The sequence below is a fragment of the Jaculus jaculus genome, chromosome 22 (genome assembly GCF_020740685.1).
Source record: "Jaculus jaculus isolate mJacJac1 chromosome 22, mJacJac1.mat.Y.cur, whole genome shotgun sequence".
NCBI classification, from domain to species: domain Eukaryota; kingdom Metazoa; phylum Chordata; class Mammalia; order Rodentia; family Dipodidae; genus Jaculus; species Jaculus jaculus.
The window spans coordinates 1,171,605-1,436,639 of record NC_059123.1 but is presented as its reverse complement, the minus strand read 5'-3'; the positions used below and the strand labels follow the sequence as shown (position 1 = coordinate 1,436,639).

Sequence of the window (265,035 nt, the reverse complement as noted above, 5' to 3'; positions counted from 1 at the left end):
AAAAGAGGCCAGTCTGTTGGCCGTCTCTCTAACCCAGGAAGATTATGTTGGATTTGCATTAAAAAAACCACTCATTTTTGATCATAAACTGCCTATCCAGGAAAAGCCTGGAGGATTAGCTGCCCTCCTCAGCTAATGGTAGCTTTTTTTTTTTTTTTTTTTTTTTTGCAAATGTCAGAACTGAGTGAGGACATGTGTGCAATCCAAGAAATGACAGACACCACATCCTGCAATGATGTTTGGTGCACCTGTAGTGCCCATGAACATCATTCTCTAACCCAGTGGACTTCCAGTTTCTCTGCAGAGTAGCAAACTGGGACCCATCACCAGGAACCCATATAAATAAGGCCCAAACAATGGGGTTCTGCTGCAGCCTGCATGATCTAGCCTTGAAAGAAGAGACTTTTATTCCCATCAGCAATAGGTCCTTGTGGGGAAAAAAAATTCTATTTACTTTGTTCTGTATTCCTGAAATGAAATTATAGTAGTAAAGTTAAAATCACATTTAAAATTCCTCAGAAGGGACTGGTGGGATGGCTTAGCAATTAAGGCATTTGCCTGAAAAGCCAAAGGACCCATGTTCGATTCCCTAGGACCCACGTTAGCCAGATGCACAAGGGGGCGCACGCATCTGGAGTTCATCTGCAGAGGCTGGAGGCCCTGGCACGCTCATTCTCTTTCTCTCTCCCTCTTTCTCTGTCAAATAGATTAAAAAAATAAAATAAAATTCCCAGAAGTCACACAGGGGACTGTACCTTGTGCTTCCAAAATCCTCATTCCTTCCCCTTGAGCTGCAGCATTGGACTTACTCCCTGGAATTTTCATTAAGTCCGCTAAACTTTCCTCATGCTAGCAAAGGAGAATTCGCTGAATCTACTGTGAAGTCCAAGGGCATCTCTGGGCCCCAGGGACGCTGGCCCAAGCCCAGAGGCCAGCAGCTCTCTGGTCCGCTCTCCACAGTCAACATCTCCTGCCAGTCACAGTCACTCAACCCAGGCCCTTCCTTCTTCTCTAATGCCTTTTCGAGCCGTGACAGGATGAAATCTTCTGTGACTTAGTCACATGCAACACGTGGCTCAGTGAGCACAATGCGACGGCCACAGGCTGGAGAACTGACGGTCTGGCAGAGAGCATGCATTTGCACGTGCTCTGATGACCCGCAGAAGTGACACCGGGCTTCGGGGGATGAAGTGGGGCAGCAATCCAGGCTTCGACTCCACTGCCCAGTCCTCCGAATTATGGGGAAGATTGAGTTTTTATTTTTGTTCATTTGTTTATTTATTTGAGAGCGACAGACACAGAGAGAGGCAGATAGAGAGAATGGGCGCGCCAAGGCCTCCAGCCACTGCAAACGAACTCCAGATGTGTGCGCCCCCTTGTGCATCTGGCTAACGTGGGTCCTGGGGAATCAAGCCTCAAACCAGGGTCCTTAGGCTTCACAGGCAAGCGCTTAACCGCTAAGCCATCTCTCCAGCCCAGGAAGATTATTTTTACTTGTGTGGTCACTACCACCTAAGCAGATATATTTTTTAGGTCTGCTTTGGTCTAGGTCGATTAAATGCTCCCTCAGCCTATTATTTCTGTACCTCACTCACCAACTTGGGCATGGAGAGTGACAAACTAGTTCTTCTACCCAGAGCACCTTTGGAAGTACTTCTCACGTGTTTGCCCAAGCTTGTCAGTCTTTTCCCTTCAAAACAATCCCCCCCCCCCCCCGGAACGTCTGCCTGGAGGTGCGGCTTGGAATGAACCAATCACGGCCGTCAATGGCCAGTCGTTGCTTTTTGTAAATAGATAGCCTTCAAAAATATGCTAAGATTTGTCAACTCTGTTTTATAAAAAGCAAGTGGTGGTGTCAAGTATGGTACAATCTTAAAAGAATTTTATCTCCTGTAATGTTCATAGAGCTAAAACAGCACACTCTTACATACATAAAATACACATGTGTTTCTGAACATATACAACAGAAAGATGTCTTCTTTGGGCGATGTTCATTTCCTGTGGGCTTTAATGGGCTAGTCCAAAGAATCCCACAGGTACCCACTAAAACCACCCTGTAATGATCTAAGTGAATGTTCATTAGAATCATTCATTCACAGGCTGGCCTGGGCTAGAGGGAGTGAGAGACCCTGCATAGGCAGACAGAAGTAAAGGGCTGGGGAGGTGACCAAGTGGGCATAAGGACCTGAGTTTGGATACGTAGCTCTCACATGAAAGCCAGGCATGGCGGTGTGGACCTGGATTCCCAGCACGGGGAAGATTTTACTGGTCATGTCTCCACCGCTATTCTTTCTGTCCCCAGCTATGCAGACAATGACTCCAACAGGGAGGTTTCCCCATTCCTTAGCGTTCTTCCACTGATCTTGTCCTCCACATGCCCTCAGCCATTCTCCCAGAGGTCAGCCCTCAGTCCTCAGAGACTTGGTCAACAGCAGGTAACTTCCAGCTTTCCATCATTTCATTTTCAGATACCACTGTCTTCCACCACAGCCTTGTAGTTTTTTTGGCTTCCTCAAACACTCCTCTCACTATCACAGATTTGAGATTTATTCTTCCTTTGGCCCAGTTCCTATCTCACCCATACCTCGTTCCTTTTCTGTTTTAAGCACAATGACCCATCATTTTATCCACATACTCAATATGCCCTTAAGCTCTTGCCTGTAGCAAATGCCTTCCCATGGTTAAACCTACTTCCCACTGGTCCACGTACCATAGTATGTCCAGAGGGAAAGAGACAGCTGAGTGACCTGAAAACCATCTCGGAGGATTTGTGTTCTTTCATCTCATGGGCCCTGGTGCTGCCCAGCAACGCAGCCAGATCTTTTGGTCCCATACACAGTGCCAGAGAAATGCTTCGTAGTTTCTCTGTTTCCTCTTACAACTGTCAAGCCCTCTTACGTGACCCTTATTTTATCTTCTCAGAGTACTGAAGCCATCAAGACAGACATTTCCACAAGCTCCCATTCCCACCCGCATGCCTGTATGAGTGCTAAGAATCCTAGCTTGCTTCCCAGGTGTGGGCAAACTCATTACTTGAAAGCAGCTTACCTTTGACTTTGGATTGGATCCAGCCCAGGAAGGCGGTCACCCTGGCAAACACACCAGGCTTCCAGGGCTGGACACAGCCAGCACCCCAGCTGACAATGCCATAGAGGACAAAGGGACCATTTTGATGTTGGCATACTAATGGCCCACCCGAATCTCCCTGAAAAACAAAGAAAGCATGTTTTAGAAACCTGCTTGAAGTTGAAACTTCTAGGCTTTGCAACAAGAATGGCTAATAATTTATTTATAATGTGTTCCATTTTTAAAAGAGTTGCTCTTTTTTTTTTTTTAGTTTAATACCTCAGATGATTAATTGAGTATTTGCTTGTTTGAAAAAAAAATAAAGTCTACAGACAGTGAGGTAGTAGTTTGATTCCAGGGGCCAAGCTGAGCCTACCCAATAATGATTAAATCTTCCCTGTCTCATCAGGGGTTCTTCTTCAAATGGTACTGCCAGCTAGTTAAATCCTGATACTTCAAAATTCAACCTGATCTCCCCCCACCACGCCCCCACTGCCCCGAGGTAGGGCTTCACTCTAGTCTAGGCTGACCTGGAACTCACTATGTAACCTCAGGTGGCCTCGAACTCACAGCGATCCCCCTACCTCTGCCTCCCAAATGATAGGATTAAAGGTGTGTGCCACCTCGCCCAGCTTTCAACCTGATCTCTTTAAAGTAAGCTTTAATGAGGAAACTGCACAGTGACTCAAGCTGATGCCACACATGTCCTTTCAAAGCAACTGACAATCCCTGGCTGTCACTCAACACAATCTGTTCAGATGGAGCCAAAAGAGGAATTGTGACATATTAAAGGTGCCAAAGGGAAGGAAACTAAGACAGGTTCATTTCTATTAAGATGTGCTCATTTTAATTCTAGCATTATAATTTTATTCTGGATTACTTGGGGAGACCAAAGCTACCCAATTTCATAGGTTTTTAAGGGCTAAACCTATATATCTATATTAACCTGCAAGAGGTGGAAACTTAGAAAAGTAAGAGATCTGGCCCACGGTATAGCATGCACAGGTGGAGGTAGAGGAGAACGTAAGCCCATGTCATTGTCACTGCTCTGGCTCTGTCCCTTCCCCCAGCTGATAAGTGATGCTGCCTCAGACTGGTCAAGCGTGCGGTCAGTTTAATTGTGCGTTTGAGGAACAATGCTTGCATATTTATCTTATTCTTTTTACTCTTAGATACCACCACTTTACTCATGATTACAGTGAACATATTTCAAAAGACAAAAATATCACCCAACACTACAAGAAGCTCATGTTTGTAGAATGTCCACAAGTCCTCCTGAATTCTTGTTGTGTGGGTGGGTGTGTGTAATGTGCATGAATTCTTGTTGTGTGGGTGGGTGTGTGTAATGTGCACGCATGTTTTGTGTGTGTGGGTGTATGCATGTTGGTGTGATTTCAGGTGCACACAACACCTGGTATTTTTGCAAGCATCCTGGGGATTGAACTCAGGTCTTCATGCTTACAAGGCAAGCACTTTAACAACTGAGCTATCTTCCCAGCACACTGATTTGTTTAAATTGTGAAATTATAAACAGAAAGGCTTTGAAGAAGAAAATAATATTAGAAGCACAAAAATCACATGTAACTCACATATATGGCATGCTCTATTTATGACTAAATGACTAACATGTCACTTTGGCATGCACTCAGTGGTGGTCAAACAAGCAAATACTCAATTAATCATCTGAGGTATTAAACTAAAAAGAAAAAAAAAGAGCAACTCTTTTAAAAATGGCTTCTTTTCCTGTTGTTGTCTTAACACAAATAGGGTAATTTATGTGGACTGTCAACTTGACAGAGCCTAGAATTACCCGTGAGGGGTTCTCGGGATGAGGCTACCTCTGGGCATGTCTATGATTAGGCTGGTTAAGGTGGGATAGCTACCTTAGCCATGGGAAGTGCCATCCCATGGGCTGGGGTCATGGACAGTGTAAGAAGCGGAGAGCAGCGTCCGTCCAGCTTCCTGGCCTAGCACTGACCGTGGCCAGCTCTGGCGGCCACGCCCCACGTCACCAGGAGCTGGGAGCTGAAATAAGCCCTTCCTCCCTCCAGCTGACTTTTTTTTGGTCAGGTATTTTTGTCCTAGCAATGAGAAGTTGACTAAGAAAACAAAATAAGCTTGCTCCCTAACTTGAGATGCTCTGAAATACGACAGTGACAGTGGTGGACTTGTCTGCAGTTTCCTGGGTTTGGCAGGAAGCGAAACACATTTCTGACATTGGGCTGCAGGCTTAGGGTAAGACCAAGCACATGAGCTCTTCCTCTGCACTTTCAGTGGGTAATGGTTGTGCTCTGCTAGAGAACGGGCCTCCCCTCCACCATCCCTCAGACCTTCCTTCTTCTGGCTTTGTGCCTGAGATGCTTCTTACCTCCCATGGGAAATGCTAAGGGAGTTAGTCCCCTCCCCAGCAACTCTCAGCCACAGCTTTTGGGAAGCAGATGTGACAACATACCCTGTACCAGTCCACAGGCTCCCTGCGTGGTTAAGCTTGGGCCCTCACTGCGGTGGAGAAATTGCACACTTTGGGGTCAGCTTTCCCTTTCTTGTGGCCTCCTGTCACTTGCCTGCGCATGATCAAGTCCTGCACTTCCTGAAACCAAATGTTGCCCTTGAATCCTCACTCTGGGTCGGTGTCTTAGTAACTCAGACTAAGATTCACAACATCCAAAACAGGATCTAAGGGCAGCCTGCACGCCACGAGAGAAAGGTTTGAGGACAACTGATGCACTCGGAGTTAAGGAGGACTGCCTTTCTCTTCATATGGACCCAGCATCCCTGTGCTCACAATGCTACCTCTTCCTCACATGCTGACCGGGCGTGGGGTCTTCTGGGAGATGGGAAAGGCTCACCTCCAGGTGTATCTGTAAGGGTGTTTCCTAAGAGGCCTGACTTTGAAGGTGACTAGTTACTTTTCTCATTGCTATGACACAATAGCTGATAAAAAACAACTTAAAGGCCGGAGAGGTGGTTTAATGGCTAAGTGCTTGCATGTGAAGCCTAAGGACTCCGGTTCGAGGCTTGATTCCCCAGGATCCATGTTAGCCAAATGCAAAAGGGGCACATGCATTTGGAGTTTGTTTGCAATGCTGGAGGCCCTGGTGCACCCATTCTTTCTCTCTCTCTCTCTCTCCATCTTTCAATCTGTCTGCTGCTTTCAAATAAATAAATAAAAATTTTGAAATATTTAAAAAAATTTTAAAAGCAACTTAAGGAAAGCTGGGCGTGGTGGCACATGCCTTTAATCCCAGCACTGGGAAGGCAGAGGTAGGAGGATTGCTGTGAGTTTGGGGCCACCCTGAGACTCCATAGTGAAGTCCAGGTCAGCCTGGGGTAGTGAGACTCTACCTCGAAAAACCAAAAAAAAAAAAAAAAAAAAAAAAAAAAAAATCAACTTAAGGGAGGAAGAAGGTTTATTTTGGTATATGGGTTGAGGTTACATACATAGTCCATCATGGGAGGAAAGGCAAGGAGGGCTGCATGAGCGAGTGTGAGGTAACGGCTCATACTTGGAAGAAAATTATCTGTTCCCTGACAGAAATATTAGAGTTCCTCTTGTAAAGCACCCAGAGCCGGGAAGCAGAGAGCGCGCGGCGCATGCTGGTTCTTGGCTCGCCTCCTCCCACCCAGGCAGGTGGGTCTTCTCAGCTAGCGGCTCTCAGAGGTGCATCTCCTAGGCAACCCTAAATGCTGCCAAGTGGACCATCAGGGTTACACACCATGACTGTGAGCTGAGCCAGTCCGCAAGCTTGGGGCCCGGGCGGAATCGAGGTGAAAAGGAGAATGCCAGTGGCATCTCATTGCCCTCCCTGCCTCCTGGCTGCCACGGCATGAGCTGAGCTGTCTCGCTGCTCTATGAAACTGGGTGACATTGTATCAGGTATTCTACAGCACTGATGGGGAAACTTGGTTTTCGGCATCGAGCCTGAATGGCGGCAGCATGCTTGGCTAGCTAACCCAGAGCTTTGTACTCTTTTTTTTTAAAAAATATTTATTTATTTGAGAGCGACAGACACAGAGAGAAAGACAGATAGAGGGAGAGAGAGAGAATGGGCGCGCCAGGGCTTCCAGCCTCTGCAAACGAACTCCAGACGCCTGCGCCCCCTTGTGCATCTGGCTAACATGGGACCTGGGGAACCGAGCCTCGAACCGTGGTCCTTAGGCTTCACAGGCAAGTGCTTAACTGCTAAGCCATCTCTCCAGCCCAAGCTTTGTACTCTTACAATAGTCCTGCAATTAAACCACAGCCTAACAATTTCATTCTCACTGAATATTAAAACCATTCTTTCAAGGGCTTAGTGTCTCCTCTGCGATCACCTTAATCTACGATGGAAACTGAGTGCACTATAGAAGATCAGTCGTTTAAACTAAAACACGTTAGCCCACGCTGACTCAGAAAATGGGCTCACTTACCGCCCCGTCCCCAAGCGTCAGTGTACCCAAACACGCATCCCATGCGCAGGCTGCCCGCTGGGTCTGTCTGTCCTCCCTCTCCCGGGCTCGTCTTTCCCAGGGGCTGTTCCTCCGCTCAGGCAGCTCTGGCCTCCCCACCATCTCAGCATGTTCTAACCAGTGTGTGACTCTTCGGGCTCTTCTGAGCTTTGTGGGGGGATGTGCACAGGGGGGTGGGGTGGGGGGGTTTGCTGTCTGATGTGAGGGTGGCCTCCTGCCTGGACAGAGTGCGCCGTGACCACTGTGTCTCTTCTTGCGGGAGCCCAGAAGCTGCTCACCTGGCAGAATCCCTTTCCTGCAGGCGCCGTGGAGCCCGCGCAGATCATCTGGTCGGAGACCCCTCCCGGGTGGGTGGGGTAGTACATGCGCTCGCAGACCGCCCTGTCAATGCCATGCACACGGGTGTACTGCAGGTGTCTGGCCAGGACCCCGTCTAATGATGAAGCAGATCCCAGGAGGGAGACTGTGAGAGTGAGGTTATGCAGCAAGTGAGGCCCATCGGATATGCCCCAGTTCACAATGACCACGTTCCTACATTCGGTTCCCCTGAGCTGACGGTGAACGCAGAACGAGCATTACAAGTGTGTCATGCAAAATGCTTTCATTTCCACATCTTTGTAACAGTTGTGACATCTCTGCAAACGAGGGCCATGGACAGAAGGACATTTCTCTAGCTCATTTTCACTTACACTTTTCTGCATCAAATACTGCTACGTAAGAATTCAGAGGGGATGGTGGTACAGCTCAGTGGCAGAGCCGGTGGTTAGCATGTGGGAAGCCCCTGGGCCCTAAGTGTCAACACCAAAGGAAAGAAGCATCATAAAGAAACGCCTGAGAAGATATGAATTTGCATTACATAGAATTTATATATAATCATACATAACATGCATGTTTATATGGGTAGCCAGGAACACACAAGTAAATAAAACGTGCTTACAAGTTTATATACTTATGATTTTAAACTACTTCCTCAGCTACACCAATCTCTAAGCTTGTCTTCAACCCTGGGTGACAGGTGTGATGAAAATTGAAGACATTTCCTGTGCTTGACCCTCACACAGGTAGACCTAGGTCAGTGTGCTCTGCTCACCTCTTGCCGTCACTTTAGATTTATGTCTGACTCTTAAAAAGCCAACAGTTTCATGTATACCTCTGCCTTGTGTGTGTGTGTGGGGGGGGGCAAAATTGGAGCTGCTTGACATATTACACAGTACATTAGTATTTGCAATGCTCTTACTCCAGCTCAATATGGAACAACAATGGTAACGTAGGTTCATCTCAAAAATCTCCTATGATAAACCCAGGTCTCTTGACTCTGGACTCTTATGCAACACAATGGAGACTCAAGCTAGCATCTAACTCTAAATCCCATGTCTTTTTAATTTATTATTTATTTATTTGAGAGACAGAGAAGGAGAAAATGGGCCTACCAGGGCCTTTAGCCACTGCAAACTCCAAATGCATGCACCACCATGTGCATCTGGCTTATGTGGGTACTGGGGAATCGAACTTGGGCCCTTAGGCATTGCAGGCAAGTGCCTTAACTGCTAAGCCATCTCTCCAGCCCTCATGTTTTTGTTGTTGTTGTTTATTTGGTTTTTTTTTTGTTTGTTTTTCGAGGTAGGGTCTCACTCTAGCCCAGGCTGACCTGGAATTCACTATGGAGTCTCAGGGTGGCCTCGAACTCACAGTGATCCTCCTATCTCTGCCTCCCGAGTGCTGGGATTAAAGGTATGTGCCACCATGCCTGGCTCCTCATGTTCTTTTTGACATATGAAAAAAAAACAAATCTTTTTGGCTAGAGAGATGGCTTAGCGGTTAAGGTATTTGCCTGCAAAACCTAAGGACCCAGGTTTGATTCTCCAGGACCCATGTAAGCCAGATGCATAAGGGGGCGCACGTGTCTGGAGTCTGTTTGCAGTGGCTAGAGGCCCTGGTACACCCATTCTGTCTCTCTCTCTCTCTTCCTCTCTACCTCTTTCTCTCTCATATAAATAAATAAAATATATTTTAAAATACATTTTTGTAGACTATCCTACAAGTGTGCCTAACATTGCTTCAAAATTGACAATTCATTCCCCTCTTCCTGCTGGATACTTTGTGAAGGGCCCAGCGCCCATGGCAGTGGAAGCTGTGATGGTTAATTCTGCCTGAGGGTCTTACAGAAGCTAAGCAAGTGTTCTATCACCGAGCTACACCCCCACCCTGTCATGGAATCTCAGTGAGTTACTTAAACTGTTGTCCACAGTTGTAAGTTAGGAATGATAATGGTGCTTGTGAAAATTTTATGAAAATGCAGCTTGGCTGAAAGTAGCAAGCTGTGAACATGAGCCATGAAGAGTCAAAAATAACCTCTGGGCTGGAGAGATGGCTTAGCGGTTAAGGCACCTCTTTGTGATGCCTAAGGCCCCAGGTTTGATTCCCAGTACCCATGTAAGTAAGATGCACAAGGGAGCGCATGCAGCTGGAGTTTGTTTGCAGTGGCTAAAGGCCCTGGTATGCCCATTCTCTTTCTCCCTCTCTCTATCTGCTTCTTTCTCTCTCTCTCTCTCAAATAAATAAATCAATAAAATATTTTAAAAACTTCCCCTCAGATTACAAATGACATAAACAGAAAGGAAATACTACGAAGATGACCTCAGATTGTAAGAAGCAAAACCTAACCTCAACCTTTTCTTATCTTCCAGTGTCTTTCAGAACTCCATGGCCCAGCTCAAGTGCCAGTCAACTTTAGCCACTGGGTCAGTTCTGTGAGAGACGATGCCCCCAGAACGCATGCCCATTATATGCCATCTAAGAGCGATTCTCCTGACATGTGGATATTGTGGGAAACTTACATTTCAAGAAAGCTCTAGGCTGGCACACGCCTTTAATGCCAGCACTCGGGAAGCAAAGGTAGGAGGATTGCTGTGAGTTTGAGGCCAATGTGAAACTACATGGTGAATTCCAAGTCAGTCTGGGCTACAGCGAGACCCTACCTCAAAAACAGCAACAAACAAATACAACAAAAGCTCTAGAGGAATACATTCCCCCCCCACCTCCTTTTAAAAGGCTGGTGGTTTCTGCCACCCTGCAGAGGAGATGTGCCAGAGACCGAATTTTGCTGTTCTGCTTCTAAATTACCTAGAAGTAAAATTATCAAATGGCTCGTTCAGCGGCCACCTCCCGAGTCACAAGACATGCTGCCTGTCACTCAGAAGGAAGAGGCGCTAACACCGACGCTGCTCTGAAAACTTCCTGGCCATTCTCGTAAACGACTCCGCAGCGATGATTTATACCGCATTGCATCTACCTTCAGTCAGGCTGCCCCACCCGGTCACAGCGCAGATCTCCGGGGAAAGCCACGGCTCCGGGCGGCGTGGCAGGCACACGGGCCCCACCGCAGCGTTGAACGCCAGAGGAGCGCTCAGCTGAACGAGGGCGATGTCCGCGTCATAGCTCCGGCTGTCGAAATCCTCGTGCACTATGATGCACCTGGCTCGTCTCACCTGTGTCCGTGAAAAGCAAGCACGCCACACGGCAAGGCAGAATCAAGCGAGGCACACGACAGTTTCACACTTCTGTACACTAGCGATGAAGGCGAGAGGGCGGGCAATGGATTCCAAGTGCTAATGCACACCTGGGGACTGGTGATCTCAGAAACAAACCTTCGCAGGCCAGTGGGCATCTTCCACCCTGGATTTACACTTGCTGACTGCCTCAGTTAATCATTGTTTTAAAAACATATTTAAGGGCTGGTGAAAGGGCTTAGCAGTTAAGGCGTTGGCCTGTGAAGCGTAAGGACCCCGGTTTGATTCTACAGGTAAGCCAGATGCACAAAGGGGCGCTTGCGTCTGGAGTTCGTTTGTAGTGGCTGGAGGCCCTGGCATGCCCATTCTCTCTCTCTCTCTATCTGCCTCTCTCTCTCTCTCAAATAAATAAGTAAATAAAAAAAACTGAAAATGAGAGCCAGGCTTGATGGCACACACCTTTAATCTCCCAGCACTCCAGAGGCAGAGGCAGGAGAATCGCCATGAGTTCAAGGCTACCCTGAGACTACATAGTGAATTCCAGGGCAGCCTAGGCTAGAGCAAGACCCTACCTTGGGAAGCAAAAAAAAACATTTTTAATATGTTTTATTTATTTATTTGAGGTTGGGGAAAGAGAGTGTGTTAGAGGCAGATAGAGATTGAACAGGCATGCCAGGGCCTTCAGCCGTGGCAAATGAACTCAGACACATGTGCTACCTTGTGCATCTGGCTTATGTGGGTACTGGGGAATCAAACCTGGGTCCTTAGGCTTTACAGGAAAACACCTTAACTGCTCCATCATCCCTCCAGCCCTAATTGTCAAGTTAAAATGTGATCACATATTTCATCTTTAAATACAGGTATGAATGAAACACGTAGGGCCACTTGGAGGTTCACAACTATCACATCCTTCAACTAAAGGCGTCCCTAGCATGTGTCAACACTCAGAGGGCAGTCCCCTAGCTGTCGGAAACATTTCCCACCTGCTCCGTTGATTCCTTCAGGGTTCTGTCATGGTCCCCAGCAACAATGGTCCAGGAGTGTAGATCACTGTCCCTGCAGAAAGAGCGCATGCCAACATGAAAACATGCTTCATTCCAAGTCCGTCTGGCCCCATCAGCATGCACTGGCATTCGGGCAGGTGACAAGCACCTGGCCTGAGAGCCTCCTGTGACTGCTGGATGACCTGCACCACCCCACCTGCCTGAGCCCTATGTATCTTGCTCTCATTCTTTTAGCCAAAGACTACTAGGTTGAAAAGGAAAAACATAAAGGCCTTTTAATGTCACAAGGACATCAAGGATATATGAGAAATTGCTTTCAAAATGAGGCAATTTCTGGCATGAGTTTGTTATTGCCCCACAGGATCAAAGAGCAAATCGCCATACTTTACCAAAGTCAGAATGAATGAAAATGTTGGAAGAGTTTTCACTTCCCAAACAGGCAAAACTCACCCGTGGCGTTAGAAGTGAGGTTATGCCTAGGGGACTGGGCACTAGAAGTGGCATGGAGGAGTTGCTGGTGTTGGCGATACTTTTAATTTTTTGTTTATTTTTATTTATTTGAGAGTGGCAGACAGAGAAAGAGGCAGAGAGAGATAGAGGGAGAGAATGGGCATGCCAGGAGCTCCAGTCACTGCAAACAAACTCCAGATGCATGCACCCCCTTGTGCATCTGGCTAACGTGGGTCCTGGTGAATTGAGCCTCGAACCGGGGTCCTTAGGCTTCACAGGCAAGAGCTTAACTGCTAAGCCATTTCTCCAGCTCTAATTTTTTTCTTATTATTTACAAGCAGGGAGAGAAAGAAAGACAGGCAGAATGAATATGGGTGCTCCAGGGCCTCTTGCAAGCAAGCAACCTCGAGACGCATGTGCCACTTGGTGTGTCTGGCTTCACATGGGTGCATGCTGGGGATTCAAACCTGGGCCACCAGGCTTGCCAGCAAGCACCTTCCTAAAACCACGAAGCCATCTCTCCAGCCCTGGCCTTGGATTGTCATATCTGAGCATTGCTTGCATGGGCATGACCTAGTGATAGCCATTCTAACTACAAACTGAGGAGCCAAATACTTCAAATACACTGCAAAAAAAGATGCAAGATCTTGGCTCAACCTCTATAAATCTGTCAAATTAAAGCTTCCTATGGAAGAAGTGTCTGAGGGGAGAGCCCCTTAACTGCCAGAAATAATCTGTCACTTCTGAGGGGAGAGCCCCTTAACTGCCAGAAAAAATCTGTCACTTCTGAGGGGAGAACCCCTTAACTGCCGGAAAAAATCTGTCACTTCTGAGGGGAGAGCCCCTTAACTGCCAGAGGTGTCCTCTCGCTTCTGTTTGCAGATTAATTCTTTCAAAAGTGCCTAAAGTGTTTCTTCAGGAAAAGCAAAGCTACTTGTCACTGCACTTCATTCAAAGGAGGTTTCTTCATACTCGTGGGATCTTAGCACCTGTCACCACCAGCTCATCTCAGATCCTCGCGTGAGGCTGACTCAGTCATGTGTGCAAGATACCCAACGTCAGTGAAGCGCTGGGTAAGTAACGAGCAGATGGTTATGTCTCCATAATGGCATCTGCTATCGTTGTCATTACCTGTATGCACTCTAATGGGAGGAACTAACTTTATTTCCAAAGTCACCTGCTAAACATTGCTTCGTAATAATGAATCTTATTTATTTTATCTTTTAAAATATTTTATTCATATTTATTTATTTGACAGAAAGAGGGGGGGGGATAAAATGGGCAGGCGAGGGCCTCCAGCCATTGCAAATGAACTGCAGACACGTGCGCCACTCATGTATCTGGCTAACATGGGTCCTGGGGAATTGAACCTGGGTCCTTTGGCTTTGCAGGCAAATATCTCATCTGCTAAGCCATCCCTCCAGCCCAATAACCTTATTTTTAAAAAATATTTATTATTTAGTAATTTAATTTGAGAGAGAGAGAGAAAGAAGTAGATTGAGACAGAATGGTCACACCAGTACCTCTAGACACTGCAAATGAACTCCAGAGGTGTGTGCTACCTTGTGTAACTATATGGGTACTTGGGAATTGAACCTGGATCCTTAGATTTCATAGACAAGCACCTTAACTACTAAGCAGTCTTTCCTGCCCTCCACTTCTTTATATATAAGATAAACACAGCCACGCCTGCAGGCGAGAGCAGCACCACAGCTGTCCAAGAAGCTGAGGCGGAAGACTGAGGTTCAAGGCCCACCAGGGATACAGGGAAAGTCAGCCCAAGGCCAGCCTGGTCAACTTAGTGAGACCCTGTCCCAAGATAAAAAGCTAAGGAAACAAAGGGCTGGAGATATAGCTCAGTGGTAGAGTGCTTCCCTAGCATGGACGAGTCGCTGAGTCCAGCCCACCATCAGCTCACAGGGTGAGGAGGACTACAGAGTAAGGTAATGAGCTCATGACAGCTCTGAGTCCAGCCCACCATCAGCTCACAGGGTGAGGAGGACTCCAGAGTAAGGTAATGAGCTCATGACAGCTCTGAGTCCAGCCCACCATCAGCTCACAGGGTGAGGAGGACTCCAGAGTAAGGTAATGAGCTCATGACAGCTCTGAGTCCAGCCCACCATCAGCTCACAGGGTGAGGAGGACTACAGAGTAAGGTAATGAGCTCATGACAGCTCTGAGTCCAGCCCACCATCAGCTCACAGGGTGAGGAGGACTCCAGAGTAAGGTAATGAGCTCATGACAGCTCTGAGTCCAGCCCACCATCAGCTCACAGGGTGAGGAGGACTCCAGAGTAAGGTAATGAACTCATGACAGCTCTGAGTCCAGCCCCACCATCAGCTCACAGGGTGAGGAGGACTACAGAGTAAGGTAATGAACTCATGACAGCTCTGAGTCCAGCCCCACCATCAGCTCACAGGGTGGGGAGGACTACAGAGTAAGGTAATAAAGCTCATGACAGCTCTGAGTCCAGCCCACCATCAGCTCACAGGGTGAGGAGGACTACAGAGTAAGGTAATGAACTCATGACAGCTCTGAGTCCAGCCCACCATCAGCTCACAGGGTGAGGAGGACTACAGAGTAAGGTAATGAACTCATGACAGCTCTGAGTCCAGCCCACCATCAGCTCACAGGGTGAGGAGGACTACAGAGAAAGGTAATGAACTCATGACAGCTCTGAGTCCAGCCCATCATCAGCTCACAGGGTGAGGAGGACTACAGAGTAAGGTAATGAACTCATGACAGCTCTGAGTCCAGCCCCACCATCAGCTCGCAGGGTGAGGAGGGACTATAGTGTAAGGTAATAAATTAGCATGGCAAAGTTTAGAATGCAGTTTCTAGTGGCATTTGAAAGTCACCAGTGATCCTCCAGTTTCACAAAGAACACTTTTCAGTGGCTGGAGAGATGGCTCAGAGGTTGAGGTGCTTGCCTACAATGCCTAAGGACCCAGGTTTGATTCCCTAGTGCCCATGTAAGCCAAGTATACAAGGTGGCACATGCATCTGGAGTTTGTTTGTTGGGGCTGGAGGCCCTGGTGCGCCCATTCTCTCTCTATCTCTCTGCCTATTTCTCTTGAATCAATTCATTAACTAATTAATTAAAATAAGAACACTTTTCAAAGCACATGACAGCAACATGCCCCTTATCAGGTAACAAAGCTGGAAACTTATTTAAGCACTGGGATGATAGTGCAAGACATCAGTCGATGGATTTCTCCATCCACCCTTCCCTCCCTCTCTGCATCTCTGCTAGGTATCCTTACAGTCCCATCTTCATCCCAACAAGGGGACTTGTGTCACTTGTGGCTATGAGAGAAGGAGCCACTCCCGAGTCACAGAAGAGCGGCTGCGGTTGAACACGCTGATCCGGGTTTGAGAGAAGAGAGTCTGGTGTAAGTGCAAAGTGAATTTAGGCCCTTAGGGAAATTAAAAACCCAGCTAAGCACAGCTCTAGTGTGTCATCAGCGAGACAAGCAGCCCGGGGTTTCTGAATGTAGAAGAAAATCAGGGAAGGACACGTTCTCCGGCCACACAGAATACTTCCACACTCAGAAATCCTTCTGGTCACTCTGGTGTCTGATCCCGTTTGAGAACTAACATGAAGAGTGACCAGTGACAGAGAAGCCACAAAGAAATGCGGGGTTCACTCACTGGACACAGTGGGCTGCAGTCAGAATCCACGTGGGGGCGATAATGGCCCCCCCACATCGGTGGTCTCCTAGAAACCTCAGCCCCACCTGCCAGGGCCAGCAATGGGGGCAGGCTTCTTCCCCTCCTGCGATTCTTCTGGAAAGCCACTGGGGACCGAATGGGATGATGCCACAGGTGCCTACGGCCAAGAAGGGGCAATGAACACTTGCTCCAGGAGCAATGAGGCACATTCCTCCAAAGTTCACCATGGCCAGCAGTGGTCACCCCCAAATGCCAGATGAGCCCGACTCTCCTGTGTGGATTTCAAAGGCCACCCTAGCCAGGTCTGCCAGGCCATGTGGACCTGAGGGGCTGGCATGCAGATCAGATGCATCCACAAGGGCAGATTTCGTGCTCAGTGTCGCCAGGCTCTATTCTCAGTGCTGCTAAGGAAGAGGTGGCGATCCTGGGCCTCGTAGGACTTAGTGTCTACCAGGAACATCTCCAGCTGGTTTGCAGAGCACTCGAGGCTCTGCAGTACACCTTACTACTTGACCTCTTGTTCTACTAAAAACACGTCAGAGATGCTCAAGGTACCTCTCATTGGGACCCCTGAGACTTGGCTAAGTGCCGCATTCTCCCCAAAGCTTCCTCTGACTCCAAGTAAGGAGCAGACCTCTCCTTCCCTTACATCCTGTGAGAACTCACCTTTTCCACACTATTCAAGACACAAGCACAGGAGGGTATTTAACCAGATGTTCTGAAGCAGGCGGAAGTTAGAATATGCCAGTGGGAATTTAAAACACACACAAGTCAGCTATGGTGGTGCACACCTGTAATTCCAGTACTTGGGATGTAGGGACAGGCAGACGGGTCGAAACTACATGAGATCCTGCCTAAAACATGTGTACATATACATACAAACACACACGACTTTGTTTCCCTTTTGACTGTCAATGCATAATCCTATTAAGCTTAGATACTTTTAAAAATATTTTATTTATTTTGAGAGAGGGGTGGGGAAAGAAATATGGACACACCAGGGCCTCCAGCCACTGCAAGCAAACTCCAGATGCATGTGCCACTTTGTGCGTCTGGCTTTACGTGGGTCCTGGGGAGTCAAACCCGGGGCGATAATGTTTCGCTTGCAACGACCTTTAATCACTTAGCCATCTCTCTAGCCCCAAGCTCCGGTAGTTTGTTAAGTCTGCACAGAGATAGACGAGGACAGCGTGTCGCTCTCTGTCCACCCCCTTTCCCCTTATCATTCATCTTAACTCTTCCTTCTGTATCCTTCTGTTTACAAGTTCATAGGCAAACACAGAGCTCTAGAAATTTCACAGGCTGAAAATACCGAGCTCCCCCTTCACTGGGCAGTTATGTGGGATGTAGGACACACTGTGTGAATGAAAGGTCATTAACCAATAGTGATAACATGGCCAACTCACCATACGGGATATCTTTCTCAGTAGATACAGGATGGTCCTGGAGAGATGAAGGCTGTCCATTTTCATGTAAGGAGTCTAGAAGGAAGATAATTTATTTTTAATTGTCACCAAGCCGTCCTTGCCAGGAGTTACTTTGGAACCTTCTCTTCTGCCCTTCCCACTTCCTTCTTAAGCACTGGGCGTGTCTACTCGGTCCCTGAGAAGTCCTGCTACTTCCCTAGTGGCAGCATCCGGGGACCTTTCTCACCTAGGCTTTGCAGGAGCGCCAGGGCCAGCAACAGTGCGCCCATGGCTGGCGAGGGCTCTCCCTGCGCCGAGCAAGTGTGCTGCTGAGCTCTGTCCCGCCAGGCGCTGAGCGACTGCAGCTGCCCCAGCTCTGGGCCTGCAGGTGCCTTCCATCACGATCATGCCCTGTCAGGGCCCCCAGGGTTTCCTAATGTTTTCAGCCTCCTCTCCTCCCTGCCGCTCTGGAAGCAGGTGGCAGATGTTCCGTGGTCGGAGGTCCCTTCGGGTGTGGCGGAGGACCTGTAGCAGATCTGAGGAGCAAGGTTTTATCCACCTGGGTGGTGGTTTGAGTGGACACGGCCCTCCATCGCCTCATTGAGCCTCCCACTTCTTCCCCAGCTGGTAGTCTTTGGGCAGTAGGGCCTTGATGGAGGAGGTTTGTCACTGGAGGTGGGCCTTGGGGTTGTGTCGTTCAGCCCTTCCTTGCCAGGAACAAACCCTCGGTTCCATCAGCTGCATCTAGTTAGGTGTGCTGTCCCCAGCAATGAGGCAGTAACTGCTACAGCCTAGAAAGCTTAGCTCGAGTGACCAGGGAAGGATGATGTGGGGGAGAGGGGAGGGGGAGGGTGGTACGTTATCTAGGGACCCGACCTAGACAGGCAGGCACACATATCTAAGGAGAAAGACTCAACACTCAGCTGTTGTGGCTTCTAAGAAACTCACCGAAGCCCTTGACCTTCAAGCGTGTTCGAGTTCATAGGAAAGGTTGATTTAGGCATCCATTACTTTCAGAGTGGCAGTATTCCAGTTTACCACCAGTTTCCACAGAACAGGCCAACACTGTATGAGGCATCATGTAAGATAATTAAAATTCATTCTCTGGTGAGGTTACTAGGTCAGCATTTCCCCCCAATATGTATATACTGTGTGACGCTAAGTTAGTCTGAGGTTGGTAGAGGAATAAAGCTGGAAATTTTAATGAACTTATATCTGATCAGAAAGTCAGGACAGCCCAAGGGGATTTTCTATAACCAACCCAGGCCTCTCCGCCCCAGGTCCTGTGGTCCCACTTTTGTAAAACAGAAGGGAAGCTCTCAGAGATGGGAGGGTGGTCTGTGGAGCAGAAGAAATTCCAGGAGGTGACAAGGGGCCAGGGCAAGGAGCCGCGTGACTGCTGGGAACAGAACGCCCAGGACCACTTTTGGCAACAGGCCTGGAAATGCGGCCAGTACCCAACCTCGATACGCAATGCAAGCTCTTGTTCTATGAACCCCAAGCAGTTGTTTTTATTCTCCTAAATCAAGTTTTTTTTGACAATCTCCAGGGCTTTCTTGTTTGTTATGATAACTTTAGCCATACCTAGATGTTTAAATTAACTACAATTCACTCTCATTCAAGATTTAGAGCTACATTTTGAGTGCCCGGAAGCCACCTGCAGCCCCTGGCTACTACGCTGCACAGCATTACTGTCACAGCCTCCTGTCCTCACTGAAGGTCTCATCACGCTGGGCTCCTCTGGTGCGCATGTCACAGCTACCTCAGAGGCCCGTTGGCTGAACGCTGGTTTGCACTGTTTGTCAAGGAAGCGTAGAGTCCCACGTCGATTCAACATCTTTCTTCTTTGCATTTTCATAAGGGGTCATGTAGCATCCACTGACAGCCCTCGTTAATAATACAGAGATGGGAAAATCTGTGCTGCGCAACCACAGTTGGCCCACAGTGTTCAAGTGTCTGGTCACACTGGCCAGTCTCCCCATGAGGGGCCCAGGCCCTGTCCCCCCACACTCGCTCATGTGGTACGCATACTTGGGCATTTCCATGCAGCTGGGCATGGTCCCACTCTCTGCTACAGCACAGCCCCCTTTGTTTCCAGAGTTCAAAGCAAAAGCCGGCCTGTCCTTATGGAGGGAATTCATCCTATACTGGCTTACTCAGTAATTCTCTTCTGCTCGGTGGGAACGGAGCCTTCAGGAAGAACTGCACACGTGGAGGAGCCAGGCACTAGCTGCAGACTCGAGTCTGCTAACGCGACAGTCGGAGGGTCAATGTTGCCTGCGGTGTTGGAGAAACAGGCAAGGGAGTTTACAGACACGTGGCGCGTGGCAAACCTTTAATTAGGACTGTTTTCCCTAGAGTGGGATAATAGAAATTTGCTAGTCAAAAAGTGTGGCTGGCTGTGAAGGACAGAAAGAAATGTGGCAGCGGCCAGAGGTGAGATGCATGGCAGAAAGAAGGGATGTTTTCCCTCTGAATGTTTTTAAAGTGTATTTTATTTATTTGAGAGAGAGAGGGAGAGGGAGAGGGAGAGGGAGAGGGAGAGGGGAAGGAAGAGAGAGAGAGAGAGGGAGAGGGAGAGGGAGAGAGAATGGGCATGCCAGGGCCTCCAGCCACTGCAAACGAATTGCAGACACATGCTCCCTCTTGTGCATCTGGCTTACGTGGGTCCTGAAGAATAGAACCTGGATCCTTTGGTTTTGCAGGCAAACGCCTTAACTGCTAAGCCATTTCTCCAGCCCTTCCCTCTGAATTTTGATGGAGATATCTGTGTATTTTTCCCCCTACGGTGCTAGGGACTGAACTCAGGGCCAGAACTCCAGCTGTTTGTGAGCTTTAAGCCAGAATAACTATAAGCTATTTAAGGAGGATGCTTAAGAATGATAGAGGTTATTAGCTGAGAATGAGATTCCATTAGAGGTAAACTCTAGGGCCCAGAGAGAGAGAAAAGAAAAGTGAGTGCAGTCTGTCGATGGAGTGCAACCCAACAGAGGGAGCCCCACTTCCTAACTTTCATGTTGCTATAGAGGCAAGGGTGCAGGGGCTGGGGTCTGAGGTGGGTGAGGACTGAGATGGCCACTGTGTGGAGTGTGGGCAATCCAGGAGACGAGAAGTACCCAGAACACCACGCCACGGCTGAATGCGTGCATGGATGAGGGAAAGGCCAAAGATGATTTTTTTTTTTTTTTTTTTACTGTCACACCTACTGGCATTATGTAAGCAGAGTATTTAAGAGACTGAGGCCAGACACAATTGTGATTTTGTCATATTTTATGTAAAATAGACATTTACATAAATTTCATTGTTGGAAAGACCTAGGCAAAGTATACATAATCAGACTGAAGCGGGATAAACACTGCATGAGGGTCACATTCTAAGCGGCACAGCTGCAGTAACGAGAGTCCTTTGGTCCACATCAGGTGGAAATTGGAAGTGGACACGCTGGGAACTCGGGGGCCACTCCCAGCCATCGTCTCCTGCCAAAAGGACAGGTCCACATCAGTCACAACAAACCTACTCCTTTCTACATGACCAGCACGAGTCACAGCTTGTACAGACATCAGGTGCTGAGAAGGAAGGTTTATCCCCTGCCCCAACCTGGTGGGTGACAGGATCATTGTAGATGTGTTTTTAAGTGCATAAAGTATAATATCAGAATATCTACTTGTGTCTGTCCAGGACTTGGGCAACTCGGCTGCTGTTGCGACGTGTATGTCCTGCTGTGGTGTTTGCTGTGAAGGCTGCCATCAGTTATGTCGACAGATGATGGCGCTTTTCCATCCTGACTCAGGCACCCTGGCAGCAGCTCAGGTGTATGACAAACTTGACTGTGACGTGAACTAACTTGTCTCTGGTGAGGTGACTCCCAAGCTACGGTAAGACCCCAGGTATCTTGACACTTGAGGTAGTATGCTCCTCCTATGATCACCTGGTAAGGGACACTAACAAGATATCATAAATGTCAGAAACACCCAGACGGGCTCCCAACACACGCCATGTCCTCTGCCGATGTGGGGCACTGCTGGACCTCTGGATGTAGACGTCTCTTTCCATTTGGGAATGAATTCAGATCTAAGCTTACAGATGCACCAGGATGATATATTATGGGGACACTGACTTTATGAATTACATACCTAATGGTTTTAAATTGGCAAATGGTCCTTGGTGATAAAATGGAATTATTTGAACATGACCCATCTAATTGCTTTGATATCTCATCAGTCCTGCTGCCCCACTGCGATATGAAACCCTGCTTGAGTGAAGTTATTGTATTTCGTCTCTGAGAACATAGAGAGCACTTGGGAGGCAGAGGCAGGAGGATCACTATGAGTTGGAGGCCACCTTCAGACCACAGAGTGAATTTCATGTCAGCCTGGGCTACAGTGAGACCCTACCTCAAAGAAACAAAAAAAGTTATGTGTGTGTGTGTGTGTGTGTGTGTGTGTGTGTGACAATGGAGTCAAAACTATGCAGAGCTTTTATTTTGCATCCAAAACTTTCTGAATAACTGTAAGAATTATAATATTTCTTATATTATTTTGGGTACTTTGAAGGTTATGCCACGGCAGTCTAAATGCACAACGTGGCAGGTAAAGGTAAAGACCCCATTTAGACAGTCTGGATGCTTTATATGTAGGAGATGTCAGCATGCAATCCAAGTGTATGCTGAGGCTCAGAAAATGAAACAACCTTGCCCTGCATTTGTTTTAATGCTGTCACTAACATCCTAATGGTGTACTATCTTGATAGATGACTCCATCATAAATAAAAGTAGAAGTTTTATTTTTTTTCAAAAACATTTCTAACAAGTACAGTTAAGAGTAGTTAACAACGCTGCCAGTGTGTGCATTGAGCAGAAAGAGGTCTGTGGACTCGGACTCTGTGCTACAGACACCTAGCCATCACAAAACCCACGTTTTATGTCCCAGTCACCTGTGTGGGGCACACACAGCAAGGTGATTCCTCCTCACGCCCTCCCCATCTCCACCTGAGGGTTTTCTAAGTGGAAGGCCAAGTTATAGTCCAGTTGCCTCAAATGCGAAGTTACCCCTGACTCAGCCACCTGTCTTGGAACGATGGTCTTGACCAACCCAAGTACAGTGAAGTGGTCAGGCCTGGAGGCCTGGGTTCAGGAGTGAAAGGTCCCCAGTTTTTCCTAAGGGTAGCTATGGTGACAGGCCCCACAAAGGGGAAGATGTCACTGCTGATCTACCACCGGGAGGACCTGGGGTGTTTGCTAGCCCCATCCAGGACACATTTGCTCTTGCTTTATATCCCCTCAGATTAAGGGACCTCAGGCTGCCTTCTGTGAGGCAGTTCAGGTTTTCTCATTTAGTCTTGGCTGAACAACAGCTTCAGAAGAACAGCGGATATTTTTTTCTTGGTTCTGGAATTCATACTACCGGTCTCAGAAGCTGTGCTGAGGGTCAGTACTGGATAGAGTTGAAATTAAAATGCATAGAATCGTCTTTGCTTTGTGATAAACTTTCAGCAAATCAAGGTCTCGGGACGTAGCTCAGTGGTAGAAGACCTGCTTAGCATGCATGAAGTTTGCTCTTCAGAACACAAAAACAGACAACTCCCCCCAGTGCACCTCAAAATTCCCTAAAATAAAATTTACATTCCCACAACGTATCCGCATCTTTGGTTTCAGTTGCCTATAGTACATTACTGAAGTGTATATTATGAATGCAGCTAGTGACCTAAGAACAGCTGAATTATTATTATTTTTTATTTTTTTGTTTATTTTTATTTATTTGAGAATGACAGACAGAGAGAGAAAGAGGCAGAGAGAGAGAGAGAGAGAGAGAGAGAGAGAATGGGCGCGCTAGGGCCTCCAGCCACTGCAAATGAACTCCAGATGCGTGCGCCCCTTGTGCATCTGGCTAACGTGGATCCTGGGGAATCGAGCCTCGAACTGGGGTCCTTAGGCTTCACAGGCAAGGGCTTAACCGCTAAGCCATCTCTCCAGCCCCAGCTGAATTATTTTAAAAACTGGACTGAATAAATAATTCTGAGTTAAAAATACGCCTCTGGAGTCATCTGCAAGACTTCCATGTTGAAGGGCACACCAACGAACTGCCACTTATGGGGGTATCCATGACAGACAAGTCCGACAGATTAGGGACGGCGGAGAACGTTAAATGCAGCCGAGGAGAAAGTCACAAATGGTGCTCAGAGAACACTGTCACACGGAATCATCAGAGGGAGGGCTCTGCCCAGCCAAAGCAATTCCATTCTCAGCCCTCTTTCCTACCCTGGACACATGACATCATTCTGAGACATGCTGACAACTGAAATTGCTGGGCCCCTTGTTTAAAAAAATATATTAAGAATTATAGGAGCGGGTGGAGCCCAGTGGTAGAGTGCTTGCCTAGCAGGCACGTGGCCCGAGGTTCAAACCCCAGCACGGCCACCACTGATAACAGAACTTCACACAGGGCACCACAGAAGCACAGGATGCCTCGGGTGTGGGGCTCTGCAGACATGGGGCGCCCAGCGGCGGAGCCAGGTCTGCTCTGGGCCTCAGAGGGGCTCTCCTGGTACGTGCTGGGCACATGACTACTAAGGGCCAGTGGGACGCATATCCACGAGGCAGGCTCCCAGTTCTGTTTTGGAAAGGATGACTCCTACTTACTTCTGTTATAAGGATCGACTAAAATGACAGAAGATGCCCTGAACGTCTCTGACAAGCAGATGTGGTCCACTGTCTCACAGTTGACATTTGGACCATGGGCACCATTCACTGCTGTATTTTGGTGAGGGATAAAGGTTTCTGAACCAACCAGCAAAGCTTCCTTTATTTTTCTTTTAAACAGTGCTGACACCCACTATTCAAGGAGGTGCCTATGTGCACAGATGAGACAGGGACTGAGACAAGAGGAGAGGGGACGGAGAGCCCCAGCGCAGCAGACACGTGTCCTGAAGGCCACGCGACCCTCTGTCCTCCCTCAGACACTTTCAGGTTGTAAGTGCCATTTCAGTCATTCCATCAAGTGCACCAATACCTTTAGCAGCACTTAACAAGAAAGGCATCATTACTTCAGTCTTTCCATTAACCTTTCCTGCATGAACTTTGGCCACACACTCTTCTGAAGAGATGTGGGAGAACCATCTAGAAAGTCACTATTTACTTTTTAGGAAGGACTTCCTATTTTCTAATCTGGAAATGAGGGTCACGTTGCCACAAATACTATAGGAGGTTTTACAGATGTACATATAAGTCGAGGGAAGAAAACACTAAGACTTTGGAGACATTTGTGATGTGAAAGACTCGGGGACACGGGGGGAGGCAGCGGCAGTGTGTGGGTCACTGGATTACTGAACTTAGCACGCAAGCACACCAGACTTTCAACGTTTGCATGGAGCACTTCCTCGCTCTCTCTTGCCAAAGCAGTTTTCTTCCGCTGACTTAGACTTAGCTTGCAGGCAAACATGCAGAGCCGGAGCTTCCTGCCTGCTCTGGCTGCGCAGGAGTTCCTGCCACATCTGCCCAGCTCTGGCCACGGCACACCTGCAGTGAGTTTGGACCTGGTGTTCCCGCTTCAAGACATATTACCAAACATCAAAACTGAGCCCAAACTCCATGAACTTTAGTGGGTGAATAACCAGCCACCCTCTGGAGAGACCATTAATCCTTTACTATTTTATAATTTATATTTCCAGATGATCAGTTGTGAAAGCTGCTAATAAAAACCACTATGTATAGAGGGGAAAAAGAATAGTGCATGTATATATTAAATATTTTATAAGTTATACAATAAATAGCACTAAAAATAAATGTCAAATTGTGAGTTCAACTTTGCCTTCTTTATCTTTTAAATATAAATATATATTTTAAGAATTGTGAATTTAGACACCTTCCTCTAGACTTCCTCTTCATGAAGTCTCCAGACAGACAAGTGCAGACCAGACTTGGTTTCACTCACATTTTAAGCACAGAATTCTTGTTAAACTTCAGAAGACCAATAAACTAGAGCTCTGTCTGCCTCTGGCTGGAGTCCATGAAGACCTCTGTTACATACTGTAAAGGTTCCTCAATGGCTAAATATATATATATATTTCAAAAAATAATCAATCTCATGATGTCTTGACACTATGATAATAAAGTAGGACACTTCTTTCAGCTAATATCTCCTATTCAGAATATACTCATCTTTTTTTCTCCACCAGAATCACGATGTATTTGACAGTGAAGACTGTCATGGTTCTAAATGCACTTTTGAAATCTTAGGTTAGAATTACTACTCTGGTAATATCTGGAACAAAACTGAAATAATGTTGAATACGTCCATAAAGAACAGGGCATCAAGCTTTGACTTTCTAGGGATAAAGATACACACATACAATTCCAGAAGTTTCCCTTTTGATGTTTTAGACCAAGGAAAAATCTTATATCAGAATTTAATGTACTCCTCCATAGGTCCTTAGTGATATCCTGGGCGGGGGTGAGTAGCTGTCCTTCCCGCACATTGCCCAGGGTGGTTCTAACGAAGCCACCACTTTGGTGTTGGAGAATTAATTGCGCCTGCACCTCAGACCCCCCAAGGCTGACCCTGGAGGGCAACCCTCTTCCAAACAGTGCATTTCATGAGGAGTGGCTGCCACCTGCATAGCATCTCAAACTTCTGTATTTCTGGATAAAATGTTTGAAGTAATAAATGGGATTAAATTAAATATCCAGGCTGCTAAAGCAGACAGGAATCAGGAACTGGGAGTGACACGGAACAGAAATGTACAAATGTGCACTTGCTGTGTCCTTCTTCCTCAGGCCCCCTCAGGCCTAGCTTGTTTTCTCCTCTGTCATGGAAAGGCCAGTCCTTCAGCACAGGGTCTCCAGCAGATGTCCCCCAGTGTGCCACCATGAACTCCAGCGAGGAACCCTCACAGCCGGAGCCCTGGGGAGTCGGAACAAGGCCTCCACCTGCAGCTCTGTCCCATGCGGCTGGGCCAAGGGTGGGGCTACGTGTGGCGCTTCTCCCGGACCTCTAGCAGCCGTCTCTCCAGGCGCTCCAGCTTGGCCAGGTTCTCCTTCAGCAGTTTGCTGTCGGGAACCAGTCGTAAGGCTGTCTCATAGTGCGCTCTCGCAGACACGTAGCTTCCCTGTGGGGACAAGAGGCTATCAGGTGTGATCATCAGGACTGTAGGACGGGGGCCGAGGGCCGGACCATCTGACCAGCTAGCTCGGGTGTTCACAGTCAGAGGCCTCGTGTCTGCAACTTTATGCCGACCTGTTGGGCTTCTGGAGAACCCGCTTGCTTTAGGGACCCGACCAGCTGGAGAACGTGGAGGCTAGGAGCTACACCACAGGGCTAAGTAGCAGAAACACTGACAGATGCTCAGCTCCGTAGTGCGGAGCATGGCACTGTCATGTCACAGCGTTCCGGGGGTGACCACCACTGTCACTTGTAGTTAGATGGAGCGATGGTTGGGAATGGGGGAGGGGAGAGTACATATTAAATACACATGCACTTTATCTTTTCAGGTTTATTCTCACCTTCGGCCTAAAACACACATCAGCTTTTGCCTCCTGCAGCTTTAGGCAACATCACAATGGGTAAGGGGATGGACCAGGGGATGCAGCGGTATGCTCACTGCATGAGGAGAGCAGGTATGCGTTTCTGACCTGGTGAGCATACCTGTCTCCACCTCCATCGACACTCCGGGTTTGCTCAATAGCTTGTGTGCCTGGGCCCAGATGGTCCCTGACAAGTCAGTCGCAGCTATTCGCTTGTTTGTATGGTTTAAGGTATCCCCTCCCTCTCTGGTCCACCCTTGCAGACCTGGGTCCTGAAAATCCTCAGAGCTCGGATAGTCTGAGCTCTTCTGTTGCATAGCTTTATCCTCAGCTCAAGACCCAGGACAGCTGTGAAACTGATAATTCTCATGAGACACTCCCAGCATTATCTAAGCAGTGAGCGATTGCCTCGAGCAAAAAGACCCTTGCATGGCAGAACTGCCTGAGAGCTGGGCAAGCAGCTGAAAATATATTTTCAGCTGAAGCATGCTGAAAATATAAACCTACCTCATCCTCAGCTGCGGCTCCCACGAGGATGAGCACCAGAGACTAAATTTGTGTCACAATTTCAGATCGTGCCCCCTGGTGTGAAAGTGCCATACAGTGACCAGCCAGGCACACCTCCTGAACGTCTAGCTGCCTTCCAGATGTGTCAGTGTGTCGAAGGCTTAGATGGCACCCTACACAGTGAGTTCTCAACGTGACACTGCCATCACGTTTACTAGTAAGTGACTGTCCAGGCTCCGTGTAAATTGGCCACTTCTCGTATCGTTCACGTGTGAGGCTGGGGAGGGGAGATTGGAAATGACAGAACCGGATCGGTGCACTGGGAACCCATGCCCAGGTGTGTGCAGCAGAATGGAAATGACAGAACCAGATTGGTGCACTGGGAACCCACGCCCAGGTGTGTGCAGCAGAATGGAAATGACAGAACAGGATCGGTGCACTGGGAACCCACGCCCAGGTGTGTGCAGCAGAATGGAAATGACAGAACCAGATCGGTGCACTGGGAGCCCACGCCCAGGCGTGTGCAGCACTCAACTGTCTTGATCGCCAATACTGAAGAAGAGACAGAGCAGGTTGGCAAATAAGCGGCAGCACATGTCTGCACATTCAACTCTCATTTCTTCAACTCAAGCCTTTATCTTTCAAAGTCCAGATCTTGTGACACTTAGCACACGCATGTGGACAAGTACACGTGCACAGACGACAGCACATCGGCGGCTCTGAGTGCTTTTGTAGTTTCATTTACTTTTGCTTGTGTGCATGCCGCGCATGCTTGCCTGGGGCAGGGACACTCGCCGGCGGTGGCGGTGGCGGGGCAGCATGTGTCCACTCCACCGCTCTTCTGCCTGTCTCGGTGGAGCCGGGGTCTCTTCACGAAGCAGAGCTTGCTGCTTCAAGCAAGCCCAGGTGACTGCCTCGTGTCTGCTCTCCTGTCTGAATGCTTTCAAACCACCTTCCCAGGCAGTTCACTGTTCACTCTTCCAGCAGGCTGCCCTGAGGTCAGGCCTGACTTGGTGTCTTCTCTGATCACCAAGTCTCTGTCCTTTTGCTCAAAACCTAATACATTTGCCCTTTCACACATTGCTTCCTTCTTGATGAAACTGTAAGCTCTATTTTTAAAAGTTGTAGCCCTTAAATGACTTCCATTCCACACCACTTGAATTCCCGATTTCTAGAACTTAGCCGCAAGTGGCCGTGTTTTAGTCGGTGTCAGTCGTGGCTGAATTGCTCGCCGGCACAGCTGTGTTCCAAGTGCTCCATAGCCACACATGACCGATCCCTGCTCTACAGACTGTGCAAATGGGGAGTATGTTCACCCTCCCAGAAAGTTCGTACGCTCGAGGACACACTAGACATGAAGAAATGGAAACAGCACTCTGATTGGTAGAGCCCTTTCCTATGAAGAACGCGGCACAGAATTGTGTACAATTTCATGGGAAATATTAGAGACTGCCTGTCCTTAATCTGAACGGGACAATGTCACAAAATCTGAAGCTTTCTGAGTAGACATGATGCTTCAAGAAGAGGCTTCTCCACCGCCCCACGGGCCCTGGGGAGATGGCTCAGCAGTTAACGGTGCTTGCTTGCAAGGCTGCCAGCCCAAGTTCAGTTTCTCAGCACCCATGTGAAGCGGGATGGAAAAGTGGTGCATGCATCTATAACTATTTCATATTAAATTTGACATATTCTACAATTTGTATATTCATTTTATGTTTCACAACTAGACATTATTGGACAGTCAGCTAAACCAGAGTGATCCTGTTAAAAAAGATCTCTCTGCTTAAACCCTTCAAGTACCCCAACTTTCATGGCATAAAAGCCAAAGAGCATACAAAACTCTTTTAAAACTATTTTATTTATTTATTTGCAAGGAGAGAAGGACAGACAGAGAAGAGAATGAGAGAGAGAGAGAAAGGGAGAGAGAGAGAGAGAGGGAGAGAGAGAGCACATGGGAGTGCCAGGGCCTCTTGCCAGTGCACGCAAACTCCAGGTGCATGAGCCACTTTGTGTGTGTGGCTTTATGTGGGTATGTACTGGGAAAAAATCGAACCCGGGCAGGTCCACTTTGCAAGCTAGCACTTCTTCATAATAGAGGGCTCCACCAAACAGGCCACACTTGAGAGCACTGTTTTCGTTTCTGCACATCTTCCGGGTCCCTTCCACCAGTCCCTCGGGGCCTGCCTGAACCTCACTCTCTGACTTCAGCCTCTCTCTCCTGCTACCGTCTCCGCTCATGTGCTCTGCCCCAGCCGCGAGTTCTCCTCACTGCTTCTCTACACATCAGCGCCCCACACCTCGGGCCTGGGCCTGTGTTCATTCCTTATCTGCCCACATCACTGGCTCCTTCAGAGCTCTGCTTTTTACAGAAGCCTTCCCTGACAACCCGAGCATTTCCTCTTTCCTCTGTTTTCCTCCCAAACACTTAGCGCTATGTCATGTATTGCAGGCACATCCACATGCATCTCGATCTGCGGCAGTTTGCACTCACGTCCCCCATGAAAGTCAGGAGCTTCTTTCAGGCTTGTAACTTATTAGGCTTCCAGCTGCCTGGCTGGAGGAGGCGCCACTGTGGGTGGATCCTCAGGTCCAGCCGTAAGGTGTGTTTGGGGGTGGGGATGAACTCCAGCCTGAGGTACGCTGAGAGTGGGTCGGAGCTGGCCCGGGGTTCCTGGGGTGTGTTTGTCTGTGGCGAGTGGTGGTATGGAAAGGGGGCCGGCTTCCTCCTCCATTATGGACCTTCCCCTGTACATGTAAGCTGCAAATAAATCCTGTTCCCACATCAACTGTCTGGTCTGGAGGTTCATCCAGCAACGTGACGGTGACAACTACACCATCCAATGTATTGCAGGCTGTACTGTGTGCGATTCGCTTATTTATTACCTGTCACTCAAAGCTGGGACGTCACAATGACAGGCGTTCTGAATGCTGGGTCACTGCTGTGCTCCGAGTACCTGCATAGACACCCGGTGCATGGCATGCTCACTGTAGAGGCTTGTAAGGTGAATGAATGATGATGTTTGATTATGTTGGCTATAAACTGTACTCACCCAAGGGTCATTTTCATTCCTTCTTGGCAGAAAGTAAGTTTTTCTGTTTTATAAATTGGGGCAGGGAGGAGCAAAACCAAGTAAAAAGAATTTTTCAATAAGTGGTGAGAAATTTTTTTTTTTTAAGTCTTCACTATAGGAAACAGGACAGTAATCTTGAAAATCACACTGGTGCTGATGGTGAGGCAACAAGCTTGGGCAGAGTGACCTTCCAATGCATAGATTTTCCTTATGACAGGTGAATCATGGGCTCTTCGTTTAAATGGTTCCATGACACTCTCTAGAAAGCACCCAGGTGAACGCTTTCGGAGCATGTGTGCTTTGCTGTGCAGGTGACTGCATGGGGGTGATTAGACCTGGCCCGGAACCATGAGGACAGAGACCCAACCAACGTACAGCCCGCCAGGAGAGAACAGCAGCCCCACCTGGATGTGCCGGATGCCGCCCATGTTCATCCAGGCCTGTGCTTGATCGGGATCCAGAGCCACGGCCGCTTCATAGCTCTGAAAAACAGGGAGGAAGCTCGGGTTAGGACCCAGAACCCAGCTCCAGTGTCTCAGGGCTGTGCAGAGCCCTGCCCACCAGCGGAAACCCTTCTATGGTCACACGGGGACCCAGGCCCTGTGAGGTCCTGGGAGGCCCGGTTGCTGCTTTCTGTACCTCACAGAGGTGATGCTTCTCAAGCGGGAGAAAGTGAGAGGCACCACCTTGGAGCCTGCGGTTCAGTCTCACTTCCTGTCCCCTCTCTGCTTCATGACTGCGCCAGCTCTTCCCACTATGACCTGCCGCCCCCTGACAAGCCCCAACAGCACCTGCAGGACAAACTGTATTAACGCACACGTTCCAAGGGTCGCTTTCTCTATTGTCACTTGGAACTCTATAGAACCACCAGTGCGTGTCCAGAGGAATTCCTGTCTTTTTTTTTTTTTTTTTGGTTTTTCGAGGTAGGGTCTCCCTGTAGCCCAGGCTGACCTGGAATTCACTATGGAGTCTCAGGGTGGCCTCGAACTCATGGCAATCCTCCTATCTCTGCCTCTCGAGTGCTGGGATTAAAGGCATGCGCCACCACGCCCGGCTGAATTCCTGTCTTTAATGCACATGGGCTCCGTGACCTTAAACCAAGCACATGCGGAATGAACTCCTTAATTCAGCATACTTAGGAATGGGCCAGCACCTATACAAACCTGTACAGGTCCCTAAATAAAATGCCCACGCCTTCTCTGGTCCAGGAAAGCACTGCTTTGGAAATGACTCCCCGTTCCCTTGCCTGCTGCAGACAATCCATCTTTCTCCATCGCCCTGTGTCTTGGGGCACTTTATTTTGCCTTTGCACTCCCCAAGATGTGAACCCATGGTGTTTGGTTTCATATGCTCCTCTACTTCAGTTACAGGGGCAAGATGTAAATGATCAATCATATTTATAGACCCTGCTACAACAAGCTTGAAGGTGTGCCCCCTGGATTCATTTTTCTCTTGCTCTCAAGAGAGTATTGTAATACACTAAAATTATATATTAATGTACTAATACACCGTATTTCAATGTAGAACACTGGGCAGATAGATACAGATGCAATGTAAATGTCCATAATTGAATTATTTAATTATAAGTAACTTAATGAGGGAATGTATGTATAAGAGAAAGAAAAATCTAGTTTCTGAGAGAAATGCTCACAATTTCTGTTTCAGGAGCTCATGTTCACATTAGTTCTTCCAAATGCCTGAAAGTGTGTTTTCTGGTAGTATTTTAAGTTTCTGTTTATCGTTTGTTGTATTGAGGTATAATCCCCTGTGGGCTAGCCTCGTGCTCTACCAAAAGTTACAAGCTCATTCCTCCCACGATATTTTAAAGCCACTCATTTATTTTCCAATTGCTTATTTTAGAAATTTCATAATTTCACTAGTTCCAATCAGTGGCTTTACCAGCTGCCACAAGGATAAAGTATGGTATTTCTGCGACAGTTCTTTTTATATGTCCATCTTACTGGTTTTATACTATGCATAAATCCATTCCAAAACTGTATCTAGCTGGGCATGGTGGCACACATCTGTAATCCCAGCACTTGGGAAGCAGAGGTAGGAGGATTGCCATGAGTTTGAGGTCACCCTGAGACTACATAGTAAATTCCAGGTCAGCCTGCACTAGAGCGAGACCCTACCTCAAAAAACAAACAAACAAACAAACAAACAAAAAACCTCCATATATATTGAATACCTATAAGATGCAAGACAGTATGATTTAGAACAGAGAAGGAAGAGGTTCTTCTCCAAAGGAAGGTCCAATCTAATTGAAATCAATGTGTGAGTATGTACACACACACACACACAGTAAGAGACGCAGCAATAGTATAATGTAATATAATATGACAGCTTCCAATGATTGGTATTGTAATGATGTACTGGGTTTTTGTTTTTGTTTTGTTTTCTTTTGCTGCTTTGTTTTGTTTTGCTGTTTGGATTTGTTTTGTTTTGTTTTGAGACAGGACTTTGCTCTATCTCAGACTGGCCTGCAACTCACTATTGTAGTCCAGGCTGGCCTCAAACTTTGCCTCTTGAGTGATGGGATTAAAGGTTGGCAAGATATAGTGTATTTTACTTGTTTAGTTTAGTTTTGTTTGAGTCTGGGTCTCACGGTAGTTCATACTGGCCCGGAACTCACGTGGTATTGGATGTCATAAACATGTAAAAATGCCCAAAGCTGTCTGGGCACCAGTCAAGGTGAAAAAGAGGGTTCATGTGGGCAAACAGAAAGGCTGTAAAGGTCAATTACAGGGTAACTGTGGACGCTCTGAATTTCAAGTTAATGGTAATACAGAGGTATTACATCATATAACTCTGAGTAGTGAAAAACCAGACTGAAAACCACCACGGCCAATTTGTAACATGATGCTGACTAATCTGAAAATTCACTCCGTAAATGCGCCATTGACCTTAGATGGTAATGTCCAGGCTTCACTAAAGATTACGGGAGTACTCATGTGGATCTACCGGTTTTAAGTGTTTTTACCTCAAAAGCTTTGTCAAGAAGGTTCTGCTCTCTTAGTTGGTTTCCTTTTGTGAAGAAGAGTTCAGACATGACTTTTGGGTCCTTTGGTTTCAGCTGGAGGGCCTTGTCTATGGCATCGAGGGCCTGCAGTGGTGGAACACAAACACAGAACCTATGCAGACCAGATGCAGAAACCATGCTGACCATCGCCCGTACACCCTTTCCTCACAGGTTAGCTGGTGGGACATGCAGCCATCAACACACACGCTTCTCTCCACGCTTCTCAGTGACAAGTAATGGCTCTGGGAAAGCCATCTATCCATACCTTAGGTTTCTCATTCATAGATCAGTGAGAATAAAGAGTCTCTGATTACTTTACAAGAGGGCAGTACAAAATACTTGAAAGAAAGTGAACGCTGGGGCAAGGGTGTGTGTCCTGACCTCATGGCCCTCACCTGGCCCTCTCCCAGCGCCTGCTGTCTCTCTGCAAAGGCATCTCTTGGAAACACTCACCTGATCATCATGATGATCATAGTGCATTTTTCTTAAATCCACAAACCTTCTCCCAGGACAAGGAATGAGACCCATGCCCTTGCCCCACTGGGTTTAGTCTGTGTTGGCATTGAGTACTGTGCCGCCTTCTTTCATACCCATTCTCAGGCAGGCCCTTGCTGCTGCCACAGGGCTTTCGTGTGTGTTAATCTTGGAACTTTCTTGGCCGTTCATCTGCTTACTAATTCCTCTTCCTCGTCCAGTTCTCCTATTCACGTCACTCTACAGGAAAATGTACCTGAGCCAGGCAGGGCCCAGACACACTCTCAGTGACCACGTTTGCTTGTGATCACTTGATTAATCTGTCTGTGTTCTACAAGTTCCATTAGACCAGGACAGTGACCTTTGTCTCTTTTTATTTCTTCCTTCCCCCATCCCTCCGCCCCTCCCTCCCTCCTTTCTTTCTCCTTCCTTCCTTTTCTTTCTTTCTTTCTCTTTTTGTCACGCCACTTTATTCCTATGGTCTACCACGGAGTGTGGCACATATCATACTGAAACTAGTTCGTGGATTTAATGGCGATATAGTTTTCAAAGTGGAGACAGTAACCTACCTAACAGGCTGTCATGACAATGACATCAGACCTTACATCAGAAGGGACACAGAAGACAACAGGGCACACAATGTGGGGCCCTGTAGAGTCAGCTCAGGCACACTGTGAGAATAACACAGAAAACGAAGCCTTTAGGCCCTGGAGGAGCTGAGGACACACTAGCTCCACGGGATGGGCTAGGAGGTACGTGGGGGGCATCCAAGGCAGGCTTCCGGGAGGCCGACATGCCAACCGATTCTCTCAACGTCTCGGCCTTGTAAGTGTGCAAGTTAGTGCAGCATTCTTGCCCCGCGAGCTCTGCCCGGAGCAGCTCAGCAGGGTGACCCCACCTTGCCGTGGCACTCTTGCTTGCTGTAGATAGCTGACAGGAGGCGGTAGCATTCCAGGCACCCGGGCTCTTCTGACACGAGGTGACTGGTCATCTTTTCAGCTTCTTGGGTCTCACCCATCACTGCCAGGACCTGAGCCTGCAAAAGCACATGGCCCTGGGCTCAGAAGGCGCTTTTCATTCCCTAGGAAGAGAAGCACCTCTGTGGCGGAAAGCCCTTCAACCGCCTCCCCAGCGCCCAGCCCCCCACACCTGCCCGCTGACCCGGAGCTCTTTGCAGAGGGCTCAGCTTCCTGTCATTCCTACATCTGTTGAGGCGCATGTGCGCATTTGTGTGCAAACAGCAGGAATGCCAAAGACTCAAAGAAAAGTTGAAGAAATGAGTCAGGAGACAGTTTCCTATCATTTTGACAAAATGCTATGTTTGGAAGAAGATGACGGGTTTGATTCATTCTGTGTCTAAGAAAAAGGAAGGGAAAATGACAAATATTGACATAAAAACATTGCTGGTCTGGGCTGGAGAGATGGGTTAGCGGTTAAGCGCTTGCCTGTGAAGCCTAAGGACCTTGGTTTGAGGCTCGATTCCCCAGGACCCACGTTAGCCAGATGTACAAGGGGGCGCACGTGTCTGGAGTTCATTTGCAGTGGCTGGAGGCCCTAGTGCGCCCATTCTCTCTCTCTCCCTCTTTCTCTATTGCTTTCAAATAAATAAATAAACAAAAAGACATTTTTTAAAATGTTGCTGGTCCCCATGTTAATTTTTCCGAATTGGGTTGCTGCATGTTGTCATGTCCTTGTTCTACAGGAGGTTTTCAAGTGGGTCAGAAGAAAGGTGCCGCACACTAATAGGCACATATATCCGATTGTCCATGTGTATGCACACATCTCTAGACACACTTGCATTCAAACAGGAAAGAGAAGTACCCAGGTGTACATAAAACCTCTCTGCCAATGTGCCTACAAGAGGGAAAGGGAACCGCCCATGTGTATATAACACTTCCGCACACATTTGCATACAGGACGAAAAGAGGAAAAAATGGAACCAAATGCCTAAAACTAATGGCCTGGGCTGAGAGAGTCATTTATTATTTTTCCAACTTTTTAATTTTGTTTTGGATCCAGTGACTGGGGCATGCTTGGCAAGTACTCTATCAGGATATTACCCCACAGCAGCAACATTTGGGGGAAGTTTGAACTTCTTTTGAAACACAGACAGCAATGTTGGTGGCGCATCTTTGGTGAGTGGCTGAGCCACCGCTCACAGGCCGGGTCTTGCAGCGGCATCCCACGCAGCGCTGCGCCCCGGCTCTGGGACCCAGTGCCTTCGGCTCCCAGTACTAGCGCTCCTGGCTCTCCTTCTACTCACCAGGGCCAGGCGGAGCTCCTTCTGTGCGGGCTGGAGCGCTGCGGCCTCCCGGTACACCTGCAGGGCCTCCTGGTGGCGGCCTGTGTTGTAGTAGAGGGCGCCCAGAGGAGATAGGACGTCAGCCGTGCGGGCCACCTGCAGGGCGCTGCATTTGGAGAAAGTCAAATCCACGTTTTCCTTCTGGTAGGCACGTTTCCAAAGACCTAGCCTGAGACTGGAGGAGGACCATCTATAGCTTAAGACTCTGCTTCAGCCTGGCTGCTGGTTTTAGATCAAGGTCATTCTTTTTAAGGACTGTTTTGGATCCCTGGAATATAACAGAATGTCTCTAGGGACTTAGCAGCCTGGCCCTGGGGTACCAAGGGTCTTTGCCGTCAGGCGCAGGCTATCATGCTCGGCTTCTTAAAGGTGTGTGCTGGGGCTTGAACTCAGGTCCGTAAGCTTTCCAGTGCTGGACCACTATCTCTCCCCCCCGCCACGCACCCCTTCACTGGCACTTTTGAAATCGCTACCTGTTGTTTGCGTTGCCTCCCACAGCTTTGGAAAGCCGGATTGAGCTAAAGTGGGCATGAAGCCTTAGCCACCGTTTAACCAGCACGGGTAAAGTAACCAGGATGATACCGTGAGGCTCCCTTTGCGCATGAGACTCCACGTCTCCTGACCCAGCAAAGCTAGCATGCCCAGAGCTATCTGTTCCAATTAACCAAGGAGGTGGGCACTGCCAAGGTCCCTGGGACACAGCCCGTACCGTTTGTACCACTCCTCAGCCATGCTGTTCTTCCCCAGGGACCTGTACAGCCGGCCCAGGTTCACCACCGCCACGTGATGGCTGGGGCTGAGCTGGATGGCCTGCTGGTAGTGCGCCACAGCCTTCTCCGGAGAGCCTGCAACGTGATGGGGGGAGAGCAGAGCTGGCGGTGTGACCAGAGGCCTGGGCGCGTCAGTCTCTCTTCTGATCTACGTCACTCTTCCGGAGCCGGCCGGCATCTTCCCAGCCATTACTCAGCTTGTAAGTACCTCGCACAGGCTTGCTACTGTATCTTGCTATTGTACTGGTCCCTTTTGCTATTCACTCACACTTCCACAGAAATTATTAACAAAAAGGCAGTAAAAACTAAAACCCATTGCTTTTACTGTCAATATTATTTTAGGCAAAATGTTTTCTGATTGTTGGCTTTGGTAATGCGCCTGTTCAACTTGTCAGTGATTTTGCTTGTTTCTAAGACCAGATCCCACTGTGGCTCAGGCTGGTCTTAAACTTGTGGCAGGTCTCCTGCCTCAGCCTGCTAACTGCTGGGATAACAGGCAGGAGCCGCCATGCCTAGTTAGTGACTGTCACTGATCCAAGACAAATTCCCTCTCCCCAGACAAGAAACGGAATAGGCTATCATTGGAGGAACACAATCCTTAAGTAATTTCCATGGGTTTGACTCAGTTACCATGTAACAACCTGGTACACTGCTTTCATAAGTATCTGTCGGCTCTGTCCTAAAGGTGTTTTGTAAACCATACATTTCATTAAAATGGCACTTGCCCAGTATGACGTTAAACACTGTAATGTCACCCCGCCTGTCTACTCTGTTGAATATATGAAATCACCCTTCCTTTTTAGTCACCTCTTGAGATTTCAGAGATTAAAAACAACAACAACAACATTATCACCAACAGGGGTAGACACTGAAGTGTGATGTCATTAAGAAGTTTAATAAAATCCCATGGCAGGCAAGGAGAAAAGCTTGCTGGACTAAGAAGGATCCCAAGAGAGGCATCGTAGGAAAACTATAGCTAAGTGGCTGAAATTTAAAACGGGCTGAAATTCTTAATAGATTGAATCTCCCCAACCATACAATTTGTGAATCAGATTGAACTGGGAGACACCAATGGACACCATGTGACAGTTGTCAGGGAGTCACCATGGTCCTTTGGAAGGGTGTGGGGTGGGACTCTTTGTTGATGAATGAAAGAGAAGAGGTTCAGCCCAGGCCACAGAGCTCCTCTCTCGGGCTTTACGATTTGACAATCTAGTGTTGTGTGCCCAATGCACCAGCAGGGGGCATCCACACAGCAATTTTAAATTCACAGATAAGTTTCCATTTCCTAGATGATCAGAATGGAAATGTGTACTCTATAAAGCAGAACTTCACATGTCCTAGAATATAAAAACACTGCCAAGCAATTCGTATTGAAAATATAATTAGAACTGAATTCTACTGCAAGGCAGCCTGTCTGGTAGGCAGCAGAGCATGGTGGTGTTTTTGCATTTAAGTCAAGTATCTTTTCATTACTTTTAAGTATCCATTACATGCAAACAGTATACGGGGCTCTGTAGAAATCATAAGGAAGAAAACAGAATCCACTCCAGGCCTGCTGTGCCTTAAATAAGACGAAGAAAGTGTGTTCTACAATCGGACCTATCACAGGCAACAACGTGCCACTTACCACCACACAGTTTCTGTGGTGTGTGACAAGAAAGGGACAATGAACCTCTTTTTAAAAATCTGTTATGAAAACGATTTGCCATGGGCCGCGAGCTAGGCTCCGAGGCGGGCTCTGCGTGGTCTGGGGTCTGCATTTCATATCGTAAGCCACATGTCGAAGTGATGCCCAGACTGGGAGTCCTTAGGTCAGCGGAGCCGTTTCCTGCCGCCTGGGGAGTTTTCCTTCAAGGGCCCAGCTTGAAGATACTGAGCAATGACAGCCCCGGGTGCACACTAGCTGACAGCAAGTGTGGGCCTCCCCGCCCCGCTGTGGCCGTCGTCCAGCACGAGAGAATCACCCATCGCAACCAGAGGGCTCTCCTTAACCTTCCTCACCAGAGTCAACCAGGAAGACCGCGTAGTTGTTGTGCAAGTCAGAGCTGTCTGGACAGTTCTTTATTCCAGCCTTATAGATCTCCTCAGCTTCCTTGAATCTTTCCTTCAGATGGGAACAAAGAAAAAGAAGTAAGAAGGTTTTACAAAATCGGCTGTGAGTGCACACTGGGAACAAGCTAGCTGGTTGTCTTTGAGGTTTTGCTCAATCACCTGCTGACACAAAGGTTAATCAACAGAAAGAGCACACAGGACATCAAACCTGGGGAACCAGTTCCTGAGAGTCCTGAGCTACCTGTGCCATGATTTGACCAGTGTCAGTGCTGGGCTCCACCATCTCTGCTTTTAAAGGATCCATTTTCTACTATGCAGGGCACCTTAAAAACACGCTAGCATGATAAAATTAACAGTTATTAAAAAGTGAATGGGCGACATTTTAGCAGAAGCAATAAAAGCGCAGAACAGGAAAGCTGGGCACTAGTTCGTGCTTTCTAACAAACGAGGAGCACTGGGGACAAAGTGAGAAAGATACCCAGCCAACATGTCCCAGCCAGCGGGGGACAGGGAATTGAATCTGGGTTTTCATCAGATATGCAGGGAACTGGTGAACTTAAATAAAGGAAGCGCTTCTAGAAACAAACAGGACAATTATGCCATCAAAAGAAACAGAACAAGAGCTGGAGAGATGGTTTAGCAGTTAAGCGCTTGCCTGTGAAGCCTAAGAATCCCGATTCGAGGCTCGATTTCCCAGGACCCACGTTAGCCAGGTGCATAAGGGGGCGCACGTGTCTGGAGTTCGTTTGCAGTGGCTGGAGGCCCTAGCGCGCCCATTCTCTCTCTCTCTCTCTCTGACTCTCTCTGTCACTCTCAAATAAATAAAAATAAAATAAATAAATAAAAAGAAACAGAACATCCATTTATCCGTCTGTCCCTCCATCCATCCACCCATCCATCCGCTCAATAAATATTTCGTGAGCACCACACACGTGCCACGCATACAGTGGTAACAGAACGGTGTGCCCAACAGTCACATCCCTACCCTCCCAGATTCCTGAGTGGGGTTCACACAAAAAGCTGGCATTGACAAGTTGCATATCTGGGATGTAGATGTAACCAGGAGGACAGGTGCCTGGGAGGCAGGCAGGGGGGTCCTGCAGCCGACATTACCCAAAAGCCTAGGTACTAGGGACCACGAATCTCGGCAGCTGAGAGCCGTCATCACGTGCTTGCAAGGATTCAGCGGCCACCAGGCATCTTGCAGACATCTTTGCAGCGGCACATGCGTGGGGGGGAGAGGAGTGAAGAGGTCTTTCTTCCCTCTGAAAGAATTCCTCTTGCAGAAGGTAACAACAAGTTTCCAGTTGCAACTGCTGTTTTGCCTGCTCTCATTTCACTGTTTTCCTGACACTCCATAGTAGGACAAGGATTGCCTTTTCAAACTAAGATTTTTTTTCAGTTTTGGGCTTATGAGCTAAGAAATTTAATTTCAAGTGTCCAAAGAAGTAACGGGATTTGAAAGACCATGTGTGTGGAGATGCAGGAATGGTATCCCTGCACCTCAGTGACCCCCAGTGGCAGTTTCAAAACTCTGTGAAAAATGTCTTCAATATTCGTCTTTCTTTTCCTTTCACCTGACTCTAAATCTCACGGAGTGATTAACAGCACCACGACAGAAGAAATGCACTTTGTGAGTGGACACCACGGCCTCCCCAACCTGACAGGACAGTGCACTCACCACGGAGACAGCACCATTTAACCCGGGGCTTGGCTTCACACAGCCACTTTCCCACCTCTCCAATTTCACATCCAGTCCAGAATGCCCAGGTCCCTGATCCCTAGCCCTAGACCACAGGAGAGGAACATAAGCTAGTTCTAGGAAATGTTTAATTAAACATGCTTGTGAGCCACAAAATGGTGTTGAGGTCCATTGAAAAAGCCTCTGAGGGCAGTGGTTAAAAAACATTTTTGGGGGGGGGTGGAGATATGATTCAGTGATTAAAGGTGCTTGCTTGCAAAGCTTGCTGGCATAGGCTCGATTCCCCAGTGCCCATGTCAAGCCAAATGCACAGGGTGACACATGCATCTGCAGTTCGTTTGCAGAGGCAGCAGGCCCTGGCATGCCCATACTCTCTCTCTCTCTCTCTCTCTCTGCTCATAAATAAGTAAGTAACTAAATAAATAACAAATAATTTCTGGGACAATATAAAAATAGATTCTGTTTGCTGCATGGCATAAATATATTTACAATGGGATACAAAGAAAACAGGCCTGCATGGCATAGCATTCACCTCAAGAAGAAAATGGGAAAAAGACCCTTCACAGTGACTCCTTTCTAGAGCCAGCTGATATGCTCAGAGGAGCCCTCTTCACAGAGGACAGACAGACAGACATCGGGCTAACACAGTAATTCTCAAGCTTCTTGCTGCTAAGAATCTTTTGAACTCTTAAACTTACTTAAGGGTTCTAAAGAACTTCTATTTATGTGGGCTATGTTTGTCAATATTTACCACAGGGGGAAAAATCTAAGAAATTTAAAAATTATTATTTAAAATAAGAAACTCAAGCATAAATAAACATATTTATTTAAAAATGACTATTTTCTAAAGCAAAGAAAGAATGAAGCCTGGGGAGATGGCTCAGTCAGTGAAGCTCTTGCCTGGCAAGCGTGAGGACGTGAGTTCAGGCACCCAGCTCCCATGTAAAAGCGCACGTCTATCTTCCTGGCCCTGGCGTGTGCGCTCGAACCTGTGTGAGTGCCCATCTCCTGCCCACCTGTGAGTTTCATTTAGAGTGCTCCACTGACGTTCACAACTAAAAGGCCATGCGCTTCCAGTGGCAGAGAAAGTGGTACCATTCTTTGAGAACATATTTCAAGAATCATGAAATGTATTTATAATTTCCAAATTGAGGTTTTATTTCTAGAATTGTACCACTAGGAAACAATTTAAAAATAGTGTTTTTCTTTTTTTAATTTTACTTATTTATTTATTCTGAGATACAGTATCACTCTATGATATAGGGCATCCTCGAACTCACTATGTTAGCCCAGACTGGCCTAAAACTTGCAGCGATCCTCCTTCAGTATTTCAAGTGTTGGGACTATAGGCATGAGCCACCATATTTGACTTAAAAACCTTTTTTTTTTTCTTCAAAAAATTACCAGAAAGGAAAAGTTTGCTTTAGGGGAAAATAAGAATCCAAATACCCAACAGTCTGCATATTCTTATGAAAACTAAATTCATTGAGTTTAATTAGTAGCCATTTAAATGGTACTTATAGGAGGCCATGTTATACCATGAGAAAGTCACTCTACTGTAAGTTACTTACTGAAAGGGAAAGGACAGGACCCAAGCTACATACAAATGCAAGTTTGAAAGCAGTATAAGTATATTTAAAACACCTGAAGAGAATATGCTCTTTATTGTTTCTAGATTCTAAACTGTGTATACTTTGTTTTCTCTGGTTTTTCATCTATGACATATTTATATTACTGGGATAATTAGAAAAAAAATTCTGAAATGTCTTTCCTCATTTTCTTCCTAAAAATCTTGCATTTCTCTGGCAGGATTCCCTGGCAGCTGAAAGGGGACCTACCCCAGAGATGGTAACAGTCTGTTTTCATTCTTCACATGCAGTTATTTCCTGCACACAGAGAACCGCCACATGAATCTATCCCACCCGCTCCTGAAACAAGGCTCTCAACTATGCGCACCAGACTGCATTCTCAAGGGTCCTTGAAATGATCCTGTGGATCTCCACAAGACTTCCTACTTCCGTGCCTCACGGCGCTCTCCTCACACGGTCAGCTTTGCAGCCTGTCGTCCAGAGTGCAAACCCACCTCTGCCTCACCAGATCCTTCCCACCAGGTGGCATTCCAACTTCTTTCAGCTTTCCACTTCTCATGTCTCCTACCCTCACACACAGAGGGCCTTGCTCTCCAGGCTTGCAGGGCCTCAGGAACAGTGTTAGGTGGGGACAAACCCTGGCAGGGTGGTCGCGCTGGTGGGGAAAGTGTAAGCAGGGCAGGTGCACAACACAGTAAGGCGGACGGCAGGTCTGGTTTCCTCACGTCACGACAGGGATTCCAAAAAGCCCTGATGCACAAGACCAAGCCGGGAACTAGAGGAGACTTCATGCACGAAGTCAACCAGAGGCTGAGTGGTTTCTCCCAGTCTTGGGTAAGAAAGGTGAGCCTCGACTCAAGGTTCGCAGACAGGCTATAAGGCTTTCTCAGGCATACTGAGCTCCACAACCTTGCTGTTTCTTCTTCATCATCATCATCATCATCATCATTATTATTTGCTTTGTTGATTATTTGAGACAGATTCTCACTGTTTATAACTGACTGGTCTCAAACCTGTGACCTTCTGCCTCTGCCTTTGCCTCCTGGGTACTGGGATTGGAGGCATATATCACTATAATAGCTCCATAAATCGTCTTTCAAGTTATAAACAAATAATCAGAAGTTCTTCCCAAATCCCGCTACTGAAGCAGCTGGCAAGGGTAGTCAAAGGCACTGGGTGGCAGAAAAGGACTAGAAAATCAGACATTTCAGGCTGATACAATGAACTGAACTTTCCTTGCACCTAGATTCAACCTGCAAAATGGCTGATTTTTATTTTTCGGTCTTTTTTTTTTCCCCCGGCAGGAAACTGACAACCAGAGTGGACCTAGGCTGTGTGTGAGGCCCATGGCGGCGGCAGGCGGAGGTGAGCTGCTGAAGAGGGAGACTGGCAGAGGCTGGTACCATGGCTTCCAAGTCCACTGGTGTAGAAACTACCGGGTGCTGTTAAACGAATTCACTGAGTGAATCCCTTCACCACCAAAGAATGTTGAGCTCTGTGGGTTTTCCTCCAGCAGCTCCTGTCTGCCTTGCCTGTGTACCAGAAACCCCGTTTCCCTCCAGAAGAATCCCAAACATGAAGGTCACGCAAAGCCAGAGGACAGAGGGCTACCCTGAATCACGCTAAGAGCTGCTCTGCCTCTTTCACGTTAGAATCAAATGCCAGAAGGGCTGGAAGAAGGAGCTCTTCGGCCTTTAAGAGATGTTTGGATTTCATCGCAGTTTTTCCCATCTAGGGTAGGAAAGGCTGCCAAAAGATGCGACCTCTGTGTGTGAGAACGGATCACAGACCAAGCCACTTGCTTTCTTCACAGTCCCTCACAGCTTCCACCGTGCAAAACGCAGCAGCTTTGCATCAGTTTGCCACATGGTTCATAAAAATAAATGTATCAGGAGGTTTTAAATAGCACACCTGACACTTTCAAAACCCAACTGGGGAAGAAGTACACACGCTGTTCTTTTTAAACTTCTGCCTGAAAATGGTTTTAGGTTTCATTTAAGAAACAATTTCCACCTAGTTTAAAATACCTTAATTGTAACAGATGATCATTAAGCATCTGGGTCATTTTTAAAGCAGTCACTTTTCATGAACTCAGAGCTCATCAATTTTGAGAAGGAATACAATGAAACCTTGGGATAGCTATTAAGACAAGTTTCTGCTCATATTAACACATTAATATTTTATTTAGTTGTACAGAAATGATGGCACTAATCACAGTAGGGCTCGAAGTGACTTATTAAAATATTCATTAGCACTTAGTTGATGTTTAAGAAGACAGTTTCAGACACGGAATTCATAGGCATTAGATATATGAAGATAGTGCAGAATGTGTGTCGACTTTTACATTTGGAAACCGAGACCCCGGTAGCTGGCAGACTCCTTGTTATGCCTTGGCTGTAGCTATGAAGTCCAGATGGGGGTCTCCTGGGTCACTACCAGCTGCCACCAACTTGACCTTATGGGGAGCGGAGCCCCAGTGTCAGATTAACCAAGAAATGCCCTATGTCTGCGTTGCACAGCAGTCTGTGGGGGCCCCACAGGCAACGGGCTGTTTATAAAAGATCCTGCTTCCCAGAAGGAAATCTGTACTTACACCATGATCAAATGGACACACACCAAGTCCACGCGAGGGTTACATTTGAATTCAGATAGTCAGGAAATAAAACTACATGCTTAATTTGCAAGTTGATGTGGGTTCCCGTCAATGGAACTTGTTGCGGCTTGCATGTAAATTGTCTCCCCCTCCCAGGCTCCTGTGTTTGAATGAATGCTGGCTCTCCAGTGGTCCTGTTGTTCAGAGTCCTGGAACCTTTAGGAGGTGGAGCCTTGCTGGAGGAAACTGGTTACTGGAGGTGGGCTGTATAACCAGCCCCACTTCCTGTCCACTCTCTGCTCACTGATGCTCTCTGGCATGAGCAGGCAGCTGCCACCCTCCTGCCACACAGGACGGCCTGCTGCTGTCTTGCCCGCCACAGTGGACTTAGCCTTCAATGGGAGCCACATGGCCCTCCTCCCCAGGCTGCTTGGGTCAGGTCGCAGTGACAGCAAGAGTAGTGAGTACAGAGCTCTCTGGAAAGATAGGTCACTTGATGAGTTATCAGTGAGGACGCGGAAGAAGTTTGGTAAGTTGAATTGTTTTGGAGGGAAGAGGAACACTGAGAAGGAGGGAGAAGGAGGCATGGAAGACAGACAGAATTCTGTGAAGAGACATCAATCGTTTCATTTGCACCTAGGAAAAGCCTCTCCCTCCCCCCCCCCACAAAAAAAAAAAACAAACACAAGCACAAGCAAAAGCAGACTGGGGAGATGGCCCTGTGGGTAAGAGAGCACTCGGGAGGTAGAGGGAGGAGGATCGCCATGAGTTCGAGGCCAGACTGAGACTACACAGTGAATTCCAGGTCAGCCTGGGCTATAGCGAGACCCTACCATGAGAAACAATAAATAAATAAATAAATAGCATCAGGGCTCCTTGGGCTGGACTCCCCAGAATCCACACAAAAAGCTGGGTGTGGCCATGTGTGGTGGTTTGATTCAGGTGTCCCCCATAAACTTATGTGTTCTGAATGCTAGGTCCCTAGTTGATGGGGGTTTGGGAATTAACACCTCCTGGAGGCAGTGCATTGTTGGGGGTGTTATAGCCAGTGTCCCCTTGCTAGTGTTTGGCATACTGTCCTGTTGCTATGGTCCACCTTACGTTGGCCAGCGGGTAATGTCCACCTTCTGCTCATGCCATTGTTTTCCCTGCCATCGTGGAGCCTGTAAGCCAAAATAAACCTCTTTTTTTCCACAAGCTACTCTTGGTTGGGTGATTTCTACCAGCAATGCAAACCTGACTGTGACACCATGCATGTGTTTAACTGTAGTCTCTGGAGGGCAGGGACTGGAGATTTGCAGGGGCTTGCTGACTGAAAAAGAAAAGGCTCTGGGTTGAGGAAAAGACCTTGTTGTAATGGAACGCCCTGATGAAGGATAAGAGAAGAAACAGACCTGTATGGGAAAGGTGTGGCAGGCAGAGAACGGCCTCAAAAGCAAGCATGCGCTGCAGGCTGGAGTCATTGTGTGACAACCGTGCAGACTGAGGCGCAGTGCCTGTCTCTGAAGGTGACGGAACCTTGTTAGGCGGCGGTGGCAGAGTGCGCATCTCTGGAGGAAGATGACGGAGCCACGGGGAGGCGAGGAAGGAGGGCACTGACGGATGGAACCAATGCTTTCTTCAGAAGCCCTCCTGTGTCCTAATTAGCACATGCCAAAGGCAGCTGTGGACTGCCTGCAGCTTCTTTAAGTAAACATTGCTTGAAAACATGCAAGAAAATCATGACAAGCCAACACAGATAAGGCTTTCCCTCCAAGGCCACTCACGCTACGGGGAGAAGACAGCTGCCCTCTCTACCTGTGTGTACCCCGTCTGTGTATACCCCATCTGTGGCTTCCAACAACGTGAGTCAGAAATATTCAGGGAAAAATTGTGCCTATGATGGCATTTTTTTCTTATCTGTATTCCTTAAACGATACAGTGTGGCAAACATTTGCATAGCATTTACAGTGCAGGTGACTGAGAGAGGTGCACAGGCTGTATTCAAATGTGAAGCCAGTCTTATACTGAGGACTTGTGCATCCATAGATTCTGATATCTGAGGAAGATTCTGGAACCTTTTCTCCAGATATTAAAGGATGACTATATTAAAGCAAGAAAACTAGGCCTATGAGTTTTGTCACTTAAATATTTATAGGATTTCCTAATCTTCCTACTTGTTGGAACTTTAAAAAATGCCTAAGTGCAGGGGGCTGGAGAGATGGCTTAGCAGTTAAAGCATTTGCCTGCAAAGCCAGAGGATCCCAGTTTGACTCTCCAGGACTCACAAAAGCCAGATGCACAAGGTGGCACATGTACCTGGAGTTCGTTTGCAGTGGGTGGAGGCCCTGGCGTGCCCATTTTTTCTCTCTCCCCCTCTCTCTCTGCTTCTATCTCCCTCTCAAATAAATAAATAAATAAATAAAAATATATTTTAAAAATGCCTAACATCAAATTGCACCTCAGTAGCTGGTATGTAGCATCATGGTGTTCCTGGTGTTTGAGTCGCCTGGATAGTGCATGGCACCATGCAAAGATGCGGAGTTTGATTTTAAAGAAAAGATGGCCGTTGTGTGACAGCCGAGTCAACTCTTTAGCCAGGTCACATACATGTGTCAACAAAAAGTCCTCAGTTTGAGAAGGTGACATGTCTGCATTCCTCACAGCGAACCCTGAAAATCGGTAACAGGTACTCAGACAAGTGAGAAGGAAGACAGGACTCAAAGCACACCCCTCAGCGCTGAAGAGACAGTGGATAAAATGCTTTCCTTGCAAACAGGAGAACCTAAGCTTGGATCTCCAGAAGCCACATAAAACGCCAGGCATGTTGGAGCATGCCTGTAATCTCACTATGGGGAGGCTGGAGATAGAGTCCCGGGGTTGCTATTAACTATTCTAGCCAAATTGGTGAGTTCCAGGTTCAGTAAGAGACCATCTCAAAGAACAAGAGGGAGAAGTAATAATAGAAACTTGACACGGATCTCTGGCATACACACACACAAGCACACTTGCACAGATACGTGTGTGCCCACATGCATATGAGAATGCATACACATACATGCATACACCTGGAAAGAAAAACAGAACTGGGCTGGAGAGATGGCTCAGCGGTTAAGGCGCCTGCAAAGCCAAAGGACCCAGGTTTGGTTGTCACTTACCTGGCTGCATACTGAGTTTAGATGTGACTGCCTGCCAACAAACCCCCAGAACATCCCACCAGCAGCAACAACAGCAGTGAATGGCATGCAGTATTTCTGACAGACTTCGTCACAGAGTGACAGAGAATACATCACAAGCTGATATGCCACATGTATCTGAAGGGGACCTCTCTACACAGGTATAGTGGAGTGAGAAAACGGAACTTTCAGTGTCTGCCAAGAAGAAAACTGGCATGGGCATTAGGCATTCGATACAGCCGTCTAACCAGTCCTTAGGTAAGCCGTTTCTATAGAAATCTGTGTGCGGACACTGCTGGTGTGCTCAACAATAACATGGAGAACAGTTGTGAAGTTAAACGGGAACAGTCACCTGCTCGGCCAGTAGGGAAGCCAGGCTTGAGTATGCGTCGGCAAAGTCTGGGCCATACTTAATGGAGTCCTTCAGCAGCACGATGGCCTCTTCTGTTTTCTCCTGGGACCTGTAGGTGACAGAGAAGAAGACACCCTTTATCAGCCCTCTGCTTAAGCCTGAGTAGACCTGGCGATCTCATCTCTGTGAGCGAGGTGTGGTCGCCTCTTGCTGGTTTTCGCTGCACACTGTGTCACACTAGCCGGCGTCAAGGTGCTAGCAGAGCATTCTCACTGGAAAGGGGCGCTGTGACCCCACTGACCTCATACCTTCCATTTCCTGCTGGGGTGGTTTTAACGTGGAATGTCCGCCACAGGCTTACGTGATTGAACACCTGGTGGTGCTGTCTTCGAAGGTTGTGGAACCTTCACGAGAGGCAGCCTTGCTGAAGGAAGTAGGTGCTTGGAAATGGGTGCTGAAGTGGGACAATTCAGTTCCTTAATATATGCGGGATGTTGCTGGACAAGGTGGCGCACACCTTTAATCCCAGCACTCGGAAGGCAGAGGTGGGAGGATATCTGTGAGTTCGAGGCCACCCTGAGACTACATACTAAATTCCAGGTCAGCTTGGACCAGACAGAGACCATACCTTGAAAAACCAAAAAAATATATATATGTGATGTAACCAGCCACTTCACCCTCCCTGGCACTATGGATGACTGACTGTATGTATCCTCTTGAACTGCAGGACCAAACGAGCCCTTCCTCCCTTAAGTGGCTTCCTGCCAGGTATTTTGTCACAGCAACAAAAAAGTAACTGATACACATGCTATGCAGTTTTTGAGTTTTATTTGTTGGTTGGTTCACTAAGAAAAAACACTTGACCCCAGAGGGGTCATGTGAGAGGCACGCCCTGGGCAGCAGGGAGCCAATCTAGAATGATGTGAAGATGATGTGTGTCCTGCAGTGCCACAGGCTAACTTCTTTTTCTTTTTTTGAAAAATAATTAATTAATTTATTTATTTGAATGAGAGAGAGGAAGAGGCAGAGAGAGAGAGAGAGAAGCGGAGAGAGAGAGAGAGAGAGAGAGAGAGAGAGAGAGAGAGAGAGAGAGAAAGAAAGAAAGAGAAAATGGGCATGGCAGGTCCTCCAGCCACTGCAAATGAACTTGACTCATGCTCCGCCTTGTGCATCTGGCTAACGTGGGTCCTGGGGAATTGAGCCGGGGTCCATAGGCTTTGCAGCCTTAACGGCTATTTCCCCAGCCGCAGGCTAACTTCTTAATGGTGGCTCGGCTACCCACAAGCCAGGCCAAATGACTGATAGTCATCTTTGGTTTTGTATCTAAGAGAGAAGGTTTACATGTGTAATTTAAGTAATCAGAAAATACTGCGGCCAGTGGGTGGTGACTAATGAGCTGATATCATTCTTAATGAAAATTGTTTTTTTAAAAAAAAATATTTTCTTTTTCTTTATTTGCACACATGTGAGAGAGAGAGAAAGAGAAAGACAAAGAGAGAGGAAGAGAATGGGCACATCAGGGACTCTAGCTGCTGTAAACAAACTCCATCTGGTTTATGTGGGTCCTGGGGAATCAAACCTGGGTCCTTTGGCTTTGTAGGCAAGCACCTTAACCACTAAGCCATTTCTCCAGCCCCAAATTGTGTCTGCTTTTGTCTCCATATTCTCCCAGTGACTGGATTTTGGTTTAAAGAGGACATAAGGACTGAGGGCTGACAAGCGGCATCTTCTTGGATGACAGTCCCCTTCTCATGGGTGTCATGGGGAGATGCTGGCTCATTATCCTGGTTTCAGTGTCCCTGAAGCTAAGAAGTGTCCTCCTGGTAGTGATAACTTTGCTACTTAAACAATTCCACACATTATTACAAATTTGGTGGTGTAATGGTAAACACTCTAGACTCTGAATTCAACAATTCCACAAATCTCTGATCGTTTGTTACATGCCTGACATTATAAATTACAAAAATAAAAAAGGTAGGATGACGCACAGAGGGCACATGGTCTACAGGTCTCTAGGGCTCCCCAGCCCTGAGGGGGCCTTTTTGTTTTCAACTAGTTACCAACACAAAGCCTCATGCTGTGTTTTCATAATCCACCGACTCGGTAATGAATGTAGGCTGAATGTTCTCATAAATTTGCAGAGCGTTAAGTCGGTTCTTATAACAATTTCATGTGGCAGGTATTCTTGCTCTGTTATTCAACTCATTTTTCTAATGTAAACACATGCAAACTCAGAAGCAAAAAAAAAGCCATGTTCTGAGTGCCTCTCAATTGCCTGTGGTACCGTAGCCATTGCTGCCTCCCCCTCCTCCTCCTCCTCTGAGACGGGATCTCACGCTGTAGTCCAGGCTGACCTCAGACTTGCGTCAATAACCCGCCTCAGCCTGCTGAGTGGTGGGACGCCGGGCGTACTTGGAAGTCTACTCGTGCGCTTGGTGTTCAAGCTGTGGACCATAAAGTCAGTGTCAGCTGGACGCTTGCTCCACACGGAGAGCTTCAGAGCCCTCCACACCCACTCACCACACCCACTGCATTTTCAGGATGCCCAGGTGATCTGTTTGTACAGCCCCCCTCTGCAGGCTGAGTTCGTTGGGACGCAGTTATAGAGGGGCAAGCTCATTCAGGCCCAGCTTGTTACAAGGCAGTCTCACCTAGGAGGGAGTTCCTCATCACAGGGGATAAAAAAGTCACTATTCCAATCCAGGCCTTCCAGTTAAGGATTCAATTTGTTAAATGTTTATCACTGTTACTTATAGACAGGGCACTTGGCTGTTGCCCAAGAGAGGTGTCTATCCATGGTCTTTGAACCTTACTGGAGTCTAGTTAACTCCTAACAGGCTCTCCTCCACATGCTCTGTCTTCAGAAACAAGGAACCTCACAACGTAGTTCTGTGAGCTGTGGCCCTAAAGCCGTCCACCAGCTCGCAGCCCTCCAGTTGATTTCTTCAGTCAGCCAAGTTTAAGAAGCTCAGCACAGCTCTGGGGCGCCCAGTAAGTTTCATACACTCAGGTTTCTATTACAAAAGATATCAGGGTAGGGGGTGGAGAGATGGCTCAGTGGCTAAGGCACTTGTCTACAAAGCCTAACAACCAGGGTTCGATTCCCCAGCACCCATGTCAAGCCAGATGCACAAAGTGGCACATGCATCTGGAGTTCATTTGCAACAGCAACAGGCCCTAGCAGAGCCATTCTCTCTCTCTATCTATCTATATCTCTCTCTGTCTCAGTCTCTTTCTCTACTTAAAGTAAATAAGTAATTTTCTTTTTCAAAGATTAGTGGAAGTCATGTCTTCCACTAACACTTTTTTTAAGTGAGAGATTAATCCTGGTAACCTGACCATTGATCTTACTGTTGGCAGCACTCTTTCACCATGGTTTCATGTCTTTACTAACCCTGACTTGGAAGTGCTCCTTGGACCGGAGGGTAGACGCAGCCTTACCAAATTGAAAACCCTGAAAGATATTCAGTTAATTTTGTTGGATATTCTTCAACAATCAGTAGAGGAAAACTCCACAACTTGACAGCAAGTGATTTAATAGTTTTCATTTGTCATGACTAATGTCAGACAGAACAGAAACTTAGACTTCTCACAAATGGAGGCAGAGAGAGATTAATTACCACTGAAAGCAATCAATCCCATCAGCATCCATGCGTGGCACAACGGAAGTGGTGACTTCAAAGGGAACTTGGTGGATTCTTTCCACAACAGGGCATTTCTAAGAATCCCCGAAGGACCAAGGGCCTTGCAAAAACAGCATGCTGTAGGGTCAGCTTATCATCAGAAGCAAAAGCTCCCAGGGAGCCTCTCCTTGGGCTCTGCACTCTAGGATGGAGACCCTTTTGTGGGGGAGCTGTTGAGATCGCTGGACCTCCAAAAGCCAGGCTTACAGGCACAATAAGCTGCTTGGACAGACGTTTGACAATGTTTTGAAGAAAAGCTCTGGAAGTTGATAACTGAACACAGAAGACATTTCTGTTTGCATGTGCGTGAATGCTACAGGACAGCCTTGGGTGTCCTCTTCAGGACCACTGTCCACCAGAGGACCGCTAGTCTTACAGCCTCTGTGCTGGCTGCTCGGTGAGAGCTCGAGGGATACGTGCGGCTTAAATGGTATCTGACAGGGCATTCATCTGAGTGGAAGCACCCTGGTCTGAGCAGTAACAGGTGCCACACGTAAACCGCACTGAGGCTGGCGCCGTATCGGATTTTAGCAGCATCCCTTCCTACCCATATTTAGCTACATGTCCCTCTGCATCTAGAAGCAGAGGAAAGATCCCTACAGCTCTGCTCGGCGAGGTCACCCGGCTCAGCTGTGCTGAGCACCTTCATCCTCACCCTTGGCTCCCACATCTGCTTCTAGTCCTTTCTACCCCCTTACGACGTCTGGACAACAGAACGAATTGCTCCTGCAGCACACTCCCTCTCCTAGACGTCTTCACTGATGTTCAGCTGCTGCAGAGGATCCCAGCGAGATCTTCTCCCGAGCACGGTCTGGACCCCACTGTAAACATACCAGGACCCTCCCGAGCCTGGAACCCGTGACCCCCACCCCACTGCTCCTGCCACTGTCCTGAGCTGATCTGGAGCTGTGCCCTGGGGCCGAGCCTCTCAACAGGTGGCCCTCCACGAAAGGCTTGAGAGGTGCTGACAGAACCTGGCCTCCCTCTGCAGCATGGTGGAAGTGAGCCTCGAGTTCAGTACTCTGTTTGGCCCTGCAGAGCAACGGCTGGCCCGCATCTCTGGCTTCTGCTGGCCTGTCTTAATGTGATACCCCCAGAGGGCCTTTCCCTCGGCCCCACCCAGCTTCTGTTCCCAGAAAAGCCTTCCCTGACTCGCCCGGCTGAAATCAGCACCCCCAAGACAACATAATTAGAAACAATATATGCACATATATACATATACATATGTGAATGAAACAATATATATTTTATATATATACATATCTGCCTGTGCTCATGTGGGTCTCTGCATTTGTTTATACATATATGCATACATATATATTGCATACATATGTCTATAGATATATGCACACATGTGCCTGTACCCGTGTGTGACAGCATGTGTCCATATACACAACATGAAAGGCTCCAATATCTTATACTTTTCAGTCAGGTAGAAAAAGTTTTGGATTTTGGAGCACTTTGACTTAGGACTATTTTTCAGATTAGAGATACTTGGCCAGTAAAGCCAATGAAAATATTCTAAAGTCTGAAAAATCTATGAAATCTGCACTTAGGTCCAATACATTTCCATGAAGGGATTCCCAACCCGTACCTATACCCAGTCTCACTTTATGTCAACTCCCCATCTTCCCTTGTATTTTATTTTCTGTTGCATTTTCATTTTTTAAATTAATTAATTTATTTGAGAAATAAAGAGGGAAAGAGGGAGAATGGGTGCACCAGGGCCTCCAGGCATTGCAAATGAACTCCAGACACATGTGGCACCATGTGCATCTGGCTTATGTGGGTCCTGGGGAATTGAACCTGGGTCCTTAGCCTTCTCAGGCAAGTGCCTTAACTGCTAAGCCATCTCTCAGCCTCATGCATTTTTATTTTTTAAAAAGTAGGGAGGTGAGCTGGGCGTGGTGGCGCATGCCTTTAATCCCAGCACTCAGGAGTCAGAGATAGGAGGACTGCTGTGAGTTTGAGGCCACCCTGAGACTCCATAGTGAATTCCAGGTCAGCCTGGGCTAGAGTGAGACCCTACCTCAAAAAACCAAAAAAAAAAAAAGTAGGGAGGAAGCCCCTGCCATCTAGAAATGCTGTCTTTGTTCGCTGACTACCGTTCTGCGAAACTAAGCACCTTTATTCTCCAAGGCCCTGGCCAGGAAGTGATCAGCACTACGACTGTCTACTGCAGGAGGGACAAGGACACAAGTGGGTGAGTGTGCCATGTGTGAGGCCGCCAGGCTCACATCATGATCTTGTGAACATCTGCTTTCTACCAGGGGACACCCTGCATTCTGCCTGTGAACTGTGTGGTGGTTAGAGTCATAACTAATAAGGGAGATGGGAGGAAAGGATGATAGAAGAACATTATAATGCCATATGGCATGATCCCTGACATAGAGACTATTCTAACCAAGTACTCATAGAAATATGTCCCCACATCTTGAATCTAACTATTTGGTCGTGTCCCCTTAAACCACCGGGACATCTACTCTCTTTGCACATAAAAACTGGTGTGCTTACTTAATCTCTTCTTGTTTCTCATTGTGTTTTTCTGACAGGTTCCTGGAAAGGCCAGAGTTAATGACCAGAGCCAGGGATGCTGGCACGGGAAGCACTCCTTACCCATCCCACACCGGGGTGAGCCACACAGAGCCACTACCGACAGCTTCAGTGCCCCAGGAAGTGCCACAAGCGAGTCCAGATAGACCTGAGTGGCTCTCGGTGAGTGACACTTGGTGAGGTCTGCTGCTGGGAACCAGCTTCAAGTTGTCTGTCATGAAACTCCCAAGAATCCAGACGAGCTGCAGTCAGCTTGCTGAGGACGCAGCACCATCTCATACGGAGCCTCTGGCCTGACGAAAGCTCGCATCTCCCTCGAGGCCAAGCCTAATAGTCAATGCCTGTTACGGCCAACACAGTGCCCATTTGAAGTCTGAGACGGGCTGCCTAGTGTCAAGCATGCGCTAGGTTTCAGGGGTGCCCAGGCCTCCTGGAGCAGCGCACTTACTTAAGGAGGTTCCCGAGATTGAAGAGCGCCCGGTTGTGCTGGGGCTGGAGCTGCAGGGCGCGCTGGTAATACATCTTCGCCTCCGCCGTGTCCTTCGTCAGGGTCCCCAGGTTGTTCAGTGCACTCGCGTGGCGTGGGTACAGCCTGAAAAATTGGGAGGATTAAGCCGTGACGCAGGCCATACCATGACTGGCGTAATCTGCTTGCTCTCCAGCCTCCCGCCCCACGCCAGCCAGGAGGGCCGCAGCCAAAGGAAGCTCTGAATTCTTCCCCATTGGCATTGCACGTCTGTGTCCATTTCTGCAGTGGAAGGTGTGTACCTAGGGCAAGACACAGACTTTTTTTTTTTTTTTTTTTGAGGTAGGGTTTCCCTCTGGTCCAGGCTGACCTGGAATTCACTTTGTATTCTCAGGGTGGCCTTGAACTCACAGCAATCCTCCTACCTCTGCCTCCTGAGTGCTGGGATTAAAGGTGTCTGCCACCACGCCCAGCAGACACACACCTTTTACTTAGTAGTGCAAATAAATCAACACCAAATAACGCGAGACTGGCTGACTAGTATGTAAGCCGCCAGGATTGGACAGAGCTTAGTCCTTCACTGCTGCAAGCGCTCCCAACTTCCTGTGACATGAAATGAAATCGTCCCCGTTGGGGACGAAGTTGTTGGCCTGGTGGCATGGCTGACCAGTCCTGTGTGCCACGCTTACCAATTATGTGGATGTGGGAGTTCCTTTGGGGCGGACTCTTCACAAGCACCCTTGCACCGGCTGCTTGACTGAGGGGACCACACATAATGCAGCCGAACAAACATCAACCCTCTCCAAAGCGGCGCTCCACTCTGGCCCTGCCACCACTTCCTTTCATTTCATTTTTCTACTGCAATTTGGCTCCAGCCAGCTTGATACAGTTCTCACAATGGAATCTCAGAACTTAAAACACTTAACACACACACGCACACACACACAAACCTAAAACTAAATAACGGGCTGTAATGTGAAAAGTTACATCCCTAATGTTCCAAAGGAATAAGAGCAGGACAGATATTTATCGATGAACTGAGTTTGCACAGATGAAGGAATCAACTCATTTCCTCAACTCCAGTGAGAAGGCGACCCGGGCAGCAGAGCTCGGGGAAGTCAGCTGTTTCAGACACATTTGGAGCAGACGCACTTGCCACCGAGAAGGCCTGCTCCTCCTGTCACAGGGCAAACCAAATGCGCCCAGGGAGCTGGCTGTAAAAATGTTTTTTTTTTTTAATTTGCAAGAGGGGAGAAAGAGAAAGGGAGACAGAGAGGACACGGCAGAGCCTCCTGCCACTGCAAACAAACTCAAGACCCATGCACCACTCTGTGCATCTGGTTTCACATGGGTACTGGTGGATCAAACCCAGGCCTTTTGGCTTTGCAGGCAAGTGCCTAAACCACCGAGCCATCTCTCCAGCCTGGGGAACTGGCTTTTAATGTAGAAAAGCCAAGATAATTCTCATGCAACAAAAAGAAGGATCTGTACTCATCAGGCCTCTTGGCATTGAAATCCAGGCTATACTCTTGTTCTGCATCTTCTAGGAAAGCCAATTTAACTTGGGGACAAAAGTATTCTTATTAAAAGGCACAGGGAGGGGCTAGAGAAATGGCTTAGTGGTTAAGGCACTTGTGAGTGAAGCCAAAGGATCCAGGTTTGATTCCCCAGGACCCATGTAAGCCAGATGCATAAGGTGGTGCATGCATCTAGAGTTTGTTTGCAGTGGCTAGAGGCCCTGGTGCACCCATTCTCTCTGTCTGTCTCTCTTCTCTCTATCCCTCTCTGCTTGCAAATAAATAAGGCACAGGGAGACACACTGCTTAGCTTTTATGTTTGCTCAACCCTTCCCTCCACCAAGGCCATCCTCAGAATTGGTGTCTGGACTGACAACTCAAAAGTGCTCCCCCAAAGCTTGGAAGTCCTCACTGCTCAGCGCCTCTAGACGCTGTCGGGAGAGGAGGACCGAGAGGAAGGGGGGCAAGTGCGAGCGTGCTGAGCCAGCATGTGTGTGCCATCTGCTTCCCTGGGCACCTTCAGTAAGTATAGGCACATTGGGGTCCCTGATGCTACTGCTGCCCTGGACGCCTGACCCCAGGGCACGGGTGTGTGAGGCAGTGCTTGGTCCTCTCAGTGAGATCGCAGCTCCCATGAAAAAGGCCACAGATGTGTTGGGTCTGCCCACTCCCTCCCTGCCTGGGGAGCCTGGTGCCTAGAAGCGATGGTGGATGTGGTGCTAGCGCACGTCACGGCCAGGGTCCAACCTTCCAAGGAAGCCGTGGGCTTTGCTCTGTTTTTGTTTTGGTTTGGTTTGATTTGGTCTGGTTTTTCAAGGTAGGGTCTCGATCTAGCCCAGGCTGACCTGGATTTCACTATGTAGTCCCAGGCTGGCCTTGAACTCACAGCGATCCTCCTACCTCTGCTTCCCGAGTGCTGGGGTTAAAGGCGTGTGCCACACGTCCAATGCTTGTCTTGGTTTTGATGTTGAGAAAAGGACTCCAATCCCCAGACCTCTACCTTGAAGGCAAGGGCATTTCCACAACCCTCCTGCTCCCACCCCCCCAAAACGGCAAGCACAACGGGATGTGTGACTTCTATGTCGGAATTCCTTTTCTCTATTCCTTCAAGCTTTGCAGTCCTCAGGAGAACATGTGAGGTTAAAAAAAAAAAAAAAAAAAAAACCTTTGGAAAATGATGGTCTAAAACCCTGAAGGAGCTTCCACAATGACTACCTGTATGTGTGTGTGTGTGTGTGTGTGTGTGTGTTTCTTTTTTCTTTTTGAATTAGTGCTTTGGCTTGCATGCAAAGAACTGGGTTCATTATGACATTTTTGCACATTTGTGTCCTGCCTATCTCCTCTGCCACACAGCAGGTCCTCTGGAGCTGCACCATGCTGAACTTTTCAAATCAAAAGCCAGCACAGAGAAGAGATGTGAAGATGAATGAACAAAGCTGTATGAGAGACAAGGCCTTTGGTGTGACTTGTGGGTAAGAATGGGTCCGCAGGGGGAGAAAAGTGAGGCTTGATGGCCAGCTGCACAGAGAAGAGGCCAGACGCTCACGGAGCTGTCACATGTCGGAGGAGGCCACCTGTGAGGACAGTGCCAGGCCATCTTCCAACCACAGCCCACACGTGGACACGGTAGAACTGCCGATGGGCGATCACAGCACCTCTCCCACTGTCTGCTCAGGCTGCCCAACTCACAAGCAAGCCCTGAACTGCTTACGCAACAAACTGATTTATGTAACAAATTTCGTGAGAGGACACTTCACGACCAGGCCTGGGAAAGCATCGGAGGAAATGACATAGATGTCATTTCCTTACAGCGTAACTACTCCTCTGTTTGTTTGCGGCAGAGCTTTGCACGCCTAACATATGCTCCCAGGGTTTACTTTTTAAAAATAAGCTTGTGTTTGAATTAGCTTGAGTCTAATTCCATCCTGAGGTCACCAGGAGGGGAAGGTCTGCTAGGGAGACTTCGGAGACTGCGTGCGGCATCGGCGTGCGGCATCGGCTGCCAGGGTCAGTCCCGCTGTGCTCCACTTCCTCCACAGGCAGATTCCACAGAAACCCTCACGGAGATGACGCCCTCCGCCACCCCAAAACCTCAGCAACACTCACAGAACTACACAAGTGTTGTATTTGGGGGACTACTTTCCTTTTTGCATGTGTGTGTGTGGTTGCACTTATTTGGGTATAGCATGTGTGTGGATATGTGTGCATGAGTGTGTGCGTGTGTGTATGTGTGTGCACAAATGCATGTGGAGGCCAGGTGTGAATGTTGTGGTAGATTCCTTGATCATTCTCCACCTTAGTTTTATTTATTTATTTATCTGAAAGTGACAGACAAAGAGAGAAAGAGGCAGAGACAGAGAGAGAGAATGTGTGCGCCAGGGCCTCCAGCCACTGCAAATGAACTCCAAGGCGTGCGCCCCCTTGTGCATCTGGCTAACATGGGCCCTGGGAAATCAAGCCTTCAACCAGGGTCCTTAGCTTCACAGGCAAGTGCTTAACCGCTAAGACATCTCTCCAGCCCCCACCTTAGTTTTGAAGCAGAATCTCTCACTCAACCTACAGCGTACAGATTCAGGAAGATTCATTAGCCAACAGAACCTGGGAATCCTGGGTCTGCCTCCCAGGCACTGGGATCACAGGCATGTGCCAATGTTCCTGGAACTGATGTAGGTCTGCGGGCTCCAACTCAGGTCCTCATGCTTACACAGCAAGCACTGACTGAGCCATTTCCCCGGTGTCTGGGCCTATTTTCTTTCATTATTGAGAATATTAATATATAAACATACCTTAATTTGGTAATATTCCCTTTGGGTTAAACTCTTATGTCCCTCTCTGCCACCCCATTCCACCTAGGCCCTCCTCAGTGGGTTGTCAGCAATCACTGTGGCATCACGAGTGCACCAGTCAGTCTCTGTGGTGGGGGGAGGGGGGGCTCTGGACCTATTTTTATAAAGAACAGCGAATAATCACTATGTTTTCCTTGTTTCGGTCTTGGTTCTCCCGTGAACGGCTCATGGGCACTCTCTGTTTCTCTGTTGGCGTTCTGCAGTGCTGGGGCGGGGCGGGGGGCGAGGGCTCCGTCACCAAGCTTCATCCCCAGTGCTTTTCACTGTCAAAAGCAGAGAAAGCATGGGCTGGAGAGATGGCTTAGTGGTTAAGCACTTGCCTGTGAGGCCTAAGGACCCCAGTTCGAGGCTCGCTTCCCCAGGTCCCACGTTAGCCAGATGCACAAGGGGGCGCACACGTCTGGAGTTCGCTTCCAGTGGTTGGAAGCCCTGGCGCGCCCATTCTCTATCTGCCTCTTTCTCTCTCTCTCTGTCTGTCGCTCTCAAATAAATAAATAAAAAATGAACAAAAAATATTAAAAAAAAAAAAGCAGAGAAAACAGGGATGACATAAAACGGGTCCAAAGGACCACAGATGCGTGAATGGTGCCGTGGTCTTGAAGTGTCTGTTCACCCGTTGTCATGGAGGTCCTTAGCACGGAGGATCCCAGCCGATTCTACTCTCATGAAGGGGAGGCTGGGGGAATGAACGAAATAGACACACTCACCTCAGAAACACCCGATCGTGCAGCTGTCAAGAAGGCAAGTGCACTAGTAAGCCTATTTGTTTTCCCTAACACTAGACAAGTCATCCAACCCTCAGGAAGCGACTGAATTGTACAAGTCAGAGCCTTCCTTCATTTTGAGTATTTTTCTATGAGCTACTCATTCAAGTTACGATCTTACAGGAAGTAGTTTATAGTGACAGGTGTAAAAAGCTGAGATAATTCTTTTTTCTTTCTTTCTTTTTTTTAGGGAGAAAGACAGAGAGAGAATTGGAACACTGGGGCCTCAGCCACTGCAATCGAATTCCATGTGTGACCTTGCACTTGCCTCATCTTTGTGCATCTGGCTAATGTGGGATCTGGAGAGTTGAACATGAGTACTTAGGCTTTGCGGGCAAGTGCTTTAACCGCTAAGCCATCTCTCCAGCCCCTGAGATATTTTTCACTGAAAAAAATAAAATAAAATAGTCCTGGCCTCCCCAAGCAGCACAATAGTGTGTGAGAATCACTTAGTCAGCCACACTCCATCTGTAAGCTTAAGCTTCAAGTAAAGACCACACATGGAGACTGAAGTTCAGGTTTATGCTTTGTTTAAATCAAACTTAAGTTCGGTTTATCTTAAACTTTAGACCGCCTGTTCAGAAGTTAAGGATGCTTTAATTTTTTTTTTTTTTTTTACCATTTTGGCACCACATAAATTATTTCATTGTTCAAATAAGATTGGGTCACATGCTACAGTCTGCAATGTTCTTTCAGAATATGAACCTGACCCAGCTATCTGCCATTCATTTTACACATTAACTTATTTGAAATCAACTCCCCTAAAGTCGGGTGTTTATTTTCTAGTTCATGTTGAGAAAAAAAAAAAAAGGAGGAAAAACATGGATAGAAAAAAATTCATCTCCAAAACCTATATTTCACTAGACTAAAATGTACACACACCAAAAAAACTTCATTCAGGAATGGGCAGCAACTGTTAATGTCAACACATTTTAAGTGTCTGGTTCCTTTCATGTCCTAAAATTCAAGTCACCTTGTCACGAAATTGCATCTCAATGAGACTGATAATTTTACTGGTTTACTTCTTGAATTGTTTGAAATAACCACCAACACTTAGCAACTATGTTTTGCTGTGTTTTTTGGCACTGTACTCCTTCTGACCCATTAAGGGTAGCCTTGGGGATAAAATCTCAAATGTAGTTTAGGGAAATATGACCCATTTGGGGCCATTCAACTCTATGGCTTCTCACCACAAAGAGCCCCCAGCACTGTGACCCCCATCACGGTGACTTTTCATCACTGTTACCTCTCGCCATGGTGAGCCCCCCAATCCTGTGACTCTCCAACACACTGATCTCCCACCATGGTGAACGCCGTCCACTCTCACCTCCTCCCCCAGTGATTCTGCACCAGTGTCCTCCTACCACGGGGAATCCCTACTACCAAAGTGACGTCCTACGGGGTGACCTTCCACAGTGCTGAGGAAGACCTACGCCCAGCTGTCTTGTCAGAACTCCACGGGGTCAGACATGGCTTCCAATGTCCTCAGGAAGCGAGTCATTTTGAAATGACCACTTCTGGAGTTGTGAAAATTACTGAGTGAAGCGTGTCTCTGCTTTTCAAAATAGGAATGATGGATGTGATCTGCCTCACTCAGAGACTGGGGAGAGTGCAGAACTTGGGCTTTAGTGGCAAGGTGGGCAGGACACTGTCTGGTCTGTGGAGAAATAACTAGATAATAACTGGATAGAAGCTTGCTGGGTGAGTTTGTTGTTTTTTTTCCCATAAAATAAAATTAACACATTGACCTCAAGGAATAGTTTCTATGCTCACAAATGAGATGATGGGTCTATATCATACCTATCCTGCCCATCTAACCCTCTGGGGTGAGGTGCAGGACCTCAGGCGGGATGGCTGCTTTCATGGTCCCAGGGACATCGTGACAAGCTGGGATGGCTGCTCTCCTTCCTTCACAGTTCTCCATCCTCCAAAACAGCGCTCGTGACTTGTTCCCTTTGCTAAAATATCACCATTTATTCCTCCATCACCAGCACACGGAACGGATGCTCAGCTGTGGCCCACCCGTGATCTCCCTGGCTGGAAGTTACCGATCAGGAAGCAGGATATGCCTTCCGGTCCGCTGTCATCTCTACGTTACTTCCGCAGCTCATGCGCGTTCCTGCCAGGAGAGGGGCCTGGTCATCGGCGGTGGCTGCGAGTCTACTGACCTGTCACTCAGAAGCCACACGGGACCCTGACTCTCCTCTTTCCCTCGCACGTAGCTTTCAAAATTGCATGCGTCCGTAACTCCATTTTGTGTAGAGCACACTGGAAAAGCTTGGGAAAAATCAGCAGGGCACCTGTGGGGGTCGTTTGCTGCCGGTGACAGACGGACAACAGCATCCCTTCATCCTCCAAACAGGCAGCTACCGTCCTTCATACATGAGCCCCCAGCACAGGACAAAAGGGTGCTTAAGCTTGTCCACTCACGACCCCTTTTCACCCAAGGACTGTTGATGAACTCTAGGCAGACAGATGCATAGAAAGGTATACATCTCAGATACTTACCAGTAATAATCCATAAGGAAATTGACTTCACAGCTGTTTGGGTGTGTAAATATATAATCTACCATCTATTAACGATGAAAGCAAGTTTGCATGCTAATACTGTGGATGTATTTGTTTACCTAATACAAACCCTGTCTCAGCATCTTCCACAAATAAACAACACAATCAAAATAAGGGCCATCTTCCCGTCAGCAAGTCTGAACCACCATCAAAACGGAGAACCATCCTGGCATTTTCCTTTTCCCTCTACCACAGTGACAATTTGTTTATTTAGTTTGGTGGTTTTTGAAATTTTAATTGTTTATGAGAGGGAAAATAGTCATGCCAGGGGCCCCTGCCACCGCAAACTAACTCTAGATTCATGTGCCACTTTGTGCATCTGGCTTTATGTGGGTGCTGGGAAATTGAACCAGGACCATCAGGCTTTGCAAGTAAGCACTTTTGACCACAAAGTGATCTCTCCAGCCCCACTGCAACAGCCTATTTTAAGGCAGAAGCTACAATACTCACAGCCACTGACACTCCACCACAGGTAAGTCCACAGACCCACAGCGCCATTCCAAGCCAGAAGCATTTTAGACCTGGCTGACTGAACATTTCACTCATTTTGGAATAATTCACTAATTACAGCTTCGGTTGTTTGCTCCCATTACCCAGGGGACGCATTTCTTCCAGAAGCAAACATTTGTTTTTTCTCTCTCTCAGAAAAGATTCAGAAGTGCCCAACTGGCTGCTGTGATTTTGTGAACACATCTGCCACAGAAGTTTGCTTGACATGAACCTTCACTCTAGGCCATGGCTTACGCCTCCCTGACCTGGTCTACTTCAGCTTGACTTGAAATGCTCCTGCCACACTTCCTCCAAACCAGCAGTATGAGGCACGCTTACTGTTCTTTCCCTTCCTTCAAAAATGCCTTTTAGGGTGGAGAGATGGCTTAGTGGTTAAGTGCCTGCCTGTCAAGCCTAAGGACCCCGGTTTGAGGCTTGATTCCCCAGGAACCACATTAACCAGATGCACAAGGGGCGTACGTATCTGGAGGTCCTTTGCAGTGGCTGGAGGCCCTGGCATGCCCATTCTCTATCTATCTATCTGCCTCTTTCTCTCTCTGTCTGTCACTCTAAATAAATAAATAAATAAATAAATAAAACAAAAAAAAATGCCATCTAGGGCTGGAGGGATGGCTTAGCAGTTAAGGCATTTGCCTGCAAAGCCAAAGGAATCAGGTTCGATTCCCTAGGATCCATGTAAGCCAGATGTACAAGGGGGCACACGTGTCTGGAGTTTGTTTGCAGTGGCTGGAGGCCCTGGAGCACCTATTCTCTCCCTCTTTCTTTGTCAAATAAATAAATAAAAATATTTTTAAATGCCATCTAAAATCACAAGACACTAACTATGAAGCCAAAACATACTTTCTGTGTACTTGTGAAGGAATGTTTTGTTTTTAGTGGTTGGTTTTTTGGAAAGGGTCTTACTCTACAGTCCTGGATGACATGGAAATCACCAGATAGGCCAGGCTGGTCTTGAACTTCACGGTGACCTTCTGCCTCTGCCTCACTGAGGTTGAGAATACAGGTATCATTACATCTTAAGAACTATTTTCTATTCCTTAGTAAAAACTTATAGTCTTCAACAGCAAAAAAATTCTTATAATTATTCCCCTGGGACTTACATTTCTTAAAATATTTTAAAACAAGCAGAGCAAACTTGGTTTACAAACTTTGCCATAGTGTATCTTAAGCACCTGTAAGCCTTTTAAACTCTAAACAATTTTCTAAGAACAACATGTTTCTCTGGCGCACAACAATGACAACTTCAAACCAAAACCTGCCAGTGTCCTAGCATGCATGCCAGTGACAGGTATGGCTTGGCTAGTGTATTTTAAGCATGTCCCCAAATGGGGTAGTCTCAAGAAATTTAGCCAAGTGAAGCCAACTGAGTGGAGACACCGAACTCGGCTGAGGAGCTCCTGTAAGCGTCGTGGCGTTCGGTAAAGGGAAGGAGTCATGCCAGGGTTGGTTATCCTGCATGTCAGTCAGCACCCTGCCAGGTGAGAGAACACCAGAGATGGCCATCTTCCTTCTCAACTTGGAGGTTACAACCCTGGACCAAGCCATTGCCTCATTTTTAGCCTGTGATGAGACCACACAGCACAATGCGGACATGTGTGGTAGAACGAGCCATGGCAAGCCTGGGACACTAGAAAATGGAGGAGGAATTGGGGTCTCCCTGTTCTCTCCAAGGACATAACCCCCTCACATGGCCTGAAACGCCCAGTATGCCTCAGGAAGTTTCCACCTCCCAACAGTAGTATAAGCCAAAGACCAACTCTTTACCACACAGCTCTCTGGAGGCTGTTCAAGATGCTGAGTCGAGCATCAGTCATCATGTGCTGACAGTTACATGCATTTTTCATCTGGGACCTTTCAGAGAAAACCATCTTGAAAGTCAGAGATTTAATTCAAAAGCATATCCATATGGCTTTTATCATTCTTGAATATTCTTAAAGCCACATCTAAGAACATGCTTGATATTTTCTTTCCCATCAATAATATAAAGCGTGTCAGAGCACATGCACGCGCGTGCATACACACACACACCATATTCCCAACATAGTCACTAAAGGTTTTATCACTGTTTTTCTATTTAATATAACTGTCAGCACATTTAGCTTCTATACTCCAACTGTCTTCAGAAAAGTCATTTAAGATGTGGGGGCTTAGCGCTCTCTGCAAGCTTACATTAAGTATTTGTTAGAGTAAATAACATATAACCATACCAGTACCTTCAACCACGACCTTCTGTTTGAGCATTTGTTTCAAAACGAGTGTCACAGAACGTGTGGCGGTGACTTCTACAGGACACTGACCAGGAGGCCAGATTTGGCACACATGCAACAAACGTGAACCCACCCCAAAGACTCAGAATCCAAGATGTCTCCTACCTTCGAGGGCATGCCCACTGCCAAGAGACCAGCCATCCCACACACACTGCGGGTGGTGACGTGAACCAGCCTCAAAGTGCACAGCAGATAGTGCCTGCCCACGGCACTTACTTGAGGGCAGTCCTGTAGTGGTAGATGGCTTCCTTGATCCGCCCTTGATCCTTCAGGAAATTAGCATAGTTGTAGTGCACCTTGGCATTGTGGGGCAGTGTCTGAACTCCAGACCTGAAATGGGTACGTTAAAAATAAGCCATGAGCAAAGAATATGATTTGGACTTCTCCCTGTGTTACAGTTTCCTGAAACTGCATATGTGATGTGCACTGTATCCATTGTAAGCCAGGCTTTTGGAGATTGTGAATCATGTGGTCAGCGTGCTTGTAGACAGCCACCTCCCAGCTGTGACCTCCCATGGCCTTTCCTTGGCAGCAATGTCCAGAAACAAAGCACGGTGTCCCTTTCTCCTTCCCCTAAGGGTGGCAGCCTATGGATTTGGGGCCCCCCACCCTCATGACTGCATTCTTCTTCAGTTAGCATTTCCCTCACAGGCCCTCTCTTCAAGTACAGGACAAAAGTTGGGGCTTTCTCATGTCAGCTGGGGGGCACAGCGTTCTGTCTGTGAAAATCGTGACCCTAGCTCTGAACCAGGATGACATGACGCCTTTCCAGCATCCAACACCAGTTCAAAGGCCATCCGGCTGTATTACCCAAGCGAGGCCATGCACCAAGGGAGTCCCTTCAGGGCAACCCCACACTTTGAAGAAAATGCAAGGGGAGCGGGGCCAGGAGAGGGCCAGCTCTTTGTGTGCGCATGCCTCACAGATGTGACCTGCCCAAGGCCAGGTGGCGGGAGAGCAATGGGCTGAGCTCCAGAGCCAAGGCACCTTGTCCAGAATGTTCTTTTGCCTGAGGGGAGGTAGTGGCACGAGGGTCATGACAACCACATAGACAGACCTGAGGGCTACTAAGAAAGAAAACTCCCAGAATTTATTCTGACTGAAGGAAAAAGGGGACAGCAGATGACAGTGTAGAAAGATGTGCCTGTGCAAACTAACTGTAATTGCTGCCTCTCTTAGATAAGAAATTTCCACTTACCTTTTTAAAAGACCGTTTTAATGTTTATTTATTTATCTATTTGAGAGAGAGAGATATGGACACACCAGGGTCTCTAGCCACTCCAAACAACTCCAGAAGCATGTGCCACCTTGTGTATCTGGTTTACATGGTTAGTGGGGAATCAAACCTGGGTCCTTAGGTTTTGCAGGCAAGCACCTTAACTGCTAAACCATCTCTCCAGCCCTCCATTTAACTTTTAATTTGAAGGTCATATAAGTAGGGACATGCCATGTAATATGTTAAAAAGCAGCTGGGCAATGTATTAGGATGGGTTTTTAGACCTAGCAAAGACTGCCTCACTTAAGCACCCTGGCTGGGCCTCAAGCAACTCTTTAGAGAGCTCTGACTGGGCGTGGGAACCAGACACAACCCAAGGGAGCAGGCCACCTGCACGCATCAGAAGCCAGATATGCACCGTGCTGCACTGGCGACTTAAGTGTACTTCCAAGAACTTGGGAGTACACACCCTTCTCAGAGTACTGACCTCATTTCCCGTGGACACACACCCAGGGGGAGGCTGGATCCTGGGGCAGCTCCATTTTGAACTAATTATAGAACCTCCACAGGGTTGCCAGTGGTGGCTGGATTTCCCTCCACTCCCACACCCAGACTCACGGGTCGGGTCCTTTTCCTCCCTGCCCTGCGTGTGGCCCAGAACCGGCCGCGGGGCCTGTGTAAGCCGGGCCTGGTTGCCGGGGGCGCTGGGCCCGGGAGGAAGCAGCTCTCAGTGCCTCACAGCGGCAGCCGCCCACTGCTGCTTTTGACCTTTGTGCGCTCTCGGGAATGTTTTTCACTGTTTTCCAGGCTGTTGTTTTACAAGGAACAGCTTGTGGGGCCAAAATAAAAGAGGAAAACAGGGCTGGAGCCTGTGAAGCCTAAGGACCCTGGTTCGAGGCTCGATTCCCCAGAACCCACGTTAGCCAGATCCACAAGGGGGTGCATGTGTCTGGAGTTCGTTTGCAGTGGCTGGAGGACCTGGTGCACCTATTCTCTCTTTCTCTCTCTCTCTGCCTCTTTCTCTGTCTGTCGCTCTCAAATAAATAAATAAAAATAAACAAAAAATTTTTCTAAAACAAGAGGAAAACATAACTAGCCTAAGCAACACTTTTCCTAAAATGTCACCAGCCGGAGCATTGCTTCTTCGGCCACCCAGGTCTCCTCTGGTGCCCTGCCTCAGCTCCTTGAGGTGCTTTAGTTCTAATGGAAGCCCCCCACTTTATACACTCCACAACAGGGGCTCATTACGTAAACGGCTTCATGCCAAGCTGTACTACAAAGTGTCTTTCAATTTGGGATCTTTGTTTGTTGTTGCTCACTGTTTGTTTTGAGAGTGTCGTGTAGCCCAGGCTGGCCTTTGAACTGGCCAAGTAGCAGAGGATAACCGTGAACTCCTGTTCTTCCTGCCTCTACCTCCTGAGCGCTAGATTACAAGAGTGTGCCATGCCTAACTTTGACCTGGGATCTTTTATCCTTTATTTATTTATTTTCAAGGTAGGGTCTCACTCTAGCTCAGGCTGACCTGGAATGCATTATGTATTCTCAGGGTGGCCTCGAACTCACGGCAATCCTCCTACCTCTGCCTCCTGAGTGCTGGGATTAAAGGCCTGTGCCACCACACCTGGCTTCTTTCCTTTTTTTTTTTTTTTAGAGAGAGAGAACTTTCATGCCAGGGCCTCAGCCTAGCCACTGAAATTGAACTCCAGATACTTGTGCCATCTAGTGGGCATGTGCAGCTTGCCTCACCTTTGTGTGTCTGGCTAACATGGGCTCTGGAGAGTGGAACATGGGTCCTTAGGCTTCTCAGGCAAGTGCCTTAACTGTTAAGCCATCTCTCCAGCCTGCCTTTTCTCTCAGTTGCTGGTGTCAGTGGCAGAGGGTTCCTTAAATTAAACTACTCTTCTCCCCAGGCCCCTTACCCAAAGTTGTTCTGATTAAACAATAAACAGTGTTATGAGACACCATCCTGTCACCCAGGGAAAGGGTCTAACACACCCAGACACCTTTCCCATTACCCAGGGAAAGGGTCTAACACAGGGCAGAATGTAGGGGGCATCTCATAAAACACTGTCACTGGGAGTGAGAGGAGGAAGTTCTATTTCTGAACTTCACTGCCCCATGTGTACAGAATGATTCAGCATGAAGAATGAGGAGGGGATCCACCGTGTTCCATGAGAACCACACAGGATGTGGGGCCAGGGCAGAGGTCAGCAGGCTCTAAAACCCAAGAGCAATTCTGCAGGTCTGTGTGGGGGAAAATTCGTTGAAGACCAGGTAGGGTTATAGTCTAGTGCTAGATTACTTGCTAGTCAGGCTTGTACAGGGCCCTGGGTTCCATCTCCAACTCCACAAAAAAATAAATAAGAAAATGAACCCATGCAGAAAATCCTTACATTGAAATGGTTTCCTAGAACACCTACTGAAATGACAATGAGATTGTGATAAATAGATAAAACAATCTGTTAAAAAGTTAAATTGGGCTGGAGAGATGGCTTAGTGGTTAAGCACTTGCCTGTGAAGCCTAAGGACCCCGGTTCGAGGCTTGGTTCCCCAGGTCCCACGTTAGCCAGATGCACAAGGGGGTGCACGCGTCTGGAGTTCGTTTGCAGTGGCTGGAAGCCCTGGCTCGCCCATTCTCTCTCTCTCCCTCTATCTGTCTTTCTCTCTGCCTGTCACTCTCAAATAAATAAATAAATAATGAACAAAAAAATATTTAAAAAAAAGTTAAATTGTCAGCTGGATGTAGTGGTGCATGCCTTTATTCCCAGCACTTGAGAGGCAGAGGTAGGAGGATCACTGTGAGTTCAAGACTACCCAGAGCAAACAGTGAATTCCAGGTCAGTCTGGGCTAGAGTGAGAGCCTACCTCAAAAAAGGAAAAAAGAACAAAAGAAGTTAAGTTGTCAGGGGTTGGAAAGATGGTTTAGTGGTTAAGGTACTTGCCTGCAAAGCCAAAGGACCCAGGTTTGATTCCCTGGGACCCAAGCCAGATGCACAAGGTGGCACATGCATCTGGAATTCATTTGCAATGGCTGGTTTCCTTGGTGCACCCATTGTCTCTCTTTCTCTCTGCTTCTCTCCTTCCCTTTTCCCTCTACCTCTGTCAAATAAACCAACCAATTAAAAAAATTAAGTTAAATTAGTGAAGCAGGCAAGGCGGCACACACCTTGTCACCCCAGCACTCGGGAGGCAGAGGCAGGAGGATCACTGCCTAAATCTAAATATAAAGCCCCAAAATAAAATGGCAGCTTCCATCTCAAATTTTATCAACAGTGATTTTCTGGGTTTACAAAGGGCGGCGTGCTGCCTCGTGTGGACACAAACGTGTGGGCAGCGAAGGAGACGATAGGCGCTGCCCGGACCGCGCTCGCATACCTGAACAGGGACTCTCTGGACAGCCAGATCTCATTCTGCTTCACGGTTTTCCAGGAGAAAAGCACAAGCAGCAGCACGGTGGACGCCGTCAGGGAGGTGAGCCCGCACCGGCTCAGGCCAGCGCCCAGCTTGCTCAGTCCGTGCACAAAGAGGATGCAGTAGCCCATGCTGGAACAGAGCCGGGGAGGAGCAGGGTCACCGCGGGGTGTGGCGCCTGGTCCTGTGACTATCAACCAGAGCTCACCCCGGGTGGAGGAACGTGTAGGAACATTTCCACATGGGTTAGCTTTCTTCAAAAGTGTGTGCAGATATGTGCACGTGTGGGTGGAGGTCAGACAATAATCCCTGGTGATGGTTTTTAGAAATGCTGTCTGCTTGTCTGATGAGAGTATTTTTCACTGTTCTGCAACTTTCCAAGCAGGCTGGAATGCTGGCCAGCAAGCGCCTCCTGGTTCCCCCTCCCCAGCACTGGGATTACAGGCATGCACCACCACACCCAGCATTTTTATATGCTTGACAAAAGCAAGCACTTGGTCAACTGAGCCATCTCTCAGCCCCTCTCCGTAGGTTCTCTAAAGCGCTATATGCGCTGACATGTCACTAGCTTTGCGGCACTGGTGTGGAGTTACAGGCTCACTGTGGCAGGGTGCAGCCCTTGGGCGCGGAAGTCCCACGTGAGTGTTCAAGGGTCCTCACAGGGTTCGCTGACCCAAGATTCCTCGAGCCACTGCCACTCAATGACCCTTTTGGAACTATGTGTTTGAACTTGTTGAATCTGGGCCACAACAAATTATATAAGCTATTTTGGGAGCCACCTACCAGGGATGCTGGTCACCAATAAGCATCATCTCTATTTCCAGAGAATTCCCCTACTGGGCCTCCCTCTCTGGCCAGCCAAGGCCCTTCCACTTCCACAATCCTCCTGTAGGCCGCTTCCAAGCTTCTCGGCGTGTAATTCAGCACAGACAATCCGAGCTGAGTGATTCTCTTGCGGACTTCAGCCCCAGCCACCGAGAGTGCACATGTGACCTGAGTGGGACTTTTACATATCCACTTACGTCTCCGAAAGCCTCTGACTGATGGCACAAGGTCCCTCACACCACGTGTGTCCCCAGAGGGGCTTCCTGCCTGAACACTGGTCTCAGATGAAACAACATTTGCCAAAGGGAGTCCCATCCCACCTGCCACCGGGGCCTCATTCCCCGCCCCAAACACAGGATTCAACTGCCACAGAATCTTACAGGAACCTCGGTACCAAAACTCAACTCCTTTGACCTTACACTTCCCCGATTTGACCGTTTCCATACATCCTGCTTCCGTTAACCAACCTGCTCATGCCATTACCTTGCTGAGTACAAGGGCTGCTCTGAGTACAGTGACTGCCAGCTGGCTCTCTAGCTTAAGCCAAGTTAAGTAGGTTACTTCTGGGACCATAAGAAGGTCCTCTGGGCTTCACTTTTTCATTCACCACAGATTTAATGAACACTATGTATCTGAGCCTGTTACAGACACCAAGAACATGTCCGTGAATAAAACAATGGTACACTATCCTCGAATGCACAAGGATGGGGAGAAAGAGTTCGTGGGTCAGCAGACAGGGCCAGCACGTGGTGCACACAGAGAAGCAGTCAAGCCAACTTTAGTACGGATGGCCAAAGATCTGACCTTCGTGGAGAGGGTGCCACTCGGTTACCCGCAGCTCCAGCACTTGCTCTCTTCCGGGTCTCCCCTACAAGCTGCGGCATGGCGACAGGCACCATTTACGGAGTGACCCCCATGTGGCTGACACTTTCAATACGTGACCTCAGCACACGGTGAACTCCACGGACACCTAATCCAAAAAGATGCTGGTGGAGGGAGTCATTAGCTGATGAGCCATATGTTTATTAAACAGTGAAGCATGAGGCCAACCCAACGACTGAGATTCCGGTGCTCACACCACACGGCATCCTGCTACGGGGGCTTTGAGGTGACAGGCTGCCTCCAGTGTTCCTCACATCTTGTCCCACAGTGTCATCTACTTTCTTCCCGGATCTGCATTCCTAGGATCTCGCTAGCTGTAGAAATCAACTAACAGATCAGAAGGGATGGAAGGCGGTGAGATTCCCAGAGCTCCACAGCCAAGGACACAAAGTGTCTGCAGAAAAGAATGCCAAAGATCATGACAGAAACACTCAGCAGTTCCGACGTGTGTGCCTGAGAGCTTCCTATGCTCCAGACACTGCATAGTACTTGACACGAGCCTGCTCAATGTTTGTAGGACTAGGACGGCACTTGACACAAGGTAAGCCTTTAACCCTCAGCATCTCTCATCTCATGTTAGGAAGCTTAAAACCTGCATGAGTTAAATGTGCACAGCCCCAAAGCTACTAACAAGCCCAATTTGCATAGACTGACAGATGCTGAAGTCAGGTTTGCAAGCAAGCTCCTTCTATACAGGGCCAGGGAGCGAGCAGTTCAGACTCTTTCTCTGACTCACACAATCTTGTCCCCCAAGCACTGTGCCTCCACCTCCTGAACTCGAGAAGCACCCTCAAGGTCTCTCTGACCTTCCCATGCCATTCCGTCTCAGGCTTGTTTTCTTCCCCAGAAAGGCAGGATGGGCTTTCTTTGAAGTTCCCTTATCTACCTAAAGACTTAACCTACTGAGGAGAAGCATGTCTGCCTTTAAGCTTCTTACCACAAATGCCATTAACAGAGGAAGATTAAGTGCCTATCACAGAGGAGGAGACTGAAAGTCCCTCGGCACACCCAGAGCCCAGCAGGGGCCTCTGACGACTTGCTCTGCAGCCGTGCCCCGCTGCCCACTGCAGACCCAGGCAGGAGGAGAGCGGGGACCCACGCGTAAGCTGGGCAAGCTCCTTTCCAAAGCAACACGGGCGATGTCACACAGAGTGCACTAGGGTACTTCCCTGAGGTGGAAAGCACTCCTCCTTTCATCAAACTGCATTTTCCTACTGACCCTCCTTTTGGTGGGATCCCCTCCTCTTTATTTCTCCTGCTGCTCAGATCTTATGGTGGCCCCACATTATTGTTCCCACTGTGACTGACTACATACAGTATTCTACCCTTATGGACTGTCAATCTTCTTATGACAAGAAAACTTCACTGTCTGAAGATGACCGTGATAGAAACAAATGCCTTTAATGACATGAACTAAGGGCTGGTGTCAACTTGACATTAACCCATTTCCCAGGGTTTTGACTGAGTGGACGTGGGTAATTTTGCCACATGTCTTCTTGTACATGTGTGTTCTCCACGGTTGGTGCCAACTTGACATGGGTCCATTTCCTAGGGTCTTGACTGAGTGGACGTGGGTAATTTTGCCACATCTCCTTGTGTATGTGTGCTCTCCAGGGTTTGTGCCAGTTTGACATGAATCCATTTCCTAGGGTCTTGGCCAAGTGGCGCATTGTCAAACCAAGTCGCTTTGCCTGCCCCTCGAACATTACTGACTATGAGAATTGCAGTGACTCCAGTGTCTTCTGGAGTAAAGTCTTAAAGCCTGTTAGCCACGCAGTGCTAAGCAAATAGCTGACTACTTCTTTATCCAAGGACTTCTCCCTGCAAGTACAAGAAGGCTTCCCCTGGGTTGTGATGGCAGGAGAGGAGCCAGATTTGAGTGGCTTGTCCATTTGTCCACTGTTAGGGCCCAATGTTCAGACTCATCTGGGTTTTGCTGGGGCTGGAGGACCTGCCAGGCTCCAAGGAGGTTGGGTCAGACTCTGTATGGCGAGGTGCAAATGACTAAAGCCAAGGATTTCAAGACATATTGAAACAAGAGTAACAAGTTCACCAGCAAGGGTACAATCTCTCCTCTGTCTCCTTCCCTTTCCTCCTCTCTGCTAGGGATTGAACTAGGACCTCATACATGCTAAGCACATGCTCTACCGGTGTGCCGCACCATCACTGAAGTTTCCAGTCAACAACACGCGTTTCTGCATAAAGATGATCACCTCTGCTTTCAGGAGAATCATGAACACATCACACGTTTTCCTCAAGGGGCTTCATGACTGATGCTTTGGGAAGCGGCCATGGCCAACAGTGAGAGAAGATTCATGAAGGAAAATGTCCCGGAGTCCATCCCCAGCTCTGCTAAAAAGAAATGGTTTGGGAGATTTTTTTTTTTCCACCATGGCCAAAGCCTGCCCATAGACTTGGTAAGTGGAGCACGCATTCCCAGGAGCCGATACGTCCAGCAGATGTCTGCATTAGTGTAAAGTTCTCCTGTGCCCTCTCAGCAGCATTTTGTCCAGCTGTCCTTCATTCTCCACCGAGTTAGGGTAATTTTTGTTTTTTTCCTGAGAGAAGCCCATTGTTAGTAAAAAAAAAAAAAAAACCAAAAAACCAGTACTTATTATGTAGATCTGAAGGAGTTGCTAGACATTCCCTAAAGCCATAGCATGGAGGTGTGCTCATGTGGGATTTCATTTCTGACTCAGCCTAGGTCGCCACAGTGAGCCCAGTGTCGTAAGTGAAACGGCTCCCTTGCAAGTTCGATTACAAGAGCAAACCTGAAGGTCAGAGGAGTTATTAGGGGTAAACGTCTGGTCCATGAGCTCCTGTTTCCTCGAACTGTAACCTCCCAGTGTCTGAGCTTGAGCCCCATGGTTGGGTCTGTGACTCCAATGAAGGACCAGATTCCCCTAAGGAGGCAGTCACCTCCAATCATGGTTGGGTGGCTTGGTCAGCTGCTGAGACCATGCCTCGGCAGGGGCAGTGGTTCTGCTTGGCCACACCGGTGACATGGACAGAAGCCCAGGAGTCACTGGGCAGTAGAGTGTCCTCAAAGGAGGAGGACCTAGCAGCGGGTCTGCAAGGATCTGTGTGGGATGGTGGGGAATAACCTAGGTTTCAGTGAAGACTAGGTTGTTGAAATTGGTTTTGGAAATGTCTTCACTGAGTTTGCCTAAGAAAGCAAATCCAGATAGGTTCTCAGAGGCAGCAACTTGTTCTCAAAAATACTTAGGCTTCCTTCTTCTGTTTATTTGTTTTTTTTCAAGGTAGGGTGTCATTCTAGTACAGGCTGTCCTGGAATTCACTATGAAGTCTCACGGTGACCTCAGACTCCCAAGTGCCTTCCTGCTGGGATAGAGACGTGTGCCACCACACCCGGCTTGCTTATGTTTTCTTAGTCTCAACAGCTTTAACTCAAGTCATAGAGCTCGCAGGAGAATGGGCCATTCTATTTCTAGAGGAACATGACAGAGACAGGACCACAGAAGGCGTGGCAACAATGGCAGAGTCGTGGCCAGCTGGTTCTGGGGGACGAGAAGAGTGAGAAAGAGTCCTGACTTGGCCAAGCCCCATGTAAACAGCTGACGATGGTACTGCGACCCCCACAGTGTCCTTCCTTCCTTCCCAAGAAATCTCCTCTGTCTGGAAGACTCCCTAGGACTTGACTCTCAGGGTCCTGGGGTATCAAGTCTCAGTCACCCACTGGGGCTGGAGGGAAATCAGTCTGTCATATTTCTAGTTTTCCTTTTCCTGTTTAAGGAGAGGAATTCTCGTCAGAGCAGGATCAGACCTGGGCAGTGGGGTTCCAGCTCCAGCAGGACGCAGGTTCCACTTCTGAAGCCCTGACCACAGTGTCAGGGCCACAACGAGACTGCTCCTCATGGGCCGCGGAGGCCAGAACATGCTCTAAGTTTGTTTATGCTGACCTCATTTAATACCCGTAACGTGATGCTGAATTCTCTGCCGTTATTATGCCCACTGTACATGGTGAAGGAAACGTCAGCTTAGAGGAACCACACTAAGTTTAAGCTAAAATTTAAATGCAGGTCCTCTAGCTTCAGGCCATGATGTGATCCACATGCATGATGAATATAACATGTGCTTCACGGTGCATGAAATACGTTGAGCACTCACCCAATGTCAGCATACAGCCAATGACAAACTAGCGCTAAGGAGTCCTAATAGTATCTTAAGGAATATTAGGACCTAAGAGTTGGGAGGGAAGCACTGGCTCTTGTCAATCATGATTTAATCAACACCGGGAGCAGATGCTGAAACACACTTGTTTCTTAACCTGGAATTCTGTACAGCTTTTACTGACAAGGCAGCATTCTCTGCATACGGGCTGGGTGAGGAGCCTGGCTCTGCCTGCTCTCCACGAGGGAAGGCTGGCCCAGCTCTCTCCCTTGACCTGAGCACACAGCACAGATCCACGTCTTCTCTCCCTCCCACAAGCTCAGAGTAATCCTTAACACTGCTGTCAAGTTCCCACAGGCTCTTATCTTCAGGCAATGTGGGATACAAAAGAACATCTTATGTCACTGTGTTCAAGAGCGTTTGCCTTCTACATTGTTCTGATGACCTGGAAAGAGAGCTGTAGCTGTCTCTTGGACTCCCTGGGCCAAGTCAAGACACAATACTGCAAATCCTCAGGAAAAATGCTAAGTTTTGCTAGAGGGAGACTATAAAACTAATTTCTAGCTACATGTGATTTGAAATGCTTGGTGTAGTGACATTCCTTTTTTAAAATGTTCACTATCATACTGTATGGAAGTTGTCATACAACACAGGAAAATCAGCTTCAAAAACACAGTAACGGGTTGATGGCTCAGTCAGTAAACTGCTAATGGCACAAGCATGAGGCTCTGTGTTTAGATTCTTCACACCCATATGAAAGCTGGGCATTATAGTGTGTGCCTGTAATCCCAGAGTGAGAAAGGCATACACAGGGTCCTCAGGACTTCTGGCCAGCTATGTAGCTGAACTGGTGAGTCCTAAGTTCAGTGAGAGACCCTGTTGTAAAAAATAAGGTAGCTAGGGAGATGGCTCCGCTGTTAAAGGCACTAGCTTTCCAAGCCTGACAGCCTGAGTTGAATTCCCTAGTACTTATGTAAAGCCAGATGTTCAAAGAGTAAGGTGGAGAATGGCTAAGGAAGACGCCCGACATTAACTTCTGGCCTACATGCATGCACATACATGTATATGTGCACACATGCACACCACAGACATATACATGCTAAAATATAGCATCATAAATCAAAATGTTAATTTTAGGGGGATTATAAAAAAAGCATTCATTCTTTTCTTTTTGGTTTTATGAGACAGGTTCTCATGTAACCCAGACCAGCCTTGAACTCACTATGTAGCAGAGTTAGGTCAGCCTTCAACTGCTGATCTTCTTGTCTCTACTTCCCAAGTGCTGATTGTAGGGTTACCCCACCACACTAAGATAAAATCTCATTGCTAAAAAAGGATGGTCTCAGCCAGGGGTGGTGATGCATGCCTTTAATCCCAGCCCTGGGAGGCAGAGGTAGGAGGACTGCCATGAGTTCGAGGCCACCCTGAGTCTACATAGTGAATTCCAGGTCAGCCTAAGCTAGAGTGAGACCCTACCTCCCAAAATCCAAAAAAAAAACAAAAGCTTCAAGTCTTGCCCAAAGTCACATACACGGTAAACGGCAGAACCAAGACTATGTCCCCATTCAGTGATGCTTCAGGCCCCTGACAAGAAAAAAATGGCCTTGGAACAATGACATCTAAATGCGACAAGAGAGCAGACAAGCTCCAGCGAAGGTCACATGTTCAGAATTCAGAATTCAGTGACTTTATGTAAGCACACAATGTGAGTGTCATTTTTAATTTTAGGTAGTTTTCCCCAAGGACACGCTTTATTGAGATTATTTCAAATTAAAGGTTGGGGGATAGGTAACAAAAGACTGTTGAACATAATTTTATGTAAATCAATGACTATTTCTAAAAATTATCATGGCTACATATAATAAAAGGATTTTGACAAAAACGGCGTGGTGAGCAACGGCAGATAGCCCTCTGTGAGCTGGCCCCTCCCACCCTTCCTGTGCCGAGGAAGCGCCCCACCCTGAGCTCCCGGAGGACCTGCCCTCCACCACTCAAGGACTGGCCGAGGTCGGAGGGTCATTACCTCGGCATGTAAAGGACTCTTTCGGCCACCACAAAGCCCACCCTGAAGAAGAGGTTGCTGGCCGGAATGAACGGGAACACGAGGAACAGCAAGCCCACTAACACTTCCTTGTGCTCCAGCCTCTGAAACACACAACAGGGAAGGACAGATTAATTTTCACTGACCACCACTCCCCTCCGCACATCCCCATCTCCCATTTTCAAGTCAAGGAATGAGGAGGTCAGACTGCAAACCTTGGGGCCAGCGAGCTGAGGGGTCATCGATGAACCGCAGGAGGAGCTGGTACATCAGTCCTCACCCTGCCTGACACACATCCCCCACCAGGACATCCGATGCGGGTGCAGTAGGCACGACCACACCCATTGCTCTGGGCTGCCCTCAGCAACCCTGTGCTGTTCTCCCCTACAGACTTTTTAGTCCCCCAACACGGTTCAAAGCACTGAGCAGAGTCAGGCACACTGGGGTACCTAGGGACTCAGTGAGGAGGAATTCAATAGGGGGGAATCTACTGGGAAGAGCCAAGTGTAACTTGAAAGAAATGTCATGTTAATGGTAAAATTGAGGACTCCCATGTGGGCCTGTTAAATTGAAGACTTTTTTTTTAGCACCTCTGAAATTAAGCCAGCAAAGCAAGCCATTTTTTATTTCTGATTTTTGAGACAGGGTCTCCCTAAGTAACGTTGGCTGGCCTGGTTCTCATGGCCATTCAAATCCTCCTCAGTGCTGGGCTTACAGGTGTGAGCCACCACTCATGGGCGCAAGCATATTTACTGAGATAATGTTAAAAATGTACTAAATCAGCAAAGGACCTTTTCCTAATATTGGTATAGATTTTTCTTATTTTTTGTGATTAATATTTGTGTAAATTAACACGTAAAGATTTTGATAATTAATAATTTTCAGGAATACTTTTTCTTGCTTGTGTGTGTGGTATACGGACATCTTGCACATGCCTGTGGGTGTGCTTCCCTGAAGTAGCCAGAGATGAACATCTACCATTCTTATTTGAGTCAGTCTCTTCCTGACCCCTGAGCTTTCTGCTTTTTAGAAGCACAGGCAGCTCACTGATCTCTGCTCCCCTTTGTATGAGTGGGTTACAGGCGTGCATGGCCATGCCCAGCTATTTCTGTAGGCTCTGCAGACCCAAACTCTGGCAGGGTCAGGCCCCCTCATACCCTCATGCTTGCACAGGAAGCTCACTTAACTGCTGCACCATCTCTTGAGCCCATAAGAAATATTTTTAAATGTCTATGACCACATGTTGTAATGGAAATTGTATAAATCACTTTATAGTCCCACATGCTTATATGCTAAAACTGTGTTTGAAGAGTTCTATTACTTTGACGTATTTGATATTATTGTTTTGAGGCAGGGTCTCACTCTAGCTGTGGCTGATCTGGAACTCACGTTGTAGCCCAGGCTGGCCTTAAAATCATGGTGATTCCCTGACCTTGGTCTCCTGAATGCTGGAATTACAGGCATGTGCCACCATGCCTTGCTTAAATGTTATTCTTTTAAAAACCATTTAAGAGCCAGACTTGATGGTGCACGCCTATAATCACAGAACTCAGGTGCCACAGGCTGGAGAACTGCTGAAATTTCAGGCTATTCTGGATCACAAAAAAAGAAAAGCTTTAAGAAGAAAACCAAATGGAACTTTTCCTTTGAATATTCCATATTTAATGTTTCTGATAAATGTGAACATTTAAATAGTGAAGTTAAGGGGGCCAGAGGGATGGCTTAGTGGTTAAGGTGCTTGCCTGCAAATCTAAAGAACCCAGGTTCAATTCCCCAGGACCCACATGGGCCAGATGCACAAGGTGGCACATGCATCTGGAGTTTGTTTGCAGCAGCTGAATGCCCTGGCGCAACCATTCCCTTTATCTCTCACTCTCTCTCTCTCTCTCTGCCTCTTTTTCTGTCAAATAAATAAATATATAAAATATTTTTAATAGTGAAGTTAATATTTTTAATAACTGGAAAATAAGAGAAATTCACAAATATAAATAAAACTCCCAACAGCACCTACAGTGCTTTAAGAATGCAAAGTCAAAGGCTTTGCACACCTTGGGTATTTGTTACCAAGACTGTAGAAAGACCTTTGCTTTATTAACTACTACCCATAAAGTAACAACATTTCTCAGAGCAGTTCTATATAGTTTGAACAGTTTCCCTTAAATGATTTAGTTCTATAGTAATGACCTCATTTTATTCATTTATTTATTTTTGCCTAAATAAATCACACTTTTTAGGAGAAAAAGAATAGCAGTTATATCATAAGCCTGCACCTCAAATGAATGCAGAAGGATGTTTCTGGGGTCACCCAAAAGAGAGAGAGAGACGATTCGGTTCCTTTTATTTAAAACCTGCAAACACTCTTGGGTTACAGTCCATGCTTACAAAGTAATTTCAGTTCCAGAACTTGGAGCTCTTACAAAGAAGTGACAGCCTTGCAGAATCCTGCCCTGGCAGGGTGGCAGAGGCAACACCCCAGAGAGCCTTCTTCTGAGGTCCTCACTGACCCCGAGCTGGCACTGCGCACTCACTGATGCTCCCTGCTGTACACGTCCTCCTCCTCCCTCGGCCCCCCTCTCTTCCTCTTCCTCCTCCCTCTCCCCTCCCCCTCTTCCTCCTCTTCTTCACCCTCCCTCTCCCCTCCTTCTCCTCTTCTTCTTCTCTTAGAAATAGTTGTTTACTGCTTTTGACTACAGAAGTGTTCACATGTTTTCCCAAAGAGGTTCCTAACCTGTATGCACTACTCCTAAGTCACCCTAGGGAGGAAAAATCAACGCAGGTGCGACAGTCTAGGGTCAAGCTGTGGGCCCGGGCCAGGGTGGTGTTTGCTCCTATGAACTGGACCCTTAGCCCTCATCAGAGTGTTCAGGCTAGCCTCCATGGGTCTGAAGGCCACTGTCTTCCCAGCCCAGCACCCCACCTTTGCCTGACCACAGCCCCTATGGCCTGCTTGTTCCACAGAGCACCACCAAGTGGGCAACTCCTTCCCCTAGTGGAGGACAGGCGAGAGCAAGGCCAGACTCCCTGCCCGCTCCTGACCCGGCTCACCAGGGCTGACTCTGCTGGGGACATGGAGACGGGAGCTGGGGACACCAAACTCCCCAAGAGGAGTATGTCCAGATGGGAAAATCATGCTGCGTTCCTGGTTCCTCCACCAGGCCCTTCAGGTGCTAGCTGATGTCACTGCTTGCATCTTGAGTCATACTTGTGTGTCTGCCGTCTTAAATGTCTGTCTTTCCAGCAACTGTGAGCTCCGTGAGGACAGGGGACTCCTCAGCTGTCGCCACGGCACAGCTGTTGTGGCGCTCCAAACAAACAATTGCTGAGTAAAGTGACTAAATGTGACAGGTCAGAAAGAGAGTGGGTGGAAGGAGGTGAGAACAGGGGGAAGTGATCCAGGCTTCAGGAATAAGTGCATACCAGTCAGGTAGCGGTGCGTATGGGGAGGAGAGGACTCGGAGGGCACGAGGAAAGCGAGCACCGGCTACCTTCCCCGCTGGCTGATCGTGAGCGGGGTCCTCGTGAAGTCTACATGAGGTCTACAGCGTCGGATCCCGACTGGGAGCCACAGTGGGGAGGGCGCTGTGTTTTATAGGTGTTTGCCTTGATTTAAAATACCCAGTCGAAGACAGCAGCACAATGCCCATGTTGTGTTATTTTATTCTGAGAACAGTATTAATAAAACTTCCTTATCTTCAAATTATATTCTTCCATCTTTCCCAGTCAGTCAAGAGAGACAAAGAATACCCAGAGAACAAACTTCTGACAAGAAGGGACACATCAGAGACATGGCTAAACTATCAACAATCAGAAAGAAAGAAGGGGGACCCACTTTATATTCCGTGGGTTGGATCACAGGGGTGATGACATGTCATTTCAGAACAATATTAAGATGTAGCTTACACAGTACATAATGGGAGGAAAGCAAAAAGAAATCTGTGGCATTTTTTTCAAGGTACACGTCACATATCTCATTGATGTCTAGGAAAAGAACTTTTCTAATTCTCAGCTACTTCAGGGAGGGAGACCTGGCATTGAAAGCCAGCAACAGAGCATGGCATGCCACTTGTCTCTATGGCTCTGTCACTTCAGGGAAGTAATTCTCTGACTTGGTGATGGGTCTGAAGAAGCAGAAGATTCAGACACCTAATTATCTACAAGAAGAATGTGGGGGAGACACATGACAATCAGTGTTAGCTTTGGTATTTCCCATCAGGCCCAGGACAAAGCCAGAGCAGCCTCCACTGAACTGCCCAGAAATAAGAAGTCACATCTCAACTAAGGGTCCATGGAGGGTGGCCAGGGCCAGACTCGCTCAGGAACCAATGCACACCTGGCCCAATAGCAAAGGGACCAGCTTCCTTATCTCTTCTCTCTCTCTTTCACACTCATGCACACACACCCTGGGAGCTTCCTACTTATTCCCTCTTCTCTCTCTCTTTTACACACATATGCACACACATCCTGGGAACTTCTTGTTTATCTCTTCTCTCTCTCTTCCACACTCATGCACACACCTTGGGAGCTTCCTGTTTATTCCCTCTTCTCTCTCTTACACACACATGCACACACACCCTGGGAGCTTCCCGTTTATTCCCTCTTCTCTCTTCCACACTCATGCACACACCTTGGGAGCTTCCTGTTTATTCCCTCTTCTCTCTCTCTTAAACACACATGCACATACACCCTAGGAGCTTCCTGTTTATTCCCTCTTCTCTCTCTCTTACACACACATGCACACACACCCTGGGAGCTTCCTGTTTATTCCCTCTTCTCTCTCTTCCACACTCATGCACACACCCTGGGAGTTTCCTGTTTATTCCCTCTTCTCTCTCTCTTCCACACTCATGCACACACCCTGGGAGTTTCCTGTTTATTCCCTCTTCTCTCTCTCTTCCACACTCATGCACACACACCCTGGGAGCTTCCTGTTTATTCCCTCTTCTCTCTCTCTTCCACACACGCGAACACACAACCTGGAAGGTGGGATTAAAGGTGTGCCACCATGCCTAACTATTACCCTTACTTTTTCTACAGGAAATCTATCTATTATTCTTTACTTGCACAAACTCACGTCTGTGGTTTATTCAAAATATTAACATCTCTGAATTCACAAAAGCCTTCACATTTATTGATATTACTCAGGATGAAGATAATATGGACTGGACAGAAGGCAGCTGACCTCACCCTCAACATTCCACTTGGGAAACCAACGCTCAGACCAGACCATGCCAAGCTCGAGGAAGAAGAGGAGAGAGAAAGCCTATGTGTTTGGAACACTGGTTCTGCCTACTCCACACCAATCGCCTTGAACTCATCCCACAGTCATGGTGCCCACACTGTGCCAAGCTGCCTCCTGTGTGCCTGACCTGACTTGCCCTGCCCTGGCACGGTTATTTCATTTCCATTCTAACAACCTGCTGGCTTCCACTTCTGCCCAGCAGTGGTGGACTTGCCTCTTTACAGGCACACAGGAACCCTTTGAATAAGGACTGTCCCTACAAACTCATGCAGGGATTTAATCCCCAAAGCCTTACCTGAGCGGTGGTGTCGGTGTGGACTGGGGAGATGGCTCTGTAGTTAAGAGCATTTCCTGTGCTAGCATGAGGGCTGCGGGGGGGGGGGGGGGGTCTCTGAGCTCTGTTCTCAGCACCCATGCAAACAGCTGGGCATGGCCGTGCACATCTGTAACCCCAGTCCTGTGGGGAGCAGGGACTAGAGAAGCACTGGGGCTCATGAGACAAAGCTCCGAAATCAGTGAGGAGACTCCGTCTCAAGGGGACAAGTGAAGAAGCAATGCAGCTGGCACCTGTGTTCTCTTCCAGTTTCTTCACTCTCACAGGGCCTCACTTCTGCACACATTCAGGCATGAATCACACACATACAAACCTCATCCCCACTGCATGCGCACAAGCAAAAAATTAATAGTAGTAAGGGTAATAATAACGAATTAGAAATTGTGTTTTAATCTAGAAAAAAAAAAGAGTGTGGAAATTTAACCTCTGTGGTGTTCAAAGGGGCCTTTGCGAAGTAATTAGATCTGAAGAGGTCATTAAGGTAAGCTCCATGACTGAATCCTGCGCCAGGGCAGCATTACATTTTGAGCTGCCCAAAGTGTAAATTAAACCTTTGCTCTTTGCTCTTAAAAGGAGGGTACCTCGGAAAGCGTGTGGCAGCGTCAAACACTAGACAAACAGCCTCCCCGCGAAAGCTCCGCTGGGAGCTGGGCCAAGGCTTTCCTGCGCTGCCCCAGCGCCCCAAAGCGCGGCAGCCAGCGCGCACCCCACTTGGCTCAGGCCCCCTGTGTCATTTCCTCATTCTCGCGAGCTCAGGCATTTTCTTGCAAAGGTACGTGGTGTAAAATCGTGAAGGGGGAAACGAATGAAGGAGTTATGTGCCCTCAGAGACAAAAGGAGGCCATAAACTCCATGTCTTCTCTGTGCCAGACTAAACACTGCTTTTCCTCATGCTAAACTCTCTCAGTCCAGAGGAGATGCCAGATGCACTAATGAGCCAGAACAGGGCAGAGGGCACATTGGAACCCGTGTTCAAAACTGACATTTTAGACTTCTGCTCTCTGGCTCTGAACTTTGTTATTTATTTATTTGTCGCACAAAGCTCTCTGCTTGATTTTTTTTTTTTTTAATTTCCTAGAGAGAACCTACTGGGTGAGGTTAAGTGAGGTAGAATGCCAAATCTTTCCGACAGCTTTCCCCTGAGAAAAAGCTAATTTATAGCTTTATTTGGAACTGTAAGGTGATATTCTGCTGAAGTGTGTTTTTAAATGTTTAAAGAGAAATGAAAGCAAACACTTTTTTAGACTGTACTTTATGGAAAATTTCAGTGAAGTAAAAAACTGTCCCTTTACTTTAAGCTAAGTAAGCCCTACGAAGGGGTTAAAGGAAATCAAAAATTGAAGAAGTGTTGCTTAGTAAGCCTCTTCCTCATCAGAGTCAAAGTAATACAGGAATTGAAGGAGACACGGGAAATGTCAGAAGGGAAATTTCCTCATTTTGTTGGGGACAAAAACAACAAAAAGGCATTAGAAAGGTGATGTTGTATGTGTGTGTTTTTTCGAGGTAGGGTCTCACTCTAGCTCAGGCTGACTTGGAATTCACTCTGTAGTCTCAGGGTGGCCTTGAACTCATGGTGATCCTCCTACCTCTGTCTCCCGAGTGCTGGGATTAAAGATGTACACCACCATGTACAGCTGATTTTTTAGAAAAGGACTAGACAAGAGAGATGGAAGGGAGTGGTGAGACAAGCTACTTCTAAAGGTCTGTTCCACGCTTGAATAGCCCGTCCTCCTTCCACAGCCAACGCCAAGTGTGAGGAGAGGCACGAGGCCTCCACTGTGGTCTGCTTTGGTAGCAGTATCAGGCTCACAGCAGAAAAGGTCTTCTGGTACGCAGGCAGCCAGGTGAGGCTCTGCCAAGAAGTCTGGAGAAGTTCGCCCCGTAACGCTCGATAAATGCAAGCCCAAGAATTCTGCAATCTACAAAGGGTGACAGGATGTGGCACACGTGCGTTCCTTGTCTTATGTTCTGCTCAAGTGAATCTGTGAATGGTTTGAGAGGGTCATCTACTCCTGACATCAAAACTCTCAGAGAATGGACATGCCCTGACCACTAGCCAAAAATGGATTAAGACAGAGGGCTTGACAGATCTTGATAAATGAATACTAAATCAACATGATCTTTGAGAAGGTCTGAGGGAGAGATAATGATGACTTCTAACATAAGAAAACAAATACTAAGATGAAAGCCTCCTTCCTAGTGAGGATCGCAAAGGGCATTTGCATTTTTAGTGACCACAGCGATGTGAAGAATGAGCTGGGTGGACAGCTCTGTGGGCTGAAGGCCGACATTTGAGAGCTTAGTGCGCTGAGCTTATCTTTCCATCTTCAACTGTCATGAACTGCTTGGCACAGATCTTCCAGGACTATTTTAGCTTCACAGGATGTCTTGGCTAGGGAGGGAAGGAGGCATGAATGCATTCTCATTTCTTTCCCATCTGTAAGGAGTCAGCTAGGAGCCACACTGGATTCAAACACAAGGCAGAGTCACATGTGAATCTCACTTTCATGGGCTGGCGCCAACAGGGGCAGTTGCTCCCTTAGAAGCCCATGTGTGGCTGGCAGTCCTGTCTCACTGTGACTCTTGGTCAGAGACTTCCCCTCAGGAGTCATCCCCCTCCTGCAAAGCAGAGTGCTTCAGACGGTTTTGTGTTATGAGGCAGGCAAGATGTCTTACTTCTTCATAGAGCAAGTCATATGCACTGAAAAGCATGATTTGGCCACCACTCGGAACTGCCACTTATCAGGCAGAGACCCTGTTGCGCTCCAGGGTTATGGGGAGGCGGAACGGCAAGGAATGTGCTCTCACTCTCCCAGTGGAGATGCAAGTGTCTAAGCTACGTGATTTCTGAAGTCACCACCTCACCTGCTTTTATCACGCAAGCTGTGGAGGGGGGATTGCTCACTTCACATTACTCTGTACGCAGTGACAAAGCGGCGAGTGATCTCTCCCAAGACTGAAGAACAGTGAGATTCACTTGGAAGGAAAGCCCCAGGAACTACTCATCAGGCGGTCTGGTTTCTGGTTACCCCCAACCAAAGTGCCTCCTATAAACGTCCTGCAATTCAGTAGACAAGAACCATTTCCTGCTTTGGAAATGCATGAGGATAACAGCTTGATGGATAATTTTGCTTTCACAGAGGTGCTTAAAGGGTTCTCTTCACAAATTACTGACATGACATTCTTCCCTCATTGTTCACTTACCGTTGACACAGCTTAAATTTCGTGAACTAGTAAAATGCAGCAAAGTACATAAATGAAGGCCTTGTATTTCCAAAAGGTATCAAATACTTGCATTTTTCCAAGTTCAGACATGCACACACATTATTCTCATTGTTTAGCTGTTTGTGTTTTTTTCCCCTTTATGAGGCTGACCTGGAATTCACTATGTGGTCTCTGGATGGCCTCAAATTCCCAGTGACTCTCCTTCCTCTGCTTCCCAAGTGCTGGGATTAAACGCATGCACCACCACGCCCTGCTATGCTCACTGTTGAAAGCAAGGCAGACACACAGGGAAAAGGACCCATTCCCACCAAGTGCCCCAGCCTAATCTCTAAAGTGTACATGAGAGAGAACACTCATTAATACAAGGCGAGGCTTGACATAAGAGTAAGACATTGTCCCAAAGGATATGGTAAGATACAGTATTTTTCTTTGGGAACGCCTACAAGACAGTAGGAAACAAAGCACTGGACAGGGCTGGGGAGATGAATCATCCTTTAAGGGTGTTTGCTCCGCAAGTGTGAGGGCCTCTCGGGCTGCAGACCACTGAGCTCAACCCTCAGGACCCATGTGAAAGAACCCACGCACATCTGCAGCCTGGGTCCAAATCAGGACGAGGCTGGAGTCACTGCAGGACCGCCGACTGACCACAGCTCCAGACTGCGGGAGAGACCTGATCTCAAGGAGAAAAGCATGTGGAAAAGCAGCAAGAGAAGGGCACTCAATGTTCTCCTCTGGCCCCTGCATACATGCGCATGGGATGCATGCATCTGGACACACACAGCATAAAGCACACTGTCCTTTACACAAACTACACACACGGGCAAAGACAAAACAACATCACTCTTTTAGATACGAAAACAAAGGGTGAACATGCTTCTTTAACAAGTGCTGGTGTTCATTTTCAAATGAAGACCTAGAGGGCTGGAGAGATGGCCTAGCGGTTAAGCGCTTGCCTGTGAAGCCTAAGAACCCCGGTTCAAGGCTCGGTTCCCCAGGTCCCACATTAGCCAGATGCACAAGGGGGCGCACGCGTCTGGAGTTCGTTTGCAGAGGCTGGAAGCCCTGGCGCGCCCATTCTCTCTCTCTCCCTCTATCTGTCTTTCTCTCTGGGTCTGTCCCTCTCAAATAAAGAAATAAAAAATTTAAAAAAAAAAGACCTAGATCTGTAAGAAGCAGAAACGAAACTTCACTGGCCAAAGTCACCCCACTCCAAGAAGCAGTGGTGTCCACCACAACAAAAGAATTGCCATGGTAACTCCAGAGGGGGCATGACAGGAGGGTAGCATGACAGGAGCGAGACATTGGTAATGGCCTTCCCCATTAGTCACTTCTCAGTACCAATTGCCCATCTCCTGGGTTACAGGCTGATAGAGTCAATCTGGCCATCTAAAGGTGCCAGGTTCTTTTGTAAACACTGGAGCCAGATGGCATACAAGAATTGAAGTAAGCCTGAGCTGAAACCCTGCCCTTTACTAGCAGCCTCCTGCCGGCTCCTCATGAAGCTCAAGGGAGCCCTTCCTCTGCCCCGGCTCACCTACAGGGATCTTCCATGAGCTTGTCCTCCTGGCTCACACCTGTGCTCCCAGCAGTCTGAGGCTCAAGCAAGAGGACCCCCAAGTTCCAGTCTGGGTGATATGACGCCACATCTCAAAAGCAAAGGAAGTGGTGCTGTGGGAAAGGAGCCCTCTGCAGAGGACCTAACTCTGTAAGGCAGGGTGCGCTTTTTCCACATGGCAGAGCGCCCCGTGTCTTCCCTTCAGCCAGCCGCTAACCAGGCCACGACACAAGTTCTGAATTTACTCCAGGTAAACAGAAAAGTGCATATGGAGTCTGAAGCTGCCATTCACTGAACAAATGGAGTGGCAACTACAGGGGACACATCTTCCCCAGATGACGATACCGTATGGAGGTCTCGCAGCACCCTCATCAAAACATGACCCAGCAGTCAGTCTCGGTCATGCTGTGTGAAATACATGCCTGCATTTCTAATGGCAGTCTCCACAGAGGGAAAAAATACACACACCATCAAGCAAAATCCCATGCTGTTTCACTGTCATTTCCTCTACAAATAATTCTTTCCAAAAAGGTGGTCTTGCTAAAGAGATAACAAGAGAAATTCTTTTGCTGATATTCTTGTGATTGCTGTTGGTTATGTATTGCTGTCTGCATATTGTTCAGAAATGGACCCTCAAAGTATACCTGTCCAGCCACCTCCTCAAGAACATGAAAATCAAATTGGCCACTCTTGTATTTTCCACGTCAATAAACAATCCAGCAGGCTTTCTGTTCACCAGGTTTGTTTGTTACTTTTTATATATAATGAGATTACTAACTATATGCTTATATACTCCTGTGCTCTTAGGCCAAGGTGGAAAAATGTATCCCTTTAAATAAAATTTTATGTTCTGATGAAAACAGAAGGAAAAGAATGGCTTGAAGAGTTTCAAAGATATCTTTTGACCTTTCAAGGTTTAAATAGAATCAGAAGCACTGTAAGGCCACATGGAAACAGGTTCCTTCCATATGACAATGAATCATTACACCAATAGAAATAAGAGTGAAAAATGAAGATTACCTCTCAGTACTTTCTAAGAAACAATAAACAACAATGAATCATGAGGGAAATCACAAAACCTCAAAACCAAAAATAAGTAAATAAACAAAGCTGTTTATTAGTGATGTCTAGAAACTTCTTTTACTATCATACACACTAATCTGTCTGTTAATAAATTCAGTGAATTTTCCAGCTGAGGAGTTTTCATCTGAGGGATAGACAGACCCTTTGCTTATTAAATAGCATGACTCATGAAAATGCAATTGCCCTAGGAAGACAAAGAGCAAGATGAATTACTTCATGATGTGGAAGAATTCCTTCAGACCCAGATCAAAAGCCCAAGAGAATGTGCTAGAAACAAGTGAATTGTGTGTTACAGAGAGAATCAAAGTCTCAGGTCCAGGACCATGAGAGCTCCTTCCAGAGTGTGCTATCCACAGAACAAGAAGAGCTCCTCCCAGGAGTCTCCACCCACAGAACAAGGACACATCCTCCCAGGAATCTCCATCCACAGAACAAGGACACACCCTCCCAGGAGTCTCCATCCACAGAACAAGGACACACCCTCCCAGGAGTCTCCATCCACAGAACAAGGAGACATCCTCTCAGGAGTCTCCATCCACAGAACAAGGAGACATCCTCTCAGGAGTCTCCATCCACAGAACAAGGACACATCCTCCCAGGGGTCTCCATCCACAGAACAAGGACACATCCTTCCAGGAGTCTCTATCCACAGAACAAGGACACATCCTCCCAGGAGTCTCCATCCACAGAACAAGGACACCTCCTCCCAGGAGTCTCCATCCACAGAACAAGGACACATCCTTCCAGGAGTCTCCATCCACAGAACAAGGACACATCCTCCCAGGAGTCTCCACCCACAGAACAAGGACACATCCTCCCAGGAGTCTCCATCCACAGAACAAGAAGAGCTCCTCCCAGGAATCTCCATCCACACAACAAGAAGAGCTCCTCACAGGAGTCTCCATCCACAGAACAAGGACACATCCTCCCAGGAGTCTCCATCCACAGAACAAGGAGAGCTCCTCCCAGGAGTCCCCATCCACAGAACAAGGACACATCCTCCCAGGAGTCTCCATTCACAGAACAAGGACAGTCCCTTCCAGGCTGCACTATCCATGAAAGGAAAGCCTTGGGATGCCACCTTTACCAGATGATCACTGAGTAAGAAGCAGCACTTCTGATTTCTATTGAGTTCCAATGTTCACCCTGAGGGAAGGGGAGAACAGAAACACAGCAACAGGTTTGAGTAACAGTCACAAAGAGATGCGGGTTGAGGACGTAGCTCAGTGGTAGAACATGGGCTTGATATTCAGTCCCCACCCCAATTCCTTTCTTAAATCTATTTTTTGCTCAATTTTCAGGTATCTCTTAAGACACCATAGTATCTCACAAGTCCTGAACCATGGTGGTGATCCCTCACCTACACTCACTTCTCTGTTTGTGCCACTCTTCTCTTGATTGCTATTCAGCCCTAACTAGCAGGCTAGTTTTACATGACGTTATGCCCATCAGTGATATTTGAATACTGCTTGTGCACACTTAGGCTTCCAGACTCTCCTCAGGAAAAGAAGTGAAAGAAAAGTTCAAGTCTCATAGCCTAACCTAAGGGTAACTGATTACAGCCGCTGAGGCAGCAAACGACGGCCCAAGCAGAGCCGTGCGAGCGGCCACCTGTGATGCGTGGCAGGTGGAGAAGCCACTGACGGCAAGGGTGACAGTGCCGACTGTCTGCCTGGCGGTGTGCTGATGCCCATCAGCCACTCGGAGTCCCTTTTTTTGGGGGGGGGGTGTTCGAGGTAGGGTCTCACTCTAGCTCAGGCTGTCTTGGAATTCACTATGAAGTCTCAGGGTGGCCTTGAACTCACAGTGATCCTCCTACCTCTGCCTCCCGAGTGCTGGGATTAAAGGCATGCACCACCACACCAGGCTCTCCAAGTCCTTTTTAAATATATATTTTCTTTCTTTCTTTATTTTAGAGAGAGAGAGAGAATGTGTGCACCAGGGCCTCTAGCCACTGTAAATGAACTCCACATGCACATGTCACCTTGTGTACCTGGCTTTACATGGGTACTGAGGACTAGACCCAGGTCCTTAGGCTTCACAGGCAAACTCCTTAGTCACTAAGCCATCTCTCTGGCCCCCGAGTCCTTTTTTGAATGCAAGCAGCTGTGGCTTTCATTCCCAACTTGATGAACTGTGGGGTGGTTTACTTAAAGGGGGATCCCATGATACGGGCTGGCAGGCCGCAAAGCCATTCTAGGAGCTGCCGGGAACGGAGTCCTTCTCAAGGGAGAAGATGCCGCGGCTTTGTCTCTACACCGTCCCTCCGCGTCCCCGAGCTCTCGGGCTTCACTGCCCCATGGACCTACTAGCAGGCACTCGCTCGGTGTGGCGAAAACAAGAGAGGGGGCTGTAGAGAGGTGCAGAAAAACAGACTCTGCCCTGGACAGAGCCAAGGCTGGTCATGCGTGGTTGAGGGTCTACCTCGAGGGAAAACAGACATCATCTTCTCCACCATTCTTTAGCCTCAACCTGTGCTTCTTTACGTAATGATTTTTTTCAGACAAGGTGCCGCACAGTCTCACCATCTCAAAATGTAAGCACTCAGACAGGGACAGCACAATCATTTCAACTGAAGACACACAGCACCAGGGTCCTCTGTGAGTTTCTGGGGTGAAAGTCTGGTGTTACTGTCCTGACAGGGTACTGATGTCCCATCCAGTTTCATAAAAATCCAACACACTGTGTAATGTTTCAGAAAAATAACAAACAAAGCCATAGTGTCATGTCCTTATTAACTGACCTTAGCACAAAAACAAACAAGCACCACCAACAAAGTACCCAAGGGGATGGAGAGATGGCTTAGCAGTTGAGGTGCATGACTTCGAAGTCAAAGCACCCAGGTTCAATTCCCCATGACCCGATGCACAGGGGCATACATCTGGAGTTCTTACGTGGGGCTGAGGGCCCTGGTATCCCCATTCTCTTTCTCCTACATAGATATAAAGATAGATGGATGGATGGATGGATGGATGGATGGATGGATGGATGGATGGATGGATAGATAGATAGATGATAGACAGATCCGCTTCCTTCTTTCTCTCTCAAATAGATAATAAAAATAAAAATATTAAAAAAAGGATCATTCCCATTTGTCAGCTACTAACAAGCCAGAAGACCTAGTCTCCAAAACCTGGCTCCTGCCACGCAGCCAGTGTGTGCAAATCCAGGAAAGAGAAGCTGGGCCACACAGACATGGGCCATACCTCTGAAAGTAAAAGGCAGAGTGGCCGGAAGCTCTAGTTCTCAAGATGAATACAATCACGGAAGTCCCACATCTTACTGTCCCCACAGCTGGAATGTGGCAGAGATTTTCATGAGCATTGAAGCAGCAGTGACCTCAGCTGCACTGAGGAGAAGGATGGAGAACCTTGCGGGGGAGGAGGGGCTTCCCATGCATCCAGTAGGTTCTGTGGGGCTCCCTGTGGCCCTTTACTGGTTGGGAAAGGGTATCAACCCAAGACGTACCTCAAGTCAGTTATAATATTGTAGGATCCCAAACCAAACATCCATGGGCCAGATTCTCATAAAACAAACTTGTGAGGCACTTCATAGACGTCAGAAAAAGATCTCTTAAATAAAAGTTTTACAGGCTGGAGAGATGGCTTAGTGGTTAAGGCATTTGGCTTCAATGCCAAAGGACCCAACTTCGATTCCCCAGGACCCATGTAAGCCAGATGCATAAGGGGCACATGCATCTGGAGTTCATTTGCAGGTAGAGGTTAGAGGCCCTAGTGCACCCATTTTCTCTCTCTCTCTCTGCCTCTTTCTCTCTCTCAAATAAACAAAAAATTTTTTTTTAGAAAATAAAAGTTTTACAGAATTGCCAACTTCCTGTCGTTGTATTCACGAGACACCACACGCCAAGGGGCAGACAATGAAGCAGGTAATGAACACTGAAGGTGGCTCTAGGTGCTAGACACACAATAGTGGGCAAAGTTAACAATGAATTGCCTGGCCTTGGGCTGGTGTTCTGGGTGGCGGAAACATAAGAAATAAAATCAGAGCACAGTGAAGACAGCTGAAGTCGATGCAAGGGAGAAACCATGCGGCTGCTGCACTTTAAGTGCAGTGACGAAGGTACATCTAGCAAAGGAGAGACCTGAGCTCAAGCTTGGGTGAGTAGCTGCAGGCGTGCTGTGCTGGCTTCCGCCGGGTGACCCCAGCAGCTCGGGAGGGGGGCTCCTGTAAGCCGCAGCCACCCCGGGCTGCACAGTGAGCTCCATTCCAGCGTGGGCCACCAAACGAGATCCTGTCCCAAACAAGAATAAAGAAAACAAAACACAAATGGTAGCTGACTTGGGTCCCTTAATTCCATGCAAGTGGTATCTGCAGTACCCTTGTCTTGCACCACTGGCTTAGAAAGAGGAGATTAGGGTGGTACTGCACAGCGAGGCTAGGACGGGGGGAAATAACCTCTTCGAAACATCGAGTCAGCTGGAGAGCCACCAGCCGGGCCATGAAGTGGTCCTCGCACTACTTTATCAACAAAAGTTAAGGTAAAAATGGACAGATAACCTAAATATGGTTAAAAGGTAAAACAAAACTCTTAGAAGAAAACATTGCCGTAAGTCTTCATGACCTATGGTTTGGCAAAGCACTCTTAGATTTGACAATAAAAGTATGATCACCAAAAAGAAAGCACACATAACTTGAACTTCATATAAATTAAAATCTTCCACGAAGCCAGGCGTGGTGGTGCACGCCTTTAATCCCAGTGCTCGGGAGGCAGAGGTAGGAGGATTGCTGAGAGTTTGAGGCCACCCTGAGACTGCAGAGTGAATTCCAGGTCAGCTTGAGCCACGGTGAGACCCTACCTCAAAAAAGTAAAATAAATAAATAAAATCTTCTGTGTATAAAAGGACATTATCAAAAATGTGGAAAAACACAACCTGAGAGAAAGTAACTGCAAAAGAGTACCTTTTAAAGGTTCAGTATCCTGAATAAAAAGAGCTCTGGCAACTGAACAATAAAGACAAACAACTCAATTAAAATTGGGCAAAGGACTCTAAAAGGCTTTTCTGTAAAGATGAATGACTAGTAAACATTTGAAAATATGTTCACGGCTGGAGAGATGGCTTAGCGGTTAAGCGTTTGCCTGTGAAGCCTAAGGACCCCGGTTCAAGGCTCGATTCCCCAGGACCCACGTTAGCCAGATGCACAAGAGGCACACGTGTCTGGAGTTCGTTTGCAGTGGCCTGAGGCCCTGGCACACCCATTCTCTCTCTCAATCTGCCTCTTTCTTCTCTCTCTCTGTCCGTGGCTTTCAAATAAATAAATAAAAATACAAACAAACAAACAAAATATGTTCAATGCCATTGATTATCAAGGAAATGGGTAAAAACCACAATCAAAATAACAAAATAATAAGAAGCACTGTCCAGGATGTACAGACATGCAAACCTCTGTACATAACTGGTGAGACTGTCCCATGGGGTTGTGACTTCTGCAGTACAAAAATAGGTTTGTATAAGTAAATACTTCCTGGTTCTCTGCTGCCTTTGATCATTTTTGAAATGGCTGAATTTAACAATTTTGTACAGTTTTATACTTTTTTTGAGGAGAAGAAAAAACTACCCAACTATAATTAGTACATAGACACTGATTCTCAACCATTATTTTAAATGCAAATATGTTATTTATCAATATTTCATTTACTATGCCATTAAATCAAATAAGTTCCTTCAAAAAGTAGCCAAGAAGTAAAAGAGAGATAGGTCAGGAAAAATCATTATTTGCCAAACTTCAGGTTTTTAAATTATTTTTACAGTGAGTAGACACAAGGAAAGAAATCACAGATTTAAGGTGGGCATGGTCTATCAGCCCTGCTACATTCTTAGACTACACAGATGTTTGTCAACAAGAGACTTGAGTTAGACCCAGGTCCCCATGAAGAAAACGCGTGCCTCTGAGCATAGAGTGCGTCTTCCAATGCACCCTCCCGAGGCCCCGAGCAAGCCCACCTTGAAGGCAGCCACGCAGTGCAGGCTCAGCAGCACCATCACGGCTGCCAGCAGGAGGGAGGCCAGGTTCCTCACGTCCCAGATGGTCTCCACCAGAGGAATGCTGCCCACCTGCCAGTCATAGCACAGGGTGACGGGCGCCAGCAGAAGCCACACGTTGAAGGCCAGGAGGTAGGAGTAGGTGAGGAACCTGTGAAGAGAAGAACAGCTGCCGAACACAACTCAAGTTTCCCAACCTTCTGCGGACACTCACCCGCCGCGCTCCCGCTAACAGCACGTCTGCTCCGTCAGTGTTCCCTGACACAGGAGGACAAGGGGAGATACCAAACCGCTCATCCGTTCGTTCATGAACCTGATCCCCTGGGAATACTTCTCGAAGCTTCTAGCTACTGTGTAAGGTGCAGACTTTTCACTGGTGAGCAAAGAAGTTTCCATGAAAAGTATTTACAGCTATGCAAATAAATAAGTAAAACACGAGTTTGATGAAGGCATATGACCCAAAGGTTCTCTTGCTTCAGACAGAATCTCTTGCCCCTTAACCGTCTCTTCCTTATAGTGTCCAGCATCTTGAAATAGATTTGAAAATGTTTCTGACAGCAGATGGATGCATTCCGAATTAGTTCAAAAAGGCAGAGGTGGTGAGTCACACCCGTCATTCACAGGGAGGCAGCACTCAAGCAGAGAGTTGACTCTCCCACTAGGGCAGGGAGGGGCAGTGGGGAGAGTTCTTATTCTGGCTTCCTGGCCGGGACACGGCGCTAGGGTAAAGAAGAAGACCTTCTAGAATCTTCAGCCCTTTCCTGTATTTGAATTTGTTCAGCCTATGGCCATTCCACCAGCACGTGCCCAGCCATGTGAATCTGTTCGGTGCAGATGCTCAGAAGCAGTGTTCTGGGCCCCTGAGGACCATGGAGCTCCCAGCACAGAACAAACAGGTCTGCGCAAACCTCTCCACAGGAGTCCTGAGAGTCACATGGCTTCTGGCAGCCTAAAGCCACGTCCCAAGATGTCCTGCTTCATCCCACTGAAGTGCACGGCTGCATACAGAAGTTACTCTCGGTTCTAGCCAGCCCCTCACAGACCTCTGCCGTCTTTCTAGACCATGGGTGTAAAGGGAGTGGGGACCAGGACGAGGCATCTCATACCACACAGTACCACCTGGTCCTGGAGCTAAGAACCACCCTTGCCAGTGCCATCCTCAGAGTACAGGGCCTCAGCCTCCCAGGCTTTGAGGGAGATCTGGTCACAGCTCAGACCTATGAGCCGTCACCTGAAGATAGCTGCTGGCATCACTGTGGACTGTTTTCCACGTGGAGCTCAGGGGCTGGGGTCCTACCTGAGCTCAGTGCGGAGTCTGTGACTCACTTACTGGTGGCCACTGGGTTGTCACACTTCACAGACACAGATGGCTGTCAGCCACACCTGCTTCCTAAATACGACTTTTTAAAACATTTCCTGCTTGAAACAATGGATCTAGGTGGTGACCATCATTGCTGCAGAAATTATCAGGTGAGAAGCTGATTCTCTGCTGCATGATGGATAAATCAGGCTCTAACAGGTGCCTTGGCTGAGTGTGCTGGCTCAAGCCTGAAGCCCAGAACTTAGGAGGCTGAGGCAGGAGAATGACCATGAGTCTGAGGCCAGCTTTGGGTTATATAATGAGTACCAGGACAGTCTGATCTGCAGAGTAAGAGCCTGTCTCAAAATAAAAAAAGAAATATATACACACCAGGTACCTAGAACTCACCAATCCACTTTCCTTATCCGAGAGAGAGGTGTGCAGCCTGGTGTGGGCTCCTGATGGGAGTATGCACTTGGGATACAAGTGGCCATGTTCAAAATGAAAACAAAGACAAAACCTTGAGTTTGATCAAGTCCTAAAACCACATGACAGTTTGGAGCAAATATAGGAAACAACAAAATATGTCACTTGATATTTCAGGGACAGGGTGAAAAGTCTAGGGTGTGTGAGGCACTCCGAACCAGGACCCAAGGAACCCTGAGCAATGACCGCTGAGTGTGAAGCAGTGAACAGAGGAAACCTGAACTATGACCTTGGGAACCCTGAAGAATGACCCGAGGAGTCCTGAATGACCCAGCATCTTAAATACACAACAATGAGTGCGTGTATAAGGTAAAGGTGATCAAAGAGACATAGTCAATGTAGATTTCGTCTAGATGATAATTCAAGAAAAACATGATTAAAAACTACTGCTATGAAACAACTGTAAAACCCTGAAATACTGACAAGAAGAGTTTGTAGAGATAATCATTATTGTTGTTGTTGTTGTTATTATTATTATTATTATTATTATTATTATTGGTGGGGGGGTTGAGATAGGGAGTTACTCTAGCCCATGCAAACCTGGAATTCACTATGTAGTTTCAGACTGACCTCAAACTCATGGCGATCCTCCTACTTCTGCCTCCCAAATTCTGGGATTAAAGATGTGCTAAGACACATGATCATTATTAATTTTTAAAGTGTGATAAATATCTTACAGCTATAATTTTACTCATCTCTTGGAAAAACATCATAAATGTACATATTTAATGAACTGATTCCTTGACTTTATCAGAATCATGATTTAGGAATTGCTTCAACATAACTAACTCCCTGGAGGTAGAGAGAAGAAAGGATGGGATGAGAATGATGCCAACAGCCACGGGTAAAGACTGCTGAAAGAAAATGATGATGGTGTGGGAGATTTATTTATCCACTTTCTCTGACTTTCTGGGTATCTGCTATCTTTCATATGAAAATCCTTAAGTAACGGGGAAAGGCAACAGAATTACCCAAATATTATATTACTCTAACCACAGCTAGACCGCAGAGCGTCTGCAGAGTCTATGAAGGGTCTAGCTGAAGAGGACCACGGGGCGTCTGAGTCTATGCGGGTCTAGCTGCGGAGGACCACGGGGTGTCTGCCGAGTCTATGTAAATCTCTGAATTTTAGTTTCCATTTTGCCTTTGCCCTGCAAGCTGCCCTCAGCTTTACATTTTCTAGACTCACAGTGCTATATCAACCAAAAGAAACATAAACAGTAACATTTTTAAAGTAATCATCTCAGTACAGTTATTTTTAAAAAATATTCCTTGTAACTATTTACCCAGAGTATAACCCAAGTAGGTTTAAAGTTGAGCACACCACAAATCTAATATGAGGAAGGTGGAAACCATTAATGTACCCCAAGGCTCTCTTCCAGTACACGTGTTATTTCTAGAAGCTTAGAAATCCTCTCTATCTTCGAGTTCATATGGATTCATATCATGTTGCTAATACACTCTAAGTACTCTGAAATAATGACAGCAGCAGAAAAATGTTTGCAGATCAAAGCACCAAGAAGCCATTTGGAATCACTCCAAAAGCTAATTACATTTCAGGGAGCGCATCTGAGTTAACAGTAATCACAACTACAGTACTCCTTTGTAACTTCTTCACTATGAATTACATTCAAGGTAATCATCTTGTTTATTTCTGTACACTTTCAGAAAGAAAATAATCTGTGCAATATCTCTGTCCTGCTGAGTTTGTTTTCTTTCTTTCTTTTCTTTCTTTTTTCAAAAAACGGCAAGAGCACAACCAGAATGAAATACCAATTTTCTACTATAATTTTTGCTAACAGAAAAAGACACAACACTAGAATGTATTGACTACAAGATGGCATGTAAGGTGCAGAGAATGAGAGAGTATGTGATCAATCTAGCAATCTGTTTTCATGGATAGGCGGGGGACAACTCAAGGGGGCTTCATAGCTGGGCAGGGCAGCTCACTCTTATAATCGCAACAGCTGGCAGTCCAAGACCGCTGGATTGCCTCAAGTTCAAGGGCAGCCTAGGCTACACAGTGAGTGCAAGGCTATATAGTGAAGCTTACAGTATGAGAACCTGCGTCAAAAACAAAACAAAATACAATAAAGAGAGGTGTAGTGACAAAAACACAAGGAAGGGAAGCTGAGCTGTGTGGAAAAGAGCTCTTTTCAAACATCATCATGTGAAACTGTGGCTCTTTAAACCAAGATCTTCATTTTCAACAATAAAAATGGGTGCTTTAAGTACAAAATGCACAGAGATTCCATTTGTGGCCTTTGCATAAACTTTTATGGCTACGAAATGAGGTAAAACTAACATACGTCCTTGTCCTGGACGTGTGTCCATGACAAGTACACATGACAAAAGCCATGCACCACAGACAGCTCTTGCTTGTGTGGCACAGAAAGGCTGATGCTCAAACAATGCTCTGCCCCCTACAGATCCCTTTCCTGTTTCACGGGCACTGCCTGCTCTGGGGAAGATGCTGGCCACACTGTCTGTGAGCCAGTGCCAGCGTCAGACGCAGCTACTACGGGGCTGGGCATGCAGGGACCTGGTCTGCCACTCGGCGCCTGTAGTCAACCTCAGAACACCCCAACAACCGCCTGCACCTCCCGGGAGCCCCGGCAATGAGGAGGCCATGCAGACACTGCCATCACGGGCACCTGGTTCTCTGGCTATTTCTAGGAAAGCCACATTCTGCACCATCCCCAATCAACAAGAAACCTTCACTTGAGCTCAGCAACTACCATCTCATGACTGCACTTTCTTAGGTCCTGAAGGGTAGAATTGGGCCCTACTCTCGATGAGGGTGCTTGTAGTATGGGAAGATGTGACAGATGACGTGGCTGGTTGACAGTCGTGTAGATGGCTCAATAAATCACCTGAATCTATGGGGGACATCCAGACCAGACACGGTTTATGGGAGGAAGGATTTACTTCAGGCTCTCAGATCCAGGGGAAACCCCATCAATGGTGGAAAAAGCTGTTTCCATTCACGAAAGTAGAGACAACAACCAGACAGCCTGTGAAGACAATACAGAAGCAACATGCACAGACAGACAGCAGGCAGTGGAGACCCTGCCTCAGCTCAAACTGCGTATCTTTGGTCTGGAGTCCAGGATTCACTACCACCACGACACCATGGATTAAGATTGCTTCAGCCAGTTGGCTGGAGATCCAAGTTACAAGCTCAATAAAGCACCTGCGTCTATGGGGGATACATGTTCAACCTCACAGATAATGAATCCTTTCATCAAATTTCAGCCCAGTTCACAGAGGTCCTATTCATAAGTCCAAAGACAAGGCAGATGTCCATCTACCATAAAAAAGTGTCCACACTGTGGCCTGACAGGGAATATGCTCAGCAGAGAGAATGGAGGCAACAGAATGGGTAAACCTGATGATGGAAACAGAGTAAGAAGAGAAGACGCAGGAAAAGACAAGACGGAAACTACTGCAGGGGTAGGTTGACTGGAAGATACCACCTCCAGAAAACAGAACTACTGGATGCACCGCTCCTGGGTGTCCACCAAGCAGACTCTACATCCTACACAAAGGCATGAACATCCACGTCTACTGTAGAACTGTTCACAGTAGCCAGGATGTGGCATCAGCCTACATGTCCATCAGCAGATGAATGGATAAAGAAAATGTGGTACGTAGATTATTAAGCTGAAAAGAATGAAATTGTGATCTTTCCAGGAATTGAGATCACGGTAAGTGGAACAAGTCAGACTCAGAATATTGTATGTTTCCTCTGATGTGTGGAATCCAGATTGAAATTTGCATATAAGCATATGTGTATTTGTATGGAAAACATAAATGTAGGAAAGGGACTATGAGAGGAGAGGAAGAGGTTTAAGGGAGAGGGAAATGGAGCACATGTGACATAAAAGCAACAGAGAGGGGCTGGGGAGATTGCTCAGTGATTAAGGCACTTTCTTGCAAAGCCTATGGACCTGGGTTTGATTCTCCAGTTCCCAGGTAAAGCCAGAAGCACAAAGTGGCGCATGCATCTGGAGTTAGTTTGCAGAAGCTGGAGGCCCTGATATGCCCATTCTCATTCTTTCTCTCTCTCTTCTTGCAAATAAATAAAAATACATTTTAAAACTTTATTTATTTATTTTAATACTGATTTATTTGACAGAGAAAAAAGGAGCACGAGCGATTGAGCAACAGAGAGAATGGGTGCTTCAGGGTCTTCAGCCACTGCAAACGAACTCCAGACAAATGCACCCCCTATGCAGTCAGATAACATGAGTCCTGGGAATCGAACCTGGGTCCTTTGGCTTTGCAGACAAATGCTTTAACCACTAAGCCATCCCTCCAGCCCCATTGTTTTTATTAAAAAAAAGCATACGACAGGCTTATAGGAGTAGAAAGGGAACCAGTAATTGGTGAGGAGAAAGGCAATGGAGGGATGAATAAAAACAACCAAAAAGATGTATATGGAGCTGGAGAGATGGCTTAGTGGTTAAGCTGCATGCCTGTGAAGCCTGAGAACCCAGGTTTGATTCTCCACTTCTGATGTAAGCCATATGCACATGGTGGTGTATGCATCTGTAGTTCTCTCACAATGGCTGGAGGCCCTGGCATGCTCATTCTCTCCCTCTCTCTCTCTCTCTCTCTCTCTCTCTCTCTCTCTCTCCATCTCTCTCTTTCTCTAATAAATAAATAAATAAAAATAAATTTTAAAAAGATATATATGTTTGAAAATGTGGCAATGAAATAGATTTCTTACATACTAACTAAAAAATTACTTTAAAAAACAAACTAAAATAGAAAATAAACGGCTGGAAGCCATAAATATCTGAGTTTCCTATTCGCACGTCAGTCTGAGTGAACCACATTCTTTTCCACACTTCCCCCAAAGGTGCTTGCTGCATTGCCAGTGGGAACAGCACCCGACAAGGGGTCTGTCCTTTGGTCCCATTTAGCGTCTACTGCCAGTAGCTGACGACACCCGCGACTGTGAGCAGGATGCCGCACGGCCAGGGCCGCAGCGCTGGGCTGGGCTTCAGGTCCTTCCTGCGCAGCAAGCTTGAGGCCTGGTCTGAAAGGAAGCTCCCGTTGCCGTGGCTAAACTGTAACGAACCTGAAACGTCATTAAATCCTGCTGACTTCTGAAATGTGCTGCTTTCTTGTTAACAGTTCCATCAGGGGAGGAAAAGAAGAGTTTAACCAAAGACTGCTAACATCTTCTGACCCATCCATCCTCACCAGAGCCAGCAGGGCCTCCGCCGAGGAAACCCGTCCTCCTTCCCTGCAGCCCCTCCCACACTCTTAACTCCACACTCACTTCCGGTCCTGGGCCTCCCCTCCATGAGCACCGCGTCCACATCTGCAGGCAGACAGGTGCCCTGGGAATGGCACGTCAGCCTCTGGTTCCCATAGAAGGATCCCGTGAGCCCATTTATAAACCCCTCCCAATCATATGAAAATCCTGTTAAGATGTGACCTTTTGTGATTTACAACTTTGCATTTTAGGACTATCAGCTCCCAACAAATCTCCCCCAAAGGGGGTATGCCCCTCACTCTTGCAGCCCAGGAGGGGGCCTTGAAGAGGGTAGGACTCTTTCAGGATCCCACAGTGACCACAACACAGCGTACACACACCACTGGGCTTTCTGGCTCCACACACAATTTCCATTCCATCAAATGTCTTCTATTCACCATGCATTACTAATGTGTAGATCTAAAAGCAAACAGGCGTGGGAGAAACCCTCAGAGACTGGTGATACAGCTCAAATGAGAGAATGCTGGCCGGCATGGCCCGGGTTTGATCTTCTAGACCACAGGGGAAATCCTCTTGCTTCATGGACCAGGGACCCTTTCTCACAGCTTGGATGATCTTGAACTGCCCAGTGAGGCTGACACAACTCAGTCGGGCGCAGCCTCCTGTCACGGCACATGCCACGCATGATTGAGGGAGGCCCATTGTCACTAAGGCGCGATCAGGCCAGTTCATTCTGCACAACTCTTTAAAACTACAACGCATTGTTTACAAAGAAAAGATTTTAGCCCAATAACTCTTCGTCCAGAGTTACCACGAGTTGGTCTCCATGCTAGGGGCTGAGGCAGCTACAAGTACCAGGAAGACGCAGTGAAACCTTGCAAACCTGTGTCCATCAGAACTTGAAGTATGGCGTCCTCCTTGAACCATCACGTACACGTGGTGCAATGAGAAAGGGCCTTCTCCCCATCCTGTCTTTCCCCCAGTACCAGCCTTGGCCTGTCTTTCCAGCAGCAGAAACTGCTCTGCCCACTAAAGCAAAGGTACTGAAGATGCTTCCTATTCTGAATCTCACAAAAATACTGATACCAGACGTCGAACTTTAACATGCTTTCTCGGTGCAGTACTGTTTTATCTGCTTCTTGGATTTGAAGACAACCATTTCAGCATCACAAAGGCAATACTTCTTCCTTCAAACAGACACAAAAACCCTGTCGCTTCACAACTAGGAAGGCAGGACTCACTCACTAGGTGGCAGAAGGTTGTCTCAATGGTGGACCCACATTACTTCTACTGTGCGCCCCCAGCCCACGCAGAGGTCATATTTCCTACAGATGTGTGCTCACCTTCAACCTCAGACTTACAAGATGGAACGTCCAAGTATCATTCCTAAAGACGCTGGCAGGAGAGTCAACCCCAGGCGCAGGTCCTGGCCGCACAGGACAAGGTCCGCTTGACCCTATGCCACCGCTTCTGAGCCACACCGCCACCGAGTCACATGTGCGGAAGTCCCAGGCACAAGGCCTGGAGTCGGGACTTCACACTTGATGTCGGAGTGCTTCTGAGCAGCATCTGTGCTTGGCAAACTGACTGGAGTAAAGTCACCAAGTAACACCGTGTCTACAGTCAGGGAGTAATTTGGGGGGTAATTCATAAGAAGTAGTAGGAGGGCTGGAGAGATGGCTTGGTGGCTAAGGCACTTGCCTGCGGAGCCTAAGGACTCATGTTCAACTTTCCAGGTCCACCATATGCCAGACATACAGTGACCCAAGCACATCAGGTCACACATGCACACAAGGGGGCACACGCATCTGGAGTTTGAACGCAGTGGCTGGAGGCCCTAGCATGCCAATTTCCCCCTCCTCTCTCACATAAACTAAAGGAGTGTAAGGAACTATGGTCTTGAGTATTTATTTTATTTTATTTTTATTTATTTATTTGAGAGTGACAGAGAAAGAGGCATGGGGGGGGTATGCCAGGGCCTCCAGCCACTGCAAATAAACTCCCGACATGTGCGCCCCCTTGTGCATCTGGCTAACATGGGTCCTGGAGAATCGAGCCTTGAACCAGGGTCCTGTCTTCACAGGCAAGTGCTTAACCACTAAGCCATTTCTCCAGCCCAAGTATGTTTTTAAAAATACTTTTATTTGGCCGGGCATGGTGGCGCACGTCTTTAATCCTAGCACTCAGGAGGCAGAGGTAGGAGGATCACCGTGAGTTCAAGGCCATCCTGAAACTACATAGTGAATTCCAGGTCACCTTGGACCAGAGTGAGACTCTACCTTAGCCCCCCTCCCAAAAAAGAACCCTTTTATTTATTTATGAGACAGAGAGACAGACAGACAGACAAAAGGTGTGCTGGGGCCTCCTCCCACTACAAATGAATTCCAGACCCAAGCTCTGCTTTGTACATCTGGCTTTACATGGGTACAAGGGAATCAAACGTGGGCAAGCAAGTGATTTTAACTACTGAGCCATCTCTCCATCTTTCCAGCTGGTGCAGTTGCTTCTTCGTAGCTGGGACAAACACTCAACCAGAAGCAGCTTATGGGAAAAAGTGGTTTATTTCAGCCTTACAGGTTCCAGAGGAAGCACCATTCATGGCATGCAAGAAGCTGGCTCACCTCAGCATCCACAACAGACAGTAAAAGAAACCAAAAGCCAACAACATGAACAGTCAGTGCTCAAACTGTCTCTCCACACTCCTTAGTAGGGTTGGACCAGAAGATCCACCCCCAGCAGGCTGCTGGAGATATAAGCAGCAAGCTTAACATTAATCAAAAATCCCTGAAGCTGTGGGGGACAGACATTCACATTCAAACCACCAAGCCAGTCCCCATTTGTTTTTTTTTGTTTTGTTTTGTTTTTCTTTTAAAGGCAGGGTCTTGATATTGGCCCAGGCTCCAGATCCTCCTGCCTCCACCTCCCCAGGAAGCATCCTGTGTATAAAAGCATGAGATTTGTAGTCCTCCTCCTCCTCTTCCCCCTCCCCGTCCTGTACAAGCACTTCTCCTTTCTTCTACTTTCAGTGACCAAAATCTTAAGGAGAGAAAACACAAAGCAACCCTATCAAAGCCATGCACATGATGATGAGTGTGGGCTGGAAGGGAGAGTCTTCCAGGTGTCACTGTGCATCTCGTATTGGGGACGCCTTTCTGAAAGACAGGTGTCTCACTCAGTCTGTAGACGGGCAGGGTCAGGTTCTGCCGTTGATGCAATCAGTTATCAGGAAGACCTGTGAGGACCCTGGGCAGCTGAGGAGCTCTGTTGTCATGGCTCATAATACAGGTCTGAGGATGCTAAACTACCAGTAAAATGCAGAGGAAAGGCGTTGTGATTCATAATTATGTATTTACTTATTGGCACATGTGAAGAGTACTGTGGTGTGGGTGTGTGTGCACATGCGTGTGCGGGGTGTGCAACCTGTGCTCACCTCACAAAAGCCGGGAGGAATGTCTGACATCCTCCTCTTTTTGCTCAACTACCTGCTTGCTTGAGAACGCAGTCTCCCACTCAACCCATTTGTGTGGTGGTTCCCCATCACTGAGTCCCGGCCGTTCTCCTGTATCCCTACACAGGACCCAGGACCGGGCTTACAGTCTGCGTGCCATGCCCACACGCTTCTGTGTGTGCGGAGGAGCCGAGGTCAGCGGCTCTCGGGCCTCTCGGGCCCTCCTGCTGGCACGGCGAGCGCTCTTCACCACCACCCAGCCCAGTGCGTCTCTTCACGCTGAAGCAGCAGATCCGCGGATGACTGAATACCTGATGGCAGGAAAGAACTATGGGATGCATGGGGGAGTCTCCTGAAGAGATTAGGGTTATACTTTTTAGAAAACAGAAATAAGGATGCCTGCATCGATATTATATCCAAGATTGTCTTGAAATAGTGTCATGTTGGGAAAAGGAATATGAGACATTGAAAATAGGTGGAGCAGGAGAAAAGGTGAGGTTGAAAACAGACAGGTGGGCTAAGGGAAAATGAGAGGTTGAACACAGGTAGGAGGGATGAGGAGGATGAGAGGTTGAACACGGGTAGGAGGATGAGGAGGATGAGAGGTTGAACACGGGTAGGAGGATGAGGAGGATGAGAGGTTGAACACGGGTAGGAGGATGAGGAGGATGAGAGGTTGAACACGGGTAGGAGGATGAGGAGGATGAGAGGTTGAACACGGGTAGGAGGATGAGGAGGATGAGAGGTTGAACACGGGTAGGAGGATGAGGAGGATGAGAGGTTGAACACGGGTAGGAGGATGAGGAGGATGAGAGGTTGAACACGGGTAGGAGGATGAGGAGGATGAGAGGTTGAACACAGGTGGGCTAAGGGAAATGTGGGGTAGGTTCTGATAGAATAGAACAGAGCATTACTGATAAAGGCTGACAATGGGTTAAGGGACAAACACGGGGATTCACTAACTTTATTCTCCCTTTTATAACATATAGTCTGAAAGTTTTAATGTGAGAAATGTGATCCCCGCCAGCTTCCTCTCTGACAACCACTCCAGATGGCACATCTAGAAGATGAAATCAGCTCAGTGCTCAAGACAACAGGATCCACAGCCACCTTCCAGTGAACAAAGTCACACTTCTTCCTACGAGAGCCCAGTACTTGCTCTCACCTCAGCACAGCCTGGCCTCAAATGCCTGTAGGCGTAGAGACAACTTGACAGCCTGTGCAGCTAGAGTTGAGTAAGACATTATTAGAAACGCATTAAAGGGGAGAACAGAAAAGGAAGAAGTGGGTATAAGCAAAAATGAGGCAAGAGACTATAAACGAATAAAAAATAATAAAATAAATAAATCAGCTAAGAAGTGGCTACAGGATTTGGTATATGGTGATTAAATTATTTGTGTAAAGGATTTATAACCTACAACTGTTAGGACATGAATGCAATAATCAGTTGGTGAATTGAATGCACTGTATGCCTGTAACTCTGTCTAGATCCTGGATTTTAAGCACTGCTAAGTGAACTGAGCAGACTGTATCTCACTATGATACAGAGCAGACTGTATCTCACTATGAAACTGAGAGAGCATGCTGCAGTCCAGACACACGGAACCGTCTGTGAGCTGAGGGAGCACGCTGTGGCCCAGACACACGGAACCGTCTATGAGCTGAGGGAGGACGCTGTGACCCAGACACATGGAACCGTCTGTGAGCTGAGGGAGGACGCTGTGACCCAGACACATGGAACCATCTATGAGCTGAGGGAGGATGCTGCGGCCCAGACGCACGGAACCATCTATGAGCTGAGGGAGGACGCTGCGGCCCAGGCACACGGAACCGTCTATGAGCTGAGGGAGCACACTGCAGCCCAGGCACACGGAGCTGTCCGTGAGCTGAGGGAGCACGTGTGGCCCTGACACACAGAAGCTTGAGATGACATCAACCCAGAGCTCAAAGAAAGGAAGCATCAGCCAGAATCAGGACCTGACAATGTCCTTTTCTCTTTTAAAGGCCAAGCAGCTATTTAAGAAACAACCTACAAAAACAATTCATCAATGAAATGACAGCTCCAATTATCCAGAAAGAGAGTCCTAGAGATTGTAAATGCCAGTGAGAGATGTCTAAAGGGACAGGTGGGTAGCATTATTAACAAAAACCTGAACTGGAGACGTCAAGCTTAAGACAGAACATTTCCAAAGATGTAATATATTAACAGCAGTTGTAAGGATATTAGGCCACTTAAGAAGTAAGCCAACACTGGAGATTTCTGAACATACATTTAAGATTGTTAACATCAATAGTTTTTGAAGTAATAAAAATAATTGGAGCAGGGCGTGGTGGCACACACCTTTAACCCCAGCACTCGGGAGGCAGAGGTAGGAGGATTGCCATGAGTTAGAGGCCACCCTGAGACTACATAGTGAATTCCAGGTCAGCCTGGGCCAGAATGAGACCCTACCTCTAAAAAACAGACAAAAAATAATAATAATAATTAGAAACTAGGGGGATTTCTCAGTGGTTAAAGGTCCTTGGTCGCAAAGCCTTCCAGCGAAAGTTCAATATCCCAATACCCACGTAAAGTCAGATTCACAAAATGGCACATGCTTCTGGAGTTTGTTTTCAGCAGCAAGGGGCCCTGGAGAACCCATATTCTCTCCCTCTCTTTCTCTGTTCACATGTAAATACATAAAAATAGTTTTAAAATAATTATAAATTTAAAAATAATTTAAAAATCTTAAAATAAGCCAGGCGTGGTGGCACACACCTTTAGCTCCAGCATGCAGGAGGCAGATGTAGGAGGATTACTGTGAGTTCTAGGCTGCCGTGAGACCACACTGTGAATTCCAGGGCAGCTCAGGCTAGAGTTAAACCCTACCTCAGAAAACCATCGGGACATGATAATTATTATAAAAATATGTTAATCAAATTGAATGGTGCCTTTGAAAATGAACAAGTAAGTTTTGTGAAAAGAGGAGAGGTGGTGTGAGTGGGAGAGGCCTGCCCCCCCGCCCCCACGAGCTGGATCCGCTGCACCAGGAAATGGAAGACGTGAGGAGAAAGTGTCAAGAAGAAGCCCTGCAAGCGGCAGAGAAGGTGCAGGTGCAGCTGGAGGGGCTCAGCAGCCACAGGCACGTGCTTGCAAGCCCGCTGGCCCGAGCTCAGTTCCCCAGCACCCTCATCAAGCGGGACTGGAAGCACACATGCATCTGTCTTCTCAGTGCTCCTCTGACAATGGGAGAAGGGGCCAGAGGAACCAGGGCGCATGCGGCGGCAAACCAGGGGTGACCCTGTCTCAAGAAATAAAGTTGCCAGAGGAGTGCTGTAAGTTCGAGGTCACCCTGAGACTACATAGTGAATTCCACATCAGCCTGGGTTATAGCGAGACCCTACCTTGAAAAACCAAAAAAAAAGGAAGAAGAAGAAGAAGAAGAAAGAAAAGAAAAAGAGTGGGAAGAGGATAAAACACCCCAACGTTTTGCTCTGACCTCCAACAGATGTCATGCCATGTACATGCTCATACATGCGTCCACGCACAAACACACACATAAATAAGTCAAAAGTATATGAGCAGGCTGGAGAGATGGCTTAGTGGTTAAGTGCTTGCCTGTGAAGCCTAAGGATCCCAGTTCGAGGCTCAATTCCCCAGGACCCACATTAGCCAGATGCACAAGTAGGCGCGCACACGTCTGGAGTTCATTTGCAGGGACCCCGGCGCGCCCATTCTCCCTCTCTTTCTATCTGCCTCTTTTCCTCTCTGTCTGTCGCTCTCAAGTAAAGAAATAAATAATATTTTTTTAAAAAGCATATGAGCAAAAAAACATAATAGCAATAGAGCTTATTGATTAAGTTAACGAAGGTAAATGGAGTGATTCCGAACAGAGACTGCTGTCTGGCATAAAATCAGAAGTTGAAACTCGTTATCCCTGAGACATACAAATTGCCAAAATATAAGTCAGCTACAGATCAAAGCTGAATTAAAGATTTATGGGCTAGAGAGATGGGTTAGCTACTGAGGCACTTGCGTACAAAGCCAAAGGACCCTGGTTTGATTCCCCAGGACCCATGTAGCCTGATGCACAAGGTGGCACATGTGTTCGGAGTTTGCTTGCAGTGGCTGAAGGCCCTAGCATGCCCATTCTCTCTCTCTCTCCCTCTTTCTCTCTCAAATAAATAAAAATAAAATATTTTTTAAAAGATTTATGACAATCTGAGTGTGGCTGCAACATCCTGTCATCTCCAGGAGTTTGAGCTGGAGGATTGTAAATAGCCTGGCCTATAGTATAAAACGAGACCCTGACTCAAAAAAAAAAAATTATCCTGTCTTGCAAATATACATAGAAAAATGAAAGTGAAGGTTATTATTGTAAAAATTACCTGATGTTGAAAGACATATATTATATAAAACTATGAAAATAGCTGAATAGTACATCTTACTGTTTAAAACACTACAAAGACTATGTTTTTATATCTCAAAGCTTTAGCAGTCCATCATAGGAGACTCAACAGATAATAATTATCTTGTCAATATATGAGAACCATGGACCAACATCTCCTTTTTACTCGGTACCGCTAGAATTTCTAAGGATACATGATAGCTTACAGTTATCTTCACAAAATTGTTGCCCACATCACTGTCATCTTCAAACTCCATGTAATTTTAGCCATACAAAAGGTTCACCTGGGCTGGAGAGATGGCTTTGTGGTTAAGGCAAACCTAATGACTCATGTTCAGCTCTCCAGGTCCCATGTAAGCCGGAAGCACAGTGATGTAAGCACGCGAGGTCACACATGTGCATGGGGCACGCGTGTCTAGAGTTGGATTGCACTGGCTGGAGACCGGCCACACCAACTCCCTACTCTCCCTGGCTCTCTCTCATTACAAGAGGACAGTCGGCTGGGCTTGCCTCAAAGGAGGAAAAGGTTCCAGCCCTCTCTGCTGTGTTCAGTAACATGTGCCTCATAAACCACTCAACAGACATGTCTCATCCACAGTAAGTGTCCAAGAAAATTCTTGAATAAACAGAGACTAGTAAAAACATTAGCCACAGCACCTCCCAACCCACCACATCTGTTGAAAAGAATTCCAAATATGTGACTAACACTTTCCTTTCTACTCTCAGAGGGGATAGTGCTCAACGTTTCTTCCCTTAAAATGCAAAACTCACTTATAATTTGTTCTTGAAAAGTGCCAAGTATGGGTGAAAGTACTGCAATGAGACGTGTTATGTGTATAATTAATATACACTCATAAAACAGTTTAAGAAAGCTAGTAAAAGTCAAGTACAGTTGAGAGAATGTGTGTCTACTGACCTTGTAAGGATGTAAGGCGAGAAGGAAGCTGGGTTGTCCTGCTCTGAGAAGAGGGGCAGAGTTCCCCCCATTATCCACAGACGGAAGTACAGAATGACGATGACCTTCGGAGGAAAGGAGGAACTTGGTGAGATGGCCAACCTCACCTCTGAATATGCACATGTACCCCAATCTCCCACCAGTGAGTGGAACCCACTGTCCCTTCCCCTTGCAGCTGGCTTGGTTTTGTGACATCTTCTGACCCACAGAAAGTGGCAGAAACACACTGTGAGTTCTAGGTCTAATCCCTGTGAGGGCCTACAAATTGGTGCTTGCTTGTTTAAAATGGTGAAAGGGTTATATGATCTGAAAAGAAACCTGAGTATGGTTTGCTCTTTTAGACCCCAGCTATTATGTTATAAATAAGCCCTGACTATTCTTCTAGAGAGTTCTGCAGAGAACTCCCCCACCCACCCACCAGGATGAGATACTGTAGAAAGACCACTGGAAGACAGGTAAGGTGACCCAGCCCATATGACAGCAGAGGAGACCTGCTTGTGTAACCCTGGCCAACAATCAGGGTGCTGGTGGGAGTCCTCCCTCTGAATACAGCCTAACCTAAAGCTTCCTGGGCAAACCATAGATGGCTATGTTTATGCCACTCAGTCTTGGGATGACTCAGTTTTATAATCAATACATCCAGGCCGCTGTTGCATCCCCTAGAGACAACCCAGCCCAGCCCAGTGTCAACACCTGGAAGAGAGACTTGTGAAGCGCTGTGTGGTTCACTGTCTGTCACTGAGGTCCCGTGAAAAGTAATGTTTACCATGTGCAAATAACACTTCCTTACAGGATGACAGTCGAGAATCTACTGGCGATTCTTCTTTTGTTCTCTCTCTCTTCTTCCTTCCTTCCTTCCTTTCTCCCTCTTTCCTCCTTCCTTCCTCCCTCCCTTCCTCCTAAAGACATAATCTCTTGTAGTCCAGGCTGACCTCAAGCTCATTATGCAGCAGAGGATGGTCCTGAACTTCTGATCCTCCTGTCCCCACCTCCCAAGTAATGGGGTTACAGACATGAACCACCACACACCCTCCTGTTTTTGGTTTTGCAAGGTAGGGTCTCACTGTAGTCCAGGCTGACCTGGAATTCACTATGTAGTCTCAGGGTAGCCTCGAACTCATGGCGATCCCAAGTGGTGGGATTAAAGGCATGCGCCAGCACACCTGGCTCACCACTTTGATGTAGTGCTGGGGATCAAACCCAGGGTTTTCATGCATTCTAGGCAAGCACTCTACTAAGACAAATCCTAACCCTTTTAATGTTGCTTCTGTTAAATAATCTGATCATGCCTCTGCATAATTCATCATCCCTTATCAGGTGTCTCAGAAGTACATAAGTATACTTACATAACTTATGACCACGGTGGCCCGTTTTAAGAAGGGTCTCAAGGTAAGCAGGAAGTCCCTGCTGCTGCTTGCCGTCAGACACCTGAAACAGGACAGGAAAGAGAACGTGTTCACCGCGGAGTTCCCTCTGAAGGCCCAAGCTCCAGGAAAGGCAGCCACAGACCTTCATGAGCACACAGCTTTAGGGCCAGGACACCTGGGTTTCAACCCTCCTGCTGTAACCTGTGCCCTGGGAGACTGAGGCAGGTTTCTTCACTGTTTTGCACATCGATTTTTCTCATTCAATCAGAGGTAACAGTGCTTACTTCACAGAAACACCATGGAGAATGAATGAGATTCTACACGGAACAGGGCCTAGCACTGGTGTCTATAAACATTACTGTCCCACCAAACCCACTATGACCCATATGGTTAAGCAAAACAAGTGTTTACGTATACTTCCCTAATGTAGTTTAAGGAGTACAAGGTCCTCTGCCCACAAAGTATCTCAAAATGAGGTATCTTACACCTAAAGAATGAAGGTGCTAAGATCTCATGAGGTTGCGTAGAATTTGCAAGTTGGCAATTAGTAGGGCATCCAGATTGCAAGAATGTTGGCTCCTGAAGGGTCAGGGACTTTGTTGAGGCCCAGTGTCTGGCACAGCCACTCACTAGCGCAAAGTGGGAGCTATAGAGACATGTGTAAGACTGGCCAGCTCTTGTCAAGATGGGGCAAACGAGGTGAGAGGAGCTGTTTGTTAACCAGTTGGGGCTGAAACTACGTTATCTTGTCTTGTTCACATCCATGTGGGCCGAGAGATTTTAGTCAAAGTGTTGAAAAGAAGTAGAACCCAATCATGCATTCCCACAGGCATTTCCCTCCCCCTCTTTCCCTAGCCCTTTTTTTCCCCCATTTTCACCCCTCTTAATCCATCTTGTCCTCAAAGGATTTCTCTCTAGCATCTCTTAGAATTTGCATTTCAATAAAGTCTCTTCACTGGAGAGGAACATTCTGCCAGGACAGAACTCTTTTTGTAAAATCTGAATGGGTCAGTGCCCCACGCATAAGCCCATCTTGAGATTGCTTACAAAATACACATGGCCCCTTTTGTAACTAATATAACTGCAGGGAAGAGAGGGCCTCTTCTTCCTCACTTCCTTCTTCCTCCGCTCATAAAGAATTCTGGAAGTGGAAGTGCCCAAGTCTCATAGCCAAGTATTTACTGAATGGAGAAAGGAGGAGCAAAGAGGTCAAAAGCACAACACAGAGTTAATTCCCGGCTAATAAGCTTTGGACCTGACCCACTTTTGAGTGCTGCTTCTCCGCGCTTTGACTCCGTGGGAGCGTTGGCAAAGAGGAAAGCCAGGGACACAGCCAGCTGTCTCTGCAGAGGTGTACAGCCGCTGCCCCTGAATGAACCTGTGCATACAGGTTCTGTGTGTGTGTGTGTGTGTGTGTGTGTGTGTGTGTATGCATGTGTGTGTGTGCGTGTGCGTGTGTGCGCGCGCATGCACATTCTTCTGGGGCAAAGCACTTGGCTTTGATGCTCCTTGTCCACAGGGCCTGAGAGCACAGCTGAGCAGTTCTCAGCACCCCTTCTCTGCTGCACCTCAGTAGGACCAGGCCGCAGCACTTCTGCTGTCCGTTCAAGCATCAGGACAGATGGCAGTGGGCCAGGGAAGGGAGGCTGGGGCAGGCAGGGGTGGGAACATCTGAGCTCTCTGGGTGGTCTGCTTTCAGAAGTCTCATTTCTCAAGTTCCTTCTGTTGCTTGTTTATTTTAACACTGTGGAAAATTTACAAGTGGTTTTCCCTTGACTAGAACAACCACCCGTGGCATCTAGGAATGTTTTGATATTAAATGTAGACGAACCTTCCCGCACAGTTTCTCTAACCTTTTGTGTGACAGTTATTTCACAACCGTATTTATCAAGTGAGCTTGGGTTTCATATTCTAAGTGAGGTTCCATTTCCACAGGAAGCTAAGCTAAAGGTACCAGATAATTTACTCTAAAAAAATGTAACATCCCAAGATAACAAAAACCTAAAATGGTACCACAGACTCAAGGAGAAAGACAAAGCTCATTTCAAGCTTTCCAATTCTAGGTGTTGACCCAGCATCAATGACAAACTGACAACTGTCCTTATTTGAGAAGCATGGTGTGGGTGGCTGACATTCCTGATCCACAGGGAGCCCAGTAAAGGCCAGAATCTCAGCATCATCTCCTCTGTTCTACCCCACAGCAGAAGTGAATGCTCGACTCTCTAGAGGTTGGTCTGTAAGAGCAGAACTGAATAGCAATAAAGTGTAGCCACAGTACCAGCGGTCACAACACTAGCTTGTGTCAGGAGCATGCTATGGTTTACATGAAATGACTTATTTACCATTTACAATAGATTTATGGGGAAGAATAGTATAATTACTTTTTTTTATTATTACAGGAGGCCAAATGAAAATAACAGAAGTAATTATGCGGGATTTTCTCAGCTGCTCATTTCAATCACAATATTAAAAAAGCTGTCACTAACACATTATATGTCTTTCTTTCTCTCACTCTCTCTCTCTATCTATCATCTATTTATTTTATTTTTAAATTTGTTTTTATTAGTTATGGGCATATTTAGCATGTAAACAATACATGTTGGTACCATCCTTTCTTTCATCCCTGCCCCTTTTCCAAAGGTACCCTGCTCGATGAGGATGCAGGTCAACCCCATGGGGATTGTGGGTCATGCATTGTGGGGGCAGCAGCCAGTTATGGGGGAGAGGCAATGTCTCTGTGCATAATGTCCCAACTTTTGGCTTTAACAATCTTTCCACTCCCTCTTCTGCAAATCCATGAGCCATGGGTCTACTTCAGTGATGGGCTCTTAGGAGCCTCTGGGTCTCTCTGGTCTGGTAGGTGTTGAGTGTGCTCAGTGTCTATCTCCATACCCCTTGTGAAGAGGTAGGAGGATTGCTGAGGATTCGAGGCCACCCTGAGACTACATAGTGAATTCCAGGTCAGCCTTAGCTAGAATGAGATCCTACCTCAAAAAAAAAAAAAGTTAGACTTGAGGGCTGGAGAGATGGCTTAGTGGTTAAGATGCTTGCCTGGGAAGCCTAAGGACCTGTGTTCAACTCTCCAGATCCCATGTAAGCCAGATACACAATGGTGAGGCAAGCAGAAGGTCGCACATGCCCACTGGGTGGCAGAAATGTCTACAGTCCTATTGTAGTGTTTGAGGCTCTGGCTTGCCAATTCTCTCTTTCTCTAAAATATAAATAAATAAACAAATAAATAAAATAAAACTGTCGACAAATCTCAAACTAGAGGGGGAAATGCCAGAAATTTAAAAAAATAAATAACTATGATTTGAATGTTGCTTTTGTTTTGGCAAAAGGCTTAGTAACCCAAACAGAATTTTTAAAATCTCTTCATGCTTTCTCTCAACTCTTTTTCTTACTCTGTTTTCCTTAACCCTTCCCTCCAGTGCTAGAGTATGGTACAAAAATAAATGCTGTACTTGGGACGTGTATATAAAGTTGAAGGAAGAAAATCATAGGTTGATATTGTATATATGTAATTACAATGATTATAATGGGGAGGTAATATGATGGAGAATGGAATTTCAAATGGGAAAGTGTGGGGGTGGGGAAGGAGGGAATTACCATAGGATATATTTTATAATCATGGAAAATGTTAATAAAAATTAAAAAAAAAAAGAAAATCATTTGGATGGCATCCTTTTTCTTTTCTTAAATTTCAGTGGGCCAAAAGAACTTGTTCTAGACTGTAGACCTTCTTGAAACTTATGCCCATAATTATTTTTGCCTAAATGTCAGCTCTTGATAACAAATATCAGATACAGCAACACTATAGCCTTTGATTTCAAGCAGCCTTTTCTGAAATGCCTTCTAGAACATCAGCTAACAACATCCTTTTCTCATTTGATTTCTCATTCTCAATCAATTTTCTCATTCATTTCTCATTCAATTCAATGTAACAAACTGTTAATAAAGACTTCATGTTCTTGAGGGAGGGATAGAATTTGAATTTAGAGCTTTTAGAATAAGAATTCAAAAACACTCCTTCTCTGTGAACTACAAGATTTCTCAGTTGATCAAATTACAACAAAGACACAGCTAACATTAGAAAAGATTATAAGCTTGCCAAAAGCAACAGAAGAAAGTTAAGGGTCTATGGGATTCCTCTTTAATGCACCAGCCTGAGCCCAAGCACTGCCAAATCCAAACCTGTCCCTTCTGATATTCAAATGACTCTGGAGAAGAGAAGGGAGCTGTTCTAAGAGGAAAGAGGCCTTTCTCAGTCCTGCTTGCTTAGCTCAAACTGACCTTCAATACCCTATGCTGTGACTCTGGTATATGTCTCTCCCAGAAATTTTAAACTTCAAATTACTTACAAAGAGACATTTACTTAGATTATTATACATAACGCAGAGGCAATAAAGACTGAGAAACCATAGGAGAATGTACGTTTAGCTCTCATAAGCATTTGGAGAATCAAAAGTGGAAACAAGAAGGGAACAAAACAGTTCAGGTAGTTCTATAGGTGAGAAAAAGAATTTATAAGAAGTCAAGCAATGCAAATTGACTTGGCAAAGGTCATAGCCTTTGGTGTCAAAGGTCAATGAAGTCAGGCTTCCTTATTAGCCAAAGGGTCCAATTTATACTCCTTCCCCTATTAACTTACTGTGAAGATCTGGTAGAGATTAGGGGTGACAGGGCCCCTAAAGTACAAGTGAGGGCTATCTGGGGCTCCACGTAGGCTTTCCCATTTTTGTGGAACCCCATTCCTGCCTGACTCCTAGGAAGGGGCTCTGTAGTCTTTCTTTCTCCTAAGCTCTAGCTCTATAATCTCTATAATAAAATCTTTCTAAACTTTACCCTCTGCTCCGTGGGTTTCATTCACTGGGGTTCACAAGACAAGAACCAGGAAGGCCAACAATTTAGCGATGCTCTGTGCGACTGTGAGGGTCCAGCACACAGCTCCTCAGTTTTACCACCCAAGGGCTGAAAAAGCCGCCAATACTCTCAAAGGCACCCCAAATTTCCTATTTTTTAGTTCCACTATAATAATTTAGTTAGAGGCCCTGATTGTTGACTCTTTCTACAAGGACAGCTGATTCAGTTTTGAGGGTATCAGTGGGTCTGTCACCCACAGTCCCAGGAATGTCTCACTTCCCCAGCATTGGGGGCATGTCTGTACTTAACATGTGACAGAGAGAGCAAGCCCACATGAAAAGGGTAAGAAAAAATCCTCCAGGGCTCAAGGATCCAGTGTGGGCACAGGGGTGAGCAGGATACCTGAGGTGACCATTGCGGAGTCTGGGTTTTATTGGCTCTGTTTTTCGCTTGGCTTTGTTTTTGAGACAAGGTCCCATATGGCCTAGGCTGGCCTTGAGCTCACTATGTAACTGAGGATGACCTTGAATGGATCCTCCACCTCCTCAGTGCTGGCATTGCAGGAGTGCTCTACCGTGCCAGACCACGTATGTTTTGATGGCAGCAAAGAGTCAGGAGAGGCCTTCAGGAGACAACTTATCCCTTCTCCAGCAGCCCAGCCTCGGCACCATCAGACGCTGGCATGGGGTCCACTATGTGACACAAAGAATGAGCCCAGCTTATGAGCTGTTTGTGGCCAACCCAGTGGAGAGAACTTATCCTAAGTAACAAGTGAGGAAAGCACGTATTATAGTCACCTAGCCATGTGATTTTGACGCTAAATATTTTCTTTTTTAAAAAAATACTTATGGCTTTGCAAGGAGAGAGAGACAGAGAGAAGATAGATAGGCAGAATGGGAACTCCAGGGCCTCCAAACACTGTAAATGAACTCCAGATGTATACACTACCTTGTCTAGCTTTACATGGGCACTGGGGAATCAAACTCAGGTCGTTAGGCTCTTCAGGTAAGTGCCTCAATTGCTAAATCATCTCTCCAGCCATTACATATTTTATTAATGTACTTTAATCTTTTGCTAATTGGATTACAAACTGTAAATATATAAAGCCTTTTTGATAAATATATTTAATTTTTCAGAATAAGAAGCTTGTGCAAAAACATTCATATTAAATATTTGTACAGTATTTGTGCACCAAGAACCTTTCTTTCCAAGTCTCACACTTAATCCTTAAGGGATTCTCAAGGTTCCCAGTAGACAGCACCACTTCCAGATGACAGACAGTGAAGAAAGAGGATCATGACAGATAATCCAGTGCCTTCTCCTTGCACCTCAGACTTTCCTCTCTGACCACGTATTCATTTGCTCTGTTTCCTCTAATTTCTATATATCCAATGTGTAGTGCACTAGAGGTGCTATGGAATCTGTATGATGAAATCACTTGCAAATACGCAAGTAAACTTGAACACAAATAAAAAGAACGAAAACAACCAGCTATGTTTTAATCGTATTTTCCGACTGGGATGAATGGGCTGGTAAATTCAAGTAAAATTTAGCTGCTGAAAAAGACTATTCAGTACTGGCGCTGACTGTAAAATTCCCTGATGCCATTTAGGTCAACAGCCATTGCAGCTTCCACTACGCGTCTGCTTCCTAAGTGTGCCAGGCATGGCTCTGATGCATGCAACTTGGCACATTCTGGCACGATAGGCACTGTTAATATTCATGTTACAAGTGGGTAAACTTGAGGCATTAATGTCCATTAGTCTGTCCCCCCGCCCCACAGGCAATTAGGAACAAGGTACAAAATATAAATCTAGCCTATGCCCTTCACCACAAATGTTCTGCTGCCTCTCACATCACTGCCAACAAACGCTGTCCGCCTCCCTAGGAATGCTAGGAGTTGAGGTATTTCCCTCAGGTGTATAAAACCGTCAGGGACTCATGTCAAAATGCACCAAGAAATGCCTGGTCAACTCAGGAAACGGACGGAACACCCATCCCAACATTATCCCTATGAATTCTGATGAGCCAGTCACACAGTGATATTCACTTTCACAAGAAAGATGTTAGAAGCTGAGTGAGGTCCTACAAGTACTGTATGAAGCAACAAGTGCATAGTCAACCATTTAAATGGTAGCTAACATCTGCTGAGTGCACACGACGGGTCCCCAAAGTGCCAGGCACATTAACTCTCCAAATACATCAACATGACTATGAAGCATTTGCAAGTGGGGAAACTGAGGTATGGCAAAATGAGCTACACTTGCACGGGATCATAATGGCCATCATCGGCAGACCATGGACTGGACCTGTGTCCCTACCAAAGGGCCTGCATTCTCAGCACTACCCCACAGGCCACAGTGCACTCCCTGTCTAAGCGAGCTCCAGTTTCAAAGAAGGTAACGTGGCCTGGGAAGGGCAGGGATGCTGGGGAAGCAAGGCTTGGACCAGCGCCAGTGAGGCAACGGGGATGGAAGAGCCTGGAGGGTAAAAGTCCCGTCTAGAAAAGTGCCCGGCAGCTGTGCAGGGTGGAGAGGGAGCCAAGACAACGCCTGATGCAAGCAGTGTAGTGGACCCTCTGCTGGATGAGGCCTGGGAGTCTCTCCAGGCCGCGCGTCTAACATTAGCATCAAAGGGCGTCACGAGAAGGTTCCAGCCTGCAAGCCTCACAGCCGCGCAATGCCCCACACGGCTGGTGAGGATTCTGACTCCTGTGGCTCATCCCGCCACGGGCAAAGTCGTCTCGTGTTGGCAGCTCACCGCCCTACACAGGCCTACACAGACAGCCCTTACCTGCTGGCACCAGGCTCTGTGTCCATTAAGAGCCTGCACTGAGGGCTGGCGAGAGGAACAGCAGTTAAAGGCACTTGTCTGCCCAGCATAATGGCCCAGGTTCAATTTCCCAGGACCCACATAAAGCCAGAAGCACAGAGTGGAACATACATCTGGAGTGTGTTTACAGTGGCAAGAGGCCCTGGTGCACCCATATTCATTCATTCATTCATTCTCTCTCTCTCTCTCTCTCTCTCTCTCTCTCTCTCTCTCTCTCTCTGCTTGCAAGTAATTATTTTTAAAGAATCCTGCAGTAGAAGTAAAGAAGGAATGATGCTTTCTCATCCCCCATCCCCCCTTGTCCATTTTCCCAATGATAACAGCTCTTTAGGAGTTTCCATCAGTACCCCAGAGACTGCCTGGACCTGACTACTGAGAGAAGTCACCCTGTGTTTCTGGTCACAGCCAGGGAGCTCTCGTTTCTATCCTGGCAGCTTAGATTGAGGGCAGTGAGGGGAAGTCTTGTTTTCATCTTTGCCAAGGCACTTTTTCCAGTTGAGCTTTCACTTAGAGCTCTCCTGTGCCCTGCCCATGCCAAGCCATGCTAATCCGACTGCTGGCACAGGCTGTAAGCCAGGACCCCTCATACGCTCCTGGCTTCATGCACTGAGTCCGCTCAGGGGCCAGGCAGGACATTTGGCAGCATGGACTTCCTCCAGAAATGGATGCCCTCGCTGCATGGTGGTCAAAGGCCTGCAGTAGTGTGGCCCGAGAAAAACCCACAGCACTTATCAGAGGTATCGATGTGGGAGAGAAGGGCCCAGCTGAAGCCCGTGGCTCCCACTGTTGATGACCCCAGACTAAAGATAGCAAAGTGTCATGTCAGAGCTGCAGAGGTGAGAGAGTGGGTAACTGAGCTACTTGCACAGTCTTAGAAAGCATCAATAAAATGTACTTTACCAAAAAAAAAAAAAAAAGTCCTGCTTTTAAAGTTTCAAGTTTTATTTCACTTGGAACTCTTTTTTTTTATGTGGAGGACAAATATGTGATGCTGAAGAGTGAAAACTGTGAGGCTTCAATTCAAATCAATTTGGTTTCATTTTTAAGTTCCAAATCTCATTCATATTGAATGCTCCTGGGAAGACATCTAGCATTAAGATTTCAGAATAAGAATCACAGTGGCTCTTAGCACAGAAAATACATAGCACAAAAACAATCATTACTCGCATTGTCAGGGCTCCGTGGTTCACACAAATGCCAATCATTATTATTATTATGGAAGCTAGAATTCTCAATAGTTAGGTTGGCATGATTTTTTTTTAAAGCAAAGTATTTTTAAAAACATTCTTGTTTCCTTCTGGGCCTGAGAGACTCATTTAAAAACATAATGTGAATGAAAAAAACCTAAGTAGAGAAGTTGCCCAAGAAACTAGAAATTTCAGTCTCAATGACACCATTCATATATATTCATATGTTTACTTATATTAATATATATATATTTTGTTTGTTTGTTTGTTTGTTTTTGTTTTCTGAGGTAGGGTCTCACGCTAGCTCAGGCTGACCTGGAATTCACTATGTAGTCTCAGGGTGGCCTTGAACTCTTGGCAATCCTCCTACCTCTGCCCCCTGAGCACTGGGATTAAGAGTGTGTGCCACCATACCTGGCCCTATACTAATATTTTAATTATCTTTTTAAAGGAAACATTTAGAACACAATTTAACAATATTGCAGTTCACTAAGTTTTCTGTTTGTCATTACAAGCGACCATGATTACAATAAGGACCATGAGTAAGCTGAAAAATACTCATACCCTATGGCCTGTCCTTTATTCATGACTACAAAAAACATACCTGGATACACACCTGTAACCCCAGTACTCTGGAATGAGAAGCGAGGGGATTATGAGCTCAAGGCCAGTCTTTGCTACATACAAGTTTGAGGCCAACCAAGGCTATATGGCAAAATACAGTCTCAAAATTAAAAAAAAAATAAGAAGTTAAAGTAAGAATAAATGAGTAAAGGAATCCACTGATTAGTATAGAAAAGGCTTACTGTCTCTCAAGGTCCGCCAGCTCCTCCTTCCTGAAAGGAGAAGGGGAAAGGAACGACATATTCCCCTTGGAGATAAAGCTTTCATTCATCTTCAACATGCTCCTTGGATTCACCATTACACTGAAACCAATACACTCCAAATATGAGGCATGCAAACTGTGCATGTGCAAGGGAGATGGCTGAGAAAAAGCTACCGAGTTGGCCTGCAAAGGATGACATCCCAGAACAAGTTTGTTTAACAACCTGAGTGTCCAGGCACTGGCTGACCTGCCCAAGGAACAGGGACCTTTTCCTAACACACCCAAGAGCAAAAGGTGCCATGGGCCCACCTATTACATTGTCCCCGCACCTGCAACTTGTTCTATGTCACACAAAAGCCCCTGATCCATTACTGTTTACTAACTAACCCCATAGGTTCAGTGCCACAGAGGATGGCATGATCTAACATTCCATTTTCTTTGCAGCTAATTCCATTTTCCCACTGACATAGTATCATGTGTTGCTATACCTCCAGTTACCAGACCATGAAGAAAAAGTCAACAGAAGGATGGCATTGTTTTCTTTCACTTAGCTGTTTCCCTTGCGCATTGAGCTCAATGCTTTGTACAGTGTGTCAAGGAATCAAACTGATTCTTTTAAAGACTGTGAGCAGTTAAATATTAAAACAGTACCTTCAAAAATACTACTGATCAATGGGAGAGAGAGAAATCACCAGTGAAGACACTCAACAGTGGACACTGCAACTCTTATATTTGGCCAACCAGGCCAAATAAGCCAATGGGTATAATAGTGGCATGTCTGCCATGGTGGAAACCAACTGCCCTCTAATTGGACTGGAGGCCCACTCCATGGGAGGGAATACATCCCTGATACTCAAAACTTCAAACAGGGGTAGTCATGAGTCCTAGGGGTGTAACATCTGCTGCTGTCTGTCTAAATGTATATACTATGCTTATCAAACTGCCCAGTAAGTACTTATCTTAATGTTCACACCCTTATATTAATGTTACTCTCACTTTTGGTAGAGAACCTTCTCTTTTCAGATGGCAGTGACCTTGGGACGACTCAGAAGGCATCATGGTGCTGGAAAGAAGTGACAGGAGTGCTCAGCACCTTCCAAGGCTCAGGATCTATTGCGGAGGAGGTGGCGGAAAGAATGTAAGAGCCAGAGGAAGGGTAGGACACCTTACACTGTGCTTCCCCCAGACACAAAATGGCCTGGATATCCATGACCTCACAGTGCCCGACACTACCTACACAAGACCATCGTAATAGGAGGAAAAGATCATGACATCAAAATAAGAGAGACTGATTGAGAGGGGGAAGGGATATGATGGAGAATGGAGTTTCAAAGGGGAAAGTGGGGGGAGGGAGGGCATTACCATGAGGTATTGTTTATAATCATGGAAGATGTTAATTTAAAAAACTTGAAAAATAACAAGAATTTTTTAAAAATACCACTGATCAGCCAGGCGTGGTGGCGCACACCTTTAATCCCAGCACTTGGGAGGCAGAGGTAGGTGGATCACTGTGATTTCAAGGCCACCCTGAGACTACATAGTTAATTTCAGGTCAGCCTGGGCCAGAGTGAGAACCTACCTCAGAAACCCCCCCCAAAAGAAAATAATAATAGTAATAATAATACCACTGATTACAAGGTCCAATTTTAACAAACACATTTTCCTAGTCTTTTAGACATTTTCCAGTGTAAAAGTTTTCAGATACAAGAAATTTTTCATGAGGCTGCTGTCTCCTCTGGGGTGGCCAACCAGTCAATCTGCCTAGTACTGGGCCTTCAATAGTATACTGAGAAGGTCCCGGGAGGGACTGTTACCCTGAATATACCTGTATAACTGCCATCTGCCAGTTAGCACAGGGCAGCAGAGTAAAGTGCACACAGGAAGGAGTGGGCCAGACCATAAGTTCCACACAATTGGTTTGTTCTTGCTCTGAGTTCCAATTAATATCCTCTCTTCCTCCCTTTCCTCCCTCTGTATTTCTGCTCCTTGTAAGAGTTTAATCAAAAACAAGTACTTCTCCAGTGGAAGACATCTATTAATTGGTACGGCTTGTTAATTCTGACATATGCAAACAAGGGTTTTTCTCATCCATGCTTCTCAGCTGTCAGACAGATCTTTTCATCTAACTTGGTTGAACAAATCATAAGGCATTCTTTATAACATCATTTTGTTTAAGCAGCAAAAAAGGAAAGAAGGAAAGGAAAGGACAAGGGTTTAACAAATACACAGCGTGAAGCGTCTCCTGTACGTGCAATAAAAATCACTTTAATGACTTGGGTCTAGTGAACTATAACACTTCCTGCTCAATACATCAAAACCTAAGTTTGGAGCTGCGGAAATGGCTCAGCCATTAATGGTGCTTGCTTGCAAAGCCTGAGGGAAGGAGGGGAGAGGGAGGGGGAAGAGAATATGAATGGGCGCATCAGGGCCTCCAGCCACTGCAAACTCCAGATACATGCGCCACCTTGTGCATCTGGCTTACGTGGGTCCTGGATAATCGAACCATTGTCCTTTAGCTTTGCAAGCAAGTGCCCTAAACTACCAAGCCATCCCTCCAGCCTCCTTTTTCATTTCTAAGTATTGGCAATCCTTAATTTAAACTTTCCGGAAGTTATTCCATAGACTGCTCTCCCTTTTCTGATCTTTCCCACACATGCAAAGTTTAATGAGTTCAGTTATTATTTCATATTATAAAACACACATTTGGTGGCACTCTCCATGGAGGCAGGAATCAGGTGTGGCTCTTATATGTTCTCAAGACTCCACAGGGAATCTCGTGCCCAGGCCTCAGCACACAAAACAAGAGGAAGGGCGGGAAAGGGGGAGAAACAAAAAACTGAGCTGGAGGAATGGCTTAGCTATTAAGGCACTTGCCTGCAAAGCCAAGTATCCCACATTCCATTCCTCGGGACCCAGGTAAGCACAAGGTAGCACACGCGTCTGGAGTTCGTCTGCAGGGGCTGGAGGCCTCGGCCCGCCCATTCTCTTTCGCTCTGTCTCTCTCTCTGTGTCTCTGCCTCTTTCTGTCAAATAAATAAAATTAAAATATTTGGGGGCTGGAGAGATGAATTAACAGTTAAGACACTTGCCTATGAAGCCTAAGGACCCAGGTTCATTTCCGGAGCACCCACGTAAGTCACATGCACAAGGTGGCACATGTGTCTGGAGTTCGTCTGCAACAGCTAAGGGCCCTGGCATGTCCATTCCCTCTCTCTCTCTCAAAATAAAGTAAGTTTTACAAGATAAATAAATATTTTTTAATTATGTCAAGAGACCCAGGGGCCTTTCTCCCCAGTTCCGCCCCTTCAACCTCCGGCCAGCAGGGGGCGAGAGAGAGCAAGCGCGCGCGCTGCGCCCCTGGGCGGGGCGGGGCAGGCAGCGGCCGACCGTTGGAAAGAGCCCCGGATGCGCGTGGGCGTCACTTCCGCTCCTGCGCACACCGCCTCTCCCGGCACGCGGCACGCACACTCGCTGCTCGCCGCTCGAAGAAGGCGGCCGCGGCTTCTCCGTGCTCGTCCGTTGCGTCGGTGGCCGCCATGGCTCGCGGGCCCAAGAAGCACCTGAAGCGCGTCGCCGCCCCGAAGCACTGGATGCTGGACAAGCTGACGGGCGTGTTCGCGCCGCGGCCGTCGGCCGGGCCGCACAAGCTGCGCGAGTGCCTGCCGCTGCTGGTGTTCCTGCGCAACCGGCTCAAGTACGCGCTGACGGGCGCCGAGGTGCGCAAGATCTGCATGCAGCGCCTGGTGAAGGTGGACGGGCGCGTGCGCACCGACGCCACCTACCCGGCCGGCTTCATGGACGTGCTGAGCATCGAGCGCAGCGGCGAGCACTTCCGGCTGCTGTACGACGCCAAGGGCCGCTTCGCCGCGCACCGCATCTCGGCCGACGAGGCGCGCTACAAGCTCTGCAAGGTGACGAAGACGTTCGTGGGCGCCAAGGGCGTGCCGCACCTGGTGACGCACGACGCGCGCACCGTGCGCTACCCGGACCCGCTGGTGAAGGCGCACGACACGGTGCGCGTGCGCCTGGACGGCGGCGCCATCACCGACTTCGTCAAGTGCGAGCCGGGCAACCTGTGCATGGTGACGGGCGGCGCCAACGTGGGCCGCTTCGGCGTGATCGCGCACCGCGAGCGGCACCCGGGCTCCTTCGACGTGGTGCACGTGCGCGACGCGGGCGGCCACGCCTTCGCCACGCGCCTCGCCAACATCTTCGTCATCGGCCGCGGCGGCCGCCCGTGGGTGTCGCTGCCGCGCGGCCGCGGCCTGCGCCTCTCGGTGGCCGAGGAGCGCGACCGGCGGCTGGCGGCCCGGCAGGGCGGCGCGTGAGCGGACGCCACGCCGGACGAGGAGGAGGAGGATGGAGGACGACGACGAAGCGTGGATGAGAGAAAATAAAGACGCAGAGCAGACCCAGCCCGTGTCCGTGTCTTCTCTGAGCGGGGGCCGGCGTGAAGCCGGAGACGGTGACGCGCTCCGCGGTCTGGGTTCTTCCAGGGTGCCGATCCACTGCGGAGTGTCAGGGTGGCCTCGAACTCACGGCGATCCTCCTGCCTCTGCCTCCCGGGTGCTTTTGTCTTTATTTATGTTGGGGTTTTTTGGCCAGGCGGGGGTTGTGGTGGTCTCACTCTAGCCCAGACTGACCTGGAATTCACCCTGTAGTTTCGGGCGCTCCTTGAACTCACGGCGATCCTCCTGCCTCTGCCTCCTGCTGCTTTTTATTTACTTGGGTGTTTTGGGATGGAGGGTCTCACTCTAGCCCAAGCTGTCGTGGAATTCACTCTACTCTCAGGATGGCCTCAAACTCATGGCGACCCTCCTGCCTCTGCCTCCCAAGTGCTGCTTTTATTTTATTTTGATTTGGAGGGGTGGGATGAGGGTTTCTCTAGCCCATATGGATCTGGAAATCACTCTGTAATCTCAGGGTGGCCTCGAACTCATGGTGATCCTCCTACCTCTGCCTCCCAAATGCTGCATTTATTTACTTATTTTGTTTTTTTGGGATGGTGGGGGGGGTCTCACTCTAGCCCAGGCTGACTTGGGAGTCACTAAGTAGTCTCAGGGTGGTCTCAAACTCACGGTGATCCTCCGACCTCTGCCAAGTGCTACTTTAATTTTTGGGGATGGGGGGTCTCACTCTAGCCCAGGCTGACCTGGAATTTACTCTGTAGTCTCAAGGTGGCCTCTTCTCCTCCTACTTCCGCCTCCCCAGTGCTGGAGTTAAAGGTACACACCACCATGCTGGCCTTTTGTTTTTGTTTTTTTCTCATTTTTTGAGAAGTAGGGTTTCGTTCTAGTCCAGACTAATCTGGAATTCACTATGTATTCTTAGGGTGGCCTCAAACTCACAGCGATCCTATCTCTCCCTCCCGAGTGCTGACATTAAAGGTGTGTCACCATGCCTCACTTTTGAATTTATTTATTTATTTTTGGGTTTTTCCAGGTAGGGTCCTCCCTCTAGTCCAGGTTGGCCTGGAACTCACTATGTAGTCTCAGGGCAAACTCGAACTCATGGTGGTCTTCCTGCCTCGACCTCCCCAGTGCTGGGTTTAAGTTGCTGGGCCCTGAGCTGTCAGAACTTGTGGTTTCCCTGGTGGGAGAGATGGCTTGGCGGTAAAGGGTGCTTGCCTGCGAAGCCTAAGGACCCAGATTCGAATTTCTGGGTCCCATGTAAGCCCGACACACACGGTGACGCATGGTCGCACAAGATGATGCACGCATCTGGAGTGTCATTGCAGCGGCTGGAGGCCCTGCTGCAGCAATTCTCATAAAAATGAAAACTCCTGGTTTCAGTTCTTTAATGTACATGGTTTGGGATTCAATGCCTAGAAGCCACTGAAATCAATAGAAATTACAGACTTTTAAAAAGGGCAGTTTTGACATCCTATAACCCCACTGAGGAAGGCTCCAGGGTAAGGAGACCAGGGGTGAGGGGATAAAAGAGTATATAATCTGTTATTTTATTTTACGTGTGTGTGTGTGTGTGTGTGTGTGTGTGTGTGTGTGTGTGTATAAATGATACGTTTTTTAAGTGAGATTCTCTTTGCATCAATCACTCCCCCCCAAAGTATCCAGAAATTGAATATAGAACCCCCAAAGTTATGAAGGACAAATGTAGAATAAACATCATTCTAGCCTAAAGGGAAACAATTTAGACAAATCTGAAATCTCTGAATCTAAATTCCACTCATCAGAACTCGATGAAAGCAAGGCTGCGGAGGTGGTTCAGCAGTTAAAGGCACTTGCTTTCACATAAGGGGGAATGCAAAAGGCGGTAAAAACATCTGGCAGTCTCTCTGCAGGGAGGAGAGACTCTGGCATGCCCACACACACACACACATACATATACAAAGAAATGAAAACTCCACATAAGTTTTTACAGACCCGTGTGTATCCAAGGGAACCTGTTGTGTGTGACATACTCAAGCTTCCTCTTTTCCGGGTATTTCTAAAGAGTGGTAACTATAGTTTTTTTTAAATTCATAAGTTGACAGCAGAAAATCCAACATAAGAAGAGACATGGTAAGATACAAAAAAAGAAAAAAGCTTACATGCAAACTTGCCCTGATAGAGTTGAGCTGTGCTCATTATACTAGTTATGACCAAACTGAAAATAATTTACTGCTAAGCACTTTAAGTGTGTGGGGGAGCAGCATTTGTGAGACAGAAAAAATTTAAAAGTATGTAAACAACTTTCCATTTCTACTCTTTGGCTAAAACATGGTTTCTAGAATAAGAGCTGCTTTTATTCTATGAGAGCTTGAGTAAAAGTTACAGTAATTCAGAAATACTGTTTATTTCAGAAAATACTTAGTTTATCTAGTTTATGTACGTCGCATCCAAAGATGAGAATTTTAATGAAACTAAAGATTTGCTTTTTCAATTTGAACTCATTTGTTTTAAATGAATTCATACCTAATTAATTTGCTAATGTTAAAATATCCCAAAACTAGCTCAAGTCACTGGGAAATGGGTCTTTTTATTTCTGAATTTTTGGTTCTCTCCTGTTTAAAAAACATACATACATACATCTATATGTCTGTCTGTCTGCTATCTATCCGTCTGTCTGTCTGTCTGTCAATCAGAGAGAAAATGGGCATGCCAGAGCCTCCAGCCGCTGCAAACACCAGATGCATGCACATCTTTGTGCATCTGGCTTTACGTGGGTATTGTGGATTCAAAGCTGGGTCATCAGGTTTTGAGGCAAGCACCTTAACTGCTGAGCCCGATTTTTATTTTTACAACTAAAATGCATACAGAGTCCTTATAAATAAAATGTAATTGAGCTGTAGGAAAGATTATCCTAACCAGGTACCAAGTATGATCATCCAAGCTGGACATGGTGGCGCCCGCCTGTGATCCCAGCACTCAGGAGACACAGGTAGGAGGATCGCTGTGAGTTCGAGACCACCCTGAGACTACATAGTGAACCCCAGGTCAGCCCAGGCTACAGTGAGACCCTTCCTTGAAAATCTATATATATAGTCATCCAGTCCCAAGCTGTGCAGAGGCAAAACAAGGAGAGCTGGACAATTCTGTGAAGCCATCTGGAATGTGAACCTTCAGGCTTCATTTAAATTTGAGGAAAGTAAGTGGTGAAATGCTTACTACAGAAGCTTAACTCAAATCCCACTAAGTTCCTTTCTGTAAGTAGCACATCTACAATATGGCTGGCTCTGGACTCAGACCGCCCTTTAGTCTTTACAGAGTACATCACGAAAACACAAGTGCAGAGACTTTAATACTTCCCCCAACACTTAGAACTGAAGTTTAGGATGTAAGTCAGAACGTTTTAAAATTAATTATCTTCCAGACTGCTGAAATGAAAGGGTGACTGTGTCCCCTTGTTTCCTGGTGACTTCCCCCTCATCCTCTGTGGAAGGTTCCAGTCTCCATAAGCCTCTCACTCATTTGTCAATTGCCATAGCGAGTGGGATCTCACTACTTGAAGCCTCACACCTCTGACATATGACAACAGCCGTGTGTTCTTGAAAATACTGATTAACTACCACGAAGAACATGGCATATTTATCTGAGTACAAGTCTGCGCTCCCCCCAACAGCCACACCATGCCTCTGTTTATCTCTGCCAACCCTGTTTGGTATTCCAATCAGGTTATAATATGAATGAAACTCAAAATATCTTTTGAAGCCAAGCCCTCCCACAACATAATTTGCTCAAATAACTATGATCATAAAGAAAACTGATTTATCCCAGAGGCGCTTAGACCATTTTTACAATAGCTGGTGAAAAGTGGCTTGGTAGTGAATTCAGTGGGAAAAATGGACTCAGAAAGAAATGGCTGCAGTTAGAGCGTTCTCTGTTTTAAACATATTGCTTTTCTTATGAGATGAGATGGTAGGAAAGCAGGCAATTCGCATCTCAAAATAGGCTAAACTGAGCACTAGGCAGTATGGGAGATAGGAATCTCAATTTATTTATAAGCTCAATTACTAAGGCATATTGCCTTAGCATCTTACATATGAAGTGTGACAATAAAGTAATGAGATCATGGATTTTTTTTTTTTTTTGGTTTGGTTCATAAAATGGCACTTAGGGAATTTTCAAAATAAGAGTTTCTAAACAATATGGAGGGATTGCAAAATGGATGGAACAAGTTTGTAGCCCAGCTGATTGCCAAAGACATGCCCCCCCTCTGTGCACGTAGCTCTGCTCTCCCCAGTGAAACCAGGGTCACAGTGAATGACCTTCTCAGCTCACATGTATACATGGAAATCTGCTGACGTACAGAATAAACCCCCAGAGAACATGTGCTTCCCTGTTATTTGAGCTGTGTAAGAACATTCTGGGGGACATAGCTCAGCGTAGTAAGTTAGTCCTAATTTTCTAGGTAGATAGCTAGGGTCACAGGCTCAAAAAGGATATCACTAATGACAAGTGCAGAGGACAGAGTCCAAGGATGGTAAAGTAAGCCCCGAATCACCACCTCCCTTGTGCCCTTGTGCCTTGCTTAAAAAAAAAAAAAAAAGTTTTATTTATTTTCAGGCAGAGAGAAGAGATAGATAATGAGAATGAATAGACACTCCAGGGTCTTTTTCCCCTGCAAATGAACTCCAGCTGCATGTGCTACTTTATGTACCTGGCTTTAAGTGGGTACTGGGGGATCGAACCCAGGTCATCAGGCTTTGCACCCAGCACCTTTAACTGCTGAGCCATCTCTCCAGCCCCTTGTTCCTTTCTTTTAAAAAAAAAATTCATTTTTATTTATTTGAGAGAGAAAGAGGAGACAGAGAATGAGAATGGGCGCACCAGGGCCTCCAACCACTGCAAATGAACTCCAGACACATGCACCACCTTGTACATCTGGCTTACATGGGCCCTAGGGAATCAAACCAAGGTCCTTTGGCTTTGCATCCATCTCTCTAGCCCCTTGCTCCTTTACTTAGCAAGAGTCCCCATATACATTCAAAATAGTCAATCCAGTTCACCCTGACTTGAGGCCTATTTTTTCCATCCCCAAGGGTGGAACCCCTATACACACTAAAGGTAATCCGTCTAAACCACCTTGACTTGATATATAATTTACACCCTGAGGGACATAAACACCTTTGGTCCTGGTCACCAGGTGGGTCACCTGCTCAGGGGTCCTCTCAGCATGGGAGCTTTCTGCTGTGTTTTCTAAGAGCAAAGCTTTGCTTAGCTTGCCCTTCGACTTCCTCCTTCCCTGCCCACAGTCAATGTCTGCTTTGCTTATATTTCTGTTCATCAACACCTTTTCTTATTTCACTGTTATCTCTGTCCCTCTTACCATCTCTTCCTTCTTCTGTTGTGTGTAAGGGAAAACATATATGTAAACGTGTATGTGCTTGCATCTTGAGGACCAGGGCAATGAGCAGTAGTCCAAACCTATTTGAACTGCTTAGAAGTACACCCTCAAGATTCTCAGCCAGTAGTTAAAAGCAGATACCAGATCAGGATGGTCACAATAAAAAATACTACGCAATCAAGAGTCCTGCTTAACGTGTGGACTAACTGTGGACCTCAAACAACACCCCTGATATGTCAGCTGCCATTCAGAAGGCCATCAAAACAAGAGCTCACTATATTAAGCCATCAGTCCCATTTAGTTAAGCATTATTCCAAAAAAAAAAAAAAAACAACACCCTTGTATGGAAAATAGGTAAAGCAGGGTTATTCATAATACTCCAACCAAATGTCCACTTACTGGGAAAGCGAGAGACAAGGCATTTGGAATAGCATGAGTGAATAATGCCATCCAGCCATAAGAAATGAAAGTACAGACACAGGCTATGATGGAACGCACAAACCTACCTCATGGTATGTTCAAGAGACCTGGAATCAAAGTGTGTTTCATTCCATATTTACGTGAAGTATCCAGAAGATGAAAACTTGCAAAGACAGAAGCAGATACTGGCTGGCTGAGCACAGATATTCCCAAGGGGTATGTTTGGTTGGGCTGGTGGGGTGCCCTAAGACTGACTGCAGTGGCGTCTGCACAACTGTAAGTCTATCAGCATTGTACTGCACATTTAAAATACTGATTTTTTTCAGAACATGAATTTTATCTGGATATAGCTTTAAAGATAATGTGCTCTATTAGTATCACTTTATATGACAGTAATAAATGCTGGTATCTATTCATCAGCTTCCAGTGTAAAATTAGAGAAATGTTTTCTTGACAGAAAAATCTGACAGCTTGGGCTGAGCAAACGTTACTAAAATGCCCACGCATATCACAGCAGGTTGGATGCCATACTTCTGTGCTTTAACTGTGAGGAATGGCATATGCCCATCATGCAGTGCACACCAGCTTTAAGCTCATGAAGTTTGATTTCAGGTTACTAACTGCCTTCTTTTAACATATTAATAGGCATATCAAGAGACTTTACTTTGCACAAATGCTTTTCCTTCTCAAGCAAGCACTGCTTGAAGGTTACTTAACAGCAGGGAATGTTCCGGAAAATGTTGTCTTTGACCACGCCCCCGTATTTACATGAGTCCACCCAGCTCAAGGTAAGGCAACGGACACTCACCTCTGCACACTGCCTGTGACGCTCACAGGCAGATGGGACGCTCTCGATCACCTCACCACTAATGTGTTATTATTTCTCAGTGAGTTGCTCAGCCCTAGACACCTTAGGTTGCTGCAGCTACTGTGACAAATCACTGCAAACATGAAGACTTCAAACAGTTGAGTTATTCACATTTTTTAAAGGCCACAATTCCAAGTTGTCAGTAGAGCCATACTCCCTCTAGAGGCCTAGGCAAGAAGGAGTCCTGCCTCCCTCTTCCAGCTCCTACTGAGAACAGGAGCATTTCTCCACGTCATTGGGTTGGTTCTAGCACTGCAGTCTCTCCTCAATCTTCACAGTGCTTTCTCTGTGTATCTGTCTTCTATCATATATGAAGATGATCTTGATTGCCACAAGGGCCCCCATGAAGTAATTCAGGACATAACCTTAATTAAATGTTCAAAGACGGGCTGGAGAGATGGCTTAGCAGTTAAGGAGCTTGCTGCCAAAGCCTAAGAACTTATGCTCGAATCTCCAGGTCCCACATAAGACAGACACACAGTGATACAAACACGCAATGTCACACACGTGCACAAGGGGGCACACACGTCTGGAGTTTGTTTGCAGCAGCTGGTGGCTCTGGTACACCCATTCTCTCTCCCTCTCTCCCTCCCCCCCCCCCCTCTCTCTCTCTCTCTCTCTCTCTCTCTCTCTGCCTCTTTCTATCTCTCAAACAAAATTTTTAAAAGCCACAAAAATGTTCAAAGACCCTTTTCCCAACAAAGCCACATTCACAGATCCTAGGATGTAGCTGGTGAACATTTAGACAGTTGTCATTTAATCCACCACACCATATAAACAAAGTTAACTTTAAAATACTTTAAAAGGCTTGACAATACCCGTGTCAAAACCAAAGCAACTGGGCTGGAGGAGGAGCTCTAGAGTAACCGCTCAGCATTTGTGGGGCCCTGGTTCCACCTCCCACACAAAAATCACATGAGGTTTAAAATACAAAGTAAAATAAATACATGTTTCCACCTCACTAATTTATCTTTGACTGGGAAAATAGCTTTTCTTTATAAACCGTGTCTTCAGCTTCCATTATGGAAGTGATTGTGTGATGGATCTGACTGAGGCCTGCTGGGAAAATGAGAAGCCACCTTGTCCACAAGTGAAATACATCTATTCACTGAAGCATTGCCAGCTGCAAGTTACTCTCCCAGGCCTTCAGACTCTTCCGCATTCCTCCCATGATTGATAGTGGTTATTTTCCATGACTCCAATTACTTTCCTCTGGTATTTTTCCAAAGGATGTATATCTGAATACCTCTTAGACCACAGTAAAGGACTTTAATGAACTGTGAAGCAACAGAAGACAACGTTTTGCCTTCAGTATCAGAAGCATTATCGTCTCAATCTCACATGTGTGCATCAGCTTACAGAAGGAGGTCTCCAGCCTCAACATATGGCTCTCAGTCACTGCAAAATTACATGAAGACAAGGTAAGAGAGTCAAAATAATGTACTATTAAATGTTTCCAAAAAAAAATTGAGAGTAAGTGGAAAAGACCAACAGCTTTTAAAACCGAAGAAAACGGTGGTCAGTCCCAACTGCTCACCTACTGGCTAGGAACCTTATCAACACTGCAGAAGACTTGCTACCCAATTTCACACCAATGTTTAAAGGAATACCAGGAAACGTACAGAAAATCAAGGGAAATACTTTGATCTGCAAAACTTTGAGGTAACCTTAATGGCATTCCTTTCACCCTAATTACACCACAGTATGTCGACTACACATGGCCTGGAGCTGTTCTGTAATACCCAATCTCCAGGGATACTAAAAAAAAGAGCAGTGGTATTAAATAAGTTAGAGTTTCCTTATCTTTTTTCTTTTTGTCAAAACGAACATGTCCTTTTACCCCAATTTGTATTATTGAAATGCAGTACTGGCGTTGAGGTGGAACAGTTCAATTCCCCAGTGACCACATAAAGCCAGACGCAATGTGGCACATGCATGTGGGATCCCAAAGTGCCTATACAATGGGAGACAGAGCCAGGAGAATCCGAAGCTCCTGGGCCAGCTATTCTGATATGTTTGCAACAGCAGCAGCCAGGGACCCTGTCACAGAGCAAGTAGAGCACAGACACCTAAAAGTTGTCCCTGCCCTCTGCACACACACCCACACACACAACAAGCAAGCAGGCAAGCAAATAAACAAATGCTGGGCTGGAGAGATGCCTTAGCAGATAAGGCACTTGTCTGCAAAGCCCAAGGACTCATGTTCAACTCTCCAGGTCCCACATAAGCCAGACACAGTGATGCCAGCATGCAATGTCACACATGTACACAAGGGGGCGCATGTGTCTGAAATTTGATTGCAGTGGCTGGAGGACCTGGCATGCCAATTCGTTCTATCTCTAAAAGCCCAGTTTGTTGGGCTTGCCTCAAAAAAAATTTTTTTAATGCCCCTCCTCGGTCTCAAATAAAAATAAAAATAAATAAAATAATTAAAAATGCTTATTACTGTTTTACCTTTTTTTTTTTTTTTTTTTTTTTTTTGAGAGCCTTGATTCCCGCTGCCAGGCTGACTTGCTTAGTGTTGCCTTCCAGCCATGATGGATTGGGATCATTTGAACGGACCCTCCGTGGAGTTGCTTCCATCAGTTATCTGGTCATAGAGGCATATCCCAAGCTCTCATTTTATGTTTGTCCAATGAGTGCATGAAGCAATAAAGGGAGCCCAGAACACAGCCACACAGATGAGATCTTGAATATAGGCTCCTCTGCATACTAGTGGACTTCTGTTACCACCCTTCCAGTCACCTGGCACTTGGCACACTGTCTGCCTTGAAAAGTCATTTACCTTCCTTTGAACATGTCCCTCTTGCCTCAGTTATACTGGGTGCTTCTTTCTGGCTCCCCGGTGACCCCCATGCCACTCTCTCTCACTTCTGAAACGTGTCAGCGGTTGACCACAATGAATGGGGGTGGAAGGCTTTTTCTAATGCTCAAAAGTATACAGTGTCTAATGGGACCACCTTCACAAGTGACCTAGATGCTTGTGAACGGAGCTAGAGTGCTCCAGAGAAACAGAATCTACAAATCCTGTGCTATCAGGAGAGGTAAACAGAATCCACGTAACCCGTGTGTCTGCGGAGGTAAGCGGGGCCCAGGGAGCCTGTGTGTCTGTGGAGGTAAGTTTATTATAAGGCGTTTGCTCATGTGACGATAGAGGCTGGTAGTTCTTTGGACTTCAGGGTAGGCTGGCAGGCTGTCTTGGGGCAGCCAGTTTCCAGTTTGCATCCATGGGAGGGGAGAGCTGATGTATCTGGCTCAGGGAGGCCAATTTTTTATTCTATACAGAGTACAATTGGCTGGAAGGAGGTCACTGAGAACAACTAATTCACTCAAAATTCACTGATCACCTGAGGCACCCTCCAATAGCAACACCCAGGGCATTTGACCCGACACCCAAGCCTTCTGAGATCCAGTCAGGTTGAGGCATGATCTGGCCACCACACTCTCATTTGCATATGCGTGTCCCTCCATGGGGCTCATGTGACAAGGATCTGATCCCCAGTTCCTGGTGCTAACTGACAGGTGGTTGGATCCTAGGACACTTACGTCGGTGAATGGGACTTGTGACGTTGGCTCGGAAGGGCCTAGCCTGTCAGCGGGCCGCTTCCTCTCTCTCCGCTTCCCAGGTTCTACAACGTAAGCAGCTCAGCTTGGGCACATGTCCCAGCCAGGATGCTGAGCCATCATCATTCCAGACACAAGACAGCCAAGCAGCTGTGGGCTGAAATCTCAGAACCTGCGACTGCAAATCAATCTCTCCTCCTTTTAAGTTGCTCTCCTCAAGCCTTTTGTCATAGCAACCAAAAAGCTGCCTAGCACAGCACTACATGGGTCCCATGACGTGTTCCCTAGACAGCAGGGAGGGCAAAATGCCCTGTCACTGTCATGCTTCTGAGTAGTAGCAGGGCTTCCCAGACAGCAAGGGGAGAACGCTGTTCTTCACTGAGAGCAGAGATTAAAGGACCGACTCCCACAGCACAGACACACTCGGTACTGGTGCTCCTGCCTGATACAGAGCCCCCCGGAAGCGTTTCGGGGTGTAGCTTGCACTTTTTGGTAGCCTACACAGAGCCCTGGGTTCGGCCCCCCAGCATCACACAAACAAGGTGTGGTCCAGTGCATCTGTAATTCCAACGTCAGCAAAGTGGGGCAGGAACGTGAGAAGTTCAAGGTCAACCTTGGCAACATGGTGAGTTGGATGGAGGACAGCCTGCCATACATGATACACTGTCTCCAAAACAAAAATGAAGCTCGGTGGTGTACACACCCTTAATCCCAGCACTCGGGAGGTAGGAGAATCATCATTGAGTTCAAGGGCACCCTGAGACTACTACATAGTGAATTCCAAACTAGAGCGAGACTCCAGCTCAAAAAAAGAAAAAGAGGAGGAGGAGGAGAGGGACGAGTATCAGCTATCAACGACTATCCTTTACTGTGTCATCAAATCAGGTCCATGTCTCACCCATCTTGCCAGAGTATGAACAACTTGAGTATCTGTTACAGATCCCTACAGTCTGGCTTCTGTTTTTTAAATCAAAAAGGAAGTATGGAGAGAGTTAATACCTCCCCACATGCTATACATGCCCCAGCTGCTAACACTCCCCAGTGCGAACAATTAGGCTTATCAGATTCCCTCCAGGAAACTCCTACTGCTTTATTAGGATGAATGGGAAACAGAAGTTTGACTTTTTGAAAGGTGAGGTCTATAAATCTACCATCAAGACCAGCAGAGGACCACCTAGGTTTATGTACGTAAGCTGCATCATAAATGATGGGCCCCACAAGAGGTTCAGCTCCCGAATGGCCCTAGTGCGTTCTCAGGCAGAGATGGGCAGAATGGAATTGTGATTTAAGACCCACTTTCTTTTGATAGAACATAGAGAAAGGCAGGTAACTGCTATGCAGAGAAAGGTCCCTGAATTTCCTGGTGCATCAACTAGGAAATATTTGATTATGCACAGTTCTTTTTCAAAGCCAGTCATGATTTTGTTTCTCTGAGTCCAATGTCTAATTGTAATATAAACTTGAATATGAAGGTTGAGAAGATGCCTCAGCAGATAACAATACTTGCTGTATAGCACAGACTGAACTTAATCTTCAGCACCCAACATTAAAAGCCAGGCACATGCCTGTAACCGTAATACTGAGGGGAGAGGAGACAGGAGAATCACCAGGACTCACTGTTCAGCTAATGTGACTAAGTGGAATTCCCAGTTTAGAGAGAGACTCAGTGTCAGGGAAGGAAGGAATGATGGAGGAGGGCACTGAAACCTTCCCTGGCCTCCACAAGTATGCATGGGGCTCACACACATAGGCATATCACACGTGTGTGCGCACAAAGACATCCCACGCATACACAAAGAAAAAGAAAAGGGAACATTTGACATCACACTGGATAATCCATTTTAACCCACTAGTAAAGGTGAGGGGAATTTTAATTGAGTTTTGACACATCTCATACCATGTAATAAAACAAAAAGTACCCTAAAGGCAGCAACTGTCTTCTGTGCTATGACTACTTTATTACTTTGTAAAAATACAAACTCATCTAAAACAAAACTAGATTTGTTTCAGTTTCTAAGTTTTTCCCTCTACCTTACCGAAGAGCAAACCTTACCGAACTGTGTTTGCAAAGGGTTCTTTCCAAATCTGTCCAGATTCTCACCAGCCAAGAAGACATAACCTCCCAGGTGGATTCAGCTCACCTAGGAATGCCCAATGGATCAAAGCTTGACCAGGTGAAGAATCTGGTCCAAACAGGTTCTGGTTGTTCATTGGTGGCTATGGTTCCCCTTCTTCAAGACAAACACATTTCCATCCCGGGAGATCCACTCCGTATCAGACAGTGTTTTACCTGGTCTCCTGAAATCTAACTTGCTCCTCAGCCCTCAAGTCAGACGTACAACGTGATGACTACCTCAGAGGAAGACCTGCATTTTCTGTACGTGTCCTTAATACCATGCACATGAAAGTCCTCATAAAGTGTTCATTATCAGGCAGAACTGAGTGCCCACAGAGATTACAGGGCATTCATGTGACCTTTTTGAATCTCTGGTTCTTGTCCTGTCCTTGAAATGGAAATGCAGCCATGACCGAATCTCAGAAATAACAGTCTACCACCTTTGTACAAAAAATGAGCCACTGATTCCAGCCCATACACCAGGAGAAGAGATGATACAAGTATATGACACTAGAAATCAGCAACCACTGGGGACAATCTCCAAGTGTGTGTACCACACCACTACCATGGACACTCATGTAAGATGGTCTCTTCATATTCTTAAAGATGAGTTCATTGAGATAAGGAAAAAAAAAAACAGATACAACAAATAGCTAAGGATCGTGGCCTCTTCTTGTGTTTTTTTTTTAAGTTAAAAAATAATAAACTGGGCTGGAGAAATGGCTTTATGGTTAAGGCACTTGCCTGCAAAACCAAAGGACCCAGGTTAGATTCCCCAGGACCTATGTAAGCCAGATGCACAAGGTGGTGCAAGCATCTGGAGTCTGTTTACAGTGGCTGGATGCCCTGGCCTACCCATTCTCTCTTGGTTTCTCCCCTTCTCCCTGCCTCTTTCTCTCTCTCTCTCTCTCTCAAATAAATAAATAAAAATAAAACATGTAAAAAATAATTACAAAAAAAATGTAATAAACTGAACAAATGGCCAACTCTAGAGTACACAGGATCCACAGAGAAATGAAAATCAAAGTCAAGAAATCTGTCTTTCCAAGCATGAGAGTCATGTGACAAATATAGGAAAAGAAGACTTTGATCACAATATCGACCTAGATTCAAACAGGAAGACTCTTCTTTTCATTGATAAAGCTCAGAAAAAGCTTGAGGTTGTTCCTATCAAGGCAAGGGTTTAAAAACAACTAATTTCTGTTGCTGATTTAAAGATTTTCCCAGTGTTTATTACTGGCAGCAAATACTGTAGACTTTTTTATTCTTTGCTGATTTAGAGGGCATTTATGAAAAGCCAGGGTTGGTTTTCAAAGCTACAATGAGCTTGAATCAGTATGAATATTCCCAACGCTACTAAAAAGCATTGTCAGTCAGTGACAACCCCAGTGTGACAATAAGCATTAAGTTACAGACACTAGTTTGCTGAAGAGAACTTTGGATACCACCTAGTTTAGTCTCATCTTTGCTTTTTACCCTCCTGGCTGTCAACCTTAAGGTTTGATTTCTTTTCAAACGTCCATGGTTCAAAAAGTTGTACAAAACAGCGATATACATTTACAATATAGCAATGTCATACCAAGTGCAGCATTTTAGGATCAGAGGCACACCTTTAATCCATGTACTAGGAAGCAGTAATGAATAAATGAATTGGTGGATTAATGACAGGAAGCCAGTGTGGAAAGGACTGGGTGTCAGGATCCTAATCACGTGAAGTCATTTCACAAGGGAACAACACATAGCTCCTTCTAGGAGACAGTGGGACAAGAAAGAGGGAGGTGGCCGTCATCACTGGAATGGGGGATGCAACCAAAACCCCAAGATTTCAGACACAAACGAGGGGTCCAATCTACACTGGAGTTTAACTGGACAAGTTTGCACTGAAATTTAGAAATTTCTAGCTTCATAGCAGAAAAGCAGAAGTAGAAGAAAACGGCTGAGCAGGCATATTAGACCTGTTCCCAGAATGAGGGTCCAGATACCCAGGGCTCAAAGACGGTAGGAAAGAAGCTGGGAGGTGACAGTTGAGAGGTAGAAATCAGCTTTTCGAAGGCCAGCAATCTTGAGAAGATAGAGGAGCTGTTTCCTCAAAGCATATCTTGCAGGGAACGGGGTAACAGATGGCTTTTGTAGGGAAGGAAACAGGGACCAGGGCAGGAAGGCTATGCCACTCGGGCAGATGTCTCCTCTCTCTGGCTAGAACACCACAGCAGAGTATTACAAAGGAGATTAGATTTTTCTTGGCTTTTTAACACTTGTTCTTGTGTGTGTGTGGGGGGGGGGGGGGCAGTGGAAGACACTGGGTGGTGGTCTCCTTTTGCTTATCTGTGTACTTCCTTGAAATCATCTCTCACTGAACCTGGAATGGCCATTTTTGGTCGGGATGCGGGTTACGTGCACGTGTGGCCATGCCCAGCTGTGTACATGGGAGCTGGGGAATCGAGTCCAGGTCAAACCAGGCTCTCATGTTTGTGCAACAAGTGCTCTTATGTGCTGAGCCACCAATCCAAACCTATTCTAAGGGCCTTAAGACCTACGGAAACATGATTTAGAAGTGCGTCAGTGAGGCTTCTCTTCAGAATTCTGAATGCCAAGCAAAAAAGGCGAAGAGTAGAGAGAGCCAAGAACTTGTGGAAAGGGCAACACGTTTTCTGAAGGGTGCAGAGGGGAGAGGGAAGGTCTCCCCCGGAGTGGCTGTTACAGACCCTTGGGGTTTCCCGACAACTCATTCCCTGCAGTTCCAGAGTCCATCGTGGAGCTGCCGCAGCACAAGACCGGGAGGGCCAGGCCGCAGGACAGGAGCCGTGTCCACGGGAGGGAGAGCACCGGCCCTGCGCTGCTCGGCTCACACGCTGCCTCCACGCAAATGCATTTCCTGGACGCTCAGAGTGACCCCAGCCGACCTGAGGGAGAGCAGCCAGCGTGAAAAGCTGACTGAAACCTGTGGTACGCCAAGAAAATCCAACCAATGTGAAGGCGTTTATCCTGGAAAAGAAAATACCTTTACAGCTATTGGTGAAAGAGAATTCAGGGCAGTAATTCCCGACCCAAAGGAGTCAGGGGTTAGGCAGAGGGGATGCCCCCGGCACACACGTGCAACGGCAAGGTGTCAGCGGCATGCTGGGAGAAGGGTTAATTCTAGTACTACCCGTCTCTTCAAGTCCCAAAGGTCTACAGATGGCCACAAATCAACATCTCAAAGGTTCCTTCCAGATACCGGAGAGACGACTCAAAGGTGAAGAGCATTTCCCATGACTGGCTGAGGAGGGAGGGAATGTGATGGAGACTGGAGTTGGAAAGCAAAAAGTTGTATGTGTGTGTGTGGGGGGGAATTACCATAGTTTATTGTCTATAATTACAGAAGTTGTCAATAAAAATAATTTAAAAAGCCAGGTGTGGTGGCGCATGCCTTTAATCCCAGCACTTGGGAGGCAGAGGTAGGAGGACTGCTGAGAGTCTGAGGCCACCTTGAGACTACATAGTGAATTCCAGGTCAGCCTGAGCTAGAGTGAGACCCTACCTCAAAAAACCAAAATAAATAAATAATCTAAAAAGGAGGGGCTGGAGAAATGACTTAAGAGATGGTTAAGGCGCTTGTCTGTGAAACCTAAGGGCACAGGCTCTATTCCCCAGGACCTACATAAGCCAGATGTGCAAGGTGGCACTTGCATCTGGATTTTGTTTTCAGTGGCTAGAGGCCCTGGCACACCCATTCTGTCTGTTTCTCTTCACTCTCTCTTCTCACAAGCAAATAAATAAAAAGTTTTTAAAAATTTTAAAAAAGCGCTTCCTGCACTAGCACGAGGGCCTGCAGGGGTCTAAGAGCGATGAGTTTGGCTCCCCAGGACCTGGACACATAGCCGGGCGTGAGTAACCCCAGCCCTGCGGGAAGCAGAGCGCTAGGATTGCCGGGAGATCACAAGCCCAGCTCCGGAGTCACTGAAGACTGTGTCTCAGGGAACAAGCACATGAGCAATGCAGGGGGACACAACATTCTCCTCTGACTTGCACGCATGGACATGGAGTGCAGAATCTGTGCTCACACGTGCACATACCACGCACATACACCACATCATACCTATCTCACACACACACACACACACACACACTCTTCCACTCATACACTGCTACTATGGGAGACCAGCACACATCACAAAATATTCCTCCTTGGCATAGGATTATTTTGAGCTGCGTATTTTGAGAAACTGCAGACACGGGAAAAGCTGAAAACAGAAGAAAATTTACCCCTCTGTCAGGGAGACGCGCAGCACAGAGGAAGTCTCCGTTGGTAAGCGTTTGCTGCTCTGTGCCACGGGGAGCAGGACGAGCCGCTCACTGGAGCAGACTCTCTCACCACAGCAGGGCGCAGACTCACACAGCTGCTTTCAAGCCCGGTGCCCGGCTTCTCCACGGCCTTCCTGCCCAACCACAGGGAGGTGGAGCTCAAGTCTGATCCAAAAACTATCTTCCTGCTGTGCACTCATTTCTCTACTCCCTGTGACTAGAGGCACTTAAACTTGTTCACCTGTCTTTTGTAAGACAGGCCCATCTCACCTAAGAACTATGAGAGGCAGAAAGGAAAATCCCTTTCTTCCACTATACCAGGTCTGAACCCTGACCTCGACCATGACCTGACCATGACCCTGACCCTCAACCCTGACCCTCCACTACACCAGGTCTGATCCCTGACCCCAACCTTGACCCTAAACCCTGACCCTCCACTACACCAGGTCTGATCCCTGACCCCAACCTTGACCCTAAACCCTGACCCTCCACTACACCAGGTCTGATCCCTGAACCTGACCCTGATCCTGACCCCTACCCTGACCCTAAACCCCAACCCTAACCCTCCACTACACCATGTGTGAACCCTAACCCTGACCCCAACCCTGATCCTATCCCTGACCCTGACCCTAAACCCTAACCCTCCACTACACCAAGTCTGAACCCTAACCCTGACCCTGACCCTAACTCTAACCCTTCCAGAAACAACCCAAGGTGTGGGGGCTTTTTCTAAAAAACTGTATGTTCCACTTACATCACTAGATTTTTCCTTTCTTAAAAAAACTTTTGGTTTATTTTTTATTTATTTATTTGAGAGCAACAGACAGAGAAAGAGGCAGATAGAGAGAGAGAACGGGTGCGCCAGGTCCTCCAGCCACTGAAAACAAAGTCCAGATGTGTGCGCCCCCTTGTGCATGTAGATAACGTGGGTACTGGGCAATCGAGCCTCGAACCGGGGTTCTTAGGCTTCACAGGCAAGCGCTTAACTGCTAAGCCATCTCTCCAGCCCAGATTTTTCCTTTTTTATTTCCCAGTGCTGGAGAAAAAAAAAAAATCAGGGCCTTGCACTTGCCAGGTGTCTTCTACCATTGAACCAAATTCCCAGGCCCATGATGGAATTTTTCTAGTGCTCAGAAAATGGCTTCTTTGGGCTGAAATAAAACAATGTTAAGTAATCTAAAAGAAGCTACTTAAAGGAAAGACTAACTGTAGTCTATCTCTTATCTCATCCTCACTGGCTCATCACAGCATGCTTCCTGCAGGTCTCCCTACTTATGCTTTCTGGAAAGGCAATCAGTTGATGTGCATGACACACTGGTGTCATGAATTTCACATCAGCATTTCATCATGACAGACATCAGTCCCGTCTCTGTGTGTGTGTGTGTGCACGTGCACGCGTGTGTGTTGGTCAAAGGACAATCCCAAGTGTTTGCTCCTCGGGTGTCATTCCTCAGGCTTCATCCTCCTTTCCTGAGATAGTCTCTCAGTGGCCTGGAGCTCACAAGTTAGGGGAGATTCACAGGCCAGGAAGCCCCCGGGATTCTCCTACCTCCACCACACCTTGCATCTTCACACGAGACTGAGGGACTGAACTCAGTTCCCCAGTTTAGGAGGTAAGTAGTGACCGAACTATCTTCCTTGCACTGTGAATTTTGTCAGTGGTATTTCATGTGAATACTTTAATTCTGTGAGATGATGATTTTTGTAACACCATTTTATTAATGGTGTGTGTGTGTCTGTCTGTGCGCTTAAAAGGTAAGAGTAAAATCAAGCTTAAAGGCAGGTGAGACTCGGAAGGGAAGCAGTTGAAAGCAGACAGAAGCAGCCAGTGAAACCATGGGCTTCACTGTGGTTGAAAAACACAGTGATGGCACCAGAAGGCAAGAGCTTTCAAACCCTAAAGGAGAGAGAGCTCAGTTGGGAGCCTTGGGTATGAGGCACCATTGAGCACAATCACAGACTTTCATTTGCCTGCCATGAGTCACTCCTCACAAACTTTTTTGACTTGGTGGATACACCAAGACACAGCTTGGGAATATGCTGGACTACTCCGACCAGACACCAGCCCCCTGTGGCAGGCAGTGTGATGCCCTTTCTTTGGATTATTTTTTGCCCCAACCATCGGCGCCGTGGTCTTCATAAGGTCACCAAACCATGAATGTAGCTTGGCTAAAATACATTCTTTTTCCTTCTAGAAAAGAGCCAGCTTGGTTATGCGGAACGTATCTCTGAATCTTGTCTTGTGATCACTTCTCTTTCAAACACCCCAGCCAGCCAGCACTCTGTTTGTGTGCGCTATTCTCAGAATGACCTCTACACCAGCATACCCTTCTCCTAACCCTGCTCTTCACCTGGCTGAAATGGGGTACCCTCACGCCCCCCTTCCAGCACCCCCATCTCATTCCATGGACACACCTTTCTTGTCATCCACCCAGTTTCTCTCCTTGTCCTTGACCTGCCCCAATGTGGCACTGTAAACAGTCTCTGAGGCAGAAGGATCACATGGAACTTTATTATTATTATTTTTGTCTCCATCCCTTCAGCCTCAAAACAGAGCCAAGCACTGGAATCCCGGGTAATCATGAGCTCACGGGGATATGGAATACATCATATTGAGACACCTTGTAGCAGTACAAGATGGCTTTGCTCAACAAATCTTGCTTCAGATCCTTTGCTACGTCAGGCCACGTGCCCAGCACTGTGGGGCACATTACAGGGAAACAGATATGAGTCCTGACCTTCTCCCGAGGCAGACGCCACAAAAATACATAATTGCCCAGCGCGATGACAGCTGAAATGGAACAGCACAAGATGGCGTAATGAGATTTTAATGAGGTGATCTGATTTGCTCTGCAGGGACACAGCCTGCCCCTAGTGTTGTGCCCAGTACAGTGAGCTCTTCGTAAATAAATCAGCAAACATGGCTGCGCTGGTTTGGTTCAGGCGTCCCTCATAAACTTAGGTGTTCTGGGTGCTGGTTTCCCAGCTGATGGAGATTTGTGAGTGAACAACCCCCAGAGGCAGTGTGTTGTTGGTGGCGAGCTTGTGGCTATTATAGCCAGTGTCTCCTTGCCAGTGTGTGGCACACTCTCCTGTTGCTGTTGTCCACCTTATATTAGCCAGGGGGTGATGTCCACCCTCTGCTCATGCCATTGTTTTCCCCTGCCATCATGGAGCTTCCCCTCGAGTCTATAAGCCAAAATAAAGCTTTTTTGCCCACAAGCTGCTCTTGGTTGGGTGATTTCTGCCAGCAATGTAAACCTGACTACAACAACAGCTAAGGAATAAGAAATTACCAAAAACTTAATGCATGTTAGTAAATTAATGAATGTAGGAGAGATGGCTTAGTGGTCTGGGTGTTTGCATGCAAAGCCAAGGGACCTCAGTTTGACTCCCCAGGACCCGCGTAAGCCAGATGCACAGGGTGACACATGTGTCTGGAGTCCTTTTGCAGGGGCTGGAGGTCTTGGCACACCCACCCTCTCTCTCTCTCTCATGAATAAATAAATAATTTTTTAAAAAAGAAATGAATGTGACCAGCACAGTGTAAAGGGAAGTTATAATAAGACATAAAAAAAAATCACAGAACAATTTGGGTGAAAGTTAGTTCAGAGATCACCTAAGAGTTCCTAAGCAATGAGCTCTCCCTCTCTCTCTCTCTCTCTTTCTCTCTCTCTCTCTCTCTTTCTCTCTCTCTCTCCCCCTTCTCTCTCTCCCCCTTCTCTCTCAAAAATACCAAAAATCTAATGTGTTTCACAGTGGCTATATAGGTGGGATTCCTAAAAGTTCATGGAGCCCCTCATAAGGACTCAAAGTTTAAGGCATTTTACGCACAATGCCCACTCCAAACAGACTTGCTGGCCCGTTGGAAAACCCAGGCTTGTTGGGAGTATTCTGAAGACAAGAGAGTTTTCATGTGAAAAGCAAAGGAAACATACATGTAGAATCAGGAGTTACAGAAAAGGAGGTAGCCCTTCCGAAGCAACAGATCCCAAGTTCTGGAACTTTCCAACTACAATCAGCATGCTAAGTGAGGGCCAAGTCCCAACAACACTTCATCTTGCTTTGCTCCCCAAACAGTGAAGAAATATCTTTGGCTCACTCACATGGGGATATAAAAAAGTACGGTTTCTGCCAAGAGCGTGCCTTTCAGACTACCTTTACAACTGGCGTGGGGTGATGGGGGGAAGTCACCAAAAAAGATTATTAAACACGTATCAAGAATTAAGCTGAGGGCTGGAGAGATGGCTGGGCTGGAGGAATGGCTTAGCGGTTAAGTGCTCGCCTGCGAAGCCTAAGGACCCCAGTTCGAGGCTTGATTCCCCGGGACCCATGTTAGCCAGATGCACAAGGGGGTGCACATATCTGGAGTTTGTTTGTAGTGGCTGGAGGCCCTGTCATACCCATATTCTCTCTCTCTCTCTCTCTCTCTCTCCATCTTTCTCTCTCTCTTGCTCTCAAATAAAGAATTAAAAAAAGAATTAAGCTGAGAAAAAATACTTTAAATGATGTTTTTTTTTTCTTTAGCGATTATGTGTATAAAAAAATAAAAATTTGTTTCTTCTACAAAGACATAAATGTAAGTATGAAGGAAGTGGAGGTTTAATACTGAAGAGATGTTTCAGGAGATGTCTAATCTTCTGACACTTCAAGATGGTGTCGTCATCTGCCAATGTGTTGGGGCACATTCATAATGCCTTAACTGCTAAGCCATCTCTCCAGTCCCCAAATTTGGCTTTTAACTACTCTACTGAGCTGTCTCAGTGCAGTTTAACAGACTACACTGGCACTATTTTGGCAAATTGATTATGGACGTTTATAACTGATACAGTAGGATTTTTAATGCCACAGCCTCAGAACATGGCCTGTACAAGTCTTTTAAAAATATTTTATCTGTTTATGAGCAGGGAGGGAAGGACAGAGAGAGAAAGTGCATGCCAAGGCCTTTAGCCATTGCAAACGAACTCCAGATGCATGTGCCACCATGTACATCATCTGGCTTATATGGGTTCTGGGGAATCAAACCTGGGTCCTTAGGCTTCACAGGCAAATGCCTTACCCATTGAGCAATCTCTACAGCCCTAAAAATCATACCAGTTTTTTGAAGATTTTATTTTACTTTATTTTTGAGACAGCATCTGCCTATGTAGGTTAGGGTGGCCTGGAACACATGATATTGCCCAAGTTGGCCTTAAGCCTGCAGCAATCCTCCTGCCTCAGTCTCCCAAGTGCTGGGATAATAGGCATGCACCACTATATATAACTCATGGCAGATTGGTATTGCAAAGAAATATGATAGGTATGAAATGTGATCTATAGTAAATATACATGATTAATAATAACATAACATTATGATATTAGAAAAAGTTTCTACAAGACAAATGGAATGAAAAAATTAGCTCAAAGTGGAAAAAAGAATAATGTAACATTCTAAGTACAAAAGAGAAATGTGCTGACTGTGCTGATTTATTTTTTAATGTGTGATGGTAGATTTAAAAACAAAACAGTCTTAGAGCCGGGCGTGGTGGCGCACGACTTTAATCCCAGCACTCGGGAGCCAGAGGTAGGAGGATCGCTGTGAGTTCAAGGCCACCCTGAGACTACAGAGTTAATTCCAGGTCAGCCTGGACCAGAGTGAGACCCTACCTCGAAAAACCAAAAAAGAAAAAAAAAAAAAACAGTCTTAGGACTGGTATTCCATGACTCATAATTAAAACAGGGATATAACAATTTTATATTAAACTGTAACTGGGAACAATACATGAGGAACTGGGCTTTGTAATTACTAAAATTTTATGGTGAAAAGTTTTACATGCCAACACACTGTGAGAAGTGGTTTTCCCAAAAACGTGGAGGCGTGTGGCCCAGATGTTCAAAGAGAACCGTCCTGAGAGAAGAAGGCTGGGCTCAGGAGTAAAGAATTTTCCCAGAGTGGCCTGAACTCCACAGGGTCTGACCTGAATGCTGCCCACAGGAGCTGACTATAAATAGCTCAGCCTTAGCTGCCAAGCAATTCACTGTCAGTTTACTAATGGGCTTCCATTGAAAACTCATCTTTTCTCCCAACAAATAAGAGGAGCGGCTTTATCTATGTAAAAAGCTTTAATAAGTCCGTGTTTCTGTGTAAAAACTAAATATTGGTTCAACAATTAAGCTTAACAGCTCAGTTCAACAACCTCCAGTGCGTTTTGTTTTTAATTTAAAGCAATTTTAATTTGTCTATTTGAGAGAGATAGAGAAAGAAAGAGGAAGCATGGGTACACCAAGGCCTCTGACAGCTGAAAACACACTGCAGATGCATGGGCCTCTTGGTGCATCTGGCTTTACATGGTGTTGGAAAACCGAAAACCTGAACCTGCACATTTTACAAGCGTCTTTAACCACTGAGCAATCCCCCAGCCCAACAATGTGCAGTTTTGAAGAGAGCTAGCACTTATATTCTTTAGGTGTTTTGTTAGATATGACAAAACAGTCATGCCCCAAATAGTCATTAGAACATTACTATTCTTTAGAAGTATTCTTTAGAAACTATTATGGGATTTTCAAAGTTGTGTAGGGGGAGATTTCATAATTCCTTCCACAATTGAAAGGACATGGACTTTGTTATAAACCAATGACCCAACAACTGTGCCTCAATTGGTGAATCTTTCCACAGTTGTCTTAAGCAAGATAAGTTTTTGTTTTTTGTTACTACAACAGAACACCTGAAATGGAGTGGTTTATAAAGATGAGAGATTTTGCTGGGCATGGTGGCACACGCCTTTAACCCCAGCACTCAGGAGGCAGAGGTAGGAGGATCGCCATGGGTTTGAGGCCACCCTGAGACTACATAGTGAGTTCCAGGTCAGCCTGGGCCAAAGTGAGAACCTACCTCGAAAAACCAAAATAAATAAATAAGTAAATTATAAGATGAGAGATTTATACTGCCTCATGATTCTGAAAGCTGACGTTGAGCAACTGATTCGGGTTCGCTTCTAGTGTGGGCCTCAGGGCGGAAGAGCTAGGAGGTTCAGTGCAAATGAGAGAAAAGGAGGCCAAATTTACACGCCAGCTAAGCCAGTCCCACAGGAAAGGCTCTGGCCCAACCCTTGCGGCATGATTAAACCTCAGCCTGCCTCTCGGTGGGTAGGAACACAGCAAGCGCTGGGGATTTAGTTCAAAGCTTGCCTTGCATGCGGAAAACCCTGAGTTCAAGCCTCAGCGCTGCATAAACCAGGTGCAGTAGCAGATTCTTGTAACGCCAGCACTTAGAGGAGGTGGAGGCAGGAGGATCAGAAGTTCAGCCACCTTCAGCTACAGAGGGAGTTTGAGGCCATCCTGGTCTACACAAGGCCCAGTCGCAAGGAAACAAGACACTGATGAGACAAAGACAGACACAGACGTCGACCAAGAAGAAGTATGCCACTAGATAGCACACCACAACTCGAAGCAAATCATCAAACACTCTTTCTAGGCACTGGGCATCCTAAGGTAAAAATGACACAACAAGCTTCAGGGTCCATTTCTAGTCATGGTGGAACGCCTTATATCCAGTCCACTTCCCTACCCTCCCGCCCCAAAACCTTTTAGACCCTGAATACGGTATCAAAAATAAGTGTCGGGGGGCTGGAGAGACGCTTAGCAGCTAAGGCATTTGCCTGCAAAGCCAAAGGACCCCAGTTCGATTCCCCTAGATGCACATAAGCCAGATGCACAAGGGGGCGCACGCATCTGGAGTTTGTTTGCATTGGCTGGATGCCCTAGTGTGCCCATTCTCTCTCCCTCTCCCTCTCCCTCTCTCTCTCTATCCCTTTCTCCCTCTCAAATAAATCAATAAATAAAATATATTTTTTAAAATATAAAAAAATAAGTGTCTGGATATACTCAAGAGTAATCACCTGCAGACAGACCCCAGAGGAAGCCCAATCACTGTTTTTGGGGTTTCCATCCGAGGGAGAATGCAGTCAGCTCTACCATGCAACACAGCCAAGCCTCTGATGGAAAAGCCTGATCTAACCAGCTTAAGAACTCAGAGGAGCTCACAGAAAACCTGGACACTGGCAAATTCTGGGAGAGATGAAGGGAGACCACAGACAGAGTCCCAAGGTCTTCATCCCAACTCCGCCCAAATCTCCGACTGACTTCTGATAGGCTGGGGGGAAGTCTACAGAGCCAGCAAAGGCATAAGGTCAGGAGAGATTTTGGCAGCTGTTCTGTTACTGGAGAGAATGACACGAAGTCTGAGTTCAGCTACATCAACTGTCTCTAAGACAAAAGAAAATCAAGAATATTAACGGGAATCCAACAGAACTACAGTGGATCATTCTCAGTGTCCAAGATCATTAGCTACATGCAGAATAGGGAAATGTAATTCAATCAAAAGAAAAGTCAGTCTATGGAGACTCAGTTGTTAGGATTAGGAGAAAAAGAGCCTACGGCTACTGTTACAACTATGCTAAGAAAATGTACTTGTGTTGAATGAACAAATAGAAAATCTCAGCAAAAACAAAAGAAAGAAAATTATATTTAAAAATAGTGGCTAGAGGCAGGCACAATGATACAAGACACTCAGGACATGAAGGAAGAGGACAGAGCACAACCTGGGCTACACAGTAAGACCCTGTTTCAAAATTACAAAGCAAAACGACAAAAACTGACAGGAAATTCAAGAACCAGAAAACATAATGCCCCTCAAAAACTCAACAAATGGGCTTAACAGGAATTTGAAGATTGACAATGTAATAACCGTAGTAGAGTACTGAGCCATCAGTCCCCAGCAGCACACACAAGTACATGGGAAAGACAGTACGCTTGAAGATTAAGCAAAAGAAATGATCAAATCTAAACAACCACCAATAAGAGAAAAATAAACAGTCACTCAGTAATAATGTAAAATAGTATCTAAACGTTCCAACAAGGAATTCCAGAGAAAAAAGAAAGAGAATAGAGAAGAAAAATGAAAAGAATGCCCCCAAACTTTTCTCAAAGTTTGTAAAAGGTATGAATTTGGAGACAAGTCATTCAGCAAGCCCCAGTCAGTTTAAATGCAGAGCCAGCCATCCTAGGAGAAAGCACACACTGACCCCCAGACACTGATAGTACAAATAGCCGGTGGCCCAGTACTCAACACAGAGGACACGAGGCAGGCCAGGGTACGTTAAAATGCCGAAAGAAAGTGAGGAGAGAGCCAAAATTCAAGGACTACTACTGGATTGAGCAGGGACTCTATGTCACTGATCAAGTGCATGCTCAGCGTGCATGAGGCCTCAGCACTGCAAAACATACAAGTAAAATAAACTAGAGAAATGGAAGTTTAAGGGATGAATGTGATGAAAGGATTTTAGAACATATGTAAAACAACGGGATCACAGAAGAAAGGGTGTCCCCTTGTCACTGACAGAAGGAAGAAGATAGAATGGGAGGGGGAGGCAACAGGGAGATTCCTTTCTCACTAACATCCATGTGTAGCTTTCATATTTGATTTCTGAAAACGTTTCGTTATTCAAGACACAAAGTCTTTTTAAAGGCAAAATATATATATATTTGTGCCTTCTGATATAAAATTCATGTTCTTTATTCATTTGCTATACCATTCCTAACACATGATTCAAAGTTATTAAAACGATGAAAAGAAACAAAGTAACCACCCAAGAGATAAGAACATGAAGCCAGTGAAAATGGGTAGAAAAAAAGACAAATATATACATATGTGAAAAACCAAGACTAAGCGTCAGGATGGACAGAGAAGTATTTCTACCTCTGTTTTTTTAAGCTATGTCCCTTTTTCATTTCTATTGAAATGGCTCAAAATGAAAATATGCCTTCAGCGATCTGTAAGGACTGCAGTCGAACAGCACCCAGATCAGCAGGGTGAGGCGGACTAAAGGAAAGGACCCGTGTCAAAGTCAAGGCTCAGCTTCGTGATGGTAAGAAGTGGTCAGGAACCGCAGAGTAACCGAAATTTACAATTTACTTGGGCTGGCCGCTGCACTTTTCCTCAGTACCTGGATAAACATGATTTCTGATCTACAATAAGAAACTTCAGTGCCATCAAGATGCCAGTGATCTGGAGTCTCAACACAATTCTAGTCAAAACCTTTTAAAATACTAATGATACCATGAAGGGTCAAAAAATAACCAGGACAATTATAAAGAATTATAGAATAGTTATCATGATGGGCACTAGAATTAGTTTACAGCTACAAGAATTCATTTCATTTCAGTTACTACAGCATCTTTCACTTATAGGGCACATGACAGGCATGCTCACATGCCACAATTTACTGTCATGTGCTGCATTTCAAGAGAAGCATAGCCCTGCAGTTGACAGCAATGACTTGGGTGGATGCCTAATTGTTACTGTACAAATTGGTGCTGGGGGTCACACCCAGGACCTTGTGCCCACTGGGCCAGCCTCCACCATGGGAGTCACACCCAGGACCTTGTGCCCGCTGGGCCAGCCTCCACCACGGGAGTCACACCCAGGACCTTGTGCCCGCTGGGCCAGCCTCCACCACGGGAGTCACACCCAGGACCTTGTGCCCGCTGGGCCAGCCTCCACCACGGGAGTCACACCCAGGACCTTGTGCCCGCTGGGCCAGCCTCCACCACGGGAGTCACACCCAGGACCTTGTGCCCGCTGGGCCAGCCTCCACCACGGGAGTCACACCCAGGACCTTGTGCCCGCTGGGCCAGCCTCCACCATGGGAGTCACAACTAGGACCTTGTGCCCGCTGGGCAAGCCTCCACCACGGGAGTCACACCCAGGACCTTGTGCCCGCTGGGCCAGCCTCTTCCACTGAGCCACATCTTCAGCTGAGTTTAGCAGTCTTTAAATGACAGCCGTCCCTCTGAGAACAATGCCTGCCTTCTTTTGAACAAATCACACTGAAATGCTTGTTGGGCATATGGAAAATAAGAAAACAAGAAAGATGTGAGAGCTACCAAGAGAATAAGAGTAACATAAAGGGAAGACTTAACTAAGACATAAATGTCAAGGATTTTAGGCGACTTTGGAGAGCATCATACAGCAAGAGCAGAGAAGATTCCAGAATGAAGGATCGGGAAGGAAAACATGGGGACAGGGCTCCCCTAAATTAACAGTGCTCTAAAAATCAGTGAATGACATGGACAAGTGCCCCAAAGAGAAAACAAATAGGCAAGTGGACACCATTCTTCGCGTCAATATACAGTCAGTCTCTTTAGCACCTAGGGAAACCAAAACATACCAAATCTCCGAAGCATGAATCAGATCAGATCAAGTGATGGCCATGGCGTGAAGCACTCTGCGTGCTTTGGTGAGACTGTTTGCATTACTAGGGTCATAACTGAGGACGAGAATATGAATATCCTATGACTTGAAAATGTCATTCCTAAGAACATAACCCCGTCTGTGGACACATCCAACAAATACGTAGAGGATGGTTACAAAGTCGCTGCTGTGATAGCGAAACACTGGAAACTTGCTCTTCACCGATACTATCCTGGAGCCTGAGAAACAGAGCCACCATGTATCTGACGTCACGCCCAACAAACGCTGAACAGCTGCAAAGTGGATATGGTGACCGGCAGTGGGGAACCTAGGGAACATGGTGCCAAATTTAAAAGCAAGTCATCAAGTAACTTGCATTGTATACATGACTTCATCATTTAGCAATACAAACACATGTGATGCAGTCAAACGGAAGGAAAGATACGCAGAAAGCTGGCAGTAACATATGAGAATGTTGGGGTATTGCTAGCAGTAACATTTCAGAATGTTGGGGTATTGCTAGCAGTAACATTTCAGAATGTTGGGGTACTGCGTGGGAAGAGGTTGGGTTGGAAGAAGGGAACAGAACACATAGGGATCCCTTAAACTGGATATAACGTCAGTGAAAATTTTATCTATTCAAACTTTAACTTTTAAGACAAAACAGGCATTAAAGTGAACCAATGAACATAAACTAGAGTCATATTGTTCAAATTATTTTATGATAAATAATCTGAGATTCATTGTAAAACTTGGCTGTGTCCCTGCCACATTCTTTTTTAATTTTTTTTGTTTATTTTTACTTATTTATTTGAGAGTGACAGACAGAGAGAGAAAGAGGCAAAGAGAGAGAGAGAGAGAGGAGAGTGGGCACGCCAGGGCTTCCAGCCTCTGCAAACGAACTCCAGACGCGTGCGCCCCCTTGTGCATCTGGCTAGTGTGGGTCCTGGGGAATCGAGCCTTGAACCAGGGCCCTTAGGCTTCACAGGCAAGCACTTAACCACTAAGCCATCTCTCCAGCCCTTTAAAATTTTGGGGGGGGTTATTTATTTGAGAGCGACAGAGAGAGAAAGAGGCAGAGAGAGAGAGAGAGAGAGAGAGAGAGAGAGAGGGAGAAAATGGGTGTGCCAGGGCCTCCAGCCACTGCAAATGAACTCCAGATGCGTGCGCCCCCTTGTGCATCTGGCTAGCATGGGTCCTGGAGAATCGAGCCTCAAACCGGGGTCCTTAGGCTTCACAGACAAGCGCTTAACCGCGAAGCCATCTCTCCAGCCCCCTGCCACATTCTTAATGAGGTAATTCCTCCTTCTGGATGACCTGATCATGGTGTAATAAAGGCAGAATTAAAAACTATTTGTGACTTGTGTTTATAAAACACTATGCCAAATCAATGTCAGTAGTGCCATAAACTATACAATTTATTTCTGGTTCATAATTAATTACTTGCCCTACAAAGACAAGATGCTTTAGTAATGAAGTTTTTGTCATTTCAGGCATGGTTTTTATTGGATTTGCTTCTTTGCCCCCATCTATCATCTGTATGGCATTCAATTTTCCATAAATAGCATTTCAAAGCCATTACTCCACTGACTTCCAGAGTGAAAACAATGACATTGAAGATGTACAGTGGTTGAAGCCTATTATTCAACTTCAAAATGTTGGCTTTTCCCTCTGTGAATGACACTTCAAAGAGGAGCCCCTCACTGCCAGAACAGGCTGCCTGTTAGAAGGAAAGCTCCATTCTGGCCTCTCCTAACTTTTGTGAAACCCAAGACTTTAGAGACCCGCCTAAGCCCTGGAGTCCAGGCTTCACAGAGTTGTTGCCAAGTCATTGGTCTGAGCAGAATTTAAAAACATACACAGTGTTCTGGGCCATCCAACTTCACTGGGGAAACAATGTGGACTCCAGGGACACCACCCAGGCCTCCCAGCCTGCCCCCACTGCTGGGCCCCAGAGCACAGGCTGCAGAGATCGGAGGGTGGGGGTGGAAAGGAAGCAGCCTTTTCCTCACACAAGCACCCTGGATTTCTGCTCACTGCCTGGATTTTATATCTTTGAGACAAAGGCAATTATCTTGATAGCTGGCTTTTAAAGACACTAGAGGCACTTAGGTACAAAATTTGTTGATAGTAACAGAAATTCTGTGCCACAGGCCCAAGTGAAACTCTCCCCATGTTTTTAAAAAGAAATCTTTTGTTTACTTTTTTTTTTTTTTTTGAGAGTGACAGAGAAAGAGGCAGAGAGAGAGATTGAGAATGGGCGTGCCAGGGTCTCCAGCCATTGCAAACGAACTCCACACGCGTGTGCCCACTTCTGCATCTGGCTAACATGGGTGCTAGGGAATCGAGCCTCGAATCAGAGTCCTTAGGCTTCACAGGCAAGCGCCTAACTGCTAAGCCATCTCTCCAGCCCTCTCCCCATATTTTTAAGAAAGTCCTTTTCAGCCTCACACGAGCCTGTGAACTCAACAGGAAACCAGACATGCGGCCAAGACAGGCACATCAGCAGACGTACCAACCCACATTGTTTCCCTGGGTGGCAATGCATGCTAGACTCCTAGCAGCTGTTCTGGAATCTTCCTGTCTTCTCCCCACACTCATCTGTAGCCTGGTAACAACATGTGACGCTACGCCACTTAGCGACCCTAGATCCCTAGCCTGTGTGAACTGCGGGCCATCCCAATAGGGCGCTCGAGCCACAGCAGGCGGGAGAAACATTGCCAAGGCCAGAGCAGGAGCACCAGAAATCCAGGGAAGGCAGGGCCTTCAGCTTAAAGACTGCTCTCAGGCCGAGGCTCCTCTGGATTGAGACAACCGTACACAGGTGAGACCATCCCGCCCACATACTCTATCTGCAGCTCCTGAGGTCCAGAGGATGGAGCAGGTGATGGATGATGTGAACAGGGTCACCAGACGGCAAGCAGCCGCTCTCCCCAACCTTGCTGGAGGCTTTGCTGGGCCCAGCAGGGTGGAGCCCTCCTGCTCAGTCCTGACGAGACAGAGAGCAGCATCAAAGGCAATTAAGTCACCCCAAATGTCAGAGTGGAGCGGGGCCTGAGCCGCCTCGCTGCCCCACGCGGCGACAGGAGGAAAGGGCTGCTGTCCTCAGCAGCACTGTCAGGCTCCGCGCGCTGCCGAGGAGCCCCGGTCACAGGTGGACCGCGCGGGAGCCTGAACACCGGCGTCTGCTTTGAATGCTGAGTGATGGGGGGCGGTGTATCAGGATCCCCCACAGTCAGCAACGTCCAACTATTGCAACCCGAGAACAAGAACTTGAGGACTGGAAGTTTCCAACCAACACCGTCCACACGACACAGGCTCACCTTCTAGTCAGGGAGTCGGAGCCCTTCTGCAGGGGACGCTCCATGGCTCTTCACAGGAGCTGTGCCATCTCTGGACCCAAATGCCAAGGCACGCAGTAAATGGCACCACGTGCTGGCCCCTGAGCATCAGGCTCGACTTTTAGGCCCAGTGCCCAAGTCAGCTGTGACAGGAAATGAGACTCTACAGACAGAAGGGGCAGTGACGGATGACGGAGACGGCTGGGCCTTGAAGGAGGCAGCCATTAACAGGGTGACCCTGTCCGCTGCAAACCCCAGAAGGGACATGAGCGCCCAGCACCCACAGGAGGCCGGGCCCTGGTTTCCCTTTCGGGCCGAGCTATTCCACAGTCCCTTCCGGCAAGCAGCACAGAGGACAGAGGTATTAAAGGGCCTCACACCCAGGTGCAGTGATTGTGAACTTCTGTCCAAACGGCACTGAAATGTCAGCTCACTCTTCCATCTTCCTTCCTCGCTGGAAGCCCCTGGGTGGCACAGAGCTTCATACGTGTGGTGTGGCTAGCCCCTATTCGCCACCCAGGTGCCACCAGATGCACCCTGTTCTTTACCACAGGCAAGCCGGTGTGGTCTCCATGGGGTGAGGCAGGCCTTCTCACCCCCTCACTTCCAGTGTGACTCAGATGGGGAGACCCAGCCAAAACACAGAGGCAGGGATGGGCTGGAGGCCAGGAAACTTAGTTTTTGCACTCCTGCCTGAGAGTCCACACAGACTGGCTGGTGCCAGGACCAAAGGCTCCTCGCTCAAGGTGACCTCTTGCAGGACGTTCCCCGTGAATGAAGGCTGATAACATTTCCACTGCTGTCACTGGCCCAAGGACACTGGCCGGACCTGCAAATCAGTTCCTTCAGATAGCCTCCTCCAAGTGTCCCCATCTGAGTGTGTCATTCCTCTTTCTTTGTTGTTGTTGTTTCTGTTTCTTTTTTAATTAATTTATTTGAGAGAAAGAGGCAAGAGAGAGAGAGAGAGAATGGGTGTGCCAGGGCCTTCAGCCACTGCAAACTCCAGATGCATGTGCCATCTTGTGCGTCGGGTGTACATGGGTCCTGGGGAAATCGAACCTGGGTCCTTTGGCTTTTCAGGCAAGTGCCTTAAGCGCTAAGCCATCTCTCCAGCCCATTGTTTTCCGTTTTGAGACAGGGTCTGACTTACTTTGGCCCAGGCTGACCTCAAATTCACACCAACCCAACCTCAGCCTCCCAAGTGCTGTGATTAAAAGTGTAGGGCACCCCAGCCCCATCGATACATTATTTCATTTTGCTTTTTGCAATAAGCATTTCCTGTGTGGAGGAGACAAGGAGGCTGAAGTCAAATAGTCATCCGTGCCTGATCAAGTTCACATTCTGGGCCTATCATGCCTGAGGAGGGTCCGATGTTCTTTCAAAACAGCTAAGTGTAATTTATTCTTCTCAATAAAACTACTCCTCAATCCTGGATCAAAGAGCTTGCCACCGTGCACCAAGAGCCAGCTGGTGTACATCCAGCCAACAGGCCTCCAAGGAGGGAGCAGGAAGGAGATAAGGCACCATGTGACCCCAGCCTGCCAGAGGACAGAGCCGAAATAAGCACATTATGGATTTTGATTTAAATCTGCTCGTTTTTGTCTCATAAAATAAGGACTTTGGAAATATTGTATGTGAGAGAGTGAGACTTTTAAAAGCATTTTTAAAAGCAAGCATAAAAGGTGAAGGAATCGTGTGCCTTTTTCAAATCAGATCAAATCACCGTGTATAGCCTAATTCCATAGAAATGTGCCCCCCACACCACCCCCTTCTTATGGGGCAGATATATTATTAGCATTACTCGTGAGATCCTGAGACTGAGGCATTGCAGAATCATCTTTCCACATCTGCTGGAAGCATTCAGCAAACTATTAGCCATGGCTCAAAGCGGGGCACCAGTGATTCTTTCCCTCCACTCCTGCTTTCCAGAGAGCCGGGGTTTCCCACAGAGCCATCCACAAGCAGCCCAGGAGAGGGCCACCCAAGGCGTTGGCCCTGGAGATTGACACGGGACGGGCGGTTAGACAGCTTGATTACGTCCTGATGCACAGGGTCCACCTGCTCTCTTGCCAGCTCTTCCCAACTGCAACAAGAGACCGAGAGCCCAGTGAAACTCTCGTCGTCAGGTTCCAAAAATCTTAGCCCTGATTCACTCGGGATATAAGAAGGGACAGGAATCATGATACAAGTTCCACCACTCAGCCCTTGTGCAATAAGGAGGAATGGTCCAAGTCGGGCACGGTGGCGCACGCCTTCAATCCCAGCACTCGGGAGGCAGAGGTAGGAGGACTGCTGTGAGTTCGAGGCCAGCCTGAGAATACACAGTGAATTCAAGGTTAGCCTGGGCTAGAGTGAAACCAGACCTTGAAAAAGAAAAAAGGAGGGACGGTCCTCACAGGGCTGGCATTTAGGTTAGGATCTGGTGGTGGTAAGGGAGTGCCCTTAGCCCAAGCTTGATGGAAGGTTCAGTGCACAGCTTCCTGTGAAGCCCATTCTGTCAACACTAAAGTGACCACGGTGAATGCCACACATTCTCAGACACATGATGAACCGGGACTTGGAGGAAGCAGTTGTGAGGAAAGTCAAATTAATGAAAATAATTCGTTGGCAGTTTTCTGTCTGTGCACTCTAGTTCTTACTAAAAGAACTTAATGGAGCAAAGGAACTGATGGAGGAAGAAAGTTCTAGTAAAGTGGAAATTTGACAACATTTTATAAAAAGCAGTAGCCATCCGGATGTGGTGGCAATCCCAGCACTCGGGAGGTGGAGGTAGGAGGATCACCATAAGTTTGAGGCCACCCTGAGACAACACAGTGAATTCCAGGTCAGCCTGGGCCAGAGCAAAACCCTACTTTGAAAAACTAAAAACAAAACAAAAAGCAATAGCCAATGAATGTTATGCTCTTGAAATAAAAAGTAAAATAAGGGCTGGAGAGATGGCTTAGCGGTTAAGCGCTTGCCTATGAAGCCTAAGGACCCCAGTTCAAGGCTCGGTTCCCCAGGTCCCACGTTAGCCAGATGCACAAGGGGGCGCACGCGTCTGGAGTTCGTTTGCAGTGGCTGGAAACCCTGGCGCGCCCATCCTCTCTCTCTCCCTCTATCTGTCTTTCTCCCTGTGTCTGTCACTCTCAAATAAATAAATAAATAAATAAATAATGAACAAAAAATATATTTAAAAAAAAAGTAAAATAAAAATTGTGGGAATACCACCTTCTAATGCAGGTACCATATCCAAGGAAATAGGAAAGTCTCTTAGTTTCTGCTATTCTCTTCTCATTCACTTGAAAGAAAACCAAACAACGTCAACATAGAGAAGACATTCACGCGTTGGCTTAAATGAGCAAAGTAACTGAAAAGCAAAACCCGGGCGTCGCGTGCCGCACGCCGAGGACTACCTCCACGCCCGGGCGGTCCTTCCCGCTCCTCCCGCGGGGAAGCGCGGTTCAGACAGGTCAGGCCACTTGCCAGGTCAGCAGCGGGCGGGCGCAGGGCCGCATGTGAACTAGAGTCAGCCCAAGGTTCTCTGTCACTGTCAGCTCCCACACCACCTTCTCGAGAGACCCCACAGGGGGTGACCACCAGGCCGCGACGTTGCCACTTGCATCACATCCAGTGCTGAAAGCCACTCCTGGGACACCGGGAGGCCAGAGTCCAGCTACGTCCCCAGCTGTTCTTCACACCACGTCTCCTTCCACGTTTTGATGACATTTCCATATCCTGACCACACCCCGCCTTCTTGGAACCGTCTGCGACGGGGATGGCCGCACGCCGACTGTGACCCGAATTTCCTAGGAGCTGCTGGGCCTCGCATCTCTTTAGTAGCTTCACAACTGTTCTGTACAGAAGGGACACACTGTCGCTCACCTCTCTCCACACTGCTGCCCCCTGCTGCTTCACCTGGAAGACGTCCCACTTCTTTGCTTGTTTACTATTTTTATTTTGTTATTTGACAGAGAGAGAGAGTGGGTGCACCAGGACCTCTAGCCAGTATAAACGAGATCCAGGTGCATGCACCACCATGTGTATCTGGGAATCAAACCAGGGTCCTTAGGATTCACAGACAAGTGCCTTAACTGCTAAGCCATCTCTCCAGCCCAAGACCCTGTTTATTTTTTTTGGTTTTGTTATTTTCATGGCCCTTTCCACCCCACACATTAACACCCTGGAGCTTTGTACTTATTTTTCTTTAAAGACCTGCCCCTGAGGGGCTGGACGGATTGCTTAGTGGTTAAGGCGATTGACTGCAAAGCCAAAGGACTCAAGTTCAATTCCCCAGGACCCATGTCAGCCAGATGCACAAGGGGGTACACACGTCTGGAGTGTTCATTTGCAGTGACTGGAGGCCCTACCGCACCCATTCTCTATATCTCTCTCTATCCCTCTTTCTAAATAAATAAAAATAAGATATTAAAGACCTGCCCCTGAGCCTTTACTATGGAGAACAGCTTCTCACCAAGCAGGGAGCCTTGTTCTCCTGGCCTGGCCCTGGAACAGAGGGGTCCTAAAGATGTTGGGAGGCTTCCTTCGCACTGAGCAGTCAAAGGTTATCATTATACCACACATCCTCCTTTCCTCGGCGACGCTGCCTCTTGTCTTCCTTTGTTTCCACACACCTCTTAACTTTAACTCCAGGAAACACAGTGAGATGCCCACAGCGATGGCTTATTCCTCTGGAAGCCCTGGGGTGCTGCCCTGCTTCTCAAGGCCACATGCCTTTACCAACCTGAAGAGTAACCAGCCTGCTCTGATTCCTTCCAGAGGGATCCAGCAGACGTGAGGATCCCCACATGGATGAACTTCTGACCCTTCCCGGGTACTACCCTTCTGCCTGCATCTGACATCTGGCTGACCCTCCCTGAGCCGCGGTCGAAAGCAGCCGGGTGACCTGTGAAAGTGAACTGCAAGGTCCCACGCCACACTGACAGTTCCGCAAGCCGAACAGGAAAACATCTGTCCATGTGAAAGCACGAGCCGGAGGCCGGAAGGGGACACGTTTCCCATGCCACGCTGCCCCTGGCTGTTTGACTTCTTTTCAATGTTTCACTTTTATTTATTTATTTGAGAGAGACGGAGAATGGGTGCTCCAGCGCTCCTGGCCACTGCAAACGAACTCCAGACGCATGCGCCACTCTGTGGGTCTGGCTGTACGTGGGCACCGGGGAATGGAACCTGGGTCCTTAGGCTTTGCAGGCAAGCGCCTTGACCGCTAAGCCTTCTCTCCAGCCTTGACTTTTTTTTCAATCACTTTATTTAGCTGTGGTAACTGATGACTTGGGAGTTTATATTTTCTCGCTTTCATTTTTGGAACAGAACCTACCCATATTTCCGGGAGGCACACATGTTTCTCCACAAAATGTTCGCTGCCACTTTAAGCCACACTGTGATGGTGGAGTCTGCTGGGCTGCTCCAGCTCCATGTAAGTATGGTCATGGCACAGGCTCATCCAGGCAGCATTTGGCTTCCATCATCAGCATGGGCTTCTTCCAGGTTGAAAATGTCTAACAGCTTCCAACGACCAGTCGTTTCCTAGGCTCTGGGTCAGAGGGTTGGAAGCCAAACCTGTGATGTCTGCTCAGAAAACTGGACCCCAGTGAGGCCCCCCCACATACACACACACCGGCACTCAGCCTTCTGGAAGATGTCGTGTTTATGCAGACAGCGGGACACCTGGGGAAGTTATGAGAGTCTCCACCAGAAACAGCCTCCTGGTACGCAGACCCAACTGTGGAGACTTGGGGTCCTCTCTTGGCTGCAGGAGAGGGATTTCTGGTTTCTCTCTTGGCCGAGTTCTGGCAAAGGCTCTGATCCTTCCTGTGTCTCCACTTGAAGTAGTCTGTAATGTGTAGACAGTAACAGCACCAGACAGTCCTGTGAGGATTCTGGGAGTTCATTTATAGACCGTCCTTGAAATAGTGTGTGAGTACAGGAAAAAAAAAAAAAAAAAAAAAAACCTACACAAATGAGCTCAATGTATTCTGAGAGGGACTACATCTTCTCTTATGTCCAATAAAAGATTAGCTCACCAGGTAGTTGGTGTTTAATACATGATGTTGGTGTTTAAACCATGAAGGTACACCCATCACTTCAATGACATCTGGTACAGCCTGTTGATGGACGTGGTAGAGAGTTAGCTGCACTGATAACTCAGGAGCAAAGAAACTTCCTCGGTGAGGTGAGCTGGGCTGGGAGCCACTGCTGGCTCAGATGGCTTCAGGACAAAATGGTCAAGAGACCCACCCCCCACACACAGTACATGCTGCTGAGGGTGACCACGAAGCAAGGGGACAGAGATGAATCTGAAAGAGCCTGATGTCACTTGTGTGCTTTGCAGATGGCCCAGAGATCTTTCCAGGTTTCTGTACACACAAAAATATCTCCCAAGTCTATCATAGCCTAGAGGTTCAGGAATTCAAGACAAGATAAAAACCTCAAGATTTCTCCCAAACACATGGGTCTTTCCATCGATGTCCCTTTCTTTAAATATATTTATTTATCTGCAAGCAGTTACAGAGAGAGAGAGAGAGAGAGAGAGAGAGAGAGGGCATGCCAGGGCCACTTACCACCACCAGGAGTCTCCAAACACATATGCCACTTTGTGCATCTGGCTGTATGTGGATGCTGGGGAATCGAACCCAGGCCAGCAGGCTTTGCAAGCTGCTGAGCCACCTCTCTACTCAGTTCCCATGCATTCCCACGTGGAAACACACAGAATGACCAGACTAACCACAGGGTAGCATATACAAGAGGGGCACGTGGTCTTTGAAAGCAGTGCCTTCATGGAAAACCGGCACCAATCCTCACCCCTGACGAGTCTCAGAGAGTGAGAGCCAGGGTGATGTCATGCACACCCTTAACCATTGTACCTCAAGAGAAAATGAGAGAAGACTGAATAGAAACGTGGGTGTCTGTCGTATTATTTCTCATATTCTCAATGTTGGAAATTTCTCATACAAAAGCAGAAAAGCAACCTTTTTCACTTTCATTGCCTTTATTTAAAAAACATAAAAATGTATGGTGCATCACAGTGACAAGAAAGCATGGCTTTGCATGTCCATGTTGACTATTTCCACAGATAAGCATTAGCTCTAAATGTCTGCAAAGCCAAAGGCTCTGTCCTCTCTCTTCCTCATCACCCCCACCCATCACTCCATGGCGCCAAATGGCCATGCCTAAGAATATTCCAGAGTCGTGCAACATGACCTTATGAAGCCCAGCAGGAGGAATAGCCAGGGCAACCAGGATGCTGCAGAGCTTTTCAGATCTATACTTAAAGTCCTCTTACAGAAGAAATATGGTGTGTCCCACCTATGGCATGGCTGACGGTGAACAACACCTTTCTGAAAAGTGCAGAACCTAGTGCTATGGGCTGACAAGTCCCACCTAACGTCCACCGTGACAGTGACAAGTCTGAGAGCCGGGCAAAGCCCAGGCACCTCACGGGAAAAGCAGGAGAGGCCACTGGGGCTCCCCCACGAAGTACACACGGGGAGCAGATGGATTCCCTGGTGGGTTTCCTTTCCCCCGTGGCAGGCCTTTCTAGAAATCGTTCATCAATCTCTCCAGAGAAGCTGAGGTATAGCCCAGACAGGGGCACAGATAGCTATGGGCCCAAATGCACAATGTCTGGTTTCTAGCTGTGCGGTGCTAGGCAGGAAAGGGGGTGAGGGGGAGATCTACTTCCTAGTTTACATGGAGTGATGGTGGAGCCACGTGTGCCCAGTTAGGCTTGTGGATCCCAGTTTTAAACCTGATTTAGCAGTGTTGAAAATTTGGATTAACTGGTTAGAGCTACTAAAATGAAACACAAGCTATTAAGACTTCTTATAGACGTGATGAAGCCAAACAGTTCAGCACTGCCTTTAAAAGCTCTGCCTTTTACAAAAAGAGGGGACATAGGATAGAGTGGGGAACTGTGTCCCAAGGGCACGATGACATTTATGCGTGCTAAGCCATGTTTATCTCCTGATTTGTAACAGGCATTCCACATCTGTTCCGTTTTACGAAATGGCACAGGGACAAGGAATAATAAAGCCAAACCTTGAAGACATTGGAGAGCAGTTCCACAGAGCTAGGGAGTGGCGTCAGGTATGTCCTGACTGTCAGAGAGACTGGGCAGACCCCTGTGAAGGAACAAGCCATGCCATTTGCAGTCATTACCACCAGCTGCTCTTTGCGACAAAGAAAATCAGCGATTCTGAATTACTATTGCCACTAGCTGCAAAGTCTCACTTAAAGCCCCTTTTGGGGACTCTGGGATCCATGAACCTGACCACTGAGTACGCCACAACCCTACCATCACCACAGGTAAATGAGGAACGAGCTTCTAGGACTTTCTGAGATAACTGCATCCAAGGGGCCCTTCAGAAAGCAGACTATTAGCCTTGGGTGAGCATTCAGCTCCACTTGAAGCCCTAGAACTCAGGATCTGATGTCCACACCCAGCAGGATTCATCTCTTCCCAGCAGGCAGTAGCTGCCACCAAATGTTAGCTGCACTTGCTCTGGTGCTGGGGAAATACAGTCCTAGGGAGCCACCAAGCTCCCATCGAGAAGCCAGGAAAAGATATTTGCTCTGCATCTGCCCATTTGCTTTGCCATACATAAAAGCAATTATCTTCTCCAGCACCAAGTTCAACATCTGTTTGGCTACAATGCACACAAGATGACGATTTTCATCAGAAACTGGAAATCACGTGTGCGAGCTTTGCGTAGTGAATTAGTCGGAGGACTGGGTTAGCAGCCTGGGAACGCCTAGCCACCTCTGCTCTTTGCAAGAGTCACAAGCTGCAAGCGGGTGTTGAGCAATGAGAGATATTTTCTCTGTTAAGAGCAAAGAAAACAAGGCTCCCCCAAAGTTCCTGTGAACATTTCTTAAATATGAACATTTGACGAGTTTTTTTTTAAAAAAAAAAACTAAGAATGGCTAAATACACTTTTTACAAAGGGCTCCAGTAGGGAGATATTGCAAGTTTGAGGCAATCCTGAGCTATATAGTGAGACTCTGACTCAAAAACCAAAACAAACAAAAGATGTTTTCCTATATTTTATATATATATATATATATATCCCTATATATAAAATATATACACACACATATATATGTATATATATATTCCATATATATGTGTATATATATATGTTCCATATATATGTGTATATATATATATATATATATATTCCATATATATATATGGAATATATATATATATGTATATATATATTCCATATTATATGATATTTGGCAATCTTAAAAAGTAGAAAACCCTAGCTACAGATGACTGGGCTTTTGCGTGAGAATGAAAATACTTAGTAGCAGAGGCCAGTAAGTTGAAAAGGAGACATAAAGGGTGGAGAAAGGAAGGGAGGAGGATACTTAATAGGTTGATATTGTATATATGTAATTACAATGATTGTAATGGGGAGGTAATATGATCGAGAATGGAATTTCAAACGGGAAAGTGTGGGGGTGGGGAGGGAGGGAATTACCATGGGATATATTTTATAATCATGGAAAATGTTAATAAAAATTTTAAAAAAAAAAGTAGAAAACACTGAGCTACTACTATGCAAGATTACAATATGCTTAAAAAAATAATCTCAGGCCAGGCGTGGTGGCGCACGCCTTTAATCCCAGCACTCGGGAGGCAGAGGTAGGAGGATCGCCGTGAGTTCGAGGCCACCCTGAGACTACATAGTGAGTTCCAGGTCAGTCTGAGCTAGAGTGAGACCCTACCTCAAAAAGAAAAATAGTCATCTCAGGACCACCATCATGTCACTGTCATATGGTCTCGAGGCAGGCAAGCACGGCGAGCGGCTTAGCGACACAGACCACCACTTGGCTGGGCAGCAAACGCCCTCCTTTCCTCACGATGCACCTGACAGCCTGTTGGCCCCCTTGGGACCCCCATCTGCATTGAGCTGCGCCTCTGACTACTTCGAACAATAGAGATAAGTTACTCCCTTTAACAATCCTGTTTAACAATCCGGTTCTGTGACACATCCAAGACCAGGGGACAGAGGGCCAAGCGGGCGTGGGTGCATGCGCAGTTAAGGCAAACTGAGCCCTCTGAATGCACCTCTAGGGAGAATCCCCTGTTTGCAATCTCACGTCTATGCATGACTGGGCATGCATATGATTAAAAGCAGATGTCACACGTGCGGTCAGAGAGGCATGCATAACCGAAGCCCGCCAACCAAACCAGAGAGACCAGCCTACACCAGCCCTAGCCAGCTCCTCCTCCCCAGGACCACAAAGAGGGAAGTCCCACGCAGGAAGCCCCTTCTCCTGGGCAATCTAGATCACAGATCCCCCTGCTCTCTCACACCTAACTGCCCCCCACCTTTGTACTTTCGCTAGTAAAAAGCCCTGTGCGCTACCTGGCTAAGCATCTCCAGTTCTCTGAGTAAGACGGAAACAGAAGCCACAGGTGAGCTGAATTTTCTAATACTTACCCATAAGTAATACAGCCCACCTAGCTGTATGCTTAGACTTTCCTAGCACAGAACAGAATTCAGGAGAGCTGGGCACAGCAAGGCTGCCCTCGTCCACAGGGTCACAGATGCCCGGACTTTGTTCCCGGATTCCTACCCATCAGGATTATCCTGGGCTACTCGCCTGTGCCTTCCGCCTGCGGGACTTTCCTCCTTTCTCAGCCCACGGTCTCATCCTTAAGGACATAGGTGGAGCTAAACTTCACAGTCTGCTAAGATGTCCTCTTTCACGTCCTCGTCATTGAGCTTGCTACCCAAGGTGAAGCCATTCCTTTATCTTTATGGTTTCCTCAGCTGGACAGGAGCTGATCCAGGCTGGGCCAAGCCACATCTCTATTGAGAATGTGAGTCAGAACAAGGCAGTTGCAGTCCAGCTTTCACAGAGTACTGAACTGAGAAGGAAGATAATAGGGCTGGCGTGCAGGATTGTCACAATTGTTCAAAAAAAGGGGGGGGAGCCAGTCTTTAAAAGGGAGGGACAGATTAAAAAAAAAAAAAAGCAAGAGACCCTAGAAGTCTCAAAAAAAAAAAAAAAGGCAAAAACCAGTTAAGCGCATGTGTTGATCTTGCTGGCTCCTAAATCTAAAACCAGAATGAACATCAAAAATTCAAGTGAGGGAGCTGAGGTGGCAGGGGCTGCTGTGCGTCCGCCTGGGTAACAACCCCTCATGGCTCTCCCATTTAAAAAAAAATTTGGGGGCTGTAGAGATGGCTTAGCGGTTAAGCGCTTGCCTGTGAAGCCTAAGGACCACGGTTCGAGGCTCGGTTCCCCAGGTCCCACATTAGCCAGATGCACAAGGGGGTGCACGTGTCTGGAGTTCGTTTGCAGAGGCTGGAAGCCCTGGCGCGCCCATTCTCTCTCTCCCTCTATCTGTCTTTCTCTCTGTGTCTGTCACTCTCAAATAAATAAATAAATAAATTTAAAAAAATTTTTTTTTAAATTCGGGGCTGGAGGGATGGCTTAGCTGTTAAGGTGCTTGCCTGCAAAGCCTAAGAATCCAGGTTCAATTCCCCAGTATCCATATAAGCCGGTGGCACAGGCATCTGGAGTTGGTTTGCAGAGGCTAGAGGCCCTGGTGTGCCCATTCTCTCCTCTCTTTCTCTTTCTCTTTGCCTCTTTCTCTCTCTCACTCTCAAATAAAATATTTTTTTTTTAATTCAAATGAATCCTTCCACCCCATACCACAGAGCTGGCCACCTCAGCCAAGTGCATAATAAGTTTTCCTCTTAGCAAGTTAAGCAATCCCACAGACATCTGTATGCCCTAAGTGTTTTTTTAAAATGTGCATTCATCGGATGAGTCAGTGATCTGCCCTTCAAAAGTCAACAAGAATCAGTGTCCTTTGAGGAAATCCAGGAGAGCTGGAAGCAACACATTTAATCTTTAGAAGTTTAATCTTTTGGGGGAAGTTTAATCTTTTTTAATGTTGACATTTTCCATCAATATATTTGATCTAAGTTTCAAAGACTCCGATAGTCAAGAATCCAGGATGGAAAAGAAATGAGGAAAAAAAATGACAAAATCCATATTCCCCCCTCCCCCCCACCACCACCACTACCACCGGGATCTCCTCAAGACACAAGAACCCCCAAGGAAATTCATTTAACATTGACTTCCAAGTTTCACAGTTTCCAAGTGATACTGGTCAGGAGAAGATAGTAACTTAAAAGAAAGAGGAAAAGGGGACTGTTCCGCAGAGTTCAAAGGAACCTAAGAGTCTCCCTGGGTCATTCCAATGATAAGAAAAAACAAGATCCAACCCAGACATAAAGGGGCATGACTTTGCGGTCAGCCTGGAAAGCTAAAGGCACTTGCTTGCAGAACATGCCAGCATGGGTACAATTCCCTAGTGCCCACATAAAGCCAGATGCACAAAGTAGCACATGCATCTAGAGTTTGTTTGCAGAGTCAAGAGGCTCTGGTGTGCCCATATGCTCATATTTTCTCCTTCTCTTCACAAATAAATAAACGAAACATTTTTTTTTAATTCAAGAAGAAAAAAAGAATGAAAGAGAAGAAGAGAGAAAGGGAAGAGTAGGAAATAAGGAAGGAGAGACGGACAGAGAGGGCCAAGATCCATAGAAGTCCATGACTGGCGAGGAGCCACAGCAAGTCCACATCTCGCTGGAAGTCCAGGCTGCCTTCCATTTCTTTGTCTCCCGCGCTAGCAAAAACCTGGAAACAGCTAGTCTCTTCCGAGAAGAAACAAACAGAAAGCCCCAGTCACCATTCTGCCTTGCTTCTGTTTCTCATCAACACCAGCAAGGGGCAATGATGACAGAGACGTGTAACGGTCATGCCATCCTCTTCCGGTCACCCTCGCACTGTCCGCCAGGAAAGATGGCCACTGGCACCAGACGTGCGCCCTGCGGAAGGTGTCCTTGCCCGTTACCGCCGCCGAGCAGGGAGGGACGAGCCGTGCTCGGGAAGCCATCCTCGCCTCCTAATTGCAGCTTTATCATTAAAGAGAGCATTTTTAAATCAAAGTTTCTGGGCACCATCATTTGAATTATAGATCAATTTGCTTTTCAAAAACCACATTCCTTTCATAGTCACAGAGGAAAATCACAGACAGAAGCCAAGTACAAAGAATGGCAAGAAAATCTATTATAAATGACTTTACTGTTGGAAACAAAACCCTTCACCATTCAGGAACTAAAATACCTAGGTTACTCACTACAGTGTATCCAGGGCATGTCAACTCCTAACATAAAACACAAACATTAGCCCTTCCTTCCTTCCAAACAATCCTGTTTTTTTTTTCCAGTTATGATATATTAATCGCCTTCATCCCCTAAAAATCAATAATTATGTTTCTGTATACACTTTAGCAATATTTGTGTAGGTTAAATCGTTAAGGACAAATCTTTAATACTGAGCCCCTCACGGAGACAGTAGCTTAGGGTGATTTCAAAATCGATGCCCATTTTCAGCTCATATATAAAGTAGAGATCGTTCATAACATGGAACACATCTTGCCATTATTATTAGGTCATTTGCTTTAAAAAATTGTATATCAAGTCTTTACTTGACGTTTAGCCTAGTTTGTTTATTAAAGTGATGTTTTGTTCAATCATAATTCTAACAACGTCAACAATGTTAATTAAGCTGAGTGTGGCAACACACACCTAGGATCCCAGCACTCCAAGCTGAGGCAAAAGGATCAGGGATTCAAGGTCATTCTTCAGATGCATAACGTATTCGAGGCCAGCCTGGGATACAGGGGACCTTGTCTCAAAAAAACAACCAGGAATGTGGAGATTGCTCAGTGGTTAAAGCAACGTGCCATGCAAAACCCGAGTTCAAATCCCCAGACACCAGGTAAAAGCCAGTCATAAAAGCCAGCCAAAAGCTGTGAACGTCTGTAATCCCAGCATACCCAGGGCCCGACAAGAGGTGGGGACAGGAGAATTTGCCAGCCTGGTGAATACCCCATGGCGAACAACAGAGAGACCTTGCCTCAAATAAGATGGAAGTCAGGGGGCAACCCCAAAACGCTGTCCCCTGACTTCACATGTACGCCACGGCACATGGCACATGCATATACAGGCACACGGGCACACGCTGAGAAGAAAACGACCACAGCAACGTTTTATTTCTTAAAAAGTCAATGGCTCAGAAGCTACGCAGCTAAACCGCTCGTGAGGACAGTGTCCACGAGAAAGAGAGCAGTGCAGCCGCGGGCCTCCTTCTCCCTGCCAAACTGCGGCAGACCTTCCATCCCTGCCACGGGGATGTTTGTCTTTCAAGTTCCACTTTCCCTCAAAGTGTTATAATCTCATAAAAAGAAAGCAATACAATATTATAAATAAGTCAAACTAAGACTATGCAACTTCCTTCCATAAACAGCAAAGAAAAGCCAAAGGCTGTGAGAAGGCTCCCAAGCTCTGATTCTTCCACACTGACATAAAATAAACATGGAGGGAGTACAAATCTTAGCACTTAGGAGAAGCTACATAATTAAAAGGTATTACCGGGGGCTGGAGAGATGGCTCAGCAGTTGAAGACGCTTGCAAAGCCTGATGTTCTGGGTTCGATTCCCCAACCACACAAAGCCAGACACACAAAGTGGCACATGCATCTGGAGTTTGCTTGCAGGTGGCAAGAGGCTCTGGTGCACCCATACTCTCTCTGTGTCTGCCTCTTTCTCTTTCAAATAAATAAAGTGGTTTTTTTTTTGTTTTTTTGAGGCAGCGTCTCACTCTAACCCAGGCTGACCTGGAATTCACTATGGAGTCTCACAGCGGCCTTGAACTCATGGCAGTCCTCCTATTTCTGCATCCCGAGTGCTGGGATTAAAGGCTGTGCCACCACACCTGGCAAGAAAGTACTTTTTAAAAAATAAAGATAAGTAAAAACTATTACAAGCTCTTCTTATATTAGTTCATTTGCTTTTCACTCTGACTCCATGAGGTAGGTACAAAAAGTACAGCATTTTACAAAGGAGGATGAAATCAGAGAATCAACCCCATTCACCATTGCATCAAAAAATAAATAAAGTACCTTGGAATAAACCTAACCAAAGAAGTGAGGATCTCTACAATGAAAACTTTAAAATACTCAAGTGAGAAATTGCAGAAGACACAAGGAAAAGAAAAGACATCCTTTGTTCTTGGATCAGAAGAACCAATATTGTGAAAATGACAATCTTACCAAAAGCAATCTACACATTTAATGCGATCCCTATCAAAATTCCAATGGCATTCTTCACAGAAATAGAAAAAAAAATCCAAAATTCATTTGGAAGGAGAAAAAACTTCGAATATCTAATACAATTTTCAGCAACAAAAATAAGGCTGACGGTATCACCATACCTGATTTTAACCTATACTACAGAGCCATAGTAACAAAAACAGTGTGGTACTGGCACAAAAACAGACATGTAGATCAATGGAACAGAATAGAGGACCCAGATGTAAGTCCGAGTAGCTATAGCCACCTAATATTCGACAAAAATGCAAAAAATGCTCATTGGAGAAAAGACAGCCTTTTTAGCAAATGGTGCTGGGAACACTGGACATGTATCTATAGAAGGATGAAAATAGATCCTTATCTCTCTCCATGCAAAAAAATTAAGTCCAAATAGATCAAAGACCTTAATATCAGACCTGAAACTCTGAAACTGCTAGAGGAAAAAGTAGGGGAAACCCTTGGCAAAGACTTTCTGAACATAACCCCAATTATTCAGGCAATAAAACTACAGATTAACCGCTGGGGCCTCATAAAATTACAAAGCTATTATATGGCAAAAGATGCTGTAAATAGAGCACAGAGGCAACCTACAGAATGGGAGAAAATCTTTGCCAGCTATACATCCAATAGAGGATTAATATCTAGGATATACAAAGAACTCAAAAAATTAAATAATAAGAAATCAAACAATCTAATTTAAAAAATGGGCTATGGAGCTAAATAGAGAGTTCTCAAAAGAAGAAATACCGATGGCATATAAACATCTAAAAAAATGTTCTACATCCCTAGTCATTAGGGAAATGCAGATTAAAACTACGTTGAGATTCCATCTCACTACTGTCAGATTGGCCACCATCATGAAAACAAATGACCATAAATGCTGGCGGGGATGTGGAAAAAGAGGAACCCTTCTAAACTACTGGTGGGAATGCAAGCTGGACCAGCCATTGTGGAAATCAGTGTGGAGTTTCCTGAGACAGCTAAAAATAGATCTATCATATGACCCAGCTATAGCACTCTTAGGCATATATCCTAAGGACTCGTCTCACTACCTTAGAGATACGTGCTCAACCATGTTTATTGCCGCTCTAGTCACAATAGCTGGGAAATGGAACCAGCCTAGATGTACCTCAACTGATGAGTGGATAATGAAGATGTGGCATATTTAAACAATGGAGTTCTACTCAGCAGTAAAGAAAAATGAAATTTGCAGGAAAATGGATGGATTTGGAAAGGATTATACTAAGTGAGGTAACCCATGCCCAGAAAGCCAAGCGCCGCATGTTCTCCCTCATATGTGGATCCTAGCTACAGATGGTTGCCCTTATGTGTGAGTAGGAAGAAAACTCAGTAGCAGAGGCCAGTACACTAAAAAGGAGATACAAAGGGAATAGAAAGGGTGGGAGGGGTACTTAATAGGATGTTATTGTATATATGTAGTAGAAGAACAGATTAATGGGGATGAAAAGGCCTAAGTGACGTCAGGGGAAAGAGATTGAATAAAGGAAAGGTGGAGGGAGGGCTAATCAAAATCTAAGAGGATATATATAAGACATATAGAAACCTACTTTTTTGGACAGTGGAACACACAGGAGTCATAAACTGTTACTAGAAAATTTTCAGTGCCAGGGATGGGATGCCTTCCAGTGAATTGTTGTCCAGGGAGGTCCCTGATGCCCCTAAAACATTACAGGCCATTGTCGAGGCCCTTGGTTTCCCACCAGGAATAGATGGTAAGACCCTATTGCTGAAGACTCCACATACTTGGGCTGCATGGCCACTGAGAAATCCTGCTGGAACTGAGCTGATAACCTTCTCCATGTAGACCAGCTGACAGAAAGCTGGAAAAATCCATGCTACATGCAGTTCAATGGGAGAGAGAGAAATCACCAGTGGAAATACTCAACAGTGGACAATGCAAACCTTATAATTGGCCAGCCAGGCCAAATGAGCCAATGAGTGCAATAGTGCCACGTCTGTCATGGTAGAAACCAACTGCCCTCCAATTGGACTGGAAGCCTGCTCCATGGGAGGAAATACATCCCTGATACTGAAAACCTACAACAGGGCAGTCATGAGCCCTAGGGGTGTAACGTCTGCTGCTGTCTGGCTAAATGTATATACTATGCTCATCAAACTGCCCAGTAAGCACTTCTCTTAATGTTCATACCCATATATTAATTCTGCTCTCACTTTTTGTTATAAAACCTTCTCTTTTCTGATGGCAGTGACCTTGGGATACTCAGAAGGGACCATGGTGCTGAGAAGTGACAGAGGAGTGCTCAGAACTGCAATATCTCTATGACACCTTCCAAGGCTCAATGGACCTTTCAAGGTCCATTGCGGAAGTGGTGACGGAAAGAATGTAAGCACCAAAGGAAGGGTAGGGCTCCTTACAACGTGCTCCTCCAGACACAAAATGGCCTGGATATCCATGGCCTCACAGTGCCTGACACTACCTACACAAGACCATTGTAATAGGATGAAAAGATCATGACATCAAAATAAAAGAGATACAGATTGAGAGGTGGAGGGGATACAATAGACAGTGGAGTTTCAAAGGGGAAAATGGGGGGGGGGAGGGAGGGAATTACCATGGGATATTATTTATAATAATGGAAGTTGTTAATAAAATAAAGTATGTTTTAGGGGAGAAGGATTAGAAGGTAAGGCACTTGCCTGCAAAGTCTATGGACCCAGTTCAACTCTCCAGATCCCACGTAAGCCAGATGCACAGAGTGAGGCAAGTACCAGGTCACACATGCTCACTAGGATAGGCAAGCATCTGGAGTTCGATTGCAGGGGCTGAGGCTGTGGACAGCCAATTCTCCCTCTCTCTCCCTCTCTCTCTTGTGCTCGCTAAAAAATAAAAAAATTAAAAATAAAAAAATTGTTTTATTTATTTGTAAGGGGAGAGAGAGATGGGATACGGGCATACCATGGCCTCTTGCCAACGCAAACAGTCCAGATGCATCTGCCGCTTCACGCACCTGGCTTTCTGTGAGCACTAGGGACCGGAACTGGGGCCATCCGACTTTACAATCAAGCACATTTACCCACCAAGCAACCTCCCCAGCCCCAACACCGTTTCTCTTTACAGCCATGCCACAGGCTACATGGCAAAGGGGGGAAACAAGCAAGATGACAGCCGACTTCATGAAAATAGCAAAGAAATCAGAGCCAACTTCAGCAACACTCTCTCTGCTCGCTGTGCTCTGGAAAAAGAAGAGAGAATGGTTGGAGGCCTTCGAGTCCCAGCTGCCACCTCTTAAACCACATGAACCAGGCACTGCGTTTTCCAGATGGTGTCTAGACCTGACAGAAGAGCAAGAGACCCAAGACGCTCTTCACGGAGCCCGTTGTGACCGTGACGGGGTCGCAAGCCCGCCGCAAATGCCTGTGCCGGGCCGCCTTCTCCTTCAACATATGTCCCTGTTTATCCACTCGGAAGAAACCTATGGAGCGATTGCTCTACACCGAGATGGAAGAAATTATCAGCCACCGACTGCAATTCACAGAGGACAGAAGACTGCCAAGGCGCAGTTCCCCATCAAGACGAACAGAACAGACAATGGGCTTCCAGTGGTTCCGAACGGGGGCCTGTCGCTGACTCACTTCTACCTCCTCACAAAGGTCTGGCTGTGGTCCTCTGGAAGGCACAGCTGAAAACCAAGGTGTTAAGACCACATAAGAGAAATGACTCAACTGCAAGACACAGCCCATCCATCTCTCAAGAGAACAAAGGCAATGCGGGCCAGGTACTGCATACGAAGGGAAGCCTCCATAGAACGGGATCTGAGTCGCTCACACACAGGCGGAGTCTCCGTAGAAGGGGCCAGGAGGAGTCCCTAGAGCTGCTCTGCGAGATGACCTGTGTTCTTAGCGTGCGCCTCTCACCGGGGCTTACACTTCACAAGAGACTTTAAAATGAGAGATGAGCAGCCTTTAAGTACATAGGAATTCACAAACTTCACTTTCTGCGCTTTCTGTGGAGACCCATGAGTAAAGCCCACATCTGCAGCCTGTTTCTGGAAGCAGCAGCTGAGGGAGAGTGGTCATGGCCCACCCCAAGGCCAGCGCAGGGACAGGGGGAGGAGCAGAGTTCCTACTCACCAGCAATGCAGACCTTCGACAAGGCTGCAAACCCCAGCTCACCAGCTCACTTGGCGACTCTCTCAACCAGTATGAGGCTGTCACAAATGGCTCACCCTCCTCATGGGGGCATGGGCTCAAAACCCTACCTTCAGGAGTTTAATTTGCCCATTTCTTGCTTTGGAGAAAAAAAAAAACAGTGAAGGTCTACCTCAATAAAGCAATGAAACATCGCTTAAAAGATCTGCTCCCCACTTCATCAGGGAAGGTAAAATATTTACATGGCTCCTGTGTCCCCTGAATTTAGTTGTCTTATAATTTCACTACCGTGTCAAGCTCCTCTTAGTCCTAAATGTTCTGAAGTCAAGACCGTTAGCACTGTCTCACTAAAGTAAGCACTTTCCACCGTCTCACCCACAAAGAAGGAAGAGAAGCCCGTCTTAAAATGGAAACGTCACGGTCACCACACTGCTGAGTTCTCGGGAGCTAAGACGTTACAACTTGGCATGCGCATCACTGAAAATAATGTCAGGCACGCAGTAGGTGCAGGGTAAGTCACAGAGAATGAATGGTCCCCCAGCACAGCGTGAGGAGGACGCAGACAAGCCCCCCCCCCCCGCCCGTGCTCACCGCCCACTGTGCTCAGTGCCACTTGTGCCAATCACCTGTGTGTGCAGAGAATGAAGACATGACTTAATTCAGGATCCACTGAGTTTCATAATATGAAAGGGGAGGCGAGTCCTTGGGAGTGTGGATTTGGAGTGTTGGAGAGGTGGGGGCTTGTTATATAGCAGCCACTTCACCTATGCCAACTCAGTGGACAGCAGCACCAAGGGAACCGAGATCTGACTCCACTCTCAATGAAGAAAGCAGCTTACAATAGCGTTTCTTCCTGGCTTTTTATTTTACCCTGTGTTAGGTAACTTCTGAAAACAACACTCTGTCTGATGCTGCCGGCCTCACACCAAGCATAAAACACAACTCTGCGTGGGGAGATGGCTCAGAGATTAACACGCTTTCTAACAAAGCTTTCTAACCCAAGGTCCAATTCCCTGATATCCACATAAAGCCAGATGCACAAAGTAGCACATGTGTCTGGAATCTTTCCGCACTGCCAAGAGGCCCTGACACTGCTCCCCGCCCCCCCGACACATACACACATTTCCTCTCTCTCTCTCTCTCTCGTAAATATATAAAAATATTAAAAATAAACACAAATATTTTAAGTTGAAACCAAAAAGAAGAATCCCATGTAAACCTTTCACTGCCTCCATATTGCAGGTTTGCCACCTTCACAGTGGGCCTTGGCATTCATGTACCTACTTAAGGACAGCACAACAGTCACAGTCCTGAGCTGAGGGTGATGACGCTTGGCTGCTGGGCAGCAGACTTCCGCAGCATACCCGGCATCAATTTCCACGCCCTTGAGCCCCTCTGCCCTAGGTCTCGGCTCAGACAGCCAAAAGCCTTGAGCTCACAATGGCTCACAGAGACAAAATGACTTGCCTGGAGAACTGGTGAGAAAGAGAAGAAACCAGGACCTACAGCGTGTTAACTCCAATCTTAAGAAGCGGGGTGCCGTCGCCTCTTTGAACTTCCCCGGGCTTTACCCACTTCTGACTGAAGTACAAGCACTGTTTTCAAAACTAATGGTAAGACCACTCTGGTATACACTCACACAGGACACCCGAAGGCCTCCCTTTCACAGGAGGAGGAACGGCCTTACCCACAGGCACACGGACCTGGCCCACTTCTGCTGCGCTAGAGCTCTCCAAGGCTCACTCCAGAGCAACCCAGTGTCTGGGGTGGAAAACGGAAAGTAACCTGCAAAACGCAGGTCAGGATGTGCTGTCACCAAGGCACCAAGCACATGAGGAGGTGTCATACTTGTACCCCAGCCTCCGCCTCAACACGCTCACCTACAACTCTGACCATCAGACCCTGGAAAGTGCTAGGCACACGTGAGTGATAGCCTGCTTCCAGGCCTGGCCTCGGCACATGCCAAGGGGGTGAACGTGGGCAAAGTTTGTAAAGCTCTTTCTAGCCTCGAGGGTCGTAACACTGGCCCTCAGTGGACACAGTGGCAAGGTTCATGGGGTAATGCAGGGAATACGCAAGACTTCCTCCCCACACATGACACGGTTCCTTAGGCATCCTAAGGGCCTTCTTCAATGGTGCGCCTGAGCGAACAGTGGATTGGAATCGCAGGTTTTTAATTATTTAGGGATTCTGCAAGGCAGCTGCTACCCTCAGTCACTATGAGAATTAAGTTACATCACCTTAAACTGTATCAAAAGCAATGGTAATAAACATCCCAAGCCTGCATTTTATTTTATTTTATTTCATTGCTTATTTTAATTTATTTATTTGAGAGTGACAGACAGAGAGAGAGAGAAAGAGGCAGATAGAGGGAAAGAGTGGGTGCACCAGGGCCTCCAGCCACTGCAAACGAACTGCAGATGCATGCACCCTCTTGTGCATTTGGCTTACGCGGGTCCTGGGGAATTGAGCTTTGAACCGGGGTCCTTAGGCTTCACAGACAAGCACTTAATGGCTAAGCCATCTCTCTAGCCCCCTGCACTCTCTTGTTAGCACCTCACTGCACCATGACCTCTGTCCTCCCTGCACGCAGGGTGGGGCAATGCTGGCTTCCTGCTCCCGCCGTGCTCTAGCCCTGCTAAAGACCACCCTAGAAGTGCAGGCTGAGCACCAGCCCTTCCTTCCCTAAGCCATTTCTGGTCTAGTATTGTCCCAGAAATGACAAAGTCACTGGTGCATTGGTTTCCCTCATCAGAAAGCCGGTAACAGGCAGTGGGTACCAGCACTGGCACACGCTTCATGGTTTTCCTTTCGCCTATCCAAGGACAAGCCAGGCCCGACCCTGCTGAGCTTCAGAGATCAGACAAGATCGGCGCGGTCAATGGTTTTCCTTTCTGTTCCAACATCTTTTCATCTCGCCTACGCGGTTTATCTACAAATACAAACGTCCTACCTACACACATCCATGAAATTAAAAATAAAGGTGCAAACAAAATCCTAACATGCCTCTACTTCACGTCTTTCCCCCTCATTCGTTCACTGCCAATTTTATTTGAAAATGCTTTTATTTCTCTTCTTGATTCTAATCCTTTCTTATGACCCCCTCATTTATTTCACGGATACTTAAACTGTCCTTAGGCAAGGTCTGTGGCAGGAAGTAAGGATCAGCTACGAGCAAACAGAACAAGGTCCTCCCTTCACAGTCTTCCCAGACACGCGACAATCTCAGTTCTGACCTCCTTGAGTCTCCAACTCACAGCCAGGATCCGGGAGGGAGGGAGGGAGGGAGGGAGGGAGGGAGGGAGGGAGGGAGGGAGGGAGGGAGGGAGGGAGGGAGGGAGGGGAAGAGTTCCCAACATGCTGCTTCAGCACTTGAGCTCTCCAGACACCATCGGCTGCCGGCCACACTACGCATGTTACCCAGTCACCCTGCCCAGTACCTCATCAGGGACCACACAGCTCTTGAAGACACTGGGAATCCGCTGCTTTTGGGCTCCGGTGGCAGTGGGGCATGGCAGCCACCCCAAGCTTCTCTATGTGGGAATCTCTGCTTCCTGCTCTCCCGGTGGGGGTGGAGGTGGGCTGGCTGTGAGGGAGGTTGAGGACTCCCCAGATGCTGTGGGCTGTGCTGACAGATGTTTCCATTGCTCCTAAGAATGCACAGAAAAATTGAGGCAAAACAAAGTCAAGTAGAATGACAAGGTTTGCAGCAAGAAACCAGTGCCCTGCCCTTACCTCCTCTGGGCCCACCTCCCTGGAGAGAAGCATTCTTGGGTCTTTGGACCCTTTTGTCTCTGGAGTTTACCACTACCTCTTGTGTCAAAAACATAATCACATCATTAGCTCTCTTCAACTTTATTCATTTTTTAAAAAAATTTATTTATTTACTTGCAAGCAGAGAGTGAGAGAGAGAGAAAAGAGACAGAGATTGGGCACATCAGGGCCTCCAGCCACTGCAAATGAACCCCAGATGCCTGTGGCCCTTGTATATCTGGCTTACGTGGGTCCTGGGGAATGGAACCTGGGTCCTTTGGCTTTGCAGGCAAATGGCTTCACCACTAAGCCATCTCTCCAGCCCAATTTTATTCATTTTTAATGGCATGTTTTCAGTGTACACAGTTCTGGGCTTCATATGAGCATTTTCATACAAGTATATAATGTTCTTGGACCATGTTTCTCCCATATCCACCTCTTGTTTTCCTTCCCTCCCTTAGTCTTCTTCTTTCCTGCAGACAGTTTTGTTCTATTTTCATGTCATATCTACCTATATGGTTTTATGTAGCTCTAGAAAATCTAGCATCTACAAATGAGAGAAAAACATGTAATCTTCGTACAAGTCTGATTTAATTCATTTACTACTAACAACAGTTATACCCATTTTCCTGCAAATTGCATAATTTCATTCTTTATGGCAGAATAAAATTCATATATACATACATACATACATATACATATATATATATCACATTTTCTTATTCATTTTCTATTGATAGAAACCTAGGTTGTTGGGGTCTATAACTCAGCTCTTAATGAATAATGCTGCAACAAACATTAATGAGCAAGTATCTCTTGGAAGTCCTTCAGGTAAATACCAGGAATAATGGTATTGCTGGGTCATATGATAGATGTACTTTTCAGTGTGTTTTGTGGTTTTGAGGATAAGCATTCTGGTTTCCATAGAGGCTGGACTAGTTTGCATAAAGCTATTTTTGCATAAAGAGACAAGGTGGATGCAAGAGGCAAGCAGGGAGCAAGTGGGAACGGCAGGCTGTGGTCCGGGCGGAGGCAGGCGCTGCAGTCCACCCACCAGCACAGGGCCACAGAGCAAAGACACCACGTGAGCCTCACCTGGGGCAGGTCCTTCTGCTCAGAGTTTTCCCCCATGAGCTTGGATCAGAGCTGCAAGCGGACGCTCCGTTTACACACCCCTGAGATTTCCAGAAAGCCAGCAGAGCGTTAAACTCTAAATTATTTCCAAGGACCACACTCCCAGACAGAAAGGTGATCCAAATTTAATGGCTTATCCCAGTTTGTAGTCACTCAACAACACTAACTTGTATCTTTATGACAAGAAGCAAAAAGAGGCAGGGGATGGGATAAAAAGCAGGACTCGTGGGCTGGAGGGATGGTTTAGTGGTTAAGGTGTTTGCCTGCAAAGCCGAAGGAGCCATGTTCAATTCCCCAGGACCCAAGTTGGCCAGATGCACAAGGGGGTCCACGTGTCTAGAGTTCGTCTGCAGTGGCTGGAGGCCCTGGGGCACCCATTCTCTCTCTCTCTCTCTCTCTCCCTTTTTCTCTGTCAAATAAATAAATAAATAAATATTTTAAAAAGCTTTTAAAATGAGAAACAGGATTCTTTTAAAAATAAAATTCTTGCTGGGCATGGTGGCGCACACCTTTAATCCCAGCACTCGGGAGGCAGAGGTAGGAGGATCACCGTGAGTTCAAGGCCACCCTGAGACTCCATAGTGAATTCCAGATCAGCCTGGGCTAGAGTGAAAGTGAGACCCTAACTCAAAAAAACTAAATAAATAAATAAATAAAAATAAAATAAAAGTCTTCATTTGGTAAGGCAGGAGAATAATCAGCCATAGACACATTAGTGAAAAGTTCAAAAGTAAGGAATGGCCTTCTAATTATGGCCAAACAAGGCCTGTGTGTAAAACTGTTGGCAATTATGGATAGGCAGGGGAAGAAAATTATGTGCTTGAACTTTTAATTTGTCTTGGTTTTATTTTATTTTGTATCTTTGCAAGTGTGGTGTGCTTGGGTGTATGTGTTTTCACACGTGTGTAAGCACAGGTGTGGGTATGGATGTATGTGCAATAAGAGCATGTGGAGGCAAGAGGCTGACGTGGGCAGTCTTCCTCAGTCTTCTCCACCTTACGTATTACAGTCTAAGAAGACAGCAGATTCCATCTGAAGGGGTTATCCTTCTAAGCTGCTTTTCGATGAAAGTTAGAAACGATCACTTTTCATAATAATTCTCAGTTGATAGTTGCAATGCCGGTCGGCACTGAAAACTGGATATGGAACCACCTACCGACAACTCTGGGTGTGTTTGTGTCAGTGGGTATTTCCAGAGATGTTTAATGGAGGCGGGAAGACCTACCCTGAACATAGGTGGCACCATTCCACTCAATAAAACAGGAGGAAGCCAGGCTGGAGAGATGACTCAGCAGGTAAGGTGCTTGCTTGAGAAACCTAAGTACCCAGGTTCTATTCCACAGACCCAAATAAGCCAGATGCACAAGGGGGCACATGCATCTGGAGTCTGTATGCAGTGGCTGGAGCACTGGTACACCCATTCTCTTTATCTGCCTCTGTTTCTCTCTCTCTCTCACTCTCCCTCATAAATAAATAAATTTCAAAAGAAACAGGAGAAAGTGAGTAGAGCCCTTCATCTCTGTTCCCATTTACAATGTGACCAGGCGCCTCACACTCCCACCACCAAGACCTCTCACCATGATGAACTGCACCCTTAAACCATGAGCCAAAACAAGCCCTTCTTCCCAAAAGTCACTTTTGTCAGGTTTTCTGTCACAGCAATGTGGAAAGCCGCTCGTCAATTCACAAAGGTTAAAAATGACTTACGACTTGTCCTGCCTGTGAGCGAGGGAGAAGAGGTCGTAGACCAAGCACACTGCGAACACCGTGACGCCCGTCTCTTTCACCAGCATGGCGCAGGTCCCCAGAAACAGGCTGAGCAGCAGGAAGAGGGGGGAAGCTGTGGGCGGGAAACCCTGCTCCACCACGCCCCGACCCAGACTCCTGGAAAGCAAGATGGACATGGCCTCAGCTAAGACACAACTTGGCTAAGAAACACTACCTTCTGGGCTGGAGGGATGGCTTAGTGATTAAGGCATTTGCCTGCAAAGCCAAAGGACCCAGGTTCAATTCCCCAGAACTCATGTAAGCCATATGCACAAGGGGGTGCATCCATCTAGAGTTCATTTGCAGTGGCTGGAGGCCCTGGCACACGCTTTCTCTCCCTCCATCTCTCTCTCTCTCTCTCTCTCTCTCTCTTTCTCTCTCTGCCTCTGTCTCTCTCAAATAAATAAATAAAATATATTAAATACATACTACAGTTTTGGGAATGGAGAGAGGGTGGGTAGTTTCCAGGTAGGGTCTTGGTCTAGGCCAGGCTGACCTGGAATTTACTCTGTATTCTCAGGTTGGCCTCTAACAGCAATCCTCCTCCCTCAGACTCCGGAATGCTGGGATTAAAGGCCTGTGCCACCACGCTGGGTGGAAATACTACCTTTTAAAGAGATAATGGTGTCAACTTCATTTGCTCCTAAGCAATTAAGTAGGCAAGCCAAGGCTCCTCCAAGGGCATTCACATGTAATTATTTAAAATTGCTAAGATGGGGCTGGAGGGATGGCTTCGTGGTTAAGGCAAAGCCAAAGGACAGGACACAGGTTTGATTCCCCAGGACCCATGTAAACCAGATGCACAAGGTGGCACATGTGTCTGGAGTTCATTTTGTAGTGATTGAAGGCCCTGGTGTGCTCGCTCTCTCTCTCTCTTTCTCTCTCTCTCTCTCTCTCTCTCTCTTTCTCTCTCCCTTTTTCTGTTTCTCAAATAAATAAAATAAATTTAAATTACTAATAGGGAAAGAAAACTAAAAATACTAAATTTGGTGCTTAAATTATGGCATCTGTACATTTTGATACAATATGGCATATAACAAATGAACGCTTAAAATGCTAACACGGAGCTATATTTAATGCAGAAGAATGTCTTGCCACCCAGCAAGAACCGCCTGGGAGAAACCTCAACACATGGAGACATGCCCAGAGCTCCTCGTCATCCTCACCCCTGCCTTGATGCGCTCATCTGCACAGATCAGTGGCCTGTATCAGCATCGCTCTGGGATGGAAATGCAGGTGTCTTTAACTTTGCTTTCACCTGCACTGTATAAACTCACTTTCCATGTACATATGCTGGGTGACTTTTTTTTTTTTTTTCCAGCAGGAATGTTCAGCCTCGGCAATGCTATCTTCCAAATTACGAAACAGAAGCAGCCCCGGGAAACACCGCGGCTCCCGTGGGCAGAGGCAAGCCCACTGGCTCTCCACCTGTGAAGTGAGGGCCAGTGCTCTGTGCCTGCAGATGCATCACATCATGAGGGCTCTGCTCCACAGTTTGTTCACTAAGGAATTCAAAATCCGAATAGGGCTTGAGAGATGGGGCTGGAGAGATGGCTTAGCAGTTGAGGTGCTTGCCTGCAAAGCCTAAGGACACATGTTCAACTCCCCAGACCCCATGGAAGGCAGATGCACAAGTAGACACATGTGCACAAGGTAGCACACGCATCTGGAGTCTGAGTGCAGTGGCTGGAGGCCCTGGCATGCTAATTCTCTCCCTCTCTCTCAGTCTCTCTCTCTCTCATTAAGAAATCTGAATAGACTATTGGAGGTGGGGGACTGTGGAAGGCAGGGCTTGCTTGGAGGAAGTAGGTCACTGATGGTGCATTCTTGGGGGCTCTATCCTGGGGGCCTCTTTTCCATTAACAGCTGTAATCTGCCTCTGCTTGCCACGAGGTGGGCAACCTCTGCTCCATGCCCTTGCCACCATGTTGTTCTGCCTGAGTGCACAGGGCCGGTCAACAGGCACCGAAACCGTGTCCTCCCTGAAGCTGTCCCCAGACGCCTTAGCCGCGGCTACGTGGGGGAGGGAGAGAGCTCCTAACGAGGAGTGGCTGGTTTGGAACCATCACCGGGCTTTGTAAGATCGCAGGTCCGTGAACGCCCCTGCGGGTCAGGGTTCACAGTTCTCAGCCGGCCACCTCCTGGTGATGGAGAGTGGCATGGTTAAGCTGCTTTCATTTTGGAACCATGCTCAGAGCCTCTACCCTCCCTCACGTTCTCTTGGATCACTTCTTTGCATTTGGGGATAAAGGCACAATGTCATAAGAAGTTACTTTCTACATTTTGATGGAAGGATTTAAAATTACCAAAGGTACGCTTCTCAGCCTTTTGGCTAAGGTCAGGTGTAGAATGAATTACCAAAGTTTGCTTGGCTGAGGAGCTCAGCATGTGGCTGTGTATAATAAAAACTCCAAGCTACTGCGCTGAGGATAATAAAGGAGGGACAAACTGAGGAGAAACTAAACCAACCACAGGCAAACAGAACAGAGCACTGCACCCCCTCGGTCTATTTCAAGAGCTAAGATTCCAAATTCCATTCTCAGCAAGAAACAAGAAGCCGGGAGACAGAGCTGAGTCCTGGCCTGGGGAAAGCAGACTTGCTTCCTTTTTCTGTTCCAGATTATTTATTTATTTTGGTTTATTGAGGCTGGATCTCACGCTAACCCAAGCTGACCTGGAACTTACTTTGTAGCCCAGGCTCACCCCAAACTCACTGCAATCCTCCTACTTCTACGTGAGTGAAGGAGGCACACATGTGACCCTTCCCATGCCCTCATTTCGGAGAAAGGGTCTCCCTTATTATTTTTGCTGCTGGAGAGGCCAGTCTAGCTCCCCATTCTCCACCCCCACCCCCAACCCCCAGCTTCCAGGTTCTCCTGGCTCTGCCTGCCCTTACCTTAGGTGCACTGGGATTACAGATGCCTGTACCACTTGGCGTCAAGCTTTGTGTGGTCAGCAGGCTTGCAAGCAAGAGCCTGTAACTTCTGAGCCATCTCCCCGGCCCAAGAGCAGTCTTGTAAAGATTATGTGATACGGGAAGATGATATCACATGCTTCAAAACCGGGGCTGAACAGCCAACAGCCAACACTGGGAGAGAAGGCCTCTATCCCAGACACTCATGGAGCATGCAGCAGCCCAGAGCCTCCTTCCTCTCAAGCACAGGCTCAGTCTACCCAGGACATAGTGCGACTGTGAGGGAAAAGGGTCTGCTTAGCTCCACTTACCTATTGTAAGAGAGGAAGGCCAGCAGGAACAGGAGACACGCTAACACGTCAGCTCTGCCCACAATGCCAGCCACCTAGGAAAAGTTAACATAATGAAACATTTAAAATTCCAGAAAGGTTTGCATACTTATTTTATTTTTAATCTCTCTTCCATAGAGCGGCAACTCATGGCTAAAAAGTCTTCAAGAAAGCCGGGCGTGGTGGCAAACGCCTTTAATCCCAGCACTTGGGAGGCAGAGGTAGGAGGATCGCCGTGAGTTTGAGGCCACCCTGATGCTACATGGCAAATTCCAGGTCAGCCTGGGCCAGAGTGAGACCCTAACTTGAAAAAACAAGCAAACAAAAACGTCTGCAAGAGCAAAGGTGTAGTCACCATGCTTGGCTAACCTGTGCTCTGGTCTCATCTGAAATTTTTATTTCTAAGATTGGAATGGATATACAGTGGGAATCAGGGGACCCTGAAAATATTTGTATTTGCTGCATAAGATCCATGTGCACTTCTTTTAATTTTTTGAAATCCAATAAATAAAACTATAAAGGAACAATAGAGTATTGAGTTGAAAATGCTTCCAGGGCTGGGGCGACGGCTCAGCAGTTCGGTGCATTTCCTACCAACAATGAGGGCCCAAGGGGGCCAGAGACGGCTTGAGTCCAAGCCTCCAGTTCCTAGGTACCACAGCTCCTGCAGCCCCAGCCCCTCAGGGGAGCCAAGGCCCAAGAACTGAGGGAGCCCGACGAGGTCAAGAACCAGTACAATGAGACCAGGCTGAAGGGCAGGGCAGTGGGACACCCAAAGTCCCACCCCAGCAGCCACAGGCGAGTTACCGCCACCAGTTCTGCAGGTGAGCGTATGGGATGCCACAGGACACATACACGCAGGCACACACACACACACACACACACACACACACACACACACACACTCACCCACAAGAGCAAAACCTAAAAGTAAAATGGCTTCTAAGGAAGAGTCCCAGAGTCTTTTACAAAAAACAACATCACTCAAACCAGAGGGGATCTGCGGTCCATGGTGCATTGGAGAATCAACCAACAACAGCAGAAAATAATCGCCAGAGAAACACAGACATGAACGTCCCACATCGTGAGGATGCTTTGCAGTCAGTCACACAAGAGAAGCAGTGGAGAGAGGAGGCCATCCCAGGTCTCAGGATAGAAATCTGCCATCTTGCTGGGCGTGGTGCTGCACACCTTTAATCCCAGCACTCAGGAGGCAGAGGTAGGAGGATTGCTGTGAGTTCGAGGGTACCCTGAGACTACATAGTGAATTCCAGGTCAGCCTAGGCTACAGTAAGACCCTATCTGAAAAAAACAAAAAAAAATGTAAATGAGGGCTGGAGAGATGGCTGAGCAGTTAAGGCACTTGCCTATGAAGCCTAAGGACTCATGTTCGACTCCCCAGATCCCACATAAGCCAGACACACACTGACACCAATGCACAAGGTCTCACACGCACACAAGGGGGCACACGCATCTGGAGTTCACTGCAGTGGCTGGAGGCACTGGCACACCAATTATTTCTCTTAATCTTTCACTCTCTCTTTCTCCCTCCCTCTCTCTCACTCTTGCATAAAAAAGGCAGTCTGTTTGGCTTGCCTTAAAACAACGTAAATGAGGGCAATGCCGGCTGAGGACGCTGCTGGGCAGTAGATTGCTTGCCTGGCCTGCCCAAGGCTCTGTGTTCCATGCCCAGCACCACAAATAAAAAGTGATGAAATTATGTGGGCACATACGGATTCCCAGCAAAACTCCGGGTCCAGTCTACACAAGAGGAGGAACTTGGACAGGGCAGCTCAGTGCTAGAAGCTACGTCCCGCATGACCATTGGGATTACCTGCCCCGGTCACAGAGGAGCAAGGGTGAAGGAAGGCTGCGGGGCTTGGGGGAGGTGGGCTGTGACGACGCACACTCTGCGGGGACCAGGCGCACCTCAGGCTCTTCCTGTCAAACAGCTGGTGCGCAGGTAACGTGCGGAGCCCAGACCGGTTCGGTCAACACCCAACCTTTGGCTCTATCGCTGCAAAGCCTCAGGAAGGTCAGCAGACACCAGCTGCTTGGCACGAAGTGCTGGGACAAAGCCGAGAGTCGGCCCAGAGGGATGCTCATCCCGGGACAAGTGACCCAGCCAACAGCGAGACCTGCAAGCGGATACCTGGTGTGGCAAGTGCAACGAAGCAGCGACAGGCCATTCTGGAAGCAGAAAGAGCAGAATGTGCCAGATAAATGTGCCGAGACGCACCACCTGCTCTGACCTGGCAAGGGAGCCCACGTCTGTCTTCCCCGCACCAGGAGACTGAGTGGGATGGTGGTCATGAGTTCAAGGCCAGCCTGAGCGACAAGCAAGTCCTGGCACTTCTCCCCACCCCAGCAGGGAGCTCACAGCAGGTGTCATGATGTCATGATGCTGGGGCTGGAGAAAGGGCTCCACAGGTGAAGGCACATGCTTGCAAGCCTGTCCACCAAGCTTGATCTTCCCCAGCACCCACATAAAGCTAGATGCAAAGAGCTATGTGCACACCTGTGATCCCAATGCACCCATAGCAATGACAGGCAGAGCCAGGAGAGCCTAAGGCTCACAAGCCAGCCAGTCTGCACACACAGCAATGGAAGCCAGGACGATTCGGTCTCAGGAAAGGTAGAAGGACATCACGAGGCTGTCCACTGTTCTCCATGTATGCCTCCTGGCATATGCATGCATACAAATACATGACAAAGAATTTGAAAAAAAAAAGTGGGCTGGAGAGATGCCTTAGCCGTTAAGGCACTCACCTGAGAAGTTCAAAGACCAGGTTCAATTCCCCAGAACCCACTTAAGTCAGATGGACATGGTTGGTCATGCATCTGGAGTTTGTTTGCAGGGGCTAGAGGCCCTAGCATGCCCATTCTCTCTGTCTCTCTCTCTCTCATAAATAAATAAAAATATCTTTTAAAAAAAGATGTTGGTGCTAAAACTAGCAGCTCCCTCAATAGGCCGAACAACAAATCATGCACTGAACTTCTGCTCTGTACACCTGGGAACTGAAATCTTTGCGGAGAGGGCTACATATCTAAAACAAGGCTTCTGGCATCACGGGCTCCATGGCTACAGCCATTCCATGGGATTCCATTAGTCAGTAGGATTGTGTTCAGTAATTGCGTGTTTTGTCCAGTTATCAAGAACTTTCCAGGCACACACCTTGTCAGCTGGAGGGATACGGCCTCCCTATAGGACTGTAACATGTGCTAGAGTCAGAAGAGGGCCTTAAATAAGCTTCAAAACCACATGCCTCACAAGATGGAAAATTGTCTCCAGAAGACCAAGGGGACTCATTTTGACCTCTGGATCTGGGAAGGCTTCCCTGAAGGGCTGACTATGCAGTCTGAGGGATAAAGAAGAGAAGAAGAAAGATTCGAGAATGTGAGTCAGGGCCAGGAAAGAAAAAAATAAGTATTCCATTCAGGGGACAAATGAGCACTCTGACAACACATGGACCGATTCTGGAAGGGGTGACACAGAGATAGAGGGAGGGAGACAGAGATGGAGGGAGGGAGGGAGACAGAGATGGAGGGAGACATAGAGATGGAGGGGAAGACTGAGATGGAGGGGAAGACTGAGATGGAGGGGAAGACTGAGATGGAGGGAGACAGAGAGACAGAGGGAGAGACACAGGGATAGATGGAGGGAGACACGGTTGTGGAACAGGGCACACAGGGACGGAGGGAGGCGTGGAGACTGGCAGCCACAGTGACGGGCACTTGCAGGCAGTGGGGTGGATGGGGCTGCATCAGCACAGCAGAGATGGAAGGTGCAGCTGAGCTGAGTGGAGCTGAGGCTCTGAAAACACCGGCTGAACCTGTCAGACTTCGGAAACAAAATCCTCTTGGTCTCCTTATACTGAGGGTGCATGTCTGTCAGCTGCATGCCTCAGCGCTCCCACCAAGGGGATTCCTACAGCCAAATGCTAGGGATGCAGTGGACAGGGCTGCCTAGAACGCAGAACCTGATGAGCCTCTATTACCTGCCTGCCTGGAATGAAAAGTGAATCAGAATTCAGATGTGGGGATATCTGCATGTACATGATGAGGCACCTTGGTGATGGAACTCAAGTCTAAACATACTATTCACCTGCTTTGGTATACTCTATGCACATAATTTGATGGTGATTTTTGTTTTGTTTGGTTTTCTGAGGCAGGGTCTCACTCTAGCCCAGGCTGACCTGAAATTCACTACGTAGTCTCAGGACAACCTCAGACTCACGGTGATCTGCCTGCCCCTGCCTCCCGAGTGCTGAGATTAAAGGTGTGCACCACCACCCGGCTCGGTGATTTTATATAATATTTGTAGTGTGCCCCATATGTTCACTGTGACCTGTCACCAGAGAAAACTCTGCACCTCACTCTTGATCTGTAGCACCATGCCGGCATGAAAGGTGTGAGGTTTTGGAACATTCTAAATTGTCGGATTGCAGATGTTTGACCTGGAACTGGAACATGTAGAGCTCCCAGCAAGGTTGACAAAATCACATATATCATGGATGGAAAATGCCTATTATAACATAACTTTGGGAGCTGGGGAGACGGCTCAGAAGCTAAAGGCACTTGCTTGCAAAAAACGGTTCAATTCCACCGCCACCCACATAAAGCTGACAGGTATTTTTAGCAGCAAAAAAAAAAACCCTGGCACGTGCTCAAATAAATAAAAAAAAATATTTTTAACAGTAAGTTAATTTTCCCTCAGATTGTAAAGTGTTATTTTCTGAATTCTCCTCCTAAGTTTTGTATAGAGTGCACTCTGTAAAATTCCTGATAATTACTTTATCTGCAAGACCAAGTCCCACCAGCATCCCCTGAGGCCAAGAATATGAACTCACCATGTCAGCAGCTACAAGCCAGGCACACTGACTGGATCTAGCCATTCTCCTACATCTTCCTGTCCCAACTCTAGAAATAGCTTAATCCTGGATCCCATGGGTCAGCTTTTCCCGCTGGCAGAATCCCGCCTCTGCAAGCCAGTCATGTGCCTAGGTGAGCAACTTTTCATTCCCATAGAATTATAATAGGTTCCCAGTTTTGTTGATTTTTCACTTTTAGAAAAGCATGTATTTCCTAAGGGCTTAAACATGGACCCAGAAATAAGTGAGTCCACAGTAATTTTCTGTTATGCCGTGTAGGGTTGCTATTCTAGCCTCACTGTATTACAGATATTCAAATATTTGTTGAAAAACTGACGATATTGTGGGGATGAGACTCAAGACTAAACTAATGTCTAAATTCCTGATTGTGTCCCTGCATCCTTGAGTTAAAGCTTGGGCCTCTGTTGTTCTAACATGCAGCCCTGTGTCTCGACGCATATGGTCTTGGCCATTCTGTGAGCTTGGGAATCACGGGTAGGAGGGACCCCGCTCTCGGGCTAGATTCTCCCGGCAGCTGCTCCAACACGCGCTCACTCGCTGTCTCTTAATTGCCTTGGTCATACAGCAGGCAGCCACCTCACCAAGCTTACACATACCTATGTTCCTAAACTAAGCCCTGTCCGCAAACTTCAATGCCCATCCTTCCTGGGAAAACACAGGGCTCCATCTTTGTTCTTGTTTACTAAGACAAGGCACTTCCCAGTACCTCCCTCCCCGCCTCCTCCCCCAGTGTCCTGGTGCATTTCATAATTTATTACTGTATCATCTACACAGCGCTTGGCTTCTTCGGTTTCTCAGTCCTCCTCCCTAGAAACCTGAACTCAAATCTATAATGAAACAGCACCTCTACTTTACTTTGTAGTGTAAATTGGCAGGTCGGATTTCTTTGCCGCCTCTGTACACTGCCTGGCCTTCTTGCAAACATAGGAACCTTCCTAATACCCTCCTCTAAATAAATGCTCAGCCCTCAGATACCTTTACCTCTGTTGCTGTGTTACTACAGGTTGTGTTATTAGCACAAATGCCTGCAGAGATCCTTTTCTCAGGGTCATCTGCTAACAGGATTAACCTTCCTTAGGAATCAGTCTGAACTCCTGACTTACGTTCCCACTGCCCAGCGGCGCCTGGTTTTCCGTCCCCTCTTCTCAGTCATCAAATGGTCGCTGCCCCCCTCACCCGATCTTTCCTGCCATCATTATCTCCTAGACACCATAAATACAGACTTTCAGCTCGACTTGAGAAATTATTTGTCAGAAATATAATAATGTCTACAGCCTTTGATCAAAACATGCCACAGCCCAGCACTGCATATGCTCAGATGGCTACATTTAGAATTCTGTTCATGGACAATGACCACCAGGTAACCCAATCGACTGAAGCAGTCTTCATTACCAAACAACTAAATCAAACCACACTCCGTGTCGATCACACAAACCATTACAAGTCCCTATGACAACTATTCCACTTCTGAATTCAGGACACCGGTACAAAGCCCCCTCCCTGCTCCTGACTCCAGCTCTCATTCCTCACAGAAAGACACTGGGACTGGGGCTCGCTGGCCTTCAAAGCCTGAGGACCCAGGTTCGATTCCCCAGTACCCACATAAGCCAGATGCACAAGGGGGCACAAGCATTTGTTTGGAGTTTGTTTGCACTGGCTAGAGGCCCTGACGCTCCCATTCTCTCTCTATCTGCCTCTCTCTCTCTCTCTCAAATAAATAAAGTAAAATAAAAATACACTGGGACTGAAGAGATGCTCAGGTGGTACAGTGCTTACTTTGCAAACATCAGTATTTGAGATGCCCAGAGCTCATGAAAATAGAAATGCCAGGTGTGTGCACATGTTTGTAACCCCAGATCTGAAAGGCAGAGTCAGGTGACCCCTGGCTCTCTCTGGCCAGCTCGTCTAGCCCCCTTGGTGAGACACACTGTCCCCAACAAACTGAACAGCACCTGAGGACCCCACCTGAGACTGTTGTCTGGCCTCCACAGGCCCGTGCGTGTGCATGCACACACACACACCCATCAGGAGATGAGTTTAAGACATTTAAAACCAGGTCTTCTCTCCAAACATGATGCCTCAGTTGAAGGATGCCTCCCAAGAGCATCGTAGCAAGTCGCTGCTTTGCAACCGGTCTGCGCTTGGGCAGGTAAGCTCACGACACAGGAGAGACGTTTCTCACTTTCAATCACACGAGCCAAGGTCAAACACGAGAGCGATGTTCTCAGGCAGATCTTCAGGGCAGTGCCCAGGCGCCAGCGTGGGTCTGGAAACCATGGTGCCCATGTACCTGTCAGAAGGCATCCACCTACCCTAGCAAGGTACATGAAATACACCAGCTACTGTCAGTTACTAAGACGTGGAACAAGGCAGTTAATGATGCCATCTTACTGGATGCACGACCAACAATATTTTCAAGAGGGCACACCCTCAGTACTTTATGAACAAATTCCTCATCAGTCACAAAGTCACTTCTTATTAAATAGTTTGGAAACAAGGCATGCATCACCTACATCTGTCTTTCTAACTTGAAGAATGGCAGTGTAGCTCTTTGGGGCCCTTCCTCCAGTGTCCAGTTCCACGTTATACATAATCACCATAAAGCAGACTGGGAAAGAGTATAGCGGAGGCCATGGCGGCCTAGTGAGAATCTCAAAATGCACCTTGCTAACTTAAAAGCACACAGGATTTAAATTTTCTGCAAAGAAAAAAAAACTGGACTATGCACCACTCCCTATAATAATAATAATAGCTCACAGCCTTCCTCTTCAGAAAAGCTAAACCCTGAATGAAGTAAACACTCGAAGAGCAACGATGAGGGCTGGGTCGATGCTCAGTGGGTAAAAGTGCGTGTCTCGTAAGCGTGAGGACCGGAGTGGAACACTGGCACTGGGGCCAGCCTGAGATCCCAGCACTGGGGAGGTGGAGACAGGAGGGTCCCTGGAGCTCCAGGCCAGTGACAGATCTAGTAATCCCAAAAAGAAGTGGACATCTGCCATGAAACTGGTGTGCTCTGCACTAAGTGAGCCATCTCTATCACGCCCTCCAAGGCTCAGGGACCACTGTTGAAGAGGTGCTGGGGAGAATACAGAGCTGAAAGGAGGAGGAGTGCTTTGCAGTAGGGCCTTCCCGACACAAAGGGCCGTGGTATTCATGACGTCACAGTGGCTGACACTACCTGCACAAGACCTGCATGTCACAGAGGAAAACCATGACATGAACATAGAAGAGCGAAAAGTGTCAAGGGATTCAGGAGGGGGAGAGAGGAGGCTGGTGGGAGGGGATTGTGATCATGGTGTATTGTCTGTAGGTATGGAGGTTGTCAGTAAAAAGTTTTTAAACCTTTTTTTAAACTATATTTATTTATTTGAGAGAGAGAGAGAGAAAGAGTCAAGAGAGAGAGGGAGAGAGAGAAAACGGGCACGCCAGGGCCCCCAGCCATTGCAAATGAACTCCATATGCATGTGCCCCCTTGTGCATCTGGCTTACATGGGACCTGGAGAATCAAACCTGGGTCCTTTGGCTTTGTAGGCGAATGCCTTAACCACTAAGCCATCTCTCTAGATCCAGTAAAAAGTTTTGAAAAAGAAGTGGACAACATTCCTGAGGCTAAAACTCAATGATGTTCTCTGGCTTCTACATGCATATACACACATACACGTGCACACACACACATGTGCATGCACACACACATGGAAAATCTAAATTATGAAGCAGAAGGACTGATGCACATGTCATGACAAACATTTTAGTTAGTAGACCTTTGAAAACTCTCGTGACTTTGGAACGGGAAAGCATCGGCTTAGCTGATATAGGCAAATATGTCACTCGATGTTTCGCAGTTATACTCACGGCTTCGGTGTGAACAGGGTGTACCGCAAAAAGCAGCGCTGTGACGAAAGCAAGCCCGCGATGCTTGAAGACCGCTTTATCACACGTGTACATCAGCACAAGGGTGACCAGGCAATGCAAAATCACATTCACCACATGGAAGTAGAAAGGGTCCATCCCAGTCAAAAATATATTTAGCCTGTAAAAAAAAAAAAAAAAAAAAAGCAAAATTAAAATGTTAAGATCTGTATTAAGCTTTACATACAATCATGAGCACAAAGAAATCCAAAATTTAAGAAGTCAGGGCTGGAAAATGGCTTAGTGGTTATGGCGCTTGCCTGCAAGGCCTAAGGACTCACGTTCTGCTCTCCAGGCCCCACATAAGCCAGACACACGTGACGCAAGTGCACAAGGTAACACATGCGCACAAGGGCACACGTGTCTGCAGCTTGACTGCAGTGCCTCACGGCCCTGGTGTGCCAATTCTCTCTCTCTTTCTCTTGCATAAATAAAGGTCAGTCTGTTGGACTTGCCTCAAAAAAAAAAAAAAAGAAAGAAAGAAAAAGAAAAGAAACTGTTTGATTGTTTGTAAGTGATTCCAAACATTGGGTCTTAAAAAAAAAAAAACATTTAATTTAATTAATTTATTTACTTGAGAGAGGGAAAGAGGCAGAGTGAAAGAGAAAGAGAGAGAGAATGGACGCACCACAGCCTCCAGCCACTGCAAACAAACTCCAGATGCATGCGCCCCCTTGTGCATCTGGCTTACAAGGGTCCTGGGGAACTGAACCAAGGTCCTTTGGTTTTGCAGGCAAGCACCTTAACCACTAAGCCATCTCACCAGCCCTATTGGGTTATTTTTATCTTGAGTATATGTCACCTTTTTCCTATCTCAGCATTGTGTTATCTACAGAAATCAACAGTGTAATAGTTATGATTCAGGAAACTCTGAGACAGGCAGACACAGCCTAAGCCTGTTTTCCAACAACCCCATGCCTCATGCAAACACGCCTCACACCGGAGCCTGAAGTGCTGGTGTGAGAGCCGCGGCCACTGGAGGTGAGCGGAAACCATGACCCTGGAGCAAACGCAAGCAGAGCTCTCACCGTGTGGCCACCAGGAATGGTTCCAGATTTGGAATGGGGAACCCTCACCTAGCTCCCACCCCACGTCCCCACACACGGCCGTGAGCAGCACATGCTGTTCCCCGCTGCAGCTGAGACAGAGCAAAGAGGAAATGAGTGTCAAGTTTTGGTGTTCGCTGGACTTTTTTTTTTTTTAATTTTGTTTGTTTTTATTTAAGAGCAACAGACCGAGAGAGAGAGAGAAAGAGAGATTGAGAGAGAGAGAGAATTGGCACGCCAAGGCCTCCAGCCACTCCAGATGCATATGCCTCCTTGTGCATCTGGTGTATGTGAGTCTTGGGGAATCAAGCCTCAAACCAGGGTCCTTAGGCATCACAGGCAAGCGCTTAACCGCTAAGCCACCCCAATCTCAGAATTTCACTGTTAAAACTATGGCAAAGAAACAAAAAAGAATATGATAGGCAGAAAGGAAATCAGGTGTTCAACATTGCAAAAAACATACTTTCACAGAGCAAAAATAGAGGACAGATACTTCTAAAGGCTGCCTTACATTTAAAAACCAAGTACAATGGTCCTGAAATAAGTCTATGGTTTTTTTTTTTAAAAAAAAAAAAAACAAAAAACTCCTTCAGGGTAGGGTGATGCACATCTCTAATCCCAGTACCAGAAGGTCTGAGATAAAAGGATTGCTATGAGTTTGGGGCCAACTTGGACTATATAGTGAGTTCAAGGAAAGTCTGGGCTACAAAGTGAGACCCTGCTTCAAAGAAAACAAACTAACAAATGAAACTGACTCCCATCCAGGGAAGGTTGTTTGGATAAGCACATGCACACGAACTGGCATCGCCAGGGACCATGTGGCCTCTAGTCCATCTCACCAAAACCACCACCCAGGCTCTTTCTCCCGGTGCCTTTGATCCCACCTCACAATATGGCTCTTTGTCAAAACAAACCAGGCGTGCAAGTCAACTTTAGAAGAGGACACACACGTATTCTAAACACCAACCTGACTGAGGCCCAGCTTTTACCCACAGAAAGAAAGAACGAGGCATCCCAAGATTCAATCAGCCCAGGAGTCCACATGACGCCACAGCTGCCAGTCCATCCCTCCTGACATCATCATGGCACAGGACACTCAGCTCAGCGAAAGGCCCTGTGTGGGCTCCAGCTCCACTGTGCCTGGGCAAGGCTCAACCCAGTTACGTGCCAAGAATCCAAGAGCCTGCACATCCTTTGATGTCATTAGCAGTCTCCCCAAGGGGAAGAGGAATGGGTGGAGAATATGGTCATATTCCAGCTCAAGAGAAGCCATGTGTGCTGACCAGCTTCTTGGAAATCACAAAGCTGGCATCTGAAGAGTTACAAGAAGGTTATACCGAAGGGTGCCTACAGCCCCAAGCCTAGGGTGGACTTTACAGTTCTTCTAAGCTTAGCAGACCAACTAAACCATTCATTTAAAATCCATTCATGGGCTGGAGGGATGGCTTAGCAGTTAAGGTGTTTGCCTACAAGGCCAAAGGATCCCAGTTTGACTCTCCAGGGCCCATGTAAGCCAAATGCACAAGGAAACACATGCATCTGGAGTTCATTCACAGTGGTTGGAGGCCCTGGCACACCCATTCTCTCCTTCTCTCTCTCTCTCTCTCTCTCTCTCTCACTCTCTTTAAAAAAAAAAAAAACGTTCACATTAGTAATGATGATGAGAGAAAAGAAATAAATCATGTATAGTTGATAGGTGTCTAAGTTAGAAATCTTCTGGTTGGTAAGGCATATTAAGGCCTTTACAAAGTGCATACCTACTGGCTGGAAATCCCAATTGCAGGAATTTTCCATAAGAAAATAAATTCAAAGCTAACACACACACACAAAATAATGTCTCTCATAATACTGTTCATAAAAATGGCAATATACTAATAAAAATCTAAAAGGAGAGTACATTTGCTTGATATAAGATGTTTATGAAGTTTCAAACTGTCACATTTGAAGAACAGAGAAAAAAGAATCTCAGATTCTGGGAGCCAGTGTGAATTCACAAAATTAGGGGTGAACCAATCACGCCTCATGACTCACAGGAGAGGGGCTGTGACAGGCGCTTCGCAGCTCTGTTTGAACAAAAGCACTCATCCAACTCTCAACATCTGTCCCATCCACACACAAGACAGATGTGTGGATCTGCAGCAAGCACAGGATGGGGACAGTAAATCATCACCTTCTTGGGTTGAGACTTCAGTATGTGTCACAGAATTGTAGGACTGTCTCTGCTCGGTCCAGAGTCCAAATGAAGCTATAAAATGGATATCGCCATGACAACACACACCTGTGCCTAGGATGAATGTCACCATAACAACACACCTGTGCCTGGGAAGAGGCAAGGACGCTGGAAGGCTGAGCTGCAGTGCCTAAGAGCTACCTCAACTCAAAAAGCAAATGTGTCCCAGCTACCCAAGTAGACACCCCAACTCACAGAAAGACAGGGAACCAGGAGGTCACACTGTTTACTCTTCCAGCTCTAACAGGGCTTACTGAGAGCCTACAACATGTCAGAATGAGACAGAGTTAGTAAGAAAAGACATGGCACCCATTCATAAAGGATCAGCAGTAGAGTGGGAGAAATGGAAAGACCTGAACAGATCATGACTCGGGAGTGACAGAGCTCTGACCCTGGCAGAGCCTGCCAGATGCAAGGATTTAAAGTGGGCAGGAGGGCCAAGAGCCACACGCTTCCAAGTGTTCCTCAAACATCAGGCCACTTGCACTGAGGAGCTCTAGGAAGAACAAGAGCCTCTGAAATGGAGTCTCAGAAAGGCAGTTTGGGGGGGTAGGAGTGCTCAACAAGAGAAAGATTGATGGCAGAAACTCCAGCATCTTCAGAGGGCAAGAAATAAAGGATATTTGCTTATTTGTGGTTTTCATACCCAATGTCTAGTGCAATGTATCATTCATCATTGCCACACAATAAAGATTTATAGGAACAAGTATGTGAATGAATAAAGCAAGGAGTGAATAAGTGAATGAATGTGGGGATTAACTAAAAGAACAAACTGAGGCTGGGTGTGGTGGTGCACACCTTTAATCCCAGCACTCAGGAGGCAGAGGTTAGAAGATTGCAGTGAGTTCAAGGCCATCCTGAGACTACATAGTGAATTCCAGGTCAGCCTAGGCTACAGCGAGACCCTACCTCAAAAAAAGGGGGGGAACAAACTGTGGGGCTAGTTTAATGGTTAAGGCACTTGCCTGCAAAGCCTAAGGACCCATGTTCAAATCTCCAGATCCCACATAAGCCAGACGCACAAGGTCACACATGCACGCAAAGTGGTGCATGCATCCGCAGCTCTACTGGAATGGCTGGAGGCCCTGACACACCAATTTTCTTTCTTCTCTCTCTCTCTCATAGAAAATTACAAATATTAAAAAAAATCAAAAAGAACAAACTGTGGGAATGAAATATGGGAATGAACTATGAGAAAGAACTATGGGAATATTTCTTACAGACCTTACAAAGAACGTTGGTGACATTATTGCTGTGAGATGCTGAATTGCTTACTTGTGACTTGCCCTAAGGTTAACCCTGCAATCCACTTGCTTAAGGTAATGTGAACAGGTTTCTTCTACCTTGGTCACCTTTGGCCTGAGCAAGCCAGATGGCCAATATTAACAAGAAACCTTTAAGTGATGCTGACTGATGGAAAGCTATGCTCTTTTCCTAAGTGGTCTGTTTGGACTCTCGACTCAGAACAAACATACATGTATAAGACATGCTGATCACAGCGCTGATGACGACAAGTCAGTAACTAAGGGTCCCAGGTCTGTTGAAGGGAACGGGGGGTTAATATGATTTCTCATGTGATCAGTGTGTGTGTGTGCGTGTGCATGTGTGCGTGTGCATGTGTGCGTGTGTTCTGGATCAGCAGAGTCCAGCAGGCCATGCCCCCAAACCCCTTCCTTTAACAAATGTTTAAAGATCATCCAAAACTGAGACGTCTTTCTCCTTTCCTCATACAATGTGCTCCTTGTTCGTGGGTTGCTGGTTTTTGCTGTTCAACACAGGCGCCCATGATTACCCGTACGCAAGGGACAAAGCAGCAGCCCAGCAACATCAGAGCAGAGGGGACAAGAGGTGATGGCAGGTAGAGCAGGCTCACTGATGGCTTCAGCTGAACTTCTCCTCATTCCCTCTTCCTCAGGCTGCTGATAAAGGCAGCTAGCCCACCCCCGGGCTGGGCATACAGGAGTTAGGTCTCTTACCCTCAAGGATCTGCTTCTAGAAGCACAGGAACACTCCAGAGGTTGGTCTTCACTAATTCAGGGCTGTGCCCCCCACCCACGAGGCAAATGAAATACTCAAACAGCACACCTGTTCTCAGTCTCCCCGAGGGGAAAGTAAGATCCAGTGATATCATAAGAAGGTCAACTTGATGGGACTTGGAATCACCAAGGAAACAAGCCTCCAGGCAAATCTGAGAGGGAGCTCCTAGGTTAGGTTAATTGGAGTGGGACGGCCCAGTCCGAAGGCCAGCACTGTCATGCCAGGGGCCGAGTCCTGGGCTGTACAGGAAGGAGCCAGTGAGCTGAGTGCCAGCACGCACCTCTCTCTGCTTCAGCACGGTGGCCTGAGTGTGACCAGCTGCCTTGTGCTCCTTCCACCACATCTGCCCTGCCAGGATGAGCCGCATCCTCTTGGAGTTAAGTCAAAATGAATCCCCACTCCTTATGTTGCCTTCGGCAGGTGCCTTGTAACAGCAGTGAGAAAAGTAATTAATATGCTGTCCAAGGGTGAGGTTCAACCTGCAAATGCCTGTGTTTCACCTGTATGTCTCCTTTATTTTTATTTATTTATTTAGTTATGGATGGTGAGAAAGCTGCAGATACAGAGAGACAGGTTGGGCGTACCAGGGACTTCAACCACGGCAAACAAACTCCAAATGCATGTGCCACCTTGCGCATCTGGCTTATGTGGGTCCTGGGGAATCGAACCTGGGGGTTTTGGCTTTGCAGACAAGTGTATTAACTGCTAAGCAATCTCTTCAGCCCCTCTTTTATTCAAATGTGTGTGGGTGGGTGTGTGTGTGTGTGTGTGTGTGCATATATATATGTATGTATGTATGTTTTTCAAGGTAGGGTCTCACTCTAGCCCAGGCTGACCTGGAATTCACTATGTAGTCTTAGGGTGGCCTTGAACTCACAGCAATCCTCTTACCTCTGCCTCTTAAGTGCTAAGATTAAACGCATGTGCCACCATACCCAGCTCATGTACCAATATTTTAAAAGCAGATGTGTGCATATAAAAGTTGCCAGCTTATCTTTTCTGTTTGTTTCTCTTGAAATACTAGAAGACCAGACAACCCCAGGCAAGCCTTGCTCCACAGAATACTTGAGCACTTGTTTCAATAAGATAAATGCGTACAACGGCCACAGTCTGTGCTGGACAGAAGACTCTTATTTACATTGCACACACATGGCTTTTCTTTTAATAAGACAAAAGCCGATTGTTTCTCGGACCTATACGACTATCACAAATGGAAAATTAAGAACAGTAAAAATTACTTTTATTTGAAGGAAAACATAAGGAAGTGTATTCCTGGGAGATGTGCCCATGTGTCCAATGGGCAAAGGATTATACATGAAAGAATGGGAACACGCTGACTGGATGAGGGAACTCTTTAGTAACTGAGGTGTCCGTGCACTGTGTAAATACTACGAGGTTTCTGCTCAAAGAAAACATGGGCTGGCGAGTGGGCTCAGCAGATAACCGCACAAGCCTGAAGACCCGAGTTCAGGCCCCAGCACCCATGTACATGCTGGGTGGGCGTGGCCACCTGCCCGTAATCCCAGTGCACACGAGACAGAGACGAGCTTCCCACAAAGGCTGGCCAGCCAGACTAGCTGAGCCCCCAAGGTCTGAGTTCAAGTGAACGACCAGGCATCAGTTGGATAAAGGAGACATTCAATGCCAAGGCCCAGCCTTCGTGTGCACACACGCACATGCATGTGCACCCATGCACACATTTATCCACACACCACAAACACACACACACACCACACAGAGCAGCAGCATCTGAACCAGTGTGTTGGGCTTGATTGTTAACTTGCTGGAATATGGAATCACCCAGGGGCCATCTCTGGATTTGTCTGTGAGGGTATTTCCAGAAAGAAGTGACAGAGGGCAGGCCCACCCTCAAAGCTGGGATGGGGGAGGACTGTCCCCAGGGCTGTCCCATGCACGAAGAGGTCGTGGGAAAGGCCACGCTCCCTGCCTCCGCATCTTCTTCCTCCTTGGCTGCTGCCAGCCTCTGCTGCCAACAGGTTTTGTTTCTAGTGTGAGTGAAAACAAGCAAGTGTCCTGGGAACCAGTCTTTTCGGGCGAGATTGGGACTGTTGAGCCGTCTCAACTCTGTGGGCCAGGTTTTCTGCCTCAGCATGCAGTCGGCCACTCCTTGACCACCCAGCTCCTGGCATGTAAAGCCACTCTTTATTTATTTATTTGATTTTTTTTTTTTTTTTGAGGTAGGGTCTCGCTCTAGCCCAGGCTGACCTGGAATTCACTGTGTAGTCTCAGGGTGGCCTCGAACTCACGGCGATCCTCCCATCTCTGCCTCCCAAGTGCTGGGATTAAAGGCGTGCACCACCACGCCCGGCTTAAAGCCACTCTTTAATAGACTCTTTTATGATATTTGTGGATTCTGCTGGCTCTGTTCCTCTAGAGAACCCTGCCCTAACACAGCCAGCATCCATTTAAACATCTAAAATGAAATCAGGTACCTGGATAACCAGAAATGTCCACTCAAGAGTGGGGTGAGGCTGGAGAGGTGGTTTAGCAATTAAGGCACATGCTTTAAGACCCAGGTTCGATTCCCCAGAACCCATGTAAAGCCAAATGCACAAAGTGGTGCATGCAGCTAGAGTTCCTTTGCAGTAGCTCAGAGGTCCTGGTGCACCCATTCTCTCTGTGTGTTCTCTCTCCCCCACCTCTCTCTCTCTGTAAATAAATAAACAAAGATTTTGGAAAAGGAGACAGTTGGCAGATCACCAGCATTCAAGGCTGTCTCATGATGGCACCCGCCACCTCAAGCACCCTGCTGCCGTACCTTCTCCTACAACCTCAAACTGTGTAAGTAAAAATACACCCTTCCTCCCTTACACTGATTTTTTTTCAGGTATTTTTCCCAGCAACAAGAAAAGTCACTAACACAGGCAGCTTCCCCACACATACGTCACGATCAGCCTGCAGAAGGGAACCGTCATGCAGTTTCTCCAGGCCGTGGGTGCATCAATAACGTCTCTGCCCATGCCTCCGAGAAGGCAATGCCAGCTTGTCCTCTCAGGGACGGCGCTGGCCTGCCAGGAGCATGCATGCTGGCAGCCTGTGGTAAATGTCCCCTACCGTGAGCTCCCTCGTGTCACAGTGACCTCCTTACACACGGGCTTGCGCTGGGTCCCCGCGTTTCCAAGCTCACTCAACACCTGTTGAGCGTGGTTTAGCTGTGACTTCCAGCTCCCATTCCAAGACAGTCTGAGGCAGTGGATCTGAGGCAGAGCCCTGGGTAAGCCAAGTGATTCAAGGCAGGTGATTTGTGAGGGAGTCTTACCCAAGAAACCCCGTCTCCTCTGCAGTAATACACCATTCGTTCCCAAGGCAGGCATGAGATAGGCTCCACTAAAGGGAATATAAAACTAAACATACACCCTTTACTATTATTTCTGATGTCTCAAAAGATGGTTTCCCCAACATTTTCCTGGTGGGTGTCCATGGCCTAGCGCTGGCCCACGGCTCGTGCCCATCTTCCTCTGGTGGGTTCTTCCCCCTCCTGCCACTGGTACGGCTCTCAAATGCTTAGGACTGCTTCCCGCGGTCTTCTTAGATCAGTCAACCAACTAGTACCAACATCTGCTTCTGCTCCTCTTCCTGCTCAGGAATCCCTCTGGCCCTCCATCATTCCGGCTGCTCCCCTTCTACCTCACGCAAGACCAGAGACACCAGCGCGGCATCACTGAAGGGCTGACCCGCCACTGACGGGCACCAGCAAGCAGAGCCGCAGAGGGGCTGGTCCCCGGCAAAGACTCAGCCTGCCCCTCTGCGCCTGGCTAGTCCACAGGATGGGTGGTAATCTATGAGAGTCTCAATAGCACTAAGGTCACTGGCAAAACAAAGGGAAGGAAGCGAAGGGCAGGAAGACCACAGGTCACAAGTGAGTTCAGGAAGACATTTCTCAAAAGAGAATCAGCAAGTAACTAGATCAGCCCAATGCCAAATGTCTTAAGTTCTAATTGTAACGGTCAACTTCAGCATTTGTTTTCTTTTAAGGTGTAAGGTAAGTGGGACACCTGGACACAATGCAATTCCAACACCAACTGTCGAGAGCTACAGGAGACAACCCAGGCTGTGGGCAAAGTCTTCCCCAAGATGCCATCCTTGCACTCCATTTGGTTGTTGTTTCCAGGTTAATTCCTTGTATCTCAGCCACAACTTCAGGAGTTCCCAAGACCGCCTGTGCCTCTGACTGATTACAAAATCTGGGTGTCCACAACTGTCAGGTTCCACATGTGCTAGACTGACTCATGAAATTAAGGGAGTCACGACACTATCACAGTTTGATCACGAAGGACACGAATCAGGACCAAAGGAAGAGAGCCACGCTGGGGCAAGAGGACCGGGAAGCCCTGAGAAAAATGTGTCCTGCCCTCACGGAGCACATCCATCCAGTTACATCCATGCCTTATAGGCAAGAAAGCTCCAGCAAGCCTTGATGCCCATGGTTTTTATCAGACTTCATTGTATGAACATGTATTGTGTGAACTTTACTTCAGACACAGGTGCAAATGTCTACTCACCCCAGACATTGCATCGATGATGGGCCAAAACAACTTTTCTTTTTTAAATTAATTTATTTATTTTTGAGAGAGAGGTGCACCAGGGCCTCCAACCACTGTAAACAAACTCCAGAAGCATGTGCCACTTGTGCATCAGGCTGACTTATGTGGGTCCTAGGGAACTGAACCTGAGTCCTTTGGCTTTGCAGGCAAGAGCCTTAACCACTAAACCATCTCTCCAGCCTCAAAATCACTCTTCTACCAAAGTCCAACTAGGAAAACCAGTGAGCTTCCTGGGGTTACATCAGGATGATGAGGAGGAGTCACTGACAGGAACATGGACGATTCAAGGGCAGCTGCATTACCAGCAAGCCCACGCCAGCACAGGTGATGGCTCACAGAAGCTGCTGACCTGCACGTGGGAAGCTTCCTCTCCCTTACCAACACTACCTTTGGGAGAGGCCTTGTGAACTTGTAAGCTCGTTTCTTCCTGAGTCTTAACCAGCCTCCGGTGGGATGTTTCAATTCCAAGGAAACTGCTAGAGTTGCAGGACTGGTTGACTCACTGGCCAGAGATACCTGAACTTGATCTCCAACCCCCTTTACCCTCTCACCAGGGGATGCCATGCAGTCCAGAGGCCCAGCTCTCTAATCATGGCTTATCTTCCCAGCATGGCCCGCCTCCTCCATCCTGATCCGCTCTAGGGAGCCTCCCACAAGTCCTCTACTCCTGACTCACACATGGTGCATGCAGAAATCTGCTGTGAAGAGGAGAAAATTTGCCACATTTGGAAAGAAGGTTCTTCTGAGGAAGCAGAAGACAAAGACCAAACAATCTCAGCCACAACACTGGGGAAGAAGCCACAGTCCTTTCCTAGTTCCTTTGACAAAGTGCTCTCGGTTCCTTTTTTTTTTTTTTTTTAAGAGATCAGAGAAAGAAAGAGGAGAAAGAGAATTGGTGTGCCAGGACCTCAGCCACTGCAATCAAACTCCAGACATTTGCGCCACCTAGTGGGCATGTGTGATCTTGCACGTGCCTCACCTTTGTGCACCTGGCTTACGTGGGATCTGGAGCATCAAACATGAGTCCTGAGGCATCACAGGCAAGTGCCTTAACCGCTAGGCCACCTCTCCAGCCCCTTTAAGCGCCTTGTGCTCCATTATTTAAGTTCATTGCCAACAGAAAACAGCACAGCAGCAGGGATGGACTTGGGGTAGAATACAGACAGCCTACTGCAAAGTTTCGGGATTTGCCTCTGACGTACAACTGCTGTTGCCAGCCTTGAAATTTACAGCATGCGCCCCGTAACTCATTTATATATCAGTACCCTCAAGGGGAGAAAGATGGTGGGGAGCTAGATTGTCATTCTCTCCAGTTAGGTAAAGTCGGAGCATGTTACAACAGAGAGCTACAGCCAATGCCACCCTTGACCTTCTGGGACTCAAAACCCCAGGAGAGTGTCCTGAGTTCTGCAGTGTCCAAGGAAATCTGGCTCCAGGCAAAAAAAAAGACATAAACCAAACAGGCTTCCTTGCAGAAAGGCTCACCCCCACCTTACAATGTACTTGAAAAAGTTGAGCATTTATAAAAATTTATACATGTATTCTTTTCTGAATTTGTCATTGACAATAAAATATCTATCTTTTCTTTCAACAGTAATTCTTGAAACCCTATGTTGCCAGCCAGGCAAGTTCTTAGGAGCTAGAGACAGCTCCATGGAGCTCACAGGACAGTGAGAAGCACTAAAGCCATCAACAAAAATCATGCCAGATGGCCATGAGGGACATGAAGACAAGAGAAGGTCTTAAGGTCTGGACAGGAACAAAGGTCACGTGTTGAAGGTTTCATTCCCAGTTGGTAGATCAACCCATTAAGAAGCTATTGTGGAGCTGGACGGATGGCTTAGCATTAAAGCACTTACCTGCAAGGCTGAAGGACCCAGGTTCGATTCCCTAGGACCCATGTTAGCCAGATGCACAAGGGAGCGCACGCATCTGGAGTTTGTTTGCAGTGGCTGGAGGCCCTGGAGTGCCCATTCTATCTATCTATCTATCTATCTATCTATCTATCTATCTATCTATCTATCTTTCTCTGTCCCTCTTTGTCTGTCAAATAAATAAATAAAAAGATGTTATGAATCTGGTGCACACCTTTAATTCCAGCATTTGGGAGGCAGAGGTAGGAGGATCGCTGTGAGTTCAAGGCCATCCTGACACTACATAGTGAATTCCAGGTCAGCCTGAGACCCTACCTCAAACCCCCCCCCAAAAAGAAGAAGTTATGGTGTCATAAGACTGACTAATCAGTGATTAATCTCTGATCGTGTCCCTCTTTGCTGGTATTATTGAGAGGTGACAGGAATGTGGAGTTGGGTCCTGGCTGGGAAAGTGGGCTCCTGGGAGCTCTACGTTTTCCTAGACTCACTCTCTGTTTCCTCACTGTCATGAAGCATGACACTCTTCCCTCCCACGTCCTCTGCCCTCTGACTGCCTCACCACAGACCCCAAAACCATGGAGCCAGCCAACCACAGGGTGCACACTCTAAACCGTGAACCTAAACAAGCCCTTCCTCCCTGAGGCTGGTGTCAGGCATGGTGTCTGACTGTGATGACTGACAGAGTAGGCTGAAAAAGCAAAGGTGAACCACAGCAGGATGCCAGGGTGCCGGGAAGGCCAGCATAAGGAAGTCACGCTTCAGTGTGAAACGGGATGTCAGGGGTTCAAGAAAGTTCTTGAACCCTAAACACTAGGTTGTGTCTAATGATAACCAAAGGATTGGAAAAAAAATAAGATGGAGAAATATAATTGTTAAAGTTATTATATTTATTTAGGGAAGTATAGAACCAAGAAAGGAGAATTAATAATACCCACGTGTCTTGAGAGCCTATGTAGTGAGCCTGGAAAAACCATGGAGAGGAGAGAAAAGAAAGCTCAAAGAGCTCCAGCCATGTAGGGGGCAGAAGTGGGTAAGGAGCGCATGTGGGAAGAAGGGGTTAAGGGGTTCTCCTCTTGCCTCAGCCCAGCCAGATCGAGACAAGAAGAAACTCACCAAAAGCTGGAGGCTCACCAGTGGTCAGGCAGCCGCGAGAGGCTGCTTTCCCCTGGTAAACGCATTCAGACCCTGACGGTGATGGGCCCTGCCTTCCGGCTCAGCTGAGCCACAAGGACAGCAATTGGTCTAGGCTAGGGGCTGTCTCGGGGAGAGGCCAGCCAGGATGCCAAGTTCTGGGGGCTGGCCTTGACCAACCACAATGTCAGGATTTTAGAAAAATGCCTCCCTCCCAGGGAGGGGCTCAGGTCTAGGGAACTAGGCAAGAGACCAGAAGTGAGATCACCCTTCCTGTCTTTTCACTCTCACAGGCTAACTGCCTAACAAAGTTACTTGACCCCCTCACAAGAGGGTGCTGGACATGGAAAGCCACCCCCCACAGAGCTCTGAAAAGGGCTTTCCAACGGACACCACAGAGCACAGGCCTTTGGGCCAAGGGTCCAGCCTGCGGTGGCTGGCTCCACGCAGAGGAACACAGTCCACGCAGAGGGTCAGAGCTGGAAGCAGGGGTCAGACACGCAGAAGGCTGCAGGTAGTCAGAAGAGACATTCCTTTGGCACAAGCAAGCACTCCTCAGCTGCTAAAATGGAATGGATACGGACGGCAAGTCTGGGGGAATATGAATGTGGGAAGACATCTGTTGGCAAGACTAACTCTTATGGCCCAAAAGATAGATTCCTCTTTTCCCATCCTACCTACATGAGCAGACTGTAGTCCAGGCTTATCTGTATGGGCAGGATCGCAACCCCTCCTCCAGGGGCTTCTCCGTTCACTATAAAATTGTCAAAGACGTTTCCCCATTTCTTTCTCCATAAAATCTTCATTGCCGCTGGGTGTGGTGGCTCACGCCTTTAATCCCAGCACTCGGGAGGCAAAGGTAGGAGGATCGCCTTGAGTTCAAGGCCAGCCTGAGACTACATAGTGAATTCCAGGTCAGCCTGGGCCAGAGTGAGAACCTACCTCGAAAAACAAAACAACAACAACAACAAAAAAAAATCTTTATTGCCTCTAGTCCTACTTTTCCTTATCTGTTTCCATTACTGAACACCCCAGATAATTTAGTCAAGCATCCCAGGCCATCTTCAATGTCGCCTACAATAGACAGAAAAGAAATGCCACCTTTGGAGCAACAAACTGTCTCACAATGAAATCTGGAAGAGGCCAAGTCCAAAGGAACAGATCCAAAACAGATCACCAACTCTTTCGTGTTTGGGGCATGGAAGCCACTGCTTATTTTCATAGTTGACATAGTGCTGTGACTAAAAGATGCAATCAAATCTGAAAATGCTGCAAGTTCTCACAGCTGCACATATTAAGATATTCTATTTTTTTAGCTCTGACATTTAAACCACCCACTTCACTCCTATGGTTTATATTACCATCAAAAGTATTCAGTAAAATAAAACTTTGTAGCAAACAACGATCTAATCGCCTAAACATGGAAAGGTAAGCCAAAAACTTAAGGTCCTTTAATTTGTGTTAGTTTCTCCATCTTTAGCACTAAAGAGTATTGGTTCTTTCCGTTGTGCCAGGCTCTGCTCATAAACGGAATGGAAATTTCCACAGGAGCCTCTTCCCGAGAGGAAAGGGGAAAAGGATATTTTTCAAGGCCATTTTTCAAGGGGGAGTTGTAGGCACCCTGGGCTTTGGCCCCCTGTCACTCAGTACCTACAAAGCAGCTTAATTCATTCCTTTGGATTGCAGAACTACAAGCAGGTTACGCCAGGGAGGGACACACGTGATGTTGTTTGTAGGAAAATGGATGTGACTGGAGATACAGTAAGCAAAACAAGCCAGACTCGGAAAGACAAGTATCATATATTTTCTCTCATTTGTGAATCCTGGATTTTTTATAGACCCATAAAAATCCATGAACGTAGTCCATGAAAACAGGAACATATACAGGCATGTGGCATGAAATCCAGTAGCTGGAGTAGCAAGGAGAAAGGGGAAGAATGAAGGGAGGATATGATCAAAGTACACAGTAAACTTGGATGAAAACGTTTATGAAGCCCATCACTATGAAGGTACACCAATCGGAAACATTTTCAAAGATAAAGAAGCAAAATCAAGTACGGTTAATGGGTCTAGAGAGACGGCTTAGCAGTTAAGGCACTTCACTGCGAAGCCTAAGGACCTAGGTTCAACCTCCCAGAACCCATGTAAGCCCGATGCACAAGGTGGCACATGTGTCTGGAGTTCATTTGCAGTGTCAGGAGGCCCTAGCACGCCCATTCTTTCTCTCTCTCCCCGCCCCATAAATAAAAATAAAATAGTTTTTACAAAGACCGCACATGAAAGTGATAGCAACAGAAATCCATCAGCATCCGACATTCACTCAAGGAACACAAAGAGACACCCACCCATTTGTGTCACTTAGGGCTTGGCCAGCAAAGCTGAACCACAGGGGTGGCCTAAGAGAAGGATTTTCCAGGGAGGCTGGACAGTTCACCATGAGACCAGCGGGTTAAACAGCCTGACGCCATGCTTGGGCACCTGGAACAGAAGTCGAAGGCCAGCAGGGTGCCAACTCAGAAGGTGGGCTGTTTGCACAGGAAGTGGGAAAACAAGGATGAGCAGGAATCTACAAGGAAGGTTGGACACACAGCTGTTTCTGAGGCTCAGCCTTCGCGATAAAGGCCGGGCTGCCTGGGGAGTAGCCCCTCTGAGCTCTGTACAAGCAAGCACCTTTAATATTCATTGTTTATTAGTACACAGGTAAGCACGTTTACAGCCCAAGAATTAAATACTTTTGTTTACTCTTAAGGGAATTCCCAGCTCTCAGTATGTCAGACATCCAATGCATCAGGGATAATAAACATATCCTTACTACAAAACAGGTTTGAGTTTTGGACTGGGACTCTAAGACACCAGAGTAAAAGTGCGCCATGTCAAACTTGGCATGGGACACATAGAAGATAAAAAGAACCTCAAAACTCAACATTTAAAAAGAAAATCCACCTTGAAAACAGATAAAAGACCAAGAGCCCATCTGCCAAAGAGGAGTGACAGAGGGCAAACAATCATACTGAAAGGTGCTCAATGTCATCAGCCATGGTGAAAAACAACCACACGCAGGAAGAGACCACACACCTGTCTGGCTAGCGACGAGAAGGAAACGCAACGGAAGCCATGGCCAGGGCTGGCGTGGAAGCAAGAAGCCCACTGGCCCCCGCACTGCTGAAAGGCACGTCTGGAAAGCAGTTTGGCAGTTTCCTAAAGTACTAAGCACGTGACCATCACATGATCCAACAGTTGTACTTACTGCTGAGCATTTTCCCCAAAGAAATAAAAACTCATGTTGACACAGAAACACACAAGTGAATATTTATAGCAGTTTGTTTGTAACAAGCCAAAACTGGGATAGTAAACAGCCCAGATGTCAACAAGTGAAGGGATAAACGGTGGTATACCTGTAGGGTAGCATTTAAAAGAACAAACCAGAAACGCACAACCTGAAATTCCAGAGAGAGGCAGAGTGTGGGGGAGGGAGCCAGTCTCAACGAATTACATACTGCCCGACTCTACTTAACAGAACTCCAAAGTGACAGCCACATGCAGACGGAGAGCTAGTGGTTATGAGGGACCAGGTAGGAGGCTTATAAATCAGCCCTTTGATGTAGCGTAGGTGTTTTACTGATGCAATGGGAAGGAGAGGGATCCTTGCGGTAGAACTGTTCTGTGTTTCTAGAATGTACTGGGAATCTCAGAAATTGGTACATATGATGAACTGCAGAGACCTCAGTGCACACTTACCAAAATAAACAAGGATGACAGGTGAAGCTGGCAAAATCTTGGGGGGGGGGAGTGGAAGTTTTTTTTTTTTTTTAATCAATGTCAATTTCCTGGTTGTGGTGATGTCCTATAGCTCTGCAAGATGTTATGGTTGTAACAGAATGGACATCGGATCTCTACATTATTACTTATAACTGTGCAAGAATGTACGATTATCTCAAAAACTTTAAAAATGAGTTTAAGTCTCAAAGTTGTTTGCTCAAACATTATTTAAGATAACAGTTAAAGCTGGGCATGGTGGCACATGCCTTTAATCCCAGGATTTGGGAGGCAGAGGTAGGAGCATCACCGTGAGTTCAAGGCCACGCTGAGACTACAGAGTGAATTCCAGGTCAGCCTGGGCTAGAGTGAGACCCTACCTCGAAAAACAAGAGGAGAACCAGATACAGTTAAAATGGTTGTCACCATTAAAAGGCCACTTGAGTTGTGTTTCATCGACAATCTAGAATAAAAGTCATAATGGCATATCTATGTAAAGTGTCTAGGCCTGTGCTTGGCTCATATTGAATAGCTAATCAGTGAGGTTTTCATATTTCCTTCTAGCATTAATTTACATGGGTCTAGTTGGACGTGTAATCAATCACACCTGTAATCCTGGCTGTCAGGAGTCTGTGACAGGAGGATCACTATGAATTTAATGCTATCCTGGGCTACACAGTGAGATCCAGGCCAGCCTGGGCTACAGGTTGAAGAACTCTTCTCAAGAAAAAAGAAGTTAAGCAGGTCTAAAGTCACCGACAGCCTCCAGCTTCCTGCTAGGGCACTAGCAAAGCCCACGCAAAGAAAGACTCCTGAGTTGCTTCTCCCAGCAGCACCTTTGACTCTCCAAGTCACCACTAGATTCCCAAGTCAACCTTTAAAAAAAAAAGTGTGTCTCCTACAGCAAGTGACATGCAAAGAACTTGGGGTCTTGGACACTAAGCTGCTTTCAAACTCTTGAATACTGTTGGGTCTCTGGCCGAGAGGGTGCAGCCTTTCAACCCTGAGCTTTTCACATGGAAAACTGCTCTTGGCCAGTGACCCCCGGTGGGCTCCAAGGCTGTAAAAAAGCACTGGACTGATGGTGTGGGCTTCCGCGCCTTAAAGGTGTGTCAACAACCTCAGTCTATCGGCAAAAATTCAGATCTGTCTGAGGAAGAGCGTAATCAACACTGGAAAACTGGAAGTGCTGCGCAGTGCGGCCACTAAGGTCGCCTGGGTCCTCTTGATAACCGATACAGCTTTCCCGGAGAGACAAGGTTTTCCGTCAACGCTCCTCTTCGGAGCCGGTCGCGTATTTTTCTCGCTCTCTCCGAAACACTAAAGTTCTCACGGAAGAATTCAGAGAACAGCCCGGGAGCGGTAGCCAAGGAACACGTTTCCTTTCCCAAATCAGCCAGGCCCAGGCGCGTCACCGTCCGGCGACCCGCGCCCTGCTTCTCCGCCCCAGGGATGGGCAGCCGTGGCCGGGGCTCCCTCCCTCCCTCCCACGGACGCCCACCGAGCCGCGTGGGGCGCACTGGACCTGACACGCGCGGCCAGGTTGCACCGGGGGCAGTCCGCGGGCTCCTGAGCCGGACCTCTCCCGCGAGCCCTCGCTGCCCACCGAAAGCCAAACTCCAGACTCCACCCTTCGCGCACCTGCTGTGCGCCACCGATCCTCGCCAGTAATGCTGAATCATGACGGGGCATTTCACCCCGGGACCCCGGGACCCCCCGACCTGCCCTCTCCGGCGTCCCCGTGCTCCTGCAGAGCCTGGACCTGGGGCGCTCCGGGCCGCGGCGCGGCTCAGTGGCACGGGGGTCCCCCGCCCCCCGTCTGCTTTCCTGGTCCTTTCCAGACTGCACGTGGCTGGCAGCGGCGCACGGCACCCTCCTCGGTCCCCTAAGCGGGTCCCCCATCGCCCCGTCTGCAAAGCAGAGCGATATCCGTCCAGAAACTGTCAACTCGCAAGCGTGGTCACCCTGCGGAGTCCGGGGCCGGGGCGGGCACCCAGCCCGGCAGGGTCGGGTGCGCGGCGGCCGGCCAGGAGCGCAGACTCTGGGGGAGCTGGGAGGCGCCGGGAGGGGACCCTCGAGACAGAGCTGGGAGGACACCTCGGGGCGGGCAGAACTGGGGGATCCCGGGACAGAGCCGGGAGGACCGGGGACACCTGGGAGAGCCGCCTGGCCCCGGGGCGGAGCGGGAAGGACCGGGGCTGAGCAGGGAGGACCTCGGACGGTGCCGGGAGAAGTCGGCAAGAGTCCGGCGGAGCCCGGGAAGAGCCACGGCACAGGGGTGCAGAGCCGCGAGGATGGAGAGCGGGGCGGCAAGGACCCAGACGGAGCCCGGGAGACAGCCTGGAGGCGGCGCCGGGCAGCGAGGGGTCCCCGGGGCGCAGAGCCGGGCGCTCACCCACCTGAAGGACAGGACGCACAGAGGCCGGTAGGACTTGTGGCTGGTGTTCTCGGCCAGGCCCTTGCCCCAGAAGTCGTTGGCGAAGACGGCCCAGCGCCGCGGGGCTCCGGGCCTCACATCGGGGTTGTTCACGATGGCCCACACGTCGTCGTGCACGAACTCGCCGCGCAGCGAGCCGCAGTGGCACAGGCAGCCGGCCCCGGCCAGCAGCGCCGCGGCCCCGGCCCGAGCCAGCCCGCCGCGCTCCGCGCCCGTCACCGGCATCGCGCCGCCAGCCCGGCCGGCCCCGAGCCGAGCGCATCCTCCCCGGGCCGGGCCCGGGCGCGCGGGGGCCTGCGGCGGAGCTCGGGCATGACGCGGCCGCGCTCCCCGCCCGGGCGCCCCGCGCTCCGCCGCCGCGGCCCAGCCGCAGATAAACAGCCGTGCCCCCGCCTCCCCGGGCCATCGCCGCCGCCTCCGCCCACCGCGCATGCCCGCTCGCGCGCCTCCGCCCCCCGGAATCCCGGGACCCGGCGGGGCCCGACACCTGGCCTCCGCCCGCCCGGGCCGCCGCGTCCCGGGGTAGTGGGGGAGCTCCGTGCACGCTGGGGAAGGGACCCGCCGGGGTCCCGCCGGGTGTGCCCGGCTGTGCTCACGGCCCCGGCCCCCAATCCGTCTCTCCAGATGAGCGCCACATCTGGCCAGCGCCTCCCCGGCCCGGCGTTGGAGACGGGGGTCTGCGCGCCCAGCAGGTGCCCAGGGTGGGACCCTGACACCCGCCCTGGGCCGGAGAAAAGTGGTCCAAGGCCCTCCCCTGGGTCCCGGCTTGCAGCAGCGTGGGCACAGCAGGGGACCCCCGGCCGCTGGCACCTGCGGGGCTTCGGTCTCCCGCCGCTCTGCGCTGCGCTCGCTGCTCCCCCGGACTCGGGGACACCGGCCGGCGTGCAGGGCCCCTGCCCCGGAGCCCAGGGGTCGCCTCCCTGACCTCCCGGGAGACTGCGCCCCCCCCACCAGCTACTCTTGACAGCTGCCTTTTTTTTTTTAATACTCTTACAGCAGATGATGAGAGGCCAGCAAATCACTTTTCGTCCTCTTTGTTGTTCGGTTTTATTTATGTTTTAATTATTTTCTTAGTGTACGAAATAAGTGGTTTCATTGTGACTTTCATCGTTTCTGCCACAGGTTCTCGCTCGGTAGCCCAAGCTGACCTCTAATTGGCAGCAATCCTCCTGCCTCGGCCTTCCTAGTCAACTCCCTTCCTCCCTAAGTGGACCTCGTGGATGTGGTTATTTCCTGGGCGGTTGGGTAGGAACTTGTCCCTGCCCTGTCAGTCCACATTAAAATAACTCCGTGAGCTCCCTGGCATTGGCTTTGAAACTTCCTGTCTTTCCAAAGACTGTTCTGTTTTTAAATGCTAATTATAACGTGCAAATAAAGCAGGTATTCCAGAGTCATAATTACTAAGTTCCCCAGGACCGAAAAACCTGCTCATTCTCTCAGACCCCTGATAAAAACTGACTTAGGTCAGAAGTTATTGAAGTTAGTTTCAACTTCACACAACAGAGAAAGAACCTGAAAATTAAAAGTGACCATTTTATGACCGTTCTTCCAAAATCCAAAGAAGGAACTCTTGACCAAAAAATAAAAATAAAAAAAGTGAAGGAAAACTTAAAGGGGAAATCGTTCAACTGTCCAGGTATGTGTGGCTCCTTGGGACATACAGCAAGTTGTAACAAATTTAAGACATCGCTGAGCAGACAACGCAAACATACTCTAAGACAGGATACATTTCACCTCCTTTTATGTTTTTTGGTTTTTGGTTTTTTTGTTTTTTTTGTTTTTTTTTTGAGGTAGGGTCTCTCTCTAGTCCAGGCTGACCTGGAGTTCACTCTGTAGTCCCAGGCTGGCCTCAAGCTCATAGTGATCCTCCTACCCCAGCCTCCCAAGATTGAAGGAGAGTTGAAATTACTAGAAATCCTAAACAAGCATGCTCCGTTCTCCACCCAAACCTTTGACCCTTCTTGGCTTTCCTGGCAGGACCCCACTCAGCTGAGTGTCCGATTCCCCCAGCACCATGCAGCCCTTCCTCTTCAGTTCATGAAACTGATGGGCGTTTGCTTGGTTCCTTGGATGCTAAGGACGGGTAGACATTAAAGCTTCTCAAATACTGCGTGTGTGTGTGTTGGTGCCCATACTGGCAGCATGTCTCTCCCAAGGTGAACACTGTTGGAATGCAGCTTTCCACATGACAGGGGATATCATGCGTTAGTGTGTAATTAACAGGAGCTTTCTGGAGACAATATCTGAGCCCAGGAGCGAGTCCAGGAACAGACCTGTGACAGTAAACTCTCCTTCCACTCGCTGCTTAGTGACCTCTGAAGGGGGACAGCTCTTGTCACCCCTAGTCTGAGCCCTGCGGTTCCTTTAGCTGAAGCAGAATGGTAGTTGTCCTTGACAAAGAGAGTGAGGAAGAACCAAGGCAAAGTAGAGAGAGAGTGAGAGAGAAGGGGGGGGAGACAGAGAGATGGAGTTAGGGTGCTCAGAGAGGAACCAGGTTCTGAGCAAGAAGAGTTGAGTCACATGCTGTTCCCAGGTTCGGTGACATTTCTATTCCACTTGGTTTAGATGATGGATTTGGGATTCATTCAAACTCGAGCCAGTCTCTGACTGCAATGGCTAAACTTAGGACTTTTCATTTCAACAGTGCTGTGAGAGCCATACATACATGCAGCAGAAAACACTGAATTTTTAACTTGGTCTTTCTTTTTATATATATTTTATGAAGTAGGAACTTTGTGTGAACACATCATATGTTGGTACCATCATTTCCTCCTCCCTGCCCCCACTCCACTGAGGACCCCCCTCGGTGGACTTGCTGGTGCTCACCATGAGCTTGGGAGCGCAGCTGTCAGTCACTGTGGCGGGGGCAATGCCTCCGGATACTCCTTCCCACCCTGTGGCTTTTACATTCTTGCCACCCCTCGTGCACGTGCCTTAAGCCCACTTCAGTGCTGAGCCTCAGCAGCTTCTGGATTTCTGCCTTGGTGCATTTTGGTGTCCTCAGTGTCAGCCTCCATCACCCTGGCGCAGGTTGTCAGGCTGGCTGGGGAGGCAGCGCTCTTGTGTGTCTCCAGCTCCTCTGCGGTTTAATCTGGGCCCTGGCTATTGTGTGAGCAGTGGTTCATCTCCTGCTAGGGAGTCAGCTCTCTTCTTTTGTCTTGCTCATAGATTTTGGTTGTCCTCCGTGCTTGCTGCCTTCTGAAAAAGAAAAACAGGGCTGGAGAGATGGCTTAGCAGTTAAGCACTTGCCTGTGAAGCCTAAGGACCCCGGTTCGAGGCTCGATTCCCCAGGACCCACGTTAGCCAGATGCACAAGGGGGCGCACGCGTCTGGAGTTCGTTTGCAGTGGCTGGAAGCCCTGGAGCGCCCATTCTCTCCCTCTCTTCTCTCCTCTCTCTCTCTCTCCCTTCCCTCCCTCTTTGTCTCTCTGTCTGTCACTCTCAAACAAACATATATATATATATGTATATATGTATGTATGTATGTGTGTATGTGTGTGTATATATATATATATATATATAGAGAGAGAGAGAGAGAGAGAGAGAGAGAGAAACAGATTCTCTGATTCTTACAGTCAGCCACAGTCACAGGGTGAATGATGGGCACATTACTATGCTAGAAGTTCGATGGGCTAGGGGTGTTAACTGTGTTGGCAGTTCAGACCTCTTCAGTGAATGATGCACTGGTTGACATGTCAAGGAATTGTGAGTCCAGGAGCGTCTGTGGGAGATGTCTCAGCAGCCCCCTCGTCCTCTGGAGCAATTTCGGTCTGCTCTGCGTCCCAGGAAGATTGTAAGGCACCGATATCAGAGAAGCTTCCACTGATGGACCAGCCCACTGCCATACAAAGCACTCAAGGGGACCAACAAGAATTAGATTTAACTCTTGCTCACATAATCACTGGTGACTTTTAAAGGCTTGGCAATTACACTTCTACCTTCTAAGATCCCCTGTTGTCTACTCAGAGTTACTTAAACTGTAAATGACCACACAAGTGCCTCTTTGAGACTCATACAGATTGAGTCATTCATGAAAATTACATGGACAGGATTCCTGAAAGATATCAGGACAATAAAAATAAGTCAGGGGGGCTGGGAAAGGGGCTTAGCAGTTAAGGCATTTGCCTGCAAAGCCTTAAGGACCCCGGTTTGATTCCCCAGGATGCACGTAAGCCAGATGCACAAGGGGGCTCCTGCGTCTGGAGTTTTGTTTGCAGTGGCTGGAGGCCCTGGTGCACCCATTCTCCCCATTCTCTCTTTCTCTCAAATAAAGAAAGAAAATATTTTTTTAAAAAAAATAAGGGCTGGAAAGATAGCTTAGTGGTTAAGTTGCTTGCCTGAGGAGCGCAAGGGACTCATGTTTGAGTCCTACATAAGTCAAAGGCACAGTGATACAAACACGTGCAGAGGAGAGGGGTGCATGCATCTGGAGTTTGCCTGCAGTGGCTGGAGACCCTGGTGTGCCAATTCATTCTCTTTCCCTGCCTCATTAAAAAGAAAAAGAAAAAAAAAGCCAGTCTGTTGGGATTGCCGAAATAAATAAATAAATGGCAAACAGATGCAAGTGGGCATTCTAGGATAACAAATGTTTGAAACGGGAACATCTGAGCTCGGCTTTGCTCTGGGGCCCTGGGGAACGTGGACCAGAGTCCTTCGGCATCACTGAGAGGCTCGCCGCCCCCACGTGATGGGGTCACCGTCCTCCACCTACCCCAGGTGACATCTGGCCTCCCTGGCCTGTCTTCACCAGCAATCCCCGCATGTCAGCTCAGCCAGAACCTCCTTGTATCCGTGACTTTTCTTGGCACTGAGAGAAGTTACCTCGGGGAGGAGGTCTGCGGGCTCGCACTTCCAGGGCACTCAGTCCCTCGTGGTTGGAGAAACCTGGGTGAGAAGGCACAATGGCAAGAGCCTGGTCATACCTGGTCGGATTAGGAAGTGGACATGGGGCAGGAAGCGGGGACAGGCTGGAAGCCTCAAAGACCCCTGCCACCAGTGACTCACTTCCTTCCAAGCTTTCGCAGCCTGAAGGTTCCCTGACCTCCCAAACAGCGTCACCACCTGGAGACCCAGTATTCACACACATGAGCTTTGGAGGATATTGCACGTGCAAAACTTAACACAACCTTTACTTGAGCCTTTTCTCTTAGTGGTGTTCCATCCATGGACCCCAATTTTGCTCCCTGGCTACCAATTCCTGCTGACCAGACTGCATTCTAAGTTGAGCTTGGGCTCTCTCCTTGTAGTAAGATCCCATTGCTATGGTCCTACGCCTGTCACCATGCCCTGAGTAAAGTCAGCCTTACTGACCTTTAACAAATATCATTCAGTATTTTTCCCTTTAACACATTCCACTGGGCTTTTAAAGTCTAATGATATATCCTGTCTGGGTATGTTATATTCAAGAGGCCAATTTCAGCAAAATGATTGATAACATAATTTACCTAAGACATTTAAAATGTATTTGAAAATAAATTTGGGCATGTCTAGTAATTTAACTATTACTTGTTTTATTTTTAAAATACTTATTTACTTATTTGCAAGCTGAGAGAGGGGAGACAGAAAGAGAGGTTAAGAGACAGAAAGAGAAAATGGGCACACTAGGGCCTCTAGCCAATGCAAATGAATTCCAGACATATGTGCCACTTTTTACTGTTTTTAAATATTTATTGGAGGGGGCAGAGAGAGAGAGAACGGATACACCAGGGCCCTAGGCCCTGCGAACAAACTCCAGACAAATGCACCACCTTGTACATCTGTCTTTACGTGGGTACTGGGGAATAGAACTCCAGTCATTAGGCTTTGTGGGCAAGTGCCTTAACCACTGTGCCATCTCTCCAGCCAGTATTACTTGTTTTTAAAGAGAAATACAGAAGGCCAAGTTTGTCTCTCAGAGGCTCCCTAACCCAAACCTCTACTGAACAACAGGTAAGTAATATCTTCGTCATCCAGCAACTGAGGTACCAACAAGCTTCCCGAGATGATCCTGTCCTGCCACTTAAGACAAACAGATAATAAAAACAACAGTCCAGAGGGCCAGCTCTCAGAGCCTCGATGGCACAATGAAAAATCCCCAGAATTAAAATAGTGAGCTTTAAAACTTTCCACCTCTACTTCCTTCTTTCTAATCAGTAAGAGCCACCCCCATTTCCTCCCTTAATGGGATTGGCTAGCTGCAAAACTTTCCACCATCACCTCATTTCCTTTTTCCTAATGACTCTATAAGTACCCCAGTCTGCGAGGGGAGGTGGGCTCTGGATTATCTGCCGAAGACCCCCCCCCCCACACACACAGGTATTTTATCCTGAATAAACGCTGATGAAAATAAAAATAAATACCCAGAAAGGTAATAATACATTTCTAATTTCCCAAGTACTGTGTTGGTAATGAGCAACCTGTGTCCTAAAAGCAGAGGCAACACCCGGCCCGAAGTGGGGGAATGTCGATGCTGTCACATGGCCTGGGGGTGTCTTGGCATTGAGCCCACAGCGGTGGTAGTGAGCACCACGCTAGGGGCTCTTCATGGTGGTGAGTCACCTCCCCTCACAACCTGGAGGTGTATCTATAGCATCTTCACAGAGTAAACAGGGGAAGTACCAAAAATGTTCTGTTGTCTTGCATTTTCTGACATGTGGATAACACAACTCAGCATGTACCTACAAAGTAAAAACATACTGGGCTGGAGAGATGGCTTAGTGGTTAAGGCACTTGTCTGCAAAGCCAAAGGACCCAGGTTCAATTCCCCAGAACCCACATAAGCCAAGATACACAAAGTGGTTATGCATCTAGAGGTCGTTTGCAGCAGCTGAAAGCCCTGGCCCGCCCATTCTTTCTCTCTCTCAAATAAATAAAGTATTTAAAAAAAAAACACTGTAGACACTGCAATATACCATTACTACAGGGAAAGGAAAGTTTCTTCTATCCTTTTTTTGGCTGGTTCCATGTAACAAAAGATAGAATAGCCAGGCATGGTGGTGGTGCCTTCAATCCCAGCATTCAGGAGGCAGAGAGGGGAGGATCACTATGAGTTTAAGGCCAGACCGGGCCTAGAGTGAGACCCACCTTGGAAAAAAAGAAAGAAAGAAAGAAAGAAAGAAAGAAAGAAAGAAAGAAAGAAAACGAAAGAGATTAACAAGAAAACCTAATAAATTGATTTAATGAGATTTTTAAAGACACATGAGTCATGAAGAAATGAAGACCCAGAATCCAATTAAACCTGATGGTTTTATATTTGGTTTGATGGAGAGCAGAAAGTCATAGCAGATGTGATGGGACAAAGATGGTGCAGGCTGAGACTATAATCAGAGAAACCTGGCCAGGCTTACCCAACTTGGCTCCCTCTGGTGGCCCCATCTTTGGAGATTGAGGCATTCCTACTTATTCCCACATGCTCACTTTAAAGTTAATTATCTCTGACACGTGTTATGTGGTGGGGATCTTACTGGCATAGGTCTTGTGACCCAAGTCATGGGAAGGTCAAACAGCCTTTTCTTCAGCCTCATTTCCTGAATTCCTTCAGCTTAAAGTACTCACAGCGCCTAAGAGTCACTGGAGTGGCATGTCCTGAACCCCATCACTAAAAAGGCTTGAACTCTCCAACAAGTTTAGAATCATTGGTTGGAGAAATTTCTGCAATATTACAAAGTAAATGGTTCTAGGTCTTAGAAATTATATTATACATCATTATGCATAACAGAAAATAATGTTATTTTCATATGAATGAAATGTTAATTGCATACATTTTTACATACAAATCAAAAAGCTACTTTTAGTTTCTCATTCAACACCCACAATTTATACAAAAAATGTCAGAAGTACTAAAATGTGTTATATAAATTTACTTTTAAGGTTAAATTCACAGTTACACAAAACAGCTGTGTGATGAGGTTTTTGTTTAAAAAAGAAAGGAAGGAAGGAAGGAAGGAAGGAAGGAAGGAAGGAAGGAAGGAAGGAAGGAAGGAAGGAAGAAAATCATTCCACTGGACTCTAGAGTTTGAGGTAGAGTTCATCTTTTTTTTAATTTTTTTGTTCATTTGTATTTATTTATTTGAGAGCAACAGACAAAGAGAGAAATAGGCAGAGAGAGAGAGAGAATGGGCGTGCCATGGCCTCCAGCCACTGCAAACGAGCTCCACACTTGTGCGCCCCCTTGTGCATCTGGCTAACGTGGGTCCTGGGAATCCATCCTCAAACCAGGGTCCTTAGGCTTCACAGGTAAGCCCTTAACCACTAAGCCATCTCTCCAGCCCGAGTTCATCTTTTGAGATAGCTTATCAGGCATTTGACCCAGTGTTGCCTCGTTGGATAGAATATTCTTAACAGCTCTTGTAACTGCTACATCGGCAGAAAGATATTTTCTTAAGTCAAAGAATACCAAAAAAAAATCACATGACATTTGTTGATTTTTCTGGGGTAAATATCCTGACCACAGGGACTTCTTTCTTCCAAGGTGATGTCACTGAACAGATGCAAAGATGCCTCGTAGCACAGCACTCTACAGTGTTCTTCCAGTGGAAACAGTGTGTGTTGAGAAGACTGAGCACATACACATAGTAAAGTAACCACGAGGTTATAAGCCAGCCACAGATTTAGAGAACTGATCGTCACCAGCAGGGAGTGGCACCTGGAAACACAGCTCCACACTGTCCCCTACAACAGACTGAGGAGTCCTTCCAAAGCCCTTGACACAGATCAACTTAGGATTCTTGATTCTCGCAGAGAAGAGTTCCAGGACGAGATTTAGCATAGACGTTAACACAGGATTTATGGAAAGAGAGGCATTTCGGAAAAGGATAGCACACACCCAAGTGTGAACAGGACAGGGGCTTCTCAGGATAGAGGGACACTGGTCTTGACAATAGCCAAATGTACAATTTGGGTGGCTCCTGGAGTGACATTGTTCAAAGGGATTCTCCTCTGCCTTTTTGGCTCTCTCTTTTTCCATAAGTGAGATCATAGGGTGGTCCCTGGGCTACACTGGATAGAGTTGCATCTGCATAGGTCAAACCACAGATCGCAAGGGTGTACAAGGGAGTCAGGACACAGTTTTACTACAAATGAAGTGGGTGTGTGAGATTCCTAGAATATTCCAGTTTACAGCTAGGAAAAAAGAAAGGTCATACATACTTAGGACTTAAGCATAACGTGTTGCTATTTTAATACTCTTCCTTGAAATATCTGTCCATGTTGCCTGCATATAGACAATCTTCATGGAAGATTTTGGTGATGTTGGAATTCTTGACTTTCATCTGGCCACATCTTCAACCAGACTCTGTAATGAGGAACTCCTTTCCCTTCCCCATGAACACTTAATTTTCCCTTACGACCCTGCCTCATTTATTATCTTCATGTTAATCTGATTTAGGTACTTGTTAATTATATAACTTAATTTAGCTTTGTAGGTATAATGTATGTAACATGTCATGTGTGGTGTGTATGCGTGGCATATGCACGTGTGTATAGCCTTGCAGTGCCTCATATGCTAGCCTGTGGTGGCTTGAGTGGACCTACTCCATGACTCTTTGACCTGGTCTTGCTTTTTGTCTTTTTAAATTTGGTTTCTCAAGGTAGGGTCTTGCTCTAGGCCAAGCTGACCTGAAATTCAGTATGTAGTCTCAGGCTGGCTTTAAACTCCTCCTACCTCTGCCTCCTGGGGGTTGAGAGTGTTGAGATTAAAGGCTGGTCTTGTTTTGAGCCAGAATTTCTTTTTACTCATTCCTGATGATTCTCTGGTCTCTGTTTCCTTTGGGATTGGGGTTACAGACACAAGCAGCCATGCCCAGCTGTGTACATGGGACCTGAAGGTTCAAACTCAGACAGCTGCAGGCCCCCTTAGGCCCAAGCAGGAAGGGACTTAACCACTGTGCCATCTCTCCATCTCTAACTTAATTTTCTGTAACAGCAGTGCTTGACAACTGACTTACAGAGCCCCCCGGAATTAGACAATCAGCTTGTGAGCCTGTGAAAGTTGATTCCACCCACTAGTAGAAATGTGATTGGCCACAGCTGGGTTATAATTATGAACTGAGTGATAAGCATTGGGAGTCATTGTAGTTGGGTAGTAAAGAATGGCTCTTTTCCAAACAAATTCTGGCCTTTGCCTTTGACCACTGGGATGCGGCCTCCAGGCTCCTGGAATGGCTGGCCTAGCAGGGGAGTCATGGCTGTGGAGTCAGCCGCTGGCCTGGCTGACACTGATTATGACTTTGGACGGCAGAGCACCAGTTCTACCCTGCAGGGAAACTGGAGGCCACAGGTGGTCTGGGGACCACAAGATGACGCCTGCAAGCATGCCACTCTGGCATCAGGATTGGCTGGGGATGAGAGCGATGGGCTGTCTGTCCTCTTTCCTGTTCATCTCTGAAGGTGCCTCACTCTTGCACACCAGGAAGAGAACTTCAGAGTCACGACTGTTACCTACATGTAACCAATCTTATTATACAGCCCTTGTTTGCCATACGTTTCCTCCCTTCCTTCTGAAAATTGAGCCCTCTGCCCGAGAAACAAATAGCCCTTTCTTTTTCTTTGTGTGTATGGGGGCTATGCATGTACATCCGTATCTGTTATGTATGTGAGCACATATGTGTGTGGACATGTGTGTGAATGCCAGTGTGCAGCATGTCCTTTATTGCTCTTCACATGATTGATCGAGTTCACCCATTCAGCCTGACAAGCTAGCAAGCAGGCCCAGGGGTGCTCCGGGCTCTGCCTCCCTGACGCCGAGATTGCACACAAGCACAGCTTCTTTACACGGGTTCTAGGGACAAGAACTCTCGCCTTTATGCTTGGGCAGTGACCACTTTACTGACGGCCGTCTCACCCAGCCTCTCTCCTTTCTATATGATGTGGAAACCCCCAGTTTCACTACCTCCTTGGGTCTCAATTCTTTGGGAACTCCCATGCCAAAATGTGTAATTAAGTCCTTTTGTTGTGGTCGTTGGTTTTGGCTTTTCAAGGTAGGGTCTCACTCTAGCTCAGGCTGACCTGGACTTCACTATGGAGTCTCAGGGTGGCCTCGAACTCACGGCGATCCTCCTACCTCTGCCTCCCCAGTGCTGGGATTAAAGGCGTGCGCCACCACTCCTGGAAAGTCCTTTTTTTTTTTTTTTTTTTTTTTTCCTCTTGCTGATTGATCTGTCTTTCCTTGGCTTCATCTGGTCAGTGCTCAGCCATTGAACATAGGAGATCAGAGTAAAATGTTTTCTTTTTTCTATGGGCAGTGGCCCCCACCTCTGGGAGCGCCAAAGACTGGGGTCAGCCATATGCACAGCACAGTGTGTGATGGTCCCCAGCCAAACTCTGACACTGAAGACTTGGTGAGCTTCCCTGGTTGGCCATGGTCCCTGCGTGTTGTCACATGAAAGCACGTAGCTGGAGAGCATCATGTCCTGACTGCCTGGGAAAGGGTCAGGAAGCCCATCGCCAGCGCTACTGGACTCCACTCAAAAGCTCTCTTCCCTCAGCTGCCAGTCTGTCATCTGTGTCCTTTCCTGGAATCACCCGGAACTTTGAGCATAATAGTTTCCAGGGAATTCCAGAAGCCCTTCTGGAAATTAAGGGTGGTTTTAAGATCTAAACTTATGAGAGATGAGGAAGGTTTTGTACAGATAGTGCCCAGAGCTATCCGTAATGCTATATTCCTACTTTTAATTTTTTTCTACAAGTTTTTAAGTTACCCTTTAAGATGATCAAAATCAGCAATAGGTACTTCCAAAGCTAATTTTTTTTTAAACAAACAGGCCTCTCAAGTTAGAGCCACTGCGTGGTGCTGCTACAGGTGAGCATCCGGGATTCACACAGGACAAGACTGCAGATAAAGAAACCCAAACCCAGGGGCGCTGCAGGAAAGAGAGGGCAGGCAGCTGAGAACGGGGAGCCTAGCTGGCCCACATAAAATATTTATTACACTCAGAAATATTAAATGTTTTATGTTCTACCCTGTACACTTGTGCTCTGTATTAATGTGTTAATTTAATGCCAGGCTTCTTCACGTTTTATTGAATGATAAAAATGATCCTGCTGAGGAATTCACCACCTCACAGATGTCCCGAGGCCCCCCCATGACTCGTCACCCCCTCTCAGCAGCTCAGAGCCCTCACTTGTGGGACCAGTGTAAATTAAAGTGAGAGAGGCCTTTTCCAAAATTACTGAGAAGTCTGAGATTGTGACTGTTAGCGAGTGAGGACCCACTGCCTCACACGCCTAGAAACCAGTAACAGGATGGGGCCCTGGTTGTATTTTGGGGACAGGGTCTCATGTAGTCCAGATTGGCTTCACACTTGAGCAGAGAATAAGCTTGAACTTCTGGTCCCCCGCTGGAGCTCCACCTCCTGAGTTCTGGAATTCCAGGCATGCCACACCACGCTCAGTGTATGCGGAACTTGGGCCGGAACCACAGGCTTGCCCAGCACACATGCCTGTGGTCCCATCCCTAGCACCACGTAACTGAGCTAACACACCCCACCCCAGCACTGGATTCTGGTAGAAAAGCTTCACTATGAAGATGTCAGGCCAGGACCCAAGCTCATCTCTTCTTCCTCGGTCTGAAGAAGAGAAGCTATACCTGGGTTGGACAAGAAAGGACACCAGCATCTTTTGGGGGAGTTATGCCCTGCACGGGGGACTTGTGAGTACGTGACATCACTAACCAGACAAGATTTCTCCTGCTCACGAACATCCTTGAAAACTGTTCCAAGCTTGAGAATCACTCATGAAAGGCTTGGAGGCTTTTCCTGGAGGACAACCTAAAACGCTGTATGTCCTGGTAAGTCTGAGTCTTAGCTGAGCCCCGTGGAAGCTCATCAAACCCAGGTAGAATCTTCCTGAGTGCAGGGGCGTCTGAAAGCACTGGGCCCGCACAGGCTGGAGCACGGACTCAGGCCCGCTTCTGAGCAACAGGGCTGCTTACGGAATTCTCAGCTAGCGTAGGCACGCCCGGTGAACAGTGGTCTTGGGACAGCTGAAATTAATGGGTGCAGGACACAAAGGACCTAATAAAATCCCTGCCATAAGTCAACGTCATGCCTTGCATCCTGTTACTAAGGGAGTTGGCAAACCTATCATCACAGCTTATCTTTGCTGAGAAACGAAGGTTCCATCTGGAGATAAATTATTTCCCTTGAGAAATAACAGTCTCCCAGCTTTTCCCACAGGACTGTCCAGTCTTATTGCTTGGGCTATATGTGAATTAAAACTAAAGGGATACAAGTGATTCCTTTCAGGCCCAACTATAGCTTACAAAAGTACGAAAAATGGGTCTGGAGAGATGGCTTAGTGGTTAAGCGTTTGCCTGTGAAGCCTCAGAACCCTGGTTCAAGGCTCGGTTCCCCAGGAACCACATTAGCCAGATGCACAAGGGGGTGCATGTTTCTGGAGTTTGTTTGCAATGGATGAAGGCACTGGCGCACCCATTCTTTCTCTCTCTCTCTCTATCTACCTCTTTCTCTCTCTGTCTGTTGCTCTCAAATAAATAAATAAAAATGAACAAAAAATATGAAAAATGTCTTTCAGATTCATTTTGCTCTTGTTTTCCTCTTTCTTTGTTGTATTTTTCTTTTGCTACGTTGTAATGGGCAGCCAGGTGTGGGTAGGAGTGGTAAGTGGATTTTAAATAGTTTCAGGTCTTTGCATGTCTTGGATAAGAGCGAGCACTGTGAGTTTTCCAGTCATACAGAAGAGAGTAGACCCAGACTCTGGCTTCGCAGTGCATCCTGGGAGTTCTGGTTCCTTTCCCTCTGCTCAGGTGATCTCATGCGTTCCCGTTCTGTTGTTTGAGGGATCTGCAGTAGGTTAGCCCACTGCCAAGCTTGTTTTCAAAGGGGTTCATCACACTTAGCCTCCCTCATAAAGCTGTTCACTGATGACCCACTGTAGGTATGGAAATACCTAAATGTTAACTTTTCCAATTTGTAGTTTCCTAAGATTTCAGATAACAGTTACTGAGGGGTGGTGTTGGGGAGCCCAAGCTGTAAAACAAACCCTGTTGCCCTCTGTGCCTATTAAAAAAAAAAATGGGAGCAGCCAATCATGATAGTCTCTTAACTCCTCTGGAGGCCACTCAGAATGCATGTCCATGGGCCCTGCCACTGTCGGGGGCAGATCACGGGCTCCTACCCCCAGCGGTGGACGGAACGAGGCTGCAGGATGCATAGTCACACACCTTAAGCATGAATTAACAGTTAGTGCTTTAAGCTACAGATGTTTAGATGCTCATTTGGATAAACGTATTTCCGATACGGTTTTAAGCCAGACTGACTTAATACTTTTTGTACCTTGGATATTTCTTAAAGGAAGTCTTCACAATAAGTTTTGCTATCTGCAATTAAATTGTCAGAGTAGAATATTTCTGTGAGTGACATGCCCAGGAAATATGAAAAGTATGATGGTAAGACATTTTTAAAGAAATCTTTGGTACAAATGAATGCTCCCATAGCCGAGTTTTAGCTATAAATTATCATCACTGGATCAAACCCTGAGTTCTTTGTCTTCCCCCAAGTTAAAAAATAGTTGCTTATGATTTAAAATAAAGCTACGGTTTAATCTCTGTTCCCATCCAGAATTTTCCTTCTCCAACTTCTCACACGTGTGCCTGAGCTAATTACTTTGTTTTGCTTTCAAATAGATTCTGGGCAAGATGTCCAGTAGAGCTTGGTCTTTCTCAGCCAGCATTCTGCCAGATCGCACTCCAGTGTTCGGAACTGTTCCAGAAGCTCTGAGGGCTTTTGTGCACGCAACGTGAGTGGATGCAGGCTTTGCAGAGTGCCCAGCACACGGCAAGGTGAGCTCAGTGAAACCTGGCCTTCATGAAAGACAATGATTGTGACGGTGACGGGTTCCTGTCTCCTCTTTCTTTCTTTCTTTCTTTCTTTCTTTCTTTCTTTCTTTCTTTCTTTCTTTCTTTTTCTTTTCTTTTTTATTTTTGCTACTCTACTTACCCTTCATTATGGAAAAATGGAAGCCTAAAACCAAGCAATGTTTAGAAATCTGTTCTCCAGTTTCCAACCACTTGTCCACTCACTGTGGCTTCCTACTCACCTAACCATTGTCCACTATGCTCCCCATTACTTGGGGGCAGGAGTGGGATGGAGATCATAAATCTTTTTAGCTCTAGTATCAGAAAACCTCACCCATGACTCACCCAGATTTTCTCTATTTTCCAATTGGATTGCCAGGATCAACCCCCTCCCCCACACTCACAAAATGCAATTTCCTTTCCAATGCATCAACCTTTACCATACCTGGCTTAAATTTCAAATGCTTATTCAGAGACAAGCTTCCACATTTCCCTATGAGCATAAAGGAGCCACACATTGTAATTTGCTAGGAACCCTCTGGGCTATTTTATCACTAATGTTTATTCCCTTTTCTCAATTTGTCTCAATTTTTTTGAAGATATTCAGTAAAGGGGGGAGAATGGTGAAAATGAACTAGCTAAAAATAAGTGCCAATACAAAGACATTTTTTCCAAAGATAGCCTTTTTCCTGGTTATTTTATATGTAAGGAAAACTTGGAGCTTTTATTTTCTTTAAAATTCAAGCTCAGAGATGAGTCTCCTTTGCTCCATCTATAGTCACTCAGAGGTCGAAGGGGATAACAAGCTGATCTCTGCTCACCGCTCCCTACAGCAAATGGCAACGCCCGAGGCACAGGAAGAGTCAGGGGAGAGTTCACTCTTCAAAACAAGACTTCCAACCCATGCTTTCTCCGAAGGTATGCAGAAAGCCATATTAAATGGCAAAGACAAAAACATTTGCCTCCTAACCTCAGATCATTAATAACAGAAAAATGTTGGGCCAGGAGTCAGTGAGTTCAAGTCCCACACTTGGTTCCCTCTCAGCAACTCTGGGATCAGTGAGGGCTGAATCAAAACGAGTCTTCTGAGGGAGACTCGGGGTCCTGGTGGATGACCTTGTGCATGTGTTATCAGATTCCCATGATCGTAAATATACACACATATGTACACACACACACACACACACACACACACACACACACACACAATAATCAACTCACAAAGTTCATCTGGTTCACAGGTTTAGACGTTTCAGTCCATGGCTAAGCCACTGCTTCTGTGGTGGTACCACATGGTGGGCTCTCATGGAAGAGCAACATTGCTTAAGCCAGGCTGGGAAACAGAAGAGAGAAAGAGGACTTGCCCAGGGTCCCACAGTTCCCTTGAGGGCACACCCTCAATGACCTAGTGACATCCATCTTGGTCACATTCTTCTTCAAGTTCCCAACAACCTCCAGTAAAACCCAACTAGGGACCAAGGCTTTAAGACATGGGTCCCTGGGGCTCTTTCCAGACCTGAATGCCAGCAGGGGCTGCGGGGGTTGGGGGGCTAGAAAGCTTCACCGTAGATGTGAAATGGAACTGGAAGTTGGCCACCATGTCTGCTGACTCCAGCACAGCCTCTGGGGACACTTGTCAAAAACCACTGTGAATCTTCTAGACGCACCAAGGTAGAAAAGTTAACAAAACCTTTCTCTGGGCTTTTCTTTTACCTAATACTAATTGGAAAACATAGATTATTTCTAATAATGAGTGAAGAACTCACATTTTTTTCCTGTCAGTTACTTTCTCATATAATACTATCATCTTAATTTTTAAATGAATGTGGCCTTCTTAAAATTCAATTTATAGGCTGAGGAGATGGGTCAGTGGATAAAGTGTTCAGTACTTAAGCTTCAGGACTCCAATTCAATCCCCAGAGGTTGTGGTGGGTTTCTGTAATCCCAGCACATTGACACAGACTGTGGTAGATGTGAGGTGGAAACAGGAGAATTTCCCGGAAGCTCAAGATAAGTACAGCAGAGTGAATAAAGAGATAGAAGCCCTGCCATACACTTGTGTGCATATACAAATTAATAACAAAAGAAATTTTATCTTACCAAGCTGCCTGTCCAGCTTCTGTCTGAGCGTTTGACTGAACTCGGTGAGGGCTTGACAGCATCTCAATTTCATCTCAGGAAATGCTGCTTTTGTAGCACAGGGTTTGGCAAGAGTGGAGCCAGGCTGGATAGGGTCGGGGATGGGAGGTGCCCCGGGCAAGGTCTACAGCAGAGAGCAGAGTAGGGCCCAAGACGGTGGCCCCGCAGCTGAAGTTCTCAGAAGAAAGGTGCTGGAGGTTATTTAGATATGAGCCGGAAAGTGCAGAAGAGGAATTGGGTCTCTATGTAGACAAACAAAACCTTTGTGGTAGGTGCCAGTGAGGTGGTGTGTAAGCATGAGGGCCCAAGTTTAATCCCCAGCAACCACGTAAAAATGTTGGGCAGGGCTGGAGGGACGGCTTAGCAGTTAAGGCGTTTGCCTGCAAAGCCAAAGGACCCAGGTTCAATTCCCCAGGACCCGCATTAGCCAGAGAACTACACTGGAGGTAAAAGTCCTAAGAGGAGACTTCAGTCTGGCTAGGAGTTGGCCTCCTAGTTTCTAGGATTACAGGCATTCTTCACAATGTCCACATTCATAGAAACATTTGAAAATCTGTTCAATTCCTGCTGACAACTTTCTGTGTAGACCCAAACGCTGCTATACCTAATATATTTATTTGCACATGAGCAGAAGATAGAATTAGGGGAATTTGGTTTCTCAGTTAGATCTAGAATCAGAAATAGCTTCCCTCATCGCTACTTGAGTTGGCAGAACACTTAAGATAACTTTAGAATAAAAGTAAAATAGGTAATAGCTTTATAAATTATAAGTATGTATTTTTTACAGTTGTAAGACATCATTAGTTATTAAAGGAAAACTCACAGGTTTATTTTGCACGTGACTTCTTTAAATTCTACAATATCTATTGGTGCCCCTGGAACATTAAGATCCAGTGATGGGTGCCTTTAAGCGCCCTCAGACAGCCTGTCATTAACCCACTCCTCCACCCATTTGAAGGCTGGAACCCCGAGCATCGCAACTTGTCTTCAGCAGTGATCACAGTCCTCTCTTTGGTAACCAGCAATGCCACAACAGTAGGAGCACACATCACAACCGTCCCTTTCGCACTCAGCCTCCTGAGAAGGCTTTCAAGCATCTTCCAGAACTCGGTCCTTCTCAAGAGGTGGACAGCTTGCAGAGTTCTGCTAAGCGATTCAGGTGTCCCGAGCAACATCTAGACTGCTCAGAGAACCACTTGTCATTTGGATATCAAGCCTTTGCGTATTGATTACACACAAGCCTAACTTATGACTGTGGGGTCCTATTGGAGATGTCCATATTTTCCAGATTCCCATATTCCCTGGGAAACACACTTGACCGAAGTGTGTATCCAGAAATTACAAGATGAGAACTGAGTTATACCCTGAAGATATATCCAGTTTTTATGTATACCATCCAATAAGGGAGACAGAATTGAAAAATGTGTTAGAAATACAGTACTTAAGTTGGCCAAAATCAAACATGACATTTCCACAGCAAAACAAATGGCTCTAGATTGTCAAATAGCTTTCGACTCCTCTGAATGAACCAAGGCAGATTTGTGCCATTGCCAACAATGATTGCTAATCAGGAAGAAAAATGTATCTCTAAGCCAAAGGAGGTGGTCTCTGGATCACTAAAGTGGGGACCAAGGGGGCCCTGGGAGAAGTGTTACTAGCTTGGGTCCTCAGCTGGGGAACACTGGAAACAACATGTAGTCTGCCCATCCAAGCACGCGCTGCAGGGTTTTAACTGCTGCCAGATATTCATTCTCGTGTTTTTTTCTATCTCCAAATTTTTATTTTGAGACAACAAAACTCATCTGGAGCACAATTCCTTTTGTAACCAGCATTTCAGCAAGCCCAGAGATGGCCAGAAGGGGATAAGAAATACACCACCATCCCATCCATCATTTAGCTCAACCTCAGAACGACTTGAGACTCACATGGCCCTTCCTTTTCACTCAGAACTTCATGTCACCTGCACTGACCCTTGCCTTAAGAAAGTGCCCACAGTAAAGACTTAAGAACTTTACAACCCAATCCATGACTAAATTAAGCCTTCGGTGAGTAGGAGAAAGAAAGAGCAGAAACCAATGAGAGAGAGTCTAAAACAAATTGAATAAATTATTCTAATAAATAGTTATCAATAACTAATAGTAAATAATTAATTTGATGAATACATTTTAATTTTATAACTATGGATATCCTTACCAAGAAAACTCCAAGCACAAATGATTTCTCTAGCAAATTCCATCAAATATTTATCAAAGATATAACAGCAACATTGTATTGATTCTTTCAGAAAATAGAAAACAGAAAGCACATTTCTCCATTCTTCTCTAAGTCTAGAATTATACTATTATCAAAATCAAAGATGTGATATGAAAACAGAAACAGAGCAGATTTCACTCACATACAGATTCAAATATTCTAATGGAAATAGTTTAGAATAAATTACATATGTTTATATAAGAAAGCAAACTATGATTACGTAGTATTTATTCTAGAGAGAAAGACAAGTTTACACATTAGGGGCCAATCATTCCATTCAGTCAAGGCAGTTCTCTGTATTATTAATATAAAAATGAGTGACCATTTCAAAAACACACAAAAAGCATGAGAAAAATGTAACACCCAGTTAATTTTTTTAAAGTTCTTGGTAATCGGGAATAAAATGGAACTTCCCTGAACCTCATAGACTGTGCCTATGTAAAAACTGCTAACATGATGGGTTGGAGAGATGGCTTCGTGGTTAAGGTGTTTGCCTGTGAAGCCTAAGGACTCAGGCTTGATTCCCCAGGACCCACGTTAGCCAGATGCACAAGATGATGCATACGTCTGAAGTGCATTTGCAGTGGCTGGAGGCCCTGGTGCACCCATTCTGTCTCTCTCTCTTTATCTATCTATCTCATTAAATAAATAAATAAAATATTTTAAAATCATTAACATGATATTCTATGATCACTTACTTCCTAAGGTTGGGTAAAAATCGTGAGCACTCACTTTCTAACTTTTTCTTACGCGTGTGAACACTAGAAAGAAGAAGTAAAAGTGCCTTCATTAGCATTAAGTGATTTTTGAATTTTTAAAGTCCTTAAGAACTTTCCAGAAAGCTATTACAAATAGTAGCTTTTGTGAATTTGGCAAGGTTGTGTTCCATAAGGTCAAGTATTTATTATTTACTTATTTATTTATTTATTTATTTATTTATTTATTTATTTAAGAGAAGGGGGAGAGAATGGGCATGCCAGGGCCTATAGCCACTGCAAATGAACTCCAGACACGTATGATGTCTTGTGCATCTGGTTTACATGGGTCCTGGGAAATTGAACCTGGGTCCTTTGGCTTTGTAGTTAAGTGCCTTAACCACTAAGCAATCTCTGCAGTCCCAGTGATTTTTTTTTAAATCTGTTTCTAAATTCTAGAATGGAAAAATAGGGCTGGAGAGATGGCTTAGCGGTTAAGCGCTCGCCTATGAAGCCTATGGACCCCGGTTCAAGGCTTGGTTCCCCAGGTCCCATGTTAGCCAGATGCACAAGGGGGCACACGCATCTGGAGTTCGTTTGCAGTGGCTGAAAGCCCTGGCACTCCCATTCTCTCTCTCTCCCTCTGTCTTTCTCACTGTGTCTGTTGCTCTCAAATAAATAAATAAAAAATGAACCAAAAAAATTGGAAAAATACATTAAGAAAAGAGACAATAGTTTCAATAAACATTTATAAATTTATAAACAAACTTGACCCAATGTATTCCAGACATTTATCAAACAAGCAAACAAAAACAAAAACACTCACAAAATACAGCTGAGAAAAACTAAAGACTTAAGTAAATGAAGAAATATCCCATATTCGTGGATGGGTAGATTTCGTGTTATCCAAATGTTAACTCTTCATAAATTGATTGGTATGTTAAATATAATTCCAGTCAATCACACTGCCAAAATTTTCCCTCTTTCTTTCTTCCTTCCTTCCTACCTACCTCTCTTTCTTTCTTTCTTTCTTTCTTTCTTTCTTTCTTTCTTTCTCTCTTTCTTTCTTCCTTCCTTCCTTCCTTCCTTTCTTTTTTTATGGTTTTTTAAGGCAGGGTTAATCACTCTTCACTTTATTTAGTGAAACTAGGTCTCTTACTGAACCCCAAGCTCACTGGTTGGGCTAATCTAGCTAGCAAGATTTCCCAAGGGATCCTTTTGCCGCTGCCTCCCACATACTGGGATGACGGGGAGCAGCCCCACCCACCAGGTGCTGAGGTTCTCATACTGGTGTGGCAAGTGCTTTACCAACTGGACCATCTTGTCAAAGCTTTCAGGTTTTCTTTTTTTTTTTTAATTTTTTTTGTTTTTATTTTATTTATTTGAGAGTGACTGACAGAGAGAGAAAGAGGCAGATAGATAGAGAGAGAATGAGTGCGCCAGGGCCTCCAGCCACTGAAAACGAACTCCAGACGCGTGCACCCCCTTGTGCATCTGGCTAACGTGGGTTCTGGGGAATCGAGCCTCGAACCGGGGTCCTTAGGCTTCATAGGCAAGAGCTTAACCGCTAAGCCATCTCTCTAGCCCTCAGGTTTTCTTACTATGAATGTTGCTGACATCTGGACAGTGACATCACCTGTCTGGGGGTCATCACTTTTAAACAGATGAGGGCTGATGCAACATACATTCGGAGCATTTCTGGCATTGTGGTTTGGATGAGAAACGTCCCCACAGGTTTGTTGCAGATCCTTGGTCCCCAGCTGGTATTGGAAACTGCAGGAGGTAGAGCCTAGCCAGACGTGGGTCCCAGGAGGCATGCCTTCAAGGTGATGCTTAGCCCCCATCCCTCAGCTCTCTGTTTCCTAGTCACCCAAAGGTGAAGAGATTTCAGAGGCTCACTCCTCTCCCCACCACAAGGCTCTGCTCAAGCACAGGGAGCCAAGCAAACATGTGCTGACACATCTTAAACAATGAGCCCAAACACATCTTCCCCCTTGTTTTCTCCAGCATCTTTTAAAGATGTTGCCCAGGGTGGGGCCAAAGAATCCTCCTATTTCAGCCTCTCAAGAAGCTAGGACCACTGATACGCCCCAGTGTATACAACTGAAATGAGTCTTCGAGTAAAACTGCCAGATAACATAGATGGTCAGTTGAATTTAAATTTCAGATAAATATTTTGGTATAGTACATTCCATGCAATAATTGTTGTTTATCTGAAAATCAAAATCAACTTGGTATACTGTATTTTTATTTGCTAAATCTGCCAGCCCTATCGCTTGGTCATATCATGATGAGTATAATGTAGCCCATCATCCATTAAGGTTAATAAAATATGCTTGGCTGATTCCAAAACTGAAAAGGAAATAGCTAGCTTAGTTTGTTCCATATCTTTCATTTAGATTGCCAATGGTCCTATCTGGGTAGTGAATGTTATATGTTGTATGGAAAACATAAGGAATTGAGTAAAGAACCCCTTTTTATATGGGGAAATGTCTGTTACTCCAGTAAAAAGGGCCATGTTTCTGGTTGTATATACTCTAATTCTAGAGAGGAAAAACATGGCTCCTCTTGAAGAGACTAACTGGAACTATGTTTGGATTTTCTTTGGAAAATTCCAGAAGCATTTGGCGCTGACACTGTCCTGTGGGCACATGTCCATGTGCACATGCGCCCCTCTCCCACACACTTTATTTCTGTTGCAATCATGTTCTGTGCTATTTTTAGATAACAGATGAAAGAGGAGGTTCTCTACCCCAGGAGGACTTGGTATTCACCTGGGGCACATCATTAGCCTCTCCAGTGTAGAGTGGTCTCCAATCTCCCAGAAGCCTCCACCCTGTGAAAGCTGATGATGATGGGCTGGCAGAACCTTCCAGGCCTGAGCTGCTGGAATATGAGCTCAGGACCTGGAAACAATAAAACTGCAATTTTCCAAGAGATTTACCTGCAGAAGAGCCAAGAACATAAAGGCCTTTTTCCTTAGCCACCCTGAGCCTTTCGTAAGCGGAGGGCTGGGGGGGAGGGGTGCTACATTCCTGTCACCTGAAGGTGATGTGACGTGCGACCTTCTATGACTGCTGCACAGGAAAGGCCAGCAAGGCTGTGGATCAAAAGTGTCGGCTCTTCACTCCAGGTGACATCTGATGAGTGACAGCTGTGCCTACAGCCACAGACCCTTCCCTGTAGACAGCCCTTCAAGGCCATTTTGGGCACAGCCAGCCTTGCTCTTGCAGCTGCCCTGACACTGGCCTTGCTGGTCACTCAGCAGGACAAGGAGGGTGTCTGGGACTCAGAGTCCTCCGGAGAGCCCAGGGCGAGGTCCACACCACCGGGACGTGGGCTGCACGGCGTCTTGGCTGTCCAGGTCAGCGTAGTGATGCTACAGCATAAACTTCCTCTGCAGGGCTTGCCACAGCCACAGCCCACGGGCACAGCCGTAGAGAGCGCGGTGAGAACCTACGGGGCCTCACTCCTCTGCCAATCTGGCACTCTTCCAGCAATTCAATTCCAGGTTCGCCCCATCCTCCACTCTTCCAAATGCTAAGTCACAATAAATTCAATTCTCTCAATTGTCTAAGGAAGTAAGGTTGGACCCGGCACATTGAGCTTTTGGGCTCCTGCGAGATAGTAACTATTCTTTCTCCCCCTGGGTTTAGAAACCCGATGTGTTACATGACATTGGGACATGTGAGAGAAACTGGCTTTGCCTTGCTGCCTGCCCTCCAGGTAGGACCACCACTAAAGAAAAGGTTTGCTGGTCCCTGTGAGCTGAGCTCACTCTCCTCAGAAGAGCTGCGACGTTGGTTGAGCTCACAGCCGAGATGGGAGAGAAGAAAGGCTGACGTGTGGTGCTGCACTTGGGAGATGGAGGTAGGATGGCCAAGAGTTCAAGGTCATTTTTGGCTACATCAGGGCTTTGAGGTCAGCCTGAGCTACATGAGACCCTGCCTCAGGACAACAATAAAATCAACAACAAAAGGTGGAGAGGGAGCCATGCATGGTGGTAAACACCTTTAATCCCAGCAACTGAGAGACAGAGGCAGGAAGATTGCTGTGAGTTCAAGGCAGGCCTGGGACTACAGAGTGAGGTGCAGAGGGGAGACCCTACCTCAAAAAGAAAGAAAGAAAGAGAGAGGGAGACAGAGAAAGAAAGAAAGAAAGAAAGAAAGAAAGAAAGAAAGAAAGAAAGAAAGAAAGAAAGAAAGAAAGAAAGAGGGAGACAGAGAGAAAGAAAGAAAGAAAGAAAGAAAGAAAGAAAGAAAGAAAGAAAGAAAGAAAGAAAGAAAGAAAGAGAGAAAGAGAGACAGAGAGACAGAGAGAAAGAAGGAAGGAAGGAAGGAAAGAAAGAAAGAAAGAGAGAGAGAAAGAGAAAAACAAAAAGAAGATAGAGAGCCACACAGGGGATGAGAAGTTCATCTGGACTCAGGGCAGAGCTGTGTTCTCCAGAGTGGAAGAGGCAGAGGGTTGACATTGGCCCTTTTAGGTCCCAGGCTTTCATTAGTTGGTACCAGTCAAGACACAGACACCGCTTCTTTAAGAGGACAGATGTTACTCCAATGAGGCCAAGTAGCCCCATCCTCTGTGGTTCCTTCTACCCCAAGTTCCACAGGCGAGAAGAGCTGAGAGCCTGGCATGCTCGGAGTATCACGTGACTTAGCCTGTGCCTTCCTTGGCCCCGACAGTAGTCACCCAGTCACAGTCAGCCTGTAGCAAGGCCTTATCTCTAGGTAGAGATAACACCCCAAAGGTCAAAAAAGCAAGCCATTTCCTGTGTCCTGTGAGCTTCTGCCTTTGGCCATCTTGGGAATCTGCTGCTGCAGGGTGGTCCGTGTCAATAGACACCCACTTCAGCGTCTCTCCATTCCAACTGGGTAAAGATCTTAATAATGCTGACGCGCATATGCTCTTCAACCCCACAGTGCCTGAAGTTGGGTGGCGGGGGATGTCACCGCGCATCGGAAGCTGGAAAGAATTCAATGTCTGCTGCCCTGAAAGCCCCAGCAGGCCCCATGGCTGAGCTGTACGGTGACAGTCGCCCCAGACACCCTGGACAGCAGGGCTGAGAAAACGGCCCACTCCCGTGTTTCTGTGTGGGCAGAGGGACACTGGCCAACCTCGCACATGCCGCTGGCCACACCCTGGCCTCCAAGGAGCCAAGCGTTAAACACCGCCACCATGGCCTGGGTGCGGCAGTAACGAGAAGCCCATCTGGAGCCCTCATCCTCAGCCAGAGGCCAGGCTGGCCACCAGGCACAGCAGAAGACATCTCAGGGGCCTGGCTGGGCATCAGGAGCTAGGGAGAAGCTCAAAAGGTGCTGCCAAATGTCGACGGATTTTTGCAGAGAGGAGCTCCCAGTGCCCTGGCTCAGCTCTCATCCCCGCCTCTGTCTGCCCCTTCCCAGCCCCTCCTCCAGCGTCTGCCACGCCGGAGCGTTTAGGACTGACTGCTCCCATTAAATGACTTTCAGATGGCGATTTTCTGTTTCAAGGATGAGCGAGTATTTCCACAAGCCGCACTTCATTTTCCTAATACTACTAATTTCTTTGCTTCCTTGCATCCACTCAATCATTCCTCTTCAGCTGTGGACTCTATTAATGAGCCGCTGGCGCTTTCTTCCAGATCGTTGGTAGAGATGTCAAATTCTTTATTTTCTGGTGTGCATGCATCGGTACATGTGTCTGTGTGTGAAAGTCAGAGGTTGTTATGTGTCTTCCTCTTGTCTTTGAGACAGGATCTCTAACTGAACCCATTCAACCAGACTATCCGGTCAGCAAGACCTAGGGATCTTCCTGTCTGCACCTCCCAAGGGCTGTAATTACAAGCAAGAGCCACCATGCCTAGTTAAAAAAACAAACAAACATTTATTTAAAAGAGAGAGGTGGGGGAGAGAGGAGAATGGGCACACCAGGGCTTCTTACCACTGCGAACAAACTCCCAATTTATGCACCACTTTGGGCATCTGGCTTTACATGGGTACTGGAGAACTGAACCTGGAATGTCAGGCTTTGCAAACAAGCAACATTTAACTTCTGGGCAATCTCTCCAGCTCAGCTTTTTTTTTTTTTTTAAATTATTATTAGAGAAACAGAGAGAGAGAGAGAGAGAGAGAGAGAGAGAGAGAGAAGGAATTGCTGCTCCAGGACCTCAGCCACTGCGATCGAACTCCAGATGCCTGTGTCACCTAGTGGGTAGGTGTGACCTTGCGCATGCCTCACCTTTGTGCGACTGGCTAATGTGGGATCTGGTGAACCAAACATGGGTCCTTAGACTTTGCAGGCAAGCGCCTTAACTGCTAAGCCATATCTCTTCAGCCCAGTTTTTTTCTTTTTTAATGTGAGTTCTGTGGATCAAACTCAGGTTCTCACACTTGTAATATAAGCACTTTGCCAACTGAGCGCTGAGGATGTCAACTTCTTTACCACACTTAGCACCAGCTTCCATGGCAAACTGTTGGCTGCCCTGGCATCTCCTGTGGGAGGCATTACACACACACACACACACACACACACACACACACACCTATCTATGTATCTATCAATCATTTATCTATCTATGCCTTCATTATCCCAAACCAAATTTAACCCATTTTGCCAGGGACCCTTCTTAGGATGTTTTACAAAAATGAATGCTTTCCCCAGAAACCCCCAGTTGAGATAGGAGAAAGGAAGGCAGCATCCAAAGCATAACTTACCCAAGCATGAGATCTTACCTCCCGTCACGCAGCAGAGGTGGCACATGGCTCTGGAGCTCATTTGTAGTGGAAAGAGGTCCTATCATTCACACACACACACGCACGCATGCACACATTCTCTTTCTCACTCTCTCTATCTCCCTCCCTCCTTCCCTTCCTCTCTCAAGTTAAAAAAAAAAAAAGAATTGTCTGGGATAACTGTACATAGCACGTGCTTACAATCCTAGGACTAAAGGGGTAGAGCAAATAAGACCCACTATTCAAAGTCAGCCTCAGCCTATCCCCTTCCCTTTCAAAAAAAAAAAAAAACAGACATAAAACAACCATCTCGACTCTAGTTAAGGAGTGATGGAGTGGATCCTGGAGTAAGCCAAAACTTCAGCTCTCACTCTAAACTGCAAACTGACTACTGTCCTCCCCAAACAAAGAAGGTCTGGAAGGATGTGCAGCTGAAGAGATCTTCACGGAGACTGCCACGTGATAACAAGATGCATTCTGCTAGCTCTGGGGTAAAGCAAGGCCAACATAGCAGACAGAAACAAGCGCAAACCTTTTTGGTGTCTTCCCCTCCACACCCCCCCAAAGAGAGGCAGACGTTGTAAGAGTCGTGCCACGTGTTCATCCAGGCTGCGGCAGTGAAGCAGAGCGGACTGGCGGTTCTGGAGAACCAAGACACTTGCTGCTCAAGGTCCGGATGCTCGGAGATCCGAGGCTAAAGTTGCAGCAGATGTGGCAGCAGATGGCAGCCTGCACTCTGCTTCCGCCATGTGCCGCCTAGACAAGCGTTCACGGCGGAAGGGCAAACGGCATCTTCGGGCCTCTTTTACGAGGCCATTGATGCAATGTGTAGGGGTGACACGCTCGTGAATTATCACCTCCCAAGGGTCCACTGCAACATACGCATTTTGGAAAGACCGTAACACTCTTCCAAGTAGCGAGAATGACAGAACTGGAACAAAATGATAATGTGCTGATAAATACAGTGAGGAACAAACTGAAGAAATTAAAGTTTCCTACATGTTGCAGTCTGGTTCGCATTGCTGGTAGAAATCACCCAACCAAGAGCAGCTTCTGGGAAAAAGAGATTTATTTTGGCTTACAGGCTTGAGGGGAAGCTCCACGATGGCAGGGGAAAACAATGGCATGAGCAGAGGGTGGACATCACCCCCTGGCCAACAGAAGGTGGACCACAGCAACAGGAGGGTGTGCCAAACACTGGCATGGGGAAACTGGCTATAAAGACCTTAAGCCCGCCCCCAACAATACACTCCCTCCAGGAGGCATTAATTCCCAAATCTCCATCAGCTGGGAACCTAGCATTCAGAACACCTAAGTTTATGGGGGACACCTAAATCAAACCACCACACTACATCTAAATTCAACACAAATTTCATCCTGACTTGACTATGACTCTGACCTTGTCTGCAGCTGACATTGTTAAGACTTAGAAACGCTCAGCAAAGCCTGCGTGCCCGCAGGGCCCACCAGAGAATGAAGACACCCCTCACAGAAGTGCCCACTGGCACAGGCTGAGGGAAGACAAGACTCTACGGGATCATGAATGTGGGGTTAATTTTAAAATGTTTGAACATGCTTGTCTCTCCCTCTACTAAGCGACAGTCTAAACCAAAGTTTCTCTTGCAACCTAGGGGAACAAATATGATCCGTCCTGCTTTTTCAGGAGGTGTGATTGTCATATACACAAAATATGTGAAAGCACATTGACAAATGAGATGATTCAAGGAAGGCCTAAGCTTAGTATTAAGGAAGGAAGAGTAAGGTTGGAAAGATGGTTCAGCAGACAAAACACTTGTCACTTAAGCATGGCCTCTGATGCCTAAGACCAGCAAGTTGAACTCCCCAGAGTCCACTTGAAAATCTAGGTATGGGGCTGGAGAAATGGCTTAGTGATTAAGGCACTTGCCTGCAAAACCAAAGGACCCAGGTTTGATTCCCCAGGTCCCACATAAGCCAGATGCACAAGGTGGCGCATGAGTCTGGAGTTTGTCTGCAGGAGGCCCTGGCACGTCCATTCTCTCTCTTTCTCTCTCTCTCAAACAAATGAGTAAAATAAAATTAAATATTAAAAAGGAAGCTAACTGTGGCCATGCATGCCTGTAACCCAGTCTGTAGGGGTGGAGAACGGAGAATTGCTGGGAATTGCTGCCTGGCAACAGCTCCAGAATGAGGGAGACCCCAGCTCCAGGAAATGTGCAGATGAGCAGTAAGAGAAGGACTCCCAACCCTCTCCTTTGGCCTCCACACACACACACAAGGGACACTCGTGTGTGCGAGTGCACACACGCACACACACACATGCATCCACCACACCACACAACACTCTAAACCCACATGCAGTCAAATGGCAGGAAAGGTGGCAATGGGGAAGCCAGAAGTAAGAGCCTTAAAGGCAGCCAGTGTCAGAGGTGAATGCCCATCTCTCTTGTTACTTGTATGGTGGTAAAAATCCCTTTAACCTCTTTAAGCAAGCAACAGGAGGACTGTTATTCTAAAGTCGCCAGGTGTATGTGTGTGTGTGTACTTACATGTGTGTTTATGAATGTGTGTGCATGAGGCTGTAAGAGTGAGAGGTGAAATCGCATGTTTATGGTCCACTGAAAGAAATCTTATTTAACTCAGGAGCTGCTAAAATGGTTTCCGCAGGCTCAGGAATGAAAGGCTTTTGTGGAAGAAAGTTCCAGGTTTGGGTGGGATGAGTTCAGGTAGAAGTGAAGCTAGAGAGAGGTTTTGGGTAGCCAACTTGGATCCCGAGTTGAGCCCCCGGTACTTCGGAGGGAGGCAGAGCAAAGTGAATGTGTTGCTATAAACATGAGAGTCCTTCCAGAGCTGTTCTGAGGAAACGAAACAGGTAAAGTTCTAGGGACTTCTAGGACTTGCTCTGGGATCTAAGAGAAGATACACCTGGGTCTAATAAGTCTATAGGAAATTTCTGGAGCGCCTGCTATTAAGCTGTCGCCCCTCAGCTCAGACCCACCTTCCATACTCAGCCTTGTAATGTTGGGCCCGGGAGTCCATAAACTAAGCCTGTATTTTACCAACCAGTTGTCTGTCTCCGGCTCTGTTTGCCGTGAGGGGCACCAGAGGGAAACCAGCAGGCGAGCAGGAAGGACAGAGATTGCTCCTCCTCGCTTTCTCTCCTCTCTGTTGCTCTGCCTGCGTGTCATCCTTACAATGCTTCTTCCCCTTGACAGTGACAGTCCCCTCTTGTAGCAGCAGTAGTTAAATCCTATTTGACATTTCTCTAACATTTGCAGATCCAAGGTCAGGAAGCAGCTATACCAGCTAACCACTGCTGCTCTTAGTGCTCTGTGAGCTCAGGAGCCCACACTGGACACGGGACTCTTCTTAGAGATGGTTACTATTGCTGCTGTGGCTTGGCCAGTGCAATAATGCCAGCCAAACTCTCTTTGCCGGTAGCATAATTACTCACATGGCATTTTCTTTTTTTTAAATATATTTTATTTATTTATTTATTTGAGAGAGAGAGAGAATGAGGGCTTCAGGGCCTCCAGCCACTGCAAACAAACTCCAAATGTATGCACCTCCTTGTGTATCTGGCTTATGTGGGTCCTGAAGAATCGAACGGGGATCCGTTGGCTTGGCAGGCAAACACCTTAACTGCTAAGCCATCTCTCCAGCCCCTTCCATGGCATTTTTTGAGGAATTTATGAGACAGTTACTAGAGGTGAGGATTTGGCAGTCATCAGATCAATGAGAGTACAGACTGAGAACCCCCAATCCAAATCTGAAATGCTCCAAAATTCTGAACCTTTCTGAGTACCAACACAAAACCACACCAAGAAGTTCCTTAATTAACTTCCTGTGATATGTCACAGTCTGAATGTAGGTACTGTACTAAAGGTATTGTATAAAATCACCTTTGGACTATTTGTGTGAAGAAAAAAAAAAGAATTTTGTGTTCAGACTGAAGTCCATCCCATCCCCAAGATATCTCATTAGATGTACTCAGATGTTTCAAAACCTGAAACAGTTCTGGTCCCAAGCATTTCAGATGTGGGATATCCAAAATCAGTTTCTTTTTTTTTATTCTATAGCAGGCAATTTTAAAATTAAGATGTAAAACTTCCTTATATAATAGCATTAAAAAAGGAGAACCCTGAAAAGATATGGCTCTGTCATCTAAGATAATCACTTTCAGTCAGGGAATAGTGTATGCTGTTGTCTCTCTAGCAGCCAGAATACATGGGTCTCATTATCATATCCAATAACCCACCTGCAGAGTTTCCTTATTCATTTCTGCAAATTTAAGCTCTGGGCTTTAGATGATTTGGTTCACAGAGAAAGAGGAATGCTCTATTGGCCGAGACTGGAGTACGTGGTGGAGGAAAGCTCCATGGACGGGACATGATAATGAAAGAGAGGGGCTGGAGAGTTGGTTTAGCAATTAAGGCGCTGCCTGAAAACCTGAGGACTCACGTTTCACTCTCCAGGTCCCACATAAGCCAGATGCACAAAGTGACCCAAGTGCACAAGGTCACACATGCGCACAAGTGGGCACACGTGTCTGGAGTTCTATTACAGTGGCTGGATTACCTCTCTCTCTCTCTCTCTCTCTCTCTCTCTCTCTCGCTCTCGCTCTCGCTCTCGCTCTCGCTCTCCCTCTCATTCACTCTCTTGCATATAAAAAGGCCCATTTGTTGGGCTTGCCTCAAAAAAAAAAAAAAAAGATGAGACTGGAGTTCCATGACCCCTCTCAAGGGCACGCCACCAGGGACCAGAGACCCCCTGCTCAGCATCACCTTATCACTTCAGTAGCACCCTTTTAAGGAACAAGCCTTTACACAGTTTTGATTCTCTGGGGAATGTTCCAGACCCAAACCACAGCACCCATAAAACTGCAGGATATCAAAAGATAAACCCTAGAGAAGGAGTTCTGCTTCTGTACGTAAACCATAGAATCGCACATTGCGATCACCAGGATTCTAGGAATCAAAACTTTGTGGAGAAACTAAAAACACCTTTCAGTAACTCCCAAGGAGACAGGCACTTTTATCCCTTGTTGGTGGGAAGAGGAATTTCCACCTAACTAGCCACTGGAACACAATCCCAACTGCACTGAAAAAACAGCTCCTCTTACTAATTAGACAGCCACTGCCTATCTAAAAGCCTCTAAACCCAGACCCTCAGTGAGACTAAATAAATCTCATTTGCAAAAACCCCTTCTGTTGCACATCTCAGAAATAAAGTTATTTGAATGCTACTTTGTCATATGTCCCTTATCTTAATTGGTTTTCAGTCTTCTAATTTCACTCGTTCTAGCATTTTCTCAGATGTTAAGTTCTGATCTAATATTAGCAATGGACACAGCTGAGATCTTCAGCAGATTCATGGATGGCCCACTTCTTGAACCCCTCATGCATTGAAGCTTTGCCCATATGAGGCTCTCCCCATGTGAACATCTGTAGGAAGGAGGTGATTTTCTTTTCTTGGATGAAGGCCCGGGGCAGAAAGACTGAAAGGAGAGAAGGCCATGGTTATGGGCAAAACCATTTCACCTGTTACACTGGAGTGAAGTAATTTCATAGTCGCTGTGTTTGTCATCTTGATGTTACTGGGACAAATATCCAGCCAGAAGAAGAAAGAAGAAAGGGCTTTCTTTTGTGTTATAGTTTTTGTTTGTTTGTTAGTTTTTCAAGATAGGGTCTTGCTCTGGTCCAGGCTGACCTGTAATTCACTATGTAGTCTCAGGGTGGCCTCGAACTCATAGCAATCCTCCTACCTCTGCCTCCCAAGTGAAGAGATTAAAGGCATGTGCCACCATGCCCAGCTTGGCTTATAGTTCTGAGAGGAAGTTTTCATCATAGTGGGAAAAGCATGGCAGGATCTGATAGCTGGAATCACATCCTCATACCAGTAGGGAAGAAGTTCGGAGAGCCAGAGGGGCTGAGTTGTAACGTGTCAAGGACCACCACCAGTGACACACTTCCTCCAGCAATGCTCTGCCTTCTGAAGGTTCCACAATACTCCAAAACAGTGCCCCCAACTGGGGATTAAATACTGAAGCACATGAATCTATGAAGGGCATTTTATGTTCAAACTGCCACATTCTGCCCCTGGCCCCATCAACTCATGGCTATCTCATCATGCAAAATTCATCCAGGCTAACTTCAAAATCCCCATGATCTTTCTCAGTCCCAACACTGTTCAAAAGTCCCAAGTTTTATCTGAGACTCAAAGCAGTCTCTTAACTCTGAGCCCTGTAAAATCACAATGTTAGTTACATACTGTAATATGTAATGGCACAGAATAAACATTCCCATCACAAAAGGGAGGAATGACACCACAGTGACAAAAGACTGGGCCAATGCAAGACTGAAAACCAGCAGGGCAAATATCAAATCCTGCAGTTGCAAGTCCAGTATATAGGACCCATAATGAAATCCTCTGGGCTCCAGAAGGCTTGGGTGTTCGATCCCTGCCCCAAACCCACAGCTTTCCTTGGCAACTGTCCCATAGCCCTGGCATTCCTGAAATCCTGAGGTCTCGGTTGCACGTTTGGGTTCAGTTTCACAGCTTTATGCTGAGGCCTCACTGGGCTTCCTTGCAGGAACCCTGCCTCACAATGTTCAGCCTCAGCAGGTCTCTGGAAGCATAGTGCCACCCATGACACCCATCTTGTACCTTTCACTCTTCCAAGACCACATGGATGGTGCTGCCAAGCTTGCTATCAGATCAGGATGACACCTGGAACCCAGGAAACACACCTGGATCGGCCGGTGTGTACTGACCTTGGAGAGCAGTGACCTCCTTCGGCACTTTTATTATCAAAAGGATTGGAATTCTTACCAGCTACAGCCTTGAGTGGGTCAGGTGTTGCCCTTGGGGCATCTTTCCTATGGACCCAGTGCAGAGCAGTCAGCTTGTTCTTAATCGTGGCAATGCCTTTAATAATTGCAGCTGCAGTTGTAGTTGTTTCTGAGACACAGACTTCAAAATTGTTTATATTCCTCTCTGTGCCAAACTATATTTTTAATATTTTCCTGCTCTTTATTTTCTTCTCTTTCATTGTAGATCTGTATAAGAGAAGCCATGCACTCAAGGCTTTTTTGTCTTGAAATTTCCTCTGCCATGAGTCCATTAATTCTAAATTCAACTTTGCTCAAGTTCCCAGGATATGGATAGAATGCAGCCAGATTATTTGACAGAAGGTCACGTGAACTGCCTCTAGCCCAGGTCTAGCCTCTAGCCCAACAAAGTCCTTTTGCCCCTCTGAAATCTCATGAATCAGGGTGCCATAGCATCTTTCAAACTCCTTCCAGAATGGCCCATGAAACATTACAAGGGCTTCTCTAGTTCAGATTTCCAAATACTTCCATATCTTTCCCACAAACCAGTTCCAAAGATTAATAACCATTATGGTCTGGATTATCATAGTAATGACCCCAATTCTTGGTATCAATTTTCTGTATCAGCTACTTTCTCATTGCTGGGATAAAAACATCCAACCTGAAGCAGCTTATGAAAGGAAAGAGTTCAATTCTGGCTTATAATTTTGAGGGTAGATTTCACCCTGGCAAGGGAGGGCTGGTAGGACAGATAGCTAACATCACATCTTCACATCAGCAAGACGCTAGTAGCCAGCCAGTGGGCCTGGGACACCTTGAGGCCTTCCCACCTTCCCCCACTACGACGCACTTCCTCCTTCCAGCAAGGCTTCTCCTCCTAAAGGTTCCACAGTGTTCAAAAATAGTGCCACCATAGGCTGGAGAGATGGCGGAGCAGTTAAGGCACTTGCCTGTGAAGCTTAAGGACCCAGGTTCAATTCTCCAGTACCCACATAGGCCAGAAGCACAAGGTGGTACATGTGTCTGGAGTTTGTTTGCAGTGGCTAGAGGGCCTGATGTGCCCATTTTCTCCCTTCCCTCTCTCCCTCCTTCTCTCTCTCTCTCTCTGTCTGTCTGTCTTTCTCTTTCTGCCTCTGTCTATATATCTGCTTCTTTTGCTGTCAAATAAATATTGAAAAACTAGTGCCACCAACTGGGGATTAAGTATTCAAAAACACAAGTCTATGGGGAACATTTTACGTTCAAGCTACCACAGTTGTCTTGGGAAAGGAAGAGGGGAATTTTATTTTATATTTGAAAAGAAGCAGCAAGGGGATATGATTTAATGGATATTTTGTGGTTTGTAAATAAAATGGATTGTGTCATACTGAAACACTCTCATTACCTCTAAGTCTGTGTTTTGAGAGCATCCTTTTAAACAGGATGGAAAATACAGTCATGGGAGAATTGCCAGATGGGCAGACTCTGCTGATAACGTCACCCTCTTTTGAATCTCTTCTAGAAGGTACTTGAAATGCATTTAGGAATTCCAAGTAAGTACTATATGGCCCAGAGAGCCATGCAGCTTCTTCTCTCTCAGACCAGAGGAATTTTCTGTTGAAAATCTTGAATCACTCTGACACTCACTAAACAGAAATGCATGAAAACAACTTCAATGCTAAGGAAATCCATAGAGAGTCCATCTGCATTGAGCCAAATTCCTCAGATGGCTCTGGGACTTTCTTCCCCTGAGCTTGGCCCAGGAGGATGAGAGATGGCCCTGAAGGATATCCCTGGAGGTGGACAGGAGGATGGGAACTTCAGTTACTGACCCAAAGAGTTCAAACATCACTTATGGAGACGGAATTTGAAGCAGAGTAGCCAATGGGCTCAGTCGACGGCCTTTAGCTGGGAGAGCTCTCTAGCAGTAGAGCCTGAATGAATGCATGAAACAAAGTTCTGAAATCCAGCGGGGGCTGCCCTGGTTTCAAGCATTAGATTCTGAGAAAGCAGGCTCTTTCATCTGCACTTGGTAGAAGAGAAAATTAGAACAGCTATTCTGATAAAAATATATCAACATTTTATGTGCATATCTTCTGATCAAACAATTTCTCTTCTGGGAACTTGTTTTAAGAGTGTCCTCAGGAAACTATGCAGACAGACACATAGAAATGCTTCCTGTGATGTTGTTACTAAGGGCAGGGTGAGTGCTTGTTTTAATTCTTAGATTATGATACACAATTAAATGACTATCAATTCATTAAAACACATGAGGCACTTACATGAAACAAGATGTTCTTCTTTTTAATTTTAATTTTTTTATGATTGGAAACTTCCATAATTATAGACAGTAAACCATGATAATTCCCTCCCCCACACTTTCCCCTTCATAGCCCTGCTCTCCATCATACCTGCTCCCCCCTCAGCCAGACTCTCTTTATTTTGACGTCATCATCTTTTCCCCCTCTTATGATGGTCTTGCGTAGGTAGTGTCAGCCACTGTGAGGTCATGGATACCCAGGCCGTTTTGTGTCTGGAGGAGCACGCTGTAAGGAGTCCTACCCTTCCTTTGGCTCTTACATTCTTTCCGCCACCTCTTCTGCAATGGACCCTGAGCTTTGGAAGGTGTGATAGAGATATTTCAGTGCTGAGCACTCCTCTGTCACTTCTTCCCAGCATTATGGTGCCTTTTGAGTCATTCCAGAGGTCACTGCCATCTGAAAGAGATGCTTTTCTAACTAAACATGAGGCGTAGCATTAATATATGGGTATGAACATTAAGAAAAGTGCTTAACAGGCAGTTTGGTGAGCATAATATATGCATTTAGCCAGACACCAGTAGGCATTACACCCTTTGGGCTCATGGCTTCCCTCATCATAGGTTTCCAGTATCAGGGATGTATTATTCCCTCCCAAGGAGTGGGCCTCCAATCCAATTAGAAAATGGCTGGTTTCCCCATAACAAATGTGCCACTATTGCACCCACTGGCTCGTTTGGCTGGTTGGCCCAACTTAAGGCTTGCAGTGCCCACTGTTGAGTATCTCCACTGGTGATTTCTCTGTCTCCATTGCATGGCTTCTTCCAGCTTTCTGTCAGCTGGTCCACAGGGAAGATGTTTTCAGCTCAGCTCCAGCAAGATTTCTCGGTGGCCTTGCAGCCCAAGCATGTAGAGTCTTTAGCAATAGAGTCTTACCATCTATTCCTGGTGGGAAACCAAGAGCCTCGTCAATGGCCTGTAATGTTCTGGGGGCATCAGGGACCTCCCTGGCCAACCACTCACTGGAAGGCATCCCATTCCTGGTGATCTTGATATTCACAGTACAGACAGAAAGGAAGAGAAGCAGGATGGAGGGAACCCCTGTATGTGTGTTTAGTGAGAAAGGTGTTAAGATGCTGTCACTTTAAAAGGTCCCTACTGCCCAGGTACCAGGACTAGGCAAGGAAACAAGACCAGCCCCCTGTTTCCAGGGAAACCAAGCCATCTGAGTTATGGCCTTGGATCCTGACTAGGAGAAAAGCAGCAGTAGAGCAGCTCTCTGCCTAAGAGGCCCTCAACCCTCCTCTCCAATCGCCTCCTGGCTTCTAGATCGCAGGCTGGGGCACACAGTACAAAACTTTTCCTCCCCCTCTGAAAATTCTACAAAAATTGGGTAATGGCATTCATTATTTGGATTTCCTGAGCCTCTCCTGCTCTTTCCTAATAAAGCCTTAACTCTCAAAGGGCAGTTTCTCAGCTGCCTCTCTCATCAAACCAGCCTTATGCCCTGTCCCCCCTCCCCCGGCGCTCTTAAATTCTATCTGATGAAAGGTGTTCTGCAGAAAGAAGCCGGGCTCCTGGCATGGAGCTCGAGGCCCATCACCTCAAGAAAGCTGAGGGGAGGTTTGGGGATAGACAACTTCTTTAGGCCCAGCTGCTGAGTCCAGCCAACAAGGTGAGCCAGGCAGATGCATTAACCATGCCCTGCCATTTAGTGACCAAATGGCTGTCTGTCTCTGCCTTCCAAAAAAAACGTTGCAAGAATCTCTCTTGGGACTCAGCCTAACCATGAAAAAAGAAACTTCTTGGAAATGTAGGTCAGACTATAGCCCTAGGGTGTAATGCCTGTTGGTGTCTGGCTAAATGCATATATTATGCTCATCAAACTACCTGTTAAGTACTTTTCTTAATGTTCATACCCATATATTAACGCTACTCCTCATGTTTAGTTAGGAAAGCATCTCTTTTCAGATGGCAGTGACCTCTGGAATGACTCAAAAGGCACCATAATGCTGAGAAGAAGTGACAGAGGAGTGCTCAGCACTGAAATATCTCTATCGCACAGCCAGACTGTAGCAGAGGCCAAACTGCCTTATCGCACAGGTGAGATTCTCACGTAAACTGCCTGTCCACAGGCTCCTTCATTCACGTAGCCTTGCTCACCAGCCTTGCTTCAATGGATTTCCTCTCTCCCCACGAATAGCTGAATCATCCAGAATTTACACACATCTGAGGCGTGATAAGGCAATACAAACAAAGTAAAACAGCCTGCAATTGCCTCAAGGGCTCCATGCATGTTTATTCATTTAACTTTCACATCAAAGTCACATTAACATGAAGAAACAAAAATACAAAGGAACCAAGTAACTAGCGAGAAGGCGCACGTCTGATGCAGAACAGAGCCACAGTTCTGACCCCATGCGCTCAGTACCCAGGCCACCTGTCCTCCACGTCCGCATAGCTGGAAATCAAGGCCTGCCGTGAAAACACTGAACCACTGCAAAATCCTGAAAAAAACATTCAAATAAAGTATCCTTTGTTCTGTTTGTTGAAGACAGAATAGCAGTTTAGAGATCTTAAAGAAATTTTCCAGGACAAAGTCATGTTCAAGGATATTTGTCAAATGGTGAAACTGTAATCCCCACACAAGCACAAAGTGGTTACCCGTCAAATGTGTTATTTAGTGCACTGTTTAATGAGGAAACAAATGAGATATTTAAGCTGGTTCAAATGCGAAACTATATTCTTGGCTGGACAAACTCATTTGTAATTGCTGTGAACAGGCACCATTTACTTTGCTATGGAAAGAAACACACTCACTTTCTCATCAATTTTTTACAAGAATACAAGAGTAGAGGCTAAGGAGATTGTTCGTTGATTAGAGGCACTTACTGGCAGAGTCTGCCAGCCAGGGTTCAATTCCCCCACAATCCATATAAGGCCAGGCACAAAAAGTTGTGTATCTGGTGTTTGTTTGCAGTGGCAAGAGACCCTGGCACCCCAACTAAATAATTTTTTAAAGACATTTTTATTTATTACAAACAGAGACAAGGAAAGAGAGAGAGACAGAGAGTAAGTGAGAATGGGTGTGCCAGGACCTCCAGCCACTGCAAATGAACTACAGACACATGCACCACTGTGAGCATCTGGCTTATGTGGGACCTGGAGAATTGAACCTGGGTCCTTAGGCTTTGCAGACAAATGCATTAACTGCTAAACTATCTCTCCAGCCCAGTAATTTTTTTAAGTACAGGGTTGGAAAGATGGTTTAGTGGCTAAGATGCTTGCCTGTGAAGCCTAAGGACCCAGGTTTGACTCTCCAGGTTCCATGTAAGCCAGATACACAAAGTGATGCAAGCATGCAAGGCCACTCATGTGCACAAGAGGGCACACATGTCTGGAGCTTGATTCCAGTGGAGGGAGGCCCTGGCGTGCTAATTCTCTCTCTCTCTCTCTTTCTCTCTCCCTCTTGCTCTTACTCTCTTGCATAAATAAAGGTCAGTCTGTTGGGCTTGCCTCAAATTTTAAAAAAAAGTAGAAAACTCACTATAGTCTCATAAAATGTCCTGGTCAAAGACAAGTGCGTCCCCACAGAATCCTAGTACATTCAGCTAGACACTTCCAGGATGGATCTAATGCATATCTGGTGATCTTTTTTAGAAACAGAGACAGGGAGAAAGAGACATTTCCAGTGATTTGACAACTTTTCCTAACAAATGAATTTGTTTCTTTATGTGTGTGTGTGTGTGTATGATTGTCACAATCAAGTTAGTTACTATATGTAACATGCTATATACTGTCACTCTATGTGGGACAGCATTAGACCTATTCCCTTCACAGACAATTACACACCATAGCTTGCTCACAACTTTGCTGGCCATTTTCCCCCAGCAGGAAGCCAGTTCCCAGACTGTTAGCCCATTTAGTGCTGAAAAGCACTACATTTTTGGTGGTTTGAAATTTTCATTTTCTCTTCTTGAGACAAGGCATCACTCTGTGGTCCAGCCTGGCTTGGAACTTACAGCTGTTCTGCTGCCTTAACCTCCCAAGCCCCAAATTCTGGGATTCAGGCATGAGTCACCATGCCTGGCTCAAAGTATCACTTTAAAAAGACTTTGAACTCCTGGTAGATGGCTTATTAAAGCATCTAGTGTGCTATAACCTCCTTTCTGTTCTGAGGGGAATGAAAAGTGGCTTAGTCTACGGGTTCATTGATGATAATTTGTGACGTGAAACATGGAGGTCATTTCTACATTGCCAGCGTGATGGAACTTTCTGCTGACAATTCACCACTGGCAGAGCTGGGCCCATGCCCTCAGGGTGCTTGAATTTTACTTGAGCAGATGTAGCATAGCAAATGCTCTCCAAAGGGCTCAAATCCCGGGAGAAGGAGGCTGACTGGAAATCCAGCAGTGTCTACCCGCTGCACAGGCCTGAAGGAGTCACCCTAGCCCTGTGCCCACACTTCGGAGTCTGTGAGTAAGGTCATTAGACATCTCCTCCAGCTCCCGAAGTACTTAATTCTGCTTCATGAATATGAATTAAGTCAGAGTAAACAGAAGCCCGACAGCGCTCAGAGTTGTGCGTTAACCAGAGAAGAGGTAGTCACAGAATCACCAGGAGCAGCAATACGGTAACGCACAGGTGCCATGCTCCTCCGGAGACCAGGAGCCCCACTCAATGTCACCGAGGCCTTCAGACATCCCTCAAAGCAAGCCATGCTATTAGGCTCATTTTATAGGCATGGGGGGAGGGCCAAGTCCTTCCTATAATTTATAGAACTAGCATTATGGCATTTATCATACTTTATTATTCCAATAACTTCAAGCAATGCCCAACATTTTATTTTATTTATGTGTGCCCTCACTCATCCAGCTAGACAAGCTTGCTTCATAAATCATCGCTTTTGGCTCTCAAAATAAGATATTAATGCGAATATGAAGAATAACTTTAAATTCCTAAACTGTATACAGATATTTGGGGAAAGACGTCTGATAGATGGAGCACCTTTTTGTTCATTCACAACTTACATATGCAGAAGGGCGACTGATAATGTTCCCTTGGTTACTACCGCTGCTACAGCAATTTCAGGTAGAGATACAGCTCTGATTTTAATCTCACATCCGACGGGCAAGTCTGCACTTTCCAATAAGGATTAGTTTTGGTCTGGCGAATGCTGTTTGAATCCCTTTTTGCTCTGTCTAGCTTCCCAATATGACTAGAGATTGAACTCTCCTGGTCTTACCTACCTCAGTGGCCCTGAGAATCTGGTATGTGAGCTAGTCACTTAATGGAAGGAAAAAGCGAAGAAACAATTTGAATATAAACATCGCTCTAGTCACACAGATACTCATGAAGCACATTTGAATAGTTTTTTATGATGATGCATAGGAAAAACCCCTTTTCTATACTTTTAAGGTTAAAAAAGTTGCTTATCAAAAATATCTGATTAATTTTTCAAATAAACCCTGTCTCTAGGTTAGAGATACCAAAATAGAATAATGTGATTGTCTCTCTGATTTGTAGCCTGTGTTCTCAGAGGGTCTACTCTGGAAATGAGCATAGTTACCACAGAGATAACAAGTTTATTATTGGGCCTCAACCTTTAGATACTTTTTATATAGTGAGCACCAACCTTAAGCCATTTCATACAATCACCATTAGAGATGTCTGGATATTTCTTCTCTGAATTCCCTTTTATTTTAATCTTGATTTTAGAGAAAGTGTGAGTGAGAGAGACTGAGAGAGAGAGAAAATTGGCGTTCTAGGGCATCAGCCACTGAAACCGAATTCCAGATGCTTGCGCCACCTAGTGACATGTGTGACCTTGCGGCTGCCTCATTTCTGTGTGTCTGGCTCACATGGAATCTGGAGAGTCAAGCATGGGTCCTTGAGCTTCTCAAGCAAGTGTCTTAACCACTGAGGCATCTCTCCAGTCCCTGAATTCCCTTTTAACCCACTGAAATTTCCTTCTTGTGTTTTAGTGCAATAGTCTGATAGCCTGATACCATTCCCAGCATTTTGTGTGTGTGTGTGTGTGTGTGTGTGTGTGTGTTTGTGTGAGTTCATGTGATTATGAATGTTCATATGTACGGGGAGGGAGCTGTACATGTGGGTGAGTGTCTGGAATCTGTCTCAATTGTTCTCTAACTCTTTGACACCAGATCTCTCGCTGTACCTGGAGCTCACTGACTCTGCTACCCTATCCAGTCAATAACCCCTGGATAATTCCTGTCTCTACACATAGAAAGGATTGCAGGGACACACCACCACACTCGGCATTTTTTACATGGGTTCTGGGGATCCAAAAAGCAGGTTCTCATGCTTAGATGGCAAGTGCATTTCCACTGAGCCAGCCATCTCTCTCCATATCCCATCATTTCATTTTAATAATATACTTACTTAAAGCATCGTCCCTTGCAAAAAGTCCTAACTCTTCAGAATTAGCTACATGCAAAGGCTCCTTGCTATTCAGCGCTACCCACCCGCACAGTGGAACAGCAGTGAATTACCACAGGCTTTAGGACACCTAAAAATGGATGCTTAGCTGGAATTCTTCTGCAGGCTCCAAGACACCTTGGAGAGGGGCATCAAGAACAGACAGTGAGACATTGGCACACACAGCAGGCATAAGTCCCAGTCTTGGCTGGGTGACTTGGCTCAGCTGTCCACTCACTCCTCCTCCAGTATCAACCAGCCAAGCGCACAGAACTTTTGTCATGTCTTTTCTTCAGCCAATTGCCGTCTCACGTGCAGGTTTGAGGCACACTTTTCCTTTCTTTTGGTTTTTCTTGTTTTTTGGTTTTTTTGTTGAGGGAGGGGGATGCCTGAAAGACACTCTCTGTTCCCCTTCAGCTGAACTTGTACCCTTGTTTTTCAAGTCCTGGTGCAAAAGTCATTTACTTCTTCAATGAAGAATGTGTATGTTGCATGAGTGTGTGCATGTGTGATCATATGTATGTGGACACACGTGTGTGTGCAGTTGATCATCTGCCCATTAGATTGGATCCCTCTGGTGCATATTTCCATAGCTCTCTGTACTGTAATCAATTTCCTTAATGTATTTCCAAATCAGATTGTGAGCTCTGTAAGGGCCACAGACTCGCTGGCCCTATAGCCTACCTACTACAGTGCTTGGAAGGGGGAAGGGGCTCAACAAACAGGTGTTGAGTGAGGTGGGTGAGTGACAGAGCCGCGTTGAGACTTGCTTTGTACAGGGAATGTGTGGAGCAACGTAGACACAGGCCATCTCTACTGGAGAAGCAGACTTGCTTGGTCACATGACGGGAAAGACAGTAGCTGGCCCAAGAAGTTGCTGAGGGCTTTTCAAAATGCCCACAGTCCAAAAGTCTTGAGTGCACACTTCCCCAAGAAATGGGAAGCTAAATTGCCATGGCAACCAACAAAAACAAGTTTTCCTGCCCAAAACTGTTTTCTTTGTGTGTGACTGCATGTGCGTGTTACATGCATGTGTGTGCAGATGCATGTGCTCTCTGTGCACATGTGGGAACCAGGGGAGAATGGCGAGTCTCCTCTATGGCTCCTCCACTTTGCTTCCTCGACATGATGTCTGTCACTGAGCCTCGAGGTCATCATTTTCAGTTCCACTGGCCAACCAGCGAGCCCGGGTGTACTCCAGATGCGCGGGTACATGTGCCTACCACTTTGGACATCTGGTTTATGTGGGTGCTGGAGAATTGACCCTGGGCTGACAGGTCTTGCAGGAAGAGCCTTTAACCACTGAGCAATATCCTCAGCCCCTAAGGTGGACTTCCAGACTTTTCTAAAGCTAAGAAGGCAAGCTAAAATCTTATTGTCAGATTTCACCTTCAATACCACTGAGTTCCTTAAACTATCACGAGAATTTCTTGATGTTCCTCATTCTGCCTTTAGGATAAGAGATCTTAGAGCTAGACACCAGGTCAGCTTTTACAAAGGGCTTTAATGATTCCATAAAGTCAACTTTAGTTTTGTTTTTTTTTTTTAAGTTGTCTAGTCATATCTGAAAACAGGATTCCAGTAAATGCCTTGGCAATGTCACTGCAAGGCATATCTCTTGCAACAAGGAGAATGATTTCTTTTTCTGTGCCAACATGAGTAACTGGCCCATGAACCCAGATTCTGGTAGCTCCAAATGGCAACTTCCCACGTGGGACTCTACAGCCACAGCACAAAGGAAGGTCATAAAGCAAAACATCTACCAAGTACACTCGTGGGCACTCAGGCAGGTAGGCCCAGTCAAGCAGGGAAACTTTGGGGTGGGCTTCAGATGTTATCTCATGGGCTTCCTTAGCTGTTGAGTTCGATGTTAGGTCAGACAGAGGTGGGCAAGTAAGGGGACTAAAAACGGCCCCAGACAATTTGACTCTAAATCTGTAACACCCCAACTCCTTCTAACCAGTTAATCAGCCTTGTAGAATCTTTTTTTTTAAATTTATTAGTTTACTTTTCAGCAAATACAGGCAGTTTGGTACCATTGTTTAGGCTCATCCATGACCTACCCCCTCCCCATTGGCCCCTCCTTGTTGATGTAAATGGGTCGTGCATTGTGGAGTTAGCCCACAGTTATTGGTATGATAAATGTCTCTGCATATCATGACCCAACATGTGGCTCTGACATTCTTTCTGCCCCCTCTTCTGCAAAATTTCCCTGAGCCATGTTGGGTTCATTTTTGGTCTGCTTCAGTGATGAGGTGTTGGGGACCTCTGAGGCTCTAGCTCTCTGATTTGGTAGGAGTTGATTTTTCTGTGTTGGTCTCCTTCCCCTTTGTGCTGGTAGCCAGTTCATCAGGAAAACAGCACTAATACAGGTGTGGCTTTTTCTTTTCTGGGAACTTCAGTTCATGGCAATATAACCACTGCCATCAACTGGGATCTGTAACATGATCACGATGATTGGTCTTGGGTATATTGCAGATTCAAGTTTGGACCATCAGAGAAAAGCCGCTTAAATTTCACAGTTAACTGCAACAGAGTAGGTTCATACCTCACATTTATGTGCCACCACCTTCCTGGCTGTTTGGAATCTCATCACAGAGGAGACACATCAGTCCTTTGTAATTGTCATGCACTCTATAGCCTCTTTCTTTGGCTAGTTCTGACAGAAATTTTGTGTGACATTCAGCCATGAACCCAGACCCGTCAGCAGCATGTTTCCTGATGACGGAGGCTGAGCATAGTCTGCTGTTTCCATGGAGGCATCCTCAGGACCAGTTGTAGTTCCTGCCACATACTAGTCACAAATAAGCGTTCAATACAAGATGTCTGCTACATCCCTAATGTCCATCGCCTGAAGGCTTTGTGAAAAAGCTTTTAAAGCTAACACACTCAAACGTATTTGGTGATCAGATTGTCGACATTGTCCCTATGAGGAAACACAGGCTCCGAGGGTCCATAACTTGCCCAGGTTTGTGCCGGTGATGGGCAGGCAAACAAGGGACCCAACATGTCTGTCTGCCTGACTCCACAGTCCATGCTCTTCCCACAGATCCATGTTCTCTACAGATGAAAACACAGACACTAACTCGTCTCACACGTCTGTCTGCCTGACTCCACAGTCCATGCTTTTCCCACAGATCCATGTTCTCTGCATAGATGAAACACAGAGACAGTAACTAACTGGCGAATTAGGTATGCCATGTGGCTATCCACTGATCAAGCAGATGCCATTTAGAGTTGGTGTAAAGCTTGATGAAAAGCGAGTGTGTTCCGGGACTTACCACCATCACGGTGTGCAACTTAATTAGATGTGGGATGCGATGGATGGTTTTGTCAGTGATAATTAATCAGGTCTACCAAAAATATAATTGTAGACAGAAGCAACATCTGACTGTAGAACAAAGGGATGGTCATGTACTTTATCCCAGCATCTCCTCTGGCATCTGGCTGTTCCTATGGTGGTTGGAGGAGTGACATGAACTATGTCATTACAACTAGGTTACTGGTTAATCCTCCAGGAATTTTTCTCATAGCATTGTTTTTTTTTAAAAAAATTATTTATTAAATTAGAGAGGGAGAGAAAGAGAGTGAGAATGGACATGCCAGGGCCTCCAGCTACTGCAAATGAACTCCAGACACATGTGCCACTCTGTGCATCTAGCTTATGCGGGTACTATGGAATCAAACATAGGTCCTGAAGGTTCACAGGCAAGCACTCTAACCATTATGCCATCTCTTCAGCCCATCACTGCATTGGTTTTGTCTGGTAAGACTCGCTTTACTTTGTGTGGCGGTTTGAATTTTAGGTGTCCCCCATAAACTCATGTGTTTTGAAGGCGTGGTTTCCAGCTGACGGCAATTTGGGAGGTGGAGTCTTGCTGGAGGAGGGGTGTTGTTAGGGGCGGACTTGTGGGTGTTATAGCCCAGCTCCCCACTTGCCAGTGCTCAGCTCGCTCTCCTGCTGCTGTTGTCCACCTGCTGTGGCAGAGGTGACGTCCAGCCCCGCTCATGCCATGCCTTCCCCTGCCATGAAGCTTCCCCTCCAGTCTACAAGGCAAAATGACCCCTTTTCTTCCATCAGCTGCTTCTGGTCCGGTGCTTGTCCCCGAAACAAGAAGGTGACTATAACTCTTTGTCACCCGACTTTGTAGGTAGTCCATCAGTCTCATGGGTCATAGAGCAGGGCAGTTTTCCTCCCACAAATAAAGATCGCGTCAAAGATGTTAACAGAAAGCTCCGTTACTGGCAGTTGAACCCAAGATCTCACACATGCTAGACAAAGACTCTTGCCTTGGACGACTTCCCGCACCCTAATCAGCGCTACCGTCTCTATGGCTTTCTCTGGTCTATCCAAACCCCAGAGCATAGTATTCAGTTTGGATTTTCTAAAACCATCCAAACACACACACACACACCTCGAAGTTTTCAAAGGAAATTTACCAAGAAAAGTAATATTGCCTAAAAACACATGACATGAGAAATGGTTGCAGACACTGGCAACCCCAACTTTATTCCAAGCAAAACGGGGAGATTGTGGAGGAGTAGTATAATCCAGGATTCTCTGAGAGCATCATTTCAGATGCTGGGCTGAGAAAGGAGGGGAGAGGCTGTGGCTGGATCAGGGAACCCAGAAACGGACAGGAGCAGCGCACAACCCTCCACCCCGTGGCCAGCCAGTGGCCGCTGTTGGACACGTCGGCCCGCCTCACAGCTGAGCAGTGAAAAAGAGGCCTGCTGACCCGTGTCTGTGGACAGCTGTGTGACCTTCCGTTTCTCCTCCATTTCTTTTTTTTATTCTCACGGTAACTCTCCATCACTTAAGGTAGCTAACCACACCTGTCTTCTCAGACATCTGGGAGAACGGACACACAGCGAGGCATAAAATGAGAGACATGGCCATCAGTCCACAAACAGTGTAGAGTAGATATCTCCTTAAAAGTCCACCATGACTTACCCAGTAAGCTCTCTCTGGGGGGAGGGGGCTGATTCTAGGATATTCAAGAGAATTCTTAAATTGCCACTATGTAGCACCATAGCTGCTTATGAATCTAGTTTTTTTTTTTGTTGTTGTGGTTTGTTTGTTTGTTTTGGTTTTTTTTGCCTGAGAATTGCCACTCAATGAATGTCTTCAGGACAGAGAAGCCAAGGAAATAAAAGAAGAATAAGGGAGAGAAGAATTAATTTAGAACCAAAGTAACACTCTGTGTGTGTGTGTGTGTGTGTGTGTGTGTGTGTGTAAGTTAGACTCTAAAGCCAGTCATCTTTCACAGGGGCCGTGGAAGCAAATGAAGGGCCTGGAGATGGATGGAAGAATTTGTAACTCCACCCCTTTAGGTCAAAACAATAGTGACAGGCATAAAATTGTTATTTATGAGTTTATAAGTCTTAAAAGAGTACATTGTATATACAAAGAAAAATACCACCCACAAGGCTAAAGTTCTGTGTTTTTTTAATGTCTGAGTTTGGGCTGGGAGGCTCAAGCACGAGGAGACCAATTGCATCAGTTTTCAAGTTGCAGTTAGCCCTGAGTCAGAGCCCAAGGCCCGCTCATCTATGCTATGGCTCCTAATCTTTCTGGACTCATGGACCCTTCTATTTTATGAAAACTATCGGCCTTCCCTTTTTGAAATGAATACACACACATAACTTTGCAAAAGTTTTCAAGGAGTTTATCATGTCCCTAAACTATTAATTAACAAAACAAAGCATCACCTAAGCCCACTGGAGTGTGAAATGCAAACGCTTATGCTTTGGGTTATCCAACAGACCAGCTAATTCTATAGATTTCTCAGACCCTTTAACTTTGAAATTATGAGCACTTGTAGATATTTACATAATGTGTGCATCGTAATGAATCCTCCCAGAGGTGCCCAGTCTCCAAACGATTGCAAGCATGCTTCCAAAGATGGAGGAAGGCTAAAAAGGATTTGAATCTCTCGTGCTTTCAATGTTATTTCCTTTGTCTTTCCCTCATGCTTCACTTCAATCTTGTTCATTCTCTTTGCTTCATTTTCATAAAAAAAAAATATTGAAAAGAAGATATTTGAAATCATCTCTTTCAACACTTCTCAAAAATCGCTTGGAGAGCTTATCTAAATGCAAATTTTTAAAGTCTATCCCCAGAATATTAGATTCAGGAAGTCTGGGGTGGATCTAAGGATTTGTATTCTGGTAAACTCCCAGGTGATTCTGACGGCTTGCATCCTAGCTGCAAAAGGCCCGGCCTGCAGAAGCTGCCTTCGCACTGTGGGGCCAAAACACCTGAGGGGCAGCCACGTATAGGAGCCAGGGTCTGCCTCAGCTCACGGTTTCAGGGCAAACGTTCAGTTCACCGTGGCAGGGGAGGCTTGGTTAAAGCAGACATCCAGGTGTCACATCAAGCAAGCGTGAGCTTGCTAAATTAGTTCACCCGATAAGACTGGACTAATGAATTTCAAGGTCCAGCCCCAGTGAGGCATCTCCTCCAGCAAGACTCACCTCCCAAGGTCTCCACGGCTGGGGACTCAGTGTGAGGTTAGTCATAAACATTTCAGCTACAGAGAACATTTTGCTTTTGAATCACCACAGCCCCTAATTAATCTATTTGATAGAAGAGGGACTGACACCTGCTCGGATTTCTACAGCCTTTTCTGTCTTCTGCCCTGAAGATGGACAGATTCACTTGAATTTTGGTGCCTGCTTCGTACAACCACTAATAGCATTAAATGATGCAAGGTTGGCAAATGTATCACATACTCATTCATATTTTAGGGACCTTCTACTTTTAATATGTTAGCCTAAAAAGGCTGTCCTTATAGTTGCATGACTTTCTCCCTTACTTTGTTTACATCACTGCTCAAATTCTACCTTCTCTGTCTGTTATGGTGTCAGAGTGAGGCATTATCCACAGGCTCATGTGCTGAATGCTTGCTCCCCAAGCTGTTGGAACCATTTTGGGAAAGGAGGGACATATGGTAGGCGCCACTAGCTGAAGGAAATATGTCACTGGAGCAATGTCTTTGAAATTTGTGCCTGATCCATAGTCCCTTTTTCTCTCTTTGCTTCCTATCATCCTTTTAATTCCATGACAAACATGTTTCATAAAATTGGTACCAGGAGCAGGGTTGTTACTAGAAATAAATCTGACCCCATGGTTCTTAAGCTTTTGGAACTGGTATGTGAGAGGATTTGGGAATATTTTGGAGATGCAAGATATTTAAGGCCTAGAATGCTCTAAGTTGATTTTACATGGCCAATTCTGGTGAGAGCTTTGAAACCCAGAACACCAATAGCAATGTGGAGAGTAAAGATTGTGCCCATGAAGCTTCAGATACACTATTTGGGAAATGTGGTAGAGGCCACACATTTTATACCATGGCAAAGAACTCAGATGCATGCACCAAGACTCTGTGACAAACTAATCCTGAAGAGAAGATATTGAGGCAGTTGCCATTGCTATTGACATTTGCTCACAAATAGGTTAATATGAGAATCAGGAACAAATTGCAGAGTAGAAAGACGTGAAAGCATTTGCAATTAGAACAGAAAGCCCTTGCAAAGTTGAGGCTAGATAAAGCATGAGTCATGAAGAGATAAAAGATGCCAAATGTGGGCTGAAGAGATGACTTG

General features: G+C 46.9%; 2 protein-coding genes and 1 long non-coding RNA gene across 3 annotated transcripts; 2 read left to right on the top strand and 1 right to left on the bottom strand.

Moving 5' to 3' along the window:
• Positions 1-25,947: 25,947 nt before the first annotated feature.
• Tmtc1 (transmembrane O-mannosyltransferase targeting cadherins 1) lies at positions 25,948-215,581 on the bottom strand. The gene is made up of 20 exons (XM_004664370.2): positions 215,319-215,581; positions 196,224-196,401; positions 187,462-187,535; positions 184,177-184,353; positions 181,023-181,232; positions 112,931-113,012; positions 111,546-111,649; positions 95,742-95,931; positions 78,325-78,446; positions 70,428-70,595; positions 66,053-66,166; positions 55,347-55,490; positions 48,663-48,771; positions 39,221-39,323; positions 37,156-37,291; positions 36,408-36,552; positions 35,043-35,180; positions 33,632-33,754; positions 31,053-31,130; positions 25,948-26,658 (listed from the first exon to the last, which is right to left on the bottom strand). Exons 1-20 carry the CDS (start codon positions 215,579-215,581, stop codon positions 26,518-26,520), a joined length of 2,799 nt encoding a protein of 932 aa, XP_004664427.2. The 3' UTR covers positions 25,948-26,517.
• LOC123456419 lies at positions 51,552-55,172 on the top strand. Its single transcript, XR_006634517.1, has 3 exons — positions 51,552-51,653; positions 54,485-54,548; positions 54,898-55,172. It is a non-coding gene; the product is annotated as an uncharacterized LOC123456419 (long non-coding RNA).
• LOC105944477 (40S ribosomal protein S4-like) lies at positions 126,196-126,987 on the top strand. The gene has a single exon (XM_045139480.1). The coding sequence runs from the start codon at positions 126,196-126,198 to the stop codon at positions 126,985-126,987; it is 792 nt and encodes a 263-aa protein (XP_044995415.1).
• Positions 215,582-265,035: the final 49,454 nt, after the last annotated feature.

Excerpts from the sequence above, each read along its gene's own strand:
- LOC105944477 (XM_045139480.1), top strand. The coding sequence starts at position 126,196 with ATGGCTCGCGGGCCCAAGAAGCACCTGAAGCGCGTCGCCGCCCCGAAG.
- Tmtc1 (XM_004664370.2), bottom strand. The coding sequence starts at position 215,581 with ATGCCGGTGACGGGCGCGGAGCGCGGCGGGCTGGCTCGGGCCGGGGCC. Across the intron at positions 39,324-48,662 it reads CTTCCCTACTGGCCGAGCAG|GAAAGATTCAAGGAAGCTGA; the intron begins GTGACTGTTCCC and ends TCCCATCTGAAG. Across the intron at positions 35,181-36,407 it reads AGGAGCTCCGCCTGGCCCTG|GCTCAGGTCCTGGCAGTGAT; the intron begins GTGAGTAGAAGG and ends GTGCTTTTGCAG.